This window comes from Hyaloscypha bicolor (assembly GCF_002865645.1).
Source record: "Hyaloscypha bicolor E unplaced genomic scaffold K444scaffold_56, whole genome shotgun sequence".
NCBI lineage: Eukaryota > Fungi > Ascomycota > Leotiomycetes > Helotiales > Hyaloscyphaceae > Hyaloscypha > Hyaloscypha bicolor.
In genome coordinates, this window is record NW_020194558.1 from 426,193 (window position 1) to 712,577 (window position 286,385).

General features: G+C 35.0%; 47 protein-coding genes across 47 annotated transcripts; 21 read left to right on the forward strand and 26 right to left on the reverse strand.

The window, feature by feature from the left end:
* Positions 1-25,631: 25,631 nt before the first annotated feature.
* On the forward strand, positions 25,632-27,254 carry K444DRAFT_500382 (uncharacterized protein; the record flags this gene model as incomplete). Its single annotated transcript, XM_024873339.1, has 1 exon — positions 25,632-27,254. A coding segment is annotated over one exon (1,623 nt), but the record flags the coding sequence as incomplete, so codon positions are not given.
* A 4,862-nt stretch (positions 27,255-32,116) lies between these two features.
* On the forward strand, positions 32,117-33,744 carry K444DRAFT_719212 (uncharacterized protein; the record flags this gene model as incomplete). Its single annotated transcript, XM_024888450.1, has 3 exons — positions 32,117-32,784; positions 32,835-33,409; positions 33,470-33,744. The coding sequence occupies 3 exons, from the start codon at positions 32,117-32,119 to the stop codon at positions 33,742-33,744; spliced, it is 1,518 nt and encodes a 505-aa protein (XP_024738059.1).
* A 312-nt stretch (positions 33,745-34,056) lies between these two features.
* K444DRAFT_526795 (uncharacterized protein) lies at positions 34,057-34,850 on the forward strand (the record flags this gene model as incomplete). The annotated part of the gene is made up of 2 exons (XM_024874574.1): positions 34,057-34,375; positions 34,444-34,850. Coding segments are annotated over 2 exons (726 nt in total), but the record flags the coding sequence as incomplete, so codon positions are not given.
* Positions 34,851-36,404: 1,554 nt separating this feature from the next.
* K444DRAFT_525875 (uncharacterized protein) lies at positions 36,405-36,818 on the reverse strand (the record flags this gene model as incomplete). The annotated part of the gene is made up of 2 exons (XM_024874493.1): positions 36,405-36,578; positions 36,642-36,818. Coding segments are annotated over 2 exons (351 nt in total), but the record flags the coding sequence as incomplete, so codon positions are not given.
* A 750-nt stretch (positions 36,819-37,568) lies between these two features.
* On the reverse strand, positions 37,569-38,360 carry K444DRAFT_477473 (uncharacterized protein; the record flags this gene model as incomplete). Its single annotated transcript, XM_024872951.1, has 2 exons — positions 37,569-38,075; positions 38,154-38,360. Coding segments are annotated over 2 exons (714 nt in total), but the record flags the coding sequence as incomplete, so codon positions are not given.
* A 620-nt stretch (positions 38,361-38,980) lies between these two features.
* Positions 38,981-39,724, reverse strand: K444DRAFT_526171 (ankyrin; the record flags this gene model as incomplete). Its single annotated transcript, XM_024874520.1, has 2 exons — positions 38,981-39,467; positions 39,519-39,724. 2 exons carry the CDS (start codon positions 39,722-39,724, stop codon positions 38,981-38,983), a joined length of 693 nt encoding a protein of 230 aa, XP_024738063.1.
* Positions 39,725-40,843: 1,119 nt separating this feature from the next.
* Positions 40,844-42,428, forward strand: K444DRAFT_662323 (uncharacterized protein). Its single transcript, XM_024886693.1, has 3 exons — positions 40,844-41,189; positions 41,241-41,577; positions 41,642-42,428. The coding sequence occupies exons 1-3, from the start codon at positions 41,113-41,115 to the stop codon at positions 42,179-42,181; spliced, it is 954 nt and encodes a 317-aa protein (XP_024738064.1). The 5' UTR covers positions 40,844-41,112; the 3' UTR covers positions 42,182-42,428.
* A 26,094-nt stretch (positions 42,429-68,522) lies between these two features.
* Positions 68,523-70,790, reverse strand: K444DRAFT_526783 (multicopper oxidase; the record flags this gene model as incomplete). Its single annotated transcript, XM_024874572.1, has 10 exons — positions 68,523-68,678; positions 68,766-68,981; positions 69,029-69,088; positions 69,141-69,990; positions 70,041-70,096; positions 70,150-70,222; positions 70,276-70,327; positions 70,389-70,429; positions 70,481-70,539; positions 70,587-70,790. 10 exons carry the CDS (start codon positions 70,788-70,790, stop codon positions 68,523-68,525), a joined length of 1,767 nt encoding a protein of 588 aa, XP_024738065.1.
* Positions 70,791-72,585: 1,795 nt separating this feature from the next.
* K444DRAFT_662325 (uncharacterized protein) lies at positions 72,586-74,600 on the forward strand. The gene is made up of 9 exons (XM_024886694.1): positions 72,586-72,917; positions 72,965-73,079; positions 73,128-73,140; positions 73,194-73,229; positions 73,283-73,642; positions 73,697-73,786; positions 73,842-73,866; positions 73,914-74,045; positions 74,099-74,600. Exons 1-9 carry the CDS (start codon positions 72,652-72,654, stop codon positions 74,169-74,171), a joined length of 1,110 nt encoding a protein of 369 aa, XP_024738066.1. The 5' UTR covers positions 72,586-72,651; the 3' UTR covers positions 74,172-74,600.
* A 946-nt stretch (positions 74,601-75,546) lies between these two features.
* K444DRAFT_526410 (Zn-dependent exopeptidase) lies at positions 75,547-77,143 on the forward strand (the record flags this gene model as incomplete). The annotated part of the gene is made up of 6 exons (XM_024874540.1): positions 75,547-75,925; positions 75,976-76,142; positions 76,211-76,588; positions 76,647-76,789; positions 76,841-77,012; positions 77,069-77,143. The coding sequence occupies 6 exons, from the start codon at positions 75,547-75,549 to the stop codon at positions 77,141-77,143; spliced, it is 1,314 nt and encodes a 437-aa protein (XP_024738067.1).
* Positions 77,144-77,460: 317 nt separating this feature from the next.
* Positions 77,461-79,382, reverse strand: K444DRAFT_587131 (uncharacterized protein; the record flags this gene model as incomplete). Its single annotated transcript, XM_024878011.1, has 2 exons — positions 78,924-79,382; positions 77,461-78,814 (listed from the first exon to the last, which is right to left on the reverse strand). Exons 1-2 carry the CDS (start codon positions 79,127-79,129, stop codon positions 77,461-77,463), a joined length of 1,560 nt encoding a protein of 519 aa, XP_024738068.1. The 5' UTR covers positions 79,130-79,382.
* Positions 79,383-80,644: 1,262 nt separating this feature from the next.
* On the forward strand, positions 80,645-81,384 carry K444DRAFT_611430 (uncharacterized protein). The gene has a single exon (XM_024879939.1). It carries the CDS (start codon positions 80,664-80,666, stop codon positions 81,354-81,356), a length of 693 nt encoding a protein of 230 aa, XP_024738069.1. The 5' UTR covers positions 80,645-80,663; the 3' UTR covers positions 81,357-81,384.
* Positions 81,385-93,382: 11,998 nt separating this feature from the next.
* On the forward strand, positions 93,383-94,489 carry K444DRAFT_587135 (NAD(P)-binding protein; the record flags this gene model as incomplete). Its single annotated transcript, XM_024878012.1, has 3 exons — positions 93,383-93,478; positions 93,530-94,180; positions 94,299-94,489. Exons 1-3 carry the CDS (start codon positions 93,418-93,420, stop codon positions 94,487-94,489), a joined length of 903 nt encoding a protein of 300 aa, XP_024738070.1. The 5' UTR covers positions 93,383-93,417.
* A 2,363-nt stretch (positions 94,490-96,852) lies between these two features.
* Positions 96,853-97,488, reverse strand: K444DRAFT_479490 (glycosyltransferase family 90 protein; the record flags this gene model as incomplete). Its single annotated transcript, XM_024872974.1, has 1 exon — positions 96,853-97,488. A coding segment is annotated over one exon (636 nt), but the record flags the coding sequence as incomplete, so codon positions are not given.
* Positions 97,489-98,264: 776 nt separating this feature from the next.
* On the reverse strand, positions 98,265-98,604 carry K444DRAFT_364882 (uncharacterized protein). The gene has a single exon (XM_024872218.1). The coding sequence runs from the start codon at positions 98,500-98,502 to the stop codon at positions 98,296-98,298; it is 207 nt and encodes a 68-aa protein (XP_024738072.1). The 5' UTR covers positions 98,503-98,604; the 3' UTR covers positions 98,265-98,295.
* K444DRAFT_662330 (uncharacterized protein) lies at positions 98,487-100,706 on the reverse strand (the record flags this gene model as incomplete). The annotated part of the gene is made up of 2 exons (XM_024886695.1): positions 98,487-100,417; positions 100,615-100,706. 2 exons carry the CDS (start codon positions 100,704-100,706, stop codon positions 98,707-98,709), a joined length of 1,803 nt encoding a protein of 600 aa, XP_024738073.1. The 3' UTR covers positions 98,487-98,706.
* A 3,217-nt stretch (positions 100,707-103,923) lies between these two features.
* Positions 103,924-105,485, reverse strand: K444DRAFT_662331 (uncharacterized protein; the record flags this gene model as incomplete). Its single annotated transcript, XM_024886696.1, has 2 exons — positions 103,924-104,944; positions 105,010-105,485. The coding sequence occupies 2 exons, from the start codon at positions 105,483-105,485 to the stop codon at positions 103,924-103,926; spliced, it is 1,497 nt and encodes a 498-aa protein (XP_024738074.1).
* Positions 105,486-108,028: 2,543 nt separating this feature from the next.
* Positions 108,029-108,565, reverse strand: K444DRAFT_364902 (uncharacterized protein). The gene has a single exon (XM_024872219.1). The coding sequence runs from the start codon at positions 108,483-108,485 to the stop codon at positions 108,186-108,188; it is 300 nt and encodes a 99-aa protein (XP_024738075.1). The 5' UTR covers positions 108,486-108,565; the 3' UTR covers positions 108,029-108,185.
* Positions 108,566-111,991: 3,426 nt separating this feature from the next.
* K444DRAFT_587139 (uncharacterized protein) lies at positions 111,992-115,203 on the reverse strand. Its single transcript, XM_024878013.1, has 5 exons — positions 115,027-115,203; positions 114,318-114,705; positions 113,340-114,270; positions 112,521-113,293; positions 111,992-112,428 (listed from the first exon to the last, which is right to left on the reverse strand). The coding sequence occupies exons 1-5, from the start codon at positions 115,027-115,029 to the stop codon at positions 112,286-112,288; spliced, it is 2,238 nt and encodes a 745-aa protein (XP_024738076.1). The 5' UTR covers positions 115,030-115,203; the 3' UTR covers positions 111,992-112,285.
* A 205-nt stretch (positions 115,204-115,408) lies between these two features.
* K444DRAFT_559073 (WD40 repeat-like protein) lies at positions 115,409-117,873 on the forward strand. Its single transcript, XM_024876856.1, has 2 exons — positions 115,409-117,421; positions 117,468-117,873. Exons 1-2 carry the CDS (start codon positions 115,747-115,749, stop codon positions 117,587-117,589), a joined length of 1,797 nt encoding a protein of 598 aa, XP_024738077.1. The 5' UTR covers positions 115,409-115,746; the 3' UTR covers positions 117,590-117,873.
* A 303-nt stretch (positions 117,874-118,176) lies between these two features.
* K444DRAFT_611435 (transcription factor IIA, alpha/beta subunit) lies at positions 118,177-121,004 on the forward strand. Its single transcript, XM_024879940.1, has 3 exons — positions 118,177-118,682; positions 119,115-120,178; positions 120,426-121,004. Exons 1-3 carry the CDS (start codon positions 118,563-118,565, stop codon positions 120,508-120,510), a joined length of 1,269 nt encoding a protein of 422 aa, XP_024738078.1. The 5' UTR covers positions 118,177-118,562; the 3' UTR covers positions 120,511-121,004.
* Positions 121,005-122,067: 1,063 nt separating this feature from the next.
* On the reverse strand, positions 122,068-123,671 carry K444DRAFT_559080 (uncharacterized protein). The gene is made up of 3 exons (XM_024876857.1): positions 123,465-123,671; positions 123,187-123,376; positions 122,068-123,142 (listed from the first exon to the last, which is right to left on the reverse strand). The coding sequence occupies exons 1-3, from the start codon at positions 123,654-123,656 to the stop codon at positions 122,106-122,108; spliced, it is 1,419 nt and encodes a 472-aa protein (XP_024738079.1). The 5' UTR covers positions 123,657-123,671; the 3' UTR covers positions 122,068-122,105.
* A 5,459-nt stretch (positions 123,672-129,130) lies between these two features.
* K444DRAFT_526377 (NAD(P)-binding protein) lies at positions 129,131-130,153 on the forward strand (the record flags this gene model as incomplete). Its single annotated transcript, XM_024874535.1, has 2 exons — positions 129,131-129,369; positions 129,424-130,153. 2 exons carry the CDS (start codon positions 129,131-129,133, stop codon positions 130,151-130,153), a joined length of 969 nt encoding a protein of 322 aa, XP_024738080.1.
* Positions 130,154-131,245: 1,092 nt separating this feature from the next.
* Positions 131,246-134,767, reverse strand: K444DRAFT_611445 (ankyrin). The gene is made up of 4 exons (XM_024879941.1): positions 134,223-134,767; positions 132,698-134,170; positions 131,906-132,612; positions 131,246-131,839 (listed from the first exon to the last, which is right to left on the reverse strand). The coding sequence occupies exons 1-4, from the start codon at positions 134,348-134,350 to the stop codon at positions 131,670-131,672; spliced, it is 2,478 nt and encodes an 825-aa protein (XP_024738081.1). The 5' UTR covers positions 134,351-134,767; the 3' UTR covers positions 131,246-131,669.
* A 4,419-nt stretch (positions 134,768-139,186) lies between these two features.
* K444DRAFT_527191 (uncharacterized protein) lies at positions 139,187-140,495 on the forward strand (the record flags this gene model as incomplete). The annotated part of the gene is made up of 6 exons (XM_024874615.1): positions 139,187-139,366; positions 139,422-139,526; positions 139,593-139,880; positions 139,943-140,046; positions 140,099-140,166; positions 140,233-140,495. 6 exons carry the CDS (start codon positions 139,187-139,189, stop codon positions 140,493-140,495), a joined length of 1,008 nt encoding a protein of 335 aa, XP_024738082.1.
* Positions 140,496-143,342: 2,847 nt separating this feature from the next.
* On the reverse strand, positions 143,343-144,630 carry K444DRAFT_628262 (uncharacterized protein; the record flags this gene model as incomplete). Its single annotated transcript, XM_024882895.1, has 2 exons — positions 143,343-143,431; positions 143,688-144,630. The coding sequence occupies 2 exons, from the start codon at positions 144,628-144,630 to the stop codon at positions 143,343-143,345; spliced, it is 1,032 nt and encodes a 343-aa protein (XP_024738083.1).
* Positions 144,631-147,421: 2,791 nt separating this feature from the next.
* On the forward strand, positions 147,422-149,223 carry K444DRAFT_611452 (uncharacterized protein). The gene has a single exon (XM_024879942.1). The coding sequence runs from the start codon at positions 147,832-147,834 to the stop codon at positions 149,032-149,034; it is 1,203 nt and encodes a 400-aa protein (XP_024738084.1). The 5' UTR covers positions 147,422-147,831; the 3' UTR covers positions 149,035-149,223.
* Positions 149,224-152,968: 3,745 nt separating this feature from the next.
* On the reverse strand, positions 152,969-154,661 carry K444DRAFT_662338 (uncharacterized protein; the record flags this gene model as incomplete). The annotated part of the gene is made up of 3 exons (XM_024886697.1): positions 152,969-153,741; positions 153,806-154,291; positions 154,425-154,661. 3 exons carry the CDS (start codon positions 154,659-154,661, stop codon positions 153,073-153,075), a joined length of 1,392 nt encoding a protein of 463 aa, XP_024738085.1. The 3' UTR covers positions 152,969-153,072.
* Positions 154,662-155,819: 1,158 nt separating this feature from the next.
* K444DRAFT_472900 (ribonuclease M) lies at positions 155,820-157,167 on the forward strand (the record flags this gene model as incomplete). Its single annotated transcript, XM_024872897.1, has 5 exons — positions 155,820-155,943; positions 156,022-156,350; positions 156,398-156,824; positions 156,891-156,985; positions 157,048-157,167. Coding segments are annotated over 5 exons (1,095 nt in total), but the record flags the coding sequence as incomplete, so codon positions are not given.
* A 2,518-nt stretch (positions 157,168-159,685) lies between these two features.
* Positions 159,686-160,945, forward strand: K444DRAFT_719251 (uncharacterized protein; the record flags this gene model as incomplete). Its single annotated transcript, XM_024888451.1, has 1 exon — positions 159,686-160,945. The coding sequence occupies one exon, from the start codon at positions 159,686-159,688 to the stop codon at positions 160,943-160,945; it is 1,260 nt and encodes a 419-aa protein (XP_024738087.1).
* Positions 160,946-161,772: 827 nt separating this feature from the next.
* K444DRAFT_628268 (uncharacterized protein) lies at positions 161,773-162,423 on the forward strand (the record flags this gene model as incomplete). The annotated part of the gene is made up of 1 exon (XM_024882896.1): positions 161,773-162,423. The coding sequence occupies one exon, from the start codon at positions 161,773-161,775 to the stop codon at positions 162,421-162,423; it is 651 nt and encodes a 216-aa protein (XP_024738088.1).
* A 1,488-nt stretch (positions 162,424-163,911) lies between these two features.
* On the reverse strand, positions 163,912-165,224 carry K444DRAFT_611454 (uncharacterized protein). The gene is made up of 2 exons (XM_024879943.1): positions 164,397-165,224; positions 163,912-164,289 (listed from the first exon to the last, which is right to left on the reverse strand). The coding sequence occupies exons 1-2, from the start codon at positions 165,134-165,136 to the stop codon at positions 164,271-164,273; spliced, it is 759 nt and encodes a 252-aa protein (XP_024738089.1). The 5' UTR covers positions 165,137-165,224; the 3' UTR covers positions 163,912-164,270.
* A 356-nt stretch (positions 165,225-165,580) lies between these two features.
* Positions 165,581-166,035, reverse strand: K444DRAFT_365296 (uncharacterized protein). Its single transcript, XM_024872220.1, has one exon. It carries the CDS (start codon positions 165,974-165,976, stop codon positions 165,743-165,745), a length of 234 nt encoding a protein of 77 aa, XP_024738090.1. The 5' UTR covers positions 165,977-166,035; the 3' UTR covers positions 165,581-165,742.
* A 619-nt stretch (positions 166,036-166,654) lies between these two features.
* K444DRAFT_365299 (uncharacterized protein) lies at positions 166,655-169,926 on the reverse strand. Its single transcript, XM_024872221.1, has 3 exons — positions 169,511-169,926; positions 167,132-169,449; positions 166,655-167,070 (listed from the first exon to the last, which is right to left on the reverse strand). Exons 1-3 carry the CDS (start codon positions 169,827-169,829, stop codon positions 166,915-166,917), a joined length of 2,793 nt encoding a protein of 930 aa, XP_024738091.1. The 5' UTR covers positions 169,830-169,926; the 3' UTR covers positions 166,655-166,914.
* Positions 169,927-171,028: 1,102 nt separating this feature from the next.
* On the reverse strand, positions 171,029-172,727 carry K444DRAFT_628271 (GMC oxidoreductase; the record flags this gene model as incomplete). The annotated part of the gene is made up of 2 exons (XM_024882897.1): positions 171,029-171,118; positions 171,177-172,727. 2 exons carry the CDS (start codon positions 172,725-172,727, stop codon positions 171,029-171,031), a joined length of 1,641 nt encoding a protein of 546 aa, XP_024738092.1.
* An 849-nt stretch (positions 172,728-173,576) lies between these two features.
* On the reverse strand, positions 173,577-174,472 carry K444DRAFT_662341 (uncharacterized protein; the record flags this gene model as incomplete). Its single annotated transcript, XM_024886698.1, has 3 exons — positions 173,577-173,779; positions 173,867-174,379; positions 174,436-174,472. The coding sequence occupies 3 exons, from the start codon at positions 174,470-174,472 to the stop codon at positions 173,577-173,579; spliced, it is 753 nt and encodes a 250-aa protein (XP_024738093.1).
* A 3,241-nt stretch (positions 174,473-177,713) lies between these two features.
* On the reverse strand, positions 177,714-178,742 carry K444DRAFT_365342 (TFIID-31kDa-domain-containing protein). The gene is made up of 2 exons (XM_024872222.1): positions 177,977-178,742; positions 177,714-177,937 (listed from the first exon to the last, which is right to left on the reverse strand). The coding sequence occupies exons 1-2, from the start codon at positions 178,661-178,663 to the stop codon at positions 177,896-177,898; spliced, it is 729 nt and encodes a 242-aa protein (XP_024738094.1). The 5' UTR covers positions 178,664-178,742; the 3' UTR covers positions 177,714-177,895.
* Positions 178,743-179,214: 472 nt separating this feature from the next.
* Positions 179,215-182,406, forward strand: K444DRAFT_611458 (histidine biosynthesis trifunctional-protein). Its single transcript, XM_024879944.1, has 3 exons — positions 179,215-180,085; positions 180,132-181,727; positions 181,828-182,406. The coding sequence occupies exons 1-3, from the start codon at positions 179,257-179,259 to the stop codon at positions 182,025-182,027; spliced, it is 2,625 nt and encodes an 874-aa protein (XP_024738095.1). The 5' UTR covers positions 179,215-179,256; the 3' UTR covers positions 182,028-182,406.
* Positions 182,342-183,109, reverse strand: K444DRAFT_628275 (uncharacterized protein; the record flags this gene model as incomplete). Its single annotated transcript, XM_024882898.1, has 3 exons — positions 182,342-182,446; positions 182,599-182,836; positions 182,892-183,109. The coding sequence occupies 3 exons, from the start codon at positions 183,107-183,109 to the stop codon at positions 182,342-182,344; spliced, it is 561 nt and encodes a 186-aa protein (XP_024738096.1).
* A 40,399-nt stretch (positions 183,110-223,508) lies between these two features.
* On the forward strand, positions 223,509-224,336 carry K444DRAFT_527092 (uncharacterized protein; the record flags this gene model as incomplete). The annotated part of the gene is made up of 1 exon (XM_024874607.1): positions 223,509-224,336. A coding segment is annotated over one exon (828 nt), but the record flags the coding sequence as incomplete, so codon positions are not given.
* A 1,973-nt stretch (positions 224,337-226,309) lies between these two features.
* K444DRAFT_526760 (WSC-domain-containing protein) lies at positions 226,310-227,394 on the forward strand (the record flags this gene model as incomplete). Its single annotated transcript, XM_024874571.1, has 3 exons — positions 226,310-226,552; positions 226,605-227,219; positions 227,278-227,394. Coding segments are annotated over 3 exons (975 nt in total), but the record flags the coding sequence as incomplete, so codon positions are not given.
* Positions 227,395-230,733: 3,339 nt separating this feature from the next.
* K444DRAFT_365432 (beta and beta-prime subunits of DNA dependent RNA-polymerase) lies at positions 230,734-235,916 on the reverse strand. The gene is made up of 2 exons (XM_024872223.1): positions 230,906-235,916; positions 230,734-230,849 (listed from the first exon to the last, which is right to left on the reverse strand). The coding sequence occupies exons 1-2, from the start codon at positions 235,657-235,659 to the stop codon at positions 230,834-230,836; spliced, it is 4,770 nt and encodes a 1,589-aa protein (XP_024738099.1). The 5' UTR covers positions 235,660-235,916; the 3' UTR covers positions 230,734-230,833.
* Positions 235,917-237,901: 1,985 nt separating this feature from the next.
* Positions 237,902-239,708, forward strand: K444DRAFT_611463 (cytochrome P450). Its single transcript, XM_024879945.1, has 4 exons — positions 237,902-238,046; positions 238,106-238,926; positions 238,989-239,040; positions 239,097-239,708. Exons 1-4 carry the CDS (start codon positions 237,915-237,917, stop codon positions 239,568-239,570), a joined length of 1,479 nt encoding a protein of 492 aa, XP_024738100.1. The 5' UTR covers positions 237,902-237,914; the 3' UTR covers positions 239,571-239,708.
* Positions 239,709-239,773: 65 nt separating this feature from the next.
* K444DRAFT_365563 (glutathione-disulfide reductase) lies at positions 239,774-241,994 on the reverse strand. Its single transcript, XM_024872224.1, has 5 exons — positions 241,878-241,994; positions 241,672-241,769; positions 241,488-241,570; positions 240,330-241,162; positions 239,774-240,280 (listed from the first exon to the last, which is right to left on the reverse strand). Exons 2-5 carry the CDS (start codon positions 241,744-241,746, stop codon positions 239,847-239,849), a joined length of 1,425 nt encoding a protein of 474 aa, XP_024738101.1. The 5' UTR covers positions 241,747-241,769; positions 241,878-241,994; the 3' UTR covers positions 239,774-239,846.
* Positions 241,995-242,239: 245 nt separating this feature from the next.
* K444DRAFT_642360 (WD40 repeat-like protein) lies at positions 242,240-243,740 on the reverse strand (the record flags this gene model as incomplete). Its single annotated transcript, XM_024884727.1, has 2 exons — positions 242,240-243,302; positions 243,379-243,740. The coding sequence occupies 2 exons, from the start codon at positions 243,738-243,740 to the stop codon at positions 242,240-242,242; spliced, it is 1,425 nt and encodes a 474-aa protein (XP_024738102.1).
* A 683-nt stretch (positions 243,741-244,423) lies between these two features.
* On the reverse strand, positions 244,424-245,550 carry K444DRAFT_628281 (uncharacterized protein; the record flags this gene model as incomplete). Its single annotated transcript, XM_024882899.1, has 3 exons — positions 244,424-244,837; positions 244,956-245,420; positions 245,515-245,550. The coding sequence occupies 3 exons, from the start codon at positions 245,548-245,550 to the stop codon at positions 244,424-244,426; spliced, it is 915 nt and encodes a 304-aa protein (XP_024738103.1).
* A 3,874-nt stretch (positions 245,551-249,424) lies between these two features.
* K444DRAFT_365589 (uncharacterized protein) lies at positions 249,425-249,726 on the forward strand. The gene is made up of 2 exons (XM_024872225.1): positions 249,425-249,547; positions 249,604-249,726. The coding sequence occupies exons 1-2, from the start codon at positions 249,463-249,465 to the stop codon at positions 249,672-249,674; spliced, it is 156 nt and encodes a 51-aa protein (XP_024738104.1). The 5' UTR covers positions 249,425-249,462; the 3' UTR covers positions 249,675-249,726.
* The last annotated feature ends 36,659 nt before the right edge of the window (positions 249,727-286,385 follow it).

Below are 286,385 nucleotides of genomic sequence, written 5' to 3' on the forward strand. Positions count from 1 at the left end.
TATTATATATAGTTTTAATAGAAAGCTAGCTAAGTTTACTAAAAAATATATAAAAGTTTTATTTCTAATTAATAAATAAAGTATTAATATATTTATAATTATTTTAAATCTTAGAGATTATAATATTATTTTTAGTAAAAAATAAGTTATATATATTAATATTCTAGTTAATTGCAAAAGATATAGGCTTATATAACTAAAAAAAAAAAAAAAAATAAGTCTAAATTTATATAATTTAATTATATTATTAATATTTTTTTAGTAATAGCTAAAGAAGTAATCTAATAAAAAGTATTAAAGAAATATTAATTAATAAGATTTTATTATAAGCTATTTCTAGAAATGTTTTATTTTTAAATAATTTATATTTTTTTAAACTAATTAGAAAAAATTATATAAAACTATAAAAAAAAGCCTTTATAGCCTAATTAAGATATAATATTTAAGTAAATACCAAAGAAGCAGAAAGAGGTCTTTAATAAAAAGCAAATATTAGACCTAGTTATTCTTATTTTTATAGTATTTAATTATATAACTAAAAGAAAAGATAATATTATTAGTTATTTCTATTTATAAAATTAATAAAGAACTTAAAGCTCGGAAAAAAGAAGCTATTTCTGGCTTAAAGAATTAATAACTAGAAGAAATAAAGCTTTAGTAATTCTAGAAAATATTATTTCCGGAATTTAAAAAATATATTTTTATTTTCTTTAAAAAAAAATCTAATACTTTTTTTTTCTATAAATTATATAATTATAAGATTTAGATTAAAGGCCTAAAGAAAACTAAAAGTATTAAATACTAATTTCTCTAGTAATAGTTTATTTAAAAGCTTTTAAGAATCAAGTATTTTTTTAAAAATAATTTAATTAAAAGCTTTATTAAAGCTAGTTAAACTTTTTTTATTAGTTCTTTTTATAAAAAAAAGTAAATAAAGATTTATATTTTTATATTAATTTCTATTATTTAAATAATATTACCCGAAAGAATTAATATTCTTTTTTATTTATTAATAAAACTTTAAATTAGATATTTATTAATTTTTTTATTATATAGCTATAAATCCGGATTCTTAGAAATTAATAATATTTCATATTTATTATAAAGTATATAAATATAATATTCTCTAGAAAGGCCTTATAAATAGTCCGGCTATATAATAATATTATATAAATAACTTTTATATAATATATTTTAATAATATTCTTATTTATTTAGAGAATCTAGTAAAATATAAATAATATATATAAAAAATACTAGATTATTTATACTTTACTAGCCTCTAAATAAATATTAAGAAATCGGAATTCAAGATTATATATATAAAATACTTGAACTATATTATTTTTATATTTAGTATTAAAATAATTTCTAATAAAATTAAAATAATATATAATTAGTAATTTCTAAAAAATAGTTAAAAATATATAATTCTTTCTCGGCTTTTATAACTTCTATAAATACTTTATTAGAAAATATAAATAAATTATTAGACTTTTAATTTTATTTATAAAAAGAAAAATTCTTTTAAATAATTTAAATAATATTAAAAGGCTTTTAATTATTAAAAAAAAAGCTATAATTTCTATTCTAATATTATAATATTATAATTTAGATTTACTTATAATAATAGAAATAAATATATTTAAAGAAGTAATTACTAGCCTATTTTTTTAATAGAATTCAGAAATAGGCTTTTAGTATTCTATAGCTTATTTTTTTAAAACTATATTTCTAGTAAAACTTAATTATAATATATATAATAAGGAAATACTTACTATAATACAAGTATTAGAATAATAAAAAACTAAGCCAAAGAGCCTTTAGAATATTTTTTTTAAAGATTTATTCTAATTATTAAGAAACTTTCTTTTTAATAAGCTAGATAAGTTAAGCTTTTATTTTAGAAAATCGAATAAATAAATAAATATTTTATTATAAAAATAAAATAAAGTAAATATTTAAAACCAGATTAAGAAAAAGCTATAAACTCAAATACTTTTCTCTAAAAATAAAATTAACTCGGAAATTATTTATAATTTATAGCTTGTAATAATACTTTATAAAATCGGTTTATTTAATCCAGAATTTGATTCCGAAAATTAAATATATATTAAAGACTTTCCGAAAAAGTATATTTTTATTAAAGATATAATTTCTTTAGAAAAAAGTATTTTTTTAGAAGCTTTATTAATAAACTCTATTATAATTACTTTTATAAAAGTATTATTAGAAGCCTTTACTAAATATAATAGCTTATAACTTATAAATAAAATCTTATAAAATAATTATATATTACTAGATCTAAAAAAGCTATATATAATAGCCTAAGCTAAAAGTAATATTTAGATACTATAAAACGGCCTCTTTTTATATTATAAAAAACTCTATATTATTAAGAATAAAATAATTCCCGGATTACCTTTATAGTCTGCTTTAATTTATAAAATATATAATAAATTTCTTTCTAAATATCTTAAATATATAAAGCTTTATTAGTTATTAAAGAAATAATACTACTAGCTATTTATAAATAAGAATATTAATTAATATTATAATAATTACTATATTTATAGGAAATTATATATATTCCGAAATAAAAAGCCTGATTTATTTTATTTTCTTCTAGTTTCTAATTATTTCTAGTAATATATTATTATAAATTTTAAAAGCTATCTAGAAAGCAAATTAGGTTATAATATAATTATTATATTTATAGATTACTTATTTAAGTACCTAATTATGATTCCCGTATAAGATATAATTATAGTTAAATAATTAGTACTTTTATTTTTATTTTATATAATATACTAAATAGATATTTCAGAAATAATTATATTAGATCGAGAATTCTAATTTATATTTAATTTTTAAAGCGAATTCTATACGAGATTTAGTATAAGCTTAAGCTCTTAATAACTAATTACTTTTAAATAAATAAATAAATAGAGATTATTAATTAGTATTTTAATTAGAAATTATATTTATATATTAATTATTACTAAAATAACTAAAATAAATAAATTACTATAATTAATTATTAATAAATCTCTTTTTAGTATAAAATTATTAGCTAGTTCTTATTTATAATTAAAAAGAGCTATAAGTCTTATATTTTTCTAGATTAGAACTCTTTTATTAAAGCTAGCTTATTTAAAGAAAAGATAAATAAAAATAAAACTAAAGTATTAATAAATTAATTATATGAATTATAATAATTTATCTAAAGTTATATAAAGTAAATACAGGAATAATATATAATATAAGCTAATAAATACTACTATTTAATTAATTTCAAAGTCAGAAATAAAATACTAGAAATTTAATTATTTGAGCTAGAAGCAAGGAAACCAAATAGAGAGTCTATTTGAGACTTTAGAATAATATAATTATTTATTTCTTTTAAAGCTACTAGAAATTATAAAGATATATCTAGTTTTTTATATAAAGAAGCTATAAAAGAACTCCCAGAATTCTTTATTAAATTAAATAAATCCGGAACTATTTCTATTAATACTAGAGAATAATAAATAAGAATATAGTATTAAACGGGTTATTATAATTAAGCTAATAAGAAATAAGCTAAAGTATAGAATTTAGTAAATTAGTTAAAATAAGAATCTAGTATAATATCTAGTTTTAATATTAAATAATAGTTCTCTGATTTTATAAAGCTTCTATAATAATAATATTAATATATTAGAACTTTTATAAAACCTGTAATATTAGCTAAATTATATAAAAATAATAATAAATTCTTCTAAATTATATATTAAAAATACCTGTTTTTTATAGATATTTATATCCAAAATACTAATTTATTTTAAGAAAAAGAATAATATAAAATTAGATAAATTAATAGCTTTTATAAAGCTCGGAAATAGGCTTATTTTAAAAAAGGAAATAATATTATAATTTCTAAATATCCGGTATCTGAAATATCTAGTCAGATATTAAATATTTCCTAAATATATATAATATAGTTATTTTATTAGAGAAATATATTTAAAATATATTAGAGATATTTAGAAAGCTAAGTTTCTTTAAAACTAGTATATTATAGAATATATATATTTCCTTATAATTTCCTATATTCTAGTTTTTTTTTTTTAGCTTTAAATTATTTTTATAAAAAACTTTTTATTTTATTTTTAAATCCTAAATACTATATTTGTAATAATAATTATTTTATAGCTTTTAATAATAGTAAATATAATTATATAACTAGATTACTTTATTTAATTATAAAACTAATATTATAATTCTTATAATTAAAATAAATTAAAATCTAATAATTAATTAAATTTTAAATTAAAAATTAAAAATATAAACTTTTTAATATAAATTTTAAATTTGTAATAGCTATTATATTAACTTATAAAACTTAATTATTATAATATAAAAATAAATATTTTCATTAATTTGTATATTATTTTTAATATAATAAATAAAATAATTCTTAAAATATTAAATTAAAGCTTTTATTTATTATTTAATATTATTTTAAAAGAACTTAGATTTAATATAATAAAAGTTATTTAACTTATTAATATATTACTTTAATTTTCTTTAAAAATAAATAATAAAATATTAATTAATTATATTATTTTATATTATATTTATAAAAGAATATTCTTAAAATATAAAATTTATTATTAATAAATTAATAAAAATTTTAATCTTAGTTATAATATAAAACGTTTTTTATTTAATTATTATTCCTTTTATTTAATTAAGCCTAGCTTAGCTTAATAATTTAGTTTAATTACTTTAAACTATAAGTTTAACTTTTTAATATTTTCTTATATAATTATAAGAATTTGTTTATTTTATTTTATATTTTTTTATATAAGATTTTTAAAAATCTTTTTATATATAACTAGCTTTAATATAAGGGAAGTTATAATCTTTTAATTTTTTAAAAGAAATATTAAAAACAAAATCTTTATTATTTAAATAAAACTTATTATATTAACTTAATTAATAATATAAATTTAACTAAATATTATTTAAAGAAAAAGCTATATATAATTAGCTTTTATATAATAAAAGTTATAATTTTATAAGATTATTTTTCATATATAATATAAGATATATATAAATCTTTTATATATTAGTATATATTATATAATTTAAAATTTATTTATATTTAATAAAGTATTAATTATATTATATAAATTCTTTTTTAAAAAGTTATAAAATTAAAATATAAATAATTATTTAATATTCTTTAATAAGTATTTATAAGATTTATTATATAATTATTAATAAATTCTTATTTATAAAAAGAAGCTTATATATAATTTATAAGAAATTATTATATTTATTCTTTATTTTATTTTAATTCTTATAAATTCTTTCTTTTTTTATTAATATTAATATTAAATAATAAAATATAAATTAGTTTTTAAAAAACTTATTAAAAATATTAAGTTTATTTAAATTGAAATAGAAGAATTAAAAACTCTTATAAGCTTCGGGGCCAATTAATAATTTTGCCTTAAACTCGTCCTAAATAGATTTAGAATTAAAAGAGGTATATTATCTAATAAAGGCCTTAGCTAAAGTCATATAATATAATAAAGGCTTTTAGCTAAATATATAAATTAGATATAAACTCTTTATAAATCCTTTATAAATAATATAAGAAAGAAAATAGCCTATAAGTATATAAAATTACTTATAAGTAAATTAAAAGCTAAATAAGACCTTATAATATTTCCGGATATATTATATTACTTATATAATCTATATTAGGAAATAAAAAAAATATAAAGCCCTATTTATAAGATAACTTATAAGGCAGTTATATAGAACTAGCTATAAGAAAAGACTAGTAATTATAAATTTACTTCTATTACCTTAAATAACTAGCCTTATAATTTATTAATAGTTATTATAAAGTATTATAATAAGAATTACTAAATTAGGGCTAGTGCAATTACTTTACTTAGTCAGGATCTATATACTTACTTCCTAAAGCTTTATACTTCACTCAAGCTCTTTTCTAGCTAGTTTAATTAACTTTTTTACTATTTAATACAACTTCCTATTCTATAATCTTTACGTGTATTAGTTATAAGCCCGGCCTCGTACTAATAAGCTTCCTAATTAGTATGCCACAGAGAGTATTTAAGAGCTTATTTAATTTATTTCTTTGAAAAATCACACTTTAGTTCATATTTCTAGTATTAACTAATTAATAGAAATTATTCCTATAGTTCCTATAGTTTCCAAAGCTTAATTATAATTATATCGGAAGCCATAGTAAAGATTATTATTCTAAAGAACCGCAGTTTCTAGGCAGACTAGTTTAATACTCTCTATAAAATAGCTAGTAATAAGGGTATCTGGGATAAGATTAACCTATTTAATAATAAAGTAATTAAAATAAATATAGCGGCTTCTTCCAGGCCTCTTCCTATAATTAATAAGCTTATATTAAAGGAAATAGAGAATTACTATACTAGATACTAAGTTAAAGCAGAAAACTAGAATAAGAATACTCGACTTATAGCTAAGAAAGAATTAAAACTAATATCTCTATAGCCTATAATATTCGGGGATATTAGAGATTACTATTTAGTATTTTTACGGAACTATAAGATCAAGAAACTAGACTAGATAAATAAGCTAGTATATTACTATATAATTAAGTAATAGCTTTATTAAATAATTAATATAGAGATCTTTATAAACTTTATTCTAGAACTTAAAGAAAGTAAATAAAGCTCTATTTACGAGGTTCTTAAGGCATTATTAATAAAATATAATTCTATAAATATAGTACAAATTACTACTATTCGGAAAGTATATAGCTTAGTTCTACTATAAGTAAGTAAAGAAGAAGTGAGCCTAAAGTACTAGTTTACTAATTAGGAGAAAGCACTTAATTATACTAGAGCTCTCAAAATTACCGAAATCAAAGGCACTCTAGTAATAATTGAGTTCTTAATAGCCTTTTAGCAGAAACTCGTACTAATCTGGGTAATAGAATAGCTTAGTAATCTATATAGTAAAGACAAGCTAGGGCTTCTAATTCTTATACTTAAATAATATAGCCAGATATTTAATTAGATTATTTTAGAAAACTAGAATACTAAGTACTTAGAAGCTTCTATAATCTTTATTATACTCGGGAATTAAACTAATAAAGAATTAGATAGCAAACCCGATTTAAATAAGTATAAGTATTATAAGTACCCTTATAAGAGTTCCAAAATCTATAAGTATAAGTAGAACTTACTTAGCTATATTACTATAAAAATTATAATTACTAGATTAAGTAAGACTTAGATAAAATTCAAGCCTAATAAAGAATAAATTAGAAAAATCCGGGAAAGAATCTTAATTAAGTATTAGAAGAATCTAAAACTTTAGCTAGAAGAGAAATATAATATGAAAATTACTAGTAAATAAGCTATAGAAAAACTAATACCCGGTACTAGTTCTAAAAAAAAGCCTAAAGTATCCGGAATCCAATTTTCTAGGAACTTTAATACCGCTCTAGTAGATTCTATACTTATAATCTAGAGTTCAGATTAGAGAATCTATATAATACTTAATTTCTTAAGATATTTACTCTTTTAGAATACTTTATTAAATAACTATAATACTATATACCTAGTTAATAGCAAGGATCTAATTAATTCTAGTACTTTTATTAAAGCAAAAATTAATAATTATATAAAAGCAGGAATAACTAGTCTTCTAATTATTAAATATAATACTTATATAATTAAAAACATAGTTAATAGATTTACAGGACTATATACTAAAGATCTAATCCTTTATAATATTATAGTTATTAAAGAATTCTATATAAATATTATTTCCGAAGCTTGCCTAGTAGAAAGAAAGCTTAGTATTATAAATATAATCTTATAATTAAACTAAGAGATTATAAAAAGAATATAATATTAATATAATTAGAGTATAAGTTTAATTTAGTTTTCTTTAAATATAAGCCGCTCTTTATTTATTCTAATATTCTATTTAAAATTCCTACTAGTACTAGTAATATATTTATATTTCTAATACTCGAATATTTAATTAGAGCTCGGTATAAGAAATCAGGGAAATATCTTAAACCAAGAAGTAATTTAGAAGAAAAATAATATGCGAGAGCAGGATATTTAGCCTATAAAGCTCTATAAAAGCTCATTAATTATATATATAACGTGAAAATTAATAAACTAATAAGAATTATATACGAATTTTATACTTAGGTATATACTAGATAAGTAATTTTATATAGGCTAATTAAGAGAAAGTTTACTTAACTATTTTAGAGAATCTTATAAGACTTATTTAATTATCTAAATAGCTATAATAGTTCGAACTGAATTCTAATAATTAAGAACGAATTTAGTAGAAAGCTCTTTAGATATCTTTTACTAAATAAGGAGGGTTTACTAGTATTTAATATAATTAGAGATTTTAAATAGTAAATATATAAGTAATATAATCTTTTAATTACTTATATTAAGTATAATTAGGAGAAAGTAATTATTTTAATCTAAGAAATATTAGCTTATTAGATCTAGGCAAAGAAATAAGGTATTAAAATCGAGCTTTTTTCTTTATATATATATGAGCCAAATAGTAGTACTAAGTAAGTAAGGCAGGAAATTATAAATAAGGCTATTATAATATACTTAATAGCTAATTTGCCTGAAAAGCTATAGCTAGAAAGCTCTATAGCCGCCATTTACCTATATAATTAAAGCCTTTTATATATATATAACTAGAGAATACTAAATAAAGTACTCGATTTATAGTTCTATAATTATTTCTATTAGTATAACCTAAAGCTTATAGTATAAATAATAGTTAATTTTAGGCCTAATTAAAATAAGATCTATATATATAGTTCTAGGGCATATCTAATAATTAAGGATTATAAAGCAGAACGAAATAAGAAAGTATTTAAAATTATATTATATAAGTATATTAGATATTTAATTAGATATATTATATCTAATATTTATAAAATCTGGGTTCTTGTATTTAATTAAGTAATTATTATATATAATATTATATTTAATAAGAATATTCTTTATAGAAAGAATTATAAAAATATAAAAGGCTATTATATAGAAATTATAAAAAATATAATAGAACTATTTCTAGAAAATAATATTTAGGATACTAAATTAATCTTTAAGAATAAGAAATTATAGTATAATAGCTTATTAGAATAAATAGAAAATAAGCTTAAACTAGGAAGTAATAAGTAAATAAACTAATAATTAAAAGAGCCTATAAGTATACTAATAGGTTATAACTCGGGAATAGGAAGCTCTATAGCCTTACTAGAAATAGAACTTATAACTTTATAAAGTACTTCAGAGCCAGAAAATATACTAGAGCCTAGAAATAGTAGAAATAAAGATACTAAGCTCTTAAGAAGGCTTAGTACTATAAAAAGAGATATAAGAAAGTATATTGGAACTATTAGGAAAGTATACTAAACTAATAAAAGCAGGAAAGAATTTTCTTAAAACTAGTAATAAGGTCTACTAATAGCTCCTATAAGTAAAGCAGGAAGCTTACTTATAAAACGAGTAAATAGCTTAATAGAAATAAGAGAATTCTCTATAGAAAAAGCAAATAGCTTAGTTAAAGTAAAAGATTAAATAGTAAAACCAAAGAGAAAATAAATAAGAAAGCTAATTATTAAAACCAGAAATAGACTAATCCAAATATACTTATATAAGAGAAATAATTAAAATAGAGATCCAGGTAAAGCTAGTAATAATATAATTACTATAATAAGTATATTACTATAAATAATAAATAGATCGAATTAGATTAATTATTTAGAATCTCTTTTAGGATCTCTCTAGCCTAATTAGCTAGAGAATTATAAGAAGGAATTTAATTATAAGACTATATATATTATAATTATAATAGTAATTTAATTAAAAATATATCTAGAATAAAGTATTCCGGATAATATAATAATAAGAAAAATTCATATTAATAATTTTCTAAAGGCTCTAAAAATATAAAATAATCTAGAGAAGTACCTAGTTAGAGAATACTTTAAATCAGATACTAAACTAGAGATTAATAACTTTAAAGCTCGAAATTACTAGAGAATTATTTCTAGTAATAAAGCAAGTATATTTCTGATTTCTTTAAAATAGGTATTTATATATAAAATTAATTCTAATAAATATATTACTTAGTATTACTTAAGGCTAGTAGTTTATAGAGATTTTTAAAAGAAGGCATTACTTCTATTTATATATACCGTTATATTTATAGTAAGGTCTTTTTGAGTAACTAGTATAATTATAGCTTATTTTAATCTAGAAATAAAGTAATTTAATATTATAAATGCATTTATTAATATAAAAAGAGATTCTAATAGGCCTATAATAATATATAAGCTATTAGACGGTTTTAAGATACTAGGATATATAATAGAGATAAATCGAGCTCTATATAGGCTATAAAACTTTCTTGCTTTATAATATAAATACTAGATAAATATTCTTAAGAGAATTAGATTCTCTGGATTTAATAAAGAGTCCTATATTTATATAAATACAAATTATAAGATCTTTATTATTTTTTATATAAATGACTTTTAAGTACTTTATTATAAGAATAATAAAGTACTTATTTAATTAATTATTACTCAGATTAAGATAGTTTATAAGCTTTATAATATGCGAGATATAAAGTAGTTCCTAGGGATTTATATAATTAGAAATTAGAAAGCTAAAAAGCTCTGGCTAGTTTATAATACCTATATTAAGAAAATTTCTAAGAAGTTTAAAGTAGTAAATAGAAAGTATCCTAATATTTTATTACCTGAAATTAATTTTTAGAAATATAGTAATTAAGCTTATTTATATTAAATTAAGATATATTAGGAGAAGATTAGATTATTACTTTATATTATAATTATAATTAGGATAGATATAGCTTTTACTACTTTAATACTCTCTTAGTTCTTAATAAACCCTGCTCTAGAGCACTTTATAGCTATAGATTAGGCTCTCTAATACCTATTTAGAACCCGGTTTTTAGTAATTTAGTATAATAGAGAATATAAAGAAATATAGCTATAGATTATATCTAATACTTTATATATAAATAATCTAAATATATAATAATTGAGTTATAGGTATATAATCTTCTTATTTAGAGGTTTAATATTATAAAAAGCTATATAATAAAGCTCTATAATTACTTCTTTAACTAAATTAGAAATATATAAAGTTACTTATATAATAAAGAAAACTATAACTTTCCAGAGGCTATTTAGAGATCCATATTTAGATCTTAGAGAGCTCTAGACTATATTCTATAATAATAAGTAAATTATTTAACTAATTATTAAAGAGAATAAAAGAATTACTATAAAGCTTTATTATATTAATATCTAGAATATATAGCTATATTAAGAATATAATAAAGGCATATTTCAAGTTATATATCTTTAAATAAGTAATATATTTATAAATAGACTTATGAAAAATCTATTCTAATTCAAATTCGAGAACTTTAGAGCTTTATTAAATCTTTAGGATATTAGAGTAAAGATTAAAATAATTAAATAATATAAAAAAAGGCTTTTATTTATGTTTTTTATTTATAAAATCTATTAAAATAATAAAGTTTAAGAGCTAATAGTAAGAGATCTAAAGGTACTTTATTATAGTATTAATAAGTTTATATAGAAGGCTCTTTACTTAATTAGACTATTTCTTATTCCTATTAATAGCCTTTTAAACCTTAATAAAAGAACTTTTATTTCTATTTTCTTTATTAGATTCGGTAATCTCAAGTATAATATAAATAAAATATCTAAAAATAAATAAATACTTTAAAATAGTCAGAATCTATAAAAGGAAATCAAGAAAAGAGAGCTTATAGTATCTTTAGTAATTAGAAGTTCTATAAGAAAGAGCTATATAATAGAGATATAAGAAATTAGAATAGCTAAATAAGAATAACTAGAAATATACTTCTAGTAATAAGAACCTCTATTAATAATATTATAATAAGAACTATTACTCTTATTCTTTAAAGCAAATAAGACTATATTAAGTTAAAATAAGCTTTGAAATAATATAAAGAACTTATAATAACTTATATAAGAGATTTCTCTAAGACTAGTATAAGTAAAATAAGAAATATAAAGCTTTAGTATAAACTTCTTTATTTTTAGTAAAGAAATACTAGAAGTATTAGAAGATATTATAGGAATCTAAATCTAAATCTTAATATTCTATTAAAAGTAAGCTTTATATTAATAATTAAGAGCTATATTTATAGCAGACTTGTAAGCTACTTAATACTATTTAAAATTAATAAAAAGTAAAATAAGAATATATTTTGAATTAAAAATACCTTGAATTTATAAGCCGGAATTAACTTAATAATAATATAAGAAAAGATAGAAGCTATATTTATAATAATTAGAAGTTTAAAAAGAGATCTCTAGAAAAATATTAAAGAAAAGTATTTAATTAGAGGCTCTAGAGTTAGTAAAAAGGGGGGATTTATATAGGGTTCCCCTGAAATTCGGTAATCTAGAGAAATAATATATACTAAGCCTATTTGAATCGGAATATTAATATAGCTCTATAAAACCTATATATTAGACAAATTTTGCTATTTCAAAATTCTCTAATTAGGTAAAATAAGTAGAATATAATATTATACCTTTCTAGAAAATATATTATAATAAGAATTACTAAATTAGGGCTAGTATAATTACTTTACTTAGTTAGGATCTATATACTTATTTCCTAAAGCTTTATATTTTACTCAAGCTTTTTTCTAGCTAGTTTAATTAATTCTTTTATTATTTAATATAACTTCTTATTCTATAATCTTTATATATATTATAAAGAATAAAGTAAATAGAAACTACTTATAAAAAAGTATAAAAAATAGTTACTAATTTATAGACTAAAGCTTAATCCGTGAAATTATTTATAACTAGCTATTAAAGTTATTACCTAATAGCTATATTCGAATTAAGAACTTCCTAAAGCTATATATTAATATCCATAATCTATTATAAAGTCTTTCCTATAAATAGAGATTTTATAAAAGTATTATGGGTATACTAATCTTGAATTATAGCTTAAAAAGAAATAAATCTAATAAATAAATATTTTATAAGACTTCTAGAAGTAATTCTATAATCTCAGGATTTATCTTATTTATATTAGCTAAGTCTATTATAAAATATATTTATTTCTGGCCAGGAAATATATCTAGAATTATTTAATTAAGCTTATAAACTATATTATTTAGGATTAATAGAATTACTTATTTACTAAAGGCCTAATAATTATATAGGGCCTATAAGAGTTATTTTTATAAATAAACGTAATTAATTAGGTCTATAACTAACTAGATATACGGAATAAAAAATAAGAGTATAATCTATCTATTTAAAAACGAGTTATATAGCAAACTACTAATCTAGTCTATAAAATCCTATTTAAACGAATTATTATAAACTTATATATTAATCTATAATAATAACTAATAGAACTATAGCTAGATCTATATTTATTATAAGTAGGCCCGTATTATATTAGTCTATAAATTATATAAGATTACTAATAAGATCTAGATAAAGTTTTTCCCGAGAATTACAAGTATTTCTCTAAAGAGAATATTATTTATAACTAACTATAAACTAATTATTAGCTAGTATATTACCTTAAAGTAATACTTATATTATATAAATATCTTATTTCAGATAATTAGGTTTATAGAATATAAGAGAGCCTCAAGCCGGCTTATTTTAGTAATTATATTTATAAATAACTTATTAAGCTTAAATAAAATCCGGAAATAAAAATGAAATATATATTTATCCGAAAAAAAAGAATTATAATACCTATTAATATTATATATAGGATTACTTTATTTTAGCTATAATAATAGTAATAAAGAATTTTATAAAGAAATATCTTACTAGTTTTATTAGGGCCTTATAAATAGAAATAAGTAATTTATAAATTATTTATAATTATTACTATAATTATTTAAAAGCAAGAGTACTAGTCTATATTTAGCTAGGCTTATATTATAATTACTAGTAATATCTTATAAGTATAATTAATCTATAGATTAGTTATATAATAGCTTATAATCTAGTTAAAAATATTCTTAGATAAAGTAATATTTATAAGTATTTACTAGAGATTTATAAGACTAAAACTAAATAAAAAGAAACTATAATTATAATAAGAATTAACTAAGAGTAATAGGAAGTTAATTAACGGGTTATAGGCTAGCTTATAGGCTAAGTTATTATAGAAATACTTTTTATACTAGTTTTAGATTATTTATATATCCGTAATTAGCTACTAGTAAATATCTATAAGAAAGAATATTTATAAACTATAGCTAGTTATTAATAAAATAGCCTTATTAAAATACTAGAACTATTTCTAATTATTCTCTACTAAGCTATAGGTAATATAGGTAATATAATATATAGGATAATAGATATTCTTAACTAAATAAAGCTTATTAAAGAATTATAGACTATATATAACTATTAGTAAAAGCTATAAATAGAATTACTTACTTAAAACTAGATTATAGTAATAAATATAGCTAATATTATATTCTTATTTATAGTACTTTTATATCCGGGTTTTAGTAACTTATATAAAATACTATAGGAACTTGTAATATAAGTACTAGTAATTATTCTTATATATTATATTATACTTAAAAAAGGCTATTAAGATTAAGTAGATATTTATAGTATAATCTATAATTTACTCGAATAAGAAGTTAGTTATTATAAATATAAAATCTAGGGCCTAAAAGATATAATTAGACTATTTCTATTTTAATAATTTAAAGCTAAAGAGAAAAGAGGATCTTAAAGAAGCCTCGGATCTAAATAATTACAAGCTATATATGGGCCTATATACTAGCTTAAGCTCGGAGTTATATATAATAATTAGGTAATTATAAATGCTTTATTTAGATACTAGATACCTCTTTTAGATACCAGATACCTCTTTTAGATATTAGATACCTCTTTTAGATATTAGATATCTTACTAGCTCTAGTCTAACTCCTACTAGTATTATATATTATAATAACCATAATATTATTTCTTTTTCTTAAAATAAGCTTATTTCCGAACTTTGAAAGTCCCTATCTAATTCTCAAGTTATAGTTATATATAAAAGACTAGGGCCTTTTATATATAACTTATAAGGATTTCTGTTCATATTATATAGTTCTAATAATATATTATTTTTAGTATAGTCTAACTAATAAGAGAGGTTCTAAGGTAGTTCTAGCTATTCGGGATTCTTATTATAGAAGCTCTAAAGAGCTAGGGTACTATTATTTAATAAGAATACAAGATATTATTCCAGATCTAGATTCTATCTTTTTTACTAGATTTAGTATTTAAGCTTCCTATAAAATAGCTTTATTACTAGTATTTCTTGAACTTTATATTCCGTTTCCCTGTTTTATAGTTCTAATAGTAAAGGCTCCGGATTCACTTATCTGGAAAGAGAATTACCTGGGTCCTTATATAACTTCTCTATATAGAATACCGGATATATTCTTATTAATTCCGGAAGCTTAAATCTAAAGAAATATTTTACTTATTCCAGGATTTCATATGGTTCTTCTATTTAGTAAGCTAGCTTATAGTTCGAATAGTTATTCTTCTAGTACTTAGTAATAATCTATATCTTATTTCCTATTCCGAAATCTACTAGTTAGTAATATTTATTAGCTTAGATAATATAATACTCTTATATTTATATTATATTCTCTTATATCTTTTATTATAATTTATAGAACCATATTACTAGGGCCTTTATTTCTTATTTATTTAGCTCTTTTTTCGGGATACCCGATTATATTTGGATTTCTTAGTTAAATAATATCTGTAGTTTATAGCCCTTTTCTATAAGAAACGGGAATTAGCCTATAGTTTTATAAACTAGAGCTATCTACTAGTAATTAATTATTACTATTTATTTATCCTAATTATTCTAGTAATAATTTATATAAAAATATAGCTATTAGTTAAAATACTAGTTAATAATTTCTATCTGGCTATTAGTTTAGGAATAGTTAGTAATTAATAACTTGAACTTTATACTAATATATTTATAGAATTTATTCCAGAAATCTAATATAAACTAGGGGCCTTAATTAGATATTATAGTCTCCGGAATACTAACTTAGTAAACTATATAAGTAAGAAATAGGAATACTAACTCTTTAATTATTATTATATTTCGGACGAGAATTATAATAAAATACTTATCTAGATAATTAATAAAGATTACTATTATATTATACTTATTTCTATTTTTTAGGTACTTTTTGAAATCTGCTAATATATATTACTAGAGGTAATTAGGAACTAGTAATAGATATAAGAACTCTAGCTTCTTATCTCTAGAAATATAGGATTATTAGTAAATATAGTAATTATTCTTATACTAATTAATATCTATATCTTGGCCTAGCTAATAATAGCGGGCCTAAAGAAGCTATTAAAGCTTGGCTTATTCTAGATATCCTATTAGGAGCTATATATATATTTCCTAAATAAGGGTAATATATAGGAATATTTCGGATATTATTATACTATTAGGTATAAATAGTTTATTATATTATAAGAAGAGGCCATCTTATAATATCTAAGTACTTTTTTTCTTATTTCTTGCCTTATCTTATAGTTTCTCTAGCTCTAGTAACTTTTGGTTCTTATTTAATAGCTTATTTACTAGCTAGATACTATTATACTAGGTTTCTTTCTAAGCCGGACTTATAAAGGCCTTAATTAGAGCTAACTAGAGATCCTATATAATATTATTATTAATCTTTTATTATAAAAAGAGAATTTGGATCTAGTAGGCTACTATTACCTTATCCTAAATAGTTATATTTTTATATTTCCTATTTAGGGCATTTACTTATTTATTTAACTTATTTACCTAATATATAAGCTTAAAATAATAATAAGAAAAATACTTTATCTAGTAAGCTTATTTTACTAAGAGCTTCTTTATAGTTATAAAGTACTAGAGAGCTTAATAGTCTAAATAAATTATAAAGAATACTTCCTATAGGCCTTCTAGTTCCGCTTACTATTTAGTTAAGGAGAAAATAATAATAAGTATTTCTTTATTATAAATATTATAGTTTAGCTCTACTAACTATATAGTTTTAGAGAAAAATACTACCGGATACCAGAGTTCTATCTAGGGGTCTTACTATAAGAGAATACTAGCTATAACTCTATTTAATATATTTGTCTTAACTATAGTAGGGAGATTCGGGTTATAGTAATATAGAATTAGTACCGAGAATATAGCTTGCTTTAGCTTTATAAAACCTTTTTAATACTAATCTATTTATTTAAACGGAACTCTCTTATATATTAGAGTTATTAGGGGCTTTATTATATAGCTATATTCTGTAATAAAGTACTAATAAAAGTTATAAAAGCCCAGAAAACCTTATATTTCTTTAACTATTTTTAGTAATTACTAGTTTTTAATAATTACTATCTTATCTAGATCTATTTTAATATCTCTAATAAAAATAATAAAGCCTAGATACTTTATATAAGTAATCTTAAACTCTAATTTCTTAATATTTACTTAAAGGCTAGTATTCTATAATTACTAAAGAACCTTTTATATATAGTCTTTATATTCTAGGAAATTATTTAAATAAATTAGGATATTATTTAAATAAATTAGGATATTATTTAAATAAATTAGGATATTATTTAAATAAGCTATATAAAAGATATTAAGGTAATTAAAAAAAATATTATTTATATATCTCTAATATATAATAAGGCTATTAGTTAGGTCTTCCCAAAGAACTTTATATTTATAGGCCTTATATCTTATATAAAATATTATAAGTTCTTCTAATTCTAAATCTATTCGGATTTAATAAAATACTTATTAAATATCTAGCTTTATATAGACCTTAGCTTAAGCTAGCTATATAAGGATCTTATAAATAAGGGAAAAAGAATAATAATTCTTCTATATTAAGTTATTTAGCTTATAATAGTTAATATAGAATTAGAGAGCTCTATTAGCCTTTTTTATAAAAAGAATCGAAAATGCGAAAAAGAACTAGCTTAGCTTAATAAAGCCCTATTAGAGATTTTCTTTAAGGAAATACTTGATTTCCTATAGCTTATAGGTTAACTATTAATAAAGCGGGAAATACTCTAGGCTTTCTAGGCCTTTGGAATTATTAATTTAAATCTTATAATTATATAATTAATACGAAAATAAGATATTTAATATTTCCTTTAAAAAAACGTCTATAAAATCTTTAAATTCCTCTAGTAAAACTCTTACTAGTTATTATAATTTCGTCTTTCCTAGCTATTATTTACCCGGAATAAACTTATTCTCTTATTATAATTTTAGTTCTTTATTAATCTCGAAAAATAATATTATAAAAAAAAGATTTTTCTTTTTCTATAAGTTTATCTAGAAAGTAGTCGGTAAAATACCTATAATATTAACTATAGGCCTTAACTAGCTCTTATAACTTTTCTTTAGATAATATAGTTTTAATATCCCTGTTTCTAGCTTAGGAAAAACCTCTATATTTCCTAAAACTACCTGTATTTCTCTATAATATTAAGCTTAATTTCTTTACTATATATAGCTTTCTGAACCCGGCTCAGGAAAAGAATAAAAGAGTTTCCTCTTTATAAGCTAAGATCTTTAGGACTTATCTATAGCTATAGCTTTATTTCTTCTATTTATATTTTCTTAGTACTAGTTACTTTTACCAGATTCCAAGTTCTTATATATAATAATTAAAATCTTATTCTAACCCTTTTTTCTAGGCTAATTATCTAGCCAGATTAACTTTCTATTCTTATAATTAATTAGAATACTAGTATTTATAAATTACTATTATTTCAAAATTAGATTATACTTTCCTAGTTCTATAACTAGTATAGATACTAGAACTTTCTGTTTATTAATTAAGAATATAAGCTTAATATAGTAAATAATAAATATGGCTTACTTACTATTAAATTCTCTTATATTATAGAATAATACTAATTAAATAGGCTTAATATCTAGAAATTATTTAATTATTCTTATAAACTTAGAATTAATAAAAGTATATCTATTTATTCCGGTATTAATAAGAGAAGAAGTCTTAATACCTAATCTATTATTACTAACTATATAAAAGAATATAAATATTTTATTTTCTAGTAACTAGCTTAAATTAACTTTTATTATATCTATATAATATAATCCTAAAAAGAAGACTTTTTTTAGGAGTTCTTATTTCCCTATTTTATATCTTTAGACGGCTTACTTATAGTAAGTACTACTAGCTTAATTACTAAGACTTGCTTTATATACTCGGTCTTAGGTTCTAAATAATTCCTAGATATATAACTAAATCTATTATAGTTATAGTATTTGAGATCTGAGAATCCGGATTTCGGAATAATAGATTTATTTATTACTAGAGTCTTAGAAACAGATTTTATATAAAAGATATCTTCTAAACTTGGCTTATTTATATCTTTATTAGCTTTCTTAAATACCTAGTCTTTTTTTTAATAATAAGTTCGGATCTATTAGTTATTTATAATATAGTATTATACAAATTCTATAATATAAATAGCCGGGTTATTATAATATATAGCTATAGCCTTTTAGAGCTTCTAGATAAGCTTATTATTTAGGTTATTCTTAAAGTCCTATAAGTTAATATTTCTATCTATTATATATCTCAGGAATAAAATATAGAATTCCTAAAAGATCTAGCCCTTTTTTATAAATAGCTCCTTAAAGACTTATTAAGTATTATACTTCTTATTTAGATTACTATATAGCTTTTCTAGATAGATATATAGTTCTCTAATAGTCTTATATATATATTAATTATTCTGGTTTAGATAGAAAGAAATTAGTATAAGAATATAGCTATTTATATAGCCGGAAATATAAATAATCTTAAGGTTCTCTATCTAGTAAGTATTAGAGTTATTATAGAGCTTATTCTTAATCTAAACTAACTAATTATTAAAGGTAATACTATTCTTAGTTATATTTTTAAAAATAGGAAAGTTAGGAAATTTAACTAAATATCTACTTTTTGAAATAGAGAAACCGGTTATTTCTATAGGCTATATAATAAGCTTCTTAATAATAGCTTTGCTTTTTTATAGGACTTGCTTGATTTCTTTTAGCTAATTATAATAATTCTTATTATAGGCAAAAATATTATATATTTTTAGAATTAGCTTAATAATTTCCTTATATAAAGCCTCTAGGCTTTGGAATAACTCTTAGAAGTCTGCCTTTAATAGGGCAGGTCTTTCTTTTTCCTTAGCTTTCTAAAAGAAAATATCTCTCTTATTATAAGTATTAATAGGATATTCGGATTCCTTAGGAAATTTAATAAAAGGCTCTGGTCTATCTTCTAGTAGTATACTAGTAGTATCTCGTACTATAGCTTCTTCTGGCTTCTCTAGTTATTCTAGAACTTACTTTCTTATAGGTCTTTATTTAGTAACAAGATTACTAGCCTATCTGCTTATCTGGCCGGTCTAGGGCTTTCTTACCTAGTTATTCTAAGGCTTTCTTTTATTCTAATATTAGTTAACTAGTATAGGAGTAGTTATAATATATTATATTTGTACTTATTAAAAACTAATCGGGTAGGTATTATTTAAATCCTCTATAGGATTAAGAAGTAGATAAGCTTTGAATTATATTATAAGTATAAGATCTAGGGCCTAGAAAATATAGTTAGACTATCTCTATTTTAATAATTTAAAGCTAAAGAGAGAAGAGGATCTTAAAGAAGCCTCGGATCTAAATAATTACAAGCTATATATAGGCCTATATACTAGCTTAAGCTCGGAATTATATATAATAATCAGATAACTATAAATGCTTTATTTAGATACTAGATGCCTCTTTTAAATACCAGATGCTTTACTAGCTCTAGTCTAACTCCTACTAGTACCGTATATTATAATAATTATAATATTAGCTATAAAACAGATTATATATTATTTAAAGAAATAAATTATAAGATATTAAACTAGAGAGAATTTCTAGTATATTAGGTATTTAAATAGATATTAGAAAGCCTTTATAAGGCCTATATATCGAGCCTAAAGATACTAGATAATCTTATTATTTATTCTTGAAATAATAATAGTTATATAATTTATTCTCTTATAAATATATTTAATTACTTATATAAATATATAAATCTTAATATTAATATATAAATAAAACTTCTAGAGAAAATACAAGTTATATAAAGTAATCTAATAATTATTATAGAAAATTTCCTGGTTTAGAAAGCCTAATTTATAAACTATAAATATATAACTATTATTCTAGTATTAGTATTCGGAATACTTATTTTTATAAATAATTATTATAGCCGCAAATGTTTTAAGAAATCTTTTCTAGTATATAAATAAGGCTATAGGTATCTTATAAATTATATATAGGGCTTTTGAATTATTATTAAGGCTATATAGCTTATAAAATATCTAGCTAGTAATTATAGCTATAAGTTTACTTATAGAATTCTGTAATAGGTCTAGAAGCTTAATATAAATAATCTTATTAACTAAATTAGAAATTAAGAAAATAATATCTTTTCTAAAAAAATAAAAGTAAATATATATATAAGAGGCTATATTTCTAGTATTTAATTATATAAATATAGTTTATATACTATTCGAAAAAGTAGTTCTTAAGATCTATAAAAAGCTTTTACATTTTTAAAATAAAGATCCGGTAAAAGAAATCCGGATAATTAATTACTTATTATTTATTTAAAAAATAATTTATAATCTTAGGCTAGTATAGGTTAGCTATAAAAGTAATAAAAAAGCTTGGCTTATTAAAGTACTATATAATAGCTATTATATAAAGTAATTACTATTTATAAAGCTTAATAGAAAAATAAAATAATAGCTAATATTATTTATATAAATATTCTATTAGTATAAATAAAGCTAGTTAAGTAAAGTAGTCTTATAAATAATATATATATTAATAATATATTATTAAAAAAGGTAACTAGTATAAAAAAAGAAAAAGAAAACTAGATAAATATAGAAATAGTACTAATAAAAGACTTATTATTTAAGTTATATTTACTAATAGGTTTTATTATAGTCTTATAACTATAAATACTAGATTATAGCGGCTTATATTTATATACTTATTCGGAATAAAGACTATAACCTTATTATTTATTAGAAGATTCTTATAATAATAATTAGTATTTAATTCGAAAATTAAGTATATTTATAAGTTAAGTAAAATTCAGAAATTGGTTTATTAGCTTATAAGATATTTATGAGCTGTTTTATAAACTATAATAAACGAATTATAATTTATAAGTATATTTATAAACTATAAAAGAACTATATAATTTAAATAAGAGAAATTAATAGCTTATATATTAGTTATAAAAAGCAAATTATAAAAGAAAAGCTATATAAAAAAGAATTTAGTATATAAAACAGGCTATAGTAGGCCTTAGAAATAAAAGAGTTTATTATAAATCTAAAAGTACTAGATTTTATAAAAGAAGTTAATTTATATATTTTTCTTATACTTAATTAATATAAAAGCAAAAATATAATTATATATCCGGATATTTGCCCGGAAGGCCTAGTAAAGCGAATTATTATTTATAAAAAAGTAAGAAAGATATAAAGAAGGCTTATAAATTAAAAGAAATATTATATTATTCTTTTTATAATAGGCCTTAAAATAATTATTTATATAACTAAAATAGAGGACTTTATAAGTTATATAGTAACCCGTAAATAAACTCGTTATATATATAGGAACTGGCCGGAAGTATAAGAGAAAGCTAGAAGGCTATATAATAAATAAATTTATAAGAGGATTCTCTAAGATATTAACTAGAGCTATAATAAATAATTAACGGATCCGTTACTAGTATTATAGGACTGGCTTGTTTATAGAGATATCTATAATAGACTATTATTATTACCGGGAAATAGAAAGAATATTTGAATTAAGTTCTTATAAGGCAGGATATTACTAAATATAATTAGTAGTATTTTAGGCTTATTAATAAGTTAGTTAAGTCAGAAAAAAAGAAAATATAAACTTAATAATAATTATAAGTTTTATATTACTTGCCTTATTCTATAATAAAGTTAGAAGCAGGCTAGTTTTGCCTATAAATAATATAAAAGTAGAGAAGATCTATATATAAGTAAAAGAAAAAGTAGTAAAAGTAAAAGTAATAAAGAGAAAAAGAAGAGAAAAGTAAAGTAAGGGCCAGTATTTTTTTTTTTAGTATTTCTTATATAACCTGCATTTTTTTAGGAAGCCCGAAAGCTAGCTAGAGGCTTAAGAATTCCCCTTATTCTATTTCTCCTGAGTATTAAAAAATTATAATAAAAGCCCTTTATATTCCAGAACTACTAAAATATAAAAAAAGGTACTTGAGTTTCTCTTTTCTTATCTTAAGCTTAGCTCTAAGGATTTGAATATAATTATATTCTTATATATAATTCCCTAGAAGGAAAAGATTCTGGTATTTCTTATATAACTAGCTTTTTTCAAGATATACTAGGAGCTAACTACTTAGGGTAATTCGAATATAGAATAATATAAAAGAGGATTATTATTATTTATAAGAAACTAATTATAGTTTTAAATATAAATATATTAAATTTATAGGAAATAATTATAATTATAATATTTATTTCTTATATATTAATATATTAATATATTATTAAATTATTAAATAGCTTTATTATTATATAATACTAGTTGTAATAGTGGTCACCAAAAGGGCAGCAAGTCAGGGAGCAATCCAAAGTAGTATTGTGACTGAAACTTGAAGAAGCAAGTGAGTCGTGGGAGGTGCGAAGCCTTACGGGCTTGCGCACGGACCACGCGCACGCACGTGCTCGCTAGGATGCTTGGGCACTCTATGACACTAGTTATATACTACTATTATTATTATAATTCTGGTTTTTATATTCTAGTTACCTAATATAATTATCTAATAGCTAGTATAGGAATATATATAGAGATATTTAGAATACTAGGCCCCTTAGAAACTAGTATATTATATATATACTTTATTCTTATAGCCTCCTATATTCTAGTCTTCTTTTTCTTAGCTTTATATTATTTTTATAAGAAACTTTCTATTTTATTTTCTAAGCTCTAAATACTATATCCGTAATAATTATATATAATATAATATATAGTTAGTATATTTAGCTTAATAAATAAACTTTAGTTTAATTTAATTTCTTTATTATTATTATAATATTATTTTATAATAATATTTATTAATAAGTTAAGCTTTAAATTCCTTAATATTCGAATATAAGAAAATTTAATTATATTATAAATAATTATTAAAGTTAAAATATATAATAATAATATATAAGTATTTATAATTATCTTTTAATTTCAATTAATTTAGTTTCTAATTAATATTTGAAAGAATATTATTTTATATTTTAGTAATAAATATATAATAAAAGAAAAGTAATAGTATTTTAATTTATATTTAATTATATATTATTAAGAAATAAAATAAATTCTAATAAGTTTAGTAATTAATTAATTAATAATTAATAATAATAAATTCAAGTTCTAAATAATAGCTATAAAAGTAATATATTATATTTATAAGCTTTATATTACTTTTTTTTTAAAAAATATAATAGAATTCCGATTTTAGTAAAAGTAATATAAGGCTTATAATATAATATATTAGTCTTATAACTATTACTAACCCTGGACCTACTTTTATTAATTACTTATTAGTAATTATTGACTATTAATTAATTACCGCAATAGCAATCAGTAATCGATTATTGTCGGCGAAATTTATTGGAGCCCACCCTATTAGGGGAGAGAGGGGGGCGGGGGAATATGAAAGTGCAGATGAGCTTTTTGTCTCAAACTATAAGAGCGGCTCTCATATATCACAGCTGAATACTCCGACTATATCTCTGAAGCGTGTCTGCAAATTCTTTGTCTCGCACTTTCCTAATATTAGTTCTCCACTACTGCAGCTCCCTGCGTTTAGCTGTACCTTATGTAACCAATGTGCGTGGAGGTTTCGAGAACTGCTGCACGTGGTCTTAGGGTGGCTGAAAGCTGAAAGCTGCAGGATCCTGCATAACCAATCAAGGCACATAATAGTCGTCGCCCTTCTACATGCTCTCGCCTACAACCGACTATTACTGGGCACATAGTTTATTCTAACCCACTTGCAAAGATGCTATGCAGGACGGCTGGAATGGGGAAGCCAACGCACCCAAAGTGATGATCGCTCCGATGCCAGCGGTCAGAACTCCACGGCCATCAGGCTTAAGGTGAGAGATATGGAGACCCTTCCGCCGTTTTTTCTGGTTTCAAGCCTCACAATTTACGTTCTGTCAAGATCTTCATTCTTTGCTGGCACTTCCAAACCAAGATCAGATTTTTGGATAATCTCCGAAAGCGTTAATCAAGATGTCAAGCAACGAGGAGAAAATAGACGCAGCAACCACCGCCTTCGCAGTCTACAAAAAGACTAAGCCAATAAAACCTTGGCCAATAATCACGGCATGGTACATGCTCGTCCTGCATTTCCTCTGCTGCATCGCCCTCGTCATCGCCATGATCTATGGTGTCGATGGCTACAAAGCCCTAGACGGCACCAAAACCCCACGATACACAAACGGCAAATTCACACTGCGGTCCGGCGATGTCTCGACCTTAATCTCCGCCGGCACTACTATCATCGGCCTTATCCTCTCCAGTTGGTCCGCGACCGTTACAACGCAATGCGTGTTCGCCTTGCTCGAGGATCCAGGCCTTACCATCTCCAGGTTTACAAGGATCATGACATGGAAAGCCCCCCTGCTCCGACTCAGCGGCTCAAGCGGGATTGTATGCTTGATACTCCTCCTCACCTTCCCGCAGCAGTACATCGACCCCATCATCAACGGCGCCGTGAACTGGGGCTCGGCGTTGGAAGAAGTGGGCACTGTCACGGTAGCGTCAGCGAATCCGGAGGCAGACTATACGCTCTGGGGCTGGTACGGATCAAAGCTCCAAGATCGCCAGGCGGCGGTTCAGCGAGCGGCGGGAATGGCGAATCTGGCTTGGGCAACAGCGACGAATGGAAGCTCAGGAGCCGTGCAGACTAGTTGCCGGCATGTTGTTAACGATGAACAGGTCCCGATCATGTCTCAGCTCGACAATGTAACGATGCCATGTATCGTGGTAAACAGCATCACTTGGCCTACAGCTCCCGTACCCAGCCTAGTCCAAAATGTCGCCGACACCTCAGACCAAGTATCCATCACTGGCACAACAGCCTTTTCGTTCGTCAATTACCCCGGGAACGCAGTCATCTTTGACCAGTCTAACACCACGCTGCAGCTCCCTTACAATGACAGTCTTTACAACTCCGACTTCATCGACCTTAGCAATCCGATCTACCCCACCGCTTTCCGCTTCTCCGGGGAGATGACGGCTATCGTTCTCTTAGGGAAGCACTACGTCGATGCACCATTCTTCACAGATGGCTTCGGTTATGCCTTACCAGCGAATAATTTCTCCACTCTGAGTTCGCTGGAGCAATTAGATTTCACCTACCTAACCATCAATTTCACCGCCGGCGTCATTCTCTCTCCAAACAGCACGTACATCTCCAACTCCGTGGTGGAGAGCAATCCCTCAATACAGGACAGGGATATCACAGAAGCGCCATGGGTGCACGAGGCACTCTATCTGCTCCCCGACGTAATGAGCATGGTAGCAGTCATGAACTCCACCTCACTGTCTACATGGCTCAACCTTGAAAACTACACCGAGAATCTCATCCGATATTCTTATCAAGGAGCGTGGGATATGCTGCAGCGGTCTTTCGACGTGAATAGTATCTCCCTCGTGGCTCGCATAGAGGACACCCGCGTCCAAGCTACGGTGACGAAGTGGAGGGTCTACTTGTGGTTGGGGATTAGTTTGTTGATGACGGCCAGTGTGGTGCCGTTGGCCGTACTGATGTCCGATCGTAAACGAAATCTGGTAATGGATGGAAACTTAGCGCTTTTACTGACAGATCCGACTGGTGTGTTTAAAGGGGACGAAAGGGGGACGGAGAAGTATCATTTAACAAATATTAAGAAGGTGGGGAAGGAGGAGAACATAATTAGGATGAAGCTTAAGAAGCACAAAGAAGAAGAGAGGTTTGTTTTGCATAAGGTTCCAGATGATGAGGCAGAGGATCCCGCAATTGGCTCATAAGCAGGGGCCAATTTCTGCTGCACCTGGCATGGAGAAGAGCCTCAGCAGATAACTGTGACCACTTCTCTCTTGGTATCTACAAGGAAGAATCAATGACTAAAGAGGACCCTGGAACCACAAGAAAATGGGGATGGGGTCATCGGAAGCAGACATGAGGCGTAACCTGTATTGATTAAGCATGGAACTTTGAGCATGGGAACTGAAATGAGAAGTCTAGAATGAAACTAATTATTCTAGTATCTTGTATTGGAATGATCTGCTCTTCAAAACTTCCCTACTCTGCGTTATAACTTGTGAAGCTGTATTGTCCTAATAGAAACGGCGCCGGGGAAGCGTTTTTTTCGTTTTAACTAGAAATGACAGGTCTAGAATAAACACTTAAAAGTAGCTGAATATTTATAAATATTTATAAATACAAGCAATTAGTTTTTATATAATTAAAATAATTCTTTAATAAAATATGAAAAGTATGAAAACATATAAGCTATTTATATTAAGTTTTATAAAAAAAAGTAAATCTCTTTTATATATTAAATTATATAAAATATAAGGCCAAATATATAAAGTATTAAATTTATATATTTAAAATATAGTATAAGTAATAAATAAAATTTAATAAATAAAGTAAAATATAAGTAATTAATATATTTTAATAAAAAAATATAAAATAATACTTGTTACTTTATTTTATTTTATTTTATTTTATTTCTTATATTAAGATTAGCTTAATTATAAAAATATATAAATCTTTTATTAAATTATATGTTTTAAATTAGAAATATCTTAATTTATATTAATTTTATTTTTATATTTAAAGTATATTATATTTATTAAAACTATTTTTACTTTAATTTATAAATTATAAAAATTAGATTTATTAAGATAATTATAATAGTAAAACTAAAGTAATTAAATAAAGCTAAAGACTTTTATTTCATATTTTATAAAATTTAAAATAAAGAAGAAAAATAAATAAATAAAATAAAATAATAAATAAGTAAATAAAATTAAAATTATTAATAATACTAATAAAATTAATTTATAGTAATTATATAATAATAGTTATTATATTATTCATTTCTTTATAAAAGCTCGATTTCAAATATTTATATATTATAAAAATATAATTAAAGAAATAAATAAATAAAATTAAAAAAAAGAACTTTATTTTTATAAGCAAGCTATAATATTTGCCTTTTATATATAATTAAAACTAGTATTTAATATTAGCCACTTTTAAAATTATTAAAATTATTTAATTTAATATTTATATTAGAATTATTATAAGCTTAATTATTATAAGCTTAGTTATTATAAGTTTAATTATTATAAGAGTATTAATTATTGAATTTAATTAAAGTTTATTAATATTTATTAGATTATTAGTAATTCTGGAAATAGTTTAATATAATAAAGTAATTACTTTTAATAAAATTAATTAAAAAATTTATAAAAAATTAATATAATTATATAATAAAATAAATTATTAAGCTAAATAATTATAAAATACAAATTTAAGATTATAATAAAAACCAGATATATTATTAATATTAAGCTAGCTTTAGCTATTTACTTTATATAATATAAGTAGAAAAAGAATAATTATTTTAATAAAATATATATAGCTTGTTTTTAGCCTCTAATTACTTTATTTAAATTATTATATACTTAAAAGAATTAATTAAAAATTATATTATAATTCTATAAGTTTTATATAAGGTAATTATAATTAAATTATTAATTAAATAAAGAACATGAAATTAAGATAAATATAATAAAATTAAGTAATTTAATTTCTAATTATTATATTATTAATTTATAGTTTAGTTTTAATAAAATACTTTTAACTAATAATATAATATAATATATTAAATATAATTATTAAACTAATATTCTTTACTTTTTTATTATATTTAATAATTAAAATCTAAAATTAAAATCAAGAAAGAAATAAGAAAATAATACTTTAATAATATATTATTTATATATTATTTATATAAAAAATTGCTTTATAAAAAGTATTTATAAATATATATAAATTTAGAAATATTTAAAAGATTTCTTATATTAAAATTTGAATTTTTTTAAATTTATATAAAGCTTTATTTACTTATATATATATTTTTAATTATTTAAAGTTATTTTTTTATTTTTTATTTAATTAGTTTTCTTTTCTTCAAATATTATTATTAGTAAACCTCTTAATATATTTATAAGAAAGTATATAATTAAATATTCTTTTAAATATAAAAAGTAAATATTATAATTAAAATCTCGAAATAAAGTAATATGAAACTAAAAAATAAATTTAATAAAGAATTCTGCTTATTTATTACTTATAGTTCTTTTTTAATCTAGGTTTTTATTTAATTTTAATAAATTTTAATATTAATTATAATTATTTCATATATATTTAAACTTTATACTTTAATTTATATAAATAGTTATCTAATTAAAAAAAAGCTCTAAAAGAAGCCTCTGGATCTAGCTAAGTAAAAGGGGCTATTAAATAAATAAAGCTAAGCTTTCTAGTACTCGTATTTATATAATAATTTTATATATAAGCAAGATTAGTTATTATTTTTACTTATTTTATTCGAGGCTTTTATATAAGTATTTTTAATAAAAGAGCTCTTTTACTTAAATATATATCTTATTTATTTATATTAATAAATAATATAAAAAGCTATTTGAAATATAAAATATAATAGAAATATTTAAAAGTAATACTTTAATTAATTAATTAATTATTATTATAATTAAATTTTATATCTTTATTTCTTATAACTTATTTTCTAATTATTTAATTCTTAAAAACGAAAAATAAATTTAATAAAAATACTATTAAATAAAAGCTAAATTATTTATAAACTATATATTATATCTTTTAATAAATACATATAATTTATTATACTTTTATATTTATAAAAGAACTAATAAAAAAGAAATATATTATTTATAATACTAATTTTATTATTAAAATAAACCTTAATTTCTCTTTAAAAAATATTAAAAAATATTAATAAAGCTAGTTAAAGAACTAAAAGAAAACTTTATTAAGATTAATTAATTATTTTACTTACTTATATTAATTAATACTAAATAAAAAATTATAATAATTTATAATTTATAATTTATTTTATTTAAAAACTAAAAAATATATAATTACTTACTATTATTTAAAAATTATAAATATTAATTAAAGGCATTTTATAAAAAAGAGTTAATATATCTTATTTACTATATATAATAACTAGTAAAAGTCTTTAATAAAAAGCTAAAATAAGTTAATTAGTAGTTTATATAAATCTTAAAAATAAATTAAAATAATACTAATTTTTATAATTATTATTTATTTTGTATTTTTTATTAGAAAACATATTTAATAAGAAATATTTCTTTTTATTTAATATAATTACTTAATTATAAATAATTATAATATATTAAATATTATTAATTAGTATTTTATTATTATAAATATAGTATTTAGGGCTTGGAAAGTAAAATAAAAGGTCTTTTATAAAGATAATTCAAAGCTAAGGAAAAGAAAACTAGAATATAAAAGGCTATAAAAAAGTATATATATTCTATAGTATACTAGTCCCTAAGGAACTTAGTTTTCTAAATATCTTTAATATATTTCAAGTATGTTTTCTTAATAAAATAGCTATATTATATATATTTAAAAGATATTTGAGTATTTAAATACTTGAATATTTAATAAATTATAATATTATTTTCTTTTTCGGAATAAACTTGTTTTTAAGCTTTAGAAAAGCTATTAATCTATCTAATTTTATACTATTTTCCTTTCCGAAATAAACTAATATCTCGAATATAAATATTATATATAAAAAGCAAGTACTTTTAATATATAACTTAGGAGAATTTATTATTATTTTTTATATAATCTAGTTAATATTATAGGTTTTATAGAAATCCTAATATATTATTATTATTATTATTATTATTATTATTATTATTATTATTGAAGCTAGTACTAATAGAAATAGTTACGAATTTACTTAACCTAATAAAGAATTCTAAGAGTTCTTTTATAGCTTCTTTATATAGAAAACTAGATATATTTTTATAGTTTTTAGTAGCTTTAGAAAAAACAAATAGCTATACTTTTCTAGAATCTCAAATAGGCTTTCTATTTAATTCTCTAGCTTCTGGCTTAAATAATTAGATTTCTAGTATTTTATAATATAAAATTATATAAAAATGCGGTTTAGTATATTTAATAAAATGAAGATAAAATTTAGTATATTTTTATTTTTAAATAATATCTAGCTGCATCTAATAAATACGTAAAAAGGTGGCTGTATCTAGTAAAAGTATGAAAAACGGAGCTGCATCGAGTAAATAGCCGATCCTGGGAATGCCGGCTAACTTCCAAAGCGCACTGTTTGCCGGTGATAATTCCCACGACCGGTCGAAAAGCCATTTTCAACTCTTATCATATTGTATTAATGGGGGCCTTGCCAATCAATCCTGCAGCCTCATTTGGGTGAGTCCAATGGATGGCTGTAGAGCCTGCCATTCTCCTCCCTTTCTGGGCGCGACGTGTTATTCGGCACCAGTTTGCACTAATGCTAGGTATTGCTTTTTCCAAAATCCTGACAACTTTGGCAGATTTCTGCCATTTTCAATTGCATCTTTCCTCTATCGCTGTTCGCAAAAGTTTGTCGCTGCTTGTTGGTTAGTAGCTTATATTTTGTATCACGATCAATCGATGGGTACACCACAGTCTTGATCATCATTGTTAAAGCTCCGATCAGACCTGCCGTATGGCTACCCAAAATACTGCGGAGAGGGCTGCCAGCCTTATCTCCATCAACGTCGTTCCGGTGGCAGTCTCACCAAGTAAAGATGACACTAATGGGGTGGCAACGTCTGCTCCTCCCAATGGCACATCGACCGTGATCTTCTCTGAGAATGGTAAAGCAGACGGGAAAGAGATTAAGCTTCCGTTGCCTCCATTCGGAACGGTCGAGCTTCTTGCACCCTGGTTTCCGAAGGTCATCGAGGACGAGACTCATGCTATAACTTTTCGCACAAAACGAAAGCGAAGGACGGTGGTATTGTGGACATGCTTCACGCTCGCATTCCTGGTTTTCGCTACGAATTTGATTCTAAGCTTATTGGCGTGGACTCGCCTTGGGACAATCGCAAACGGCGTGGCAACTATCGCTCATGAGGATTGTGCTCTTGTGGCAAAATATGATACTGCATTACATGTACTCATCAACATTTTGAGTAGCCTTTTACTTGGAGCTTCCAATCTTTCCCTCCAGTTGGTGGTAGCACCAACGAGAGAAGAAGTAGATGCTGCCCACGCAAAAGGGATATGGTTGGATATTGGTGTGCCCAGCTTTCGGAACTTAAGGCATATTTCGAGATGGAATCTCTCTATATGGGTTTGTTTGGTTGCTAGCTCTGTTCCTATACATTTTTTGTGAGTACCGGAGTGGTTCCCTTTGGTAGCCTCGACTAACTAGACCCAAGGTACAACTCTGTGGTTTTTTCGAGTACAACGAGCAATATCACCGCTTGGGTCGTTGCACACGAGTCATATCTTAACGATGTCCACTGGGACAACAGTACATTGAACGGATACAGCACTATCCAAAATGGAACTTTGGAATGGAACGAGACAGCAGGAACTACTCATTACTTTACCCTCGTCTCTTTCATCCACAACAACTACATCAGTAACCCGTCCACATATGCCAATGTCTCGAATTATGAATGTATTAAGCGGTCAATGAATGGTCTCACCTGGCGACCAAATACCATTCTCATATCTTCTGATCCTGTTAAACGGTTCGACAACTCTTCGTCCGTCCTAGATTTTGGAGTTTCCATCTTAGCAGGTGACCCTTCAGGGTATCAAGGGCTGTGCCAAGGAACCCAGAATTATAGTTGCAAATCATTCAATTCAGTGCCTCCTTCTGCAGTTGACAACTGGATATTTGGGGATTACCAATCCTCCATTCGGTATTGCCTTGTCGAAACTGAGGGTACTATTAAGGATCTGACCGCACTGTGCTATCTCCAATGTACTCCTTCAATTTTGCTAGGTACGATACAGAATCTCTCACACAGTCGGGTTTCCCAAGCGCACTACTAACAATCAATAGCTGTCACACTTTTCAATGGCATTAAATGCCTTTGCATTCTTTTCATAATAAGAAGCAGGTCCCACAGCTTATGCACACTTGGCGACGCAATACACTCCTTTCTCAGGAAGCCCGACTCGGCCACTAAGCATCTTGGTGCCGTTTCAAAATATTGCATCGAGCACAGCGATGACTGGCATGAGTGTACTAGTCAGCGCATAGAATGGCAAGCGCGAGATGTTAGATGGTTTAGAGCTGCAAGTATCAGGCGCTGGATGTTCACTATGATTGCGTAATGTCTCTCATCCTTTGTCAAATTTGTCAAAAACTGATTTTTATTTCCGTAGGGTGTTTGTGGTTCTTCTTGCTGCTCTGATATTGATAATCGATGGATTTAAAGCCATCCACGAAAGCACACCTCACATGACCCTATCAGCTTTATGGGGTCTTGGATTCGGTGCTCCCAGTCTTGTTGAAGTTATTAAATTCTGGCACCAACCTACAACTGTGAGCGGATACTCCTTTTTACCTGCTTTAAATACCAAGCTTCATTGAGTAACTAACGTTCTTTCCAGGTATTGGCAAACATTATTTGTGTCAATATCTGGCAAGTTCTGGTCTCGTACTTGTATATTGCACTTAATTCAATTTTGTCGTGCCTCATAATTGCAAACGAGTGGAGAGGTTTTGGTACAAGGAGAAAGACTCTACGTGTATCTGCACCTGTTGGAATTCAACGATCCAGTTACTTCATATCGATGCCGCTCCGTTATAGCCTCCCCATAATGGCAATATTTGCCGCCGAGCATTGGCTCCTGTCCCAGGCTACATTTGTCATCGGGATCGTCATACAGGACTGGAACCTATACAACACGTATCATGCTCATATTACTACCTCTGGCTTTAGTATTATGCCATGCATCTTTGGTACTCCCCCTTTCCCCACTATTATTATCTACCCATTACTTGCAAACAGTTTACTAACCACGTTGTAGGGTTCCTTGTTGGCTCTCTCATTCCCCTCTTACTTATAGTCATTGGAATTGTGAAGAAATTCCCGGCAAAATCAGCAATGCCTCTGGTTGTTAGCTGCAGCGCAGCAATTAGTGCCAACTGTCATCGACCGGACAAGGACATAGATGCGTGGCGGCTTCCCGTCAGATGGGGCATCATTGACACGGAAGAATATGGAGCGAGAATCTGTTCATTCACCACTTTGCGAGACGTTAAACTGCCAGAAAAGAGTGACATTATCAGGGGAAGAGCGGATCCGAAGAGAGAGAAACGGAGAATACTGTCCGTGCTAAGGCGATGGTGGCGGACAGTGGGACGTCTGCGTCGGAAAGGAATCGATAATACTCAAATTTTGCATTCTAAGGAAGCAGGAAGGAAGACTGCTTAAGATAAATCAGTCCGGCTATAATTTTTCATATTCTACTCTTATAAGGAATTATAATTTCTTTTATTCTTTATTTTTGTAAAGGGTAGTAAGTATATAATAAAGTAATTAATATAAAGTAAAAGTGCTATTATAAAGTCAATTATATATTTAAGCTTATATTTATTAAATTATAAGGCCTTAAATATAAAATATAATAAAGAGATATTAAAATAGCTTTTTTATAGAATATATAATAATTAATTTTTGGCAATTAAAACTATTACTAAATATTACACTAATTGCTTTTTATAATAATAAAACTAGTTTAAATAAAATAAATTAGTTAAAGCTATTATAAATATAAATAAAAGAATAATCTGATTTAAAACTAATTATATAAAACTTTTTAAAGATAACAAATTCAAGGAAAATAAATAAATAACTTTTTTTTAAATTAAAAACTTTGCAATTTACTCTTTAAATAATAGCTAATATATAGTGTTTATAAACTAGTTATAATATAAAGGCCAGTTTAATTATTACGAATAATGAGGGCTATATTAATATTATAGAACTCTCTCAGCTTGTGAACCTTATTAATCAAGATAGACTTAGTTTTGCTTAATCTTTTACTTCTTCTTTTGAGTGGCTTAATAGTTATATAAGAGAGATTATTCTTTGAAGATTAAGAAAGTGAGGCACACGGTACTCAAAGTATTCTAAGCTCACATAGCAAAATACCGGAAAATCCCCCAAAGAACGCTTAAGACGAACATTCTAAAAACTGGAATTTAGGTTTCGGTGGCCATTTCGGAGAACGTGAAATGGAAAGTTTGCTCTTAATACGGGGTTTGCGACTTGCGAATTTTCGAACAGCAATGCAATGGTCCACCTTTATGCTTTTGCGGAACGAAAAACAGATGAGAGAATTTTACCTTTTAATTCCCGAGTGGGTTGCTTCCTTAACTGGCGTTGTAGGCGCCCGTTTGGGAGCAGTGACAAGTGATTGGCAAACGCATTTGCGAGTAAGCGATTCTTGTCACTACCAGCATTCTGCGGGCGCATTTATAGCCAATCACGTTTCAAACAAAGTAACACAATGTTTTTTCCTATATAACTTGATCGGCTCTGTTGTAATTGGATAGCCGTATACGATTTCCTCCACGTCCACCATGTTTCCAAGACCGGTAGAAATCTACTGGTCATACAGATCCGCCTTCCTTTTTCCTAGATTTTTTAAGTCTGGTAGAAGCCTATTGGTCTTGCAAGTCCGCCTTCCTCTTTCCGAGATATTTCCTAGACTAGTAGGAATCTACCGGGGATACTATACCGGTAGAAATCTCCTAGTCTTACCGCCGCTTTCTTTCTTTCAGAAACTCTGTTGAAGAGTTCCCTAAAATGCAAAAAGCTGCCACTTGATATAAAAGAAATAAGAAAATCTGAACTCCAGCTCATATCATCCTTCTACTTGCCATTCAGAATGTTAACTCAAATTCACCATTACTTTCTTCTTCCTCTCTTGTCTGCCTGCTTTCTTCCCCATCTCAGCGCATATTTCTACGTCCCCCTCTCCTACTATACCTGGAGCAGCGTCGACCCTATTTCCTTAATTTCCTTTATGCCCTCCACCCAGGCGCCCACCTCATTTAGCGTCTTCCTCGGATCCTTCTTCCACATCAACAGAAACCCCTGGATCTCGGCTGGAGAGAACATCTTGTCCGGAACTTTCTTTGATAATTCTTTTCCCATCTGATTTAAATTCTCGGCGCTCCATTCATCCACTGGCTTCTCCTTTTCGCCATGCTTAGCAACGCGGTTGAGAGCTGCTCCGGTGACAAGGGTAGAGTTAGTGTACATCCTCTTGAACAACTCTTGGGTTGCTTCCTGGGCGGCGTTCTCGAATTCAACCTCGTGGTCTACGCAGCCTGCCCGGATCAGTGCAGGGTCAAATTCTTCGCGGTGGTTAGTTGTTATTATTAGGACGCGACCTTAGTGATGTTGTTGTGGGTTAAAGGCAGGTAGATGCAATTGAGAGTTTCGGTCGGTATTAAGGTTAAGCGAGCCAATAATGTAATCTGATTAGGCGGTACTGTTGAACATGATTGGTTCTATCCTCGACAATTGTCGAATATAGAAATAACAGTCCTCTCTATCACACTGTCTGCCCCTATCTTAATGTTGCTGCCCCCCTTCTTAGTATTGCTTTTCCACTCTCAATGTTACTGCCGCAACAGATAGATATACTTTGCACTGACAGCTTCCTTGGCTCATATAATAAAATCAAAATGTGAGTCAACAATTTGAAGCTGTGCTTACAACCAATTAAAACTAACATAGCTATATCACAAATTCTCTACTATATTTACCTCTGATTGGCGAGACGCCCACTCTCACGTAAGTTAAGGTGAGTCACAATACAGAGGATCTCAAACAGCTCCCCCGTGTTAAGCTGCTGGGTACAAATTACTTATTTATTTATACATAACTAAAAGGCTGCCGACCTCTATATCCCGTGACCTCCGCCGCCTTTGTCAACGATAGATGAGAATTCTCAGCTGGTCAGGGATCAAGTTGTCATCTTTGAAAGGAAAACAAAATCTCTTAGCCTAAAATTTCCAACCATAAAACGTTGAAACACTGAAATTCAGTTCATCAGCTTGCGTGGTCCCCTAATTGACATCCTCCATCCGCCAAGCAGCACAGCGTATCAATACCTTCCTCGAGCTCCACATCCTCAACCGCAAATTCTGGAGCCAACGCCGTTAACCCATCCACCAGCATGTCAATGAACTCGCAGAGGAACTGATCGCTGTTCGAAGCCTCGAATGTGAACAGTGCATTGATGAAATCGGTCGGACCTGGCTGCGGTGCCGTCCGCCAGAACGGGTCATAGTAGTTCGTGGTATGGAAATACGCCCCGTTGCACATTGTCATATGCTCCGTGCTCAGATAGGGGCGATCCCTTGGAGCGAGATGATCCCGGAAGCCGAGCAAACGGCGCGAGGTCCTCAGCGCCTCGTCGACCCAGCCCAGGAGGCCGTCGCGGCGCTTCAGCTCTTCTACCTCGTAGGTCACGTTGAAGCAGTTCTTGCCAGTGGCCGAGGTCTGGATCGACAGTGCAATTGACGCGATCATGGCGTCACGAAGTGAGGTGAGGTTGTACCCGCTCGTGGGCACTTTGACGATGAGGGATCCAGAGTCTAGTGACTCGCCAGGGTCGACATATGGGACGCCGCCAATTTCGGCCTGCCCGGTCTCGCTGCACTGCGTTGAGGTGGTTGTCTGTGTGACGGGAGGACAGAGCGATTCGAGAGCATTAGAGACAGCTGTGTAAAGGGCCACGCCCGTCAAGGTGCCCACGTGCACGGGAGCACTGCCCACAGTGACAGTAGCTACGGCAATCTGTGGCGAGCAATTCGGGATGGTATTGCAGTTATCCTCGTTGATGGCATAGGGAGTGCAAACCATGCAGGCCTTGCTGTTGGTGCTCGGCGGGGGAAGATCCGTCGATATCGAAGTGGTGGCACCTGGCCAGGTACTGTATTCGCAGCTCTGGCTGTATATCGTGGGAGATGCGATGCTTATCAAGGGTGCCGTCTCCGTAGACTTGCCGGAGGTGCAGACACAGTAGGGCCTGTCAATGCCCTCATCTGGATCCGACTCATGATAGGTGCAAGCCACGTTTGTATTAGCGGGAGCAGTGGTGGTGGCTGCGGGTGCTGTCGTGTACATGGTAGGGACGTCTGCAGAGCATGTGCCTGGGTCCTGTGTCGTTGGATTCCAGCTGCAAGTGGGAAGTGCACTTCGAACCACTATAGTCGCTAGTGGTGTGGGAGCAAGCACTCCACCGAGAGTGCCAGTAACTAAGAAGGCAAGAATAGCTGATGAAGTTTTCATTGTGATGATGTTGTCAGGTTCGGAAAGTTAGGATGTCTCATAATCTAATTGTATGTCACTCCGAAGACGATAGATGAAGAGTCTGGAGTGGTTGGCCGCGAGCCTGGAAAGATAGCATCGTCAGCGTGGAAGGGCGAGCACTTATATCCCTCTCAATGGCGGTAGAGCGTTCTTTAAATTAACTTTCACGATTATAGAGCGCCAGGCGGGACCGTGCCGTGAAAGTGCTACCAGGGGAGACGGAAAGAGTCAGGTTAAAGCGAACTCCTAATAATTTCAGCTATTTTGGTTTTTCCACTTCTTTCAGCCACCTCTAGTGCGCTTTGGCCTGACCAGCTCGGGGCCGTTGGGGAGGCGCCCCTTGCCAAGAGATATTTCACAGCCTCTATGCCGTTGGCTTTGACGGCGTGATGGAGTGGTGTGCCCGTGAAGCCTGTTCTCTGACGGTGGGTCTTTCGTCCTTTAGGATCGACCTCCATCTCGTCAACGTCTCCGTCGTACTCTAAAAGAAGATCAAGAACCTCGAATCGCGTTGGGTCAACGGCAGCTACGGAGGCTGCAGCGTGCATAGCTTGGGTACCCCGCGTGGAAACGCCGTGGTCGAGAAGGATTTTGACAACCGAGGGCGGGAAAGATGCTGCGGCAACGGTCAGTGGATGGATATCATCATGGCCGTAAAGGTTGGGATTCCATCCATGTTCGAGCAACCAACGCAAGGAGATCTCGTTGCCTAGTATGCTTCTGTATTAAGATTAGTATGACACTTCACATCATAAAAAGAATTCAACAGACCGATTAGGGACCTCTCCAGCTCGTGGCTCCCATCCATGATTGAGCAGCGCTTGACACAGCTCTGCATTATTTCCCTCGAATGCCGACCCTGCGACTACTGCGTTTATTGGGGCTCCCTGATTCAGTAGGAATGAGAAGATGGCTGTGTGGCCGTGTCGTGCGGCAATGCAGGCAGACCTCTGGATCACCTCCGCGCCTCCTGGCATAACCCTATCCGTCAGAGGGATGGTGCCATCGGAGCTAAGAAGTAAGCTCTTGAAGGATTCCTTCACCAATTCTAAATTTCCATCGGCGCAGGCCTCCTCCATCGTGAAAGGCTGTTGTACAAGAGAGGAAGGTGCAATTGACTGTGAATGTTATTGGTTGCGAAATGCTGCTGGGCTCCGTGTTGGTTTTCCGATGGCGCTGCCGGTGTACTCGAGTACGGTCAAAAGTTGGAATGAAAGGAGGAAGAGGCACCTCTATAAATAGGGCTTCGGCGAAGAAAGTGTAGCCTTGGCCCCACCACATCACTGCTGTAGACCCCAACCAGCAACTGCCTCATCCTGTTTCATGTTTCATGTGTTCATGCCGCACTGCAGCCTGACAGATACGAAGGCGGACAGCGCCGGCTTTGAAAACCGTCCATTTCGCGAGGCGAGACATCAGCACCTGCATTAAAGAAATCGTAATAAAACATTGTACAATTTCACCATTACAAAAACACAAGTAGAGGGTATTCTGGCTTCCTATCTGTTTCACTGACCGGAAACTGTAGGATTTGGGGGTTGTGGTGTCGCGATGCGCAATTTTCACCTGAGAGATTTTGGTGTCCCTAGCTTCTGAGCAAATGGACGGTTCTTTTCGAGGCCGTCCGTCCATATTCGTGGAAATTTGGAAAGCTGATTCGCCAGATTCGAGCAGCCTTGATTAGTGGGCATCAGCAGACCCGAGGCGCCCCCAATGCCGGCTGATGCTGGCTTCAGATACCCGCGAAATAATCTAGATCTACACCCAAAGGATTCAACCTGACACATTGACAAGGCTGCAGATGCACGGCGTGGTTCCTGCATCTAATCTAGGTCCAGCGTCATTTTAATGAAGCTCGGGCTATGCTGGCTTCAGATACAACCAATATCCCAGATTTAGTCACAAAGGATCTAACCTAACACATTGACAAGGCTGCAGATCGCGGCGCTGTTCCTGCATCTAGCTCTAACACCATTTAATGAAGTTCAGGCTATGCTGGCTTCAGATACAACGAATAACCTAGATTTAGTCAAAGAGGATCCAATCCGAAACATCACCAACGCTGCGGATGCACGGCCTAGTTCCTGCATCTAGTTCCAACATCTTTTTCGCGAAGTTCTCGTTGGACACGCCACTTCTTTATAAATGATTGTGCTAGATGTAAATTCAAGGTATTGGTAGCGTTGACTTCTTCGCTTTGGAAGACTCTCTAAACCACATCTGACTTGCGAGACTTGTTTATAAGTTGAAAGCACTTTCGAGCCCATCTAGGCGTTATCCAAAGCAACCAGCACCGACGAGTTGCTTTGCAATTGCAGGCGCTCCTCTAGCCCACTAAGTTCTTTTCGAGTGCAAATCTAACAAAATGTCGAAGCCATGGGGCATCCCCTATCTCCTCCTGTTCTATCTCTTCGCCCTTTCGAGCTGTCGAGGTGTTGAAAGGTAGTTTTAAGTCCTATTTTATCACCAATTCAAGGCTGACAGAGCTTCAAGAGCACATAGCGGAACCGCTGCCCGCCAGGATTTCCACAATGAACTCCTCCGGCTTGAAGCAATTGCCTTGACAAGGTTGCCATGGAACATAAATGGTGTTTATGGGCGGGAGGTCTTTGACCTCGGGGAAACGAATGGCACCGCAAATGCCTTGAGAAAACGTGTCGGCACCCCACCGGCCCCAGAGCCCGGCCAAGGGGACATGGTCCTCAGTCTGTGGAGGAATACCCAATTCAAGGTCCCTGTCAACAACATATTTGTAAATTTCGCTATCACACCTGCTACAACCGTCGTCATGACGACAGGCACATGCTATGGGTGTACAGCAGTAGTGATGGTCAGTCTACTATAACCTATTTGGCCGTGCTTCTCATTGGTTCATTCATTGACGGATATCGCAGTGCTCGGCACCTGGCCAACTTTGCATCTTTGCTCACTTTCGTCAGTCCAACGGTGTACCTAACACGTGGGCATCAGGCGCCGCGGCGGATACCGATTTCTCCATTCATGTGATGGACCCAATCGACGACGCCATCAACCAGTACAAAGCCCAGCTCGGAGCGACCCCATTCTGTGTCATCTTCACACCTGCTGCTGCCGGGTCAACAAGTGCATTCTATTACCCCGCGAGAATCACGGGACCTGACAGCATCAATGGCGCCATCCTCGCGGCCTTCCCCACGGCCTCGATTCTGAACATTGGATACAACTACGCGGGCGCCCAGGGTGACTGGACCGAAGACAGGGCCTTCGGCAAGATCGTGCTAGAGTGGAAAGGCTCCGCGAGTTCGTGTGCAGTAGGTGGGTCCTCTGTCCTGAATGTCTTCGCGGAGGATAACTGGTGGCAATCCCTCCGGTTCGACGACAACGGGAATCCAGTGAACGTAGACAAAACACCGTGCGAATCACCTTCCGGCTCACAAGATGGATTTGACACCTAATGCTTAAGAGTCTTGTATTTCATAGAAACACCGGAATTGTCTCGGACTGTAGGACTTCTGATTTGGCAGGCGTTGTTTGCACGTGGATACGGGACACACAGACTAGGTCTTTGACACTTTCCCCCTTAGTTGGTTTCTCATAGAAAAAATTTGTGATATAATGTCATCGAGTCTATTATGCGGCAGTTACTAAAGAGTTCTAAAAATAGAATTGCATATATTAGCCCTAGAATAAGTAACTATACTCCTGAGTACTCTTGCACTTTCTATATATAAATTAAAGTATTATCTTATATTAAATTACTAGAGCCTTCTTAGCTCTCGAAATTAGTACTTATAAGAGTATTATATTATTATAAAAATAAATAAAATATATATTTAATTAGAAATATAATACTTTAAAGATATAAAATAATTTTTTAAATTATTTAGAAAGTAATTAAGGTTTCAATATAAAATTTTTGCTTACTTTAAGTTTTATTAGACTAAATTTATATATTATAAGCTAAAGTAATTTAAATTATAATAATAGAATTTAGATTACTTTAACTTAAAGTATAAATAAGATATAGATATTTTCTTATAATATATTAAAATATTTTACTTTAAATATAATTACTTTAAAGTATAATTATAATACTAAAAATTCTAAAAATAATTTAAAGTAAATTAGTTATAATATTATTTATTATATAAGTACTAATATATAAGAAATACTAATATAAGAAATTATAATTTTTAAGAGTTTTAATATTAGTATATTTATTTTATTAATAATTAATAAATACTAATATAATAATAAAGTTAAAGTAATTAAAATAAAGTATAAAGATATTTATTTCGTGTTATATAAAATATAAAGCTGAAAGAAAAAAGAAAAAGAAAGAAAAAAGAAAAAGAAAGAAAAAAGAAAAAAATAATAAAAGAAAAGAAATATTTATTAAAATAACTAAAACTATTAAAATACTAACTAGGCAAGTAAAACTAATTAAGTAATAGCTTATTTCTTATAATATTAGCTAGTATTATTATAACTAGTATATTTATTTTATTAATAATTTATAAATACTAATTTAATTTTTAAGAAGTTTTAATATTTTATTTTTATTTTACTAGTAATTAATAAATACTAGTACTTTAATATAATATTCTTTTAAAGTATATAAAAGTTGTATTATATAAATAATATTATCTAATAAGCTAAACCTTTAAAAAGTATATAAATTTAAAGTAATTATATTAAAGATTTTAAATTTTAATCTTTATTATATTAAATATTTATATTAAATAATATTAATTATTAATAAAAATATATTAAGGTTTTTCTAATTAAAATAACTCGAAAATAAAAGTACTTATTTATAAATATAAAAGTTGTTTTTATTATAAAAGAAATAGTTTAATAAATATTAACTAGATATTAATAAGATTTAGTATTTCAAAGAATAAGATACTATTATTTAATAAAGAAAAAAAATTAAAATTAAGTATTTAATATCTTATTATAATTATATATTATAAAACTAAGTAATATTTTAAAGAAGTTTTATAAAGCTTAATATATTTTTCAAATTATTTCCTATTACTAAAATTTAAAAAAAACTAATTTAAGCTCTTTTTTAGCTAATCTTTTAGAGAGTTAAGATATAGATTTGACTTTAGCTTCTATTCTATAATTATTAATAAAAGATAATCTGTAATAAATATAAAGTTAAATTACTTATACTTAAATTATATTAAAGTAATTTAGTAATATCTTTTAATATTTCTCAAAAATAAATAAATTTACTAAAAGTGAAATAAAATAATAAGAAGAGAAAAAAAAGAAGGAGAATAAATAAAAGAAAGAATACTATTACTCAGCTCTCTACTTAAAGATCCGGTATTACTAAACAAATGTGTTGGAAATTTGATAGTTCTAGGGACCACTATTATTGGAACCATCTAGTGAGCGAGAGGGCTACCTCCAATAACTAACGGTCTTAGTAACTATCTTGGATGGTCCAATTCTGCCCAGAAGTCGCTGCTCAGCTTCTGGGATCGACACCGGTGCGATGGAGACCATTAACCTCGAAGACTGCAATCGCCAACTTGAAATTGCTCGAAGATACCAGAACAATCAAGCTCGGAGCATGAATCTGGGGATGTAGGAAATGAAAATCGCCTTAAAAAAGGCCGAGGATTTCGCAAAGGTTGCCGAGAAAAAGCTGTTTGAGTTGGAAAAGTCAAACATGAGGCAGAATCATTATAAAGAGTTGGCGGCAGCTGATGTATTGGGAACTGTGACTAGGCTGGAGAAGGAAAGCGCAATATTGCGCTGGAGCAATATGGAGGTGCAAAGACAATAATATTAATGATTGACATGGTCTAAATAACTGAAGTACAAGCGGAGTGAGTTCTAAAAAGAGAGGGAAAGGAATCCAAAGACTCGTTCTTATCTCTATTAGTAAGCATTAATAAGCTTTATAAGTAATGTATTATAAATAAAAACAAAGAAGACTATTATAGTAATTAAATCTAATACTAGAAGAAATAATAAGCTAGCTAAGCTAATATATTAGTTTAATATATTTCTTTCTTATAACCGAGATTTAATATTAATAAGACTTATAATATCTAGCTTTAATTATAGCTTTTTAAAAGCAAGTTTAAAGAATAATTTAATAAAAATATATTTGAAATTATTATTTTTAATATTAATATAATCTAATAAAGTAATATTTAATATTAGTATATTTGCTTTTTTTATAATAAAAAACAAGTATTTATAGCTAAATTTAAAGTATTTTAAAGATTTGTTTTTATTATAATTAAATAAATAAAAATCGAGATTTTCTTAAATAATTACTTTAGTTATAAGACTTCTTTAATTATAAATATTAAGGCAATATATTTCGTATTAATAATAGTTTTTGCTTAATACTAGCCTAGCTAATTATATTATTTAATAAAGTAAAAACTATATTAAGAATTAATTTGCGATTTTATAAATTACTTTTATAATTAATATTTAAATATTTAATAAACTATTCTTTAAATAAATTATTATATAAGATATTATAATTGAAAAGCTTTTAATATATTATATAATTAGCTTTTATATAATAATATATAAAGCTTTAAAATATAAATTAGATTTTTTAAATAACTTATAATAAAGTAAAAATTAAGTCTTAAAAATAAAGAAAGTTATATAAATAATTTAGTATAGCTTTAATATTTAAAGCTATAGCTCGAGCTATTAATATAATAATAATTAAGACAAGTAATTAATTAATCTTATACTTTTAATAAATAATTTAAAATAAAAAGTATTTATCTTTTTAATTTATAATTAATAAAACTGTTTTTATTAACTTCTTTTAATTTTATTTTCAAATATATTAATAATAAAAATAATTCGTATTTAATATATTTTTAAATCTTTTTAATAATTATTATTTTATATAATAAATTAGTAATATTAATATAATTATTAAAATAAAATAAGTATTAAAAATTATTTATAATTCGAAAATATATAAGAAATATATATTAGTTTTATAATAATTATTACTTATATTATTTTCTATTTATTAATAAATACTATTTCTAAGAACTTTATATATTCTTATATAAAAAAAATAAAAGAAAATATATTTAAAATACTAGAAAAATATAAAAACAAATAAAGAAAACTTATATAAATAGAAAATTCTATAAAATAATTACTTATTACTAAATCTAATATAAAAGTAATTTATATAATAAGTAATTTTGGCTAAAGAAGCCAAAGTTACTAAATATATTTACTAGACTAAAGAATATATTATAAGTATAATAAATATATAATATTTTTATATTTGATTTTCTTAATAAGAATTATTTGAACTTTATTATATATTAAAAATATTTAAATAATTAGCTTATTATACTTATATTTTAATTTCTTAGTTAATAATAATATTTTATATTTATACTAAATAAATAAAATAATTAGTTTTAAGTTCAAATTAAATAAAAATATAAAAGATATTATATTTAATAAAATTATAATTATAGTCTTTTTCTAAATAATTTTCCCGGCTTTCTTATTATATTTCTTATTAATTTTCTTTATTTTATACTTTTAAGTTATAATATAAATATTATTTATATATTTAAGAAATTTATATAAATTATTATTTTAAGGAAATTTATTAATCTTTATAATATTAGATATATAATAATAAGCTTTATTTTAAGAAAATATAACTAATTATTTCTTTTTTAATAATACTTTATTTTAAATATAATTGAATTTATTAAATAATTATTTTAGCTTATTATTTTTCTTTTTTACTTTAACTTAAAAATAATAATCTTAATTAATTTATTAGAAAAGTTATTATCTTTATTATTCTTGCTTTTGTTTTTATTAATTTTTAATTTTATAATATTCTTACTTTTTTTCTATTTAATTTTAACTTTAAAATATAAGAAATATTAGCTAATTTATTAGAAAATTTATTATCTAAACTATTTTTTTCTTATTATATTCGGATTTCTTACTTATTTTATAACTAATATTTCTTTTTATTAATTATTTTAATTAGTTATTATTAGTTTACTAGTAATATATAATATTATTATTATTTAGAAATAAGAATTATAGTATTATAGTATTAATATATAATTCCTAAATCTACTAATCCTAAAGAAAACTAGCTACTAGTCGAGTTATTTATATAATATAAGGTTATATAATTATTGCCTATTACCTATATTTCGTTATTTCTAGTTATCTTTATATTATATAACTATATTATATAACTATTAATAATTATAGCTATACTAATACTAGAACTTCTTTAAAAAACGCGAAAAATAGTACTTCCCTCTAATTATATATAAATTCCCTAATTCGGCCTAATACTAGATTTTCTCAAATATTTTATATATCTATATTTCTTTTAAGGTTTTGGTTATATACTAAAGGCTATAGCCTTTTATATATAACTTCTCCTCTTATAATATTCTTTTATTCTATATATTTATTTCTTGTTTTATTTATATTTAATTTATTTCTCTATATTTAATTATATAGTATTTATATTAATTAGGTACTTGAGGGTATTTATTAGCTTTAATTTTATTATAGAATCGGCAGAATTCAATTCTTTCTTAATCTATTTAACTTCTGTAATTTCTTGTTATTTATATATCTAGTAAAAGTATATTATATTAATTATTAAATACTTTTCTCGAATGATTTCTAATTTAATAAAGCATTTATATAATAACTTTAAATCTATATAAACTACTAGTAATAGTTCTATTTTTAATATTCTATTTTTAATATTCTATTTATTATAGATTTAATTAAAGCACCTATATTAAAGCTATAAGCTATACTATAAAGTTCCGAAACTAGAATACTTTTAGTAATTCTCTTATATTTAGTAAAGAACTAGTAGATAATATTAGTATATCTAGTTTTATTTACTAGAACTAGAATATATCCGATTTAGAAAAAGAAATTTCTATTATTTGCAAATAAAGTATTTATAAAAATAATTAAATATAAGAACTTCTTTACTAGCTTTATAAATCTCAGTTTTCTAATAATATTCTTAATTTGATATTAAATATACTTATTAAGTGCCTTTATATTAGTTTCTAAGAATTTAATAGTCTAAATAATAATTAATAAATTATATAAAGCTTCTGGTTAATAGACTAATATAATATATACTTCTCTAGTATATTAGATAATATATTAGTTTTTAATAGAAAGATTTTAATAAATAGTATTTCCATTATTTATAGTAGTAATATTCTTTATAGAAACGGTTTAAAGGTTTTTATACTAGTATTTCTATATAAAAGTAATTCTAGTAGTATTTATATAAATAATACCTATATTAAACTTGAGATTATAATTAGAAATAAGGTATTTATATTCTTTAGCTAAGAACTTAGCCTTATAAAGCTTTAGTTACTTTACTTTTATAAAATTATTAGTTTTAATAAATAAGATATTATTAGTTTAAAAGCTAATAATTCCGAAGAATTACTTATTATAAAAGAGGCAAGAGTTATAAGTTAACTATTCTATAAAAAGCTTATTAATATAATAGAAATAATAAGTTTTAAACTAGTAGTTTCTAGTTTCTAGTATATTATATAGTAGTTTTATAATCTTTAGAATAGAATTATTTTTTAGATTTAGCTCTCTAGTAAGTTTATAAGATAAATTAATATAGAAATTATAATTAAGTAAGATTATTAATTAGATATAAGCTTATAAGATATTATATAAATATAATTTTATAATATTTATTATTATTATAGTAATACTAAAAATAATTCTCTAGCTAATATATTAAATAATAAGTAATTATATTAATATTATATATTTCTTACTATTATTATAAGCTTAAATAACTAGTTTCGACTTCTTAAACTCTTTCTTTATACCTTTATTCTTAATCTTATTAATAAACCAGAAGTTAAAAATATATATCTTTTTTAGTATTTGAGATCTAAAAGTAATCTTAAATATATTCTTTTCTAGAAAGCTAATAATTTCAACTTAATAGAAGTTTTTATATAGGTTATTACCTTATAGGAATACTATAAAATCCGGGTTTTTATAAGAGTATTCTCTATTATACTTTAGTAAAATAGTAGAAATAGTAAAAGGAATTATACCTGTATTATTTTTAGCCTTATTATAAAGTTTAGAAATAGTTTCAGATTTGGAATTATTAGTAATAACCTTAATATCCTTTATATAAAAGGGCTTTATAGAAATTAAATAAAAAATAGTATTACTATATAATAGAGCTAGTATATAGTTCTTTCCGTTAATAGCTACTGGCTTATATAGCCTATCTTAATTACTAGATTAACTAGTATTTCCTTTATATTATATAAAAATATTCGAATTTAAAAGAAGTTTATAGATATTAGTAATACTAGAACTATTTCGGATATTTAGGGTATTTATAATTTAATATCTAGCTTAAAGCTTCTGAATTTCTATTATTACTTTCTTAAATATTACTAATTACTATTATATAATTAGTAATAAGATATTACATTTAGTTATTCGAGATAAAGTACTATAAACTAAAAGAGTTAGAATAATACTATTAGATCTAATAGAATTATTAATAGCCTTAAAAGCTATTTGAAATATAGTATTCTTATTAATTTTATTAATTTCGGCTATAATAATAAGATAAATATATTAAATCGGGCTATAATAGTATTCTATAATTCTAATAGAACTATAAGCTTCTATAGAAACGATTTTGATCTTAGTTTCTATAGTATTTATAAATTAAGTAAACTTCTTACTAGTAAACTGCTTTCTAGTATTTACTATAATTTAATTAGAAAAGCCTAAATAGATATTAATTTAATATTACTTTAAGGTATTTTAAAAATATAAAGTACTAATATTTTAAAGCTATTATCTGGCTTAATATCGAGTATTTTTATTAATAATATAGAATATAGGCTTACCGGAAATATAAAAAATATTAATAATAATAGAATAATTAAAGCTAATATTATTTTTTAGGTTAAACTTAAATTATTCTAGTAATTATTCGAATTTCTAATATTATTTATAGTATTTTATAAAATACTTAAAGGCTTCTATATTAATATTATAGCTTGTTTATTCTAGTATATTTCGGAGCTTATTAATAAATAAATAATTAAAATAATAATATAAATATTATAATTTAACTTTTATAAGAAAGCAGGAATTATAAATAAAGAATTCGGAAATAAAGCTTTATAAAATAATAGTCGGACTTTATATTATACTAAAGGAGCCCTTTCCTTTAGTTATAATATTAAGTCCGACTATTAATATTCTAAAGCAGAAAAAAGTATTTAAAATATTATATTATAAATATAAAATATCTAGTAAAAGTAATAAGATAATTAGTAAGATTATTAAAATAAACTTCTAGCTTATTTATATTAGCTAAGCTAAATAGAAATAGAGTTTTTATAAGTATAATATAAAATTATACTTATCTAATTAGTATTCTTATTATTATAGATTTAATAAAGGATATAGATCCGATACTAAACTAGATATTAACTTAATCTTTAGTAGTTTTATTAAATTTAATACTATTATTAGTCTGCTATAAAGCTTGAAATTAGTTAGAACTAGTAATTAAGAATCTAGAAGCTCTAGTATTAATTATAACTTTATAAAAGTAGTAAATATTATATCTTAATATATTATTAATTATAAATATTTAAGTATTTTCTATTTATTTAGTAAGTTCTAAAATATGGTTTTTGCCTATTATCTAGTATATAAAAGAAAGAAAAGTGAGGTTATTTATAAGAATATTAGTTATAAAGATAATAGAAATAGAAACTAAAAAAGCGGCTAGAAAGCTTTTAATAAAAATAAAGTAGGAATTAGAGTAATATTTCTTTCCTTTATTTATTTCTACTAGTAAGGCTTTAAAAGTATTATTTACTAGTTTATTCTTATTATTATTATTATTCTTTTCTCTTTTAAATTCAGTAATATACTATATATAAGTACTATTAAAGTATTTATTAAAGTTATAGATATTTTAGGATCTAAATTAATAAATATTTCTATTCTTAAATCGAGTCTTTTTAGTTTTTTTATTTCTCTAGTATATATTTCTATAAGTAATATTTAGATCTCTTATATATAAAATATAATTTCGGAATATAATTATTATAATTATAGGACTTAAAATAGTTATTATAGGTTCTAAAGTTATAGCTGAATTCGTATTAATAATTTCTAAATAGGTAATAATTTAAAAGATTTTAAGAATAGTATTATTAATTAGTAAAGAGAATCTGAATATTAATCTATTATTTCTTCTTATAGGTAATAATAGATAATTAAAGCTTATTAATAAGCTAGCTAAAATTATTAGAAGAATCCGAGATTATATATTAGTATACTAGTAAGTCTTAATAAAAAGTAATAATCTTATTATATAGGAATTTAGTATTTTATAAAGCAGGAATAAAGCTATATTATAATTTATATAGGTTATTAATTAGTATTTAAATAAGCTTAAATATTATTTTTTTAGGGTTTTTTATTATTATAATTATTAAGGTAATAGTATTTTATTTATCTAAATTTCGATAATAGAAACTAGGGCTTTTAAAGAAGCTATAAATATTTATATAGGCTTCTTTATATATATGGCTCGAAAGCTAGTTATTATAAAAATAGTCTTATACTAGTTTCTTTAATATAATAGGACAAGCTTTTACTAGTACTTTTTCTAGAAGCTTTATATATTAGTAAATATTAAGAAAAATAATAAGTTTATAATTAAAACTATTATTAATTCTATTATATTTCTATATTTTAGAATATATTTTTATTATTTCTCTAATAAGCTTTCTAGTAAAAATAGTAAGTATTAATTAATAATAATTTAGGTTTAGTAGTAATACTAGTAGTAATAAAAATTAAAGTAGTAAATAGCCTTAATTTAGAAGAAATAAATAAATAGCTTAATTTATAGCTTGATTTCTTAACTAAAATTATCTAATTCCCTTATATCTAGTTTTATTTAAAATAAAATAAACTAATATAATAGGTCCCTAAAAAAAATCTATTCTAATTAGATTATTATTAATAATATTAGTTTTATTTTATATATTCTTTATCTTTTTTTAAGTAAGATTAATAAAAGATTATATAATAATAAGATTTCTATAATTCTATTTAATATAAATATTATTATACTAAAATTAGGCTTAAAATTTTTATATAAGTATTATAGTATAGCAGGCTGTACTTATTAAAAATTATATTATTTTAGTAGTTTTAAGGTTTAGGTTATATAATAAAAGCCATAGCCTTTTATATATAACTTATAGAAATTATATAAAAAAGCTAGTTTTTCTATAGACTTAGAGAATAATTCTTTATAAGTATTTAATTAATTAAGCTTTTATATATTATATATTATTTATACTTTACTATTTATACTTTTAATTTATTATTTTACTATTAAGTTATATTTTATACTCTAGTATACTTTATATAGGTTTTTGTCTTATTATAGTTTCTTTCTTATATATTTTATAATAAGTAATATAGGAAGAATAGAAACTTTATAATTAAAGTAATACTTTTATAAAGTTCTGAGAGATATCTATAAGGCAGATTATTAGCTTAGTAAGTTAGGAGAAAAAAGGGCTATTATAATATCTTAAGCCTAAGGCTAAAATATTAAGAATATATAAGTATTAATTTTAGTATCTTATATTAATTTCCGATATATCTAGTAACTTAAATATAGGTTAGCTACAAGATATAATTACTAGTATAGTATATAAAAATAATAGAAATAGAGGCTAATTATAAAAGGAAAAGAAGTAAAGAAAATAGAATAAGAAATATTATACTAAGATAGTATAAATTAGATCTTAGTTAGAATTAGACTTTAGTACTCGGAAATAAAGTTATACTATTAATTTATATATTATTTTTAGTTATAGTAAAAGCCGGAATTAAAATAGCTTTAATCTTAATAATAAAGCTTATTTATAAATCTGAAAAAGATATTTAAAAAAGAAAATATTCTTAAATTTAAGTAAAATAATAAACTAGAATTAGAAATAAGAATTAAAAAGAAATCGGAAATAAGAAATTATATAGATAAACTAGAGAAGCTTCTAGAGAAAGAAATAGATACTAAATAAAAAAAGAAAAGAGAATTTAGAAAAGTTAGAAAAATTAGTAAAATTATATTTATTATTTTTATTATTACCTTTAATAGTATTAATAAGTATATCTAGTTTAGTAAAATTAAGGGAAAATACTATAGGTATTAAACTAAAGAAATAGAAAAGAAAGTATAAGTAATAGGAATAAGACTAGAAAAGCTACTATTTTATTACTACTAATACTAAAACTTAAACCTTAATTATATTTATTATTATTAACTGGTTTTTTCCTAATTCCGGTTCCTAAACTAAAAGATATACTTAAATAGGAAGTTAGTTCTTTAGGAATCTTATTAGTAGAAATCTTAGATATAGAAATTCTATAATTAATTATAGAAGAAATTATTAAGATTAATATAGCTAAGAATAAGTATATACTAGTACCGGATTTAAATCTACTACTTATAAAAGCTTTTAAAGTATTATGGTTTTAAAGAAATAATATCTCTATATTCTTAGAATAGTATATAAATATATATAAGAACTATTATATTTCTAATAATACTAAAAAAGAAAGAATTATTTATTATATTTCTCCTATTTATAAGAATTAGATTAAGGCTATACCGGAATACTATATTAATAATCCGGGAAATTATTAGGAAATTAAGTTCTTTAAGGCCTTATTAAAGGAATTTCGAGAATATAATTAGGAAATACTTAAAATTAGCTATAACTTTCTTAATTAGATTATTATATAAGCCCAGAATAGAGAAATCTCGTTTAAGTTTTATATTAATATATTTAATAGAATATTAAAGAAATTACTAAAGAAAAAAGAAATAAATAAAATTACTTAGTACCGAGAATTTATAAGGAAATTATCTATTCTAGTAAGAGATTATATTCTTAAGAATATAAACTTTAAGCCTATAAATATTTTTACTTATAAATATAATAAGATATATAAAAAGGTAATAATATCCTATTAATATAAAAAAAAGAAATATTATTTTAATATTATTAATAATCTAGATATATCTAGATTTAGATAAGAATATTTAAATATAGTAGTTTATAATATAGTTCCTAAATCAGAAAATAATTATTTCTTACTAGTTTCTTCTATTATATTTCCTGAAACTATTATAGATATAAATAAGAAAAGAACCTAGCCTATAGCTAATTATATAAAACCTATTAAAAGTAGTAAACCTAAGGGAAATAATATTAACTAGCTAGTAAGAAGTCTAGAAAAACTATCTATTACTACTATAACTTAAGAGAACCTATAGAAATAACTTAATATAGCTACTATTATAATTCGGGAGGATATTTATAGCCTGCTTATATAGCCTAGCTAACTATAATAAGTATAATAGTATTAATAGCCTAGTAAATATAATTCGAGTTTTTAGAAAGAATATACTAGAATTCGTAGTAAAGAATATAAAGAATACTATAGTAGCTATAGTAATTAAACTAGATTAGGTAAAGAATCTAGATAATTATATTCTAGAGAAAGTTAGTCTCAAATATAATTAGAAAATACTACTTAAATTAATATAGCCTATAATATAAACTTAGAACTAAAAAAACGAATTTACTATAGGTATTATAGTAAGAATAAGAATATTAATATTAATCCAGAATATATTTATATTTCTTAGTTCTATTATTTATTAATAAAAGAACTTATAAACTATAAATATATTTACTAATTTAATAAAAGATAATATAAAGGGCTATTTAAGCCTAAATAAGAAAGTATTTCTTTTTTCCTTACTAGTAAGTACTAGTAATTTAACTAAATTGTTTCCTAAGTCCAAAAAGAAAAATTTAACTATAACTTAAATATTTAATCCAAAAATATCTAGAAATTAATAGAAAATATCTAGTTTACTAAATAAGAAAGAGAAAAGAGAACTAGCTAACTGGGATTTATATATAGGAATAAGTAAGTTATATTTAGGGAATCTAAATAGCTGCTTTATTTTAGAGGAAATTATATTAGAATTACTAATACTTTAGGTTCTAGAATTAATAAATAATATTAAGATTTGGCTATAAATAATATTTCTATTAATACTATAACGGGTTCCTTATTAAGAAGAAAGGAAAAAGAGGTAGAAATAGCTAAAGAGGTTTTCTAAAGATAAGCTAGAGCAGAAAAGAAATTACTTTATATAAGAGGCCAGAAGAATATTATTTTAAAAAGTAATAGATAAGGGAATGGCCTAGCTAAGAATATAAATATTAATATTTCCGGGAATAAATAAAACAAATTAGGAACCTAATATACTTTTAATTATAATAAGTATAGAATTCCTAAAATTAATAATATTCTAATAAGATTACTAAAGAAAGTAATTATTCTATTTCCGAAAACTTAGAAAGAAATAAGAATACTTATTAATATCTTAAAAATACCAGATCTAGCTACTATATTTTAGAACTAATAAATTAAGGATAATACTTCTTATCTTACTATCTTATAAATAGGAAATACTATTATATTAGGTATAATTAGATATATTAGGAAATCTATAGAACTAGTAGCTATAGCTTATATAATAAATAGAATATTTAAGGAATTAGAAATATTAGCTTAGGTATCTAATACTAATAGAATTATTTAATTTAAAGGCAATAGTATTAATATTCGGATATTACTAGCCTATAAATATATTATATAAACTTTATATCTCTGATTTATATTTTAAGAACCTTAAGGAAATATTAAATATAAAGAAATAATTAATACTAGAGCTAAAGTTAATATTTTTTTCGAAAAGATCTCTAAAAGTATTAGTAAAGTAGTATATAATACTATAGATTATTAAATATCTATTATTATTAGGGCAGAATTTGGATTTATAAGAATAGTAAAGCTTAGAGCTAAGGTTATAAACAGAGTAGGATATAAAGATATATTTTTTCTAATTAAAGAAATTCTAAAAATCCTGCTTAGTTAATTATTCTTAGTAAAAATAAAAATAAATATTATATATAAAAGTAATAGTTTATAAAATAGAAGATTTACTAATCCTAAAAATAACTAGAATACTTATATTATTATAATTATTTCACTTTTAAAGAATACCGGAAAGTAAAAAAAAGTAATAGTTTAAGAATACTAAGCTCCTAGAATTAAGGAATTAAGTAATATAGAATAGGAAACTAAAAATAAAAAGGAAAAATAGAGCCTGGTATTATAACTAGTAGTAATATTAGGGGAAACGGAAAGATACCGGAATTTCCTATAGATTTTTTTATTTTAAGTTTAAAAGTTTAGGAAATTAATAATATTTTTAGAGAAACTAAAATAGAAAAGGCTTTAATTAGAATATTATTAAGAATAGTTCCGGAATTAATAGAAAAAGAAGTAAAAAGAATATTAAGTAAAGATATTTCTAAAGAAAAAATAAAGTAATATTTTCTAATAATAAAGAAATATATCTCTAAAGCTAAGGAATATTAAATTTAAGACTAGAAAGAATTCTGGAATATATAGGAGCTTAAGGAAAATATATTAAAATACTAGATAAAAAGGCATTTTTTATACCTAATTAGGAAGAAGCTAAATAAGAAGGTTATGAATTCCGGAAATTAAATAAAAAGAATACTAGAGAAAATAGCTATAGCTTTTAAAGAAAAAGATAATAACTATAGTTTATTTCTAGTTATAAGAGTATATAAAATAAAGAATAAGAAGATTTAACTAGTAAATACTAATAATAGAACTAGAAAAGGCCCTAGAAAATATTCGGACTAGTTTAAGAGATCTAAAGCTAGAGAATACTTATAGGAATATATTAGGAAATATAAGAACTACTTTTTACTAAGAATATTAGCTATTTCAAGAGGTTTATAACTTATTTTGGAATATCTTAAATAATTAGATATTAGTAACTAGTTCTAGGAAAAGAAACTAGTTATATTTCAAGAATTAATAATTAATTAAGGAAGTATAATTATATTTAATTAAAAAGAAGTAGGAAAAGTCTATAAAAATATTAGCCTACCTATTTTAATTAAGACTATTAAATATAAAGTCTAGTAAGAGAAGAATTTCTTATATCTTAAAGCTCTAGTATTAGTAATAGTAAAAATACTATTAGAATATCTAGATTATAAAATTCTTAAGAAATATAATAGATCTTACTAAAATCCATAATTCTTGATTATAAAAAAGGTTACTAGAACTTATAGACTAATTAATACTATTATAAAAATGAATTTAGTAATCCTATAAAATACTAATTTACTTTTATTTACTAATAAGATTTCGGAGAAATTTACTAAATATACTTATATTTCTTTAATTAATTTCTTTTCTAGATATAATTAACTTATACTAGATACTTATAGTAAAGATTTAACTATATTTATAATATTTCTGAGACTATTAAGAATAATTATATTATCTTAGGAAGCTACTAATTCCGTTATATAATTTATATAAATTATTATAACTATTCTAGAAAATCTACTTCCCAAAATTACTATACTATTTATTAATAATATTAGAGTCAAGAGACCTTATATAGAATATAATAGATAGCTTATTTTACCCGGAATTCGGTATTTTATATTCGAATATTTTTAAAATCTAGATATAACCCTAGATAGAATTAAATAAGCCAGAGCTAGTATAAGAAAAAAATTATAGTTCTATTATAATAATATAGTTATTATTAGCTTTATTTATAGAGTACTTAGAAGAAGCCCTTTAAATTCAGGAATTACTAAGATCTTAAGATAGAAGTATTATAATAATATAACTAAAAATAAGGTATTTATTAAAATTATTATTTACTATTATATTTGAATTAAAGGCTTTATAATTATTACTAAACCCATTTACTATTTAATAAGAAAGAATATAATATAGAACTAGAATAATAAATAAAAGCAAGCTATATAAATTCTTTAGGAAAAGCTTACTACTACTTTAATATTCTATAAGTTATATTATAATTTATTAGAAGATTAGGAAATAATTATATTAATAGTAGATACTAGCCTAATAAATAAGGCGGAATTCTTAGTTAATATAATAATAAAGAGAAAAAGAAAGTTATATAATATAAGTCTAAAATCTGAAATAATACTAAATAGAAATATAATATTACTAAAAAAGAATACTAAAAACTAGTAAAATATTTATAAAAAGTATAATTCTAGCTATATAAAGTTTATTTTATTCTTAAACTAGATATTAATATACTTGTTATATAGCTAAGTAAAGTAGCTATGGATTTTTCTAGAGCTCTAGTTATTTACTAGCTAATATAGATTTAGTTATTTAATTTTAAAGTCAAGTATATTAAAGGAACTAAGTATACTATTACTAATAAATTATTAAGATATTTATAATAAAAAGATAATACTAAAGATAATAAGGATATTAATAAATAGTTAGTAATAGAGCTTAATACTATAGAAATAGTACTTATTAGGCAAAAAATTCGGATAAAGAAAGTAGTTCTAGTTTAGTTATATAATATTATTTTAAGGAATCCGATTTTTAAAACCTTTATTAGATATTTAGATAATAATATCTAGTTATTAGAAATTAATAATTAAAGCCTTATTATATCTAGAAGCAAATTAGTAATATTAAAAAATAATAAAATCCGGAAATTATATAATAAAGGCTATAGCCTTTTATATATAATCTCTAGTAAAATAATAAATAATAATACTAATTTCTATATTTTATTTAATAACCCGACTATTTTACTAAACTTCTTAGATAATAGCTATTTCGAATAATACTAGAATATTATATAATATTTTATAATATTCTTTAGACTAGAAGAAATATCTAGGGCCAAGTTTTAAAAGTTAAGTAAGAAAGCTTTAAATTATAATATAAGAGATTAATTATTATAAAGAATTATATCTAAAGTATATTTATTTTAATTTATTATTAATAATTAAGAATAAAGAGAAATTATTATTAAAAAGCTATATAATAAGATTAAATATATTAGAAAAGAAAATATCTTTTACTTAGTAGCTAGCTATTATTACTAGAAAAGTTATTATAATTATATATAGAAATATATTAATATTTATAAGATCTATTAGTATAAGAATAAAATAAAATAAAAAGAAGCTTTATATCTAATAAAAGCTATATTTCTTTTCTATTATCTTAGAATTAATATAATTAAACTACTAGACTATAAAGAATATAACTTATTAGTTATTACTAAAGATAACTTCTTAGAATAAGTTAAAGCTAGACCTTTAAAAAACCTAACTAGTAAAAAGATAGCCAAGTTTATTTAGGAAGAAATTATTTATAGATATAATTTATTTAGGTAATTTAAGATAAATAATAAATCAGAATTTAAAGAAGTAGTAATTCAGGAACTTAATAAGCTAGGAATTAATAAAATTATTATTTTAGCCTATAATTTTAAGGGAAATAGTATAATTAAAAGAGGATATTAACTAATTATTTAAGTATTTATAGTACTTATAATAAGTAAAAAGAAGCCTTAGGTAAATTTATTACTATATATTCTATTTACTAACCGAGTTATTATATATAAACTAACTAGATTTATTTCCTTTTATATAATTTATAATAGGGAAGTAATACTATTTATAGAAATATATTTTCTAATCTAGAGAATACTTAAATAAAATAAAGTCTATAATAAAGAAATATTTCTAGAAATATATATAAAGTAAATATAAATAAAAAATAAAAATATTAAAAAAGCTAGAATAAAGAAAAATAAAAAATACTAAAAGAAAAAGAAATAATTTAATACTATTTACTAGATTTATTTAAAGCCTATTTCTAAAAAAAAATCTAGTTTTTATATATAATATTAAATTAATAAATTAAGACAAATTAAGAAATATAAAGCTATTATATTACTAGTTTAGCCTATATAGAATAAGATATATAGATTAACTAAAGAAATATTATATATTAGAAAAACTTAATAATATTATATTTTAAAGAATATATATTAGAAATTAACTTAAATAATTTATTAAAAGAAATAAATTCTGGTATTTCCCTAAAAATAAAATTAATAATAAATATATATCTATAAATAAACGTTTTAAAATAGATATAGAACTAGAAAAAGAAATAATTATAGAATACTATAAGCAAAATAGTATTTAGGAGATTAAGAAAGCTACTAGTATTATTATATATATTCTAGAATTACTGGAATTAGAAAAAGTAAAATATATTTTCTTTATAGAAAAGTAAAAGAAAGCATTTAATAATAGAAGCTTTTCTTAACCTAAAATAAAGCTTATTATTTTTAATTTTTTATATATCTTTTGAATTTTCTTTCTAACTATTATTTATAATCTTTAGAGAATATTATTATTAGATTATTATTCTAGAAATCAGATAAGTTTTATTATTACTTATTTCTTATTATTATCTAATTATTACTATTAGATAGTATTTTTAATATATGAAATTCTATTACTAGATTTTGGGAATTAAATATAAAGAATTCTTTTTAGTATAAAAATAAATAGAGAATTAAGAGATTATCTTATAAACTCTTAACTTTAAATTATAGTAATAAATAGTAATTATATTTGGAATTAGGAAAAGAAGAAAAAAAGAAAGAGAGTTTTTTATATATATTTTACTAAACTAAAAATCTTTTAAAGGCTTTATTTACCTTTTTAACTAGCTATTCTTATAGCTTATACTAGTCTAAAGCTCGACTATAATAATTATAGATCTCGATTTTAACTTGAATTACTATTATAAGTTTTCTTATAATACCCAAATAAATTTCCTAATTAGGAGTTATATATAAACGAAATAGCTAAACTAGAAACCTTATAAAAGAAAAGAGAAACCTTATTAAACCTAATAGTTATTTCTAAAGGTATTTAATAATATATAATTCTGGGAATTTATTAGATATTAGATAAACTAGATCTACTTATTTAAAGCCTATTTTATATTAGAAAACCTATTTTCTTTTTAATATAACTATAACTATTTTTAAAACTTATACTAAGGCTTAGTTAGTATATTATATATTCCTATTTCTATATAAAGAGAACTTCTTTTATATAGAACCTATTTCCTAATTAAGATACCGTTTTATTACTAGAAACTAATTATTTCTTTAAAAAGCTAGTATAATTTACTAATTCTTATTATTAATTTATTTCTTACTATTAAATATTATCTAAATAATTCCTATATTTTTAATACTAATTCGGAATACCTAATCTTTTTATATTCTATATTAATTTTAATATTAACTATTCTAAACTTAATAATAATACTATAAATCCTATTTATACTATCTTATAATTCTTTTTTCTATATATTCTAATACTTTTAGTATTACTTTTATTAATATAAATATTACTTTAAAGTTCTAAATAACTAAATAGTTTTATATTATTTAAAGTCGACTTTAATAAATACTAAATAAATATAATTAGCTTTTAGAAGAGATATGAATTAGTTTTAGAAAAAGTAATACCTTATTTTAAGTTATTTCTTAATTCTATTATTCTAACTTCTTTTCTATTAATACTTATTTTATATTTTCTCTAATATTTTTAGTATATTTATATATCTTATCTTTTATATATTTCTAATATTATTTCCCTTCTTTTATACTATTTTTTAAATTAATAGGAATATCTTTAAATAAATAGGGAATTAGGATATACTTATATTATAAAATTTTCGTTATTTTCTTCTATATTCTAATACTTTAGATATTATTATTATATTTATATTTCTATTATATTACTTTCTTATTTCCCTATTATTATTATTTAGTTTAATCTACCTTAATTATTTCCTTAATTATATTTCCTTAGATATATATATTTATATTCTTTTTTATAATAAAAGCCTAACTTTATATTTTATCTTTTATAATTATTTCTAATTTATAACTATATTATCTTAAATATATCTAATTATTATATTTACTTTCTTTATTATATATATTACTATTTTAGCTTTATTTTCTTATTAGAAAAAAAGAAAAACTCGAATATATATAATATATTTATATAATTTAAGACTATTTTAATTTATTTTTTATTTTGGAATATATTTAAAAGAAATTCTTATAATCTTAAGAACCTTTAATTTTATAACCTATAACTATTATACTAATAATACTTTTATAATTTATTAAGAATAATAAAATAGCTAAAAAACAGATTTCTTAAATTAGTAAAATATAATAACTAGTTCTTATAAGCCATAGTATTATTAAAAGCCTATAAATTAATAATATTAAAGTTTAGAGTATTAAAGGAGCTTAGGTAGTTATAGAAAGCCTACTAATACTAGAAAAGATAGCTATAATTACCGAATTTAATATAAATATCCTAGATAAGCTAAGTAATATATATAATAAGCTCTTAAAGTAGAAAACCTTTATTAGAGATAGAACTAGACTAGGATTAATTAAGGAGAAGCTAAAGAACTATTAAGCTAATAATAGGAAATTCGAGAATATTATTAAAGGCATTTCTAAAAATAAATAAGAGAAGTTTAATAAGATTAAGACTATAGTAAACGGTCTTAATATTAAGAGTTAGAATAGAATTATACTATATAGTAAAGCTTTTAGCTAATATATTAATAATATTTATAATAATTTTAGTAAAAATATTTATAAGAAATTATATTCTTTTTTTTAAAATAAAAGCTTTAGTATATAAAGCTATTTAGTTAATTAATAAAGCTACTTTAAAGTATATTAAGGACAAGAAATATTAAAATACTAGTATATTTACTAAATTAAATATTACTAAAGTACTTAAGTATACTAAAGCTATTTCGGAATATAGAGAATTAAAGTTTAAGCTATTATTAGCTAATAACCTTAAAGCTAGATAATATATCTTTAATACTTCCGGAATTCTAATTAAGGGAGTTTATAGTAATAAGCCTTTTCCTGCTTTCCGAAATAAGCCTAAAGAATAGGTCCTTATTATAATTTTAGCTTTAACTTAACCGGATCTAGCTAAGAAAAATAAAGCTAATTTAGTAGAGCCTAATAAGAAAACTATTAGTAAAGCTAGTAGAACTAGTATAACTAGATAAGAAAAACCTAGTAAGAATAGAGAATAAGCTAAGCCTAAGACTCCTAATAAATAATAAAGATCTGAGTATTAGACTAAGTATAAAGTTAGTAAAATAGCAGAAAGTAAAAAGAAGCCCTTTATACTAAAGAGAAAAATATTATCTAAAAAGACTTTCTTAACTATATCTAGAACCAAGAAGCAGAAGACTAGAAATATTAAGTCCGGAGAATTTAATAAAAGTATTTAGTATACTTATAAGATATTAGCTAAATAGAAATTAATACTTATTTAATAAGATAAGTATATTTTTAAAAAGATATATAGTAGTATTATAAGACCTATTTTTAAGCGAGAATACTATAGAGTTAATAATAGATTCCTTAAAGCTCCCTATATAGTATATACTTAGTAATTTACTAATACTCTCTCTATTAATATATAAGAAATCAAGAATACTCTAAAGGTAATTACTAAGATCTATAAAGTTACTAAAAACAAGAAGTATGTTTCTATTACTTAAATAAATAAGGAAATACGAGATTTCTTTTTTAAAAACCAGGAAATTAAGAAATATAAATATAAGTATTATATTTCTAATTAATTCCGCCCTAATCTATAGGTCTAATTTAATATTATAGTCCCTATTCCTAAGTCTAGTATTACTAATTTAGGTACTAATAGCTATATTTATAAGAAGAATTACCTAAAGTAGATTAAGAAGCTTAGTATTCGAGAGCTCTTAATAAAAGAAATAGAGATACTATAGTTCTATTTCCGAAAAGATAATATATTAATATATAAAGATCTTAGTAATAGCTACTTAACCTTAGTTTCTTAATTTTTAATAATAGATCTATTAATATAGCTCGGATTTTATAAAATATTAAGTAAGTATTTTATTTATCTAGTTATTTATTCTTAGCTAGCCTAATACTTTATTTCTAGAAATATTAATTATAATTAGTATAAAGATAATACTAAAGATCTAGCTATTACTAAAGCTTTAAATAGCGAATTCTATCTTAGTAAAAAGTATTAAAATATTAGCTATATTTTTCTTATAGATTATAAGAAGGCTATTATCTTTAATAAAAAGTTTTTTAAAGATATTAATTACTTCTCTATTTCTAATAAATTTAAGCTAGAAATAGCTAAAGAAATAGATAAGTATTTACTAAAAATAATAGAAAAAAAGACTTTAAATATAATTTATTTAACTAGATAAATAAATACCTTTAGCTAGGTAATCTATAAGTCTGAAATTATAGAAAAGTATTAATTCTCGAATAATATATAAGTTAAATAATAGCTTAATAATAATTTATTACTTAATAGGCCTTTTACTATAGTTTCTATAAGTCTAGTTACTATTAAGGATAAAATATATGAAAATAAAATCTCTTATAAGATTATTAAAGCCTCTTATCTAGAGCTTTTCTTTCTTATTAAAAGTTAATTTAAAAATATTATAAATAATATAAAATTTAAAAAAGCTATTTATTTAAAGTATATTAGTATAATTTATAATATAATTTGCTATAATAAGTTTCCTTAATACCCTATAGTAAAGGCAGAAATTAAGTAATAGTTAAAGGTAAATACTAATTAATATAAAGAACTATATTAGATTTAGTATAAAAATATAGCTAAGCGGGTTCGGATTATTTTTAAGTAAATTCGGGAATATGAAATAAGACTATTTAAAGATAATAAGTCTTATTTTAGGTATATAAAGAAGAAGTTAGATTAACTAATAAAGAAAAATCCTAAATATTTTATTATTTCGGATTCTAAATAGAATTTTTCTATTATTTTTAGTACTTAGAAAATAAATATAAATAAATAAAGGATTAGATATAGTATAGCAAGCCATATTTATTAAAAATTATATTATTTTAGTAATTTTAAGATTTAGGTTATATAATAAAGGCTATAGCCTTTTATATATAACTTGCGGAAATTATATAAAAAAGCTAGTTTTTTTATAGACTTAGAGAATAATTCTTTATAAGTATTTAATTAATTAAGCTTTTATATACTATATACTATTTATACTTTACTATTTATACTTTTAATTTATTATTTTACTATTAAGTTACGTTTTATATTCTAGTATACTTTATATAGGTTTTTGTCTTATTATAGTTTCCTTTTTATATTATTTAGTAAGATAAGTATATTTTTAAGGAAATATATAATAGTATTATAGGATTTATCTTTAAATAAAAATACTATAGGATTAATAATAAATTCCTTAAAGCTTTCTATATAATATATACTTAGTAATTTACTAATATTCTCTTTATTAATATATGAAAGATTAAGAATATTCTAAAAATAATTACTAAGATTTATAAAATTACTAAAAACAAGAAATATATTTCTATTACTTAAGTAAATAAGAAAATATAAGATTTTTTCTTTAAAAACTAGAAAATTAAGAAATATAAATATAAGTATTATATTTCTAATTAATTTTGCCCTAATCTATAGCTCTAATTTAATACTATAGTTCCTATTCCTGAGTCTAGTATTACTAATCTAGATACTAATAGCTATATTTATAAGAAAAATTATCTAAAATAAATTAAGAAGCTTAGTATTTGAGAGCTCTTAATAAAAAAGATAAAAATACTATAATTTTACTTCCGAAAAAATAATATATTAATATATAAAGATCTTAGTAATAGCTATTTTACCTTAGTCTTTTAACTTTTAATAGTAAATCTATTAATATAGCTCGGATTTTATAAGATATTAAATAAGTATCTTATTTATCTAGTTACTTATTCTTAGCTAGCCTAATACTTTACTTCTGGAAATATTAATTATAATTAATATAAAAGTAATATTAAAGATCTAGCTATTACTAAAGCTTTAAATAGCAAATTTTACTTTAGTAAAAAGTATTAGAATATTAGCTATATTTTTTTTATAGATTATAAAAAGGCTACTATTTTTAGTAAAAAGTTCTTTAAAAATATTAATTACTTTTCTATTTCTAATAAATTTAAACCGGAAATAGCTAAGGAAATAGATAAATATTTACTAAAAATAATAAGAGAAAAGATTCTAAATATAATTTATTTAACTAGATAAATAAATACTTTTAGCTAAGTAATCTATAAGTCTGGAATTATAGGAAAGTATTAATTCCCGGATAATATATAAATTAAAAGATAGCTTAATAATAATTTACTATTTAATAGGCCTTTTATTATAATTTCTATAAATCTAGTTACTATTAAGAATAAAATATATAAAAATAAAGTCTTTTATAAGGTTATTAAAACCTTTTATCTAGAGCTTTCTTCTCTTATTAAAGATTAATTTAAAAATACTATAAATAATATAAAATTTAAAGAAGCTATTTATTTAAAGTATATTAGTATAATTTATAATATAATTTATTATAATAAGCTTCCTTAATACCCTATAATAAAGGCGGAAATTAAGTAATAATTAAAGGCAAATACTAATTAATATAGAAAACTATATTAAATTTAATATAAGAATATAGTTAAGCGGGTTTGGATTATTTTTAAGTAAGTTCGGAAATATGAAATAAGACTATTTAAAAGTAATAAGTCTTATTTTAGATATATAGAAAAGAAATTAGATTAATTAATAAAGGAAAATCCTAAATATTTTATTATTTCGGATTCTAAATAGGATTTTTCTAATATTTTTAGTATTTAAGAAATAAGTATAAATAAATAGGAGATCGGATATAGTATAGCAGGCTATATTTATTAAAAATTATATTATTTTAGCGGTTTTAAGATTTAAGTTATATAGTAAAGGCTATGGCCTTTTATATATAACTTACGGAAATTATATAAGAAAGCTGGTTTTTCTATAGACTTAGAAAATAATTCTTTATAAGTATTTAATTAATTAAGCTTTTATATATTATATATTATTTATATTTTACTATTTATATTTTTAATTTATTATTTTACTATTAAGTTATATTTTATATTCTAGTATACTTTATATGAGTTTTTGTCTTATTATAGTTTCCCTTCTATAATATATAATTAACTAGACTATATATTATAGTATTAAAGTTTTTAAAGTTATTCTAAAATAGATCCTATAAATTATTATTACTTTTCTTATATAAAATATACTAATATATCTTAGTAATTATATATTTCTAAAGTTTAGCCTTTATTATAATTACTAAATTAATACTATTTTCCTATTTCTTAATTAGTTTCTTTCTCTTATTAGTATTTATACTAAATTGAGTTCAGGTTCTCTCTAGTATATATATATAATTTATAGCAAGAAGAATTCAAAGATAAGATAATTTATAATAGATTTATAGAAAGAGTTTAGTAGTAAAGATATCCCGATATCTAGTTCAAATACTAGATACCTGGTTTAGATACCTGATTAAGATACCAGATACCTGGTTATTAAGATACTAGATACCTGGTTTAGATATTAGATACCTAATTCAGATATTTAGTTAAAATACTAGATACCTAGTTCAGATACTAGATATCCTAGATATCTAGGAGTATTAAGGATATTAAAGTAAATATTTTGCCCTTAAATATTTTATCTATAATAAGAAATTTAAAAAATAAAATATTATAATTCCGGAAGAGTTTAAAGCTTAAAGAACTCGATTTAATAATAAAATCAAAGTAGTAGTTAAAGAGCTTTAAGGGCATATATAGGATATATATTCCAGAGACAAGGTCTTATAAATACAGGTATTATATAAATAGAAAAGATAATTTCTAAAAAAGTAGTTTTAGGGCTAAAAGAAGTTAGTTTTAAAAGATAGTAGAAGTTAAATAAATAAATAGTCAAATAGCTAACCGTTTACTAATTAGTAAAAGCTAGGTATTTTCTTTATAGGCTATTAAATACTTTTATAAAGTTAATAAATAGTTTCCTCTTTTAATATAAAATAGACTAGATTTATCTTAGGCTATTAAATACTTTTAGAACTAATCTAAAATCTTCTCTAATATATATATAAACTAATTAGTATTAGTTTACTAGTAATATATAATACTATTATATAGGTATAGAAATATTAGTTATATTAAATTAGTAAAGTTATTATTATTTAGAAATAGGAATTATAGTATTATAGTATTAATATATAATTCCTAAATTTACTAAGCCTAAAGGAGTCTAGTTTACTAGTCAAGTTATTTATAGGATATAAGGTTATATAACTATATCCCGTATTTCATATCTTATTACCTATATCCCGTATCTTATATCCCGTATCTTATATCCCGTAACTATATATATAACTCCCAAAGAAATAGCTATATTAATACTAACTAATAATATATATAAATTTCTTTAATAAATATAATTTTAATAATAAGGAAAAGTATATATAAAATTATATAAAATACTTTATTAAACTCTTATTATAGTTAATAATACGTCCTATATTATTTCATATATAACTTTATTTTTAAATCTTTATTAAAAAAATTCATTTAGAAGAGTTTTAAATTTTTAAAATATAATAATAAATAAAAATATATATCTTACTTTAATAAAGCCCTTTTGCGTAATTATTGAACTTTACTAAAATATTCTTATAACAATGAAAAGCTCGTTATAACCCAGAGTCGTCCTTTACATAGTAAGCAGTCGGTTGATACGCATCCCAAGCTTTACACGGCGCATCCAAAGTACTTAAAGACATTAGTCCCGAAATCTCGCTCTCGCGCTCCAGAAACTGTACTGCGAGACCTTCGCCTACGTGCCAGGCCTATTGAATCTTACATCAGCTTACAGCTTTCCAACATCTTGTCTTTCCTCATGTGAAGTGTCCAACTATTCAAGAGAATGAACTCACAATATGACAATGCATCAACCATGCACCAGGATTGTCCGTCAAGAAAGCAATGACAAGCCACCCACCTGACGACGGCGGGCCACCGCCAGCAGGGGCTGCAGGCGCGGGAAGCATTGCGACATCCCGTCGAGGAGGATTCGTGTACTGTAAGGTTGAGGCGAACGAGTTATCCCAAGCTCCCAAACCAGTTCCTAAAAGGTAGAAATCATGGCCATGCTTTCAAGTATCAGTCACATGATCATGACAGGGCTCAAGAAACTCACGAGATGGATTGGGTGAGGGACGCTGAGGAAACCTGTCGATTGAATGATCCAGAAGTAGTACTGCATTGGAAATTAGCTTTCTGGTTTCGATTGATGGATGGCTGCGACTTACGGCATTGGCTTCGGGCAACTTAATGAGGTTCAAGTCCACCGGAAAAGAGTCATTACTCTCTTGGACATACTTCAGAGTCGGCAGTTCCCAGTCGATGTCAAGCGGTGTTCCATTAATCGTCCACGTTACGATATTTCCAGTTTGTCCGGGTACACCACCGCCATTGAGTGAGACATTAAGCTGTTGAACGTGGGTGAGGAAATCCCCGGAAGGAACATCCTTCTTGACGTAGGGGACGATTGTAGTCTCATCCGAACAGCGTTGGGTATAGGCTGCTCCAAGCGTCGTCGGATCACCAACTGGTGCCCCAGCGTAATTGAAGATCGCTTTGATGTTGAAATTATTGTTATTGGCACCGCAGGCCAGTTGGACATCCGCTCGAAACCAGTAACTGGATATGGCCTGAGTCGCTGTTATGATAACATCGTAGCGTTGACCGATTCCAATGAATAGCCATTGCGTTGAGTAAGGGACAATAGGGACAAAGTCTGCCTGAATCACGGTGAGATTGTGTCCATCGAGGGAGACCATGAAGTGATTGTCCAACGAGGTGTTGATAAGTCTAAGACGGTATTTCTTTCCCTTGGTCATAGTCACAGTGTTGTAGGCTCCTCCACCACCGGCGGTCGGATTCACCATCGTTCCATTGATCAACCCATTGTCCGCTGCTGGTGGACCTCCTTGTGCTGCAATCTCGGCTTCTTGGAATGCGGTTGGATGGTACCAATCTGTGATGGGCATTGCGCCAAGGTCGATGTCGTAATTCGCTGTCGCTGGTCCGTAGATTACTATTGGCCCAAGAACCCCATCTCCATATTGCGCTGAGAAATGCGAGTGGTACCAGGTCGTCCTAAATTGTTGTTAACAACTTCTTCAGTACCATGGACTGATTGAAAGTACCCAAATTGTGTGCAGAGAAAAGTATATGTCTTTGTCTCTCCAGGAGCAAGGGGGCACTACAAGCTTGTCACTATCCGGTCAACTCTTTGAGAAAAATTCCTGTTGATACCTCTGTAATGCCATTGGTGCCATCCATATTGCAGGAGTTCGCCTGCCGAATGCCGTGCCAGTGCATGCTCGTTCTGGGAGGGTTCAGCAACTTGTGCCTCGCGAATTATTTCTGCGGGACACTTACCCATTGTTCTTCAAGCTGTTTTTGACAGTGACTTGTAGTGTATCACCCCAATCTATAATTTCCATTAGTAATGGCAACTACAATCTTCAGTCCCGCTCAGATACAAAACTTACTTGCAGAAATCGTAGGTCCTGGATACTGGCCATTGATGGCCCTGAAGTTTTGTTAATGTCTTTTCATCCTCTCGTAAATCTGCTGGACATACATCACAAGACGAGAGTACCCATCTGGAGCCAAGGTTGTGTTCGTTATCTCGAGGTGGTACTAGAAAAAGTCAGAAATCTCAATTAAGAAACCCGGGACTCTCTTACCGAAACAGTTTTGCCAGTGACTGGCCATTTCGTGTCATAGTCAGTCGCAATACTGAACCCATTTCCCCAGCACTGTCTCGTAAAAGGTCCGTTTGTGCAGCTGGAATCAGCAACTTTAGTAGATGTCGATGTCTGAGAAGTCGTCGTCGTCGCTGTTGAGGCAAAGGAGGCGAGGCTTGCTAGTATAAAAGCCAGGAGTAACATCTTGATTGATCTGAAGAGCAACTATTTCTTTCAATCACTCGCAATCTGAATGAGTGAATGAAACGGGAGCACGATATACTGCTTCCGAAGTGCGGAAGCTTTTCCTGCCCAGGGATCACCCATTACCCCCCGAGGATTCCATTCTAAGAATGAGAATTGGACCGCTTGTGTGAAGCTTACTTTCAATATTCTGGCCATGTGCCATTTATCATTGGACAGCCACTCGTTCAGCTTCCCCGTTTGCAACAAGGAATAAGCACCTCACAGCTCGAGGGATGCCTGTCAATGCATCGAGGCTGACACGGGAATCAACGCCCGTGCCCCTCCAGGTCCCTCATCCCAACTTTGAGATCCATGCACATACAGGTACTTTCGTTAGGGAGATGCAACTTTGATGTAGTCATGCAGCACACTTCAAGAAGTTAAGCTTTGTGGCAGTTTGTGATAGGCACTCAGCCTCCGCTTCGGTCACTGTTTTGCGGCCCGCTACTCACACGGACAAATGCTTATGCCCAGAATACGAGCATCCCCATAATGGCTTGAAGCTGGAGATCAGAAATCAGGGGTCGGTATGTGGAGGATGCAGCGAGACACTGAGGCGTTTGGGGCGGGAGGCTGGGAGTGGAGAGCGAAGTCGTATGACTTTCCGAGTATTGATCATGAAGGGCCGCCGGGGTACAGAATGCCTCTGATCGGGGTTCAGCCCGGCGCAAATCATCTTCATGATAGCCTGCGGCCCTGGGTCAGATGTTAGCTTCATGTGTTCATCCTCGCGGATCATCGGAGTTGAGTTATTCCTTGCTTGAGGTGACCTGCGAAATTCCTCTTGGACGGGTCCGTGCTGGTTCTCCCCCACAACAGCCCGATCTTTTCCCCACCCCGGGAGGCTGAACAACCATAAAAAAAATCGATGTCGCACAAGAGTGGCACAGCACCCCAGAAATAGCTCCCAATCCTAGACTTGCAAGGTCGATCGTTTGACAGCTCATGCTTATTACCCCGCAGGCCTGAGTTCCGCCGTGTTGGGCGCATTATCTTGCACCATCTATTGGCCAGAGCTCAATCTGCAAAGATCAGATAGCTGACTCCTCCAGTGGGCTGAGAAAACTTCAGACGAGATACGAGCTCCATCGATCGCTCTGCATGAAGCCTTGCTACAGCCGTGTGGTTTTCTACCATTGATCAACTGTATTGGCGCCTTTGCGTTAAGCCAAGGAAAGGCATTATGTTGAGTATCAATTCAATATCTTGTTTTTTCTGCATAGTATGTAACTGCTGTTTCTATTTCAGGTTCACTTATTCCGTTGAGATATGCTTTGGTATGGTCTCTTCATCAGGATAATTGTTGACATTTCGATGTGCCCTCCTTGTTTGCCCGCTTTATGAAAAGTTGATCCTTGTCGAGACATGCTGGGAGCATCCCGGATCCTTCCAGTAACCCCGACCCGCCATTCATCTGGTGCCTTGTGTTGGTCTGGTCGTATCGATATGCATGGCCACACATTAATTTGCAGGGGGCTCGAAGCCTCATTGAAGCCACAGACCAATGACGTTACCGCGTTGCCTCTGCTCTGGGCACTTTGGTTGGCCTCTTCCCGGGTCCGCTTCCTCCAGCCGCTGAGCATTGAACAACACCGTGAAAACCTATCAGCGTGGATCCTTGATGATATCAAAATCCTAGTACCATGTGCCTGTGATCTATGACCCTTGTGTCAGCCCGAGTAGCGGTTTCTGTGTACCCTGAACAGTTCCCGGGTTCCTGCCGATGTCCATTCAGTCCACCCCTCAAAATCTTCAGCAATTCAAGTCCTGAATGTTTTGAACGATTCATACTTTGCGAACAATAGTTGTACTTGTCACAATGCTTCGCGGCTCTATCCTGCTCCTAGCTATTGGATTTGCGGTACGAGGCGCTGCTCAATGTCAGTCATATGGGTATGATTTTGTCGACGGCGGTAGCTACTTTCAAAACATATCATCTAGCGATGATTTCACTTTCATCAGCTACTTCGAAGGTTGTGAGGGAGAAGGGTCAATCACTCCTATTCTCGTAGATCCAAACGAGAATGAGTACTTTTGCTCTGATATTGCTACAAGCCCCGACGATGCTTTATTCACCTCGACATGGTAAGGTTTGAATGGCCAAGTAAAGGATATCAGCTAATAATCGGAAGCCCCATAACAAAGTCCGAAATGTTTTCTGGCACCTGGTACCTTGTAATCGAGGGTCCTGACTTTGCATATACAAGAACTTTCTACCTCACGGTAGATGTTCCGACGACAATCATAGTAACTTGACCCCAATTTTGAAAGAAATTTGAACTAACAACCCCCTAGGCCACTCCGACAGGTACGACTTTCGAAGGTGGTTGAACGAAAGTTGAAACTGACCTTTCTTAACAGACGTTTTTGGCTATACTATCACCCCCAATGCTACCAGTGAGTGGGCACGAAATGACCCGTGAACGTGCAATCCTAACGTCGCCCACTAGCTGTCACGTCAAATATAACTGAGACGGATTCAACAACCTTACCAGTCAGCACAACGACCGTACCGTGTCAAACATACATCAAGTTAACAACGACAACGCCAAAGAAGGTTACAGTATATTCCACCAAAACAATAACAAGGACTCGGACCGACGGTATTTGGACAACATCGACTTCCACCGTCATCTATAGCACTGCAAGCTGCACTCTGCCGCCTTACCCGCCCAAGCATGACCAAAAACTCATTGGAAGGTTTACTCCCAAGAACTCTCCAACTAGCCGCGGCAAGCAACAATATCACCCGCGTAGGACCCCTGATAGACATGCAGCCAGAAGGTTTCCTCTAGTAGAGCGAAGCCCAGGTAAGTCAGGTGATCTATATCAGCTCTTTAGTCGAGTGACTGACAAGCAACAAGACATGGCTACGACGACGGTAACTGAGGCTACATACACCTTTAACAGTACGACGACTGTGATACTTCCAACTCCCACTGTCACTGAGATTGGTAAGAAGTCGCTTGCGCTTTCTCCCCTTTCAGATTTTGCTGACGAAATATCTAGATGTCGTTACCACCACAAACACGATGTAAAGCCTGGTGTGAAGAATTCTAAGCCGTAAGCTAACAGCTTTAGAACACCCGCACCATGTACTGTTTGTAAGGGTATTACGATTCAAAAGAGTACGATTACGGCACCAACTCCAACACGGACACGGACTACGAGGACTTGGGTGACCGTCTGGACTACCAAAACGATCAGCATTGTGTAGGTTGCTCTCTGCTATCTTCTCAATTTAAATGTACTCATAACAAGAATAGACGAACGGAGACGAGTGTAGTGACGCCAACTGGAACGGCGGCAGCGTGTACGAAACGAGGAGGGCATATGTAAAACATCCAGGTCGGGGGAACTGTCTACGATTTACAAAATGATGATCAAATGAGTGAAGGCAAAGCGCAGAGGAGACGTAAAGAATTCCTCATGACTAATTAAAGATCCATCCCTTGCTCGCTGGTAACCATGTTTTCTCCCCCCGCTGTGCCTCGCCAGCTATGATCTAAATTCGAACCAGAATTAGGCAGAGATCAGAGGCAAAGCTCTCGGAGTTCTTTTTTCTTTTTCTTCTTCAAATTATGCCCTACATAGAGCAAGAGTGATTAATAGTTAGCATCTCGAAGTTCTCCACTGATCGAAGCGAACTGCCTTCTGGCCCCGGCATCGCGACTCGATAATGCATGCTGAGGATCAGTAAATCTGCTCTCAGAAAGGACGGCGAGCGACTTAGCTAATATTCATTCTTATCTAATCTTACATATTCACTGCTCCAATTCACACTGTTTTGTAATTTATGCAACGGGGCGAGACCCGAACTATATGCTTGGCTGGGAGCCTTAGCCAAGTCACATGATCACGGACTGGCCGTAGTCATGTGACGTGTCCCTTTGATTAATGGAGCAACCACGCGTCACTCAGGGCGCTCGGATGTCCCAAGGAACACGGTTTTCATTTCTCTCCTTTTCTTTTTCTTCTCTCCTTAGAGAATTCTACTTAATTAATCAAACCACTAGTCTTCTTTGCACAAAGGCCTGGCCTGTGACAAAGAGAACTACAGGGACGCCAATAAAACACCTCACCGCCTTGCTTTAAGAGTCCAAATTGCGGATAGTCAGATGCTCAATTCGTACTGTCCGGTGACGCGTCTGGTCTGTTATCAAGACATTTTTTGTTGTCAAATTTCCATACATTATCCCCGAGGCCAGAGTGAGAGCAGATCTTCCTCGGCATTTAGAGTTGAATATATGCACATTTTCGTTATGTCGCAGTCAACTGGACGGTTCACTGAAATTCGCTCCGTTTAGCGGAAAGTCATATTGACAAACTCCGTGTCATCTAGTCACAGCTGTGCTGGCTTTATGGGGCGCATGTGGAAGATGTGGGGAGTATATACCTACTCCTGAAGTGCGAAAGTGCTGAGGCTGATGATGGTGGTTCTTCCTCTTTATGTCCCTTTTGGGGTTCGTACTGTACGAAAGCGTGGGGAAAAGTGGGGGGTTTGGTTCCTGCCGTTTTAGGTTTTAGTGTGATGGACTGGCCTGGATCCAGGAACCTCACAGGGGCGATAACGCCTCCAAGCCCCTGCCGCGGTGCCGAGGATTGCTGTGCCGCCAGGCAGTCGTCCGAGTACGAGTACCAGTACTTAACTTCGACGACGGACAACTGCAAAACTTAGCCCTGATCTCGTTCTCACAACAATCTGTGGCACACCATGTTGCGCTCCGCCCTCGTGCTTCTTTTAAGCACTCAGTTTGCCCTCGGCGCTTCATTCCAGGACAAACAAGCGGTCCTCGTGCAATCTCCAGAGCTCCCAATTGCAAATGCACAGGCCGAGCACGTTGTGGACGAGGCAATCCTTGCAGCGCTCAAGACGCATTTTGACCCTGTTGCTGCACTACTTTCCCTCCAGCCCGAACTTGCAGCGGATCTCGCCCAAGAACGACTCTTGCATGTCGTTGGTGAGCAGAAGCCGGAATGGATGACGGAAGGAGATAAGCTGCGTCTGCGCAGACGCGGGAAGAAGTTCGTGGATATCACGGACCATGAAGAGTCCTATGCCCAGCAGGTGGGCATCTTGTCCGGTAAAGCTAGTGAGAGCCTCCTCAGCTCAGTCAAGGTGCTTTTGTTCACGCTGTTGCAGATCTCCCCGACTTGAGGCACCAGGGCCTTATTAAGCCTCTCTTCTCGCATGTCTCGACGCAAAGAATGCACGATGTGCTCAAACACATGACGGGGTACTACAATCGGTACTATGGAGGTACTTATGGCGCACTGAGTGCCGAATGGCTGCACGACCACATTGCCAAGGTATGCTTCTCCTCTCCAACTTAGCCTAGCACTGAGAAAGAGAAGGCACTGACCGAGTCGTGTCACAGATCATCAACGACTCTCCATTCGGCACCCACATCTCGCTCGAATACTTCACGCACCCTTTCCCCCAGTCCTCCATCATCGCGCGCTTCGAACCAAAGATCCGCAACTTTTCTCATCCGCTGACGATTCTCGGCGCGCACCAGGACTCTGCAAACTACCTCTTCCCTCTCCTTCCCGCACCGGGCGCGGACGACGACTGCTCCGGCACTGTCAGCATCCTTGAAGCATTCCGAATCTTGGCCGAGAGTGGTTACACACCCAAAAATGGACCGGTTGAATTCCACTGGTATGCGGCTGAGGAAGGTGGATTGTTGGGTAGCCAGGCGATTGCGAGGTACAAGAAAGAATCGGGAGCTTCCATTGGGGCTATGATGGAGTTTGTAAGTCCTCTGAAACCAACCTCATCTTCGCAATCAATGGCACTAATAGTCTAAAAAGGATATGACCGCCTTTATTGCCCGCAACGCAACTGAATCCATCGGGTTCATAAAGACCCAGGCGGACGAGGCGCTTACGAACTGGACATTGAAGCTGAGCAAGGAATACATCTCGATTCCCTCTGATATATACGAGCTAGCGGCGTAGGTTCACAACTTCCAATCTCGTTTTGACATAGGCAGTTGACGAAGTAGTAACGCTGGCTCGGACTACATGTCCTATACCAAACTCAACTATCCTGCTGCGTTCGCATCAGAGGGCGACCCACTGGCACAGGGTGGGTTCCCCGGTGATATGGATCCGTACGTGCATGGGGTGAACGACACGATGGATGTCGATGACGATACAGGCTTCTTCTCTCTCGACGTAAGTTAAGTCTCATTCCTATATTTGTTTGGAAAGTTGTTAAGATTGGCTGGCAGCACATGGCACGATTCTCGGAGCTCGCGATCGCCTTTGCTGTGGAGCAAGGCGGGTGGGACAATAGCTGGCGGTGAACTAGCCCACTCGAGGCTATTTGCTCTAAGAACTGCCTTCAAATTTATAGAATTTCTATTGGTTTTGCCCGAGAGCACATATCGCATCTCGGAAGTTTACCCGTACCTTACAATCTTCAGGTTGAGTCAGGATATATCCAAGATGGATCAAGGTTAATTCATCTTGCTTTCATTCGATCAAGTTTTCAATGTCAGCAGGTCTGGTCATGAAGTAAATGTTCGAAGCGTGGCTAGAACATTGATCGCTCCCAGCAATGTTCCAGGAATTTTGGACATCCGATTATTATTGGTGTAGCACTTTCCACTTCCACAGAGATTCAAACCACCAATACAGTTTGACCCTGCTCCTCAGCTCTCAGCATCCTCTCACCCAGCTCCGCAACCTTCACTGCATCCCACACAACCTCAATCCTCCCCTCCGCCAACCTCAAAATTCGAATAGCCTCTTCCCTTATCCCTCGATTCCGACAAATCATAACCGCAATAAACAACGCCGGGACCACCCCACAGTCAAACCCAAACGTCTTCTTGAACCGATGATCCAGCACCACGCGTCTCGTCAAGTCGAGAATCTCTCTTGCTTCGACTTCAAACAGCTCTTTCGGACGCTTGTCAATCTTCAGACATACTCTCTGAACGGAGATATCCGTGCCTAGAGCAAGGCAGCGCAGCGTCGCTGCGCCGATGAAATTTTTATCATCAGGACGCAGGGCGGCGTCGAAGAGCGGCTGGAAGCTTCGGTACCATTGTTGTAGCTGCGAGCCTAGGATCTCATAAACGCTTTCTGACACCGGGCACGCGAATTTGTCACCGTACATGAATGTATCTGTCAGATGGGAGAGGTACGGCATAGCTCTGAATTGGAAGTGCTCTAGGTAACCCTTTGCCTCGACGAGGTCGCGGAACGAAGGAGGCATGTATAAATGCTCATCGATGTACGTGATATCAAGGAAGCTGTAGCGCGGCCGGTAAGGATCGCCGAGTATACTCGACATAATGGTGTTATCGAGACGGACGAAGATCTCCAGTACTTCGTCCTCGAGACCCGGGATCGAGGACAGCCGCCGGATCTGTGAGTATTTCCGACTCGAGGTGTCGAGCCGCTTTTTCATCATCTTTAATGTGGCTTTGGCGTGCTCAACTGCTTGCTCGGGATTCCCGTGCATCGACTCGAAGCTGAAGATTAGCAGGGAGGCGATCAGCATCGTGCGGATGGTTTCTAGGTCGTTGGAAGAGGCGACCATCTCGCGCATGCTGCGGAGCGCTTGTCCGTATTTGATCACCGCGAACTCTCGATGTTTTTCCCTTGCCCCAAAAGGGGATTTGGATTTCCCGAGCGCAGCGATGGCGACTGTGAGGTAGCGCAGGGTAGGCGAGTCGTTGCAGGCTTGTAGGACAACGTAGTTCCAGCACTTAGTTGGAACGTGCCCCGCCAGGTCGTGGACTACCTCGTCCCGGAAATAGAGCCAGTATTGATACTCTTCCTGGTCTCTAAAAAGGGCTGTCATTGGCAGTATGGAAATGTGTAGCGGGCAGCTGTGGCTTGGCAGGAGGCGTTTCTTGGCGGAAGAAGCAGGGGCGGGAGGCTTCAAATAGCCATTGCATGAAACGCCGAACTTTGTACATCTCTGGCAGCTTGGCTTCGTTTCGTCGCATTTGACTCTCCGTAGTCTGCGGTCCCGTCAGCGAAGATGCCCATTTTGCGATGAACTCGCATGACCGCGTCAAATGCTGGCGAGGGATAGGAGAGAGCACTTGGGGGGAATTTGGAGAGACTCACTTGCAAGTCCTACATCCATTTCTGGTCTTGGGTTTCTTCGCCCGCACCCGATTGATCTTTTCTGGATAAACCTTCACCCGTTTGCTCGTCTGACCGGACGACTGGGATTCGCCTGACGAGGATGTTGCGCCCTCGTGTCCGGCTGCTCCCTCCGCCATCCGTGAACGTCGAGGTTCGGCATGTTTGTTGCTGAAGCTAACGTCCATCTGAGACGTATTAGAAGGACGTTGGAACAAGATGAAGAAAGTATGTCCTTTGTAAGGCTGGCTCGAGGCTGAGAAGGTTAGACAGAAGTGAGATCTGGGTTAGGTTTGGTCCCCACTCGTGTTAGTGCTTATGGACAGGGGCTCGGTTGTTGTACCGCTGACCAATCAAAACATCTGATTTTTGAGAGGCACGTGAGCGCTATTCTCTTCTCAGTTTCGTCGTCAATGCTACTTCAAACATCCAAATTCTCAGCAGTCATCTTCATCCCTTCAAACTCATCAATCAACAAACCTCTCTAACTCCATTGTTCCCGATTAGCTCAATGACATTCTACCTTGCTCCAGGCTCAAGTCATGGGGTCAGGACTCTCGTGAAACGAAAACGCTCTGTTCCTCCCTGTCCGGACTCGACTAGCCCTCTCCCAACACATCTCGCAAAAGAGCACCGTTTCTAATCAAGGTCATACACTCCAGGCATAATCCCGCTACAAAATGGCTATTCGACTCCCGCGATCTAAAGTCCGAGGAAGATGCATGAGAACAGGCCGTCTTTGAGGCTGAAACCTTAAGCCCCTCAACCAGGTAGCGATCGAAGATCATACAACGCGATAAGATCAGATGTAGCCAAGAGCTTGATGCGCCTTGGCTTTCCTTATCGTCGGAGCTGGTTCCCACACTCTGACTGAAACGAGCTCCTTTTCTCGGTATGAGGGAATGTCATGAGGAGTCCGGGCTTGAGGTCTGGACTCCCCCGTGATCTGGGCCGGATCTTATATGATGATCAGATATTTCCCAGTGGGACAGTCGGTGATCTTTTTGGCTGTTGTGTCGTCACAATATTAAGTTAAGTTGGAGAACCATCAAGATGTTGGTCCCTTCAGTAATTCTAACTTTTGCTTTCTCATACGTCGTTGATGCTGGCTATTCATTCGATATTACACCTGCATATCAATCCCCGCTCAATGAGCTATCACCAAACGCTTTCTGCCCTCTCAAAGATGTTTTCCCATCGAAATTGAGAGCGCATGCTTATTCAGAGACATGCTCACATCACCACGACGACCATGTGCTCCAAAATAATATTTCTTCGGCTTTCTTCGACCCCTCCAGAGACCCTTGGACTATTGCGCCAACATGCCTGCCCAATACGTCCGACGATGAGAGATTCTGCGCCTTCACGTCCCAGAGCTTCTGGGGCGGCAGAGGAATCACCACCCTAACAAAGTCGTCCATCGCTCGCGAGATAGCCCAACTCCCCGCTTTCACTGAACCTACGAATAAAGCCTCCTCCCTCTCCGAAAACGACACTCGCGACCCTCCCTTCTACGTCACCGCCATCCCAGGCCGAGGAATGGGCCTCATCGCAAACGGCACAATTGAACGAGGCGATCTAATCAAAGCCCACGCGGGCGTAGCAATCTTCCACAACGACTGCGTCGACAAATCCTTCGACGACTACCTCCCCCACAAAGAAGCCCTCACGAAGCTCGCCGTCAACCAACTTCCACCTCCAACCCGCGACCTCTTCCTTTCCATGGCCGCACACAACGAGTCCGAAGAACCGTACATCGAGAAAATATATACGAATACATTTGGCGAGGATTTTGGGGAGGAGGAGCACTCGCTCGTGGTGCCCGAGACGGCTAGGATGAACCATGATTGTCGGCCCAATGCGATGTATTATTTTGACTGGAACACGTTGGTACACTACACGCATGCTTCGAGGAGGATTTATGCTGGGGAGGAGATCACGATTACGTATATCGATCCTTTACAGACGAGGTTGAGGAGGAGGGCAGCGATCAAGAGTTCGTGGGGCTTTGATTGCAGCTGCAGCTTGTGTTCGGCTGAGAATCACTTTATCCGCGAGTCGGATCGACGGGTTATAGAGATCAATAGGATCAGCAAAATCTTGGATGAGGTGGTGAGCCAGAATGAGACGGAGAGGGAGGCGGCGAGGAAACACGTTTCGGCTGCGGCGGAGATGGCGGACTTGTTGGTTAGCTTGTATGAGCAGGAGAGGCTGCATGCTGGTATTGCAGATGGATATAGATTGGCGGCGCTAGTCTACGCAAGTATTGGGAATGAGTGGAGGGCCGTGAAATGGGCAATGATGGCTGCTGATATTGGGCTCATCCATGATGGGCCCGAGGACGAGGGTGTCCTTGATGTGAGAAGACTATTGCTTGCGCCGAGGCAACATTGGAGTTGGGCTGTAAATTTATGACATTTGTAGCTGTAGTTAGTGAATGTAATGGTCCTTTGCTTCTTAACTTGGGAGCTAGCTTTTGGCCGATTTGAGGAAACATTGAAGTTGTCGATGGCTGGGGCTTCGAGCAGGACTAATATAATGATGCAATGGTTTAAATGTTTTATCGAAGATATTTGATTATCTATCTTCTCGGATACTGAGCAAGAGATTCTCCAATATCCTCTGATTATCTTTCACTTCTGTTATATTTATCATTCTGACGACGTGACTCTATTCCTCCACATTCAGTTGAACTCCCCTGCTTTCCTCCCATCTCCTCCATCACCAGGATTCCCTCATCCGTTATTGCTACCCCCTCGCTATCCCGAGTCCCCTCAACACCCCCATAGCCTCCCATCCCGCCGCCCTCCTCGTTGCCGACAAAGCCACCACTAAAGACTGGGTATAAACCCATACGGGGACATAAACCCACCAGTGAACCCCTGATCAACAGTTATCTCCTTACAGAGCCTCAGTAACTCCAACAAACACATTCCAGCACCTCATCCGACGTCGGCATCGTATCAGTTGGAAGATTCGGCTTCATTGGTCCATGAAGCAAAAGGTACGTCTGTAACCCCTGCGCTCTCACCATCTTAGCAGCAGTGTAACTATGACCCTTCGGGTTCGTAAAATCCTCTCATGAAGCTACTAAAAGCGCTCATTCACTACACCTGCTACGTTCTCAACTCCTCCATCTCCCCGTTGAAAAGAGTGACTTCCTCGGTACTCCCTATAAATGGACATTCCGGTGGATCGCGACTCTCGACATTCGGCATACTTCGATATTGGATATGTCATAGATATCTCCTAGCTGTTTGCGTGTCGATGAATTAGCTAGGGACCACGTGTAGCTTGATACGGTAATAATCACCCTCCCGCCCGCCTCCTAAAAATGCTATGCCGCACTCCACGAAAAAATTAACCACTAATATTTAAGGTTCATAGCCTATAATTTAGCGACCAGAGCCCTATAATTTAGTAATTAGAAGCCTATAATTATAACGCTTACGCCCGACTCTTAACTCTCGACTCTCGACCCTCGACTCTCGAAGTTCGCTTTCCACTTCTCACTTTTCTACTTCTCCATTTTTATCTTACGCCGCTGCCCTTCCTCCCTCCCCTACCGCTATACTTATATATATATATTAAAGAGAGAGAGTAAAGATTTTAAATAATAGTTTGAGACTTGAGAGGGGCGTGGTAGTGGGCATGGTCAGGTAGGAAAGTGCGGAAGATTTTTGGTAGGGTGAAACATGCAAGCGGGATACAGCGATATTAGTAACAATCGTCTAAATCGCATTTTGAGCGCGAGCGCAAAAAGGGTCAGGAACACCAAACCCATAATATTAATTATATCGACTGTATCACCATTTATTAATAGAACTCCATAATTTTAATTGAAATAGATGGGGGCATTAGTGCGATTAATTTAAGCTACTATAGTCCTCTTCTGGACTTATAATTTCTAAGTTATTTGAGATCGGGCGAAAATGCGATTTTCTAGCCTTGCGCGCCAAGCTTTGCCAAGCCCAGCCCCTCGATTTTCGATTTTCGTATCCCTCCGACTCCTTTTCTAAATAACTTTCAAACCATACTTCTAGACTTAGTACTCTCGGGCTTAAATAGATTATATAAGTATCCCCTTACTCTCTTTAGGAGTTTATATTATTATAATACGATTTGGGACTATAGCCGGCAAAATAATACTATTTTATACCAAAATTAAATGTAAAAACTACCCTTTATTAAATTATATAATTAATCTGCTTCTAGCCAAAGAGCCTTCTTACTAAAAGAAAGCCCCAGATATTCCCTTACTCTCTCTAAGAGCTTAGACTATTTTAATAAGGTTTGGGACCGTGGCCGGCGAATTAATACTATTTTATACCAAAATTAAAAGTAAAATCGCCATTTACTAAATTGAATAATTAATTTGCTTCTAGCCAAATAGACCTTTATCTAAAGAATGCCCCAAATGCCCCCATTAATTTGAGCCTATCACCGTTTTAATTAAGGCTATTATTATTGAGAAGTCGTAGAAAATAATTTCGTGGTTTTGGTGTTCTCGACCCTTTTTGCGCTCTCGCTTAAAATGCGATTTAGACAATTGTTACTAATATCGCTGTACACGTTTTGCGTTTCGCGCTTGGACTACGCAGTAGACTACGGAAAGCCGTAAGGATCAGAAGACCAAGCGATTTTCGAATCTGGTTTTCGACCTTCGATGTCTGATTTGTGGCACGTGCGCACCCCACCAAAAATCGCCCGCAACCAAAATACCGCATTCTGCAGGTACAACCACACCTAACTTAAGTCCCTTTGTTACTGTCCATTATAAGACTCGTATATATAATTAAATCATGTTTCTAAGTATAGATAATTTATGATATAATTAACTGTAATACTTCTGAATCGTTCTTGTAAGGTTATACCAGCCCCGTACCACTACCTGTAATACCCCTCTGCCCCTTCTCTCTACTCTTACTAATATGTGACTAGCTTTGTATATATAAGATATATATAGAAGGACGGAATCATGTCGGATTAGAGAATTAGTTACAGAGGATATACTTGGAATAGCTGGTTAGTAGGAGGCGTATCCGAAACCGGCAAAAATAAGTCAAGATATACGAAGTCACTGGTTCGTAGGAGGCCTGCCCGAAACCGGTAGTACCGAATAAGGATATACTTGGAATAGCCGGCCGGCAGGAGGTGCGTCCGAAACCGGTAGTAACAAATAAGGATATATATAGAGTCGCTAGTTAGTAAGAGGCGTATCCGAAACCGGCAGTAATAAGTAAAGATATATTACAGGATAACTCGGCATGGATCTATATCCAAAATAGAAACAGATAGTCTCACCGATTCTTCAATATAGAGGGGTTTTCCTATTATATTCTTATTCCCTAGATTACTATCTTTGCTCCCTTTTGCTCCCATTCTCAATCCAATCTCTTTAAAACTGCCTTATCCAAGACTTTATATATTATAATACTATGGCCTACTATAAAAAGTGCCAAAAGCAGAAGGGCATTAGCCCTTTTTATAGCCGCTATAGTACTATCTTTCCCTCCTCAAGCCCGACCGAATCTACCTCAGAGGAGGAGCATCTATAGAAGGCCCGTAAGCCAAAGCCGAAGCCTCTCGCCTCTCGCCCTTCCAAGAATAATAAGAGGGACGATAATAATAATAGTACTAAAGAGGTAGGTACTAGAAATTAGTATACCTATTAGGCCAAGTTCTAAAAGGATAAGGAAGAGAGAGAGAAGGAGGGGAAGGAGAAGCGAGTAAGGAAGGAGAGGGAAAGTCTCTAAAGGACTATTACTAGGGATACTTTTCGTAGTATATAGGAAGACGACCTCGCCTCTACTAGGAAGAAGAAGAAGAAATCAAGGCTCCAGGGAAGTACTTTGACTAAGGCTTATAGTTAGCGAGAGTTAAAAGCAAAGGAAGATAATAAAAGAAAGCATAATAAAGAAGGGCTAACCAGTGGATATAGCTATAATCCTGCCAATAAGCCTTTACTAATAGGCTTATTAATAACTATCTATTACTATATCGGCTACCCTGGGAAGCCGTTTAAGCAGACTGCCCCTTTGAAACTCCCATTTTTTCTCGACCCTTACGAGATATTCGTAAGGCTCAGTGGCTGGGTACTCAATCGCCTCCTAGAGTCTGATATCTGGAAAGGCGTTAGAAGGGCTAAATACTATAAACTTGACCTTGAGGATCAAAGCCTGACTATGGGCTACCTTACTAATAGGGTTGCCTGCTCCAAAGTTCCGGACTTCCCGGTTCTATTTAGAGAAAATCGCACTTTTAAATAGTTCCTTGAATATATAAAGAAGACATGTCCTAGTATAAACTATTAAGAGCCCAAACTCTACTTCCTTATTCCCGTTAAAAAAAAGTGGCCTTTACAGGATTATTAACCGTATAAAGGGCTAATAGTTAATTTAATAATAACCCCTGATACCGATAACTTGTCAAAAACCCTTAATACCAATAACTCTAATAGTAATATAATTGGAAACAATTATATATCTAAAAAGGAGCGGCATTAGTATTAAAGTGCCAGTGGAAAACTTGGTATTATCTATTAAGAGAACCACAAGAGATCTAAGTCTCCACAAACTCTAGCCGGTAAGCCTACTCTAGCCACTAAAACTCCAGCCCGTAAGCCCACCCCAGCCGCTAAAACTCTAGCCCGTAAGCCCACTCCAGCCACTGAAACTCTAGCCCGTAAGCCCACTCCAGCCGCTAAGCCTACTCCAGCCAGTAATTCAGAGGAGCCCTTTAACGAGGTATTCAATAAATAATATAAGTAGCTAAGGGAGTCTATAATAAAAGGTTATATTAATAGGTATTGGTATATATTAAAAAAGGGGCTAGCGGACCTTAAGAGGGAAAAGGAGTAATTTGAGGTACGAAAACAGAGCTTCGAAAAGGAAAGGGATACGGTAATCAAAGAAAGCAATACCTATATAGACAGGCTTAATAAGAGAGTACGGCTTTTAAAAGCTACAAAAGAGGAATTTGAAATTAAAAAACAAAGTCTCGCCGAAATCCATATAAAGAATCTTAAGAAGCTAAATACAAAGATGCTCTCTTTCCTTTCAGGAGATTCTCAAGGCAAGGCAGTTAAGGGAAGACAATTATCCATGAGTTCAAAGTATCTTAATAGTCTTACAAAAAAGGATTTGGAGATTACGGACTTGCAAGAGGAGGTGAGGCTTATAACAGAGGCTCTTTAATAAAGTCTCGACCATATGGTACGAAACGAGGAGGGGCTTGGCAAGCTAGTTATTTAGCAGGATAAGAGCGAAAGCTCGACGTCTACTATACAGGGAGCCTTTTAGGTAGCTATATAAGAGACCCAGGGCGAAAGCTCGGGGTCGGTAGTACCAGTAGTCCAGGAAGCTCAGGGCAAAGGCTCTGGATCTCTTGAGGCAGCTGGGCCTAATATTAATAAGAGCTCTCTATAGTCTGCTAAGGGCAAGGGGAAAGCACGCAAGTAATAAGAGACTGTCTGGATTTCCTAGTATTATTAAATTAGTCGTATCGAGAATCTTATTACTCTAGTAGCTAGTCAAATTGGGAATATAAAAAGTAATATTTACTTGTTTCTAATTAACTAATTTCTAGTTAATTTCAAGAACTTGGGAATTACATGGTTATATGCCTTTTCCCTCCGGCTATATAATACCTTAAAAAACAGATATTATATGTCTACTATAGTAAAGGGCTTTATTATTAACCTAATTAGGTAAGGCATAATACTACCTTATTATATTACTAGCTATTTATATAGCTATTCTATAAGCGATTTGAGTAAGCTTTAATATCCTCGGATCTCTATATATAGCCTAGTCTATAAACTAAAATAGCTCTATATCTAGTAATACTATAATTTAATTTTTAATATGAAAATAATTACCTTATTTCGGTATACTTAAATATATTAGGTTTGGTTTTTTTAATAGTATTATTATTAAATTATTATTTTCTAGGAATACTAAGTAATACTTTCTCCTAAGAGATATATATCCTTAATAAATAGCAAAAGTGAATATGGAATTTAATAACGTAATTACCCCGTACTAGTACCTTTCTTTTTTTTTATAAAAGTATAACTTTATTCTATCTTTATTCCAAAACCTCTATCCTTCTTCTATATTTTTTCGACTTTACTATTAATACCAAGAGCTAGTATCTTATTACCCTCTACTAATATTTCCATTAATACTAAGAGCTAGTATCTGACTACCTATAACCTCTCCCTCTTTCTTTAAACCCCTCCTCCTTTGACCCCTCCTCCTCCGAACCCCTCCTTCTTTAAACCCCTCCTCCTTTAACCCCTCTTCCTCTAAACCCCTCCTCCTTTGAACCCTCTACTAATAATACCAAGAGCTGGCACCTGACTACCACTTCCGGGTCACTTTTGTCCGGAACTCCCATATTATAAGTCTTTAACCCACTTGCTCCTTAGAAAGCTAAATTTTAGATCCCTCCTCCCCTTTTCCGATATCTTTTACGCCTTCGGGCCCTTTGGGAGTACCCTCTCTTAAACTTCCAAAAAGAGGCTAACTTCTGTTTAGATCCCTCCGAACTTTAATACCTCCTCCCCTTTTCTAATACCTTCTCCCCTCCTTTAACGCTTACAAAAGCCTTCGGGCCGCTACTAAGTACCTCTATTCTTTATCTTAGAATATATACTAACTTATTCTTATAAGAAATAGCCTTCCTCCCTCCGATCTCGACTTCTTTAATATATACTCCTTGCCTTCGGGCTATTTAGACGTCTCCCTATTCTCTTTTACGAAATATATACTAACTTATTTTTTAGTTCTCCTTGCCTCACCTCCCTCGCCTTACCTCCCCTTTAATATTACCGTATATATGCCTAGTTAGTACTAGTTCTTATAACCCATAATTAGGCTTTCTATTTATTAAATACCCGGATATTTTATTTTACTTTTGCTTTATATATTTTGTTTTATATACTTTACTTTCCTTTTATTATAGGTTAGGACTCAAATGGTATTTACCTTAAGTACTTATACTCTCGGGTATATAAGACTCCTATAGATCTTTCGGGATTATAAACCAGCCTACTTTAGTTCGGGGGAGCTTCCTCGAAAGTATTCCAGGAGTTATGGTATTTATTATAATCCCTCCCAAAGATTAATATAGTATGGGTAATTCTGGTCCATTCTCTCTCTATAGAGCAAACCGCTGCCCTAAGTCCATATAAAAGTCCTAATTATCCCTCGAGTTAAAATATGGGTACTTCTTATTCCTATTAAATTAGGTATAAAGGATAGCAGGCGCCTTTGGGCTAGACTATAGTACTAGTTAAGTACTAAGACTCCCTATACCTTGCGAGATATTACTTATAGCTCCAGATATATTATATTTAATAGGGCTTCCATATCCAATTACCTTATATTATAGTAAAATATATGGTATTATAGTTAGGGGAGTTCTGCTTTATAATCTTATCTACTACTTATAGATTTTCTAGCTAATAAGTCTTGGCTAATAGCTAAGAAACTTATTAGCTACTCTGTCTAAAGCCTCTGGGAGCGGGAAGTTGCCTTAATAAAGACTTAGTATCAAAAATAGGTTTAACTAATTAATCCAAACGAGGAGTTTATAGCAGGAGTCTCTATATATGGGTAATTCCATATAATAAACTCAAGTCCCTGTCCCTGGTTATATGAGTGAGCTATATAAGAAACTCTTTCTGGCCTATTAGAGCAGTCCCTATCCCTGGTTATATGAGTTATAACGTATAATAAACTCAAACTTTTCTTGGGTTATCTTTGGAAGAATTAGCAAGCTTTTCTAGACAGACTCATTAAGGCCTTGGTTTTCAAAGATATTAGTCCAGCCTTCTTACTCCCCCCTTAAGTAATAGTTCGGCTCTCAGGAATTATATATAAACGTTGGAATAAATGAGGAGATATATTATATATGTTTTCTAGATAGATTGGGATAGAACCTATAGAATTCCTGCAATATTTATATTAAATCTATAGTACTGGCTAGCAAAGACTTTAATAACCTTAATAAGACTTGAATTGCGAGCCTAGCCCTCAGATTTCCCGCTTAACTTCAAGGTTAAATAGTCCATAACAGGTTACCTATTATAGAACGTATTATACTCTTTTCCCAAAAAGTGCCGGGTACTAGTAATAGTCCGGATACCCCAAAGCCCTTAAGACTCTTTATAAGTTTCCGGCTTTGGGGCATTTTTACGGCCAGCCGATTCTATAGAATTATGTAACTACGCAATCCCTTATATTAATTTAAAGGAATTATATCTTTGTATATAGCTATAATATTACCTTTAAAGAGCTTGATATAAATAAACTTTTATAGCCCAAATATTAGTTATTAAATAAGTTATCCAAGATCCCCTCGTTCTCTAAACCCCCTGAATTATCCTCGTATTACCCCTCATTATCTATAGAAACCTTACTATCAAGATTATCCTCTTTAATATTCCCTGGTCCTCGATTTACTATAATTATATTCTCTAGTCTCTATTCCGCCTCTCGAACTGCCTCTAACTACTTATTCCCCCTATAAGGAGGCTCGATATTAAATAGGAGCTTTCTAACTCTCTCCTTATAGAGTTTAAGGATATAATAAAGGAACCAATATACCCTAATATAGTCTTAATCTAGCCCTGCTTTAAGCTCATCCATAATATATATAATACCGGTATCTTCAAGGAGAGTTATATAAAGCTCTTCAATTTCGGGGGTTTAATATACCATATAATTATATCCTATAACCTCCTCTTTAAGCTCAGAAAGTAATTACTCAGTCGCTCCTATTAGGGAAGTACCATAATAACGAACTCCCTAGTAATAATCATATAGCTCTTCTGGAACTCCAGGCCGGAGGTAATTAGCCCTTGCCTACTAAGAGCGAATCGGACTAATATTATAAAGGAGGATAAAGTTATTAATCTATTAGTAGAGGATATTCATATAAATAAATCAAATAATAATCAGGTTATAATAAGACTCCCTATTAAAGATACTTGTATTATAAAAAGATTCAAAGAACCATTTCCAGGTCTCTATAAGCCCACTAGCTAAGGTATTCCACTATATCTCGATATGCTAATTCTTTATTAAGGGCCCGTAAGTAAAGGCCTTTTTCCATAGTAAATCGTAACCCTTTACTAACCGCCGGAGCTCGACTTACGTAATTACCATAAGTAGTATCTCCTAGCCTTTATTAGCTTATAACTTTTTTGGAAAGTAACCCTATTCCCTAATATAGAAAAGGTAGAACTTCAGAATAGTAATCTATATACAATTTAATATACTAACAAAAATACTAATTATTATTCGAGAATATATATTAATAATACTATAGATCTGGAAGCCGTAATAGGATAACTTGTTATACCTATCTATAGACTAATATCGACCTGGCCCCTTAATAGTAAACCTCCTATACTTCCGATCCTTATACTTATCTTACGCCTTTACCCCTACCTCGTCTAATATCCTAAGTATCTGCTATATCTCCTTACGGAATATAAATTTACTAGTATTCTTTCGGATCCAGTAATATATCCTCCCATAGCCATACCGGATTAATTAACCGCTCTTTAGTTCCTTGAGGATGAATTCTTTGGCTTCCTTAAGAGCATTAATATATTCGGTATTAAATCAATTTCGTCTTAGCTAAAGCTTATAATAGTACCAAATTATTTTCAGGGTATATATATTAAGCCTAGAATAATCGAGTTTGTAATTAAAGATCCGAAGCATATATTTAGGCAAATAGTTCCGATACCAGAGGTAATATACTATCTTAACTAGCTTCTTATTACGGAGATATGCCTTATACTTTACTTGCTATTAATCCGGAAAGAGTTTAGTATTCTATTATTATAATTAAGTAATATAGCTAGTCTTACTAGTATTAAACCCTTCTAGTTATAAGGCGTATCTAATATCCTAAAGAGTCTTCTCTTAAATATAATAGAGCTCTTTAATTTGAGCTCGATATCATTCCTATAATTAAGGATTAATTCTATTAGTTCCTATAGTATAGTATAGTTTGCAAGTCATAGTAATAGTAATTAGGAATAAAGAGTAAAGAGGGGAGGGAATATACGGTCTTTAAATATTAGTCTATACTAGTATAAAAACCCCACTTTTGTATTTATATAAAATATAATATTATAACTACTAAAAATAGTCTTGTTTTTATATTATATTATCTAGATATATTATATCTAGATTATAAAATAATACTAATATTTCGTTTCTTATATATAAAGAAAGCTTATTTTTAGTATTATATAACTATGTAATTCCCTGGATCCGAGAAACTAGTATAAAATTTAGAGAGGGCAACTTGCTATTTATATAATTCCAAAATTATTAGGCTTCCTAATCTAATCCTATACTTTTCAGGTTTAACTAGGAACTCTCTATCTATACCCTAGTATTATACTAGTAGCGGACCCGTAAATATAGTTTACCTAACCTACCTATTTGGCCCGGGAATTATGTCTTATAATTCCCCTTTATAAAAGTAGTATTAATATAGCGGATACTATTGCCTATAAAATTAATCCTATCTTCTAATTAGCTCATTAATCCCATTATTACCTCTATTTGCGAATTTATTATTACTCTATAAGGGAGAGAGCTTAGGAAGGTTAATCCGATCTCCTAGTTTATTCGTAAATCCGTTCTTTTATATTTTTTAGGCCTTTATAGTATAAAGGTAACTCCGAATTCGTAATTACTTTTCGGGAAGAGGGTATTATAAAAAGGCCTTCTTTTCCTTCTAACTAACCCTCCTTCTCTTTCAACTATAATACTATACCCAACCTCCTCTTTACCTCTCTTCTTCTTCCTTCAAGTATTATTCAAGCCTTCCTTCCTACCATAAGGTAAATATAATCCTTTATTATACCACCAAAAAAGTCCTCAAAGGAAAAGAAGAGACGCAATATATATAATATTAGTAATATTAATAACCTGTACCCGTCTAGTAAAGATAAGTAATATAATATAGCTCAAGTACAAAGGCTTAAAGACTCGAGGTATTATAGAGAAGTAGTAAGTTATACTCTCCCTATATAAAAAGCTAGAATATAGTACTAATCGAATATTAGAATAATGATTTATTAAATCTACTAAACCCCCCTCCTTTCTCAAATACCTTATAGCCTCCTCTTACTACTACTAACGAATAGTACTATCTCGAGCTTTTCGATATCCCCGATAAGATAATACAAGTTATAAAGGATATCTATAAAATACCAGAGGTTCGAGATATAAAGTTTCGTCCTGGAAAGAAGCTAGCCAACTTGAATAATCCGAAGATTGTAGCAAACCTAGAGGCAGTATATAATCAAACTCGAGGCTATTTAGTACCTATACCTTGTATTAATTATACGAAAAAGAACCCTAAAGGCCCATAGCAGGAGTATATATAAGTTTAGGGCAAATTCGACCGAGCCTATTATAATTACAGATATAATAATAGCGGCAGAGTATATACCTTATACTGCCTTAATATAGTACTAAAAGATCTAGCTCCTCCCAAGTTAGCCTCTATAAAACCTCAATTTTTAAAACCACGAATACCCTCGAAATGAAGTAATAAAGTAAAGAGACTAATAAAGGGGGAGGGAAAGAGAGAGGAAGAGGGTAAGGATAAGAATAAAGAGGATAATGGAGATGGAGATATTTCGAGTATTATAGGGGATAATAGCGAGGATAATAATAGTAAGGAAGGTATGCCTCGCAATCTATAGGATCTACTATACGGACTATGCAAGTTAAAGGGGGATTAATAGTAATTAAGAAGGGGGGGCGGAGGCAGGGGCAGGGGCGGAGGGAGTACTAGAGATATTATAGCAAAGATAAATATAAATATTAGTACGTTTAGTAACTGTAAATAGCTTTATTTTGGCTATCTCTATATAAGTTATATATACGAGTGCAATAGTGGTTATATCCGCAGAATGCGGTATTTTGGTTGCGGGCGATTTTTGGTGGGGTACGTACGTGCCACAAATCAGATATCGAAGGTCGAAAACCAGATTCGAAAATCGCTTGGTCTTCTGATCCTTACGGCTTTCCGTAGTAGACGTTCTTACGACTTTCCGTAGCATTTTGGCTTGAGCTTCGGGGAGCAAATTGGGCCACAGTAATTCAATGAAGAATTAAACACCAAGAGTCATCTGGAGTAACATTCATCCGATGAGATGGTAATACGGCGCGATAGCTAAGGATGGGATCAGTCTCGGACTCTCGGCTAGTGCGAGAACACGCGCCGTTTATCTCTTTTCGGAAAGGACCTTCCTGTATGGACGTACTCCGTGACCAAAGGATGTCGCCGAGAATAAGCCCCTATTATAGCCGCATACTCGCATTCCTAGCGTAATTGTGTTGGATTAAGATCTGGTGAAAATGGAGCCTACCCCAATCCTTTCCACCGACCTCTTGTTTGCCTCCTCGCCCTGCAATACTGTGCTAGTACTATCATGGATACCTCGATCCCACTAAATCCCAGCAATCTCGTCGTCATTACTGGCGGCGGCAGCGGTATGGCCTGTCCGGTCCCCGCTTTCACTAACTAACCTTAACCCAAACCAGGCATTGGCCATGCAATTGCCTCCGCGCTTGTCCAAACCGGCGCATCCCGCATCTACATCCTCGGCCGGCGTCTCGCTGCCCTCGCCGACGCTGCCAGCAGCCTCAGCAACTCCGTAATCCCCATCGAATGCGACGTCACCTCCCCCACCTCTGTCTCCGCCGCCGTTTCGAGGATAGAGCAGGAGATCGGATATATAGACGTGCTAATTAACAATGCCGGCATGCAAGGGCCGAACCACCGGCCCGCGAATGATGCAGAGACCATTGAGGAGCTGCAGAGCATCCTGCTGAGCAATGCAGAAGGTTGGGAGGCCACGTTTGCGGTCAACTCTAGCGCGGTCCTCTATGTGTCCGCCGCATTCCTCAAGTTACTAGACGCCGGCAATAGGAGCCGTGGCTGGGAAGGAGGGAAGCTACCCGCGGATCGAGCTCGTCGGAGGGAGAAGGACAACCTAACGAAGATTCTGATCGAGCCAGACGATGAGAGGACTAGCCAAATCATAACAGTTGGGAGCATATCAGGGCTTAATCGGTTTACAACGGCGGGGCTGGCGTATAGCTGCAGCAAGGCTGCGGCAATACACTTGTGCAAGATGCTAGCGTACTTGCTGGCTCCATGGGGGATCCGAAGCAACGTGATTAACCCCGGAGGTGAGTTGTACTTCTACTTAATTACGCTGCTTCGAAGATTTGTCTGCGTAGAGTCCCCTCGTCGTTCTGTACCCCTAGATCTGAGAACGTCGTCGATGATCAACACTTGCCGTCGTAGTATACCCCTCGGTAATGACCGCCGGCTCGACAGACTCCTATAATTATAAAGAAGTCCCTGCTGGTTGCAAAGGCAGCTTTCAGGATATTGCTGGTGTTGTACTGTACCTGGTGGGGAAAGGCGGAGCTTACGTTAATGGTAGTATGAATACAGATGGAGGAAGGTTGAGCGTGATGCCTGCAACTTATTAAGTCGTCTTCAAGGTGACATGTACTTAGCAGATGAGTTGTATCGCGCACTTTGGACTTGCAAATTCGATGGTGAGGATTTTAGTTATATAAAAGCCATCGCACTTGTACGCCTCTCCCCTCTCTTTCATTTTCCTAGCCCAATATACATGCACATCTTGCTGCACCCGTACTCGGGAACACCACATCTGCTTCGTTGATTTCTTTTGCTCCCTTATCACTCTGTCCTCGTGCGTACCGTCAGGAGAGCGAGAATGCCGGTATATATCAGCGTGCGCGTGAGATGGTGAGGTGCTGGCGGATGCATTGCTTATTTTGCGCTGGCGGTCGAACTTGTCTTATAACAGGGGTACACGATTAACAAGGATGGGTCGTTGCAAAAGCTCGTGTAAGGATGTGAAGCTGTATATTGGAATTGGGAGGGAGTTCTTACTTCATTCTTTCGGTCGGGCTAGTCTTGCATAAACGGTATATTATTAATAAGGACAGGACATCGCAGAAGCTCGCTTGAGGATAAGAAGTAGGAGTTAGGATTTAGAAGGGACTTTATCGTAAATAATATATAAGAAGGTGTTATACTAAGTGTATTGTAATTAAAAATGTATATCTAGCTAGCTCGGAATAAAATTCTCACTTGCCTTCCCTCTTCTACTTGCTTCTGGACCCTATTATACGCCTATCCCATACTATTATATTACTATTATTACCTTCTCCTTAATCGCCTCCAAACCCCCCTCTCCTTCTTTACCCCCGGATTTCCTCTCTCAATATTTATTTGTACTATTAGATCTGTTCCGTCCGGCCCCGGAAGTTTTCTAATTATAAATTCCGTATCCCTAAACTTCCTACTCGTCTTTAATCCCCTTGGCTATAGCAATATAACTTTTACCCTCCTTGCCCTTATCTTTCTTAGTAGCTCTAATAATATCTGCTCCGGTATTCTTACTCCCAAATCTAGAATCTCGATAAGTAAGGTACCGACCCGCAAGCGGGCAAAGGCATACCAGAAAGCTTCTTACTTGGCTTTATTAGCTTTGGGATTAGTATTAGCGGCCGTAAAGCCAATGGGCCAGGTACGGGATAGCAAGTATATAGGGCTAATAAAGGAGATAAAGAGATAAAGATATACAAGGGCTATATAAGGGGCAGGGACAGTAGTAATAAGTTATGTAGCGGCACTAATAGAGAGGCGGAAGGTAGTAAATAAGTAGATATTTTTAATAAATTCAAGATAGCAATTAGGCCAGATTAGCTAGAATAGTAGTATATAGCATATATTATATATTAGGTAGGGCTTATATTTGCCTATAGCTCAAGAGTAAGAGTAATATTTTCTAGTTATCTTATATGCTTTTTTAATAAGCGGTATTATACGAAATATAGATACCGTTTCTAGCGCTCTGGGTTTACAAATAGATTATTATAGTTCAGGTTTCGATATTCTGGTTACCTAATACTATTACCTAACAAGTAATATAGGAATACATATAGGGAAATTTAGAATACTAAGCCCCTTACGGGCTTAGTATATTACGGGTATACTTTACTCTTATAGTCTCCTATATTCTAGCTTTCCCTCCTTTAAGCTTTAAATCGTCTTTATAAGGGACCTTCTATCTTGCTTTCCAAGCACTAAATGCCGTACTCGTAATAGATATATAAAGTTAGTAATATGCAATATATGTATATATATATTAGTTTGCTATTGGAAAGAAGGATATATTACACCATTTTATAAGAGTAAAGAATGTGGGTATAGATTTGATACCGGATTGAGGGAGGGAGGGTACTAAGAAGCTGAGAGTGGATTTGTATATATATAGCAGATGCCGGTTGGGGATTAGTAGATATGGATATAAGGGTGAGGAGGCTCGTAAATCGAGGCTAGTGAACCATAATATGAGCTTTGAGGGGTGATTTCGGGCTGCTATTATGGGGTCCTTGCGCGAAGGAGACGAGGACGAGGAGGTTCGATTAGGCATAAAAGACGTATTATAGTAATAGCTTGAGAGTATTAGGGCCTGTAGTCAACGTATGGGATTAATGCTATAAAGGCTGTCTAGATACAAGAAAATTCAATTATATGTCAAAGTCAATTTGCTTACTAAAGCGGAGGTTGGCCATAAATCAACTCATGGAGCCTCTGCTAATAGGGATCTGGGACCCATATTAATTTATAGTACAGGTCTAGTATATATAGCAAGGGCCGATTCGAAGTCTCGCTTGACCCCAGTGTGTCGCGGTTCGAACATCTAGACCCCCTAGGCGCATTCGCAATGCTAATTAATCTTCGGAAAGAATGGCACCACACGGGGCAATCTCAAGAGCTCTAAACCAATTTCGACAATCCTACCTCATGCAAGCAAGTCTTGATCATCATCTAACAGCCTAGCGTGCTCAAGAAAAATTCGGTAGTATGCAGCTGTGGCATCAACCTCCCTCAACACCCGTCTCGACCAACACCGGCCTGCATCTGCTACCGATGCACCAACTACCTTCCCCTCAGAATCGTCCAGAAGATGGCGTGTAGTCTCAGGCAGCTCATCCATGCTGAGGCCAGTGGGAACGAATTGCAACCAAGGAACAAGTCTGTCATCGTGCCACTCCTTGAACAACTCCTGCTGAAGCACTAAACAATTCGACTTCAACAATCTGTAGTACCGTCCACTGAAACTATTTCCGTTCACTTCACATAGTAGCTTGCATTGATTCGCGTCTTCATTGTTTTCTCGTTCGGCCTTGTGAACGTACTCTTCTTGTTCTTTGCACTCTTCGTCACCACACTGTATGAAACCAGTAAACTTGACATCAAATTTTTGTTGTTGCTCGCTCATCGTGCTTTTGTGTACCGCCCAGTTTCCCTCGGTTGTTTTGAGGAGTCGGAATTCGGCATCAGGGAAGTTTGTTAACTTTACGAAGCGTTGTCTGCGACCCATTTTCCAAGACCCTTTGGTCCAGTGGCCTCCTGTATTCGACACTCTCCAGTAGATTGCGTCCTTCTGATCTCATGGCACATCCTTGAACTCATCATACCCCGTGAAGCCGTCCTGGAAATAGGCAGAGATTTACCAGGCAGCCCATCCCTGTGTCATCATGAACAAAAGTAACTTCTCTTTCCTCTTTTTCTCCTTCGAGACAACAAGGGTTGAGCGCGAACCGGCAAAGGAGCAAAATATTACATGTTAGACCACGTCGTGGAGTTAGTCATTGTTTTAGTGTATATGCTTAGAAACATGTTTTATTCTAGGTGACTCAGGTGAGGAGAAAAGAAAATAGAGCCAGTAGCTGATCCATAGTATCGCTTAAGCTGATCACTATTATCAATTAGCGAGAATACCCTTGTATTTTCCATAATATGGATCAACTTTCCTCACCAAAAACCACACTGTATATACTAGCTTTAATGATATATAGACACCTGTCCTCGTTCACACCCTTCTTTCAATCCCGACCTCCTCCCAATGGCCCGCCAGGCGCCCGCTAGGCATACTCCTAGCATATGCTTAACCTTTACTATTACTAAGAAGCATATAAGTAAGTTAGAATATATCTTGCTTTACTATTGTTATTGCTCTAGTATATACTCGGTATATGGAACCCATATACTCAGCATATGCTAACTCTAACCCGTAGGAGATCAGCTAAATAAACGAGCATATGCAGAGTTTGATAATAGTGATCAGCTTAAGCGATACTATGGATCAACTAAAACCTCCAGAAAATGACGTGGGATCGCTCCTTGTGCACCGTGGAGAAGAAATGAGAATATCAGTCCTAATGTTGTGACGTCAGCGTCACATGACTTGGCCCTAGCGTGGCACCCTGTACTTAGCTCGAGCTCCCCGCTCCTCTCTTCTCTCTTTAGACGTTACATACACACCCAAAAAGAGCTGTTTACCAGACCAGGTCTTCAGCCCAGGGACGTGATACCTAAGAAGCCTTGACGGAAATCCGAGGCTGGTCTCAAGTTTCCCAGTACTAGACCAAGACTGGTATCGGCCTCTGCGCGAGATCATATCCAAATCTCCTTGTAGGGGAAGTCAATCCCATTTGTTGAAATATAGTATTTTTACGTTCATGCAAGCATACAAACGCTTTCCCTGACGTCGTGGTATCTTCGACCAAATTTTACACCTTGCAATTCTCACTACCCGTATACTCGGTCCTCTCTGTTTCCTTGTCTGTTAGCGCTGCTAAGACACTCTCAGACTCCCCAACACTTAACGCAGCGATGGATCAATAAATTCCATCCCCATTTCCTCCTTCACAATTGACTTGTCCCCAGCCTCCGCACAGACACGGCTATCCCACACCCCCTCTCTCCTCGGCCTCATCGCCTTGAATACTTCGACAGCCTCCCTCCTCAACCCTCGATCCGGACACAACATCACCACTAGTGAAAGAGACGAAATGATCCCAATATCGAACACAAATCCCTTCGAGAACTTAGGGTGTGCCACAAGACGTCGTGAGAAGTTGAGGATTGCGTGGACGGTGGGGAACAAGGCGGTGTTTTCCTGTGTTGGGTGGGGTGGGGAGTGAGACGAGCTGCGGCGGTGCGAAGGCACATTTGGTGGAACACTGAGAGATCCGCCGGAAACTGTTCGCGTCACTGGTTCGAGATCGCTGAAGGGTGAGGAGTGGAAATTCGAGAAGGAGGAGGATCGTTGTTTGGAGACATCGGAGAAGGAAGGCGGGAAGAAGCCAGTGAGGACGAGTTCTGCAGCCAAGGCTTGGATGTGTAGTATTGCGGCGGGGATGAACATTGCTTCTCCAGCGGGAGTCATCGCGTAGTTCAATAGTGGCGAGAATGCATCGTGCCAGAGTGCCAGCCGCTGACTGATGATAGCAGAGTCCTGTGGGGTTTCATATGATTGATACCATTGCTGGACCTGCCACGGAACGGCCCCGATGTCAGGACTTAGATCTTCTTGTTTGTCGTTCTGCCATAGCTTTGACATAGATTCTGGTGCTTGGGAGCAAGGAAACATCCGCCACCGTATATCATCCAGGTATGTTCTTGCTTCCTCGATAGCTGAGAAGATCATGGGAATTTCGAAGGGTTCTGCTGGGAAGATGAGGTTGAAGATTCGACCTGCTGGGCGAGGTGACTGTCCTTTCTGTCGACATAGAAGAGAGAGAGATGGACGATCTATACGCATGAAGGCCAGGAGCAGCTCGTCGTTGACCGGTGTGGTGATTGGCTGAGAGCTAAGAGATCTCGCAGAAGGAATCTGGTATGCATGAGGTTCGCTCGATAGCTTTTTAACAATGATTTCTAGAGCAATTTGTATATGCGTCATGGTTGGAGTAACGTCTGCCTGAAGGCTCTCAAAACAGAAGATCAGCAACGCGCTGATCATTGCCGTTCTCACTGAGTCTGAACAGGAGAGTATAATCTGTCGATGGATAGCCTTGAGAGCTTCTCCGTATTGTAGCAACGCGTATTGACGGTGGAAATCGGAAGCAGTGTTCCAGTGGCTTCCTGGCAGAAGAGAGACAGCCATGCTCATAGCTGCTGTCGCGATTGTTAACTGCCGGATCTCAGCATTGTCACATGCCTGTAAGATGACTGTATTCCACAGTGTGGGAGAGAATCCACCAGCTAGTTCGATGGCGGTGACGTCCCGAAAGTGGCAGAGATATTGAAGTTCTGCTTCGTCTTGGAAAGTGATCCCCGGAGGAATAGCAGGATTGAACTGTGTAGCCGGTGTACTGGAAGAGAGGAGAGTAAACCGAGCATCAAGCGGCGGAGGAAGCTCCGGTATAGGTTCTGCAGGTACAACCTTGGACAGAAGTCTCCGTTTCGTGGTAGGAATGGTGTCTTTTGGTGGAGTGTCTTCTTTGGAGGTATATCCAGCGCATTTTCGACCAAAGTTGGCGCATCGTAAGCAATTCGGTTTCGTCTCATCGCATTTCACGCGTCGTGACCTATTGTTTCATGAAATCAGTAAAGATGAACACTGAGACAAATCAGGGCCTTCTAGCTTCTGAAAAGGTTGCAGTGTGTCGTGTTTGGTGTTGCTCAGCCGTTTAACTCCTTTTGGACAAGTCATAGAGGAGTAGAGCATTTCAACGTGTTTTATCGTAATTTTCGTATAGACCGTCCAATAGAATATAGCACTTACTTGCAAGTGTGACATCCCGACTTCACTTTTGGCCTAGACGCTCTCGGTTTCTTTGGGTGACTTAACTCGGGCTCTGGAAACGGTCTTTCCATTATCGGCCGGCGAAGGGGTCTCTAAGGACCAAATTGGACGCCCAAGATAGAGGTTAAAAAGCTCGAAATCACGAGCTCCGAACTTGGAACTTTCTGTCGCTGTTACCAGATTCTCCGATGAATGCCGTCGTAGCTAATATACCATGCGGATTTTGTGAGCTTCTATATCCGACGTGAGTTCTCAGTGAAGGTATCACTTGAACTCGTTTACGTGGGCCAATCAAAACAGAAGGAAGATAACTCCAACCACTAGAGCTGCTGCAGCGGCTACGCCGAAAGAGATCGCCCCTGCTGATGTAAGAGATGGAAAACAAACTTTGCCGATCCGCCTCAGTCTGCCTGGTGAGGCATCCCGACTCATCATGAATCTGCATTATTAATAACGAAGTTCCTTCTTGGCACGTGGATTCGCTCGCTCGCATCTCCCTACAATCGAGTTGGATCGACCCAAACGATGATCCACTTCTCAACCCTTCCCGATTGTACTAAGGGATGGAGCGTTTCTGCCACTACAGTAGCTGTGCTTATGCAAATCGCGCGAGGTGATTAGGCTGCTATCTCTTCGCCTGCGAAGCCATGTGGCAAGGATCGCCTTCCCCTGGGCAGGGGCGAAGGCCCGACTTTTGGGGATGGTGTCTTCTAGAAGGCTGGAAAACGAGGAAGAGGTTCTATTTTGTGGCTACCTCGCCTCCTCCCCCTTAAGGTGTGTCACAAGCCACAACTTTAGTGTTCGAATCATGCTTTAGGGCTGAGCTAGAGTCAGCGACTAGCGCTCCCGTCGTAAAAGTTGCTCTAGCAGCCAACGAATTCTCCGAGGTGCCAATCAATCTTTTTCAAATTCACAACTAATCAGTGGAAAGTTAGTTGCTTTCGTGACAGTCTTAATAATATAACATAGTCTACAATAGAGTTCGAAATCGACTTTAGTTTGGAACACTCAATTATTTTATTTTTGACCTATACTTTATATATACTAATCCTCAATAACCACGGAGTAGTTAGTCGCCTCCCTCTATACGTAATTTGCCTCGGAACTTTTCACAGCCAGTTATCGGTATTACTTCTACAATATTACGTAAGAGTATTAATATTGTATCTAAAGATTGCTTCCAGCTTTATAAAACGTTCTAGTAATTTAACTTGCTTATTTATTAATAGTTATTATTTTAAATACTAAGTTTTATTTCTTTAATTATATTATTATATTATTAATTCTAAGTTTTTTTTAAAAAATATTATTATAAATTAATTAAATTAAAATAGAAATTTTATTAATAAGTTAAATTATATTTAAATTATTACTAATAGCTTTATATAAGCTTTAAAGCTAATAATAATTTTATTTTAAAGTCGTCTCGAGTTATTAAATTACTTTAGTATTTATAAACTTAATTAATTATATTAACGATTTTAAACTTACTTATTATAATATTAAATTATATTATAGTTTTAATATTTCTTATATAACTCGCTATTTATAATATATTATAAGCTAATTATTTAAAGTAATTTAATTATATAATAATATAAAATAATTAAATAACTAATTTATATTATATTATTAATATTTTTTTATTAATAAATTATAGTTAATTATAGTTTATAAAAATAATATAAACTTATATAATTAATATTTTTTAATTTAAAAATATTATAATAAAATAAGTATTATAATAATTATAAAGAATATATATTAAGCTAAAAATACTAGCTAATATATTAAAGAAATATTTAAATTATTTAAGTTATTTAAATATATATTTAATAAATATTAAATAAAATATAAGTAAGATATTTTTAATTAAGTAAAAATAAATAAGACCTATTACTTTATTTTATGTTATTTATTTAATATACTAGTACTAATTATATATTATATAATTAGTATTATAAAATAATAATAATAATAATAATAATAATAATAATAATAATAATAATAATAATAATAATAATAAAACTAAATATAAAGAAAAATTCTAATATATTTTATTAATACTTTATTATAATTATTATATAAAATAGTAATATTATATTTATATTATATATCTTAAAGATATACTTTTTAAATAAATATAAAAATAAGAAAGAAACTTGCTTTATATATATATTAAAAAGCTAAAATATTATTAAAAAATAGCTTTTTTAAAAGCAAGAAAAAGAAATTAAACGAAATTTAAGTTTTTAATTATATAATATAATATTAAAATTACTTTTATAAGTACTACTTGTAATTTTATTAATTTATTAAATAAAAAATAATTAAGAATATATAAGTTTTTTAAAGTATATAAACTATAATAGAAATATAAGCTTTTATAATATGAAATTAGGAAATAAAGATTAATTAATTTCTTAAAAGAAAAAAATATTTATAAAGTAAAATATTTATAAATTATAAGTACTCGAATATTTAAAGGTTATATAATTGTATTATATAATTATAAAGTTAAAATTCTTATTATAAATCCTTTAAAGTATATAAGCTATTATAATTACTTTATAGCTATTTTATTTAACTTTTATTAAAGTCTTTTCTAAATTCTTTCTTTTATATATTAAGATTATTATAAATCTTATTATTCTTATAGTTATATAAATTATAATTAAATAATATTTTTAATAATTATAAAAGTTATAACTTTAAGACTTTAAGAAATTAAAAATAGTTTCAAATTTCTAAATAAGAAAAGTAATATTAAAAAAAGACCTTTAAAATTTTATATATTAAAAAGATTCTATTAAAAGAATTCTAATTAGTCTAAATTAAAGAGAATAATTAAAAAGTATATTAATTATTTATAAGCTTATGAATATCTTATATTATAAGTAATTTATTATATAAAAACTAAAAAGCAATGAAAAGTTAAGTGCAATGTGTGCAATATTATTAAGTCATGTTTTTTTCGGGGTTTTGGCAGGAGTATTGCTATCGGCCTCGGTATTTGTCAAGCACGAACATGACTCCTTTGGGCGGACAATCCTGGTTTGGGAATGCTACGCTAGCTAAACAGAGGGGTATACAGGGGTTAGCAGAGGCATCCTCATTTTGTATCTATTAGTAACATTTAATCGTATTATTATGTACCAGCCGTAGCCGCCTGTACGCCGCTGTATATTCAAATCATTAAGTGATCGATCCAGGCCGTCACCACTCGCACACCCCTCATTCTCCTTTCCCGCCGAAGCTGTTGTAAAGCGCATCAGCTCCTCACAACGACTACCTCCAGCCAACATTCCAGACTACGTATACCATATCTTTCGCTGTATTTACGGCGTCAACCACTTTCCCAAATAGGCCTCCCGAAACTACATCGTCTTCGTCTTCGTCTTCGTCTTCGTCGCAGGGCATGAACATGCCTGAGGGTGTACGTCTCATGCCTGGTGGATCGCCGTTGAGACTCGAGGATGACCCAGATGAGTGCAGGTTCTGGGATCGCTCTCGGGTTATTGCCATGCTATCTTTGCAGCTGGGTAAAGCACGCGGTGGCTGCCAGTCAATATCCGCATCGTCGTCTTTCAACTTGTTTCCAAGTAAGATCAGGGTCGGTGGCTTTAGTAGCCCGAGCGCTTCTTGTGAGAGGTGTGAGGAGAGTTTGCCACGGTTCCAAGAGCCATTGTTGTACTTCGGTGTTGTCTCCAGCGATTCCAAGGGGGCTTCCCTGGGTTTTAACGTCGTAGATGGTAGCATCGCAATCGTCTTACTGTCAGAACTAAAGCTCGCCAGCGGTGTAGCCTTTCTCTTCGACATGAGCGGTGAATCTGACCTGGGATTAGTTCTCTTCATCATGATGGCCCCATCGTCCGATTCGCTATCATCGTAATCGTGAATGGCAGACGAGCCAAGCTCCTCATCTTCGTCACCCACCATTTCCAACGCAATACATTGCTCGACCTGCTCATTGAAATGAATGTGCTTCTCCTCCCCAGCGCCAGTAGGTTCAAATCCCGAGGATAAGACTGAATGAAGGAAGCTGGGGTTTTCACTACTCACTCCTCTCGCAGACAAGGGAAACGTAACACAGCCAGAAGACGCCCGCCCGATAACAGTCTGGCCACATCTTTGTCCAGCGTCACAAAACTGCTGTGTCTGAATTGCAGCTGCTGCCTGCTTGAGTAGAGAGGAATTGGACTTTGAAATGCGGCTACGGCTGACAGGTGAGGAAGAAGGCATTCCCAATGACCTGTCTGATCCAGTCAGTAGCGGCCCATATAGCCAAGTTACATCACTGTCCCTCAGCCTACTAGATGTCAGCAAGAGCGCAGCTACGCTCGACAGCTGAGATCGCAAATTATCAAGGCTTACCAATTGAGTGATTCTGGCGAGACTGTCTTTAACTTGTTCTTTGACTTCATCCATGTCCTCCAAGATGCATTTTCCAGTCTCGCACTGTTGCTGTACTCTTTCCGCTTCAACACAACATGCTTCCATGACGACCAAATATCTTCCTCCTTCCAAGCATGCGATAAGTAATCTACATTCCTCGATGGTTGTGTTCGCACCGCTGCATCGTCCTCTGCATATTCAACCGGATCCGGAGACTCCAGTGTCGATACATTGGTCGGGGTGCTGTTAGAAGTTGGCGAAACTGCGTAGGAATCACCTATCCAGAGGCTCGCTGGAGGTTCTAGGTCTTCTACTTGGCTGTAATATCGTACGTCGTAGGAGGGAAAGATAATTTGGCCCTTGACAGCGTTATCCTTCCAGCTGGCATCGAGCGATAAGTTGCGAGCCGCAGTTGAAGAGTTCGAAGGGGCTGAGCAGTCAGTGTGCAAAAACATTTGGCGAAAATGGAGCTGAGGAAGGTGTAGAATTGGTACCCGAAATTATGGTATTGAATCTGCGCTGGCCTTCGATTTCGAAGGGGATTTCCGGTATGGCGTTTGATGTCTGATAAACTCAGGCTGGGCGTGAGATCCACGAATTAGACTTTGACGAGAAGCAAATGCACACCTCGCGAGAGCAAGCTCATGTTGTGGGTTGGTAGTGAGTGACAGGGAAGACAAAGCCCGTGCGTGTGTTTCGAGTCTTTCAATGGCGTGTCGACTTTGGGGGCGGAGGGAGAGAAGCTGGAAAAGCTGGAGGATGTCAGACCCTTGCTTCGTCGAGCGTGGGGATAGGAGGGGAACGATTCGAATACAGAGCAGTAAAAGTCAGCATTGTGCGTCAACGATATGCAAAGCAAATTGTTCTGCGACAGGCAAAGACAAAATAGGCACTTCCACTCGACTCAATAATCCAATTGAGAAATTGATCTTCTATTCCGGGTCCTCGAGGTCGACTACTACTCGCTGTGGCATGCGGGGAAGATCAATTGATTGAAATCGAGCGGGCGGGCTTAGTCCTTCTGCACAGTGGATAGGCAGGATGCACCGCTGTTCAGTGCACAGCGTACATACAATTGACACGTGAATACGGGTAGGTCCTGTCTATTTCGCTTTGATATGTAGAATGAAGACAGGAGAAGTGTATGCGGCCAATTCTGGAGATGCTGCAGATGCAATGCAATGCCAATCCATGGACGCTAGGGTTCAAGTGGCCACAAGCGGGAAGAAACTTAATGACCCTCAGTTCTGTCGATCTCGAATATGTATGGTCGATACTGGTGGCTTCACTACTGGTCTGTGTTGCAACCACACGGCTTGATGAGCGAACAATAGGGATAACGATCACTTTCAGGTTTGGCTGAAAATATACTTTATTGGGTATTACATGTCTGATACGTCCTTGTTACAGTGCCTGAAGAACCTAAGCATCATGGAGTAGTAAGGATGCAGTCAAATAGGCATCGAACAAAACTTAGACACAAATCCAAAAGATCTCGAAGTTGTAGTCTGGGCTTCAGATCCTTGACCCCGCGGAGGGCGTAAAATTCCAGAGGAATGGGGTCAAATTCGCTCGAAGGATCCGCTAGCCAACGCTCATACCCCCACTCCATTTCACTACAACAACGGTATAAAACCGAAATTTTGAGTAGATATTTGTCATTAACGATAGCAATTCTTAAAGTATTTTAGCATTTTCCTAGTGCTTTAAAAAGAATCCCAAAATTTTGGTATTCTAATAGGGGTATGAGAAGTAAATGCCTCTAGTAAGGGGTTTTGACAGCGAGGCAAAAATAATAAAAACACCACCTTTAGACGATTCTAGCCGCACTTCTAGTTTTAAACGGACAAGTAGATATAAAGATATCGAAAATACTATAAAGTGCAGATATGCAATGGAATTTGCAATTATAATAAAGATATAATGAAAATTTATATCTTTAAGGTGGGCGGTTAGGGGGTTTGGGCGATGGGCTAGTGGATCCTTCTGTGAAGCGAGCCTGCATGTACTCGTGCAAATTGACAACATTGGCTAAGGAGTACTATGGCACTCTACCGCACTTCCAGCGTAACTGAGATCCCCCTGAGATCGGAACATCCGTGAGCAGCGCTGGTCCAAATCACAAACAGAGCCTGCGTGCCGAAATTCGATCTTCAAGCCTGGTGGGCTCTCTTCGTCAAGCCAACGACGTAATCCCTAACCGTTGTTACTGTATTTGCTCCCAAGGCTCATTTCAACTTGGGCCCGGCAACCCAACAGGGATTGCGGCACCGGAGCTCTTTCTCCGAACGGTCTTGCCACGGCTCGCCCAGGCAACCCGCTGTCATTCTTGCATCGATGAGAATCCCGCCAAGGAAGCCACACGCAATTCGACCGTGGGGATCTAACCCCCACCCATTTTCTCTCACATACCTCCAAAGAAAAAAAAACACGTTCACATGGAAGCAATCAGCCCACACATCCATGGCACATCCATGATCAACGCTTGTCTAAAGCGATCACATGTTGGAATGGCAGAGAATCGTGCTCTTCAGTACGTCGTGACTTATGGTTTGCGCCGTGAGGTCAATTGCCAACTCGCAATTCTTCCCCGTTTCAGAAAATGCAATAACAAATTCTCCAATTTCTTTAGGTCATGCAGAATCGTCTGCATGTCGTGCCAACAACCACCACTTCTGTTGGGAAGTATTTCGGATTAAATCCTCGAATGAGTTGTGAAGTTGATGAAAGTCCTGCAATACGTAGAATTCGAGAAGGATCTGCAGCGCCGTTAGATAGCCCACCTGCGGTCATTGCATGCATCGATGCAATAACGCACTGACTTGCAAATGTCTGCAGGTACTAGTGTCATGCAGCCGGCCTAGTTTGCTTGATCCAAGAATCCTTCCAACCACTCAATAATAATAGTTGCACCAAGCGCATATGTGTCCACTTTTGGTGGCTGGTCGTTTCAACCAAAGTTCTTAACCAGTCGACGACCTTTGCAATACCATAGTCACTGAGATAGAAGTTTTCGCTTCGATAGAGGGTATTCGCAGGCTTCACGTCTTGATGAATGTAAACAAGAAGTATTTGTACTTTTATATCCACTCATGGCTGTGAGAGCAGGTTGCTATGGACATAGGTTCTCCTTTGTGTCTAGGAGCCTTCAAAAATCAGGATTCCTCGACTTGTATCTCATACCGGCATAGATCTCTGCGGGCCGATGCTTCTCCATAACCCGGCGTCCCCTGACCGCAGCCCTGATAATCACGCCTTGCCATGTACTCATCGTTTCCTTCCTTCCTTCCAGCTTGGGAGGGCTTCACAGATGCTCTCTCGCTGCCCTCGTTCCACCATATCATATCATCGTTCACCGAACCCACTCCGGGGCAGTCAGAATTGACTCTCTGGAAGATGCTATTCGGAGACGAGCTGCAGATTATTGGTGGGTAGCTGGAGCAATGGTTTCCCATATTCTTAGAATATGTCTTGTAAGCGCGGGTATCACAACTCTAGGGGTTTGGTCAACTTACAGTATCCAACGGGGTTCTAGCTGTCTTGGAGTCTTCTGTCATACATTTAAACGGGCTCGGGTCCGGCAAAGCAGCTGAAAAACTAGCAGCGTGGGCAGGAGACTGGATATCATTTGCATCTCTCCACCAAGCTCGGCCATCACTTCGCACAACTCGCGCTTCACCGAATTGCGATGCCAGAAGGGAACGTCGCTGCTGGCCCTGCTGGCCCTGCTGCGCGTCCTTTTGGTTCTGAGCATCAATTAAGGTACGGTGAGGTTGCCTGTGGGCGTTGAAACGCGTAAATGCATGTTTCTAGGGCACGTAAGCTTCTACCTAGGCAGAGCAACACTGACGCCCCGTAGCTTTTTGCCTCTTGAACGAGTAGAAGGTGCGGAGATTACAGTTCTGGATCGCTATCCGTGGACAGATTGTGTCTCAAGGCTATGGTACAGACTTACATATGGAAGAGTTGTAGGTGAGGGACACGGTGTGGGAGGTGTGATAGGTATCTCAAAGGGATAATCTTCGGTGTTTACTAGCCAAGACGTCATAATCAGGTAGCCTGAATGCAAGAGAAATTGACGTGACTGGGTAGCAAAGACCAATGTTTACACGACTAGTTACAGAAGATGGATTTCAAAACATTTCCCACTCGACAGGTCACCAGCTTATGTATACCAAGGACAACTTCAGAAGTGTTGGGATTGCAGACTTGATGGAATTGGTGGATACTGGAATGAGATCTCAACTACACACTTGGTGGAAATTAAATGCTTTGTTCCCTGAGCAATAACTTTAATGCTGACCTTTACATGGCTAATTGGAATCGACGAGCTCAATGGAAAGGGGCTGGAGAGGGCCGACGCAGGGGTTTGGAGTGCAACTGCTGCACTCCCCCATAAATGCATGCAGGTTCACATGCGCTCTCGCATAAATCATCACACCAATAGGGGGGCACGGAGCGCAGGGCAGATGGCAATCAGCTAGAAGCTTATCTTTCTATCGGCCGAATTAGCTAAGTAACTAAGTAAGATATCGCATTTCCAAGATACATTCTGATGAGTAGTCCCGTGACTTTCGCCCAGTTAGCAAATAAGGCAGAGATGTTGAAGCCGGTGGTGGGTGCATCCATCAAACGCAACCTGCCGACTTGGCCGTTGCAAGTACTCGTGAACGGACTTGGTGTTCTCTGGAAGATCCGAACGCAGCGCGGGTGATCTATGCAAGCCACGGTTAGTGGGCTTAACTAAACATAATATACAATGCTTAAAATGTCTAGGTGCAGCTTGAATGCAGCATTATCTTGGTTTGTTCCTCGCATAGCGAATGAGAACCATGTACTCCGCAGGCATGCAGTATTGGGGCCTCTTTTCGCGTCGGTCCGGGCCTGGATCGTAAGGTGTCGATATCTATCAATCTTGGATCGACTCTGGCGATCTAATCCGACCCACTAAACCGCCGATCATCGCCAAGCCTGGTCGGGCCTCTTTCTCTATCGGGATCACTTCTGCATCGGCACCTCCCGCATCGACTCCTGTACCGGCATCTCTTGCATAGGCATTTGTATTGTTGTGGACGAAGATCGCGACATGCAACAAGATTTTGCATCTCAGCCTTCACCGGTCATGTGATAACTTGTATCACCACGCTCTAACCAAAACAAGAGCAGAAAGGCCAGCAGCCTCTAGCACTTGATTTGAGAGTTGTAATTACCAATTTACCTATCAAGCACGAGACCCAAAACGACGGTGATTTTCACAAATGTGCTGCTTGGGTTCAGCTGCAAAAGCAAGCAAACCCCGTCCCCGGTAGTACCCTTCCATCTGAGCAATCCTCCCTACAACACCTGCCAGATATTCAACCGCCGGAGGCTGAAGCTCCCCCACCCCCAAGATTGAAGACTCCTATTTATTGATTTCTTATACCGCTAGAAGAGGGATGAGGAATTAGCGTTTGAAAAGAATGCTCTCTCTTACGCAGCTTCGTCCCCCGCCGAAGGGGGGGCCACATCAGAAGAATACTCTAACAAATCTTCCCTTTCAAAGGAGATCAATCTTGCTTTTGCTCTTTGCATCTGCACCTGCTTGTGCGGCCCCTAGTTTAGAAATTGCGTTTCAGGACGTGGCCGTGGTCCGCGATCTCGTATTTTCTCCGTAGCTGCCGAATGCGGATTGCGAAAATGGGGTTCCAGATCCCTGAGACTGAATACGAGATTCACGAGAGAGAATGAAAATGTAATTTCAAGTATATAAGGGAGTTTCGTCTCAGGGTTGTGATGAATCTTCCTAATGACCGCTAGTTCTTCAAGAGCGCCTTCGGATTTCTGGAACACTGGAACAGCCAGCAATACATCATTGTGATCTTGCTGACCTGGTGAATTGAATATAGATAAATGGTAGCCCTTCTCTACAGTCCAAGTTGAAGTTCCTCTACTGCATATATCTCTGAATGACCCCCCTCTTCTGTGCCAAATTATACGCTCTCCGTCCTAGCCATATTTAATACCGAGAGTAGGATCACCCCTGGCAATATATTTCATCCGGATCTCTCTCTACAGGTCAATGACAACAACACCTGAAAAAGTGCTTGGTGTTGGGAGCACAACCTCGGACAACTTCTGCAACTAACGAGTAGGGGGCAATTAAGCCATTTGTTTCAACTTTCACAACTTCCTTTGGCCTCGAGATTGGAATCCGTCGTCACCCTTTCGAGACAAACTGCTTGTAGCAATGCTCATTGAGATAACTACCTCAGGAGAGACCACCACTCATTATATAGAGCATAAAGAAGATGGCGGATGTTCTATGGCAATATTGTAAGCAAAAACGTAGAAAGTTCTTGACAATGGGTGACCTATTCACTGGCCATGAAATCAAGTCCATGTGTCTTCTCTCCTTCCAAGCTGATTGTAAGTGTTTATACCTCGAAAGATCATCTCAATCGCATTTCAGGCACGCACACAAAAGCGGAGGAAGCTTCCAGACCAAGAATATATATTTTCAATCACCGTGGATCAACACTTCCCCCAGTCCACCAGGATGTAAATCCCAGCAAAGGCTCCATCCATGACTTGAATATAGCCTCTCTCGCCATTGATTTACTCTCTTTGCGGGGTCTCGAACGGTGACAGCAGCAAAGAAAGATACTGTTGTAGAATAATTCTTGAAGCCACGTTCAATGCTGCGAGAGGGGGAGGAGAAGCAATCGAACAGACTTAAGGACTTGTCACGTGAGGAGGAAAATGTCCAGCGTAGAGAATGGGAGAAACAGGGAAAGAAAGCTGCGGATACGCTAACGAGTATGGATATAAGGAAAATCGGTTGTATCATCTTCTCTTGAATCATAATGAGGAAATCTGAATCTCCCACGACTAGTGGCACATTCCCCTTCCCCTTCCCCTGCCCCTTCAATGTCCCACAACCCCCAGAACATTCACAAACGCACATCTCCTCCCTGAATCAAGACGTTTAATCAAAGCTCACATTTATTCAGCAAGGAAGGTATCTCTAGCAAAGGCAAACGCAATCCTCCCTTTCCACAGCTGCGCCCTCCCCACAAACGCCAGCAATGCCATGCCGCCGTCTGAAAATCTACCTAGTATTTATGTATCTCATTCGCATTTCTTGCCATCCCTTCGTCGCGCATAAAGCATCAGCGTCAAAGCATAACCTTTACCACCGCCCAGAAAAAAGGAAAACGCCCTTCGCCGCTATGCAATCCTCGCTCAATATCCGATTAACAAAGAAACAGGAATAGGTTCAAGACATCTCCATCTCCTCATTCTCATCGACTTCGCTGCCAAGCGGCTGCGTCTGATTACTCGAGACACTCGCCTTCCTCGCCATGCCTCCGAAGCCGAACCTGGAACCCCCGAGACCGCCGACAAACTCGAGTTCTTCGCCTAAAGGCACAGTAAATGTTAACAAATGAAGATATAAGATAGATCGAGCTCTTCATGAGAAGATGAAGATGGCGATAATGAAGACTGCTTACCTCCAACAACACGACCTTCCATGTCGATTTCCTGGGAGAGTTCAACGAGTGCTTGGCGCGGGAGTTTCAGGAATCCTTGGGTCCGGACGACGCGGCCCCAGTGCATGAGGCAGAAGTTCGCAGCACGCTTGCGTAGCCAGTCCTCGTTGGCGATGCCAGCGCAGTGCCAGATGATGCAAGCGTGGTCGACGTCGAGTTCCTTGGAGAGCCGGTTGACGCACAGGAGGCGCAGATGCGGGATGTTGTAGATGTTTGACATGACGAGGAGACCGGCGACATCGCTGAGCTCGCCGCAGTCTTCGGGCTGGATGCTGTCGGTGTAGAGGTAGTACAGGAAGGCTTTGACGACGGAGTATGGTTCGGGGATGTGCATTTTCTTGGTGTGGAATTCTGCCATTTGTGCGTTGTAGAGACGGGCGAAGTGTGGCCAGCGAGCTTGGAGGATGAGCTTGTGAACGTGGATTGGAGGCGAGGTTGTAGTATTTGGGTCGAGCCAAGTTTGCTGGGCTTGATCCTCAGCCCGCATCATGCTAGAGCTCATCAATTCCTCGTCGTCCCAATCCCCATCTTTCAAGGCTGTAATTGTGAAATCGGTTCCGCTGCCACTCTCGGGGGGTTGATTAAACAATTTGGCGAGATCTGCACCGAGACCCTTGGAAGCTTGCACGACCATGCGATCGGCAGAGGGCATTTGCGATCTTTCGACGCGAGGTTCAGGGGTAAGATTGTTTCCAATTATACCATACCGACGCAGATCAACTTCCATGATGTCACTAAATATATTAGCCTTCGTTCCCTGATTTCGTGGCTCAAACTTACCTCAAGTACTCCTCGAAGCCACCAGGTCCAAGATCGGTAGCGGTGGGATCCGTAGGACACCCAAGCAACCACGCCTTTGTACCATCCTCATTCATTGTGCAATAATGCCATCTGTACCCGCGAGTGAAGATATCACAACCTTCTGCCAGCTTCTGCCAGCGCAAAGTATCGAGGTCCAACGAGGATAAGGAGCATTCATTTGGAGTGATAGTCGCAGCAGGGGTGACGAAGTCGAGGAGGGTGCCGGATGTATAGACATGGAAATGCATGCCAGATCCCTGTGCAGGAATATTCGGGCCCGAAACAAACTTCAGTGATGAAATTGTGCCAGGAGCAACAGGTGGTGAAGTTGTGAGCTGAAAGGAGGGCGGATTGACTTGTGCACTGCTTGAATTGGCAGCGTATCCGGAGCTTCCAACCGCAGGTGGCGGCCCCATCGAGTATGACGGTCGAGGGGAGCCATTCATACGAGCCAAAGCCGAGCTTCTGTCGAGGTGGCCAAAAGACGGGGCCGAATCGAAAGCCGGACTTCCCTTCACATCAAGCCACCAGATATCACCAATCTTGTCCATGTCTTCACTCAATCCGCCAAACACCCAAACCCGGTCACCCCATATATATGCCGAATGGTCGAATCTGCCAACAAACTTCCAGGCTCTTGACCAAGTAAAGGTCTTCAAGTCGAGGTAGCAGATGTCATCGAGGACATAATTATTGTGGCCTGTGATTCCTCCAATGATGAAGAGCTTATCCTCGTGAAGCACTGAAGCGTGTCTGGCCCGGCCTTTTGGTATTGGTCCGCTGACTGCGGGTTGTGTCCAATGTGCAGTCTTGAGATCGAAGATGATGAGATCGGAGAGGTAGATTCGATGTTCGTTCTCGCCGCCAAAGATCAAGAGCTTATCTCCTTGGTATAATGTGGCAGTGTGACCTAGATTCATCAATTGAAGTCAGACTGGTACATTGAAAGCAACATACCCATTCTGACGCCTGGAATATCGCCAAAGTTATCAACCAGGCTCCACGTGTGACTGACCATGTCCAGCTTCAGCACATGATTGTAGACCTCATCCGTGTATTGGTCGAAACCGCCGAAGGCGTAAATTTGGTTGTTTCCGCAGTAGGTGACTGAGGCGTTGACCAAACAAGCAGGCCTCTGACCCAAAGTTCTGGTGACCTTTGGTCGATATCCATCTCGACTGAGAACGCCACCCTTAACCGGGGAATTAGGCATGAGGAATGTGTTGTTCGAGGAGACGGCGGAGGAAGGAGTGAGGACAGTCGAGAGTTGATTGTTTGCATTGGCAGAGCTGGAGCCGCCTCCGAAAATGGAGTGGGGGCCGCCAGATGGAGTTGAAGGCTGAGCCTGGAGCGTTTTATCGTCAGTAAATGATTCTACTTCAGTTTGAGGAACATTCAGAGGGAAGAAATCTCAAAGTGCCAGGAACTTTGAAGACACTTCGAGGAGGCTGGGAGTTGATTGTCCAACACGCCTTTGGTGGGGGCTGAATTTCAAGATTCCAAGAGATCGTTGAACTTTTGAACGAGACAAGTCTTGAACGTCCCGGGAGTTTTCAAGACATTCAGATCAGAAAGTCTTGAATGTGCAACAACTCGCAGAACATTTAGATCGGGTAGAAGCTGAATGTTTCACAGTTCCCAGAACAATTTGGAGAGGAAGACGTACCATGCTTGCTAATGCCCTATACGAGCATGCTAGAAGGGAGTGAGTCCTGCAGTGAAAGCAAGAGATCGTGGCCTCGTCGGAGAGGAGTGTTGGTTAAACGAGAGACGGAATTTGAGGTGAATTCAAGCAGCACACAGCTGGGCTCGAGATGCCTGGCTGTCTGGCTTGTTTGTCTCGACGTCAAACGGGCGGATCGCTTTTTGAAGATCGGGCAAAATGCCTCTCCTCGCCCCGTCCGACCTTGCCCAATCGGGTCTACCTCGCCCGTACCTGACCCACGAGGCACCAAGAGTGCATCGCCCTGGCAACCACGCTAGCTCGGTAAACAATCCGGCCCTTGAAAAGCGCTGCTGCTCGACTCGATTCCTCTTCCTTCCTCGCACATTGCAACTCTACAAACCCGCACACCTTCTACCCTCTCGCATCCTCTACACATACCACATCTTTCCAACCTTCTTACGCGCACGCACAAGAATACTTCAAGTCCACTAGATCTTTCTGCCAGTACTCCGTACCAGCCCATTGATCGCCTCCGACTTAAGCACTTCTTGAAGAAGGCTCATTCGACATATCGAGCACAACAAACGAACATACTAACCAACAACTACCAGGAACCATTAGGTTGAGTCTCTTGGAGCTCGTTCGATATACCGAACCTCTTATCATCGATCGATACATTTACTTGTCTTTCGACCGAGATCATACCCCCGATATTGCAAGATGGCAACCGCAGTATCAACCCCCATCAAGTCCCACATGGGACTTTTCTCCTCCCGTACCGCTGGCGGACGGATGCCCTTGACACCTTCTCCCCGCACACGCACGGCAACAATGTCGAATAACAACTCATCTCCTTTCACACCCGAGAGAAAGACATTGGACAATGAGAGCATCAAGTCATCTAAGTCAACATACGGGGGAAATCTATCGTCACACTTCACGAAGTCGGCATCAAGAACCACTCACCGTGACTCGCCAAAGTCTAATATCGCCAGAAACGCACAAACACCTCGTCGTGCTCTGGAACTCGGTGTCTCGGACTTCGCCCTTACTGGTACTGGTGCCAAGACTCCCAGCAGCAGTAAATCACGAAAAGGTCCTCTTCGACAGAAGTCTACCAAGACTACACTCTCATACGGCGATCGATTTATTCCCAATCGTGCAGCAAGCTCAGCTATTGCGACTGTCGGCTCAGGCAAGCTCGAGCACAGCGACAAGCAGCGACCAAAGACAAGTAGCGGAGAAAGCTCAAGTGTCTTGGCATCCGGTGCGGATGATGCATTAGCAGCACTTGGATCACTGTCATTGAACGATGATGATGAGCCATCTACATACAGCCGACCATCACCAAACACTGTTGCATACCAAGACTCTCTTGCGTCAGCTTGCGGCGTCTCTCTCAATCAACGAATCCTTGCTTTTAAGCCAGCTCCTCCCGAGTCATCAAAGCCTGTCGACCTTCGATCCCAATACAACCGACCCCTTAAGAATGCAAATGCTGCGTCTGCACAATTCAGACGTCGTGTTGCTACAGCCCCTGAACGTGTCCTCGATGCTCCTGGCCTTGTTGACGACTACTACCTGAACCTTCTTGATTGGTCTTCTGGCAACCAAGTCGCCATCGGTCTCGAGCGCAACGTCTATGTCTGGTCAGCCGAGTCTGGATCGGTCAGCTCCCTCTTGGAGACCAGCCCAGACACCTACGTCAGCAGCGTCAAATGGTCCGGCGATGGAGCATATGTCAGCGTTGGACTTGGTACAGGAGAAGTTCAGATCTGGGATGTTGAGGAAGGCACAAAGCTCCGAAGCATGCATGGCCACGATACTCGTGTTGGCGTTATGGGATGGAACAAACACACTTTGTCAACTGGTGCTCGATCAGGTCTTGTCTTCAACCACGATGTACGAGTCGCAGAGCACAAGATTGCTGAGCTAGTCTCTCACACATCCGAAGTGTGTGGTCTGGAATGGCGCGCAGATGGTGCTCAACTTGCTACCGGTGGCAATGACAACCTCGTCTCCATCTGGGATGCTCGTTCATTGGCTGTTCCCAAGTTCACCAAGACAAACCACAAGGCTGCAGTGAAGGCTCTCAGCTGGTGCCCATGGCAACCAAACGTGCTCGCTACTGGTGGTGGATCATACGACCGTCATATCCACTTCTGGAACACAACCACTGGTGCTCGTGTCAACAGCATCGATACTGGTTCTCAGGTGACTTCTCTTCGATGGAGCCCTCATTACCGTGAGATTGTCAGCACCAGCGGCTTCCCCGACAACTCGCTCAGCATCTGGAGCTACCCCACTTTGGTTCGCAATGTTGAGATTCCTGCTCACGAGACCCGAGTCCTTCACAGCTGTCTCAGCCCGGATGGACAAATGTTGGCTACAGCTGGTAAGTTTGTTGATCGTGCTTGATGATCATAGCTAACGTTTTGCAGCTGCCGATGAGAGTCTGAAATTCTGGAAGATCTTTGAGAAGAAGGCTGGCGCAAGCTCTTCTGCTGGTGGATCAGGTACTTCTGGAAAGGCAGATATGGTCAAGCAAATGACTATCCGCTAGGTGAAAGTCATCGAGCTCTCCTTAGAGCGCGGTAAAGTATAAGGACGGTTCCATACTGGCATTAGCGGGTTGGATTTTATTCAGCGTGGAGTTGGGGAGTTCTGCTTCTGCCCGCGCCCGAAAGTGCTTCACCCGGCGAATTATGCTTTGACGATGGATGACTGAAAGGGAATACGGGACGGACTTTCTGCTGGCTGGCTTTTATCATAAGTCGGGCATTTGTACTTAGAACTAACAATGAGTATTGTAAGAGTATTGATGGATTACTTCAACTTCCAGCTTTTCCTTGGCCTCGCTCACGTGCATCGTACTCAAATTAGGAGCCCGCCTTTGTGAGTGAACGCATCGGAGATTGTTCATCTCACAGCCGGGAGAGCCTCAGAAGTACCGGTATGCAATTGACCGTAGAAGCCCCTTTCTGACATCAAGTCTTAAAGGTATTCGGCTTCTCGGGATTTTCGAGGTCGCGGTCAGTTCGCTTTGGAACGCCACTCAGACAGCGGCGATTGCGGCTCAAGCGCCATTACTAAGCCACTTAGCCCCATCACGCTGCCTATTACCCAGCAAAAGCGTCCATCCCTCTACAACCCCCACAGCGCCGGACGAGCATCGTCCACTACGTCTACAATTTATCCATAACCGACGGCAGTCAAGGTCTACGGGGAGCGCATAGCGGTCAGGAAGGTCAGGAAAGGGCTACAGAAGATCGCGGGGTCGTTGCGTGGGGTGTTGGCTGTGTGCGACCGGAGTGTCACCTCTCTCGACACCGTCGGACAAAGAAGATCTCTCAACACATAGGGACCTTCGATCACCGTCGAGATCAGATCCTCTACACTGTCTCCTCCGTATCCTGCGTATCTCACCATCGTCCGCTGTTCTTGTGGTCGTCGCATCCCTTGGAGCGTGGCAAGCCTCCTCGCCTCTTCGCTACACCTCCAACAATCACGACCAGCGCCAGCGTTACAAGGGCAAGATGTCGAACAACCAAGTCGGAACCGTATACCAACAGATCATCCAGGATGTTGTCGAATCGTCGCGCGTCGACTTCGAGGAGGGTGGCGTTGATGAACATGTGCTTGAGGAACTGAAACAGGTAAGTCCTCACCTTTCCATCCTCTCTATTGGTGCCATCGATGCGTCGTCTGTTTCGCTTTCAATAAATGCCCCATCAATTCCCCTGTCGTTGCTCTTCATTCTGATGGCGCCGAGAGTATCGAGGAGTGCTGGTGGTGATATAAAGCGATGTGTTGCTGCCTGCGCTGTGTTACTCACCTCGTTCGCAGCGAGCGCTGCTGGGGTCAGACCTCGAGTTTTCGCGGGTGGGCGAGCCTCTGTATTTGCAGACCATTTTATACCCGAAGCGTCGCCAGCCCAGGGCCTGCCAAGCCGCTAGGACGCTTTGGGAACATATAGATCACGTGGCGGCTGGCACTCTTCTTTCCCATCCTTCACAATTTTTTCAGCTATGATTTCGTTGATGATTTACATCTCATTAGAGGTGACAATATACTGACTTCTCCTTCAGGGCTGGCAATCCAAGCTCTCGCAACTGGGCGTCGCTACCTTTCCTTGGGACCCCAAGCCCGAACCCCAACCCACCATCTCCAACCCGCCCACCGTCCCCTCAAATGCAGGCAACTACCAATCCATAGGTACACCCCCCATCAACCAATCCCAGCCCGGCCTGCCTATGCCCCAGATCTCCAATGGCCCGCGCATCAAGGCTGAGCCAGGTCTCGAGTCACCCCTCGGCATGAACCAGCCCTCGCCTTATCAAAATCAACCTATGCCCGCCCTCCAGAATGCTACCACCGCACAACAAAGAGCTGCAGCACATCTGCATCAGAACTATGGTCCTCGAGCCGCTGCAAGCATTAACGCAATCCAGTCAGGAGGCCAGCCCCAGCAGAATGGCAACCCGACGATGCAGCAGTTGCAAATGATGCAGCAGCGTGCTGCGCTCGCACAGGCGCAAGGTCAAGGCATGCAGCAAGGCCAGCGACCTCAAATAACCCAAGAGCAGTACCAGCGGATGATGCAGCAGAACACCACGAACCAGATGCAGCAAGCGCGACAGAACGGCCAACATCCGCAAAATCCCAATAACCCAAACTCTCAAAATCAAAATGGCCAAGGTCAGAACGGTTACCAAGGCCCACCGCAGACTGATGGACCCGGCGATGAGGAAACGGAGAGTTTTGGCGTCATTGCGCAGGGTGGCGAGGTCATGGGACGGGTGGAGATTGATAATTTAATCAGAGCGCAGATCGAGAGTATGGGACGACATATGGAGGGCGGTGGATTGATGTTACCTTTGCGTAAAGCTCCCTCCTCTACCGCCCGGGGCCGACGCCAACTTGAGCGGCAACGTCTGCGCCAGGCCCGGAATCAACGCCAAGAGAACGGTGAGGGCCAAATGGATGGCGGCGACGATGACGATGTTAAGCCCGAGGAGTTAGATGAAGATGCGATTAACTCGGATCTCGACGATCCGGATGAGGGATTGAACGATGAGGAGGATGAGGATGAGGGCATGGGGCATATTATGCTTTGTATGTATGATAAGGTGCAGAGGGTTAAGAATAAGTGGTATGTCCCCCTCTCCCTCTTTTCCTTTCTCTCCCCTCCCCGTCTCCCCTAAATCCTACCTCTCTCTCTTCCTTGTTGTACTCTGTACTACTGGCGAATGGAGAGCTAACGCCTCTGGGGGTCGATGGTACCGCTCCTTTCTCCACTACACGCACGTTCAAGGAAACTGGAGTTGTGGATGGAGTTAGGGCTGGGTTGGGGTTGGGTTGGCTTTGAGAGATCTATGATTTGCTGACGCAAAGAACAGGAAGTGCGTTATGAAAGATGGTGTCCTCACCGTCAATGGCCGGGAATACGTGTTCCATAAGGCGAGCGGGGAGTATGAGTGGTAGATCCCACTCCCCCATCTCCTCTGTGTTCTTCCTCGGCCATCGGCCGTCCGCGGATTTCTTGCGCTGCTTTTGACAGCGCACAAAAAATCCCTCGCCTACTCTAAGGCTTCAATTTACTTTGGCTTCTCTGTCGATCACACCACACCAAAAATAACTCATCTGCGACCTCGCCTTGATTTCCGAATAGATTTCTCCTCTCTGCGTTTCGTTTTCTCCTGCCGGCTTTGGGGGAGGGTGTATCGTGCATGGATTGACCTGGCAGTTCGTTTTCCTAGGTCGTAGGGCGAGGTGATAGATTGGCAGGTGGGGACATAAATTGAATACCCAGTGGGTGGAGAGGAAATACATTGGCATGGCGTGGGATGGAGAAAGGGAGACATACGCATGCATGCGTGGAATTGAATGGGATTTGGGCAGACGTCTTTCGATGCTGCTAGGGGTGCTGGAGTGTATCATAGTCTTTCTTCTAGCTCTGAGTTGAGAATGGGAGATGGTTATTTCTTTGAGATTCTGAATTGCGTTTGATTTGTGAATGATTTTTGAGACTTGAAGGGTGGTGGGAGCAGGGTTGGGCCAAAGTGGGAGGGTGAATATCCTTTCTCTCGCCTATCTTCCAGGGGCGATTGGCTGGAAGGCTGTGAGATATCATGGCTGGAGCCGGCAATCCTTCTTTACATATATACAGTCCGCGCATAGTTGGAGATGTAGTGAGGAGTATGGTGTGTCCTTGTAGAGACCCTAGGGTGTCCGGGATGATGTGCGGTGCTGCTGGGGGGAGTTCGCGCTGTCAAGTTTGAGACTCAGAGGCATTTGTGTAGCAAAGACATGTATAATTTTGAGTTTCAACATTAAACATTTTCGCCGCGAACAATTGGCATCACTCTATCCCTCAGTCCGTCGTAGGCTGGGATACCGCGAAGGCGACGATGAATCCTCGCTCAAAGACGCGTTTGTGTGAACTATCTAGGTCGAGAGAGTTTATCCTCGTCCCATGTGGGAGCAATGGGGAGCTGTAGAACTAGATCACAGTTTTGCTGAAGATAGTGACAAGGGATTGTCTAAGTCTATCACAACTTATCTCGACGCCCCTAATTAATGGTCGGACTTAACGTCGCTCTAAAGGAAAGGTCCCTTTAGCGCGATGTTAAGTCCGACTATTAGATACTTTTTTTTAGGCAACCAGACATTTGGCCTATCGCTAGCAGCGGACATTCCGAAACGGGACACAGTGTGCAGCTTTTCGGTCAGAATACCCCTTTTGTCATCAGACCTTGCGGGGATTCCTTTAGGTTTGTGAGTGCCTGTTACATTGACGAACTCATGTTTGGGAAGGCAGTCAATCAGTGGAGAGCTGGGAAGCTAAAGAGCAATGGAGCCGCTTGGGATGAGAGATTAGTGAGAGGAACACCAAGCTGCGAGTCACACAATCCTCGGGTCTCCAAGAATGATTCTCACTGAATCTCTCGACCTACCTACCGGGAGTGAAATCCCTCCGTCATCCCCCGACGATCTACCTCAATGCCTCTCCACGAATTTCTGTTATACCTGTACTTGCTCCTCGCAACAAAGGTTCGAGTGCATTTCTCAGAATAAAACTATTTTACGTTTGGCATCGCTGGTCCTGCCCAGTACCTCATAACAACATGCTCCGGTAGCGGTTTCCTTCCTTGCTTCGAGACAAAAACGTGCAAAGCTACAGGCTTAACACCATGTTCATAAATCCCTATACAAGCTTTCTCCTTGGTGCACTGGACGGATTCCCGTAACTGCGACAGCAGACTCGCTAACTTCCGCAGTGCATCTTGGTTCGCCTCCTTTCTCTCCCAATCCTCGAATCGATCTCTAACCTGACCAATATCGACGCTGTCGAAAGTGCCGTTGGCATGATGGCCTGTAATTAGATAAGGTGTGCGGCCGAACCACAGCTGTGGCAAGATCTTTGACAGAGAACTTGACTTCGTGCGTGTCTTGATTTCTGCAGTACTTGACTGTGCAGTAATGGTTCCGCGAGGAATGACACAGACTGAGGTATGGGGCGATACGTTACTGTTCAACGTCGGAGCGCGTATTTGTAACGAGTCTAAAGAATCAACAAGAGATACAGTCTCATCTCGAGGGGCCTCGCTGGTCTCCTCCTTCTCTGGTGACTTGGTTTCTGCGGGAACCTTGAGGCAAGCATCAACTTCAAAGCGGATGGCGCAGCTCAAATCCCCCAAGTTGTATCGTAGAACGCGATGATGACTGGAGCTGTCTTCCAACCCCGACGGTAATTGTGTGAATATACGTTCAAAGTTATGACCGTACCCCGGCCCACCAGACCCACGGATCATCTGCTTTGCATTCTTCTCGCATCTTTCAATGATCAGAGTATTTCGCACTATGTGAAGGTTGATACGGAAGCTGTCCTGGTTGCGTCCGCGACAGAAGTCCAGGAGCTTTCGCATGCTGTTGCGGTTGACGAGGACGTCGACTGTGTCGAAACGGAGGCTTGGACTCATGACCCCAACAGCCTGGAACACTACCTCGAAGGGGTACTCAGGGATGCGTGAGGCGTTTTGGTCGATGAAGTGCATTCCGGAGTCTTTCGGGACGCTTACTGGTAAGCTCATGTCTTTCCAAACTGCGGCGCCGCCTAAGTGAGAGTCAGAGTGCACTGCAATAAGGGTAACCCGTTACCTGGGACATAGGTTGTAGGTGCTTTATGATTCGCCCAGTTGTAGCTGCATATGAGCTCATAGCCAGTGCTGCTTGATACTGGGGTGTCTGCTGGCTTAAGTGACGAGACTTCAATAGTATCAATCTTTCCTCCAACATCTTTGACCATCCACTGGTCTCTCGTCGCTTGCAATTTCAGACTGGCTGCACCCTGTCGGAATTTGGTTAGTTTTTAAGGGCACCCCAACCCGATACTACAGTAATACTCGCCGAACTGCAGCAGTACTTAGCCCACCTACCTGAGAGGAGCTTTGCAAGCCAGAGCCATAACTATTCCGCGTGCTTGCAGGACCGAGTGCTGAGGGTGTGCACCTTGTAGCCCAAACAAACTGGGCTCTGTCCCGCTTATGTTGTTCAAGGGCGTCACGACTTATGAATTGTCGTCCACAGCCGCATGAGAATATGTCGCCGCTCGAGGAAATTGACTCCATTTCTAGCGTCTCAACCGAGTCGGTGTTACGAGTGAATGCGTTTTGCTGTACTGGATGCAGTTGAGCGAGGATGAAGGTAAGACGATGGAAATCATAAAGGGGAGGACAAAGGTTCGAGTGTGGATGCGTTGGCAGATTCTCTCGCTAAACATTTTGGGTTAAAGCCTCTTGTAAGAACCAGAGATTTTAAAGCGACCCTAAGCTTCCGAACTCGCAGCTTCCATATATCTTTTGTTCTACAGGGATTTCACATGCATCTCTCGACGTGCCCAAGAACCAGTGTTTTCGCTCAAACAGTGATCAAATAAGTAGTGCTACTCCGAATCCTCCTCAAAGCCACACCGACTTCTTCAGAGGGCAAATAGGGGTTAAGCGAGACACGACCTCGCGGGGTGCAAATATCGACCTTTTCAATACCACTTAAAACTTACCACAGAATGACTCTTGCCCGATATCTATCAACTGCTTCTTGAAATTTTGCGTTATTTGAATGTAGAAGATTCTAAATCATTGCGAAGTGAAACTTGTGCCGCGTTGTGGCTAAAGCATGCCACTTGGCCTACGCCTCCACCAAGGCCGCTGCACAGCGCTGTATTCGGAAGATGGGCGTGACTAGATGAGACAAGCTCGCAACCTACATCTCAGCCACGCTTGGAACTCCTTTCCCAAATTTTCTCGGCTACGTGAGCGTATCAGCTCTCAACACATCTACTGTCCGATTGTGTTCAAAATACTCAAACCGGAATACAACATTTGATCTTTTTCTATTATGGAAATGAACGCGGTTCAAGTTTCAGGGGGCTTTGCAAAGCAGCCAATGGCGAGCTGTATGGTATGAAATATTAAGAAATCCCGATCACTTTGAGAGGTCTGTCTTTCTCTAGATGTGTCATATTCAGCCGACGGCCACTCAATCACAATCAATCTTCGAAATCCAACCGACTGCACGCTTTGCGCGTTGTTCATCAGTCTATTCTCGATTTCAGGGGATTCAAATCCTTTCAATGTTCATTATTATGTGCTTATGCGACACGGGTATTTCGTGCGAGCCTTTGATCTGCAGGTTGGGGGAGACAATTTTGCATACCTTCGTTTGTCGTTACATCCTCATGGTAATATTCAAAACGTCAGCTTTTAAAGGAAGGAATCATAACCTTAAACAAATCTAGAAACTTAGATTATAGATGAGAAGATAAAGCCTTGTAAGACTATCCTTCCGAAATCAACCCATTCGAAAGAAAGCTTCCAACAAGCAGATAACTTGCTGACAGATTGCGTGGAGAATCATCAAATTCGCGAGGATATATTTCCACTGGGCCCATTTATCCCGATACGACTGATTGAAATCAAAAGGAGAGGCGGTAACCGCTTGCAAGTCCGACTGATACATGGAACATCACTGAAAACGCGGGTAAAATACTACACTAAATCATTGTTGGGGGCGTAGCATGCCATTCAAGTCTATTAAAGAGAATTTAGAATCGTGCATGGATGAGATTTTGTTTGAGGCAATATCCAAGGTTTTCAAAGGCGCCATTTATGTTGCCATCAGTTGCAATATCCGGTATATTTGGGCCGACTCATGTAAGTACGGTATGGCTGTGTGGTTCACTACTGTAGTAGCGAATCGTAGACATTATACAAGATTCAGTTCCAGACTGACGTCATGAGTCCTCTCTCATGGAATCCGTTTACCATTGTTTCTTCAACATTTCAGTACCTTAGCTCAAGTTAGTCCCTGAGTACTCCCTATTACGTTTCTAGAAGGGCTTATAATTTAAATAATAATTCGTAGTATAGTTAGTAGCTTAAGAATCTCGATTTACGCACAAAGCGTTTGGTGCCCCTGGGCTAAAATTGGACTGGAAAGGCAGTTTCGGTCCAACTTTCGGACGCGACTGTACTGCTGTAATCCATTAGCTCTGTTTGTTGGCGCCACGTGAGGGGCAGCTCCGAAAAGGTGAAAGTGAGTTTCTAAGGGGCCTCCTCTGGAATAAAGATTAAAAAGAGATAACAGCTGAACATATCAACGGTTAAATAACAAAGAGGGGTCATAGGGAGCTGACCCGACGAATCTTCAATTTTGGAGGAGCTGCAAGCACCCAAAACAGTGTTGTAGACTTGTGTCAATCCTATTGAATTTCGTCTTGAAGCTTAATAAACGTTTGATTTCTCGAGAAAATAGTAAACCAGATGCTCCGGATGAAAGAATTTAGGCAAAGAGATAGACAGAATCAATACACAACTGGAGTTCAAGATGGGTATATCTAAGATAAATCCACACTTTTGTTGTGTAGGCGGTTCATTTACCATTGTATAACGAGATAATTAGTAAAAGTGGAACTGAAGTAATTGGCTATTTATGATCTTGAATTTCCCTCAATAGGGATTGCAGGTGCTGTAGTGATATGCACACCGGAATGAAACAACCCAACCCCGAGCCTGCTGCAGACCCCCAAACGCCGAATGACTTCCAAGACAACTTGTAATACCTCGATCTTTATGTACTCACACCCTATTGTTTTCTCTCTTGAACCTCTGCACCAACACTCTATTACCACTTTGCTCTCTCAAACTCCGACGCCGTCCGATTCCATGGCTTCGCTGCCTTCGCTTTATTCATCAGTTGCGTCCGATCATAAATTGTATCTCTGAAATACAAAGTCAGCCATTCTGAAACACCATGAGACTTGGAGTTTTGAAGAATGGCTCTTACAATCGATCTTGTTGAGGTTGTGGCTTGGCATTGTAAGGTCTTCTTTCTCCCCAACCGTGCGTTGACTCTCGATCCTTCAAGCTTGCAATATTGTAGACTTCGGTGATTCCTGCAATAGTGCCAACGATGCCAACAAAGGCAATGGAGAAGTTTCACAGGATGTGCGCTGTAACTGCTGGAGGGGTGGCCATTTTTTCGGAGTGGAGTTTGATTGTGGAAAAGCTTGCGAGAACGTGTGTTGTGTAACTTGGAGACTCTTTGATAGTGGTACTTCGAAGGACGGCTATAGGAATTTTGAAGGTATATATGTTCCTTTGGATTGCGTTGTGATTTGGTTGTGGTTTTCCGAGGTGGCACGTTCGCATCAGGTCGTGGTGTGATTTGACGAACAAATGAAGCATTCCCAGTTCTGGATTTCGGGAGCTGCCGAAATCAACTGATGTCAGTTGAAAGACAACACCACTTCTTGCACCACTCGCACGATTTCTGGGCGAGGGATTTTAGGTGACTCAAACTGAGCAATATCATTCGATAATTGAATATCTTGCTACCCATAATTGATTTTCTCTTCTTCGGAAATAGGGCCCCAGGCGGGAGTATTCGGAGGTTAACTAAAACCAGCCTCTAGGAGGCACCGTTAACAAAAACTAGCCAAGCAGAACAGAGTAGGAGGGACCTTACACGAGGAATGGGATTTTTATCCTCTTTTTTTTTTTTTAAGGAATTGCGACCTTATGGAGTGCTGGGTCGTCTTTTCTTTTCAAGAAGCACTCACATGCCACGAAGTGATGGAAGAATCCATCACCTTCTCCATACTTTCCGTTTGGACTACGAGGTGACATGTAGTAATTAGCAAGTCATGGATCAAAAATATCAGTGAATGGCGCGGGTAGAAACTAGAACTATGCTGCAACCTTAACGGGGCAAATAGAAGTCAAGAGGAGCGATCGGGTACTGAGACAGCAGGGTATAAGAAGCGGTCCTAGACCATTTCCTTTCTACCTCCCAAATTTAAGCGCCAATGCTGGACCAACATCTGTTGAGCCAGATTTTGGTTCCGTAACTGGTGAAGAAATCAGATGAGGATTTTGCTCTTCCTGGAGTCTGGACATTCTTTAATAATTTCTCCTAGCACACTCTGTGGTTTAGAGCAAAATAGGAAGGGAGCTAGCAAAGACTTTTGGATAAGAGGCCTTGTCAAGCCTTGTTATACTGTAATTCTACCCATCCACCCATCCTTTTCCAGCGCCAAGTGCCATGTATTGTGCTCGGATTAAAACAAGACAATCGTACTTGCTTTGGTCTCTTGAGATATGGTACTGATGCTTATACTGCTATTCATTTGTTTCTTTGCGCTCTCAATGAAGTTGGAGTCACGAGTTAAGTTGTGACATGAGCTCGATGGCCCTGCCATCCTGAAGATTAGGGGTATTGCCGAGGTTTAGCGATCCCCTATACCCTGTAAACGATTCTAAATTAGCGTGACATCGCGCTGATCTCGGCGCGAGTCGCGTTAACTCAAATCTCCTTAGGCGTCCTCAACATTGTCTCCCTCACAACCTTCCATCGTTCAATCATTGAAGTAAACCATCTCACCACGGCTACTCGAAGTTATTGAATCCCTATACTAAGAAAAGCCAGCCGCTTGCTGATATCTCTCTCCTGCAACCCAGCTAGAAAACTACATTTTCGAATTCAGCCCTGAGCCTATAACCTTTAAGGCAAAGCGGGCAGTCATTCGCAAGGTCTCGATGACAGCCTCCACAACCTTCAGTCAACTGCATATCGGCCTACAGATAGCCTTCCAATGGAATGAAGCTCACGAGTGGGAATTTAACGTCAAACATTCCTCTGAATGGACAAATACAGAACGCTAGAAGTCTCTAGCCAGGATCGAATCATCCACATAAAGAATGTTTTAAAGCGAGCGAGCTTCGTGATAGCAAAGCTACGTTCGACGATCTTCTAGAAGACACACCATACAGCGAGAGGATAGTGGATTATGTTTGAGATTTTGGGTGAAATTGGAACCACATCAATCACTCCCGAGGGAAGGAAGGAGAACCAAGTCATATACAGTTGATCTTTCGGAATGGAAAACCTCCACCAGAGGATCCGCCATTCGATGTCGAACCTTTCGAAAAGAGGGAAAGGAGAAAGTCAATGTGCGGTTGAGCAAAATTCACTGCGGAATGAAGGATGTGGAGGGGGTTTCCGAAAACAAGCCGCAATATACCTCGGCCGAGAAATGGGATCCTACACGTTCTACGAAAGCAGTTGTTCCCTTGAAAGAAGGGAAAGGCCAAGCATCTCCTGCGCAGACAATGCCGACCGTTCCACAAGACGAACAAAAAGAGACGTGGGGACGCTGGTGAGAATGCAGGCTGATCATCCAGAAGTATGAAGATGAAATGGGTGAGTATCCATCGGATTTACGATTGTATTCCCGTGTATCGTATCTCATTCTGTCACCAAAATGCGAAAATTTCGAATCTGAGCTCGGTTGATAATGCAAACCAGGCCAGAGAATGGAGAACTCCATTTCAGACACGTCACTAGTGCGGAAGTTTTAGAAAGATCGGCGGGTTATTCCCTTCATTCGAGGTAAAATTACGACTGGGCTTGTGGCGCAGTGCTTACGGTAAGCTGACGATCGGGCTCTATCAGGAAACCTGCTTGCCCCGCAAACCCCCCAATTTCCCCACTGCTCGTCACCAAGAGCAACAACTAGCTCATCCCAAGGGATTCCATGAAGAAAATGGTTTTGCACATCAAGAAAGTAGCCGTAGCTGGACCGAATGGCAATACTGGGCCAACAGTCGTGAAGACTCTTGTCGCCTCCGGCTTTGACGTGACAGCTGTCACACGCTCCCTTGCAAAGACAAGAGATATTCTAGGCCCTGAGATCGACATCATAGAAGTTGACTACCTCTCTCAGCACTCTCTTGTCTCAGCACTCAGGGGCATCGATGCTGTCGTTGTCTGCGGGGTGGGAATGTACGCCTCTCATTGAATTCCACGCATTCCCTCAACTAACACAACACTCCCCAGGTTACCAGAGCAAACCAACCTCATCGACGCCGCCATCGCGGCCGGCGTGCGGCGTTTTCTTCCTGCCTCTTTAGATACCGACATCAGCAATCCTGTCCTTCGCTCCTTCCCGTTTGCCCAGAACAAAACTATCGTCCAAGAATACCTCAAGAGCCGTGAATCAGTCATCTCCCACACGAGTATCAGGACCGGTCCGCTGCTAGACTACGTTCTTTCCCTCGGTGCGATAATCAATATGAGAGAGCACTCCATGACTCGGTTTGATGATGGCGAGAAGAAATTCAGTACCGCCACGATCCAAACAGCGAGCAAAGCAGTAGCCGCGGTGCTGAGGATGGGAAAAGAGGCGGAGAATCGTGATTTCCGGGTTCATGATATTGTAACGAGCCAAAACGAACTGCTGAAATGGGGGAAAGAGGTTGTTCCGGATGCTGAGTGGACTGTCACGCCTGCGAACACGGAGGATATGGCGAAGAAAGTGGTGGAAGCGAGTAAGGTGGATCCAGAAAGCCGAATGGTGGATATCATGTTCAAGGCGCTTGCTATTTTTGGGAAGGAATTCAACTCTGTTTTTGAGGAGGCCAATAATGAGGTGTTAGGTATTGGGATGATTGGTGAAAGTGAGGTTAAGGAGATGTTGAGGAGTTTTGCTGGTGCAGTGCAGAGTAGCGCCGGGGAGCGTGATGCAGCCATCATCAACAAGCTAAGCTCTAGCGGAAACGAAGAATGATATCTGGTCAGACCCTGTAGGATCTCTTCAGTATTTGAGTTCTCCAGTATTCAGATCTGGAGAGTTCAGTGGTGGGCCTTTCCCAAGTCATGATAGATAGAACTGACCTTTCGCCTCAACAGCAGACTCAATTTTTTGATGGAGCAGGGACTAATCGAATCCAAAAGTCCTCACCCTTCGCCACTGTCTTAAATTCAAAGACAGCACACTCTGCATTCTGCTCCCCGCACTCTCTACGGGCTATCAACTCCTTCCTTTCATCCGGCTTCAACCCCTCTATAATAGCGCAGAGAGGACAGCCATTGCCTGATATTTCGGCTACCTTGTCTGTGTTCTTGTAAACACAGCCTGTCTCATTCAAAATAAACGCCACTAGCCTCCCATTCCAGAAAGCTTCGCCATTGTATACACCCTCCTCGTTTGCTTTCAAGTTTGTATCTAAGGCTGCGATGAAAGACCTGCACGTGGTGCAGACAGTGTGCTCCACGTCTCTGGTAGCCGGTACTTGATAATTATCACAGTCGAGGTAGCAGACAGGGCTTGAGAACTCTCGGTCGTCCATTTGAAATAGCGCGTCAAGTGCTGGATGTTCTGAAGAGATAGTTGACTTGAAAGGCTGGAGGTGGAGGATAAAGTGAAGTGAAGTGAAGTGAAGTGAAGTACCATGTGTTGCTCCCGCTCGGCTTAACGCGGGGAAGGTCAGCCTCCCTTTCGGACCCCAGAGCCGAATGGTAATGAAAGCCGTAAGGATCACATGTGCCAGCGCGAAATGCGAAAAGCCTTCACCCCACCAAAAATCGCCCGCAACTAAAATACCTCTATTTGCGTGCGCAACCCCACTTAACTCAGGAAGGCGGAGCGTAAGGAGATGTTTCGGGAAGCGAGGAGAGTGCAGAGACTGGAAGAGCGGAGGCAGAAGGTGCTTGAAAAGGAAATTGCAGCGTTCGATTCGGATGCGCGTCCTTCCCAGAACCCAATGGCAGCCCCCTTTCTACCGGGGTTCGGGGCTGGCACCCAACCTGCCCCCCATCTTGCCACTCCAACCTGAAGTCACTCGTAGTTCACTTGTATTTGACAACGCAATGGTATTTAGGCTTCTTGAATAATAAAGAGAAAGAAGATTTTGATAAGATTTTACCCTAAACCTTCCTCTTTTAGAAATACAAACTTCAATTGGATCTAATAAAGTCCACGGGGCTTGGTCAGGAGGAGTATAAGTTCCAGGATATCAGAGATTATAGATTTTGACTTATATCCCTAACCCAAGAGTACCTAGCCCATACACATGAATGGCACTTCCGAAATGACGCCCCGTGAATTGACCACGCTTGATATATCATGCTAGCCAACGGTAAACTTACGAAGGGGTATCCGCACAACGCTTCAATATTCACTTCCTCACCGTGAAAACACCCTAACACAAACCCAAAATATCCATGAACTCCTTTATACAGCAGACGCAACATATATGATGAACAGCCTTCCACGTTTCTTGATTTCTGGTCGACTGGGCCAATTATTGCCTCTTAACACCCCTCTCCAGAAGGGAACTCGGATCCAGCACCGCGCCCGCATGCTCAAGGTGTGAGATGACCTCTTTAACTAGATAAACCAACACATGGTCATTGTGCTTAACCGCCTCATCAAGCGCATGATGCGTAGCTTGCAGGACGCTTAATTCATTATCTGCCTCTTGTCAGCGTCACCATCGCCACGAAGCCCCGAACAAAAAGCAGAAAAATGCAAACATACCAGATCTCGCATTGACATTAGCCCCCGCCTCAATCAAACTCCGAACCGAGTCCGGCCGTCCCAGAATTGCAGCACTGTGCAGCGCCGTTGCCCCCTCGCGATCCTTCATGTTCACCTTCACTTTATTCCTCAATCTCTCCTCGAGATCTTTCCCAAGGATCGTATCCAGGTACTTGCTCATCGTCGCGCCGGTCTCCTTTCCCTTCCCTGGTCTCTCACGAATAAATGAGCGGAGTGGGTGTGAGCCTTCGAGATTCAGGAGGTTGAGGTCGATGCCGCGGGCTATGAAGTACTCGAGGTTTAGGAGGATGTAGTTTCCTTCGCGGTTGTGCAGGTTCAGTTTGTCATCTTTGAGGGTGAAGTGCTCCAGTCTTAAGAGGACATCATTGGTGGATTCCAGGCGGGAGAGGGCATGTACGGCGTTATCACCTGTTTCGGGGTCGATGTAGGAGGGGCGGTAACGTGCTTCCAGCACGATGTCTTGGGCTTTGATTTGCTTGACACGCTCTAGGCGCCATTCTTTGGTTGTGAGGCTTTCATCTGCGGCGGAGTCTTCCTCTGGGAGCGTGCTGTGCCGTTGCCAAGGTTTCATTGGTGCTTGGTCGATTACTTGCCCGTGGCAGTCGTAGGTGAGGGGGATGATGTCTTCTGGAGTCCGGCCGAATCGGTCGGGTACTGTTGAGGAGTATCCGGCATCGACCAGCATTCTGCATGAACGGTCAGCGTTCAGGGAGAGAAAGGTCACGTGAATAAGGATAGTTTCCATGGAGAAGAGGAGCAGTCTTTGCTTACTTGAAGATCTTAGCCTTGAGCTCTGGTTCCGTGATTTTCAATGCAAGAGCATGCATGATCGTCTGACCGTCATTGTCCCTCCAGTCAAAGACTCTATCATGGTGAAGAAGCTTCAAGAGCTTGATCAAATCATCGCTCTTGAGACAATCGGAGTTCGGTTCGAGTGTAAAAGGTTCAATTGGCCGCAAACAGTAGATGAAGAGTTCACCCGCTGTGTTGGCAATGTATGGGTCCACACCGACGTCAACCAGGGCCTTGAGATGCTGGTACCCGGCCCCACCTGCAGCTGCATAATGCAGTGCGCTGTTGCCTGCCGCGTCGAGGGCACAGAAGTCGTAGACACCCTCCAATTTCAGTTCACTAAGGAATACTTCTAGTTTGAGATAACGTGCCGACCATGCTAAGTTGTGAATAGAGGAGTAGCGGCAATATGTGCAGGTTGGAATATCCTTGCATTGGTTCTTGCTTTGCGGTTCATGGAGGGTATGGCAAGCCACACGATATAGGCCGTTGAACTCTTTCAGTGACTGTATGTTCATTTGTCGGACTTGATCGAGTGTCAAGCTTGAAGTATGACCAGTAGCGTATCCAGAGTCGTCCGTATTATATGTAAATTGAGAAGGGGCGTATCTTTTCTTGCCGCACGAGGAAATGGAGGAGGCGGCAGACTTTGGCTTGAACAAAGATCGAAGTCTGTTGCGTGCCCCTGAATTGCTGCCCGAACTGCCGAGGCGTTGAAGTGGATTTCTGACATTGTTTGGTTCGCTCTTCCGTTGGAACGATTCGATGGCTTCATCATACAAGGATGATCCTTCAGTTTGGTCCTTTATGACTGAGAGGGATGGCATCCAGACTGCACTGTTCTGGGATGTCCAAGGATCAGAACCTTTGTTGCCTTGACAGTCTCCTGCTGGGATGCTGTCTTGGTCGTAAGAATCAGTATCTATTCCGAAATACGCGCCCCCGCTGAGTTCCATTGTGAAATCTTGAAGCAGATCCGGTTGCTCAAAGATGCTCATGGCTTCGTCCAGGTTGGTGGTGGAGCCTTCACCAGGAGACCAAAACGATGATAGCATATCGGTCTCGGGGCTCAAAGTCGGTGCGCGAGCTGGACCTCCGGCAGACTGATTGACCCCCGGGCTTGCCATATTAGATTGCTCCCCATTAGAATGTCCTCCGCTGCTGAGGGATGGGAATTCCATCATCGGTGCAGAGGTTGGGCTGCTCATGGGATATCCAGATTCCCAACTGTGTGTTGGATTCCCTAGAGCTTGATCCTCCGGCAGAGAGCACAGCGCAGACTGCAATTGTTCGTCCATATAGAAATTCGGTGATAATTGATTCGACCATACATTGAATTGTTCGTTGCCGGTTGGCGCGTTTGAAGGGAGCTTTGCTTCGAGGAGTCTTGTGCGTCCCACGGGGTCTGTTGGGTATCCCATCGACTTGAACTTCAGGTACACGGATCTTTGACTTTGAAAACAAAGTTAGCTCGCGCAAATTCAAGAGAGGCTTGTAGTGTTACCATGGCTCGAAGCCTTCGCACTGCAACGCCTTGTGGATGTCCGGTATTGATAGTTGAGAGTTGTAGAGCTCCATCATCTTGGTCAGGTGCGGGGCCCAGTCCCATTTCTGCTGTCTTGCAGTTGCCATTGTGTGCTGCTCTGCGATGGGGTTTGGGGACTTGAGGAGTTGAGGAGTTGAGGAGTTGACAAGTTGAGCGAGTTTGAGTCCGGGTCACCACCTCATTATCTTGCAGCAGTCCTGAACACCGTGACGGCCAATACACGCTTGTGAAAGTTCCAATTCGTCGAGTCTTTGTTTCAAGGGGATGGGTAAAAAATACGAGCTTCGAGAATCTCATGGGAGGATCCGAACTCGACTGGAGATTTCCGCATGTGGCTGCCTAATGGCGCTTTGAAGACGAGGGAATGGTATTCGAGCACGATCTCTTCATAATGACACGGGAATTCGAAGCTTATGATGACCGAAGAACGGGAAATGTCTCAGACACTTGATCCAGGTTGGGTTCTAGAAGAATTGAAGTATTGAAGACATGAAAGAAACGAGGGAGAACCTTTGAACAATGGGAGGAACAAGCGGGGAGCGGGACCCCGAATCCTTCAAGGGCCAGTGGGCTCGGCCGGGGGGCGGGCTGACCCACTATTGGCAGCTCCCCTCCAGGGTTCCTCAGCCTGACTGGGATCCCGGGGCACGTCAACGTCTGAACGTTCAGCGTCAACGCCGATCCCGCATCACACTCGCACTTGGGAGGGCGCACCTTAAGCACATTCTGTTTTGGGACACGCGAAGCTCAGGTGAACCGAGTTCTGGCACTTTACTGGGTGCTCGGTGAAGCTGCACGCACGCCTCGGTGGGAAACTTGGAGAGCTCAGACCTTGACTTGGATAATAGGCGCATGGCCGGGATGGTGTCAGCCACATGAAGGCTGAAGCACAGCCACGATTCACGAAGGACTTCCCCGAGAGAGACTTCGCTGCAGACTCCAAGAACTACGTAAAAAGCCCAGAAAACTGATCCCCAGATACAGCGCGCAAGCATCAAACCTGCCCCCTCCGAAATCTTCCATCCAGGTGGGCACTCGAACATCTTATGACGGAGTCAAGCTGCAAGCGAGGAAAGCGGTTGAGCGGTCCTGCAACGCCACTTTGCAAGCTTGCAAAGCCACTGCAAACCAGGGTCCAGGGGAAAACCCGCCCACCTCCCGCACGATCTGACTGGTCAACCTGGGGAAAACGCCTCGCGGACTGGACGGCGACCCGAAACTGAGGCCTTGCACGTGAAATATGGAAGGGGCTGGTGGCAATAACGTTTGTGGTGAGTTTAGGCTTGATGACTTCGTGATGACTTCGCAGGTGCAAGGGTGCAGCTGCAGACGAAACTCGGTGTCTGTATCTGGACGAGAGGTTGCGCCGGCATATTATGTTGGAGACGTGCTTGGGAGCGAGAATTGCGAACTTCGCTTGGTTTGTGTGCAAATTATGTGGTTTGCGAGGTGTTCAAGTGCAAGTACAACTGAAGTGTGCAGCTCAGCTTGTGAATTGCGATCGACTGAGTGCAAATTACAATTGCATAGCAATTTGTATTGCAAGATGAAGTATATAATTGTGTTGATAAAAGAGAAAGGCTTTCCTATGAAGTTATCAACTATCAAACGTTGATGCGTTTACAGGTTCCATATCGCTCCAAGATCAAGCACAAGTCACACTGGCCGTTATTGCACGTGACTTTTGACTCACGTGCTCTCGCCCCTTTTCTCACAACCATGTCTCTCAGCACGGCATCCTCCTCAAAGTCAAGCAAAAAGACCAAACATCCATTGTATATTACACAACCCTCACCCTCAAAACAAACCTTTCTAACACAACCTCAAGACAACCGAACTCCAGCAAGCCCTACCACACGTCTTCGCAAACATTTCCTCAGATCTCATCACTCGCATCATGTCATGATCCGAACATTTCCGAGAGATTAGAGCGATATCTAGAGGACGATGAAATGCCAGTACCACAATCACAGTTCAATCGCTTGCGAGTGGAAAGGGCAGAAGTGGAAGCAGAAGCGCGGATGAGGAGTATTTTATCGGGGTTTGATTTATAAAACTGAAACATAAAGACAACGCACAAAATTTACATCCACACCTTAAAATCCTATTAATCTCCGTTAACATCCTCTTTGGGAAATCTCAAAGCTGCTACTACACTGCATCCAAGATAATTAACAGCCTCTTTCCCCACTTCCGTCACCAAGACATCACAGCCAGAGATTTGAGATGAACCTCCTACAAAGCTGCAACAACAAACGCAACAACAGCATCCAGGCTCAAGCTACCACCGACCATGTTCGCCGCACCCGTGAACTGCGACGGCTTCGCGCTTACCTTGCCGGTATGTCAATAACAGAAAGAAAGGTGACAGTTGTCTGTCACCACCGTTTCATTTCGAGCACCTCACGCCGGCTTGGCTTCTTCTGAGCTCTCGGCACCAAAACAATGTAAATTAATGCATGCAGAGAGAAAGTAATACTGGCCAAGGATTTTCTTTCTCATCGAGGCAGCGACGGGTTAATAGCAACCGCTTGCGACCCAGATTTCACTGAATTGTGGGTGTTGGTTTGTCGGAAAGAGGACACTTCCGGAGAACTACGGCGGAAGCCTACAACAGCAACAGATATGGGAGTAGTGAAGCATGCGAGATGAATAACAAAAGAAAAAAGCACTGGAAAGACCGACGAGTCAAAAGACCTCCTTCAGGTGAAAGTGCCCCTGGCGCCAATATTATATGGATATATTAAATGCAAGGGAGAGGACGACCTAACCCACTCATACGATGAATCGAAGAGGCGGGGGCACGGAGAGGAACATTTTGCCCCAGGATCTGGAAGGCGCTCGGTCGTCTGGACCACTTGGTCTGTTAAAAGGCTTCGATCAATATTGTACTAGGTTCCCGTCGTCATAGAAATGATGCTGATGCTCCGAAGCGCGCTGTCAATCAGCCAGCAGTGACGGTGCGTTGAGCTTGGTACTTTGTGGGACGTGGACGCGTGCTTGACAGTATAATGATTCTGCGCGAATGAACTAAAAGGACTGGATTGGAGTACGAGCAAATTACCCCGTGAAGGAGTGATGAAGTAATGAAGTGCTGGAGTATTGGGGTATTGGTTGATGTATTGATAAGAATGAAGAAGGAAGGTTTGACCTGCGCCGCTGCGCGAAGGTGCCGTGAAAGACGGCGCGAGGGACCCCTGTACAGGTTAGTTCTAAAATCTGTCGTGGGATTTCTTCGCGTTGCAAAGACATGACATCTCCATCTCCCTCCCCCTCCAGAAACAACCGTACTGCCGAACATACATCCAAGGAATGGGATCGAACTGAGAACTCCTTATTTTCTACAGCTTGGCTATATACTGGCATCGCTGTCGTATCCCAGCTGTGCCTCAATTCGGACAAAGTTCGAAAATGCGACCGCGCAAGGGGCGACCATGATGAGACGAACACCGGATCCTATACCTTCAATCGCATCTACAAAGCTCTACGAACCTTCCACCCATTAGAACATCCAAGTTAAAGATCCGCGAAACATCTGCCAACTTGCTGCGAAGTCGCTCGCCGGACGCATACATCAAGGATGCATATGATCGAGGACTGACATCTGCGATGGCGAGGTTAGACAAGGCATGGAGCACAATATTTCTTTTGCATCGCACGCCTCGAGTCATGTTGGGAGAAAGAGGTTAAGTGCGAGTCTGCCCGGGGTGATCATTATCGCGCACAAAAGCTGCGCAAACAAGCATGGAACCCGTTCCTCTGACTCTGTGCTCTTGGAAGGGAGAACTAAGTTGCTTGAAGTTCAAGAACGATGGACGAGGTCAGGGGTTACCCCAGCTTTCTCTGTCTTCATCATATCTGGGTGGCATGATGGGAGACGTTTCTTTCGTCGTGACGAGTTGTCGATTTCCCCTGATTTCGTCCTGGGACAGGTCTAGTTGATCTTCACCTCACTGCAGGTTTCAGTACCTGATTGGTGTGTGGCTGTGCAGGTCTGAGATAGAGTTGTCGGTTTTCAGATCCCAGATCTGAGATCCGTGCCTGCACGTCAAATAAGCGTGGCGCCGGAATTTGAAAGGTTCAGCCCCCCTGAACACTCCCTCCCTCTCTATCGATAATCGTGGAAACGGAACGCAAAGAATTCCCAATTCTCGTGCTACGAATTATGGTAAACTGCAAGAGCTAGTATGAATGCAGGAATCTGACGGTGCGTTTTTCTATTCAATCGGCGCCATGCCGCGCCCTACCCGGGCTGAACTATTCTTCTGAGATTCGCGCAGTGATTTTCATTGATGGGAAGATGATCTTCAAGGCTGACTCAATTCTCAAAATCCTTGTTTTCTGACATCAGCCTCCCCTCTATTTGCTCATCGCTCCGGATGGGAGGAGCCCGGTCAAAGTGCCAGGAGGACAGGGCATTCTGCGGGAGCCAAACGCATCCAAAACTGCCCCAAGACATTTGAACGGCATTACAGTTCAGAAGCTGATCCCAGAGTGTATTCCATTTTGAGTTGCGTCGTGTTTGATGCTGCGTTACACAGTGCTTAGCGAAACCCCTTTAGTGGTCCAAACGTTGGATTAAAGGTGCGAGGTGTTTCAGCACCACCTAAAAAGCGAAATCTCGCCTAACCTCGCTGCCCTCTGTTGAACAGCACAGACTGCCTGTCATTCCAGAAAAGTTTCAGCTCGTAGATGATTATCGCGTTCCGGAATGTCATTGGCGACGAGAAATGGAAGCGAAACAACGAATGAATGGCTTGCACCATATGAATGGAAACCATTCCCCACAATTTAAAGATCTTCGGAGGGGATAGATAGCAGGCTGGATCCTGCTTTCGAGTGGATATTCGTTGCATCGTTTATTGTTTCTTTTCTGTTTTTGTATCTTTTCTGTGTACGAGTACTGGAGGCTTGCATACGAAATGTCGACTACAACACCCGCTACCACAACGGCAGTCGCTGCGTCGCAAGGCCCCACTGTTATCATCGTGTCGGCGATCTTCCTAGGTCTCAACGTCTTCTTCATCAGCTTGCGAGCAGTTGTCAAGGCCAGAATAGCTAAGAACTTCGGAATCAATGACGTTGCAATGATGGTCGCTGTGGTATGTCCTTGTGGTCCCCCAAAGTCTGGTTTACATAACTGATGGATGGTTCTAGTTGACGGCTGGCAGTTTATTCGCTTTACTTGTTGAGGGTGTGAAGAGTGGAATTGGAAATCATACATCTTCCGCCACAATTGTCGGTGTCTCAAATGCCTTGAAAGTATGTCATCGATTCTTGTCCTATTCAAAGTAATATTTGGTTAACGAAGTACCTCCACCATTCCAGTTCATTTTCTTCTTGGAAATCATCTATGTCGTCCTCACGACTGTTATGAAAGCTAGTCTGGCTGCTTCGCTCCTGCAATGGGCCAAGAAGAAGTCCCATATTTACCTCTTGTGGCTGGCCATCTTCCTCGATGTCGCCATCTGCACATTTGTTGTGCTTTACTTCCTTCTTGAGTGCAAGCCAATTAGCTTTAAGTGGGAGTTCATCAACCCGTTGAAGAAAGGGAAGTGCTTGCCGCCCAATGGAGAGATTTTGGTGGGGTTTGCGCTTTGCAGCGTGACGATCAGCGTAAGTGATATCCCGGACATACAACGATATTTGGCGGGAAACGCTAATACTCTCCCCCCAAGATTGATATGCTCTTCCTTTTCATTCCATTCTTCATGATGAAGGGCCGTGGTATAAACAATAGGCTAAAGCTCTATATCTACGGTGTCTTCTGCCTCGGTGTTTTGTATGTTCCGGCCTCCCTTGATGTCCCCTAACTCAAACTGACAAGATCGCAGAGCAAGCGTAGCAAACTTCATCCGCCTCGCCGCACTCGTAAAACTTAAGAGCTCAAAGGACCAACTCTGTAAGGCACTCTTGCTCTGCTCCTCCACCCCCAAACTCACAAAACGAAACTAACAGCATCAAACAGTCGACGCAGCACCTGTCTTCCTCTGGTCCGCCCTCGAAGTTAGCATCGGCATTTCCGTCGCCGGTATCATCGAACTCCAACCCTTGATGAGAAAATACAAGGTCAAAGGCTTCGAAGACTCGTTTGACCAGATCGACGAGGATATGCGGCCAATCAGATTGCAGAGTATGGACAAAAGCACGATTAGCTTTCCCGTTCAACGTGAGCAGGAGGTGGGAATTGCGAGGGGTCCGAGTTTTAGGGGTGGTATGCCAAAATATTAGATGAGGGAACGGAACTGACACGATGTTATGCGTGATGAGTTTGCCTTTGGGCGAGATTCAAGGGATATGACTGTTATGAGCGGGCTGGGAATTGCACACTTCCATGGCATATCAATCCTACCATCGGCGTGATGGTAATAGTCACGTTGGCAGGGGTGGGATGGAGTGGCGGGGCAGTGCTTGTACAGTACAATATGCATTTGAGGTACACACCACCTGGCAGTGGTACGCAGCGACTTGACGATTTTTATAGAAACCGAATTGTACATTTCTGGATCTCTTCATGTCCTTAGACTGTGATGCTTTCCTGTCCTTTATGATTTCCTCTGCAAGCGCAGTCTTTGTTTTTTATTTATTTTTTAGCTTCAGATGAGTCTGAGATCGCTCCTAGGAGGTGGGTGGACTTGTGGCAAGGGTGAATAATTTTTCTATGCTCGCGTTACAGCCGCTAATCGTTCGGCGTTTCCCACCTACAATTCGCCTAGCACGCCTTGTAGGTGAGGGATAGCGATACGCAACGAACAGCGATACGCAAATCGCACCAAAATTTGTATGGGTAAATGGGGCAGATTTGCATCACAATAACGCCTTAATTTTTTAGACTTAAAATTTACTAAGCTAAAGGGCCTATATCTTGGGGTCAATTCCCAATACTTAGATACTATTTTATTACGCTGCGTTGTGAGAATTCAAAGGGAGAAAAGGAGAGATTCCCACCAAAATCTCAGATTTGCGTATCGCTGTTCGTTGCGTGTTGCTATCCCTCACCTACAAGGCGTGCTAAGCGAGTTGGAGGTGAGAACCACCCAACGGTTAGCCAAATCGGCTTCCGCTATGAACATTTCGTGAATGTGAGCTAAGTCACATCGCTGAGACGTTTTGCGATAGGCAGTATTATTCTGGCTGGCTGCCACATCCCATACATCGTTAATATGATGAGGTTACCACGCATATGGTGCCAATATCAGCGGGAGGTTGCCAAAATTAGTAATAATTCATCCATGCAATATCAATGATCAGAAACGAAAGGATTGGCTGACTCAGGTTGGTTTAAGGGGTTTACAAGGTGGGCAAGAAACCTCGGGTGAGAGTTTGAAAGCACTCAGTATAGTATTATCAAGTTTTGAATTTAAGTAATTACCGGTCGGGGTCATATTACACCTTCCAAAAGACTCTCTGAGGGATACTTGCTCATATTTCGCACTTGACTTTCTTTATTTGTCGGGACTTGACGAGCTTCAAAGGGATTACAATGCCTGTAACATTTAACTCTCCGATTTGAACATCAATTTGTGGTTGTGTGCGGAATGTGGGGTAGACAAGAGATGCAGTGATGCGTATCGGTTGGCATGGGCCAGGAGCAGCCCCGGATTGGAGCCACTGACGCACCGTATGACTCTTCGTCAGCAAGTCGGTCCTTCACACATATAAATTCGCCAAACCGCCACAACGATTAATGTCTAATACATACTCTCATGCCCTCAAGCTTCAAGTTATGGAGCAACAAGCTCTGTCCATGCTTTTCGCGACGCCCGAGCTATTCGAAGCGCTTTCTCAATCTTCTCGCTGCGCAGAGGGTCGACCATCGCTGGCACGACATGATCAACAACTCTCCTACACTACAACAGATGTTATTCTTCCGATCGATTCCCGGTGATATCCGCAAAGACCAACAACCATAACTGAAACCCCTCCTCACACTCCTCTTCCCAGCATTCTTCAAGAATAAATCACGAGGAGATTACGCAGAGGTAATGGACAACGAGCAGCCCCATGGTTCCTAGGTAACTTCGCCGGCGCCCTCAGGCTTGACGAAGAGGATTGGTTCTGGCTCGTCAACAATAGTTGTCGGGCTGCTCGTCTGCAGCCAGAAGCTTCATGGCGGCGTATGTTTCCCATCCAACCGCCTGCGAAGATTGCTGCTTTGGATTTATGGAGTTTTTGCTGTACGAATAGGACACATCACTCTGTTGGGGAGATGTGTACTGAAGCCGGGGAGACAGGGGTAGCAATGGGGCTGATCTTTGATGTTGTGGTTGAAGGACTTGAATCCTTAGGGCTCCGCTCGAATCGAATAAGATCGAATTCTTAAAGGGCTTGATTCGGTCCGAAGTCCGTCGAATTTTCAAGAGAAGAGTTCGATTCAATTCGAATTCTAGTCGAATTTTGCTCTAGTGTAGTAAAGTCCTTAGAAACCTGCTTATCTATATTGAAACTTGTAAGTTTCCTTTTAGAGAGGCGTAGAAATTCGACGAACTTTAAATATTCGACGGATTCGAGGGATTCGATTCGGAAAAATTTTGCTTAAATTTTAGATAGAAAATTCGATTCGATCCAGTTCGTCGAATATTCATCAAATGCGAATCATTCGACGAATCGAGTGGAATCCTGGACTTGACAGCAATGCCGATTCGAGATTTTTGATCCAGTGGCGTGTGTTTAAGGCTTTGAGGAAGGAAGAGGAGGTGTTGAAGGATGAGATTTCTATTCGCTTTGCAGCTGCGCTTTGCCGCTGCGCTTTGTAGAGGGGATCCCGTTATCACTGGGTTGCGGCTGATTGAAGATGACCAGGAAGCGGTTCAATGGACAGAGAAGGTCAGAAGGAGATAGTCTAAGCAGCCGGAGGAAGTGGTATTGGTCTTGGTGTGAGGGATATATAATTGATTGTTTACGAAATTTGGCTACATAATATAAATTAAAATCAGAGCGTGAGCACTAATTTGGAAAGCATCGCGTCGAGACGAGACTTTTACGTAAAGTGGAGACTTCCTAACCTAGGTTTTCGCTTTACTAGTTTGGCTTAACATTTTCACACGTTTATTGCGTCCTCGTAAAATTTGGAGCACATTAGTCGAGCCTCGAATTGTGAACAAACTGGCTGATTGAGGCGCACGGGTCACTTGTCCTGGTTCGTTGAGCAGAAATTGCAAGTAGGACTATATTATGTCAGTAAAGATTCGAACTTGGCCACAAATCACGTTGTCATATCAGAGGGTCAGAAGAGTGTTGTTGTTCATAGGATTTATTATTAATAATCTAATCTCTCTCTAAGGATAAAGAAGGCAAGACTCTCTTGCCTTTGTCGCAGTGTCAGAAGCCACGACTCTCATTATCATGCAGCAACGCATCGGACAAACGAATAAAGCAGCAATCTCAGGTGGAAAGTCTCTCAAGCTTCAGCTTTATGCTTACGGACAGCCCAAGCGCAGAAATTTTTCAGTTTCCCAGTGGCCTCGGCTTCTGTGTCACCATGGGATACCCAAAGCCGAGTCATGCCACCCGCGAAAGCCTGGTACTCTTCCTTTTCCTCACCGCAGAGAAAACGCTTCTCAAAGTACTTGGCAATCTTTTCAGGAGTGTGGTCACAGGTCGCACACCATGCATTCCAAACCTTGTCCTCGAGATCTCTATTGATGAGAGGCTCGAGGCCATCTTCCTCTTGGCCTGCATACGTTTCGTTGTTTTCAGACAAGGCGGAAGAGTGTTCAGATGCTAAATCGTGATCACACTTTTGTAAGAATGCTGAGATCTCTGCGTCATATGAGCTTTTTCGTGTTCTCATTCTTTGGTATTCGAAGAGCACATCGGCTTGAAAAGCAGCTCCTTGGGCAGATAAACCTTCAGCGATGAAAGAATCAATCTTCCTTTGTCGAATGCTTGATGCTTGCCACATGAGCACGACTCTGTCCTCACTCTCGTTGAGCTGAGCGGTGAGTGCATGTCCGGTAGTGAAGCCGGCTTGGTATCCAATCCGTTCTTCAAGACTCGGTCGGAACATTCGGGTGATTTGTTTGTCCTCGTACTCTTCCTCGCCCTCATACTCACCATCCGAATCCAAGAGCTGATATTCAGAAATGCCTTCATCCTCCTGGGGAGCTTCATTTTTGGCAGTCTCTCGTTTTCTTTCCTCGCCGTTGACGAATGGGGTTGGGACAACGTATTCTGATAACAACTCGTCGAGGCTTGGCTGAGTTGCGCTCTTGCATGGCTTGCTAGAGCCACCAATCTCGACACATACGGCTGGTGTGTTGGTGGTAGGTGTCTCTGCGAGTTCATCGGAGAACGATGCCTTTCCTTGCATCTTTGCTCCTCTCTCCTCATCCTCGTCGGCCCGAATTTTGTTGTACTTCGGCATCTTGCGAGTAACCAAAGGAGTTGATGGGCTTTGTGATGTGGAAGACGGCGCGGGTTGAGAATGGCGATGGAAAGAATAGTTGGTAGGAGGAATGGTTGGGGGGAGGCTGGAGGTATCTACCAGGGTATATATGGCCATGATTCCATACTGTTGCTCGGTTGTTCCGAGATTGCTTTTAAGATGCAGTTCTGTTCCTCTTCGAAATTTTCGCATTTTTAATTGTTCCGAACTGTGAATCTCGAAGGACAATAACTTGTGAGAACAGCACGGACAGACCATACGCAGCTTGAGCGTTCAGGAATTCCCGTTGTTTTGAACATCTTGATTAGCATTGCCTAACCTGCAGTCCATCAGTTTCAGACAGAAATCACTTACCAGTTTAATTTTGAAGCTTTATGCAAAGAGAATCCAGCTCGCACCATCTCGCTGGAATTGAAACTTCGGACGGCATTTATGACTCGCGCTCATCTCTGGGATGAGAATAGACCAGTACGGAATCTTGACAATATGACCCACCCGTGATGTGAAATGGAGCTTGCATCTCTTTCCCTCGGGTTTAGCTTCCACTAGCTAACGCTTTTAAAAGGCCTCGAGTTCCCTGAACTTCGCCTCGAGCCGGAATCCCAGCTCATGTTACTTCTTCTCGATCTACTGTCGCCGGTGATGCATTGGCAACATAGCGTGCGGATAGGGGGACTTGATAAGCCTGCCTCCTCCTTTCTTCCTTCGGTTTTTCGATTTTTCGATATAGTGTACGCAGATTGGGAACCTTAAGAGGAGCGCGCTTCAGGTAGACCCTGATACTGATTAATTCCTTTTGATCGAACCAACTTCTCTTGAACATACAATCGGGCAGTGTAAGAGACCATTCAAAATTCTCGTCCTCTTCGTTTGTGATCTGATAGTCTAGGAGGGTATTGACTTGGGTTTGTTGAGCGTGGTCGAGTAAAGCCTTGATCTCTTGCCGCACACCGTCTGTCGTTAAATTTGTTTAGTGCGATTAAGATATCTTCTTGCAAGATTAGCTCTTTGGTAATCTCAGATCACTCCCACGTTGACTCCCATTCAGAATTGAGTGGAGCTGGAGGAAACCTTTGGATGAGTACATCTCGTACGTTGTCAAGGCTTTCGTGCAAAAGAGAACATCCATAACCTTTGCAGGGGTGATAACTAGGATGTGAGTCAAATGAAAGCTCCTACTCAAAGGGGGAAGTGGAAATATGTGAGGGGCCTCCAAAACCTTGGAAAAGGAATACCTGGCGCTGATGGCGGCTGTGGTCTCCGTGGAGCTTCATGCGCCGTTACTGGTACGACTCCAGCTTTATACTAACTCTCAACATCTTCATGTGACTTATTTTTCTTAAGATTTAATAATTTAATTATATTAAGAGCTCAATAATAATTCCTTTAAATATTTTATTACTTAGTTAATATTTCTTTTATAAGTTAGAAAAAATAAGAAAAGACTTCCTTATTATTAATTTATAAAAAAAGAGAATTAGAGACTAGTTATATTATATTTAATAAAAAACTAAGTTTTTAATTATATTATTAAAGACGTAATTATTATATTTAATAGTTTATAATAAATATATTATAAATTATAATTCTTTACTAATACTTAATAAAGACATATATTATAATAAGTAATACTTTAGTGAGAATCAAATAATATAACCAAAGCACAAGTGAAAGGAAACTAGAATACTTTTAATGGGCACACGTGACAGAGCACGAGCAAGCGTCAGGCGTCACCGGATGTATCTTAGTTATTTAGGCCTTGTCAATCATTAATAATTTCGTCTTGCACCCCAAAATTGCTCCTAGCGCAATAGAAGGAGAGAGGACGAGAGAGAGGCTGGCCGTATAGAGGCGTGAGAAGGCAGGAGACTCACCGTAATCAGCTGACCTTACAATCAATCACGCTGTAATCAGCTGATTGGCAGGAGAACCCTGTAATTCTAGCTGTTTCGCCGAGTGAAGGCCTATAATCAGGTGCTAATTGAGGCAGTCAGGTGCCAATTAATTATTAAAAAGCCATGTAGGAAGTAACCGGTAAGCGAGCTCCAAAAGGGGGATGGTTTGGGGATTTACAGTAAGAAACTGGCCATTAAGCTATCTATTTGAGGCTGAAGTTGCGGTCGGGAACTAATAGCAGCGTCAGATTGAGCCCAAGAGAGGACTTTAAAGTTCCTGGTCGAGCAGGTGAACCTTGACTTGCGCTAGCTAAGGTCGCTGGTTACCACGCTACGATCTTGAGAACCCTGAAGCAGTTCAAGGAAGATCAAAGGTCTAAATCGGACATCATTACAACCTAATTAGGCTGTAAGATTATGGGGTGTTATTGGGCAGTGACTTGGCGGTAACGTATACAGTAACTGCTATATTACCGATTACAGCAATACTTTAGCATAGGACCCTATACGGAGTCCGAAGGCAGGATAGCTTCGAAAACTGCCCATTTCGCCAAGCGAGCGCTTCGAAAATCGTCTCGTCGTGCTAAAAAAAAAATCGCAACACACCACCTAGAGATTTCTGACAGTTGCAAAATGGACGGTTTTCAAAGCCGCCCGCCTTATTCAGCGTGGGAAGGACCAACCTTGGGACAGGGACAGCATCTGCCCTGGGGCTGAGTGCATGCATAAGACCCCCCATTTGTCCACAGCATGCACGCATTGCTCAACATGGCTGACCCCTGCGTCCGGAATCAGCCTCGATGCCATTTTCTGTCCGAACCTTCCGAGCTTCTTTCGCTATCGAACGTTGATCAGGTCAAACCTGAGACAACATACTCATACGTCGTGTTCCTTCCATCCACGGACGTCCGAACTATCTTTCAATCCTTTGAGGGAAGCAACATGTGGAGTCTCCCGTCCGGCACACGTTCTGTACGTCTTCTCGCTCTCTACACAGCGAATGTATTAAGGTTGCACAGGAGTCCAGGGCTGGTGGGAGATCTTTACCTCGATGACACCACTACAAGCCTCATTCTTTTCCTCAATAATCCTTCCTGCAGCCTCGATATCCGTTTTTATTCATATCGTCCGTCGTTTGGCATGTACTGTCGTTTCAGTCTACCGCATTGAAGGCTCGAGTGTCTCTTCCCCATCGGAACTTTCTCCTGATGATCTTCCGGATCTACAACACTTTCAGCAAGGCCGTCTATATTTCTAGCACTGAACCCTGGCTCCCGTTATCGAAATGCATCCACGGGCTTCTTCCTACCACCAGAACCCGAAATTGAGGGCATCTTGCGATACGTGTTTTCTTGCGAAAGTCAGATGCAGCAAAGCTCGCCCACTGTGTTCTCGATGCCTAGTGTTTGGGTCAGATTGCAAGTACAGCCCATCTTCTCGAGCGGGCAAACCAAAGTCAGACGGCAACGGGAGTCGGCCTAGCAGATCACAAGACTCATCGATATCGGAAGACTCCCCCAGTGTTAATTATCAATTACCGTTGATGAACATTGATACCGAGGACCCAACAACTTATTTCCTAGGAACAGACTGGTCGACAACACCAACAACTGAAGTAGACGGAACAGCGAATAGGTGTTTGATACCACCGCCGGTCATGCTAATAACCGGAGACCAGAGTGGATCTGAAGCAAGCAGTTCGCAGGGTAATGCGGATCTACAAGACCCAGTTATATATTGGACGAATATACCGCCGACAGACATCACTTCGCCCTACATTGATAACCTTCTCCAACTACAACCAGAGTCCATGGCCGACGATTCGGACCCATCCTCTGTAGCGCCCTGGTTTGATCAGACAGACTCCATCCATTTTTCGAACTCTGGTTCTTCCGCTCCTCAACTCAGTCCATTGATTGACCTCTTCCTGGATGAGTGTTTGGCCAGGACCGCGACTTGTAACTGCTTCAATACCTGTCTCCAAGCACTCCAGAAACTGTGCAACTTCAGCTCTGTACCCCCAGCTTCGTCTTTCGATATTGTTTTGGACATCAACCAGAAAGCTATGGAGACATGTTCAACGACACTTAACTGTCCAATATGCAACTCCCAAACCGACTCCAGCCTAAGGACCATGCTCTTAGGGACCATCCTTCAGAGAATCATTTTGATCTACCAAGACACGTCGAAGAATTACTTTCGACCCATGTCTGGATCAGGCAATCAACTTCAGCCAATGCCGCTGACCTTTGGTATCTACCGAGTCGCCAGCGAAGATATCAGATGGTTGCAGTTGGTGATTGTTCTACGGGACCTGAAGAAGTTCAAGGGTTTGCTCACAAAGTTTCAGGAGACATTGATGGAGAGTGAGTCAAGAAAGGGTGTTGAAATGCACAGTGCTGTTACACATCACTTGTATCAGAGTTTGCATCTCACGTGCGAGACACTGAAAGAGCACAAGAACGTCGCGTGGGGGCAAATTGGTTGAACTTATGAATACTTCTAAGTTGAGTGTTTGTTAATTCTTCAAGTATTTCTATGCGCTCTGTTGAACATCACGAGGCCTTGTTAGATTACTTTCTCCTTTTCATTAGGAATGGTGGGACTCGCTGATATTGACGCAAAATATACGGGGTGTTGGGCTACAGGCGTTCTAGAATAATGATAATGACCTGGGTACCTTCCTTCTCGAATCCTTATCGCATGCTTCCGTCTTTAGAGCATCCTAGAAGCCCCATGACTCCCGAAAGACTTCTGCCAGCACACTTTGAGGCACTGCCCAATATCAGCACATGTTATTACTTTCCCAAAAATAGATTTGCGATCATGGGTGACCCAGACGGCACAGCATTTGGAATTGCAAGACGGAATGCGTGTATTAACTTCACCACCGCTCGCTATTTGATACCTGACCGAGCTCACTGGGTGTCTCCGGCCAAAAGCTCGGCACATGCAGCGAAAAGCTCAGCTGCATGGGGCAATTACTCGCTATTGGGGCAATCACGATCACGGGCGTTATCGACGATCCTTTAGGAATGTGTGATTTGTCCGGTGGCGATCCTTCCCGAAATGCAACCCGTCGGCTTCCCGACATTGGTCGCAGCATTTTGGCTAACCCGACCGAAGCTGAGCCCCGAATGTGGCGATAAAGAAAGAAGCAATTTCAATGCACAGTACTCGCGAAGATTGCGGCATAAAGTGACGGAATTACAGGGCATTTGTACGCTGGTTCACTTTCAGGCAACTTTCTACCATACTCACCCACTAAAGCCCCCTATATTTCCAGGCTGCTCCCTTATACCTTTGTATATTTTATTAGTAATCTACATGACTTAAGTGAAACCGCATCTAGTAGTTCCCCTTCAATTGCACGTTCTACTAATAGATGGCAAGTTCTTGTTTTTGATTCCTTACTAGCTCGTACGTTTTTCAGGCTAAAGAGAGGAGAGTTGGACACGCCTCAGGCTGCAATATATACAAAAGTGGTCCCACCGATAGTGCTTCGTAAGTGGGATAATGTCCAAGAAAGGAGGACCCCGGCCACTCTATCTCTTATATATACTCCATATTACTATCCGTAATAACCCTGAGTCTTGCATACCTCAGTTACTACTCGTAAATATAGAGGTTTATTTGGGCATATTCCTCTAATTCAAAGAATTAGAACTGCCTTCCTTTCGAGAGATACTTGCCGGCTTAAGGGCATAAGCTACAGCGTAATTTGACACTTTCTAAAACAAGAAGATCTTTGTAAAGGGATATATTATATAGATATATAAGGCAATACGGTATGTCCGTAAGATTCTAATCTATTCTAAGAGATGTACCGACCACTACTATTCGGTATTGCCAAGGCTAGCAGGCCATCTTAGCTGAAAAGAGAGGACTCCGGTAAGAGATCGAGAGGTATTATCGAGGGAGCGCCCGGTGTGCGAGCGGGTGTATCGAAGGATATCGAGATCAGGTCGTGTCACAGTCGATTCGGGACGATGCAGTCGAATTGCACCGTTCAAAGAGCGTCGTTTTTTTGACTCAATCTTAGCCCTATAGCTTACCTCAGAAAGCTATAGGTTTCCAGTCTGCACCACGAGGAGGTGTTGAGTCGTCGCAGACCACGTTCTATTAATAGATGTTCCTCCCACCCTAAAGTCATCACCAGCTCATAATAAGCGAAACCCCCTTTTACACCAAAACTCGTATGGAACACTTTCGCAACTAGCCCTCGATTCCGAAGAAAACCATCCTATTCTATTAAGCAAACGCGAATACTACTTACTAAGAGACTATCTTCTTTATATCGTAGCCCTGTTTTATTTACACTTATATAAACGACTGTCCAATATCTCCGCACAATGCAACTTCACCCCATTTAATTTCTCGGTCTGGCGCTATGTATTTCATATTCCGTAGTTGCTGCAGATTGCACTTCCTCTGTCTCGAATGAATCCTCCCAGGCTGGCGATGGATTCAGTCTTCTCGGCGATTTCCAAAAACAATAACATTGGCGGGTTTTCTGACCATTTCGAACTGGACGGAACACTAATGGTTAGGGTGCTTATGAGCCTGCGGACCAAGTCTGTGTTTTTAGGGCATTTCGCTAAGAAACGACCCCCATAACTATTTTGGATACTTTTCTTTTATATTCAAAATTAATTATTAAGCCTTTCTAAATTCATTCTAGCTTCCTTTATCATATGCTCTTAAATTATGTAATGCACGTAAAGATCGCAGAGTAGGGAGTTGCATTGAATAGTAAAAGAGTTAATTGAACTAGCTAGAAAAGAGCTTGAGTGAAGTGTGAAGCTTCAGGAAGTAAGTGCACAGGTCCTGACTAAGCAAAGCGATCGCGCTAGCCCCAAAGCAGTGATTTTTACTGTAATATTGTGTAAATTTCCAATCTATAGTTATTAAGAAATTGTAAAGTGAATATGGCAACTTTGGTTTTGGGATACCTGAAAATATTGCTAAAAACACGGACTTTGGTCCGTAGGCTCGTTATAGGCAGGCATTCTTGTATATAGTACTATTGTGGTGGGGATTTTACCCCTATTAGTCACGTGGCGCGGTCATGTGACCTCCGGACGTCCGCAGTCCGCAACCCGCTTATATATTACCCCTCTTTCCTTCTTAGTTCTTAAAAACCAACCTTCACTCCCTAATTCCAGTTCTCGTACGCTGTGATCCCACGCTATGGAAGCCCATTCTACTCTATATATTACTACTTGTTTTATATCCCCATTACACTATGGGGGAGCACTCTATAGCTAGGGTTTAGGGAGGACTGTTGCATATTAGTTATAAATACTTCTAGTATATAACTCTCCTTTAAAAATATAAAAAGAATATTAATACTTATATATATTATATTAGTATACTTCTATTAATTCCTATATACCCACCTGTTCTGCTTATATAGAATTCCCAAAACAGGGGTCTCTGCCCAAAGTAGTAATTTTTAATCTGAACTCTCTTTAAGATATATATAAATAAGTACCTGTTTAGGGCAGGTTCTAGAAAAGTACTTATATAATTAAGAATTTCATCCTCTTTTAGCCCCCTTTTCCCGTGCTTAGCAAGCTAATTTTTCTAATTTTATTATAATATAAGGCTTTTTTATTTCTAATTTTATTTAGTTATTCTTTAGCCCCCGGTATATATATAAAAGGCAGGTAAGAAACACATCCCTCCCTTACCCGTTATAATTGCTTAAGAAGCATATTATTTAGGCAAGAGCATGTAAATGCGCTCCGTATGTAAATAAATACACTTTATATATAAATTCGCTCCGTATACAAATATTCTCTAAATATAAATGCGCTTCGCACGTGAATGCGCTTTGTATATAGACAACAGCATAAAGTGACGGGAATACAGGGCGTACGGACAGGTTCAGGACTGCGAAGGCACTAATACCTGTGATTGAAAGGCTTATACCCGCTATAAAGCCCTATAACTCTAGGACTTACCCCCCTAATTTAAGGCTGTGAGACACTTACAAGGGGTACCCCACCTTTCAAGATCGGCCCCCTGTGTTTACAGGGGCAAATTCGCTAAATAGCCCTATAAAAGCTTCCCCTATAACGCCCGAGCGCTATAGTTGCCCCGCCAGCAACGCTATAACCTTTGAAGATTTTCCACAATCTTGCCAATTGCTTACGGTACGCTTTTAGGGCAGAGGCCTGGAGATATAGGTGGCTTTAGTGGTTAATTGTGGTAGAAATTGCGTTTATAGTACCCTGAGAGCCCTGAACTTGCGCGCATGTCCTGTATTCCCGTCACTTTATGCCGTTGTCTTCGTACGCAGTCACGCGCCTTTGGCGCGCGACTGCGTGCCCCTAGCCTATTAAGGTCCCAGTATTAGTAGAGATAAGCTTTAGAACTCCCGGAATTAGTATAATGGCTAGTTGCTTTATAGAAGAATGCACGGCTGTCTTTAGATTAAGGACACTACAATGTCGTATTGAATTAACAAGCCGCCCAGGCAACTACGGGGGGAGGTTTGGTATGGGTCGTGCCGCGTCCATACTCAAGTCATCGCATTTTCATCGGAGTTCCATTCCTCCTCCCATCCATCCCCAGCAAGTGCCACCCCGCTTCCACTTAACTCTTTCCTCACGTCCACAAGCAACCTCTTCATGACGCCTCTAATCTCAATCTTCTGCAAACCATCCCAGCCCTGTTCCAACAAGGGGAGCAAAAAATGTTGAACGTTATCCGGAAATACATTTGCCGCTGTAAGCCCAGAGATATGGACTGGACTGCCATCAGGAGCAGCAGCCACTGCTACATGACAGCGAGGACATGTATCTCCCTTATGTCGCAGGTGTGCAGACATCGGTTGAGGAAGCGGCCGGCCATTCATGCCTACGAGATTAAAGATGAAAGAGCGGGGACGGATGGTGAGCAGGAAGGTAGCGAGTGAAGTGTAGAAGTCTCGAACTTCGGAGTTGGTGTCAAGGTGCTGGATTGTGACGGAGAGGGTGTGTAGGCCTTTGCATCGCAGTAGGAAACATGGGTGCAGTATGTCGGGATATTTCTTAGGCTTTTGTTTTGTTGAGCTGCTGCTTGAGGAAGTGGCATTCCGTGTGAGACCTGAGAAATCTGGGCGTGTGACAGCGTAGGGTCCCAGTTTTAAAATTGAAAGGGGCATGTTGTTTGCGCCGGAGAGAATAGCAGATGCATTTGGGGTACTGCCCTAAATTCCAAATATCAATCTCGTAACCAAGGCAATTTTGGGTAAGAAATGTGACTAAACTTACCAAATTGACCTTTTGGACTGCAGGAAAGAGACCCTCGCCCTCTGGTACTACTATTATCCCACCAATTCTATTCGCCCATTCAATATCCAGGTTAACTACTTGAGTCAAACACTCAAACAGTTTTCCAACAGTCTCAGAACTCCTCCAGACTACTCTGTTGGCTTGCGAGGGGGGAGCTGTCCAATACCTACGATCATAGCATGCCATAGACCAGATCTGTTCACGTTCGACTCCTAGAGTCCACTTCAAAGAGCGGACATACTGACCATACCCTGGATTGAGCAAGATTTGATGCGTAAACATGTACTGTCTTTCGTATGTTCTGCGACGATCCCTGAAGGAGACGGTGTTGTCATCGGGAGGGGCATGGGCGCTAAGGTCAATAGTGTGATAGAGTACTGATATAACCTGAGCGTGAAGCGCTGGGGATGTCTGGCAGATTGACAAGAGAGTTTGTTTGGGGATGAAGGAGGATATGAGGAACCACTGCACAAAGGAATCAGCGTTACTTCGTTAAGAAACTCCACCGAGCAAAACTCTCACAGTTTTTCTGTAAAAATTTTCAATTTCTCCGGTAAGATATCTCCATGAGAAGGAACACACTCAGGAATGTACATACAATATCAGGACCTAGAGACTTGAGGGATATCTCTGGAGTCGGCCCTGTTGGCTGTTCCCAAGAATATCTTTCCCGAACCTCACTCGGGTTCTCTCGGATAAAGCGATGGTCTTTCGATCTCGCCGTGACTTTCGGTCTTTTCGCGAATTGCCTTGTTGACGAGGAATTGCCTGACGTTATCGCATTTCTGCGCCATTCTGGGACATTGGTGGGAGCCGGCTCTCGTGAGTCCGACATGTAGTTCCCTCAACTCTTCCATTCTCAATTCGAGAAACATCTCGATTTATATGAATCGGTAATCGTGGGCTTCGCATGCGGAGGCGAGGCTTAGCTTTGGCAACATCGATCCAGTCATCTCATTGACTCATCAATTATGACTGAAAGAAGCGGTGGGACCACGAGCCACGAGATGACTCTAAAATTTATTCCGCGGTTTGCTAGTGGCCAGGTTAGCGAGTAACTTCGGCACTATCCGAGATCCAGAATGCAATATTTGTGAAGATATACTTCTTCTCAACTGTACTGAACTTAATTCAAAAAGCTACAGTTAAAGATACCTCTGAATACCCGCTCTTTCCGAGTGCAAGAAGTGTTTCTTGCGGCTCGGCTCTTGCGCACGGTGTGCTCCAGAATCACGTGTTAGGCGTGTCCAGGCTAAGCGATGCTATTGGCAGATTTCGCAGGGGCTGCCAAGCACCTGCTTACTGTACTCCCATCGAGCCCCCCTATTTAGCGGCCCTCGCCTATAATGCGCTTGAGCCCACCTTCCCCTTTCGCTGAGGAATTCTTGCCGTGGAAGCTTGGCAAGAGCTGTGATCGAATTACCGCCAATGGTAGTACCCCATGCACACATCGAGCCTTCATTGGCGCGCCATTGAGATTGTTCCTGCAGCAATTCTCTACTGGCCGCTCAAAAAGTATGGGCCGGGACCAAGGGGTGGGATATAAAGTATTTCCATACGTCGTTGTTGTAGATCATCCAGCCTGTTCAAGTCTCCTGCTCGCGCTCTCAATATGTTGTCCCGTTATTATTTCCTCTTTTTGCCTCTGCTTTTACTTGCATTTGAGGTGGCAGCCAGTTGTAATTCAGACAACTGCCTTCGAGCTCTGCGCGCATCCGACGGCCTCGAAGCAGCGGTGTCCTTTTGTGGGACCTTCACATCCGGCCCCGTAACAGCAGCCAGCGCAATCCCATTATTTGCTGTTGCAGCTTGCACAGGCAATGTTGCAAGTCGAGTGAGCAGTGCGTGTAGCTGTATTGCAACCGCGACGTCCTCACTTTCAAATATACTGGTAACTTCGATTGTTTCCTCTAGTGATTCGTCCAGCACTTCAGTTTCCATCACAAGCACATCTAGCGCTCCGACCAGCACACCAACATTTCCCACTGGACCGAAAACCTGTTTGAATCCAAGCCTGAGCTGTCATAATACGACCGTGTTGGAAGACCTGTGCTGTTTTAATGCGCCAGGTGGACAGCTCCTGTTGACACAGTTCTGGGATACTGCTCCTAGTACTGGTATGTGAAATCTTCAAAATTTCAAAATTTTCTCACATATTTGAAAGAAGAGGATCTCGGGCTAATGCCAACTTCAAGGACCAAATAACTCCTGGACCATCCACGGTCTCTGGCCAGATCACTGCGATGGCACTTATGATGCCAACTGTGATGCTTCACGTGAATACACTAACATCACGGCAATTCTCCAGTCATACGGCAAAGCGAATCTGCTGACGTACATGAACATTTATTGGAAAGACTACCAGGGAAGTGACGAGAGTTTCTGGGAACACGAGTGGGACAAGCACGGAACTTGTATCAGCACATTGAATCCCAGTTGCTACAACGGCTATACTGGCCAAGAAGAAGTAGTTGATTTTTTCGAGATCGCAGTCTCTCTTTTCAAGGGATTAGATAGTTATGCGGTACGTCGAGATCTTTCCACACATTTTCAGTAGTTGACATACTTCAGACGCTCGCAAATGCGGGAATTGTCCCCTCGACCACAGTTACCTACACCTTTGCCCAGATCCAGGACGCATTAACGGCTGCGCACGGCTTCCCCGCCACGATCTCGTGCAGCGGCGGCCAACTCGATGAGATCTGGTATCACTATAACGTGCTCGGCAGCGTGCAAACCGGGGAATTTGTCCCGACTTCCCCAGATGGGAGCATGTCAAACTGCGCAGCCACAGGTATCAGCTATGTGCCGAAATACTTGCCCGCTCCCACATCCACGTCCACCAGCAGCGGAGCTACGTCGACCTCGACAGGAACGCCTTATCTAGGAAAGGGGTTTTTGCAAGCATATACTGGTGGCGCCAATAAAGGGTGTCTGATTAGCGCTGGCACATGGTACACGACTGGAACATGTGCGACATACACAGCAGCAACTTCCGGTATGTCTCTGTTTACCCGGTTCCTCCTTACTAATCACCGAGTAAACCCGAACTGAATATGTGCAGGATCAGGATTCACGCTCACAAGTAGCAAAGGGCCATGTGACATCATCGCAGGTGCATTCTCATGTGCAGCAGGAAACACAGCAGGTATCTTCTCAGTAAGCATTATCTTCAAGATTTCTGATCACGTTTTGAAAATGTGGAAACTGATATCCAGCAGAGTATTGATGGCTCATTGGCGTACGGTGCAAGCAACACCTTCTATGCTGCGGCTATACCAGCCGGGTCAGTTCAACAGAAGGTGTTTATTGCCACTGATGCAACTGATACAGTGGAAGTGGACTTTGTTTGGCAGAGTGTTTAATTGAAGTTTCACTTAATGAGACGCTAATAATAACACTCCTTCCTTTCCACCTAACCACCACATTTTTGTTACTTCTTTTAGTGCCATTTCCCATGCGCTGCACACTGCGCATAAATCAGATCTCTTCCAAGGTACGCGGTTACTCAACGTGTGCTCAGGCTACTCATCCTCGACTCATGTTGAAGTGACCGCGATACGAGTCTCTAGACTAGAACTGAACAAACTAGAGAGGGAATTAACATAGAATATATGGGTATTCAGGGGCTGCAGGAATAAAACAGTCTCTTTGGTGGCAGAGGTAGTATAGGTTAAGCGAGCCCCTTGCGTAGGTTCGGCTACCGATGCCGAATAGAGGCAGAATAACAATGGGCATTGTTCAAGATATCCCTTGTCCGAATTTCCTTGTCTTTCTTATATCCCTTGTAAAAAAAAACTTGTTGCAGGCTACCCCATATACGAGCGAGCAAAGAGTTATGCATACCTTTGTTCCTCCATTCACTTATTGTTCTATATTGCTGAGATACTCCTCTCTACCTCGAAACTCGAAAATGAGACATTGAATCTTTGATGCGAGAACAGGGTAAATTGGTGAAATATAGGTTGGGGTTCTTTGCAGGGGAAATGAAGGCAGTAAATGACTTCCTTGAAATGCACATACACGAATTTCAGCATGGAAACTCTGTTAACCGCCGACAGCTTTATGGGATATGAAAATTATTCTCCATTGGAGCTGACCGAAGCTTTAGAGATGGACCAAGGCTTTACGCTCCCCCCAGTATACTCCGAAGCAACATACCTTTTAGATGTTATGTCTCAAAGCAACCAAGACACAGGAGGATATAGCGGTATGGATAGATTGCCCGCCACGGAACCTATTACGGACATAATCCAAGACACATATCCGGATGAAAACATGAGTGGCTTCCCCTTGAGTGAGATTGAATCTCATCCGCAACTCGACACTTCTCTGGAACGAGGAGCTGGGGCAGAAACTGAAGGAGCAGATACCAGAAGGGAAACGCAGGGAGCAGAAGAGCGGCGACCAGAATTATATTCATTCCCGTCTTAGAATGGCCCTAAACGGAGGCTGTTCGATCCCATTGAAATTATGGATCCAGAAAGTTGGGACCATTATCTTTCCGCTGTGGAAGCTGAACGGTATGCAGAACAAGAAGCCCGGGAGCGACCATTTCCTTGTCCACAATGTGGAAAGAGGTACAAGACCAAGAAATATCTCGCTGAACACATTCGAGGCGTCCACGTGCGGGAAATGAGATTCACCTGCGGAATTTGCGGAAAGGGTTTCTTCTGGCATGCTGATTTCAAAATCCATAAGCAGCGCAAGATGCCTTGCAAGCCCGCAAAATCCCCCTTCGCTCCTCTACCAACTGCTATCCCTTCTGCTTGTCATCTGAGTAACCAAGAAGAAGTTCAAGAACACCTCGAGCACCAAAACGATGAGCGGCCATTCCGGTGCCCGAACCCAAAGTGTGGGAAGTCTTACAAGACGAAGGGGGCACTCAGTGAACACTTTCGCGGGGTTCACCAACATGAGATCAGATGGAATTGCGCAAGATGTGGCAGAGGCTTCTTTTTTCACAGTGCTTACTATTCTCATCAAAACCTCAAGACTCCTTGTGCTCCAAAAGAGGTTACTTGAGTACTAACGAACTTAGGTCCCGGCCAGTATCGTACCTCCTTCCTTTCGTGGGCTGCAGGAACCAGAGAATAAACCAAGCTTTGTTAAGAATACTTTCCATTTCCCAAATAAACTTTGTGCTAGATTGTGAACTTTAACCTCAAAGCCGTGATTCGCCTGACAAACAACTATGATTTTACTCTATATTGATAAAATCTACTCTTCACCTGCGCGCGACTAAACAAGTGAGTAAAAGCAAAGCCTTGATGTTCCGCACAGCTCCAATAGCGGTCGATGCCTCTAAATATTAGCAAACATCGCTATGGGGGTATATCAGGTAAGTGAAGGAGATGTGGTCATATGTAATGATCCTTTTTGTGGAGGAAGTGGAAGAGAGCAGTGTCACGTGGAGGTCCCTCGGTGCTCTAGAACACCCCTCTCTGAAGTGGTATATTGAAATGCTGCCCGCAAGCTTTAAGCTTGCTCACCGGTACTTTTATTTGCAGGTACAGTGGCTTTGCTGAAGGAGTGTTTTGTTGGAATTGTCTGTAATAAAGCCATTTGTTATGGTCCTTGGAGAGAGAGTGTGGTTTTGGAGCCTGGGCGAGACACAATCGCACAAAGCCTTTTATACATGCCTTTATTATTCTTGGCTATGTTCCAAGACATCTGGTATATTTCTCAGATTTCAATTACCAATTGTTCAGTGGGCAGCGTTGACTGTTTCCAAACGAGGACACCAGGCGAACAGAACCTGCTTGGGAAACATAAAAGCTAAGGTTTATCCTATCCGCTAAGTAAATTAACGGCTGTCCAGATTTTTACAAAACTTCCATGAGCATCCACAGAATCAATATGGAAAATCCACACAACCTAGACCGAGCTAAGATGTCTGCTACTATCAACATCAACAGAATCAGTATTTACAGTCTACTCAACGTGGACCAGTCTATGATATCCGACGCCTCGAACGTCAACAGAATCATGGCCGCTCTACCCAACGCTGGCCAATTTATGATATCTGATCTTCCAATAGACTTAAAAAAAGATTCCGGAATGGACAAGGAGAGCATGACTTCCCCGACAACCAAGCAAGCTCTGATTCCGCCACAGTTCGCTGCCTCTGCCGGCAAAAGGGGCATTAAAGCCAAGAAACATCGCTGTCCGGAGTGTGTGAACCGCTTCACCACCAAAGATGTTCTAAATGTGCATATTCGCAGCGTCCATAGACGCAAAAGGAACCACATATGCGGGAAGTGTGGTTATGCCTTCTTCGCCAAATCAGAACTCAAGAGACATCTACGACGGAAGACCCCCTGCCAGCCAGCTATATCCAAATCTGGCGAGATCACCGATGATACCTCAACGACGATGGAGATATCCAATTTCAGAATGGAAATGAACCTCGAATCCCTTGGGGATCTGGATATGGGCGGGGAGGAAACAGCACCCTTGCCTCCTCTGCCATTACCAGGGAAATACAATTTCGAAACGAGCCAGGAATACATCGACCTGGAAACCCCAATGCCGATTGTAGCAGGCTCTGGAAAAGGTCCAAGTATGTTTCTCAATGACATTGACAGTGACGACCAGGCACCGCCATCTCCCTACCAGTCTGCACTGGAAAATGTCCAAACTCAAACGCAGATTCAGTCTCAAGCGCACCTCAACCTCCAATTAGTATTTGAGGGCTGGCTAGAAGAAGAAAGTCAAGTGCCGCCTTCGAGCCCCCGGGAAATTATGGATAGGTTATTCCAAGTGGGCTTCAAGCAGCTGGATCTTGACGACTTAGAGGGAGCCGAAAACGAATCGGAAACGGAAGTCGGACGAGAAGGTGAAGAAACCTCCCAAGTTTATCCCGAACCCAGAGTCATCAAAGGAAAATTTGAGTGTCATGTGTGTAAGCGGGCTTTCTCTTACCGCGGAAACTTACATCAACACCTCAATGGTGGGCATACTCCTCATCATTGTGCAGTGGAAGGTTGTATTGAGGCGTTCAGGTTGGAGTCAGAACTCAGGGCCCATATAATGGAAATACACTACGGTATGGAGAACACATATGCCTGGAGTGTAAGCGTTCATTCTTCGTCGAACTCAATTGCGGCAGACACATGAAAAAGGACCACGGTAAGATCTCAGATTTCATCGTCGCCACGAAAATTAGAAGCTTGTAACAAATTACTTTTGACGCACTTATTAGAGGCTGTCGAAAAATCTAGTCTGCCAAAGACGAGAACTATGCCTCAATATCATCCTTGCTTTCCCTTTTTGGGGCTTCCTGCAAATTGCGAACACGGATTGTAGATCAACACAAAATTAATAAATCCAAACTGTATACTCTTTTCCTCATATCACTGCATGAAACTGTCACTAACTGTAAAAGCCAACTATTGCTCATAATTAATATACGAACTTTGAAAAAATGAAAAAATGAAAAAACTGTGCGTCTGTACAATCCTCGGCACTGCCCTGGTAATCCTAAATTTAACGGCAGCCAATTTATGACATCACTACCTTAACTTTTGTTCGATACATTAAAACTAGAGGTCGGCTCTCAATCCTCGTTTCTCGGTGGCAAAAGTAGCGGTCGTCGTTACACCAAAATTAGGGGGTTCACAACAGCCCTTTTGTTCTTGAAAACAATAGATTTGTTTACGAAAGCACTTTCTTTTATTTCTTAGAACAAAGGCTTATCATGGCCTTTATTAGATAGTAGATTGTAATTCTAGCTAAAACAAATACACAAAGAGAAGATTACTTAAATTTAAGTCTCTGGAAGTACTTCCTTTATAGTCTCTCACTTTCACTATTTAAGTGCTTTGAGTAAGAGAACAATACTCAACTATAGGAAATAAAGCAAGGGCTTCCTTCCAAGTGAAACTCAGCAGCTTAGAACCAACCCAACAACTTCCTCTCTCCTAGGAAACTCCCTACTCATCGATATGACTCATAATCCAAGCACCTCTAACCAATTTTTGGGCTTCGATCCTTCGATGGAGCCGAATATAGAATGGTCCATGGACGTCGGCAGCTGGGATTTCACAGATCTCGGATCTCACGAAGAGTTCGTTAATTTTGGGGGAATGGACATGGAAAGCTGGGACACATACATGTCGCAGTCTGCAGAACTTGATTGTTGTGTAAAAACAGGCGGTGAAACCGAGATGGTGAGCTCAGTGAAGACACAGAATGAGCCCATGAGTTTCAATACTCGAAATGAAATCGAAGCCATCCTGAGCCTAGATTGTCATCTCTGCATGCACGCATTCTCATGTGAGAAGGATCGAGATCGGCACTTCAGGAACAGTCACAGAGAAGAGCGGCCATTTCGATGCCCGAAGCCAGATTGTGAGAAGTCTTACAAGTCGAAGGCTCATGTCAATGTCCACGTCCGTAACTCGCACGATCGGGAGAAGCAATACGTCTGCGGTCAATGTAACCGTGGATTTTTCTGGAGATGGGAACGAGATAGGCATGTAAACGTCCAACACCTTAAAATCAAGGAATTCCAATGCGAGGTCTGTGGTGAGACTTTCGGCCATAAATCAAGGCTGAAGTATCATGTGCAGAGTAAAGCTGGTTGCAAAGGCTGATCGTTCTTGTTCCCGCTTTACTGTGGCACCGCTTATTACATAGTCACATTATCAAACTCTATACCTCGATACAAGTTATAATTCTCAGCCATAGAACTTAATACACTGTTTGATTTCCTCCACGTGAAGCTGTTTTCCATACTAAGAATCGCAAACTGTGTGTAAAGGCCATTCAGTATTATTGTCTTTGTCATAGACCCCATACTACCGGTTTATTAGCTATTTACCTGATTTACTTGGACATTAGGCTTTTGCAAGTTTGTTGTTCCTCGAAAACACGATTTGCCTTTGCATTAAAGGGATAATTGTGTGTTTGTATGAGAGGTAATCTCTAGAAAAGCAATACTCGTGCTTATAAAGACCCTTGGGTCAAGGCTCTCTCACTTTCTCCCCAAATCACTAGGAAATGTATCAGCAAATTTACATTTGCTTAAATTGTGCCAAGGTGACGCGATATTGGCCGTGGCCAAGGCATTCGCCTTTGGCGGGGAGAAATGCGGCGGGTGCTAAGACCTTGTTGTAAATTTGCCTCTAGACGTCTATATATATAGTGCCCTTTTCCCTCCAACTCCGACCTTTCTTCCAAAAACAACTTTCCCCACGACAGATCTTTCACAACCAACAACAACCAAGCGTGTCCTCACTTGATCCTAAGCCTCGCAACATTCGCGACCAATACATAGCATCAGACCTCTAGCCAACAACCTTCTTGGCAGGTTCCCTCGATTCAACTCGAGTGCTCTCCCTCCCAACATATGAAACTAACCAATTTGCTTCAGGAATCTACGTCACCTTTCTCCACCAAGTCTTCCACCGCTGAGTGGGATCTTGTATCCGAACCTTCTGTTGCCCTTTCAGTCGTTTCCGTCGAAGGCTTTGGGTTGGTAAACCAGCATCCAGCGCCAGCCGAATGCGAAATATAGTCCGCAGCCGAATGGGATAGTTCATCCGGACAATCCATTGCGCCATTAGTCGTCTCCGACCATGGATTGTTGCTCGTAGGTGAGCATCGACCACAAGCAGAAGCCAATAGCCAGCCTGTGGCTGAGTGGCTTAACACCAACGTTGGCGAGATGGCCGCACCAGAGTCTCAGCTCAAGATATTTTAATGAAAGGATCTATATATTACGCTTCCCCTATATCTGAGTAATACCAGCCCCATCTCCGATACCTATCCCTATTAACCCGTCTCCAATCATCCCTCCGTCCAAGTCGATATACAACCCTGCATTCTCTGAAATCGTCCTACGGACCCTGTGGCTTTTCCTGTACAAAGTGACCGGGGCGCCTGCATCTATTCTGCGGTGGCCAGTACCGCCACAATTCTCGAGTTCGATGGTACGATTGTGGCCACAGTTGTAGTGGACTGTGTGTAGGTAAAATATTTTGGTAAGCTTTTGATGCCGCTGCTGGTCTAATTTGCTGTTCGAGTTTCTTTATAGAGTTAGTGTGGGAAGGAAAGAGGAGTGAAGATTAATAAAAGGTGAGGGCAGATGTTCTCTAGAAATTTTAATACCTTTCTTCCAGGCCAAGTCGTGAATGTCACAAAGTATGCTATGAACAAGCAAGAGCAAATTTGAGTCCCACTACAAATGGACCACTACTTTGCGACTCTCTCAGGTGTCCACATACATTCGCAATCAGACAAACACTCATGCTTCCCAACAGGAGCATACCCCTCAAGCCCATCCCTCAATTCCTGCAACACAACCCCTCTATCTTTTACAACACTCACAATCGGCCTGTTCCACCCCACCAACGCCCTCTCCATGACAACATCACCCCTGATCTGTTCCCTAACCTCGAACAAATATTTTTCCCCCTCAGCCTCTTCGTCCACTTCCACTCTATCCACCGCTGCCAACCCTAGGTAACGGGGGAGAGTCAGCAATTGCTCGATTGAGATTGTTTCGGGAGAGGACATTAACTTAAGAAAATCTCATGAAACAGCCGTAATAGGAAAGGGTTTCTACCCCCAACACCTACAGCCCGCGGACTTCTTCCCCTCATCCCCAACAAAGCAAACCCAAAGCCTTTCCAAACTTTTGAACTGCTTCAAAGCCCCAAGATTCCCAAACGTGTAATCTTTCCTCCAGCTATAATACGGAAGCGCCAAATTCCTCGCACTCTCAACCACATCTCTCTCCAACCACCTAACCAGAACAGAGAGACTCGACACTTTCCTCGTCGACGGCGGATCCGCCAGAAACAGGACATCGATGTCAGGATTAAACAACACTGGAGTGGCTCTCGTTGATTCTGGATGGAAGTAAAAGACACTCTCCCGCTCATCGCTCTTCCCTTCCTCCATAAGTTGCCACCCACACCCCTGCACAATTCCCCTCTCCTCCCAGTCAGGCCCATCTTCAAACCTCTGATACCCCGCCCTCCTCATCTCCATCTCCCCCAAAACTTTCACCCCACCCACCACTCTCCACTTCTTCAACACCAAGCTCCTCGCCTCACGGCTCACATGCATCAATACAGGTACATCTTGACGAGGGGATTGTAAATCGTCGACGAATCTCCGCGCCCGCTTTGGGATGGCTGGAGATGGAACTGCCGGATTGGAATTAGAAAGTTGTTGCCGCTCATTTGATTCTGTGGAGATGGCGATGACGTCCACAATTCTCGGGGCCGGGAGGAGATACGACCAGATTTTGAGCCGGAGCTCGAGAGGGAGAGAAGGGAAAGGGCGGAATGTGGAGGTCATTTTGATTATTCGTTAGATAATGTGCAATGAATGGCCTTGAAAGAGAGTGGAGAGACGAGATAGGAAAGGAAAGATGCCGCGAGTTGTGAAGGAGAAGGTGAGAGAGATAAGGAAGGAATTGCCGGATAAAAAGATGCGATGATGAGGCACAGCTTTCATCACGTGAAATGGGGCTTGCAATAGCCCCCTATTGGTGGAAATACGCAGGATTAGCCGACATTCGGAGCATACCTTAGAAAGGGTCGAGCGAGGAGTAACCCTAAAGTTGGCTCCCTGGGCGAAGCGCTCCCCACGTTCGGTCAGGCCCTCCACATCGTCATCGTGCCTCACTTGGAATTCCTGCCTCAAGCCTCGACGTGCCTGTTTATAGTTTACGGCACGTTGCGGGCTACTTTGGCATGCTGCAGGACTAAAACGGCAGACACGCATTTCAAGAAAGCTGAAAAAAGCGTTGGGGTCGCACAAGATTTTAGGTCTTGTGGTGTAAATTCAATGCAAATGCATTCAAATTGGTAATAGTAGTAACAATACTTCCCAAGTCAACTCCATACTCCATACGCGCTATACTGTTCATATCATAGTATCTCGCAGCATTACATTAGAAAATCAAAACACCACAGGCCTCCAATCAGGCCTGTAAAGTTGGGAAATCCAAAAAAATTCTTGCGCGGGGTCTTGCACACAGCCTCTAATCTGCTGCACCATCAGACGAACATCTCGAACGTGTGCTTTCTCTTCCTCTGTCCACTGCTGCATGTGCTCTAATTCCGGATTCGAGAACGGAGCGTAGCCTTGGTGAGCGTAATGAAAGCAAGTGAGGAGAGTTGTCGCGCCTTGCATGATTGTATCGACCAGATTCTTGTTTGAATACTTGCTCTAAATTTTTATCGCGAGTCAGCCTAATCATTACACCTTTAAATAACTTGGGGACTAACCTTCAGGTTGTATCGCTTGACGAACCACGCATCGTGGGCCATGGTCATCTCAACATTATGTAGCAGAATGAAATACGCTAGGTAAATCTCAAACCAGTTACTCCAAGGATCGTTTGATTCCAATATCGTCTTTAGTGTCTTGAGGACCTTCTTTATTTCTGGCTGCAGTATTTCATTGATAACAATGAGGTCGATCTGTAAATCCACAATTGGCGGTACGGGAATCCTATCGTGATAGGGGCAGTTTTGATTCGGATGTAGGGACATCCCGAGCGTATCCTTACTAACAATATTCCATGGTTCCTCGATGAAACGGCACCCGACCCAAACCTTCAAAGCACGTTCAACGAGAGGGAGATGCTGTTAAATACTAATTAGCGATGCCGCGCGACGCCCCTGTCTTGTGGGTTAACTAACCTTGTATTCTTGAGCAGTATGAAACGTCTTCCGTGTTATCTCGGCTGCATTTTGCAAGTGTGCCTCGAGATACTCTTCAGAATTCTGCGAAAGAAATCTCTCAATTACGCAGGTGGTAGGTGCCAGATTCTCAATGCCGTATGCGGGTGTGCAATACTGCTGCTCCGCACCTTCATCAAACCAAGAGTAGTGTTGCTTATCTGTGTTCTTTGGCAGATATCGATCAAGTTTGACCCTCAACACATTTGACGTCCAGTTTTGCGACAGGTCAATTAATTTTGATGGCTCCTTTCCAATTCTGCGAATAGCAAAGTGTTTCCAAATTGCTTGCTTCCCAGGAACTTCATCCTCCAAGTTCCCCCGCAGCGAGACTGCGAAATCGATTGTCGGACCTAGGAGTGATCATCAGCTCTGTTGCATTTACAGCTACTGAACGGGAGAAGTACCTCGGCGGAACAATTCAGCACTACCAATATTTGGTTGCCAGCAAAGAGGACGAACTAGGCCAGTTATAGAAGTACCTTGGTCCGCCCGTTCCAAGCATGGACGGCAAGGGCCATCGGGATGATCTCCGTCGATGCACTATTTTAATGTTAGCTCAAACTGCGGCTGGAAAATACAGGAATTTGCAGGGAGGCCGTACCACTTCCTTTCTCCGCTTGCATAAAAAGCAAGCACCCCTTTCTCGAGCCTCAGCCATATATCGAGGGTCTCGTAGCATTCGGACCTTTCTTGGACGGATAAGTGCATCGAAATGTGGAGACTCTGAAGCCTGTTGCCGCTTTTTGGGAGTCTGGGTCTGAGCTCTGTCTCCCGCAGCATCGGAGAGAGAGTCTGAGGAAGAAGGCGTAATGCTCACATCCCACCACGGGATGATAAACTCTTGCTCGAGGTGTGGTGAACTGGCATGGCGCGTCCAATCATTCTTCGTGAAAAACGTTGCACCGCAAGCCGGAAAATCGAGAGCATAGTGGAATCCACCTTCTTGAGAGGTTATTTCATGGCATTGTGGAGTGTTGCTGTTCACGCCGTCGATTGTTAACCTTAAAGCTTCAATGCTACACCCCCCGAGAGGTCTAATAGCTGACTTTCCATCTCGACAAGGCGCCTGCTTCCTCGTCAACGACATTCGCGACTTCGGATAATGCAATTCATTTATTTGCCTCGGCCATAGGAAATCGCCCAACAGGGATCTCAAAACCTTGACTCTATTTTCGCTATTTTTGAATGTGAATTGGGAAACGTGTCCTGGCGGCTGGTTATATGATGTTCCTGAAGGAAGCCAATCTGGACCACTGCCAATGGGATAAAATGGATCACTGAGATACATTTCCAATGCAACACTGGACTTTGGCTGACTGGAAGGATCTGCGACATCTTGCTGTCTGTCTTTCACAGAGTTCTCTACCCCTTGAGCTTGATTCGAGTTCCCATAAGCCTGGGATGGGGAGGACTGAGCGCCACCTCGAGCATGACCACCTGAGGCTTGGGAATCGCCGGATATTCCATTCCTCTTTCCAGCTGGATTTTTACGTCTTGAACCGCCACTGCCCCCGTCAAAATCGTTTCCGGGGTCGCTATCATCATCTTTTGGTTGATTACGTGGACCTTGTGGATGGTAGTCCTTTGGCCGCGCCGAGGGCCACTTCCAATCAGCCATGTCTTTCCCTTCCTCAAAGTGCTCTGCAATGTGCCTCATTCTTTCGTCCCAAGTTGTGAATTGTGTCTCACAGAATCCACACTGCCTCGGCCATCTGCTATCGATAGAGTACCTCCACGTAATGATGTGGAGATTTGTGAAGGTCAATCCGTGCTCTTCTCGAAGATGTGGGATGAGATGGTCCTTCCTGCTAAAAGTTGTGCCATCTTGCCTCGCGGATGCACATCTGAGATAATGAGCCCTAGGTACTTCTCCAAATCCGAATGGACTATTACAGAACTCGCATAAGGGACTGCCGCTGATATCCATTGGGGGTAGGGTTCTGGGACATTCTAGGCACATAAAGCGTTCTTGAGGCCAGTGCTTTTCTCCTTCTTCATGCCTCTTCCAGTCTGTGCAGATATGAGTAGAATAACCACAGTTCTTTTTGGTGCAGTAGAATAATGGCCTAACACCACATTTGCTGCAGTGGCAATGCTTTCTTTCAACTGGTGCTTCAGAGGGGGAAGATTCTTGTGCATCGTCAACTTCCGGGAAAGGAGTGGATGACACGGACGTATCATCGGTTGTGCACCCCGAATCCATAACTCCTGAGTTGGAGTACGAGTCACGGGTGGAGGAGACAGTACTTGTGAGAGTGGTGCCCGCTGTAGGTGTTGCTGGATCAACATACTTCTCATTGTCAATCACGAGTTGCTCTATCTGGACTATGAGATCCGCAAACTTCTGTGCGGAAAATAACGAAGAAGGCCGGAATGAATTTTTGAGCAGCGTTAGTGCATGCTGTTGCTCGTCGTGATGTGAGTCCGTAACCGCAGGTTCAGCTGAACCATCATTAACAGTTCCATTTTGTGAGGGTATTCCACTATCAAGCGGACTCACTCCCAATCTGGCCCTTTGCCCCAGCGAAGCGCCGATGTGAGATGGTGAACGCTGTGGTGTTCGACGGCTTCGATGTTTGTATTTTCGAAAAGTGACATTTTTCAAAGCACGCTTCTTGGGAGCGTTCTGCTCCGAGCCAATGGGTATATTGCTTTTCGCGGGTTGAGTCGAAGAGTCATTTAATGTAGAGCTTGCCAGAAGGCCCCATTCCAATCCTCTGGCTGTGGAGTCCATTCCCAGGAGCGGATAAGTTGGCACGGGGCCGACAAATGCGCACCCACTGTCTGGAGAGGGTTGCATAGAGGGATCGAGCCAACGAACCGTGGAATTGAGCACCCCACAACTCCCTTGAGATAAATGATGTTCTGTCTCTGCGTAGACGGCTGGCTTGGGAACTCCGGGGACGCTGTTTTCGTGAACTATGGGGTTCGTCAGCATCTGCAACAGAACCACTAATATTTCAGACAATTTCCAACGTACAGGCTGCACGGCCGAGATCCATGATCCTCATATCGTAGAGAGGCCGCGGAGTATCATGAGCGTGACTTGACGAGCTCTCATCCTGGCCTTGCATTTCCAAGTCCGGCACGGCCAGAGCTGCATGTGAAAATTCGACGTGCAATGCATTCACATCAGTCGAGTACTGGAGACTATGATCGAGTTCATGTCCAATACTATGGGAACGAACTTCATTCCAGGACTCCGTTTGAGGCAGCTGAAGTGTCCCATGATTAAGGTCGAGATTTCTTGGATCGACACCGTAGTTCGGATTCCAATTCGGAGGTATTGGTTGTGCCATGCTCTCGCAACCCCCAGCTAATAGCTACGCAACCGGAGAACGACTCTTACGGCCAGAGTGCGATTGTGTTTTCGCTGTGTAATTGTCTGACGGTGGATGCTGGAGAGGGAGGAAACACTCTACATTTCATCAAGGTGCGGTCCTTGCCACTAGGCAGATTCGAGCGAAGAAAAGGGCATTCGAGGGGGCTGAGGGCTACCAATCATCTCTAGCCGGTTGATGCACGTGACGGTTGGTCAAGATCTTCTGCGGCTTGATGCTTCTCCAGTACTTCCGAAAACGGTTCAAATAGTGAATTGACACTGACCAAATACTTGGGGAACGCCGGGTTGTATATGAACGAGAAACAAAGTTAGATTGCATAACAAATAAGTGATTAAGACGGAGGAAGAGGGTTGAGGAAGCGTGAATGCGACTTCGCTTGGTGGGGAACAAGGCAAGGCCCAAATGACGTCGGAGGCTTCAGCTACCAAATGCACCTTGCTTTCCTCCTCGTGTAACCGAGGGCTGAACAGCTACGAACAGGAACAAGTAGGTCAGAATGGAGACAGGCGAAGTGGGAGTAATCCGATAAGCTACCGGTAAAACGGCCTAGTATGTAAACTAATAACTAGATGCACTGGCGCAAGATAGACGGTCTGTGACCCGGGTTGCGTTTTAATCGTATAAGGGAAATCCTATATAAGGCTATATAGATAGATTGTGATAAAGAATAGGTAAGGGGCGCGAAGGCAGAAGATAGTTAATTCGATTGACACAAAACGAACCCCCTAAGAAAACAGAGGTCAAAACTCAAGTTCCCAAGGTGTTTTGTTGGGTATCAATCGATTTATAGACAGAGTAGATCGTACCAGCGCAGCGCAACTTGCAAGTCCCCCCCGGCAGATCCTTGTGTACGTAGCAAACCCATTGTTGCTAATCTGAAAAGTGTGGGCACCGCAATGAGTCCGGAATATTCTTGGCAAAATGTGTGTCCCTGGACTTTTTGAACTTGCAATATTGGATGATCGGATACCGATTCTGTCTGCTGAGCTATCAGATGCCTTGAAAGGCTGCTAGTATATAGTGTGCACACGACCCAAAATACTCTCTCTCTATCTATCTCTTTAGGACATCTTCGACACCTTTTTCGAGTAACTGCGGTCGCTTTTCTCTGTTCTCTTACCTGCTAGGACTTGAATTCAAGTCGGCACCATAATTCAGAAGTCCTCACTCAAGATGATGTCAGCAGCTTGCTCGGCAATTGCATAGACGATGACTTGGTAGTGCGAAGCGAGTGGTTGGGGGATCTACGATATTTGTCAGTTAACCCGGAAGACATATCAAACATACTAGGTAACTACTTACCACACTAGCGTCCACAACCCTGAGATTTTTAACTCCATAAACCTTAAGTGATCCATCAACTACCTTGCCCATAGCAGCTGTGCCTCCGGGGTGAAACACTGTCGACCCCCCAAACTTGATACGCTCGTCGATCTGCTCATCCGAAGCATCCAACCCGGCACTCGCTAAGCCGGGAGGAGTGTACTCCTCGGCGACGAGTTCCTTTCCTTCAGGCGTGTCGAGCATAAGCTGCGAGTGCATGCGAAAGCCTTCGCGCATGACGTGCTTGTCAGTCTCCGTGGCGTAGTAGTTGGGATCAATAACTGGAGGCGCCGAAGGGTCATTCGAACTGAGAGTGATAGATCCTCGTGAAGTTGGCAGACAACCCATGTAGTAAGTCATGATGGAGTTTCCGTTTATAGGGATCTGGAGCCCTTGGGCTTCAGCACCAAACACGGCATACAGAAGGATCATCTCCAGATGACTTCGTGGGCCCTTGAGGAGTGGATGATCGTCTGGCACCTGGCCCTCGTCTTTCTCTAGAGCTGCCTTGAGTGGTGCTATAGGGATCGGGGCTGTGACGAGCCAGTCAACTGGTCCTCCTTTGTCAAAGTTGGGGCCGCCAAAGAGTGGTGATCCTACGGCGAGACCTTTCTCGGGATGCCGGAGCTTCCAGTATCTGTACAGCAACAGATGGTCGTGCAGATTGGTTCCGACTTGAGGTAGGTCTACGGTAGTGGTGATGCCGTGCTGAGAAATATGGGTTGGATCACCAATGCCAGAAAGCTGCAAGACCTGTGGCGTTCGATATGCACCAGCGGACACGACGACTTGGCCTCCCTGCTTGACCATGTGCATCTCTCCACTGGCCAATTCAACACCGACAGCAACTTTGTCGCCGTTGATGATGATGCGGCGCACTAGAGTATCGGTAAGCACCTTGACCCCGTACAGGGGATATGTGTCACTGGCAATCTGTCGCCTTCCGTCCTTCCAGTTCTCGACTAGGTCGGTGATGCCCTGAGGGTGACCGTTGTTTGCATCAGGGACGTGCTGGAGTCCAAGGTGAGACCAGAGCTTGAAGATGGTGTCCCGCAGTGGGAATTTGCGACCAGATGAGCTGACGGAAGCGGTAACAATAGGCCCGTCAAAACCGTGCTGAGCAGGGTCCCCATCCGCATCGAAGTGCCTCTCGGACCGCTTGAAGTAAGGAAGGAGGCCATTGTAGCTCCACCGCTCGTCCTTGACTTCGCGTGCCCACTCGTCGTAGTCGAGGGCATCTCCGCGGATCCAGCCGCCCGAGTTAATGATAGTGCCACCAGAGAGGCCCTTGACGGCGCAATTGTATCGAGGAGCGCCATTCAAGTGTTTCTGGGGGGCCGTCATGTACTTCCAGTCGAGGTCGGAGAAGTGCAGGAATGCAGCCTCTGCAGGCGTCGCGATATGAGGATGGCCAGTAACATCAGGCCCGGCTTCAATAAGGAGGATGGACAGCTCTGGTTTACGTTGGTGGAGTCGAGAGGCGAGCACGACGCCCGCGGTGCCGCCACCCACGATGATGATGTCTGTCATGCTTACTTTAGTGTCACCAGGTGAGATGTAGTTGAAGCCTCGCTGCGTTAGGGTTGCTGTCCCTTTTATAAAGGTGTAAGCACTAGTCTGTGTAAACAACTTGGCACTGATGGATTTAAAGGCAGTGTGCACCTGCAGACCCTTGCAGATCCCCCTATTCAGCTCGCGTAATCCTAAACCAGGATTATCTGCTTAAGGTAATTTTTATATATAACTAGAGGTTAACTCTATTATATACAACCTTTCTAAGATAGCGCTAAAAGAATGCTTATATAATTAAATTTTTAATTCCCTTTTAGCCCTCTGTTATACGGCACGTGCCCCTCCCCCCCTTGGGTGCCCCTGCATGCCGGTCTCACATGGCGCAGGGGCTTAGCTCCCGGGCCCATTTCCACCTATACCTGGGGTCGCATAAGCAGGTGCAAATGCAAAGAGTAAAAGCCAGATTTTCTCACTTTAGGTGAGTATATTGTGATCTTTGGTGGGGGCAGGGTCCCAGCTCCCCACAAACCCCCCGTTTAATGTTGCGATACAGCAGCAGAGGATTCAAATATTCCTTCACATTTTCGTACATCCAAAGTCTCCGCCTGCCTTCAAATGTCCCGGGAGTTCTGAAATATTAAATTTATGTGCTTCATATTGATACATTTTCGACTTTGACTTGGGATACTGGAAATGTGGTCTTCCAGTCACGAGGCAATCATTCGTCAAAGGAATTTTGGAATGTTTGAGACTTGATCGTCTCGAACAATGATGGTGTATTCCTTGCTGGTAACCTCCTCTCAGGTCTTCCCCAGCTACAGACACCTTGCTAACGATCTACAAATGAACGAATGACTTCTTGTACAATCACTTTCCTCTTTTGACTGGTCTCGCAATGCCTTTCTTCTTAATAATACGTTTCTGCTTCTTGGTTGACGTGCCTGGCCCTTGTTTTTCGTCGCCCGTCTCTCCAAGAGAATCAAACTTTCTTTTTTCAAGGGCACGCCGAGTATCGTCCGTTTTCGCTCTGCCAACAGCCTTGAGTGCCACAACCAAAGTACGTGCGCCTCCTGGGACATTCTCGAGTCAGCAGTGCAGTTTGGAATATTCCACCAGTGCACCAAACATCGAATCAAGGAGAGGCAGGTGATCAGTACCTTTTTCAGCAGGTTTCAGAACAGAGTCCTCTCTCTCCCCCTTTGAGGGTTTCACTGGGGAGGCATCCTGTGCAGGAGCAGGAGAAGGGTTAGCGGCCTCCAGCACCCTCTCCAAGCTATTGACGTATTTGACGTCAGATCCGAAAGCTTTCTCCCCAGATTGTTCCGGATCCATTGGCCCAATTTTTTCAGCACTGGGGGCGTTTGTAGCACCTTTAGGGTTACTAAATTCTGCTGACCGCTGTGGTCCAATATCACCAGCCGCTGCTTCCTTCATGTCCTCCTTTTCCCACTCCTTCTTCACGGCGATTAGGGATTTCTGATAGATGTCGTATAGGCCTTTAACATCCAATCCAGCGTATTGAGGAAGTTCCTTTGCGAAAATAGCAATGATGGAAGTATTGGTCCTAGGCAGGCCGATAAACCATCCAGCATTGCCGTATAACTTGCGATTCTTCAAGAAGCATCTGGTCAATTCTGATTCTATCTCCTTTCGCTTTTGGTGAGTAATTCCTGGGAATATTAATTATATTGTATTAGAGGCAGTGGGATATTGATGTGGGGCATACCAAGTCGCTCGTCCTCCCCCTCTCTCTGTCCGTCCATGGTCAGTTAAGCGTCGAAGTGAGAATCGAATTATCCAAGCGTAAGTTGATCAAGTCGGTGATGTTGACGCCAATGCGTAGAGGGGGCAGGCAATATGCTTCTGTACAGGAGTGGGGCTCCAATGGTTGGATTTGGATTGTCTTTGCGTGATAATAAGTCCTTAGGTATGTGAGCTTCGGGTCGTGGGATGTGCACGGCGGATAATTGGGCCCCAGAGGTGGATCGCGGCGGTATGTGCTTGAATATTTGCACAGCCAAGGGTGTTCCAGCCTCCAGATCTGATCTTTGTCAAACGGACTTCTGATCGAAGGACTTGTGCTTGGTAGAGGAAGCTGTCGAGAAGGATCTGCGACGGAGATGGAATCTGGATGCCAAGGCTGAGCACTGGATGCGGTGACCTCCTGTGGAATGCACTCGTCTGTGTGGCAATTGGACCCTGCGGCAGTTTTTTGAAGAAGCTCTTCCTTGGCTATGGCTATATCGAATAAGACTCTCCAGTCCCGGTGATTATCGGGTCTATAGGTGCTGGATTGATCTGGAACCCCTGTGCGGAGGTACTCTCTAGTAGCAGGTTTTGCGTGTGATCCTTCGGGGCTTAGCAGGTCAAGATGGGATTGCACTTGACTGTTCGGGCGGTTGATAGGTTGCCGCTGGTTCATAGCAAGAAGCACGCGCCGGAACGGATCGCCGTGCAGATAATGTGGTTGCAGTATTGACGATACTTCGTAATCGAGCAATCAGAGATCGATAACAAGCCTGCTATGTTCATTAGCATGTCTGCTTGTGCGGCCATCGCAATATGGGAGCTTACCAAAAAGTGATGTTGCAATTCAATGTTGAAGATGCTGATGGTGCTGGCGTTTGGAGATGGAAGACTAGAGGGTAGAAGAAGAAAAGAGATCGCTTTGAATCCAGGAAGGCGGGAAGGAACGAACGACTGAACCACTCGACACAACAGAGCACATGGGCGTTGAGGTGTGAGAAAAGAGGAGGGAGCAAAAGGAGAAGGAGCGAAGGAACATCAAGCGAGAATGTGGAAGTTGGAAAGGCAAGCAAGAGAGATACAAGAGCACCACCATATGTATTTGTGGACATCTCTACACCTGATGGAAGCTGCCAAAACACCGAAATTCAGCTTCTCAACTTCGTGCATGTTCTCTTGCTTTCGCCACCGCTGACGTTTCTGAATTTCATCTTTCCCCGCTGGTAGGATGTCCCAGAGACCTTTCATGATTCGAAGCTCTTCCCCGTTTGGATGTCCCATAGTTTGTCGTACATCCGATCTTCAGTAATCGGCAATGTGTGGTTGGAGATATTACCCGCCCCAGCCTGACCCTTAGAATCCTAACCTCTGCCTCGGAACCTGTACCACCACCCTCAATCCATGTGGTCAGCAAACTCAGGGTCTTGGACCTTCCTGGACTTCCTCCGTCGTTCCCTCAGCCGATATTCTCCTTCGCCATCTAATCGCGGTGGTCTGGCATAGCTTTCTTCATGAGTGTTGCTATCCTGGTCTCGCTCCTTCCATCTAACGTTATTCCTCTCATCCTGCCGGTCTTCTCGATCCTGTATTTTCGGTCTCGACTCGTGCTCTCGAACGTCTTCACCCCCTATCCTCGGTCATGGTGTGTCCTCATCGTCTCTTCCATCTTGCTTGTCTTCTATCCGCGGCTGTTCCTTTGATTTGTCATGTGATTTGGCCTTCTCGTTCCGTTAGTCTAGAAATATCAGTCAATTCAATACAGAGTCCAGGGGCTTCAGGTGCGGCCTGCCATTCTTCGGACTTCTCAAACTCCTCGATGACTGACTCGAATTACTGGAACTCCTCGAACAGCCTCTCTCTTTCTCCTGCTTCGGGAAATATTTCTGTGCAGGATAAGTACTCGAACATGACATAGCAGGTAGAATCACACTCGTATTCACAATCCTGCTTCCATCATCAGCCTCGTCCCAGTCCCTATCTCCAGGTCCAACCTTCCCATAACTACAAACTCACAACGAAAATCTCGTCACCGTCCGACTCGCCGTAACACTATACTCAAACCGATTCGTCCACCCAGGATTCACATTGCTATTCCCAAAACTCACGGGCTAGAACTCCAAACTCTTGAGATTGATACACGTGTTATTGTTGCACGAAGTGAATAATTGGGACGTGCGGCCGCTGGATGGAGAGGTGCTGTGTCGTGCCGGAGGGCGGTCGTGAATAATACCTTCGGCATTGCTCTCCACAACCACTTGACAAAAGCAACCAAAACAACTTAAATGAGAAAATTGCGAGAAAATTTAAGGAATAACAAAGTTCGGACGAGAAGCCGGTCGGAAACAGGACAGGAGCCTGTCGATCTCTCTTCTATTTCTCTACGCTCGATATCAATCAGTCTCACCCTTCCCTGGTATCCCCAACCTCCATATCAACATCGCCCCACGTCCATTTCCCATCGCCAGCGTCAGCAGGTTTGAAAACAATGCAAGACCAATATGTAAGGAAGATACCAGTTGGTGTTTCCTGCTCAAGGCTAGGAGAGGAGGATGATCCCTGCACTGGCTAGACAACCCTTTATCTCACGCGTTTCGAAACGGAAACAGCTCGTTTTGCTTGGGATGAGGTTTGTGGATGCGAGAGCGGATATGCTGGATGGGTTCGAGAAGCAGGTTGGAAGTTGGATCAAGAATCGAGAAGCCAAGAAGCCGATAACCTTGTGCAAGCCATTAGCTCACGTTATGATTCATCCAGAAATGCCCCCCTTCCGAGAGCCGATGGATCGACTGAAAAAGACTTCGTTCCTCAAGATTGTTATCTTGGCACCTCTCTCATAACGGTCCTATCCTAGAGGCTGTAATCTCTATCGTCGTCTTCATACACATCCGCCTCCTCGCCATCATCTCCGCTCTCATCCACAAGCATCCCATCATCGATTCCCGAAACATCCGCCAAGTTCGACAGGCCCTGTGCTGAGTCGAAGTGTGTGCCGCCTCGCATAGAGACTGTTGGTGTTGAGATCTCCATATTTCTCGGTATACTTTGAATCCCTGACTGAGGCATGAGTTTTCGGACTTTGGAGGAAGGAAAGGAAAGATAGAGCGAATGAATATATAGATTTGCGAACAAAGGGCGGGAAGACGTGGAACGGATGTCGATACTTCGACGAATGGAAGTGAACTGTGATTGGGATTGGAGAGAGAATTGGGCGTGAATAAAAGGAGGAAAGCCGCATCGATGTACCACGCAACCAAGTAGAAATCTTTTGTCGATTCTACGTGAATGTGATCTTTGTCTCGTTTCAGCCCAATTTTTGGTATCAACCCCCCAGCTCGCTTTTGTGCATGCTCCCAGCTCACAAGCTCGCCAGCCTTATAATCTTACAAATCCACCGCACCTCTAAACGCCAAATGTCCATGTGTTATGCGCGCATATTATCTTCAATCATCCTTATCCATATCTTCATCGCCGCCAAACAAATCCTCCATCGTGCCCCCCTCCTCCCCTCCTTCAACACCCACCTCCTCCATCTCCACGCCCTCCATCCCATCTCCCTGCGTCTCCTCTTCTTCCTGCACCCACTCCCCCTTCAACCCCCACGGAACACCAGATAACACAAACCTCTCACTCGGCAGTCGAACACCCCACTCATTCTGCAGCACCCTCGGCAACGCAACCTTATTCCTCTGCTGGGCAATCTCGATCAAAAACTCTTTGCTCAACCCGCCTCCGCCTCCCCCTCCGCCACTCCCACCAAATTGATACTGCAGCCTGCTTTGAATTGCAAGCATCACCGCATTCGCGCTCACTTGTCCATCCGCTTCCCTGAACCCGCCACCAGGAGGCGCATCCTTGGCGCGCGTTTGTTGCGAGACGTATGCATCGGAGGAAAGGTGTAGGGCGTCAGAGAGGATCGAGGAGGAGTGTCGGTATGCGAAATCGAGAAGTTGAAGGGGGACACGCTCCTGGTACGCTGTACAGCCGAGAGAGGAGAGCAGCATGTGGATTAGTCTTGCGTCGCGCGGGCGTTTGTTCAGGCCATTGTCCTGGAGAGAGGTGACAGGGATCGAAGGATGGGCGATTGTGGGTGCTGGTTGTGAGGGCTGAGAGGGTTGGGATTGTGTCTGTGTTTGTGTTTGTGGAGCTGTCGGAGGTGAGGCGGAGGGAGCGCCATTTGTAAGGGGGGCGTCGCCGTTGGGTTCTGCCATTGTTGTGTAGATGTGAAGAGGATGCTTTGGTAGAGGAGCTCTGTGTTCGGTCTTTCCAAGAACAGGCTCTGTGGAGGTCCTTGCTATGGAGAACCTCACTATGGAAACCCTTCGCTGTGGAGACCCTTCGCTGTGGAGACCCTTCGCTATGGAGTCCCTCAATGGAGGAGCTCAGTGACCGAGCTCTGTAGATCAGTGCTATGGATGAATCTTTGCGAATAGCTTTTCGATTTCCTTTCTGGGGTCCTTCTGTATCTCGACGCCGCTGGTAATAAGTTGTTTGGAACGCCTTGGCGGGAATGCCTCAGTGGGAATGCCAAAGGAACTTCGTGGAGAGAACTTGTGTTATTTATCTGCACAGTACCGCATTCCAACTCGAAATTAAAGGTACAAGGTGTTGGATTGTTGGCGCAAAGGCGAAGCCGTCCATATAGAAATGTGGTTTGGATGTTCGTCGTCCCTTCGGCACGGGAAATCATTCCTCCGAACCCTGTCGATTTTTCCCTCCACCAGAAACTGCCCCTCCATCCGATCGTCGGCTGAACGAAGAATTTCTTGACTCACCTCACTTTTTCGACATCAATTTATTCGCAATGGACACTACACTTCCTCTTCCTTTCCTTCCCAGCGTGGATCTCGGCAAAGGAGCAACAGAATCTGAGAATGGCCTCACGAGAAAACAATTATCCTATCTAGGATGCGTTCACTTCGCAGCCACCAGCCAGAATGTCGATACACTGCTCCAGTTTCTGCAGAGGCACGTCTCGATTGAGGCTTACGTCGATGTAACTGAAATTGAATCTGCGGAGGATATTGTTACCATACTGGATGCCGGCGCCCGCAATGTGTTTGTCAAGCCTTCGCAGCTGAATGCTCTGAGCAGGTTTGAGGAGAGGGTTGTTCCCGTTATCGAGGCACAAGGTGCTTTCTCCGCAGCCAAATATCCCAATGGCGTATACCTTACACCTGGAAGTGCCAAAGATATCCTGGGCAATTTGAAGGATGCCAAAGTGTCCCCAATTTTCCTGGCAACATCTGCAGAAGACCTCGAATCGACTGTCAAACTAGCTGCAGAGCATTCTGCTATCCCAATAATACCTGCCACGAATCTCGTCGTTGGAACATCTTCGAAAGGCCAATTCTCGGTCGATGTACTTATTGAATCATCATGGACTTCAGACAGATCAGACAAGTTGATTCCCACTGTCGTTACGGACGAGAGAGGAATTGCCTTGGGATTGGTATATAGCAGTCGAGAGAGTCTGGCAGAATCGATCAAGACTGGAACTGGGGTATATCAGAGCAGAAAGCGGGGGTTGTGGTACAAGGGTGCGACATCGGGTGATACGCAAGAATTGGTTAGGATATCATTAGACTGTGACCAGGACTGTTTGAAGTTCGTGGTACGCCAAAACGGTCGAGGTATGTATATGTTCTGTGGATGTAAGAATTTTGCTAACCATCATAGGATTCTGTCACCTGCCCCAGTCAACCTGTTTTGGGGGACTTCGTGGGCTTGCAAAACTCGAGAAAACTCTGGTTTCCAGAAAGACATCCGCCCCGGAAGGATCATACACGGCACGCTTATTTTCAGACAAGAAACTACTCCGAGCGAAGATAATGGAAGAGGCAGAGGAGATATGTGATGCAAAGACGAAGGGCGAGGTTGCCTTCGAGGCTGCAGATCTGATATACTTCGCCCTCACGAAAGCTGTCAGCGCAGGAGTCAGTATTGCAGACATCGAACGAAATCTAGATGCCAAGAGCGTAAAGGTCAAGCGACGACAGGGCGATGCGAAGGGACAGTGGGCTGCAAAAGAAGGTATCCCAATTCGTTCTACGAATGGAACCTCCAACGAGGCCAAGGAAACCGTGAAGGAAGCAGCCTCTGTTCCCGAAGCTCCCGAAGACCCGGCCGGCCTGAAAAACGGCCGAATCACCATGAAGCGCTACAATGCTGCCACAACATCACCAGAAGATCTCAAAGCAGCATTGCAACGACCCTCACAAAGATCAACCGAGATGATTATGGGAATCGTCAACCCAATCATCAAGGCCGTCCGAGAAGGCGGTGACAAAGCCCTGCTCTCCTACACCCACAAATTCGAAAAAGCAACATCCCTCACCTCCCCCGTCCTAAAAGCTCCCTTCCCTCAATCTCTAATGAACCTACCTTCCGAAACAATAGCCGCAATCGACACCTCCTTCGAAAACATCCGCAAATTCCACGCTGCCCAGAAAGAAGACAAGCCACTCCAAGTCGAGACCATGCCCGGCATAATCTGCAGCCGCTTCGCCCGTCCTATCGAGAGAGTAGGCCTGTACGTGCCCGGTGGAACGGCAGTCCTCCCCTCCACGGCACTCATGCTTGGTGTCCCCGCCATGGTGGCAGGCTGCAAGACAATCGTACTCGCCTCACCTCCACGAGCAGACGGCAGCATAACCCCCGAAATCGTCTACGTCGCGCACAAAGTGGGCGCCGAATCCATCGTCCTGGCAGGCGGCGCACAAGCCGTTGCTGCCATGGCATATGGAACCGAGTCTGTGTCAAAAGTCAACAAGATCCTTGGGCCTGGCAACCAGTTTGTCACCGCTGCAAAAATGTACGTCTCCAATGACACCAACGCGGGAGTGAGCATCGATATGCCAGCCGGACCTTCCGAGGTACTGGTCATAGCAGACAAGGACGCCAATCCGGCATTCGTGGCCTCTGACCTCCTCTCACAAGCAGAGCATGGTGTTGATTCGCAGGTAATCTTGATAGCCGTCGACCTCTCCGAGAAACAGTTGCAGGCAATTGAAGACGAGCTCCACGCTCAAGCCATGGCACTCCCAAGAGTTGATATCGTGCGCGGCGCCATCGAACACTCTGTTACGCTCGTCGTCAACGATATCGAGGAAGCGATGAAACTTTCCAATGAGTACGCACCAGAACATCTCATTCTCCAAATCAAGGAAGCCGAGAAAGTTGTGGATATGGTGCGGAATGCAGGGAGTGTGTTTATCGGTGAATGGACGCCTGAATCGGTAGGCGATTACTCGGCGGGAGTCAATCATTCGTTGCGTAAGTCGAGTTTCTTTCCCCTTATGAGGTGTTGTTGGGGTTGGGGTCTGGCCTCGGGCGGAAAAGGTGCTGAATATACTTATGCTGATGGGAAATGAAGCGACGTATGGATACGCGAAACAATACAGTGGTGTGAATCTTGGATCTTTCACGAAACACATCACCTCATCCAATTTAACGCCACAGGGTTTACGAAATGTCGGGGGCGCGGTGATGCAGTTAGCGAAGGTGGAGGAGTTGGAGGCGCATAGGCGGGCGGTGGGGATTAGGCTTGCGTGGATGGATGAACGAAAGCTTTGAGGGAAGTCAGAGTTAGTCTGTGGCGTAAATTTATGGTTGATGTTGAATAATTTGATGTCATGCTGGAGAACATTTTGTGTGAAGCGGATGGCAATTTTCTGGGAAGAAGGGTGTGAGTAAGGCAAGGTCCTTAGTTGCGATTTCATTCTCTCACGAGTGATAGCACGTTGAGAGATTTATGGAGGGTTTAATGTTCTAATTGTTTGGGAATATTGGCCGCCTTGCCACAAGTTGCGTTGCCTTCAGAGATTGACTTCCGCATTCTCTCCATCTGCTCTAAGGTACACGGCTTTTTCGGCTGAGATACAGTGAAGCTAAGGCTCCTCAGTTGTCGCCGAGAGCGGAGTGACAGAATCGTCCTCCATCTCGTCCTCTCCCATGTCCTCTCCTCTGTGCTCAACATCTTCCTCGTCAACTCTCTGTGCGTTATTTTATATCCACCGTAACCGCAAGTGTCCCTCCCTCCCTTTCACCAAAAAAAATAAAATAAAATAGGAAAGTAATTACTTACCGTCTCAATCTTCAACCCCTCAAACAATCGCAACAAGCCTGTCCCAAACTTGCTTCACACTTCCTTATATTTCTTTGCGATCCTTGTATCGGATGCATGGAATTTTTGCTTGTTGCTGTTCTTCTTCTGCTTGACCTCACCGTACAGACGCTCGAATTCGAGGCTCATGAGGCGTTCGTTGTCCTTCCTGAGCTTGGTCTCTTCGGCGCGGCTTTCATCATTTTCGTGGATGCGTTGACCGGAGGGACTGAACGCATAGGGAGCGACGAGAGCGCTGGCGATGAGGCAAGCTGAGTTGCTGTGAGGGTGTAAGCTATTTTGTTCTCAGCCCAAGGAGAAACACAATAGCTTACCACATGGTAGCCTGCAAACCCGGCACAAGTCTGCCCAAACACTCTTGAATGGCAGCGTGATCCGCGTCCCAATTATCGCTAACAAGAGTCTGGATCTTATCACTCCTTCCACGGATGAAATTGTCGAATTTCATCAGGGTATTTTTGAAGTACCCGTTGATTTCGTCGAGAATCGGACCGCGGGCCGTAGTCTTCACGGATCTAAGGAAGCTTTCCATTTCAGTCGAACCGAGATTCGCTTGATAGTCAGCCAGTATGGAATCTTTCCCGCTGGTGCTCTTGGCGGGAAGGGATTTTGCAGGGTTTGGGAAGACATGATTTTGTGATCTGAGTTGAAGATCTTCTCAATTGGTAGATGGGGAAAGTGTTTGTTGTGCTTGTAAAGACAAGGTGCAGTGTGTCAAATGAATAGATTAGATTAGAATACTGGCTAGTAATCTAATCTATTCATCAAAAATACCCACTAATTATATTCTAATCAGATTCTAATTAAGGTAATCATGAATATTCATGAATACTTTGATTACTATACACGTGACTATTGCACGTGATATACTAACCTAATTAGGTATGGCTCCCGATCTAGCATCGTCTTTGCAGGCTTTCGACCCACTAATTAGGCAGCGAGGTGGCGCTAAGGCGACACTAGAGCGGGATCTCTACTTAATTAGGCTAGCGCATCACGTGCCATAGTCACGTGCAGAGTAATCAAAGTATTCATGAATATTCATGATTATATATTCTAATCTAATCAAATTATTCAAGCATTGCGGTAATTATATTCTATTCGAGCTAATCATGAATATTCATGAATATTCGGAATATCTTGATTACTTTTTTGACACACTGACAAGGTGTCCAAAGTGTTGTGTTGGGAAGAAGGCTCGTGGGTGGTATGTCTACTATTATATGTACATGTTCAAGATTTGATAACTGCCTTGACGAGACTCGACATGCCAAGAAGGGGCCACCGCATTTTGTAACGCGGAGAATATCGACCGTGAGAGATCTTGGGGCATGAGAAGTCAGTGCTACTTTTTACAAAGTCCTGATCTTGGAAAGTGGTAACTGGAAGGCTGGAGCAAAGCAAAGAATATCCCAGACTCGAGGCTCTTTCTGACCAGCCACAGCTATTGAAAGTAAAAATCGTTAAATAGTAATGATGAAAGGAGTTCATATTGAATGATCTCCGAGCTGGAACCCGTCACCGTTTCTCTGTCTACATGACAGTACAAAGTGTAGTGCTTCGTTCTTCATCATCTCGTTGATGAGAACATCATCGAGACGCTAATCCAAAGAACGAAGTCAGTGAGGAAGGAAGCCTCTACGCCCATGGACCTCACCTTCGTTAGCTTGCTTTAAACCCATCTAATTCTCCCTGATGATAGTATATCCTGGAGCCTTTTCATAAAGTCGTTTTTGTGGTATATTAACAGGGCTAGTATTGACTTCATTCCGCTTGGGAACCAATAAACTAGCGTGCCATCTGCACAGTGTGTCAAAGTGTACCTTTTACTTGGAAAAGGAATTGTTAGGACTTATGACTGAGTCTTCTCATATCATCTCGCAGGCACCGGCCTTTGCCCTAACTCTCTGATGAGTGTTCCCGGACCCAATTCTACGATGTTTACAATCCCTTTTAAACCCACTTCTGAGCATCTGTAGAATAGGGGCTTCTCCCTGTAGATTTTCTGGTTTTTCATCGACAACAAATACAAGAAACGGGATCCGCAACAGAACAGATTTCCCGAGCTTTACTGTAATAAATTCAAACCACTCCTCTTCACATTCACACAACCACACTCCACTCTGGTCGCACCACCTATGTCGTCTCCGCCTGGCAGAGCGGAGAAGACGGCGCTTCCAAGCGCCGCTGGAAGCCCGCCGTCTCCATGCCCCTAGAAATTCTTCCGCTTGGAAAGGAAATGTAAACCTTCTTTGAAAGCATCGCAAGCAAAACGTACGGTCCTGCTCTTACCAAGATCGAATCATACGTAAGGACTAGAAACGAGCAGCAAGATAAGTTTATCCGCATTCTGTGAGACAAAGGATAACCTCCAAAAGATTGCTGAAGAGAATAGGGACGCTGAGAAAACAATTATTGAGACATCTTTCAAGCGAATCGAGAGTGGTTTGAGTGGTCTAGTTGCGTATGTTTGCATTTTTCTTCTCATCGCCTTCTCTGTTGGGTTTTCTTCACCCCATTATTCTTCGAACCTGGTTCTCTTCTGGACTCCACTCTCTTTGGTTGGACATGGATGACACCCCCCGAGACAAGCTAACCAATTATCCAAAAACGCGGCCATTCAACAAACTGGAGACCTCATTACGGTCGCGCCTAATGTCAAGGTATCAAAATTTCAGACTTATCCCAACGCTGCTGCCTGTCAGTTCCAGCGCGTTGAAGAATTCCTCAAACTCGAACTCGGTTTTCTTTACGACAAGATCAGCAAAATCAAGGAAACGACCGCGAGGCAATAACGCCGTCGTGCTGTATCCTTAGCGCGACAAACAAGTATGAGGAAGGAAAGTAGGAATTTGAGGAGAGGTTGTCGGCTTTGTTTGGGAAGTTGAAGGTTGCTGAGATTCGTATTTTGCTGTGTCCCCAGCTGAGATGAGGAATGATAGCAGAATGCAGAGAACCTTACGGCTGAAGTTGGTCATCCCGGCCCAAAAGACACCAAGGAGGCTGAAAGTGTTTCGGTTGCGGAGAAGCCTTAGCTTCATTGCACTTCATACAAGAAACGTACTGAGAGAGTGGTGGTAGTACGGAAGGTTGGGACGACATCTGCTCAAGACCCCCAGAAAAGCGTTGGGGAGCACTTTGAGGCTCTAGACAAGAGCACTTGACTTTTCGCAGATGCGAGGCTACTGAGGCCATTAGCGGGCTAGCGGACAAAACCGAGAAGCGAAAAGTGATTTTCTGATTTTCGCGCCCACCCCTTATTATGAATATATTTAATATCTATATTATTATTATTATTATTTCAGATATGAAAGATAATTGAATTATGATTAAAATGATTCAGATCTTTCGGAACGAGATATAAATATTTTGGGAAATATAATTTCGGAATTGACGGATATTCTATATCTTTCGCTCATATTTCTGTCTATATTCCAGTCTTCCATTATCCCTTCCTCCAATATCATCTCCTCCTATTCTTATGATCTCCTCTTCCCCTATTTCCTCTATATCTATTAAGCTCATTATATCCATCATGCCTCCTATATCTCTCATTCCCTCTATCTCTATACGGAGCATTAGGTACCCTAAACGGAATGCCTGATACGTTCGATTCCCTCCCAATCCTCATCAGCTCTTATTCCGCACATATGATATGAAAAAAAAAAATCACTCCACACCACCCAAAAAAAAAAAAAAAAAAATATTTATTTTATGAGCTTATGAATTATTTATCTTTTCGGATTAATATTTAATATTCTTTGATCATGATTGATCTATATCATATATGTATTATAATTTTGTTATTTATTTCATTTCTTTGATTTTTTATTAATCATATAAATAAAATATTCTTATTTGCTCTTTTATAAGAATTTATCGGATTTTTAGTCTGATTCCTAATTTCATTTAATCTGATCTCTTTTTTATTTCTAAGTATATTCTTATTCAATCATATATAAGTTCTATTTCTTATCCTTAATGACTCTTTATCCAGATTTATCGAATATTCTAATTTTTCTTTCCAATCCTCCATAAGTCTTCAAATCTCTATTAGATTTATCTTCACATCGAAGAAAAAGGAGACGATCTTCACCTTTTCTCCATACACGATTTCCCAGATTTCTATATTCTCTATAATCCCTTTTTTTCTCATAATTTCATTGCTTTATATTATCCTCAATGGAGTAAAATCTTCTAATTCTCTTTTATGAAAATTCCGGATTTTTATATTTCCATAATCTTTTCTCCCTTTATAATTTCAAATTTCTTTAGATTACTTTATCGAAGATAACACTCTTCACCATTCTCTTTCATAAAGGATTCTCGAATGTTCTATATTCTCTATACATCTTTTCCCTTTCTTCCTTCTATAATCTCTTTTTTTCTTCCCTAGATTTTCACTCGAAAGAATTCCATTTATTCATAAAAAACTAAGCACTACTTTATATAGAGTAGACAAAAGATAGGTAAACATCATAGTCCAAAGAACATAATAAATTTCTCGCATATTTAATCTCGAAAAGAAATAATCCTCATAAGCTTCACTGAAAATAAAATAAAAATAAAACGCCATACTCATAAAATAAAATATATAAAAAAAAAACACACACGAAATTACATAAAAACACCTAATATATAACAGAATAACACAACCATCACATAAAGACCACAAATAAATAACAAAAACCAAAATATATAAAACAAAAAGAACAAATAATAATTCACTCTTCGAGGATTTCCAAAACCCAACATTAGAATTTTATGAATATAGAGCCAATATTATTATTGAAATACTAAAAAAATATCCTAATCACTTTTCGATCGGGATAAAAAACAACGCTCCCGACAAGAATTATCTCGACAACTAAAATCCATGGCAACCAAAACCCCTAATATTGAGAAAGAGATTTCAAAAATTAATATTAATTTATTATACAAAAGATCAGATAAAAAAAAGCATATTATTAAATCAAAAAGCACCGCCCAATAGGATTTTAGATATAATTTTCAAAGATAAATAAAGAAATTTAATTATTATTATCCCATAAAAAAAATAAAGATAATTTAATCTAATTTTATATATAAAACATCCAATTCTAATATAGATACAAGTCTCCCATGATTCATATGAACAAAGGATATAAAAAGAATATATAAAATATAATTAAGCTCATTACTATATATACTACTAAGTCTCTATCCCTTGAAAGAACATAATTAATAGAATAAATAATAATATTATTCCAAGAATACAAAATGATAAATCATCATCAAAATAAAAAATTGGCAATGAGAGTAAATAATATCCTAAAAGATTCCGATCCTATTCAGAATCGATTATCGATTCTTTATAATAAGATAAACCATAGATTTCCGAGAATAGATACTTCGTCCTTTCACCAAAAGAATTAATTAGAATACCAATTCATACATATTCCATACCAAGAAACAATTAGCAGCAAATTAAATTTAGAGCCACTTTATTCTTCCAAAAGATTATTTATCCGCAGTATATAATAAATATTCCATATAAAAACAAAAACCAAAAATGCCAAATATAACTGAGATCTCATAGTGATTTTATATAAATCTAAGTAACAAAAAATATATTCATACTCTCCTTTAACAGTAAAGATCTGGATAATTTACAATTAAGGAGATGATAAGACAAGAAAGCAGCCAAATATATTCAAAACTATTATCAAAAAAATCTTATTATGAATTACACAAACCAGACAATAACTCGACTAAATAGAAAATTTCAAATTCATTCAGAAAAGATAATATATTGAAAATATAACGCGCAATTAAAAATTACTGTAAATCAGAATCAAAAGAATGAAAAGGAGAAATTCATTATCCAAATCAAGAGTCCTTCCAAATATAATATCATATAATTATTTTATCTTATATCCTATATAAACACATATATATAAAAAGAATCTATTTAATCCTATTATTTATGGATATCATTAAAGGACATAAAAAATATACGAGGATATTTTATTTTATATATTTTATTTTATATATTTTATTTTATATATTTTATTTTATATATTTTATTTTATATATTTTATTTTATATATTTTATTTTTCTTTTATTATAAATTAGAACTTAAATAATATTTATCTTAAATACTTATATTCTCGGGTATATAAAACTTTTATAGATTTTTTAGGATTATAAACTAGCCTATTTTAGTTCGAGAAAGCTTTCTTAAAAATATTTTAGGAGTTATAGTATTTATTATAACCTTTTCTAAAGATTAATATAATATAAGTATTTCTAGTCTATTTTTTTTCTATAAAATAAACTACTATCCTAAATCTATATAAAAGTTCTAATTATTCTTTAAATTAAAATATAGGTACTTTTTATTTCTATTAAATTAGATATAAAAAATAATAGATATTTTTAGGCTAGATTATAGTACTAGTTAGTACTAAGACTTCCTATATTTATCTTATAAATTTATAATTCGAGATATATTATATTTAATAGGGCTTTTATATCTAATTATTTTATATTATAATAAAATATCTTAGTATTATAATTAGAGAAGTTTTATTTTATAACCTTATTTATTACTTATAGATTTTCTAGCTAATAAGTCTTAGCTAATAGCTAAGAAACTTATTAGCTATTTTATCTAAAGCCTCTAGAAGCAGGAAATTGCTTTAATAAAGACTTAGTATTAAAAATGGGTTTAACTAATTAATTTAAATAAGAAGTTTATAATAAAAGTCTCTATATTTAAGTAATTTTATATAATAAACTCAAGTTCCTATTTCTAGTTATATAAGTAAACTATATAAGAAATTCTTTCTAGCCTATTAAAGTAATTCCTATTCCTGGTTATATAAGTTATAATATATAATAAACTTAAAATTTTCTGGCTTATTAGAGCTTGAGTTATCTTTAGAAAAATTAATAAGCTTTTCTAAATAAACTTATTAAGGCCTTAATTTTTAAAGACATTAGTCTAGTTTTCTTACTTTTCTCTTAAGTAATAGTTTAGTTCTCAGGAATTATATATAAATATTAATAAAATAAATATAGGAATATGTTATATATATTTTCTAGATAAATTAGGATAAAACCTATAGAATTCCCGTAATATTTATATTAAATCTATAGTATTAGCTAGCGAAAACTTTAATAATCTTAATAAGACTTAAATTATAAGCCTGGCCCTTAGATTTCTCGCTTAATTTAAAGATTAAGTAGTTTATAATAAATTACTTATTATGAAATATATTATATTTTTTTCCTAAAAAATACCGGGTATTAATAATAGTTCGGAAGCCCTAAAACTCTTAAGACTCTTTATAAGTTTCGGGCTTTAGGGCTTTTCTATAGCTAGCTAATTATATAAAGTCACGTGACTATGCGGATCTAGTATTAATATCTTTAATTAGTAACTTTATATATAAATATAATATAATTTTTAGTATAGCTAATCTAATATATTATATATTTATATATAAATATCTATAATTTTATTATTATAATATAATATATTCTTAATATATCCTTAATATAAAAATTCTTTTATAACCCTAGACTTTTAGAAGCCTTTTCTATACTAAAGGCAAAGTATATAATATAATTTAAATATTAAACTTAAAAAATAAAGAATTATAAAGGCCCTAATAATTATAAGACTTTATAAACTTAAGTAAATTTAAGTATTATAAAAGTATTAAATTTAGTAGCTTAACTTTTAAATTATATAAGAACTAATTAAAAAGTATTATTTTAAAGTATTAATTATAAATTTCAAATATATATATATTTATAAGAAAATAAGATCTAAAATAATACTAAGCTAATTATAAGATATAAGAAAAAGTATATTAAATATTAGGCTTATTTTTTCTTAATTATCTTAATCTTAGTAAATATTTATATATAATTTATTAGATCTTATATAATGAGTTTATTTAGAAAAAATAAGATTAATTAGCTTAGGGAATTTAATAATAATAGTTAGACTTTTATTTAATATAATAAGTAAAGTACTAGTAATAGCCCGGATATTTTAGGTTTTACTTATAAAGCTAAAGATATTATATTTATTAATTCTTTATATCTAATAAGGAAAAGAAGTAATATATTTATATCTTTAATATATTTATTATTATAAAGTAATACTAATATAGTTTATGAAATTAATTATAGTTCTCTTTATTAATAAAAAAAATAATAAAATTAAAAAAGAATCTAATAGCCTATTATTATTATTATTATTAGAATTAGCTTTAGTAATACTTTTTATAATACTTTTTATATTATTTTATGGCTTCTAGAGATTAGTAAATAAAGAAGAATTCTAGTATATATAAGTTAATTAAACCTAAAAATAAAAAAGAATCTATAAAAAAAATAAAGAATAAGAGCCAGAATTAAAAAAGAAAATTATATATATATTTTTATTTATTTACTAGTTATTATAGTAAGAATTACTGAATTAGGGCTAGTATAATTACTTTACTTAGTTAGGATCTATATACTTATTTCCTAAAGCTTAATATTTTACTTAAGCTTTTTTCTAGCTAGTTTAATTAACTCTTTTATTACCTAATATAACTCTTTACTTTATAATCTTTATATATATTAGTTATAAGCCCGGCCTTATACTAATAAGCTTCCTAATTAGTATATTATAGAGAGTATTTAAGAGCTTATTTAATTTATTTCTTTAAAAAATCATATTTTAATTCGTATTTCCAGTATTAATTAATTAATAGAAACTATTTCTATAATTCCTATAGTTTCTAAAGCTTAATTACAATTATATTAAAAGCCATAATAAAGATTATTATCCTAAAAGACTGCGGTTTCTAGGCGAACTAGTTTAATACTCTTTATAAAATAGCTAGTAATAAGAATATCTGGGATAAGATTAACTTATTTAATAATAAAGTAATTAAAACAAATATAGTAATTTCTTTTAGGCCTTTTCCTATAATTAACGAGCTTATACTAAAGAAAATAAAAGATTACTATATTAGATACCAAGTTAATATAGAAAATTGAGATAAAGATACTTGATCTATAATTAAAAAAGAATTAAAACTAGTATTTTTATAGCCTATAATATTCGGGGATATTAGAGATTACTATTTAGTGCTTTTACGGGACTATGAGATCAAGAAACTAGACTAGATAAATAAGCTAGTATACTATTATATAATTAGGTAGTGGCTTTATTAAATAATTAATATAGAAATTCTTATAAACTTTACTTTAGGCCTTAAAAAGAATAAGTAAAGCTCTATTCGCGAGGTTCTTAAGGCTTTATTAATGAAATATGGTTCTATAAATATAGTACAAATTATTATTACTCGGAGAGTATATAGCTCGGTTCTATTATAAGTAAGTAAAGGAGGAATAAGCCCAAAATACTAGTTTACTAATTAGGAAAAGGTACTTAATAAAGCCAGAGCTCTCAAAATTACTAAAATTAAAGGTACTTTAGTAGTAATTAAGTTCTTAATAGCCCTCTAGTAGAAACTCATACTAACTTGGGTAATAGAATAGCTTAGTAATCTATATAGTAAAGACAAGCTAGGGCTTCTAATCCTTATACTCGAATAATATAGCCAGGTATTTAATTGAATTATTTTAGAAAACTAGAATACTAAATACTTAGAAGCTCCTATAATCTTTATTATATTCGGGAATTAAACTAGTAAAGAATTAAATAGTAAGCCTGATTTGAATAATTATAAGTACTATAAGTGCCCTTATAAGAGTTCTAAAATCTATAAGTATAAGTAGAACCTATTTAGCTATATTATTATAGAAATTATAATTACCGGATTAAGTAAGACTTAGATAAAATTTAAGCCTAATAAAGAATAAATTAGAAAAATCCGGGAAAGAATCTTAACTAAGTATTAGAAGAATCTAAAACCTTAGCTAGAAAAGAAATATAGTATGAAAATTACTAGTAAATAAGCTATAAAGAAGCTAATACCCGGTACTAGTTCTAAAAAAGAGCCTAAGGTATTCGGAATCTAATTTTCTAGAAACTTTAATACTATTCTAGTAAATCCCATATTTATAATCTAGAGCCCAGATTAGGAAATCTATATAATACTTGATTTCTTAAGATATTTACTCTTTTAGAATATCTTATTAGATAACTATAGTATTATATATCTAGTTAATAATAAGAATCTAATTAATTCTAGTATTTTTATTAAGGCAAAAATTAATAATTATATAAAAGCAAAAATAGCTAGTTTTCTAATTATTAGATATAATACTTATATAATTAAAAATGTAATTAATAGATTTATAGGACCGTATATTAAAGATCTAATTTTCTATAATATTATAGTTATTAAAGGATTTTATATAAATATTATTTCTAAAACTCGCCTAGTAAAAAAGAAAGCTTAGTATTATAGATATAATCTTATAATTAAACTAGGAAATTATAAAAAAAATATAGTATTAATATAATTAGAATATAGGTTTAATTTAGTTTTCCTTAAATATAAGCCGCTCTTTATTTACTTTAATATTTCGTTCGAAATTCCTATTAGTACTAGTAATATACTTATATTTCTAATACTTAAATATTTAATTAGAGTTCGGTATAAGAGATCTAGGAAGTATCTCAAGCCAAGAAGTAATTTAAAAGAAAAATAGTATATAAAAGCGGGGTACTTAGCCTATAAAGCTCTATAAAGCTTATTAATTACGTATATAATATAAAAATTAATAGACTAATAAGAATTATATATGAATTTTATATTTAGATATATATTAGGTAAGTAATCTTATATAGGCTAACTAAGAGAAAGTTTACTTAACTATTTTAGAGAATCTTATAAGACTTATTTAATTATCTAAATAACTATAATAATTCGAGCTAGATTCTAATAATTAAAAACGAATTTAATAGAAAGCTTTTTAGATATCTTTTATTAAATAAAGAGGGTTTAGTAGTATTTAATATAATTAGGGATTCTAAATAATAGATATATAAGTAATATAACCTTTTAATTACTTATATTAAGTATAATTAGGAGAAAGTAATTATTCTAATCTAAGAAATATTAGCCTATTAGATCTAGGTAAAAAAAGAAGATATTAAAATCGAGCTTTCTTTTTTATATATATATAAGCCAAATAATAATACTAAGTAAATTGGGTAAGAGATTATAAATAAGGCAATTATAATATACTTAATAGCTAATTTGCCTGAAAAGCTATAGCTAGAGAGCTCTATAACTATAATTTATTTATATAATTAGAGTTCCTTATATATAAATTACTAGAGAATACTAAATAAAGTATTTAATTCGTGATTTCGTAATTATTTCCGTTAATATAACCTAAAGCTTATAGCTTAAATAATAATTAATCTCAGGCCTAATTAGAATAAGATCTATATATATAGTTCTAGGGTATATCTAATAATTAAAGACCGTAAAGTAAGATAAAATAAAAGAGTATTTAAGGTTATATTATATAGATATATTAGATATTTAGTTAGATATATTATATCTAATATTTATAAAATCTGAGTTCCCGTATTTAATAAAATAATTATTATATATAATATTATATTTAATGAGAATATTTTCTATAAAAAGGATTATAAATATACTAAAGGCTATAATATAGAGATTATAAAGAATATAATAGAACTATTTCTAGAGAATAAGATTTAGGATACTAAATTAATCTTTAAGAATAAGGAATTATAATATAATGGCTTATTAAAATAAATAGAAAATAAGCCTGAACTAGGAAGTAATAAGTAAATAAACTAATAATTAAAAGAGCCTATAAGTATACTAATAGGTTATAACTCGGGAATAAAAAGCTCTATAGCCTTATTAGGAATAGAACTCATAACTTTATAAAGTACTCTAGAGCCAGAAAGTATACTAGAGCCTAGAAATAGTAGAAATAGAGGTACTAAGCTCTTAAAAAGGCTTAGTATTATAGAAAGAGATATAATAAAGTATACCGGAATTATTAGGGAAATATATTAAATTAATAAAAGCAGGAAAGAATCTTTTTAGGACTAGTAATAAGGTCTACTAATAGCTTCTATAAGTAAAGCAGGAAGCTCACTTATAGAACAAGTAGATAGCTTAATAGAAATAGGAGAATTCTTTATAAAAAAAGCAAATAGCTTAGTTAAAATAAAAAATCAAATAGTAAAACTAAAGAAAAAATAAATAAAGAAACTAATTATTAAAACTAGAAATAGGCTAATTTAAATATACTCGTATAAAGGAAATAATTAGGACGAAGATCTAGATAAAGCTAGTAATAATATAATTACTATAATAAGTATATTATTATAAATAATAGGTAAATTAAATTAAATTAATTATTTAGAGTTTCTTTTAGGGTTTCTCTAGCCTAATTAGCTAAAGAATTATAAAAAGGAATTTAATTATAAGACTATATATGCCATAATTATAATAGTAGTTTAATTAAGAATATATCTAGAATAAAGTACTTCGGGTAATATAATAATAAGAAAAATTTATATTAATAATTTTCTAAAGACTCTAAAAATATAAAATAATCTAGAAAAGTACCTAGTTAGGAAATACTTTAAATCGGATACTAAACTAGAGATTAATAACTTTAAAGCTCGAAATTACTAGAGAATTATTTCTAGTAATAAAGTAAGTATATCTTTAATTTCTTTAAAATAAGTATTTATATATAAAATTAATTCTAATAAATATATTACTTAGTATTACTTAAGGCTAGTAATTCGTAAAGATCTCTAAAAGAAGGTATTACTTTTATCTATATATATTACTATACTTATAGTAAGGTCTTTTTAAATAGCTAGTATAATTATAACTTATTTTAATCTAAAAATAAAGTAATTTAATATTATAAATATATTTATAAATATAGAAAAAGATTTTAATAGGCCTATAATAATATATAAGCTACTAGATAGTTTCAAGATATTAGGCTATATAATAGAAGTAAATCGAGCTTTATATAAGCTATAAGACTTTCCTGCTTTATAATATAAATACTAAATAGATATTCTTAAGAAAATTAGACTTTCTGAATTTAATAAAGAGTTCTATATTTATATAAATATAGATTATAAGGTCTTTATTATTTTCTATATAAATGACTTTTAAGTACTTTACTATAAGAATAATAAAGTATATACTTAATTAATTATTACTTAGATTAAAATAGTTTATGAGTTTTATAATATATGAAATATAGAATAGTTTCTAGGGATTTATATAATTAGAGATTAGAAGACTAAAAAGCTCTGGCTAGTTTATAATACTTATATTAAGAAGATTACTAAGAAATTTAAGGTAATAAATAGGAAGTATCCTAGTACTTTATTACCTGAAATTAATTTTTAGAGATATAGTAATTAAGCTTATTTATATTAAATTAAGGTATATTAAGAGAAGATTAGATTATTACTTTATATTATAATTATAATTAGGGCAGATATAGCTTTTACTACTTTAGTACTTTCTTAGTTCTTAATAAACCCTGTTTTAGAGTACTTTATAGCTATAGATTAGGATTTCTAATACCTATTTAGAACCCGGTTTTTAGTAATTTAATATAATAGAGAATATAGAGAAATATAACTATAAATTATATCTAATACTTTATATATAAATAACCTAAATATATAATAATTAAGCTATAAGTATATAATTTTCTTATTTAAAGATTTAATATTATAAAAAGCTATTTAATAGAGCTTTATAACTATTTCTTTAACTAAATTAGAAATATATAGAATTACTTATATAATAAAGAAGACTATAGCTTTCTAGAGGCTATTTAGAGATTTATATTTAGATCTTAAAGAGCTCTAGACTATATTCTATAATAATAAGTAAACTATATAACTAATTATTAGAGAAAATAAAAGAATTATTATAAAGTTTTATTATATTAATATCTAGAATATATAATTATATTAAGAATATAGTAAAGATATATTTCAAGTTATATATCTTTAAATAAGTAGTATGCCTGCAAATAAATTTATAAAAAATTTACCCTAATTTAAATTCGAGAACTTTAGAGCTTTATTAAATCTTTAGAATATTAGAATAAAGATTAAAATAATTAAATAATATAAAAAAAGGCTTTTATTTATATCTTTTATTTATAAAATCTATTAAAATAATAAAGCTTAAAAGCTAATAATAGGAGATCTAAAAATATTCTACTATAGTATTAATAAGCTTATATAGAAGGCCCTTTACCTAATTAGACTATTTCTTATTTCTATTAATAGCCTTTTAAACCTTAGTAGAAAAGCTCTTATTACTATTCTCTTTATTAAATTTAGTAATTTTAAGTATAATATAAATAAAGTATTTAAGAATAAATAAATGCTTTAAAATAGTCAGAATTTATAAAAAAGAATTAAGAAAAGGAAGCTTATAATATCTTTAGTAATTAGAAATTCTATAAGAAAAAGCTATATAATAGGGATATAAGAGATTAAAATAACTAAATAAGAATAACTAGAAGTATATTTCTAGTAATAAGAACCTTAGCTAATAGTATTATAGTAAGAATTATTATTCTTACTCTTTAGAGCAAATAAAACTATATTAAGTATTATATAAATAATAGAAGTTATATTATTATAATATAATATAAGTAATATCTTAGAAGTAGTACTTTTCTTATATAGTAATAAATTATCTTTTATACTTTATATAACTTATTTTTCTTATATAATAAGTAATAATAATTATTAGATTTATATATATTATAATATAATCTGGGAACCTCTTTATTTTTATAGTATTTCTGCTTATAATTTAATAATCCTAGAGAATACAAGCCGTACTTAATAACGAGTTTAATCTTTCTATAAGACTTTATTAATCTTGCTTATTAATTTAATTAGTTTCGAGTAACCGGCCATTAATTTATAGAGAGAATACAGACTATTAATAATATTATTAATTACCTGGTCCTATAATATCTTATTATAATCTCGAATATAATATAAGATAATTACTATAGCTAATTAGCCTCGGTTAATAAACTCGTATCTATATAATAGCCTTCTTATCTAGTTCTACTAAGTATATAGGCTATTAATAGATCCGTATTTAATACTACTATTAAGAAATTTGCCTTTCTTATAAATAAATACTTCTTATTATAAAATAAAAGTATAGCCAAAACCGGAAAAAGTATTAAAAATAATAATTACCATATTAAAACTAGTATAGAGCCTTAATTAAGTAGCCGCTAATCTTCTAAACCAAATAGTAATAGAACTAAAGAGATCTCTAGAATAAATAATAATAGTAGTAATATAGCTAGTATGGCCCTAGTATAAGAATATCTTTTTTTCCCTAAAATAGCTATTAAAATAGCTATACTTATTATATAAGTACTAGATAAATATAATAGATACTAGAGGCACTAGTTACTTAGTAGTAATAAAGCTAGGGCAAATAATAGAGGTAGTAAAGAAAGTAATAGTTTTAATAATAGAAATTAGAACTTTAGTAATAGATATAATATAGTTAATATAAGCGGAATTTCCTTAAGATAAAATCCAGAAAATATTAGTTTTTTCGAACCTAATAATTCCGTAAATATAAAAGATTTCAAATATTAAAGAAAGGCTATAATCTAGAGAAATATATATCTTTTTATTAATATCTTTTAATTTAATATATAAGAAAAATATAAAAGTATTATATATATAAACTTATATACTTATCTATATAAAGTAGTTTAGAGATAGTATATAAAGGAAATTAAGGAAATAATAAAACTCGCCTTTTAATTTATACTAGAGGAAGTTATCTTATAAGTAAAGTACTTAGTAAACTACTTTAAAAACTTTATATCTAAAGTAATAAAAAAGCTCTAAAACAAAAAATATAGTATAAAAGATATAAAGAAAAGTTATAATATTTGCGAATATATAGTAATAATTATAAGATATATAAAAGCCGCGAAAATAGACAAATTATATTAATAGCTTTCTTATATATATAATAATCTTAATCCCGAGCTTTAATTTTATATCTCTATTCCGGATAAGAAAACCTTATTATTAGAATAGCTAAAAAACTTAGCTAATAAGCAAGAAGCTTAGTAAAATATAATTATAGTAAGATATTCTCGTAATATTCCGGCTTAACTAGCTTTATACTTTAATACTAGAAGTACTAGCTTTAGATATTTATATAATAGTAATTATTAGAATACTACTTCCGGATTTCGCTCTTACTAACTCTGGTAATAGTAATAATTATACTAGTTTTAGTAAAGAGATAGTACTAATTATAAGTAGAATACGAAATCCCTCCTATTATTAAAACCCAGATATTTTCTTATAATAATATATAAAGAAAACAAAAAGAATAAGACTCGCTTTAATAAAAAGTACTTTAAATAAGAATATAACGGATAATAGTTTTATTAATACTACTAAAATAAAAGAGCTAACCTGGTATCTAATTATATTAATATACTAGAGAATTATAAAAATAAATATAAAAAGAAATTAGAAAATAGTAAATATATTATTATAGAGAAGTTTATTTTTCTAGACTTTCCGGTAAATAATATATAATCTTTATAAAACGAATTCTACTTAGCTATTTCTAATAATATTAAGTCCTATATTTATAAAAAATATAATAATATTTTTTTATTTTATTTCCAAATATTTAAATACGTTTATACTAATACTTATAATAAAATAGAAGCCGGAACTATAATAATTCCTAAAGCTATAGAGCCCGTTATAATAAAGGTTATTAAAGTAATTTCTTATAAAGTTAGATATAAAGCAGACGAGATTTCTTATATATATATAAATATATATATATATAATTTAGACCGGGAAAACTAATAAAATTAATATATATTAATATAAGATATATATATCCCGTTATAGGCTAGGACTATTCACGCCCGTTTGTTAATACAAGCGATTTGGGAATCGGGCGCTATTAGGGCTAAGCGAGGGGCCCGATTCACTAATAAAAAGGCCTAATTTTAAAATAATATATAACTTTCTAATAAAATACAAAGGCCAAATTTTAATTAAATAAAAAGCATTAATACTTATAAGAAACTTAAATGAATATTACCTAGATTAAATTCTATTAAAGATAAAAAGATTTATATAATTATATATTTTAAAAAACTATTTTATAATTAAAATTATATATAGTTCTAATAAAAGGCTTTAGCTAAAATTACTTAAATAGTATTATTAACTAAATTATTTTTAATAGATCCTACTAATAGAATTTTATTAATTTATTAATTTGAAAATATTATAATATTTTCAAAATTCGCTCGTATCCGACCTCGGATTTATGAACCGGGGCTCGCTTAAGTAGACAATTGAGCAATCGGGCCCCTCGCTTAGCCCCGATAGCGCCCGATTCCCAAATCGCTTATATTAACGAACGGGTGTGAACAGGACTAGCTAGATAGCTATAAGGAAGTTTTATATAATATCTCTTAATTTATATTCTTTAAAGAAATCCTAAATAAAATTATACTTATAAAATAAATAATTTTTCCTATATATATACTTAGTATAATAAATAGCTAGAGATACTTGAGTAAGATCTTTATTATAGTATAAGTTATAAACTAACTAGAACCGGGCTTGCTTCTCGGTAATAAATTTCTTTAATAAATATCCTTAATTATTAATTACTAGAATTCTATAATTATAATAGATATATATAATAACCTTATTATAGATATTATAATTCTTTATTATGCCCCTAAGATAGTATATTATATTCTCGTAGCCAGAAAGGTTATTATTTCCCTAAAATTAAGAATAATAATTCTAGTCTAGTATATATTAGTTCTCGAAAATAGAATATATTTCTTCTAAGAAAGATATACTAATATAGAGAATATAATTCTGAATTATACTAACTTTATTAGTATAATTAATAATATAGATATTATAATAATAATCTTAGTAAATATAAATCTAGGCTAATTAATAAATATTAAGAACTAAGCCTTTTTTAGAGCCCCAAGTAACTAAAAAGGAATAGAGCTAATAATTCTATAAGAAACCGACCCGAACTTAGAAAAGCCTTAGTAAAATAAGTAATACAAGTTCGGTATTAATAAGCTATAAGATATACCGGAGATTATATATAAAAACGATATATATATTTATAATAAAGATATATAGATAATATATACTTTATATAATATTATTACCGAGTTCCGGGAATATTAGACTAATAAAGGCCTAATTAATATATTAGAGAAAGACTATATAAGAATCCCCCTTATTAAAGGCTAGTAAAATAAGAAGATTATATTAAAAAAGTTTCCCTTAAGTTATAAATACAAGAAGATTATTAATAATATCTTTAATAGGTTATACTAATAAGACTAAATAAAATAGATTTATAAACCAACTTCCTTTACCTTACTAGTATTTATTATTATAAAGAAATATCCTATTATTAATCTCTATATTATAAATAAATTAGCTATCCCGAATATATATCTACTATTATTATAATTAGACTTAATTAAAGTATTATAAGAAAAGAGGGTAATCTTTATTATTAATAGCTTCTAATTCTTTTACTAATTTCTTATTATAAGAAAGTATTAAGATTACTTTATAATTATTAGCTATTATAGCTTGAAATACTTAAAAGTTATATTTATAAGTTTTTGAAACTTTATCTAATATATTTAATAATTTATAAATAAGTAATTATATAATTATACTAGCTTTACTAGGAACTTTATTAATAATATTATTATTTTCTCGAATATAATAGAGTAATATCTCTAATACTTTTATATTATTCTCGAGCTATTTACTAAACTATAGTTATTTCTATTAGTAAAAAAGTTCTTTATAGAATACCTATCTATGAAATTATTAGGCTATTTAGTAAATATATTTGGAATAGTAATAATATAGGAGCAAGTTTTAGTATTTAAGGAACTTATCTTTCCTATTATATTATAAGCCCTGAAATAGTATATTAGAATAACCGGATAATTACGAGTATATTTTCTAAACTAATATAAGAGTAAAAGACTTAGTTACTAGAAGCTAGACGGAAAATTAGTATTATAGGAAAGAAGTAAAAAGGCTATTATACTAGAACAAAATACGAGCCCATAATTCAGGAGCTTATAGTATTTAAAAAGCTATAAAGTATATTTATAGTTCCTAGATTCCTAGTTTATTTCTTACCCAATAAAGTTCTTTTACTTAATTTAGATATATTATAGGAATAAGAGTTCTCTATTATAGCTTTTTATTTAATACCCGGATTAGTACTAGCAGATATTATTAAAAAGCTATTAGTATTACATATTTAGCTAATTCTCTTTATAAGTAAAATATTAAGTATAGTAAAGAAATAATATTATATAATGGAATTAGAGGTTATATATCTAGTATAAACTTATTATAAGCTCTAACCTATAAACTAATCTAGTATAAACCCGGTAGTTATTCTTACTAACTATAGAACTATAAGAGAAATTTATAATTAAATAAGCTTAAATACTTCTAATATAATAAAAGCTGATATAAGATTAGTTTATACTTTAGTATATCTTAGTTAGTTTAACTTAAATATTTATTATTACCCGGAATACTTAAATATTATACCAGATATACTATTATGCCTTAATATTACTAAGAAGGCTAATATTTCAAATAATAATAAGCTTAAATATATTATATTTATTACCAAGATAGTAATTAACCCAGAATTTAAGTAAAAGCTTATTACTAGTCTTTAAGAGAATTCGAAATTCGCAAGAGCCTTAGAAATACTAGATATAAAAAAGAATAATATACTAGAAGAATTACTAAAAGTTAATATTTCTTTTTAAGTAAAAGAAGGCCTTTTTTATTATATTATTAGTAACTAATTCCGACTTTATATATCTAAAGAAATAGTAAAAGATATCTTATATCTTACTTATAATAAGTTCTATTTTAGTATAAAATAAATCTTATATAAGCTAGATAAGTTCTATATTCCCTAATTAATAAAATATCTCAAGAATTATATTATATATTATTTAGCTTATTTCCTTAATAAAATATTAAAATAATATTTCTATAGAAAACTATAGCTAATTTAAATATTTCTAATTCTATATTATATTATAGTAATAGACTTTATTCTAGTACTTCCCGTTATTCTAGCTATTAGTTCTTAGAAAATTAATGGTTTTAATATCTTTAATTATATAATAATATAATTATATAAAGCTAGTAAGAAAACATTATTAATATTAGGAAATAGTAAATATAGAATAAAGAAATAAGCTACTATTTCTATAATAATATAGTTACTTTATAACTAGAGAATTCCTAAGGGCTTAATATTAGACTATAATAAAAAATTTATCTCTAATTTCTAAAAACATACTTTTATAATATTAGATATAAAACTACTTATATTAACTATATAATACTTCTAGATAAATAGGGCCTCGAAATAAAAGAATTAGATTATTAAGATCGGCTTTTAATATTAGATTATAATATACTTATTTCTAGAATAATTAAGCTTTATAATCTTATTCTAAGCCAGACTAAATAATATATATATAATAGCTATTTAGATATCTCTAAATAAGTTTATTAGGGGCTTTAAACCAGTAATAAACCTAATATTACTTATAGCCGAGACCTAATAAGAACTACTCGAGATTATTTATAAGCTATATTAATAAGATACTAAGGTTACTATTAATTTTATAAATAATATAGCCAGGAAATACTATAATATGAAATATAAGCTAATTATAATAGATATTAGTAGCTAGGTATTCTTGAGACTTTATTAAGAATATTACTTTCCCAGTAACCCGAATAAGAAACTATTAGAATAAAGAATAGAATTATTTTATATTCTTTATAAAATAGGAAAGCTTATATATAAATTAGAATTACTAATTAGCTAGAAAATTCATTTCGTTATTTTAGTAATATACTTATAACTAGTATTAAAGGGCCCTAACCTATTTAGTAAAGAACCTATTAAGAATATATAATTTATAGAAGATATTAAAAGAGATAATAAAGACTAGAAAAGCTAGAGTATATAATTAATAAGAGATATACTTATTATAGTAATAAGGAGAATCTGAAATATCTTATTAAGTATCTAGATTAGGGTAATAAATATAACTAGTAATTTCCCGTTAAGCTATTAGGAAACGCGAAAGAACTAGTATAAGAATACGAGACTAGACTAATAATAAAGCCAGTCTCTTATTATTATAGTTACTCTAGAAAATAATAATAATAATAAGGTATATATTATTATTAAATATTACTTTTCTTATAATTACTATATAATATTATTATTCTTATTACGAGATAGCTAGACCTAATTCGGTAATTTATTATAATCTCTTGCGAAAACAAGGCTATTTATATATTTAATTTTTAATATTTACTAATATATAAGTATATCCTAATATTTTCTCTTTTATTACTAAACTAGAACCTTATATAACCCCGAATATATTATATTAACTACAAATATAAGTAGTAGCCTAGCTACTATATAGAACTTGCTAACCTTAGCTAAGCTTTTATTATTAATACTATATTATTATATTAATAATAAGTTAAAGTCCGGTTTCGTACCTAAGTTAATAAATATTAAAGAGTATTTTAGCCTTTATAGTAATCCTATTAAGCATATTTCTCTTAGTAAGTATTATAAGCTAAATACTAATATAAAAGCCTAATTTAACCGAATCTATAAATACTTTTATCCGCCTACTATAATAAATGCTTCTATTATAATAAGTGCTTCTATTATATTAAATCCGGTATTAGTATTTATATATAATACTCTTATAATAAGATTAAATAAGTATAAAAGTAGTTATATTAATATTAAGTAGCCAAATCCTAAAAAGCAGGGACTAGGCTAATTCCCAAAAGCCGAGAATAAGATTAATAATAAACTACTTTAAAAAATAAAGCAGACTACCTAATAAATTCTTAATATAAATATATAACTTACTATTTATATAAAGAAGGCATTTCGGGTTAGCTAGAATATATTATTTATTTATAATATATTAGCTAATAATATAGATAATCTTATTAGTATAATAGAGAATAAAAAGTATAGTAATAAGATTAAGAAGATTATTTATAAAGTCTAAAAGACTTATTATAATATTACTATTAATAATATTATATTTCTTTTTATAAAGAGAAACAAACTCTCTTCTTTATATAAATCCTTATTTATTTAGCTTAGTATTAATAATAAGACTATTATTAAGGTATTTAATTAGGCTTTATATAAGCTTATACTTAAATAAAATAATAAGGTTTTAGTAAAGTAGTAAGATATAGTTACGGAAAACTAATAAGTTATACTATATTATTAAGATATAGCTATAGAAAACCAATAAGTTATACTATATTATTCCCTATTAATTCCTAAAGAGTAATAGGTTATATTATATTATTTCCTATTAATTACTAAGGAGAATAATAATAACTATAATAATAATAATAATAATATCCTAGCTAAGAAGTAACTATCCGGTTAATAAGCCCGTTATTAGTATAGGCTCTAATAAATTATTAATCAAAATAATTAATTAGTAATTATTATTAGCTAAGCAATTAATAAATAATTAATATTAATAATTATTATTAATAAAAGTGGGCCCAGCTATTAGGCGAGCCCCATTACGGCTTTCTAGTTTAATTATAAACCGATTAGTATTAAGATTAGTATAAAAGTATACTATTATTATTATATTATTAGACTTTTTAACTTTTTATTTAATAGTCTATTATATAATATAAACTAGCTAGTATTTAATCTAGTTATTAATAATTCTATTAATAAAAGTGGGCCCAGCCAGTTATTAAGCGAGCTCTATTACCTTAATAATTATTAATAAAAGTGGGCCTAGCTAGCTAGCAAGCTCTATTATATAAATATCTTGCTTTCTAGTTTAATTATAAACCAATTAGTATTAAGATTAATATAAAAGTAGACTATTATTACTATATTATTAGACTTTTTAACTTTCTATTTAATAGTCTATTATATAATATAGACTAGCTAGTATTTAATCTAGTTATTAATAATTCCATTAATAAAAGTAGGTCCAGCCAGCCCTTAAGCGAGCCCTATTACCTTAATAATTATTAATAAAAGTAGGCCCAGCCAGCTATTAAGCGAGCCCTATTATTTCGATAATTATTAATAAAAGTAGGCCCAGCCAGCTATTAAGCGAGTTCTATTATATGAATATCTCGCTTTCTAGTTTAATTATAAACCAATTAGTATAAAGATTAGTATAAAAGTAAACTATTATAAATATACTATTATACTTTCTATTTAATAGTCTATTATATAATATAGATTAGCTAGTATTTAATACATAATACTAAGATTCATACTATTATTTCTTTTAAAAAAGATTAAAATTTTCATACTTTCTTTTATTTTCTCTTTAATATATAATAGTACTTTATTTTCTATTATTTAAATATGGCTTCTAAATCTGCCTTATTAATTTATTAAGCCTCTACTAATATAGACTCGACTTAATTCAAATCTAATTTCAAATAAGGAGAACTTATAAGAGCTATTTGGGCTTATACTCGTTTTAGGCATCCAGATATAAGAGAACTACCTAAATATTACTATTATTTTTCTTATAAAAAGGAAAATTTACCGAATATTTATTCGATTTTAGTCTTTACTAATTAATATAATTATCTTAAGTTAGTATATAATATTACTATTAAAAGCAGATCGGAAATTAGTCTACTTTAATTAAAAGTAATTAATTAGCTATAATAGCTTTACTTATAAATAGAGTTATCTGGCCAAATAACTAAAATTAATACGTATATTTTTTAATAATACCTTAATCAGATAGTAATTTATAAAGCTTTAATTTCATTAATTATTATTTATAATTTACCTTTTCAAATAATTAAATAGCCCGAATTTCATATCTTTTATTAAATACTTAATCCAGAATCTTAGCCCTTTCTTTTTATAACTCACTCTTATATAAGAAAAAAGCTTAGGGAGTACTAGGTTAGCTCAAAGAATATTATATAATAAAAACTCTAGTCTATAGTTTCAAGTATTTATCTCGCTCTTAATATCTGGACTTCTTTATAAGAATATCTTCTTTTAGATATTATTATATATTTTATTAAATAATAAAATAAGAATTATATAAAGGCCCTTCTAGCTCTTTATATAATACTAGGTTATTTAGGAGAAGACTAATTTACGGTTTTATAACCTGTATTTTAAGATTATAGTATTACTAAATAATTTAGAACTATTATTAGTAATAATACTAGTATAAATAGTATATTATATTAAGCTATTTAGGCTTATTTACTAAGGGAAGAAGAATTAGAATGGGATGCTTTATAATAATAAGTTCGTTATTTAGGATATATTATTAACTTTTTTATATAAGCCTTTTTATTTTATAATATTTTTATAAATAAAGAATTAGAGGTACTTAATAAGTAAGAGAACTTGAGAGATTTAGAAGCCCTATTAAGTAATAAGAAAAAACAAATGAAATTTCGACTTTTGGGACTATTAGGCTAGCTTTATAATATTATTATATATATTTATTACTTTCCTAGTCAGATTACTAGATTTAAAACTCTTACTAGAAGAATAATTTCTTTTAATAATTAGATATAATAGAATAGCTAATATATAATACTTAATATTACTTTTTAGTAATATACTTATCTTAATACTTATTATAAGAAGTATCTTACGGATCTGAAATCAGATTACCTTAGTCCGAAAGACTAGGGAAGGCTTTAGATAATTTCTATTTTTCTTAAACTATTCTATAAAGCTATTCTTGAGACTTAAGGAAATACTATAACTATTAATTAGGTACTTTTTATAATAAATATTTTAATTTGAGTATTTAATAGATTACTAGTAAGTAATAATTTTTATACTAATTTTTATACTAATTTTTATACTAATCTTTATTACTTGAATTAATAATACTAATTATAATATAATAAAATATATATATAAATAATAAAGACTTTTATATTCGAATCCGGAAAAGATAAAAGGTCTTTAATATATATTACTATAAGTCTAATAATATACCTCTTTATACTACTATTTTTATACTTTATCTGAATTACTATATAAAGTATATTAGAGCTAATTAGGAGAAAAGATAAGTTTAGTTTACCTTAACTAAAGTTAAAAAGCTTTGGGAGAAATATTGAGATTAGATATTTACTCCTAATAGTTTAGTACTAGTTAAGAAGATTAAATAGCTAGTAAAGAGAGAACTGGATAATTTTAATAAGATTACTTAAATATTAGGGGAATATATATAGCCGGTAAGTTAAGACAAATATAAGAATTATTATTAGAAGAAGCCATATAATATTAGGGACTTATTTATACTTTAATAATAGTATTAAAATATATAAAAAAGGTATTAGTTAAAGCTCTTACTTATAATAATTAATATTCTCTTAATTCTAGTAATAAGTACTAAAATAGAGCAAATCTTTTTAGGTACTTACTATATAGTATTATGAGATAGAATTCAAATAATAGCTAAGACTTTAGAGATAATAGAATACTTAAAGTATTAGAAAAGAAGTAGGATTTTAAGTATTTTTATTAATACTAGTAAGAAGTAATAAGATTAGTATAAAAATTAGTATAATTATAATTATTTTCTTTATAATTTATAATTACTAATATCTTAAAGATATAGTACCTAGCTAATTACTACTTTTACTAAAGAAGTTTCTCAAATATTATTAAGTAGCTATAGTATTTTCTATAACTTATAATTCAGAATTAGATAGGAAAATATATTAGTATAAGCTATTCTTTGGCTTCTTTCTAGTATATATTAGTAGTATTACTACTTTATAGCCTTTTCGAGATTTAGTAAAGAAGTAAAAGCTAGTAATATTTACCTTAGCCTCGGATTCTAGTTACTAAATAGTAGGACCAGGAAAATTAACTCATTTATTATTTCCCTATACCTAACTAGTTAAATTTCTCTAAATAGCCTTTTTGCCCAGTATAAAGAATTTAGTAAGACTAATAAGTATAATATAGTTACTATATAATAATTAGTAATTAATATAAAAATAAATAAAATCCATATCTATTATATAATAATCTAATCTTATAAAATAAGGATCTCTTTTTCTTTTATTAAGTTTCCTATTATATTATAAATTTAATATACTTATATTTCTATTTTAGTTAGTTTTATACTAATCTTTATACTAATTTAAAAAGAGGTTATATATCTTGGCTAAAGCTCTTTATATACTATTAGCCTTTTCCTTTATTTTATTCTCTAAAACTTACTTAATTTCTTTCTCTTAATTAAGCTTTTCCTTAGTCTTTTATATCTTCTTAAACTATATATTATTCTCGGAATTATATTTAATATCTTCTTATACCGGATTACTATTATCCCAAGTTATATATAAGTTACTATACTTACTATAGCCAAGTAATTATTTAACTACTTTCTAATTCTTTTCTTATTATTCTCTAAAGCCAGATTAGTATAAAGATTAGTATAGGAATATTCTAAAAATACCTCCTTAATTTAATACTTATAGTAAACTCCTATACTATTTCCTACTATCTTAATAGTAAAGTCCTCTTATATACTACCAAGCTTATTACCTTATATTTTACTATTATAATTATATCTTAATTTACTACCTTTACTTTCTTAATCTTAGTATAAATAGGGTCTTTTATAAGAGCTTTATTATATTTATATACTTTTATAATATTTGGGTTTTAAGATAGATCTATTAGTACTTTTCTCTTATAAGTAGTAATACGAATAGATCTAATAGAAGAGGCTAGTTAAGATACTATATTAATATGGCTACTATCCTATAATATTATAATTAGTATAAAAATTAATATAATATAAGTATAGACTTATTTTAGGCTCTAGAAATAATTTAATAATAATTACTAATATATTTGGTATACTAATTATAGTTTATTATTATAAAATATATTATAAGAACAATTTATATAGAGATTAGTAAATTAATTAGTATATTAGAATACTAATTTATAAGTTATAATATAAAGTTATATAATAGTATAATTAAGTAGTTAAAAAGAGATTAAAAAATAAGTAAGGTAAGGTAAAATAAAATTAACTTTATAATATAAAATAATTTACTTTTAAGGTATATAAAAAAAAATTTAAGCTATTATTTTATTCTTTCCTATTACTTTACTTTAGCGAATATCTTTTCTTTAACTATATTACTTTAATTCCTTAATTAATCCCTTAAATAACTCCTTCTATAGTATATTTCTTGATTTATATTAATTACTATACTAATTAAAATATAGTAATTATAATCTCTAGTTAATTATTTAATTATAGTATAAACTAAGCAAACTAATAGCAAGTATATTACTTCTAGGAAGGCTCTTATAGGCAAGGCTCTAAAAAAGACACTTGGTAGAAAAGGCTATATTCCTACTATTATATAAAAAAAGAGAAAATATAGGTTTAGACCTAGTAATTAGTTAATTAGTAAAAATATTAGTATATCTACTAACTGGATTTATAGCTAAGGCCCTTTAAGAAATCAGAAAATATTAGAAGAGTACTAATTTATTAATTCCAAAGGTACTATTTTATTAATTAGTAAAGGAGATTTTAGCTCAGGAAAATAGATAAGATATATATATTCAAGCTTTGGCTTTATATACTTTACAAGAGTTTATAAAAGCACTTCTTATTATAGAGTTTAAGTATAAGTTATTTTTCTTAATTATACTAATTTTTATACTAATCTAATTCTAGTAATAAATCTTATAGCTATTTATATAAAGCAAGTTACTATTCAGAAAAAGGATATAAAGCTAGTCTAATAAATGAGATTAGGAATAATAGATATTAGTAAGGTTAGTAAATGTCTTATAGTAATATTATAGGATAGTTAGTTTACTTGGGTTACTAGTAAAGTAACTAGGTCAGGTATTAGGGAATTAACTTTTATATCTAAAGTAAAGCAGTTAGCTAGCTATTAGATTAATAAAATAATAATTCAAATTATTACTTTTTTAATATATTTCAAATTAGTTATATTATTTAAAGAACTAGTATAAAGATTAATTAATTAATTGGAATAGAGAATAGGAGAAACAGATTTTACCGGGCCTCTTACTACTTAAAATAATAATTATTACTAATTATTAATAATTATTAATTATTAATAATTATTAATTATTAATAATTATTAATTATTAATAATTATTAATTATTAACAAATTAGTATAATTATCTAATTATTACTTATTGAGCTTATTAGAGCCCATACTGCCCGTTATAGTACCATTACTAGCTCCTTTAATATAAAATTCATTAAGAATACGAAGTAAGAAGTAATTAAGGATATAAAAGTTATTATTCCGAAATATAAATATTTTAAAGTATTACTAAGATATATTAAGATAATAAAAAGTAAATTCAAGAATAAGATTATAAAGAAAGTATATAATATTTCCCCGGGCTTTATATTAATTTAAGAGGGCTTATTTATAAAGGACTTTAGGGAAGAGAAGAAATAAATATATATATATCTCTACTAAGTTATTCTAAACCTTTTTTTTAAGAAACTATTATAATATTTTTATACCTATATTACTATAATTATATATATACTATATAATACTTCCTCTAGTTTTTAGTAACTAGAGTATACTAGTAACTTATAGCCTTATATCCCTAGTTTTTAGTAATTAGGTAAATATATTTATAATACCTAGTTATATTTCTAGTTTTCGGTAATCTTAAAGATATAATTATATAATACCCGTAATAGCTAGGCTCTAGTCTTAGGTAATCGGGAGAATAGCAGAATTTGTTATAGTAGTTCTTTTATTTAATTAGCTATTCTTTCTTAGTATTTGTTTTATTTTTTATTATAATAAGAATATTACTAGTATCTCTAGTAATAGTAATTATTATATAAATAATAGAAGTTATATTACTATAATATAATATAAGTAATACCTTAGAAATAGTATTTCTCTTATATAGTAATAAATTATCTTTTATACTTTATATAACTTACTTCTCTTATATAATATTAAGTTAAAACAAGCTTTAAAATAGTATAAAAAATTTATAATAACCTATATAAGAGATCTTTTTAAGACTAGTATAAATAAAATAAGAAATATAAGGCTTTAGTATAAACTTCTTTACTTTTAGTAAAGAAGTACTAGAAGTATTAAAAGATATTATAGGAATCTAAACATTAATATTTTATTAAAAGTAAGCTTTATATTAATAATTAAGAGCTATATTTATAGTAAACTTGCGAGCTATTTAATATTATTTAAAAGTTAATAAAAAATAAAGTAAGAATATATTTTAGATTAAAAATACCTTGGATTTGCAAGCCGGAATTAACTTAATAGTAGTATGAAAAGAAGTAGAAGCTATATTTATAATAATTAGAAGCTTAGAAAAAGATCTCTAGAAAAGTATTAAAAAAAAATATTTAATTAGAGGCTCTGGAATTAGTAAAAAGAAAGAATTTATATAGGATTTCCCTAGAATTTAGTAATCTGAGGAAATAATATATATTAAGCTTATTTAGATCGGAATATTAATATAGCTCTATAAAACTCATATATTAGACGAATTTTGCTATTTTAAAGCTTTCTAATTAAGTAAAATAAATAAAATATAATATTATACTTTCCTAAGAAATATATTATAATAAGAATTACTAAATTAGGGCTAGTATAATTACTTTACTTAGTTAGGATCTATATACTTATTTCCTAAAGCTTTATATTTTATTTAAGCTCTTTTCTATTACGGGTATAGTATTTAGGGCTTAAAAAGCAAAATAAAAGGTTTCTTATAAAAATAATTCAAAGCTAAGAAAGAGAAAACTAGAATATAGGAGGCTATAAGGGAATATATATATCCTATAGTATACTAGTCCCGAAGAGACTTAGCCTTCTAAATATCTCTAGTATATTTCAAATATACTTCCCTAGTAAGGCGGCCATATTATATATATCTAGGAGATATCTAATATCTAGTAAGGCATTTCAGATACTAGATATCTGGGAATTATAATATTACTTCTTCTTTTAAAATAAGCTTATCTCTAAGCTTTATAAAAGCCGTTAATCTATCTAATTTCATATTATTCTCTTTCCTAAAGTATTTCGGATATAGCTATTATATATAAAAAGCCGGTGTCTTTATTATATAATCTAGGAGAATTTATTATTATTTCTATATAATTCTAGATAAGTATTATTTTTTATATAGTCTAGCTAGTATTATAGGTTTTATAGAGGTTCTAATATATTAATATTATTATTATAGAAATTCTATAAAACCAGGAGGCTATTACTTAGTACTAAAGCTAGATACTATACTAGATCTTTATCCTAACTAACTTACTAAATTCTATACTTTAGCCTATTTCTTACTAGCTTAACTATAATAACCCGTTTAATGCCATATTCTTGTTTACTATCCTCTAATATTAATAGAGGTAGTTCCGGATTTGCTTAATCTAGTAAAGAATTCTAGAAGTCTTTTTATAGCTTCTTTATATAAAAAACTAAATATATCTTTATAGTTTCCGGTAGTTTCAGGAAAAATAAGTAGTTATACTATTCTAGAATCTCAAATAGGCCCTCTATTTAGTTCTCTAGCTTCTGGCTTAAATAATCGGATTTCTAGTATTTTATAGTAACCTATATTTTATTTCCTGCTTTGAAATTAATCGAATAGTAGTATTTATTAGCTTATATTATATATTATTCCTATACTTATTTTATATAGCCTTAGATAAGTTATTATAATTTATATAATTAATTTACTAATACTTTAGCTTTATTTCTATTTAGCTTCTCTTTAGGTAAGTTAGCTTTAATAGAGAAGTTCTAGTCTAGAGAGATATAAGGCTTATAGCCCTTTTTAGTTATAAATAGGGACTAGCTAATAGTTTTATACTAAAGGAAGGCTTATTAATAATTAATTATAATAACTTATTTATTTTAATTATTCTAGTAATAGTTAATATATAAATATAATCTCTAATTAAAGTACTAATTAATAATCTCCGTTTATTTATTTATTTGGGAATAATTAGCTATAGAGAGCTTAAGCTTTATATTAATTCTTATATAGAATTCGCTACAAAAATCGGATATAAATTAGGGTTTCCGATCTAATATAATTATTTCTGAAATACCTATTTAATATATTATATAAAGTAAAAATAGAAGTACTAGCTATTTGGCTATAATTATATTTTATACGGGAATTATAATTAGGTACTTAAATAAGTAATTTATAAATATAATAACTATATTATGGCCCGATTTGCTTTCTAGATAGCTCTTAAAATCTATAATAATATATTACTATAAGTAATTAGGAACTAGAAAGAAATAAAGTAAACTAGGCTTCTTATTTCTAGATATATATAATCTCTTATAAGTATAGTAATTACTATAGTATTAATTAATATTCTTACCTATAAATAGCTAGTAATATTATTTCTTTAATAGCTAATAAAGCTTTATATATCTAGAATATCTAGAAAGGGGTTTATTATATACTTTACAAATTAGGGCAGTTTATAAAAGTAGTCCGGGAATTATTTCGTTTTCTGTAATATAGAGTCTTTTATAATATAAAAGAAGGCCGTTTTAAAATATCTAGATATTACTTTTAGCTTAGGCTATTATATATAGCTTCTCTAGATCTAGTAATATATAATTATTTTATAGAATCTTATCTATAAGTTATAAACTATTATATTTAGTAAGAGCCTCTAATAATACTTTTATAGGAGCTACTATAATAGAATCTATTAGTAAAGCTTCTAAGAAAATATCTTTTTTCAGGGAAATTATATCTCTAATAGGGATATTCTCTTTTAGAAAGTCTTTAGTATATACTTGATTTTCGGGGCCGAATTCCGGATTAAGTAAGCCGACCTTATAAAGTATTACTATAAGCTATAAGTTATAGATAATTTCCGGATTAATCTTATTTTTAGAAAGAAGTACTTGAGTTTATAGCTTTTTCTTAATCTGGCTCTAAGTATTTACTTTATCTTATTTTTATAATAAAGTATTTACTTACTTATTTAATTTTCTAGAATAATATATAAGCTTAAAGTAATAGTAAAATAAGAGCTTAGCCTATCTAGCTTATTAAAAAGAAAGCTTTTTAGTAGTTATAAAGTACTTTAAGATATAATAATTAGAATAGACCTTAAAAGAAGTATTCTAAAAACTCTTTAGCTTAGCTTTTTATTTCTCTAGTACTTGAACTATAATAAGTATTTCCTTATTATATATATTATAATTAAGCTTTACTAGAAGTATAATTTTAGAAAAATAAGCTATAGGATACTAAAGGCCTATTTCTAGATCTTATTAAAAGAATAGGCTAGTAACTACTTCTTTAGATATATTTATTTCTATTATTATAGATAGATCTAAATTATAGTATTATAAAACTAAAATAGAAATTATAGCTTTCTTTAGCCAAGTAAAAGCCTTTTAATATTACTTGAACTATTTAAAGAAAATATTCTTTTTTATAAGTAAAATAAAAGGTCTAGTAATTTATTTATATTTTCTAATAAAGTATTTATAAAAGTTATAGAAGCCAAGAAAGAACTATATACTCTTAATTATCTTTAGGGATTACTAGTTATATATTACTTTAACTGTATTAGGATTTACTTTAATACCAGATATAGAGATAATAAAGCCCAAATACTTTATATATATAACTTTAAATTTCAATTTCTTAATATTTATTTAGAGGCTAGTAAGATATAAATAATCTAGTACTTTTTATATATACTATTTATACTTTATTAGATTCTCTAAATAAATAAGAATATTATTAAGATATATTATATAAAAGTTATCTAGATATTTAAAGAATATATTATTTATATAATATTAATATATAGCCGGGCTATTTATAAAACCTTTCTAGAGAATATTATATTTATATACTTTATAGTAGATACGGAATATTATTAGCTTCTAAGAGTTCAGGTCTATAGCTATATAATAGAAAGCCTAATAAATATCTAATTTAATATAGATCTTGGCCTTAGATAATTAACTTAAAGTCTTATTAATAAAAGAAAAGAGATATTAATTTTTCCGGGTAATATTATTTAGGTAGCGAAAATTAATATAGAAGTATAAACCTTTATTTACTTTTTTTATAAAAAGAACTAGTAAAGTAAAGGAAGTCTAATTAGCTTTAATAAAGCCCTTAGCTAGATTATTTTCTAAAAAACGCTTAATTTCTAGAAGCTCTTAAGTAGACTATTATTAGAGGAATTAATATCTAATACTTTCGGTTTTCTTTAGGCCTTTAATCTAAATCTTATAATTATATAATTTATAGAAAGAAAGAATATTAGATTTCTTTTTAGAAAAAATAGAGGTATATTTCTTAAATTCCGGAAATAATATTCTTTATAGCTATTAAAGCTCTATTTCTCCTAGTTATTAATTCTCTGGGCTAGAATAGCTTCTTTTTTCCGAGCTTTAAGTTCCTTATTAATCTTATAAATAGAGATTTAACTAATAATATTTTTTTTTCTTGGCTATATAATTAAATACTATAGAAATAAGAATAGCTAGGTCTAATATTTGCTCTTTATTAAGGACCTCTTCTTGCTTCTTTAGCTTTTGCTTAGGTATTATATCTTAATTAGGCTATAGAAGCTTCTTTTCTATAGTCTTATATAATTCTCTCTAATTAGTCCGAAAAAAAGAAAGCTACTTTAGAATAGAAAGTTTTCAGGAATAGCTTATAATAGAATCTTATTAATTAGTATTTTTTTAATACTTCTTATTAGATTACTTCTCTAGCTATTATTATAAAGTACTAATAATATAACCAAATTATATAGATTTAGGCTTGTTCTTTAGTTATATAAGCCTATATCTTTTATAATTAACTAGAATATTAATATATATTACTTATTTTTTACTAAAAATAATATTATAATCTCTAAGATTTAGAATAATTATAAGTATATTAATATTTTATTTATTAATTAGAAATAAGACTTTTATATATTTCTTAGTAAACTTAGCTAGCTTTTTATTAAAACTATATATAATATAGGATAAGAAAAGAAATTATAGTTCTATTTCTAAGAATTACTTTATAAGCTAAATAAGCTTTATATTAATAAAAGTATAACTATTAGCTCTAGTATTAATAAAGGAAAATAACTTAATTCCTAATTTATTTATATTAATAATATAGGATATTATAAGAGTATTTCTTTCTATTAGACAAGTTAAGTTAATCTTTACTAAATCCATATTATAAGTCCCTAAAATAGAGACTTTTTTTAGGGATACTTGTTTCCCGGTTTTATATTAGAATTAGAGCTCGAATTCTCTAAATACTTTACTAAAATAATATATTCTAGTAAAATAAGAACTAAGTCTAGCTTAATTCTAGAAAGAGCTACCTTGATTTCCTTATTATATAAAACTAGATAATATCTAATATAATAGCTAAACTCGTTATAGTTATAGTATTTAATAGTTAAGAGATCTTTAGTCTTTATAGGATATTACTTATATTTATAAAGGAATATATACTTAATAAAAGTAGTTAATATAGGCTTCTTAGATTTCTTTTTAGGAATATATTTCTTAGGAATATATAGGAATATAGTACTAGAAATAAACTTGGGTAAGATAGCTCTTACCTTTTTATATTTTTTAGTCTTCTTATATATAGCCTTAATCTACTAATTATTAATAGTATAGTACTAAGTAAAGCAAGTAGTATTAATAAAAGAATTATTATAATATATATATATATATATATATTAATTCCTAGAGCTTTAGTAAGAGCTTCTTATTTAGTTTATATTTAATATCTTAAAAACTAATACTGCCTTTTATAAATAGTTATAAGAAGAGAATATAGAACTCCTAAAATACTTAACTAGAATATATTTAAAGTTTACTAAAGTTATAGTAAGTATTCTATATCTTATTAGGATTAGAGTATAGTTTCTTTAGGTAAGAATAGAACTCTGAGAGCTAATAGTACTAATTTGAACTATTTTTATTTATACGAGAATTAGTTAGGATAAGAGTATTACTAGTAAGTTTACTAGAAATATAAATAATCTTAAGATTCTCTAAGAAATATAAATTAGTATTTCTTTATAATTTATTCTTAATCTAAACTAGCTAGTTATTAAAGATAGTATAATCTCTAGTAAAAAGAATTAAATCTAGGAGCTTAGTAACTCTAGTATTTCTAAAGGAAGTATAAGATATAAGAGATCCTAGATAGAAATAAACGGGAGATAATTCGGAATTCTTTTAAGAGAGGTTTAAAGTAGCCAGAGCAGGTAAAATAGAAGTAGTTAAAGCTATTATAAGCTAATCTACTATAGCTATATAGCATTTAATATTATTCTCGAGCTTAGTATTATAGAGCTTAGTATTCTCGAGAATAGCTTTATTATAACTATAGGTATTCTTATATAAAATAGCTTTTTAAATATTTTTCTAATAGCTTTTTATAATAATATTAATCTGAGAATAAGATATTAGGTTTCTTAGTCTATTTATATAACTCTCTAGTAGTAATATAGTTTTTAGTCTCTAGAAGCTTTATAATAAAAGCAGAGAATTCTATTTCTATAGACTTATTTATAAATTCTTTAGAAATACTAATAGGATATTTAGTTCGGGAAGAGCCGCTAATAGAATAACCTAAACTAGTAAGAGCTTTACCGGAAGCCTTAGCAGAAGTTAATATAGTTTCTGGTTATATAATATTCTGGGAAATTAACCTATTATATTTTTCCTTTATTATATTCTCTCTAGTAGTCTTATTACCGGCATATATATAGGGCCTATAAGGTTATAGGATAGGGCTTGAGGGTAGTAGTTAGATTACTAGCCTATATATACCTATTACTTTAGGACTTAATTAAAAAGTAGTCTTTTATTTAAGGTTTATTGACTTTCGGGTTTTCGAAAAAGTTTCTAATATATTACTAGTATATATTTATAAAGATATAAATACCTGATTTCTCTAAGGATTCTAAAGCTTTTTGCTTTTATTATTCTGGAGTCTATTACTTGTATTTCTGAGGTTCCGTTATCTTGGCGGCGCCTATATTTCTAATAGTTCTGAATTAGTTTATTTAAAATCCTTTATAGAATTAAAGGAAGTAAGCTTTAAATACTATTATAGGTATAGTATTTAGGGCTTAGAAAGTAAGATAGAAGATTCTTTATAAAGACGATTTAAAGCTAAGAAAGAGAAAACTAGAATATAGGAAGCTGCGAGGGAGTATATATATCCTATAGTACGCTAGTCCTAAAGGGGCTTAGCCTTCTAAATATCTCTAGTATATTCTAAGCATGCTTTCCTAGTAAGGCGGCCGTATTACGTATGTTTAGGAAGCATCTAGTATCTGGCGAGATATCTCAGATACCGGATATCTGGGAATTATAACATTTTCTAGCTAGTTTAATTAATTCTTTTATTACTTAATATAACTTCCTATTTTATAATTTTTACGTATATTACTAGTTTATTAGATCTTTTCTTATTTTTAAAGTCTTATATTTATACTAGTAAATAATATTTTTCTAGGCTTTTTAGGCCTTCTTAATTTATTCTTTAATTTCCTTAAGTTATTATATTTTCTAAATATTTTCTAGCTTTTTATAAGTAATTTTAAGACAAATATCTTTATATAGAATCTTATTCTAATATAAAATAAGGAAAATTATCTAGATATTTTTAGGGCCCAAATATATATTATAATAATAAAAATTTAAAAAAATTTAAATAGAACCTAGTAAGATTATAAGTTCCTAAACTCTTTTATTATTAGGACTAGTATAAAATACTAGTTTATTTATATTATTAATAAATTAATAATAATAGATAAGTTTACTAATATAAAAAAAGAAGTAAAAAAGTAGCTATTAAAAAACTATATTAGAAAGAATAAAAAAAACTTAATTATTTATTTTAAATTAAAAAATATTTATTAGAATTTATATAAAGAATCTAGTAAAAGAAATAAAAGAAAACTTATTATTAATTTCTTTAGAAAGTTAGATAGTTCTTTATTTAGCTTTCTAATTCTTTATATTATTAAATACTTATTTATAAAAAACTAGTTATAAAATTATAATCTATAATTTTATAAAACTAGATCCGGCTATATTTTAATTCATAAAACCTTAAAGGGCTTTAGATAGCCTATTATTAGTATAAAAAACTATAGCCTGAGTAATAGTCTAAATAACTCTTGTATTTATAGCTTATTAAGCTTATATAATAGTATAAATATTACTAGAAAAGTAATTAGGTTAAGTAATATGATTTATAGTAAAAGAAAATATAAAAGAAAGTAATTATAGGGCTATTAGAATAAAAGAAGCCTGGGGTAAAGTAGAACTAGTACCTAGTAGCTATATAGTAATAATAATTAGAGAAATAGATATAATAAATATTTCTAAAAAAAATATATAAGATAAAAATATTAAAAAAAGCTAGGAATCTGAAATATCTCAGATATAAAAAGAAAAGCAGATATAAACAGAATTCTAGAGCTATAAAATTCAAGTTTATTAATATTACTATTTTAGATAAGTAAAGTAATAGCCTCTATATTATATTTATTATTAGTAAATTAATAAAACTTATAATATTAGATATTATTATATTAGTATTTAGTTATAAGGCATATAGTATTAGGGTAGGTTTTAAGAAATAGTAATATTATTTTAAGAAATAAGAATTTAAGAATATAAAATATTTATATAATAAATAAATTTAATAATTTTATTAGTATTATTTTTAAAAGCAAAAAGGGAATTTCGAAAATAATATATTTAATAATAAATAATACTTATCTTAATATATCTAGTTATTTTATAATTAGCTTATTTAATTATCCTATATTATTAAAAGTATTACTAATAAAGAGCTATTCCTAAATAAAGTCCTGAATTATTAGGAATTATATAAGTATTTTTCCGGCCTATATATTATTTATATATTTTATATTTATTAGAATAACTTATTTAAGAATTTTATTTTATATAATAATAATATTATATTTACTAATTAGCTTCTTGAATTCTCCTAATATTAGTAGCTGCCCTAAAGCTATATATATCCGGACTATATATTAGAGCTAATAATAAGCTTAAATATATAATTAGTTATTATTTCTATTAGTATTTCCTATATAAATATTAGCTATATTTATATTATAAGATATAAGCTTCTAATAATATTACTTTAGTATTTCTCTTAATAAAAACTTATTAATATCTATATTAATATATAAGTAAATTATTTATATAAAGCTATATGAGGTTATATTATTTATCCTAAACTAAATAATTATTAAAAATTATATTATAAAGCTTTATATTTATAGGATAACCCTAGTATTATATCTTGCCTAGAGGTCTTATATATAGTCTAAATAGCTTGCCGGCTATTATATTAGGCCAGATCTATTTTTTCTAATTTTATAAATATTTTATAAGTTTATAAACCTATATATCTTATTTTAGATCTATTATATATAAAGTATTAGTAAAGTAATCCGGTTCTATAAGTATTAGTAATTATAATTTCTAGTATAGGCTAGTTCCTAAAAGTAGTTCTATATATACTAATTAGAATTAGTTATATAATCTAGTATTATAATACTAGACCTAATAGCCTTAATAAAAAGTAATATAATTATTAATATCTATTTTTTTTTCTAATAATAAAAAGAATAAGAGGCAAATATAAAGAAATAAAATTACTTATATATTACTAGTATAGCTAGCTTTTCTAAAGCTCTTATTACCAGAATTTAACTTATTAATTCTCGGTATTTTTCCTAAAAATAAAGTAATTCTTTATATATATAATTAATAAATTAGCTATTTACGAGAATATAAAATATATTTTAGTAATAAAAGAAAGTTTAGAGCCTTAATAAGTCCTAAAAAAGTAAAAGCGGTAGCCTATTTAAATATAAATCTAAAGATATTATTATATAACTAAATAGGTAATCTAATTAGAAATTCTAATATATATTTAGATAATATTATATAAATGAGTATTAATATAAGTATATATCTTAATTTCAAATAATAATAGCTTATTATATTTATTAATTAACTAAATCTAGTTCGGTTTAGATATAATATATTTTTCTTTCTTAAATTATATCTATTATATTTATAGTATAATTACCTTGGGATCTAGAAGTTATAATATTATATATAAGCTTTCTTTATAAATAATGAAATATATTAGTAAATAAGGCCCTAACTTTCTAATCTAGGGCAAAATAGTAAAATATAGAAAAACTAACTAGATTACTAATAAACCTTATTAACGGAAATATATATATAAATACTACTATTTATAACCTATAACTCGCCTATTATTTAGCTTACTTTATAATATTATAAATAGTTACTTATTTACTACTTATTTATTTATTATAATTATATAATAAATAAGACTAAGCTTTTTATATATATAAATAATTCTAGTAATTAAAACTATATAGCCATAATTCTCAAGATTCTTAAGTATTTCCTTATTTATATTTCCTAGATAATATAAGATTATAATCTATATATAAAGAAAAGATATATTTAAATATTTTATTCTTATAGTTACTATTAGACTATATATGAATTAACTAAGATTCTATATAAATCTTTTAATTTATTTATAATTTCTTTTTAATTAATATTTATATAAGCTTATTTAGTAATAGCTTTATAATATAATAATAGATTTATTAAAAGTTATAGTATTATTTTAATAAAATCTACTAAGTTATTTAATAGGAATTAAGTTCAGGATATACTTTATTATTATAATATACTTTTTAGTAATATAAGTACTAAAAAACTCGAGTAATATTATCCCCATATGATTTTATTAATTAATTACTAAAAAAAAGTAATTAGCCGGCTTTTTAGTTATTTTAATAGTTTAATTTTCTTATTTATAACCTCAGGAATATGAAAAAAGTCATTAGACCCTATTAATAGCATTATCCTAGAAGGGCTTATAGCCTGTAATTACCTAACCATAGTAATTTATAATAAATACTTAATTTTATATTATACTATCCGGCCTAATTTTGGTACGATTTCATATAGTAGTATAGGCTCTCACTTCATTAATTAGACAAGCAAGCAGCCTTACTATTATTGTATTATCTAAGCCGAAAGTCACGTATGGGTGCTATACCCCTAATTAGGAATTCTGCCTTGGGGAGGAGGGCGCCAGTGCGAAAATCAGAAAATCAGAAAATCACTTTTCGCTTCTCGGATTTGTCCGCTAGCTAGCTGTGGGCCTCAGTAGAGGCAGGAAATTAAGATTAATGGCAAACTGGTGGGGCTCGCATTAAGCTCCCCCTGTATCAGTCGTGTGCTCGTGAAATGAAGGTCCTTCTAATTCGCTGCTCAAGCGACTTCAAATTGTGGCTGCACATAACCTCAGACGTCGCCTCTGACCTTTCTCAACCTTCGGCCTCACAACTGCGCATTCACAGGTTCCTGCATTGCCCTCAATAATACTTCAAGCTGCCCTCGAGGACTTAGTGTCTACTCTATGCCCCTCCAGCGTACCAGGTGGACACAGAACCTCGCATATTCACCCAGCCTCGTCCAAACACTTCGCCATTTTAGAGCCACCTCCTATCCGGACTGGCCACTAGGAGCGTAGTCTATAAAATTCACCCAAAGCCTTGCGATCAAAGTCCTTCACTAGTCAAAATCCACTATGCGTCTCCTCCACTCTCAAGCTCCACGAGTTCATCGGAAGCAAAATCCCGCCCTACGCCATCCTTTCTCACACCCGGGGTGAAGAAGTCTCTTTCCAGGACCTCCAAAGTGGCAATCTCAATGTCGCAGAGTATAAAGGCTTCGACAAGACCAAACAGTGTTGCAGGATAACGGCCGGGGATGGCTTTGCGTTTGCTTGGGTTGACACCTGCTGTATCAACAAAACGAGTAGCGCAGAACTCTCGGAGGCTATCAATTCGATGTTTCGGTGGTATCAGAGGGCTGCAGTTTGTTATGCTTATTTAGCAGATATCCCATCCCATGAGAATCCGCAAAAGGAGTGGTCTGCTTTTAGGACAAGTCGCGAGGGGCTGGACGCTGCAAGAACTAATTGTCTCCGTGCACGTGACTTTTCTCGGTGTGATTGGCAAGAGATTGGAAGCAAATTAAGCTTGCAAGGTCTGGTCTCCGAGGTCACGAAAATTCATCTTGTAGCTTTAATGGGAGGCGATTTAGATTGTTGGAACGCTGCTCAGGAAATGTCGTGGGCCTCAGATCGAACAACGACAAGAGAAGAGGATATTGCGTACTGTTTGATGGGAATTTTTGACATCAACATGCCAATGTTGTATGGCGAAGGCATGAAGGCTTTTATCAGGCTTCAAGAAGAGATTATCAGGATCTCTCACGACCAGACAATCTTGGCGTGGCGGAGTAAACCGAGCCTGTATGGGAGCCACGATGGAGGACTTCTTGCAAATGGCCCACACTTATTTGCCAAGTTAAGCAATGTTGCCAGCTCGGGCTTCGAGGTAGGGGGGAGTCTGGAATAGGCTTCGCTTTTGTTGGAAAAATTTTAGAGCTACGACTGCCAATGCTCCCTCTAAAAAGCTGGAAGACTTTCAACCCTTCCGGTAGACTGATTGCGAAGTATTCGTCAGGTACTTGTTTGGCTTTGATAGGTTGCATCAAACCTGATGAGCATACTTTGCCGGGAAGTCAGGTGGCGCTTTGTCTGTGTCCCACAGCAGATAAACAAAAATCCTTCCAGAGAGTCAAAACAGAAGATTTCTATTATATAAAGGCAGACCAAATTGCAGTGGCTGAGATGACATCGTTTTTGGCAAAGAAAATGGCTCGATATCGATGGGATGGCGAAGAGAAACGTCGGTTCAACCAGGATTTATATATTCGAGCGACAGATTTTCGAACGCTCCCCCAAAAATCAGCTCGATTGAAGGCTACCCACTCAAACCTCCGTTCTTATCAAGAAGCTTTTCATTGGGATCGAATCTGATTCCAACGAGAGCGTTGCAAATCCTTTAATTTAGAGTTGGCTGGAGTAGTGGAATTTGCCTTGATGTGATATTAAATTTTCTCGATGGCGGATCTCGAGACGGAATTGTAGCCACAATTGTTGAAATCCCGAGCGCCGGGAAGACCCTGGAGGATGTTATCCAAACTTTTATCATGGGTTTGGACAGTCATCCCTCCAGTTTGAGTGAATGGCGCAAAGCCTCTGATCGAGTCGTTCTGGAGATACATGCACTGGGAAGAGTTACTGTAAGAGTCAAAAAGGTGGGCAGACCATGGGATCCAGCGCCATGCACACAGGATGGCTACCAGCCCAGTACGGCCAAGACGTTTCGGTTGCGAAATAGAGGCTTGGTACAAACAGGGTTGGGGACCACCCAAAACCTTACTTACGCAGGTGTAAGGTATCTGGTTGATGTAAAATTGGAATAGGATACATTTACGAAACACGAAATCAGGTAATAACACCCCAATCTAATGTTTTCTTCTTTTTTGTTTACCTTCGAGAACATAGTACAGGATCTTCTTTCTGACTAACACCTCTACGTTTCAGTGCTCCATAGGGCAATACGGAAAGGTCTATAAGATAACTCCCTCCACTCAGTTATACGCTCTATTCTCAGGCAGCTGTGCTTTCAGGTGCACATTTTGCACAGGAGACCCCATGTTACACGACACATAGCTAGAGCACCATTAGTCCGGATCAGATCAACTCCTCCCCGGACTGAACCCCGCCAAAACACCTCTACTAATTCTTCAACCTCTTCGAGAGGGACCGCTATTGGAACTTGCAATTGCCGGTGCTTGGTAAGCTGCTAACAGGGAAACAACAACTATTTCTTATACCTTACCCGTTCGTTCCTTTCACCAGTTACCACTGGTGGTTCGTGAAAAAGATTGGGCCATACTAGCGAGTGGGCCAAGTATTTTACATAGTAAATTTATATTAGAGGTACTTCTAGCTAGCTGGCCCATTCGCTAGTATGATAACTAGTGGAAGGAAGGAACGGGTAAGACTGCAAAGTCCCAAACCAAACCAAACATTTTTTCCAGCAAGCGAGGTGTGGAGCACACTGTGGAGTGTTCCTGAAGTAGACTAACTTCAGGGGTTCCGGAGGGCCTGGAGCGCTATCGCTACTAGCAGCCCAGGGCCCACGCAAGGCGCCTTTACCAAGTTCGGACCATCATTCCCTGCCGCTGTCTCCACTCCCCACTCCCCAAAGATCGATCAATAGTCTGTTGTCAAAACTTCTCCTCGCGAGTCCCGAGTATACGAAGTCCCTGTTTGCTTCTCGGGCGCACCGATTGTGCGGCTGAAATGAGGGACGCTGCAACGGGGCCGAGCCGTCTTCTAATTGCAAGTAGTTAGGGAACCACGCTTTGGAGCTTTGGAGCTTCTACAAAGCATTCTTTTCCTTCGCCCTTCTTCACTGTACTTCGTCGGACTTGTTGAATCGTTATGCTCGCCATTTGTTTTTAAGTATTTGCCATCATGCGGACCACACTCATTTTCACAACATTCTTTTCCGCCTTCGTGGCTGCCACTCCTTTACACTTGTTACAAGCGAGAGTCACCGTTGCCATTGCTGGTTACGATTATGCGGGATGTTACTCTGAGGCCACAAGTACGCGAGCCTTCAGCGACCTTTCTTATTACGATGATGGGATGACGATCGAGAAGTGCGCCGCTGCTTGTTCTGGCTATGCGTGGTTCGGTGCTGAGTACGGGCGCGAAGTAAGCAGCCTATCACTTGTATGGATGTTGAGTATAGATTGACAATTCTCAGTGCTACTGTGGTAGTACTCCCAATGCTGGAAGCGCCCAAGTGGAAGAAGCCTATTGCAGATTCCCTTGTCCTGGGAATGCCGCCGAAACTTGTGGATCTGGTGGTCATCTCACAACCTACGCCAAAAGTGGTACCCTTTCATCTGCACCAAGTGCTCCCTCGACATATGGTTCACTTGGTTGCTATACAGAAGCCACAACCGGCCGCGCTCTTTCTAGCGCTGCTTTTGCGGACGACGATATGACCATCGAGATGTGTGCTGCGGAGTGTGCTGGTTTTACAATGTTTGGATTGGAATATCGGCGGGAATGTTATTGCGGGAATGCACTGAACGCCGGAAGTGTTGCTACATCGCAGCTTGACTGCAAGTACTCGTGCATGGGCAACCAATCCGAGAGTTGTGGAGGAGACTCGCGCCTCAACCTGTACGAATTCGGAGCTACTTCTGTTCCAGAGACAATCGACATTATATATGCTTACCAGGGATGCTACACAGAGGCTACGAGAATACGGGCTTTGACTGGAAAGGCATACTTCAACGATTCAATGACAGTTGAAGCATGTGCCACTGCCTGCACAGGATTCACCTGGTTCGGTGTTGAATATGGAAGAGAGGTATATTTATCCGATGGTGCTGAGAAAAATAAGGTTCTTTCTAACAATTTTCTTCTAGTGCTATTGCGGAAATACAATCAACAGCGGTAGTATCCTTGTCGATGGTTCAAAGTGTAGCTTCTCTTGCCCTGGAAATAGCGCCGAGAAATGTGGAGCAGGCAATCACCTTGATGTGAGTTCCCTTGTAAACGGACATAATCCTAAATTTCTTACTGAGAATTTGCAGATGTATGAGTTCGGAGCGACCGCTCTCATAATATCGACAACTTCGGTATCACTCAGCACGTCTTTAGCCGCAGCCACTTCGACTTCGCTCACCCAGACAACCTCCTCAACTGTAAGCAGTTCTGTGGTATCTAGTGCCTCAAACCCGGCGGCCCAAACAACGTCGGCTTCTTCAAGCAGTTCCTTTTCTATATCAAATAGCCCTACCGCTTCCCCATCAACATCAAGCAGTATTTCATCAAGTACGCAATCCTTCTCTTCCCCAACCACCACGAGTGCACCTTCAACTACGACATCGAGCTCTGGCTCTACCACAATCTCTTCATCAGCAATATCGACAGGCACCTGTCTCTCTACCACGGGTCCCTTTCTAGCCAGGGCTACACAATATCTCAACAGCCCATACTACCTATATAACAGACAACTCACTGGAATTCAAGGCACCAGCTGGTGGTATCCATATTACACAAGTTCTACCGCAGCTAAATACACGTGGGCCATCAATAGCAACAGCAATCTATTTCTCGCTCATTCCGCTCTAGTAGGGTATCCTTACAAGTCCTACTTCTATGTCCAAACTGCCGGGACTGGCAGCGTTTGGCCTATGCTCTTGCCGTCAAACAGTCTTACCAGTGGCGTCAATAGCGGCTCTATTTCCTTGATCAAGGCCTGCGTCAACTCGTTAACGGGCGAGCTTACCGTGAACGCGGGCGGAAGGACTCAAATGTTGATTTGCGGCGGGGAGTTGTGGATGTCGAACACCCTGGGATCGGATATCAACCGCGGTGGTTGCACTCAGATGTTTCCCACCATTGTGCCTGCTTCTTGAAAGATGTTTGGTCTGGAGCCTGAGTGGGTACTACTCGGTTTATATACTGCATGGCAATCAGCGTACTTTTCGTTGTCCTATACTATCCTTTCTTCTTACACTATTACATCACTATATAATACAAAAAACTTAATCACAATGCATTCAGCACTTTTTTACTATGCTGTTGGATGCTTACAATCACTTGGAGGATCCGCCAATTGCACCGCGCCAGTTACAGGATTCGCAGCTACCAAGATGCCGGACGACGGGAAGGAACTGAAATCTTGGCATCTCCCTAAAAGGGGGAGAGGGCAACATCCGAAGTCACGCACCCCATCCTCGTACGGCGATCGTCGCTACTTGTTGCTCAGCTTTTCACGGCCTCGCCAACGGTCGAAGGAAGAATATCATTGATTTCCCACCCAGCCATGCAGTATATTGTCTGGATTTACAGCCTCTCATCCCTCGTAGTCTCTTTAATCGATAACGTTGGATATGGCTTGTGCTGTGTCTCTGGCCCTGGCTTGTAAGGATCTCTATACTGAAGTACTTAACACTCCGTGCATACTATTAATTGATTATCATCCCCCCTCTCGATCGGCTAGCGGCCGACTCAGTGACTAAATCAACGAGGGTTGCGAGGTGATTTGGTAGGCGAGGGTCCCGCAAACAAGAGAGGGGGAGGGGAGACGAAGAATCATGAATCATGGCACTTTAAGTCATTTCTGGGCTCAAGAGGTTGAGATATTCACTTGGGTGGACTTGGTGGAATGGCGTACCGAGGGTTTGACTGTGGTCTTGAATTTGTGGTGCTGCGGAGGGATATTTGGCCTTGAGTATCTCCAAGCATGAGGCGGGAATTGAAGGGCAACTACATTCACAGAACAGCATTTATAACAGACTAAAACCCCATTTTGTGCTCACAAATAACCTCTATTGTGAGTAATATCTTAGTGCCCAGATATTCATGTATAGGGGATTCAAAGCGGCATGACTTACCGCCTTGTTGCGCTCACGCAAGAGAGCATTGAATCATTACCAAAACAGCATAGTCTCTGCTTGTACCAAATATTCAAATTCTTCGCCACGTAGAGAGCTCACACCCAGGTAAATGTGATTCAATTCGTCTTCCCCCCCTGAAATTCTATCCTCTTCGAGAACTCCTCGCTCGAGTACAAATACTCCCTCTTTCTCAAGAAAGTCCCTTTCTATCCTTCCTGACAACCAACCGAACCTCCCACTACTTCTACCGATACCAAACAACATCCCAAACTTGAACAACCAAGCCTTACTCGAACCCACAACAACCCAAGAACAAAAAAAATGTGCGACTGGGAAGAATTCCAATATACTTGCGGCCACGACACCAAAAACTCCACAGCTACTGCCACTTCGCGCGCACCGATCCCTACCACCAATGTTTCGGTGTCAAGACCATCATAGCAACTTGGATTAACAATGTAGCGTGCCAGTCATGCATGGATGCTATGAAGGCTGCGGCTATGAAGAACGCTGCACAGGGCAGACGTTAGGTACCTAGCCGGGACGAGCACGCGGCGGCCGCGGTTTTCAAGGACGCAACTGCTTCCAAGACCAAGGAGGTCACCATCAAGGCACGCGTGGGGTTCTTAGTGTGGTGGTAGCTTGGGATCTTGCATGACTATTTGATTTGTGGACTGGGGTGCGCGGTGCTTTTGCGTTGACATTACATCAACGAGCAACTCGCTCAGGCGTTGCGCCTCAAAAGTTAAATGGCAGTGGACGGAGACAGATATCGCTGTACACTACTGCCTGCATGGACTTGATAGGCTCAATAAAAAGCGTTGCGTCACTATTTCCCTTGCTTAATCGTGAATAGTAAGAGGACGTAAATCAAGCAGAGCACGGTGAAGGATACCAGCTTCACTTGCATGTTACATAACTGCCATTGAGAGAAACCCCACGTGTATCTCATCTGGGTTCTTGAAACGTCAAGCGTTCGACAGCCGGTAGGGTGATGAATCACTCCCTTCTCACAATTGACACAAGCTTTCATAAATGCATCTCAATTCCTGCATCTACGACCTGTTCCGGATCCGGATCCAATTATCATAACAAATCTTCGTCCCCCATCACCCCGCGAAGGATCTCCATTCATGCATCATATACCGCCATATACCGCTTCTTCACCCATTCTTTTCTTTTCCCCCAGCCCTAATACAAGCAATCTGGTTGGGCCTACCCATCTCGAAAGCAGCAAATTGCAATTCTAAAAACACAAGCTCCCCCTCCACGAACTTTCTCTTTCCTGCCATTTTCCATTCGCTCATTCTGTTCCATTCCCTTTCTGTTGACACAATGATGCCATTCCCCGAACGCCATATAAAAAACGACCCCATTCAGAATGCTGGAGAGGGGAAAAAAATCAAATCGCGATTGAAAAGCAAATCTTTGTACGCGCATGCAGAACGCAAAGAAACCCAAACGCCGGTATGTAAATCTCGTCTTTTTCGAGTGCTTTTGGTAGGATGGTAGGATCGATGTGATGCCACGCGCGATTGTTGTACAAGTCAAAGAGGAATGAGGTTCGTCGTCAATCTCAGTTCTTTGGGGAGCTGGTTTTTGTTAGTCTTACTTTTCGATTTTGGATAGCAGTTGAGTTCTGGCTTACGTTGGTGAGAATTGAGGACTAGTAGGAGAGTATGAAGGAGATGTTGGAGAGTACTTCGGAGACGTGACGGCTCCTTGGTATTGAGGGCTCGTCGGAGAGAAGTTCGGACTGCTTGGGCTGTAGACAGGACTGGTTGGGGATAGTCCAGAGCCTGGAGACACCTTGGTCCCAGCGAAATTAGGCGAAGATGGACTATAGTTGGGGGAGGTTGGAGAGTAGCTGGGTGACGTTGGAGAGTATGAAGGACTGGACGGCGAAACATGCAGATTTGGAGATGTCGGAGAGTAGTTGGGAGATGTGGGAGAGTATGATGGAGACGTGGGCGACACGAATGACGGCGACGTCGGGCTATAAGCCGGTGAGGTCGGCGTGAAAGCCGGGCTGACAGGCGAGAATCTGGGAGATGCAGAATATCCAGGGCTGGCACCACCCATGAGCGGGGAAGTTGGGCTGTAGCCAGGAGATGTTGGGGAGAATCCTGGAGAAACTGGGCTTGTGCTGAAAGGTGAGGAAGGAGAGTATCCAGCACCACCGGGGCTCCGTGCAGCGCTGTAGGGACTCATGCTGTTGTTGTATCCTCCGTCGGCATACACAGTTGCAAATCCAGCAGGAGTGGCGCCGCCGCCGGTTTGCATAGGTGAGAATGCAGAATAAGGGTCTGGAGTACCCATGTACCCATCAGCAAGAGGAGATGCAGAGTCATAAGGCGTAGCAGCGCCGCCATCAGCGCCCTTAACAGACAGACCATGCATTAGACCCATTCTGCTGTTGTCAGAGATGACCGTCTCGAGCATCTTCGGATCAAGAAGAACATCGAGCTCGCCAGTTCCCATAGGTGCCAGTTGACCAAGCATGACGTTTTCAGAGATACCGCGACAATCATCAAGTTCACCCACGGCGGCGGCCTCAAGAAGAATCTCAACAGTCTCTTCGAAAGAACATCTCATCAGGGCACCGGTATCGGCACGATTGATACCGTGACGGGTGATAGCCATCAAATGACCACGAGAAGTCATGACATCAACCAGGAGGGCGAGATGTCGATGATTGACGTAGGAACCATCAAACGCCAACACCTGTGTCAACTCTCGCATCAGTGCAGAACGAGTTGCCTCGATACCAAAGACCTCAAAGACCTGGATGAAGTGATTGGAATAAGTGCGGGTCGTGTCCACACCAGGGACGGTCAAGACGGCGGCAAGAGCGGTACCAGTTGTATCGAGATACCATTCGTCGCAACGATCATCACCCTTCTTGGCGAGCAATGACCCGTCAGGAAGAGTTACAAGCTTGCTCTCCATGTTCAAGAAAGCACGCTCGATGCCAGGAACACCGCGAAGAGTCAATGTATCGAGGATATGAGCCTCGAGACGTTTGAGCATGATGTCTTCCTCAATCTCATCATCATCGTACTTGGAATCGCTTTGCTTGATCATGCGAATACGGATGACTTGCTCCTCAGCATTGTTATCACTAAAGATAACGGCCAAATCCTTAGGGTAATTCTCCTTGATCTTACTCGCAACATCCTCAACCTTCAGTCCCTTATCCAACATCTTCTGGCGATCGAGGATCAGCCGAAGTAGCCATCTGGATTGGTTCTCGATTTCAGTCGATTCCTCTGGAATGATGAAGTAAGACTCGACCATATCCACATCGTCCGCGATACTTGTTTCCATGATGTCAGGATCGTGATAGATTTCGGTAGCATGAGTGACGGAGCGCAAATTGGTGTGTTCAACCTCACTACGCAACAACTTTGCAGTCTCCTGGGTCGCATTCTCAGACTCTTGGTACACGACCATAGAGGGTGTCTTGATATTCGTAGCGACATTCAGAATTTCCTTGAGACGAGGAACACCCAAAGTGACGTTCTTAGACGACACACCAGCAAAATGGAAGGTGTTCAGGGTCATTTGGGTAGCTGGTTCTCCAATAGACTGCGCAGCGAGAACACCAACCATCTCACCGGGGTTGACCAGTGCTCTAGTGAAACGACTCTCAAGCTCTCCAAGAACGTGGGCAAAGGCAAGCTTATTAAGACGCATACCAAGGGCGACACGCTTGTAGGCAAGGCGAGATCGTAATTGTGCCTTGATCAGCAGGGTAGCGTTATACTGTGCCTCTACAGACAATGAATCATCTCCTCGGACGATGACCATTCGCTCAAGAAGTGCTTTAACCTGAGGGATGACTTCGGCTGGATGAAGATCGCTTCGCTGTGCATCATCAACGTGGAAAAGTCTCTTCGCAGTATCGATGATTCGGACAACGTTCAAAGGAAGCTGCATCATCTCATCGTCCTTCTTTTTGACATTGACATCGCGGAGCATTACGCGATCAGCCTTGAGCTGCTCCCACTCCTCATCCAAGAGCTGTTGCACTCCGAGATCGCCAGCAAGCTCGTTTGCGTGTTCCAGAAGATCAGAAGATATGGGGTTCTTCTCGTCCATAACGTCCAGGCGGTAACGATCCTCGAACTTGGCGTCGCTCAGGTTGATGGAATCTACCTTCTGCTTCTCGATGAAGACACCATCAAGTCCATCTTCACCATAGACGAATTGAACAATGTCTCCAAGTGAGTTACGGACTGTACCATCGTACTTTGCCATTACATCTTCGAGTGCCTTGACAAGACGACGTTGAATGTAGCCTGTCTCGGCAGTCTTGACAGCAGTATCGATAAGACCTTCACGGCCAGCCATGGCGTGGAAGAAGAACTCGGTGGGCGTGAGACCCCGAAGATATGAGTTCTCAACGAATCCACGAGACTCGGGAGAGTAATCATCCTTGGTGAAATGAGGCAGGGTTCGGTACTTAAAGCCGAAAGGAATACGCTTTCCTTCGACTGACTGTTGACCGACCAACGCAGTCATTTGGGAAATATTAATCGTGGAACCCTTGGATCCAGATCGCGCCATGGTGACAGCGTTGTTGAGATCCTTCAAGCTGGCCTCAGTTCTGGTACCCGCCTTGTCACGGGCGGTGTTCAAAGCCTTGGAGACTAGAGATTCGAAAGTCTCACGGACATTCATACCCGGAAGCGACTCAAGCGTGTTAGCGGTTGCTTTCTGTGTAAGATCAGCGACCTCCTGCTTCTGAAGATTGATAGCCTCCTCAATCTTCGCAATCGTCCCCTTGTCTGGTATCGTATCACCAATACCAATACTGAAGCCATTGTGCAGAAGCCAGTAGTTGACAACGCGTTGACAGCCATTGAAGAATGCCATAGCAGCAGCTGGACCCTGCTCATTGAAGACGATGTGAACGATACCACCCCCAGTAGCTCCAACGTTCTTCTTTGCCAGGAGGCCAAACATAAGCTCGCCCTGATCAATAAGAAGACCGTCATCATTCAGAGGCGCGTCTTCTCGGTTGTCATTGGCCATATGGAGGTTGACGATCTTCGGAATGATCATGCTGATAACTTGCTTGCCGGTCCATCTGGGACGTGGCTTCAAGATGGCTGGTTGCGGAATAATGCCATCCCAGTCAGGGACCCACAGCAGAATGTTCATGAGAAGATCCTTCGTAATGAATGTATCTCGGCGGCAAAGCTTGTAAACACCAGCGAGAGTATCTTGAACAATGCCCATAAGTGGACCGTTTCGTTGGGGCGAAACGATGTTCAATGGAACCATGCAAAGCTGCATAACCTCAGCTCGAGTCTCCTCGGTCTGGGGAACGTGCAAGTTCATCTCATCGCCGTCGAAATCGGCGTTGTATGGAGAAGTAACAGACAGGTTCAGTCGGAAGGTCGAGTATGGCATGACTTTCACTCTGTGACCCATCATGGACTCCTTGTGCAAGGAAGGTTGACGATTGAAGATGATAAAGTCTCCATCAACAATGTGTCTCTCGACCTTCCATCCATATTCCAGAGAGATAGCACCTGCACGCTTGTGATGTCGCAAATCAATTCGAGTGCCATCGGATCGAATGACGTACTTGGCACCGGGATGCTCATTTGGCCCGTTCTGGACAAGTTGATGCAGCTTTCCGATGTTGTACGGGGTGACAGTTTCGGGGTAGGTGAGAGTTCGTGCAATACTGCGGGGAACTCCAACTTCATCCAGAGACAAGTTGGGATCACCAGTAATGACCGTACGTGCCGAAAAGTCGACACGCTTTCCCATCAAGTTACCACGAAGACGACCCTCCTTGCCCTTTAGACGAGCGCGAATGGACTTGACAGGTCTGCCAGACTTCTGCAAAGCTTGAGGCTGACCAGCGATATCGTTGTCCATGTAAGTAGCAACGTGGTATTGCAGCAGATTCTCGAAATCCGCCAAAATATGCGCGGGGGAGCCTTCCTGTTGAGCTTGTCGAACGTTGCCATTTGCACGAATGATATCACCAAGCTTGTACGTCAAATCATCCTCTCCTCGCATGCCTTGACCCGTACCATCCATCGAAATACTCGGCCGAACAGGTGGAGGAGGAACTGGAAGAACAGTGATGATCATCCACTCGGGTCGCGCATAATCGGTGCTCAGGCCGAGGTCCCCAATTTCAGACGTTGAAATGCTTCGAAAGACATTCAAAGCCATCTCTGCAGTGATTTGTTTCTTCTCGGCCGTTGCGCCATCATTGTCTTCATCCTTTGGAACCTTCCATGTACCCCAGAGCTGCAAAGCCTGCTGGCGCACTTCGGGTTGAGTATTGCCACATCCACCATGCGCGCGCTTTGCGGCCTCCTTCGGATCCTCATTGAAACCATCGTCATTCGCAGCCACATCGCTATCACAGATCATCTTGGGCTTGCAAAGTCGCCAGATCGTATCGAACCTACGCTTCGGGTCTCGAATCGAAACGGCTGCCTTGTACGCTGGATTACTCTGAGATTGTGATGTTAGCACAAAGGAACAAGTACGCTACCCACACTACGTGGGAGAACTGACCCTGTCTAGCTTGACTCTGCCACAGTTGTGACAGACGATCTCCAGCAGCTTCTTAGTCTTCTTAAGAAAGCCGGGGTGAAAGACAGGCTTCGCCAACTCGATGTGGCCGAAGTGACCAGGACACTCAGACATATTCTGATCGCAGGTAGCACACTTGAACTGCCGATCGATGGAGCCCAGGCGCGGGTCGTTCAATCCTCCATCCCGAGGCTTCAGCTTGCTCTCGTCCATCGTCTCAGGATATAGGATGTGAGCAACACTCATGTTCTTGATCTCCTCCGGCGATAGAAGCCCGAACTGGATCTCTTGGATTGTACGCAGCGGCGCATCGCTGTGCGCGAAGTTGAGGTTCGCCATGATGACGGTTGATGAGTCCTAAGGTGAACTCGGGCGCGGGGGGCGAGGGATTATGGGGAGACGACACGACGCGCGCGGTGGTCTCAAGGGAGTCGCAGAGGGCTAAAGGACTCGAAGCTCGATGGGACAGGCAGAGCGACTCGATGCGCGGGATGCAAAAGAGCGTAGTTGTCGCGATGGCGCTGATGGCAGCCCAGGGCGAAGGCCCGATGGCAAACCTTCAGTTCTCTGACCGCGAGATCTCCAGCGATGCGACGGGGACGGCGTAAAGAGTGTAGTGACTTTCTTTCTCGTGGGAAAGAACTTCAGAGAGGAATGCACGATGTCTGACGCGCGATTCCGGCGAGTTGGGGGTGATGGTGTTGATGGATGATTGTTTGGGCTCAAGGCGACTCCGAAGTTCTTTCTTCAACTGCGCTTGCGGCTGAGAATAATGGCTAGCCGGAAGTGGACTAGCTTAAGGCTGCCCTGATTCGCTCGCGTAATTTGGGCTTAGTTTGTCAGTGGCGTGCGTTTGGGAAAATCTGACATTTGACTCATACGGTGAATAGGGGTGGAACATATGCACAACGATTCGCTGAGGCTTCTCGATAGGCAGGCAGCCCAGCTGGCCTGCAGGAAAAGGGGGGAGGATTCTCAAAGTCACATGACGTAGCATCAGGAGTGTACCCACCTTAAGGTAAGGTATGGTTCATTTGCTCTCCCATCCCTTTCAAGAACGTTCAAGGCTCTCTGTGGTAGGTTATCGAAATAGTTGATGATGAAATTTGAGACAAGGCGGACAAGATCTACAAGAACACGTGTGAATACATTCAGAGAAAGGGAGAAGGGTTCTTAAGGTCACATGACAGAACGTCACGAGTCTGATCTGTCTGCTCTTCCCTTTGGAGGTTGATGAGGCCCTCTGCCACGGCAAATTGGTATCTTGGACTATTTCAATATCGTAAAGTCAGTCAAGATATACGGAGACCGATGTACTGAATTCACATGGGGCGCCAGTCGACATTGACTAGGTGCAATCTGATCTCCATCGGGCTGAAATTTCTGAGGATATTTCTCGTTTTTTGTCCCTCTGCATATTTTGTCCAAAGACTTTGGATTCGAAAATACCTGTTTGGGTGGTGCTAGGATGTATCGGCTTGAGTCCAAGCCTATTTCCTGTCACAACATTGAACATTGTAAAGATTGACGTGTGCAGAATCTCTATTATTTATTTGTTATCTGCTCTCGAGCTATCTAAAGTCTCATAATCATGTAAATAATACCTACCCCAACGTGGACATAAAAAGCGGTACTCGTTGCATTGTCCCGGGTCCAGATGGAAATTTCGATACTTCATCTCCAAATGCACCCTTGAGTTATGTTAAGATGACATTAAAAGTCAAGTCAAATTCCTTATTAGCCTCAAATCTTTTGAACTTTGCTACCCTCTCACTGGGATAAAGCTCTAGCCTAGCTTTAGACTTGACATTGAAACCACAGTAGCCTTTTTTTCTTGTCTGCCGTGAAATGCTCTAGATTCTTCCGATGAGAATCTCAACTTTCTATTGGTGTGGGAGACGAATGCGAACTGAATCGATTTTCGATAAGCGAAAGCGAGTCGATGCATTCGGCTATTGGAAGCTACTATGGGACAGGGGCAGGCTTAAATGCGACACAAACACAGTCAGCTTTTACATTTAATAAGCTGCGTCCGCTTTCGAACCTTTGACAAGAGCCATCCTCAATACCTATACCTCTACAACTACAAGATGCTTACGAAGGAAATGTTGTCACCATACCTGCCAGTTAATTGGTCATGGCTGCTACTTACCGCCGTCGTAGCTTATTCGTCCTTTTGGATACTGAAATTCATCCAGCATCGACGTTCCTATCACAACCTTGTAAGTTTGAAAGAACCAATCGCCCTTCTTTAAAGCTATCTATTTACCAATTCCTACAGCCTACGCCACCCCATAGCCTACTTTATGGAAATATACCCCAACTGCTAGAGGCGAGGAAGAAATTCCCTCCAGACATGCATCCTCTAGCATATTTCACTTCCATCGCGCAAACCTACAACATGCGGGGCCTGTTCTACTTAGACACATACCCCATCGCAGAACTAATAGTGGTCATCATCGACCCCGACGTAGCAAAGCAAATCCAAACATCGCCCAAAACGTTCACTCGACATCCAGAGGCTCTCCGGTTTTTAAAAGATGTGCTCGGCGCCAAGGGGATCTTCTTCGCACTTGGAGAGACCTGGTCTCGGACTCGAGGCTGGTTCAAACCAGCTTTCTCGATGTCCCATCTCTTAACCTTGGTACCAGGGGGCATACTCGAGGAGACATTGGTGTTCAAGGAAATTCTTACCGAGCTCTCAGCTTCCAAGCGGAAATTCCGCATGTTTGATCTCCTGCAGCGCCTCACATTTGACCTTATTGGACGGACAGTAGCCGATGTCAGGACCAGGTCTCAGACGGAATACTCTGCTGTTCAGGTTTGGCACAGCAATGCCATTCGTGCGGTCCCCGATAAAGGCAATTCGATTTGGAAGCGGCTTGCGAAGACTATTATATTCTATTGGAGCATAAGAAATCTAGATAAACATCTGTTAAAGATGATCAGGGACAAGTACAAAAATGGGCGGGAGAATGATAGGGATATGAGTATTTTAGACTTGGCATTGAGGGGATATTCACGAGATAAAGGAACGCTTGATGACGGCAACATGGCAAGAGTCGATTTGGATCCCGAGTTCATGGAAATCGCTCTTGATAAGTAAGAGTCTTCCGTTTCCTGAATCTAGTGCTTCACCCTGCTGATTCTGGTCTAATTCGCAGCGCAAAGACTTTCTACGCTGCAGGGGCTGACTCAACACCCTACGTCCTCGGAGTGAGAACCTCTTCTTTCTTTTCACCTACCCCAATATCACTTACAACCATCCACAGTACATTTACTACCACCTCACCAAAAACCCCAAAATCCTCTCACGCGTTCGCGCAGAGCACAACCAGGTATCTGGCAACCACATCGAGACAACACTCTCCAATATCAAAGCTAAACCCCACCTCCTAAACGACCTTCCTTTCACCCAGGCCATCCTCAAAGAAAGCCTCCGCCTCCACCACATCGGCGCCATTCCCCGAAAAGCAGTCCCCGGCAGCACCGCCACTTTCGAAGGCCGTACCTACCCCATCGACCACCACATGCTCCTCATTCTCGGGGGGTGCCATCCAGCGCGATCCTCGCTATTTCTCCTCCCCGAACACCTTCGATCCAGATCGCTTCCTACGACCAGATTTCCACCCAGATTCGAAGTCGGCATATATGCCATTCGAGAAAGGGCCCAGAGATTGTATCGGCCAGCAACTGGCTCTATTAGAGATGAAAATTGTGCTTGTTTTGACGCTGAGGTACTTTGATTTCGAGACTGTGTATGCAAAGGATGCGGTGAAGGTGGATGGGTGGGGTGATGAGGCGTATGTTATGAAACCGCTGTCTGGCAAGCCGAAGGATTTTCTTCCTATGCGGGTGAAGTTGAGGGAAGCATAAGTAGTGGTATTCATATCTTTCATTTATTAAACGTCAGCCAGAAACTTCTGTGACTCTTGGGCTTTTTATACGTCCAGACAATATTTCTTAGGGTGCACTCATTATTCGTCCATCGCCCACACATCCTCACAGGCAGCATCTCCATCCTACCTCATCGTCACAACCTCTTCCGCACTCGTCGGATGAATCGCCACAGTAGCATCGAAATCATTCTTCGTCGCCCCCATCTTAATTGCAACCGCAAAACCCTGCAACATCTCACCCACACCCAGTCCAATCAAATGCAGACCCACGACCCTCTCCTCCGTCCCCTCACACACAATCTTAAACTCCGTCGGGTTCCTCTTCTTCTCCTCTTCTGGAAACGGAACATAAAACATGTTCGTGAATTTTGTATGATAGACTTTGATGTTGGAGGTGCCGAATTTGGAGATGGCCTGGGGTTCGGTGAGTCCAATGGTTCCGACTTCTGGATGGGCGAAGACGACGGTTGGGATATTTTCGTAGGGGAGGTAGGAGTGTGAGAGGTGTGGGGGGCCGAAGAGGCGGTTAGAGAGGTGACGGCCTGCTGCTATTGCAACTGTTCATTATCAGCAAGGATATCCGGGAGATTGAGGGATATTGCTCACCAGGAGTCAACTCCAACTGTCCCGTCACATCCCCCAAAGCATAAATGCCCTCCACACTGGTATTCTGAAACTTGTCTACAACCACATACCCCTTCCCATCTGTCTTGACCCCTACCATCTCAAGCTCCAAACTCGCAATCTCAGGACTCCGTCCCACAGCCCAAAGCAACTCATTAACCTCCATGCTTTCCCCACCGTTCATTACCAACCTCAACACCTTCTCCCCTCCCTCCACACTAACCTTCTCAACCCTCTCAAACTCCTTATACCCTCTATGAATCTTAACCCCGACACTCTCATACCTCGCAGTCATCGTCTCGGAAATCGTCGGGTCGAAAGACCTTAGAAACTTGTCTCCTCGGATAAACATATGAACTTCAACGCCGATAGCATTCAGCATCCCCGCCATCTCAACAGCAATATACCCCGCTCCCACAATCGCAATCTTCTTCGGCAGTTTCTCCAGTGCAAAGAAGCCCTCATTCGTGATCCCCAACTCCGCCCCTTCAATCCCAGGAACAATCGGGTATCCGCCCGTAGCAATACAAATATGTTCCGCTTTAAACGTCTTCTCCCCACTCCCATCTTCGAGGGAGACGGAAAGGGTTTTTGGGGAGACGAATTGGGCGGTTCCATGCACGAGCGTGATTCCTTCTCGCGACCAGTTGGATTCATAGGCTCGATTTAAAGAGAGGATATTAGCGTCGCGCTTGGCTTTGAAGGAGGCAAAATCGAAGGGGATGTTGGCCGGAGTGGCGAAGCCATAGTGTGTTGAGTCGCGCAGGGCTTCGGCCATGGAGGCGAAGTTCCACGTTATTTTCTTGGGGACGCAGCTTGGGGATGTTAGATGATGAAAACTGAAGCGACGACGAACGATTGAGAGAATCGAAGACAATGCTTGGGAAGAGACAAGTGGAGATCAGGAACCAATTCAGTCCAGACGAAACCCACTCCAATACCCAAGCAAGCGATGCGAAGTTTAACCCTCCGCCCCCCCCCCCCCCCAAAAGTTTCCCGCGCACAAGAAAGATTTTTCAAGCAGAAACCAATTTCCCCCAAGTCATGGGGCACGTGTGAAAGATCGGTCACTTGGTCAAGCTCTCTGCACCCCTGACGCACTTCCGCTCCGCCTCTTCAGAAACAAGAAAGCAAACCCACCCAACATTAACGCAACACCCCCCACTAATACCATTCTCAATCAGCAACGTCTTCTTGCCATACCAACCAGCCGCTCTTCTTGCCTACCTCTCTCACATATCAGCACTGACCCCAATCTCAAGAGGGCTGCTCTCCCACAGGGGCTGGGAGAAGATAAATCCGAGGAGAAAAGAAGTAGACTTACGGTCCCCGAACCACCACTTCCGCCTCCAATAACAATATACTCAAACTCCTCTGGCTCTGTTGAGATCGGCGCCATCGTGTTTAAGCCTCTTTGTCTCACTGTCCTGGATGTTAATCTTATGTTTGCATGTGAGAATTCCGCAACCGCACGACGAGGCTGGAAATGAAAAGACAAGAGAAGCAAACGAGAAACGGAACGTCGCATACCTATGGACGACCCTCGAAAACGATGGAGTTGATGTAGGCGGCTGGTTGATGAGAGTGCAGGATTCCATTGGAGGGGTTGAGTAAGCAGCCCGCAGGATGCGCCAATGGGGAACAAGGTCGTGATGAGAAATCACCACATGCTTTGACCGCCTGGTAATCAATAGTTATACGGGTACATGTTCTGAATGGAGAAAGCGGTACCAGTTTCCATTTTGAGCATTGGGGGCACCAGGAGGTACATCAGCCTCTATTTCACTGAACCCCTTGTTTTGGTAGAACGCCAAGTCCTGCTGATGAACACCCAACTCCATGCAATGCAAAAAGATTCAAGGGAGCGCAGAGAATTGGGGAGAAAGAAGAGATCACCGCCTCCGACTCTTAACCTTCTTCTTCCCCTCCGCATCACTCCCACCCACCCCCTCCTCCCCCAGCCCATAATCCACCCCCTGCCCACTCGGACTTTTCCTCCGCATCTCGCCCCTCCCCACAGCAACAAACTCCTCCTCACTCTCACTATCAATCAAATCCAATTGTACCGGCATCCTGAACGCACTGATCCCCTCCTCATCAACAATCTCACCCTTGACGGGCTCTACAGTCAACACATCCACCTCTTCATCCTCCAGATCTAGTCTTCGTTTATGGATTTCCTCTTGCGGGTGGATATCGAATTCGTCTTCGTACTCGATGTACTCGACATTCTCTTCTACTTCGACGAAATCGGGCGCGAGTGCTGACCAGCGTTGCGAGGGCATGATGGACCAGATGTGTATGCGGCCGCTTTCCAATCCGCAGGCAGCAATGAGAGGGCGGTGAGGATGCCATTCCACGACTCCATGTTCCTCCTTCGGTCCTTCGAGGATCTTGACCAAAGAACCGTGATTTCGTTCCCAGATGTAGATATCGTGGTTATTGTACGTGCTCGCCGTGACATACTCCCCTGTAGAAGAGAACGCAACATGGTTCCAGCTCAGCTTGTTCACCACATCCTGGAACTTATGCTCGACTTCTATATCTATCGTATCTGGATCAAGATCCGCAGCTGAGAGGTTTGGGAGTTGTATGGTGCGGATAATCCGATCTTGAGCATTGACTACCACATCTCTCCCCGAACCTGTCAAGCGTAGGTATATCACAACGCCCGTGCAGATCTTCGTAGAATAGATGGTTGTCCTCGTAGAGACCTCGATGATGTTCAACCACCCCTTGTTCGTGCCAGCCAATATGTGTTCACCGCTCGCCGTAAAGACTGATACGGTTGTGGTCTGCTTCGCATCCTGCGCAGCCTGTTTATCAGAAATCGGTTCGTCTTCATCGTATTGATTTCGTTTGGGCGCAGAGGGGAGATTCGACTTGATGACCTTGGGTCCAGAGGCGTCAACGAGCAATGGCTGGTCCTCAAAAAGACTGACTACGAATATCAAACTATCCCCAACTCATTAGTCCTTCTCCCTCAATCTTTTCTCCCAGAAACCCACAAATTGGGAGGAAGAGAACTCACTGATTCCAAGGATGCAACTCTGCAATATAAACCGGTGCCTCAAACCGTACACTCCTCACAATGCTCCCCGTACTCAAATCCCAAATATTACACTTCCAATCCTGGCTACTCGTCAAAAGATACCTGCCATCCCTACTCCAACTCAGACTCTGCACTTGCCTAGTGTGTCCCTTAAGTTTTCGCGCCACGCCGTTGGTCTCCACGTCAAAGATCACGACGGTGCCGTCGACGCGCCCCGCGGCCAGGAAGTCGCCTTTGCGGTTGAAGCGCACGCAGGTCGCGTGGCCACTGCGTAAGGAGCCGGTGGTAGATTCGGGGTAGTCTTGGGCGAGGACAAAGGGGTCGGTTAGGGAGAGGTTCATTGTGCTGGTATTTGGGTGGTTGTGGAGAGGTGATGGGGGGAGTTGAAGATTGCGGACAAGGCTGGAATTTTTGGCCGAGAAGGCTGAAAGTAATGATATCACGTGATGAAAAACATTGAGTAATAAAATATTGCTCGTAGAACGTGAGTGTTGGTTGAAGATGGATTGAATTGGAGTTTTGGAATGTGCTCGGAAGATTTCTCCAGAAAATTTAAGAAAGTTCGTCGCCGAGGAAGGGAAAGTAGGTGCCATGGAATTTCAAATCGCAAGTGATGCACTGTCTAGACATTACTCTCCATAACGTCTCACAACAATGAAATTAAATTTCCATTTTAAGATTCGATATATAATTCTATTCAAGGTAATGCCGAGAGAAAATCACGTTTGCGCGAACGAAGAACCCGTAGTGTTGTGCAGTTTTATTCATTAACATCAAACATAAGAGATACATTGACGGCTTCTTTCTAAAATAGCAGAACAATCCCCGCCTTTCCTAACACAGATCCATCTAAGAATACATACGAGAGAGAGGAAGCAGGTATTAGTCATTACAGAGCCTCAAACCGGCCTCTCCACCAGTTCTTCTCGTCTCAATCGCTCAGCCAGTGAGCACCTAGTAGCCAGAGTATCCGTGAGGACACTTGTTGTACCCAGTCACGATATTGTACCGATTTTGATCAATACTATCTAGCTGTTGGGTACGCAAGACCTGCAAGTCTCTCCGCAACAGTAGTGGTAAGCGAGCTCAACATATTCCCAGCATCGCTCTCCGCGCCCGCGATGTCAGGAGGAGCAGCCTGAGAAACCTGAAGCAAGTAACACTCCAAGTTGTTGCCCTTCAACAAGTCCCCAGCATTGGAGACACCCTTCGTCAAAGACCCAAGGTCAACGATAGTGAGAGAGTCAGTTTTGCCAGCGTTTCCAGTGATGCCGAGAAGGGGAGGATACTTCTCGCCGAAATCAAGCGTATCAACGAAGAAACCCGGGATCGTGTACTCGTCGCCGATGTCGCGCTTATACCAGTTATCCGGGATACATTCATGGCCAGGCGTGTATTTGGACTTCCCGGACTCGGTGGTTGTGAGACCAAGACAGTCCTTGTGGCGCACTAGTAAGGCCCCGGTAGGTTGTTAAGGGGGAACTGATTGTTCGAAGTCGGTCCATCAATGGAGTAACCGAGCAAATTGACATCGAATACAGCTCCATAATACCGACGAAACCGCCGAGATCCAATGCCATGCCGTAGGCTTCGTTGGTATTGTTGATAAAGTCGCCAATAGTGCCGACACCATTATGGGGAATATAGTCGCGGTTCGCAGCAGCGTTCAGACCTGCGCAAGGGCCACAAACGTCACCAGCACGGCCCTTGGGTGGCACGAAGGCATGAGCACCTGACGTGCTGACATACTGAGATTTCATGTCCCAGGTAGCTCGTTTCTTGTGAACTTTGAGCAGAGGTGCTGTGCTTGCCGCACTGGGGTTGAGCAAGACGTCGGCGATGCTCTTCAGACTTCGGCGAGTTTGGGGAAAGCAGCAACTTCTGTTGCTGTGAGGGCCAAAATGAGACAAAAGAGAGGTCTTCACCGTGGGAGAAATGAGAAACGAGGATGAGGGATGAGAAGAGACCAGGAGATGGTTGTCGTTGGTGGTGTGGAGTTGAAGTCTATTCTTCGGAGGAGTCTAGAGAATTCTTATATCTTGGTTGAAAGGGGTTCACAAGCTGAACGATATTGGCAAACGCGGGAATTATGACGATCGAGGTCGAGATGCGTACATCGGGAATGAGAAGGACGGAAAGCATGACACCCATGAGGTTTAGACATGTGTTGGGTCACTTGGCTGGGTGCAATCCTTTCCCCCCGAAGAAAATAGTACGAAATCCATCAATACAATGATATCATAACTAGTTGATTTATGCACCAGTGAAGCTCGAGAAACATCTTTGTCAAACACTTTCGCATTTAGCTGATGATCTTGCAACAGAGCATGGTTTTGTGGCACGGAAATACGCCTGTAGATCTTTCGTCCCACTACATTGAAAGCATAAGTCTCTGATAGGTCAATCTGCATTTCCGCGAAGCCTGAAATAAGGTTATGGAATTCCCCACCTGAACAACACGTGTGGGGTGATCGGAGCTAGGGCTGAAAGCCGATGCGTCTAAAGATAACTTTTGAGACAATTGGCGACACATCCTTGACGGAGCCAACAAAAAAAAGCTCTTGGTGTATGAGATCAACAGCATGGAGCTCTCCGTGCACGAAATTATGGAGAGAACTGATGGCCTCAGCTGGGGTGGTCAGGAATACAGGAACAGAACCTAAGGTTGGGTAGCATATTGCCGGACGTGGAGTTTCGGCTTCCATCTGTATGGGACTGGGGTCGCTCTAGCTGGGCCAAGTGGGCTCCACTGAGCCGCCTTGCATTTCACTTCTTCATACGGCTGGGGTCCTCGATCTGCTATCGCTGCTGGCAGGCTAGACCAGACTGCGTCGAGCTTCCAATAGTGGGGGTTGAAGTGCCGAAATTGTCTTCAGCGCTGAAGATCAGCGTTGCTTTAAGGTTGGCACTTGAGCTGCGCGTGCTTCGGCTGTTTCTAGGCGAGTTCGCCTACAACGTCACCCGAATAACCTCATCTTTCTCTTTTCTGGCCATCCCACCGTACTATGCCATTGGGTTCCAGAATCTATCTGTGCCATAGTATTGGTACTGCCAAACATAATAATGTGATTCTACAGAGTTGCATTCGACCTCGGGGAGCGACCGATGGACCCACCTCTCGGATTCCTTACTCCCAATATCTCCTCAACATTCGGGTGGTACTTTCTCCGCACAAAGTTGGGACATCGTCGCATCCGTAAACATATATCCGGAGGCTGTTATGTCACAGTTGTTTTGGCCCAAGTCTCGACTTCCTGAGATGCTGGGATTCAGAGCCTCGTGCCTACACTGACTAATCATTCTGCGATAGTTCGCAGCAATTTCGCATTCTTATTTGAGAGGGCTCAGATAGATAAACAGTACATTGTGCATTTGAAACAGGAGGGTTAGTCGGTGAGTGCGAGGATCGCAATAATTGCTGCATCCCAAGGCTGGCCGAGATTATTCTCCACAGCTCATTTTCACGACTGGCCACACACACGGCTCGGTGTTCAGAGCACGTGTTGGAGAACTTTATTCAACTGCTCTTGTACAAGCATGTTTATCACCCAAGGGAGAAGAATCCGGACGTATCTTCGTCGCGCAAACTCTGATGATGCCACCAGTAAGATGGAAGAAGGCCCAGCAGAAGCCACCCGCCGTCATCAGCACTAGTACGATCGCCTTTGCATGACTCGGGCAAGGCATAGATTGCTGCATCTCGGGAATTAAGCATCTTTATAAACTTCCTTCTTGCGCAATCGTTGAATTCTTCCTACTCTCTTCTCCGAACCCCCTCCTCCTGTCATATCCTAAACCGGTTGACGCGGGTGGCTTTTTTATTGCGCTGGTGATATTGCTGTCCGACCCTACATTAATGGCCCCAGGGTCCATTTCTTGGAGAAGCTTGTGCAGATCTCTTAACTCCACTCTGCCATCAGCCTCATGGTTCACGGTTAACATCAACAGATCTACCTTTCTCCTTCAATCCTGTAGCAGAAGTCCTCTGCCGTACAGACATTACCGTGAATAGTTTTATAGTATGCGTTGTCTGCGGCACTATCCTCCCCGGCATACACATGTCATTTGTCGCATCCGCTTGGCACAGCGTCATGCCGAACAATTATTCTTATGGATTTCCGCCCGCAGAGAAGTATACAGTATGAAGCTCGTTCTTGCCCACGTTTGCAGAACATCATCTACAATCTCAAGTCTTTCATAAAACACATTCCTCTAAGTCCTCTACCAACTCATCTACATCTTCTATTCTATTGAACACCGGCAAAAATACATTCCAAGACTTTCCTCGCCGTCTTCACGTTGGACACAGCAGTTGCTGCTGTCCCAGTCCCCAACGACATCTGAGCCTCCCCATCCAACAATGGGAACAACCACAGTTCTTCCAATGTTGTGGGGTCAGGAAATTCAGGAAACGACGTTAACAATGGCAATAACAATGGCAACAACAACGGGATCAATTAGTTTACCCGTGTCCCGTCCCGTCATTCTGCCTGCTAGCCTTCTCATCAGCAGATAATGCTTCGGCAATAACAACTACATTCTCTCCAACGACTGCAGGATCTGCACCGGGCAAATAGACATAGACCCCAGGCTCACAATAGGGTGAATGCAGGTATGTCGCTCGGCCCAAGCCTCCAGGCTCCCCGACGACGCTCTAGACTTGATCCTCGATCAGTCTGTCACCAGCCTGGATCAGAACTGGAATGATTGAGTCAAAACATTAGTAAACTACCCTATTTATCATGTGCCAAAACGGGACGAGATACACACCGGGAGCAATTTGGGTCTTGTATTGTTGGAAAAGTACCCAGAATTGCTCATTCCGGAGCAGAAACAATCCAGGAGGAAGTTGGGACGGTAGGCGGGCAGTATCTAATGGCAATCGTGACTAGTGAAGCTGACATCAACTCTCAGTTGTGATTCTTTGTGACCCACAGGTCTCACACAGCTACGTGAAACAGAATATTCCTTCCAGGATAAACCCAGAGAGAATACTTATATATCCTTAATTAGAGTTAGCCTCCTATTATTACTATTTTGGGCATATATCCATATTTTAGGAATACTATACGAACGAAATAGGGATGTTACAGGGATTGGCAGGGGCATACTCCTTTTGTATCCATTAATAAGAAACTCTATCGGAAAGTTCGGAAGCCTATTTGCTATGTGACTGGGGCATATCCCACTTCGTAACACAAACCTTAACGTCTCGTGTTTCAGCCCCTGTAGAGGTTCCCGCGCGAACCTTATCCCTTCGTCCGGTGAGACATAGTCCACGCTAGTAAGGGGGCCTGGCTCAGACTGTAAAGTCGTACCTTTGCTTAAAAACTTATTAGTCATCCATCGCCTTTTCGCCCTGAGCCAGGCCCCCTTACTAGCGTGGACTATGTCTCACCGGACGAAGGGATAGGCTGCACATTACATTATTAAAGGTTTCAGTATCGATCCTATTCTTTATGATTGGGAATATCTTAAAAGATCAGTACTGTTTGGTTCCTCTTCGCTTTTAAGTCTGATAATAATACAACTGTTAGTATTTATAAGACCACGACTAAATACTACTTTAAATAATAGCTCCGCCACTTAAAGGATCAAGTAACTCTAATACTTGAGCTTTGACGGTTATTTTCTAGCGTATAATGAAAGAGCTCACGTTAAAATAATAAAAAAGTTTCAGAAGTACAAACTTCTGCATAATTATTAATAATATAGTAACATGCTTTAAACCTTCGCAAGTCGTGTAGTATAATTATGCTCCGCCAAGAGAAAAAGAAGAGTATTTGAACCCTGGATACTGTTTAAAACACCTAGGGAATACTGCACAACTATGCACTTCAATACGAGAACCTTATTTTTAGCTAATCCTTGAATACGCCGGAACTTCCGCCTCCGCTCCGCCCACACATTTTAGAGAATATAAATACTTGTCGCATCTCGCCTTCTACCAGGTTCATATCAGTTCAACTTCTCAGATCTGGAGCATCTTATATAATCTTCTCAATTACTCCTCCAGTCTTATCTAGCTCTCATTAACTCTTATTTTATCCTTAGCTCCACGAAATGAAGCTCCAAGGATTCGAAAACGTTTTGGCAAGCCTCTTGGTGCTGGCCCTTCTCGGTGTTAGTGGCGCTCAAGCTTGTGGAGGTAGTATCACCCACCAAGTAGCAAAGCATTGAATAATCTAACCTCGAATGTTCTAGAGCCTGGTGCAGGGTGTTCCAGTGATGCTGATTGCTGCAAGAGATGTTTCTCAGATGGTACATGCCTTTGATTTCGGGTAAGGAAATCACTTCGTTATCGTGAGCGTGCTTCATAGTGTCTGGATTTTCTATTATTCTAACACTTTAGCAGCTACGGAGTTGTCACACGGAGACGAGGCGTTCTTAAGTATGGCGGGCTCTAAGTTCTGTCAAGTCGGGGCCCCGGGGGGAAACATATGTTCAGTTGCTGGTTTGACATCTAGCCCTGTAGACAAGCAATGTCACTGATTTAACCGTGTATGAATGTATCTCTTTCAAACTTGCAACTAGAGAGTGCGCTTGAACTGGGAGCTCTAAAGCTTTTCTCTTCCGATATTGGGAGCTTCCTTCACGTGTGCCATAGCTTCCTTATAGCCCAGGGTTACCTAGTCACGCGCCTTTGGAGGCGACTTCGGTGTGACTCCTTACTCTGTATCACCTGCATCACCTGCATCACGCAAGTAGGTAAGGATAATATTTTTAAGCGATATACCATAGCTTGCTTATAGGGAGTTATATTCGCGTGCACGAGCAGGTACAGGCGTCGCGTACGTGTATAATTAAAAGTGAGGATATACTTTTTGAGCGATTGCAAGGGCAAGGGAGGGACATACTTCTTGCCGGTCTTATGTGCGCATACCCAGGGCTGAAACGTAGCCGAAAAAGAAAGCCCTATTTCACGATTTTTATTTTATTACAAAAACTAGCCTTTTTAAAGGAGTGGAAAGGGGGCTAGAAGGAATCAAATTCTCAATTATATGAGCATCCTGGAAGGGTACTAGCATGTATATAAAAGAAAATTAACCTCTAGTCGTATACGAAAATTACTACTTTGGGCGGACAATCCTGGTTTGGGAATGGCAACACAAGCTGAACGGGGGAGGTCTATAGGGGTCTGCAAAGGCACACTACTTTTGAGTCTATCAAAAACTCAATGGTCATTGTGCTCGTCGGGCGTTTCTTTGCATTCAACAACAAAACTGGCTACAGCCTACAGCGATAAACCAGAAGCCAAATAGTGCGTGGGCAATGGCAAGCGGAAGAAAGGAAGTTCTTTCAAACTGTTTTGAGCTTTTACGTTTACGAAGCCGTAAATTATCAGTTTCTGGATGATCTTTCTCAATGTATTCAAAATTTCAATGGTTACTTGGATACTTCTATTCTGGGAGGGAAAATTTCTCCACTCGTGATCCTTGATTTATAACACCAGATAATAGGAAGTGCAGGGTTATTTTAAGCAACTGAAATGAAGTCGTGCGTCGGATTAGAATGTTCTGTCATGTTACAGTACATAAGAACCTGATTCGAGCAGACAAAGGACACTTGGAATAAATCGAAGCATCGGGAATCCTGGCACTGCGGCTATGAAGTTCTCGGATTCCATGAGAATGGAGGATTCAAGGCGTTCTCTTCCTGGGGCATGCCCCGGTGTGGCTGTAAAGCGGGTTCGGCTTCCGAGGGACTCTCTGAAATGTTTTTCAGCAGCGGCATGAATCAACTGAGGTACATGTCGAACCCGCTCAAGGTGGAGGCTGTGCAGATGGTAGTATCCTTCAATGTTTTCATGAATGTTGCATATCAGCTGGAGGATTCCAGACCCCACTCCGCATTGGTTAGGAGGAGCTGAGGCATTGTCCCGACCGGTCTTTGAAGAAATACCCTAAGTGACTCGGACGTCAAGTACGAAGCGGTCATAGTCGAAATGAGTGAAAATGAAGCATACGCGGGCTGATATATAGGGCTTGGCGCATGAGGCAGGAGCCTGCCTTTACCACTTGAGGCATTATTGCTTCTGGTGCATTTGAGCCTTTGTATGGAGCTATTCGTCTCGACGAGGCCGAGAGCCGAGACAACAGCACCATATTATCTGTCACATACGATCACCCCCAGTATAGGACCATATTCCATTATTGGGCCATCTCCCATCGAATTGTCTTTTATGGAAACCCTTATGTTTCGTCATTTTTGTATGGTGTTTGTAAGACCCTCCCCCGTTAATACAAGACTATGTCCGACCGAACTCGAGGTGGAAGCAACGAGTCATAAGACCATGGTCATCTGTGCTAGATAATACGGTATTGCTAAGTCTCTAAACGTTACCCCGTAGCATTGATCTTCTGGCGTTCCTCCCTGCTAATAACACGTTTCGACGATCGTATGCGTCTCAGCCGATCTTGAGATCGAGATCTCATTTAAGAAATGATTAAAATAAGTGCAAGAACAACGATCAGAAACCATTGGGTGATTCTCCCGTCGTCGCACTCGCCTCGACCCGCGCATGGCAAACTCCGTCAAAACTGATCAAAAGCAAAGCCACCTTCCTATTTTGCCCGACACGGCAGAGTAGTTCGTTTCGAACATTCCATGAGGCGTTTCCCCGCAATGGTTGGGGAGACTTGGTGGGCCTATTGTGGCGTGGGACTGGGACCGGGACCGCTTGTTTCCTGACGGCAATGTTTGCTCTTCCCAACTTTCCGTCTCACGTGACCAGCGCCGCCTTTACTCAGGCTCGGCTCAGGCCCAGCTCAGTCAGCTCAGGTCAGCTCAGGTCTGCTCACCCTATTTACGCGACACGGTGCAGTCAAGACCCACCTCACCAGAAATCATCAACTTTTAACGAGGGGCCCGAAATGGCCCTCGTACTCTGGTCAGGGATCCCAAATATATTACTGACAGACGCAGAGATAGTAATTCAGGGGGTTATTTTCGTCCCCCTGTAAATTTCACCTACTAGCTCTATATTCTAAAAATGGCTGTCTCCTCTCGTTTTCGCACTCTTCCTCTCCCATTTTCTCTCTCATCTTCTCTCTCATCTTCTCTCCTATCTTTTCTCCTATCTCTCTGGCATACAAGACTCTATATACCATACTTACCGCAGATAAGTAAATAGAGGCAGCCCTGAGAGATAGACTCTCTATAGACAAGTCTAGAATTAATAGTAACCCTATTTATAGAGGACTTAAAGAAGTTAGTATAAAACGGTATAATAAAATATAGGATTTTTGAATAGTATATATTAATAATATTATAGAATTAAGTCTAGAAAGCAAGCTAATACGTCTTAGGTATAAGAAGAAGTTTCCGAACTCAGACCTATATAAAATAAAAGATATAAAGCATATTATTAAAGCTATTACTTATTTAACCCGTAATAGGCTAGGTAAAAGGGTAATAATTAAATTAGTACGGGGCAAGATATAAAAGCTCCTATTAATATAGTTATAAAAGACTAATCTTCCTATTTCTTAAGATATTTATAACTTAGTAGCTCCTATAAATATACCTATAAGTTAGGCCATACTAAGATATTAGTAATATATTTACTAACTAGAGGAAAAAGTATATTTAAAATAAGCTTAGAGTTATAATCTTTCTATTAATAGAAGAAAAGGCACTTATATTTTTAATAATAAAGAACTATATTAATATAGAGAAATAACTTTAGCTATATAACTACTATAATTATATTTATAAAAGATATTATATGTTTTTGAATACTCTATTAAAAATATATTATAGTATTACTATAAAGTTATAGGAAATATATAAAACAAAATATAAAGTTAGATACTAAACCCAAAAAAGAAAATAAGATCTTAGTACTAACTATTCTTAATAGGACCTTATTTATATAGTTATATAGAAAGATAAAGAGCTAGAGATTAAAATAGGTTTTAAGAGAGATTTTATTAAAGAAATATAAAATATTTTAAAGAAGTAAATAAGAGAGTCCTATTATTCTAGAGCTTAGTTAGATTACTAATAGCTTATAAATAGGCCAAAATATCTATTATATAAGAAATTAAAGCCTATACTTCCTCTTTTTACTAATAGCCTCTTATTTTTATTTACTATTATAATTTTGACTAGCAGGTTTAAATACTATTATATTATTAAGGATATCTTTATAGCTAGACTATAACTAAAGAGAAAGTTCCTAATTATGAATTAGATAAATGAAATAGTAAATACTCTAGTCTTTCCGGAGATATCTATAAATAAACTAACTAAGTAGCCCAAAAACAAGAATATATAAGATTACTAGTATTTAGACTAGGCAAAAAGGGCTAGTTTTATTAATAAAATAGAGCTCTATACTTCCTGCTATAAAGAACTTATTAAGGTAAATAGTAAGGAGTTCTTACTTTAAATAAAATTAATAATATAATAAGCTAATATAGTAAAGATAGCGGCTATTTACTAGGGCAAGTTATAAAGTTTATTAAATACAGAAATTCAAAGACTCTTATTAGCTATTACTTAAATAATATAAGTAATATAAATAATATAGTAGCCTTTCTTAACTTCGAGCTATAATAAGATCTTATAGAAGATTTTTACTTTATTTTTATAAAAAGAGACCTAAACTTCTAATACTTATTTTTAATAAAGAATTAGGAAGAATTAAAATAATATTAGAACTATATTAATCTTTCGGAATAAATTAAAGATCTCTCTATTTAGGTTATAGCTATTATTATAAAAGAGATATATAAAGAGCTTATGGCTTAGTAATACTATTTCTATAAATAATAGCAAAAGCTTATTAATAAAGAGTTAGTAAACTATTATAGAATTTAATAGCAGATATATATTACTTAATATAAGATAAATAACTAAAATAAGTAGTATTATAATTACTTTAAATATATTATTCACTATATAATCCCTAAATATAATTACCTTACTTATATTTTATTTCTTATTATTTTATTATAGAGCCTAGAAAATATCTCTACTTTCTGAAATCTTATTACTTTTCTTAGAAATAATTCCCGTATTATATACTAGAAAGTATTATAGCCTATTAAAAGTTACTATCTAGTATTAAATTATAATAAGGTAATTAAAGAATAAGAATAGCCCCTAATTATTAAGACTATATTAATAATCTCGACCTATCTTTCTAATATAAGCTAGTTACTTTCTGTAATATTACTACTTATACCGGATATTATATTATATATTTAGTAAAAAGATAGCTACTAGTAGCTAAGTAATTATATTAATACCTAGAATAACCTAGCTAATAAGAATATATTTCTGGATATATCCCGGATTATATTATCTGGCTACCTAGTAAGAATTCTATTCCGTACTTATATTTATTATATTATATTATACTTTATTCGGAACCAGACTTATAATATTACCTCGAAAACATTTATAATACTCCTAAGTCTAATATTAGAAAGAAGTATAGGTATTAATAAAAGAAGAATAAATAAACTAAAATATAAAATAGTATTAAAATAAAACGGCCTCGGTTTCAAGGAAAATTAGAAGATAGAGACTTTAAAATACTATTTAGCCAGAAATTAGTTCCTAAAAGTTACTTTAAAAATATATTTATAAATATATTAATAAAAGACTTTAATTCAAGCTTAGTAAATATTATTAAAATAGAAGAAATAGCTAGTTATTTCTTATTATATAGTAATATCTTAGATAATAATATCTAGAATTAGTATAGTAACTATTATAATACTAATATATTACTTTTATCTCTATTAAATAATATTCTTAAAGTTCCTTAGACTAAAGAGAATTATAACTTTCTATAGATAACTCTATTAGAAATAACTAATAACCTCTTTAGTAATACTAAATCTTGGAATTTTAATAAGAATACTAATATTATTTCTCTTTCTACTAAGCCTATTTAGGAAAATTAAATTCTATATAACTACGAAACTCCTTTATTATATCTTTCTAGTATTCTAATAAATAACTTAATTAATTCTTAGTTTTAAAATACTCTTCCGGTTTCTATACTAGTTCTATTAGTAATTACTAATCCGGTTAAGAATTATAAAAGAAAACCCATAACTAGATATATAGAAAATATAGTAATATAACTGCTTTATAATAGCTAAAAAAATAAAAAACTAGCCGGCTATAATTAATATAAAGAAAAATATATAAATAACTAAAGTACTATTTACTAAGTAAAAATAAGGCAAAATAATATTATATTTTATAAAATAAAAGGGCTTTCTAGATAAGGAAAATATATTCTAATTACTAAAGAATATATTAGATAAGAAGCTCCTCTAAGATTTTAAGGCCATCTATTAAGGGAACTATTCGGGTATATAATTATTTAAAAGGCAAATAATAAAAGAAAAAATTAAATACTTTATTAAGTAAAAAGATTATCCGGAAAATAATAATTCCTGAAAGAAAAAAGCTATTATAAGCTATAAACAAATTATAGAGTTTAAAGCAAGCTAAAAAAAGGAACTATTAGATTATATTATAATTAGCTATAAGCTTATTAGATATATAAAAGAAATATTTTATATTAATTTCCTTTTTTATAATAGATCTTCTATTTATATATTTAATATAACTAAATATATATTAAAAGCTTAAAATATTATATTTCTTTTAAATTAGATTCCCGTATATTTTAATTATAATTTCTTAATAATTAGAATTACTTAATAATTTCTAAAGAATAAATTTACTATCTTATTACTAGATATTATAAGAATAAATAATAGCTTCCTACTTTTTCTACTAGTATAAAACTAGTAATATTAAAAAGTAATAAAGCTAGAAAGAGATTCTCTAAAAATAGAAAACTAGTTCGGGAACCCAAAACAGCTTTATATATATTTTCTTAAATAAGCTAAATTATATATTAATTTTCATTTCTATTATTATTATATCTTTCTTTTCTCTTGGCTTTTAGTTCTTAGTATTATATATTATATAACTCTAATTAGATTAAGTAATCTAGATTATAGCTACTAGAAAAACAGCTATAAAAAAGAGTTATTAAAATATATCCGTAAGTAATTTTATTATATATTTCCTTTAGTACTTATTAATATAGCCTCAGATAATAGAATAGAAATTAAAGTTAAACTATTATAAATTCGTCTTATAACTAGAGTAAATAACCCTTATATTTAGAAAGTCTTATTAGAAAAAAAGTACTTTTTTATAAAAAACATTAGTAATTATTTAATTGGGATATATAAGAAACTTTATAAAGAAATTAGTATTACCTTTAAGACTATACCTATAAATACTACTATTAAAACAGGTTTAGAAAACTTTATTTAAGACATTCTTATATTAGTAGAAATATATAAATAGCTCGAGTTTCCAGATTTTACTAATACTCTTATATAGCCTATATAAGTAAGCTTTAATACGAAAATAGATAAATTATAAGGAGAAAATACAAAGCTCAAATAAAAGCTAAAGAAATAGAAGAATTAGGCTACTAAAGAATCCCGACTTTAATAATAGTCCGAAAAAGAACTCAATTAATTCAAGATTACTTATTAAATATTTTAGTAGGATTTCTAAAAAAAGTATAATAATAGCAGGTTATTTTAAAAGTAATATATATAAGTCTATTGGAATTATAAACAGAATTATACTATTATTAGAAAAGTTAAGTATTAACTTAATTTTAAATAAATATTTACTAGTTCCTATTATTAATTAACTTATAGTTTTTAGCTAGATAGATTTTGGCCGGCTAGATAAAAAATTAGATATAAATAAATTTAATTAATAGAATTCTATTATAAAATAAGAATACTTAAAAAAGAAAATACTTATAATTAATTAAAAAGCTAGACTATAAGAAAATCCGAAGCTAGATAATAAGTAATATAAAGAAATATTTAAAAATCTAAAGATAAGCGCTTCTTCTTATCTATTAAGTCTTTAAAATTAATTACGGTTTATTTAGTAAAGGCCATTTCTTTTATTTACTATTTATATCGAGTATTTTAATAGTATTTATAATAATTCCTTCTATAATAATTTATTTACTCGAGATAATTACCTTTACCTCTTTAAATAAGATATATAAAACTAAACTTATAGATATCTTATTAATATTTCTAATACTTAGAATATAATCCTAATTAGGCTTACTATTTTACTCTAGTTTAATATAGTAGCTATTATAGAGAATTAATAGCCTTATTAATAATATATTCCAATTTAGTAGCTTTCTCTTATATTTTAGCCTTATAAGAAAAGTATTAAGAGATCCGGTAATTCTTTTATTTATAATTCATTTTTTTTTAATTTCTCTTTTCTTTATATATATAATTAATACAAGATATAATAACTTTTATATTAGTTTCAGGCTTTAATTTATTATATTTCTTTATTATAAAACGAGTTTAAGGCCGCTTTACTAAAATTATTAATTAGCGGCCCTATATAAGCTCCGGGACTAATTAATAATTTTGCCCTAAACTCGTCCCGAGTAGGATTGGAATTAAAGGAAGTATATAACTTAGTAAAGGCCTTTACGGACGGTATAAGAAGGAGAATAGCCCGTAAGTAAGTCAAAAGCTAAGCAAGACCCTGTAATATTTCTGGGTATACTATATTACTCGTATGGTTTATATTAGGGGATAAAAGAATATAAAGCCCTACTTATAAGATTACCTATAAGGCTGCCATATAGAACTGGCCATAAGAAAAGACTAGCAACTGTAAATCCATTTCTACTGCCTTAAATAACTGGCCCTATAACTTATTAATAGTTATTACAAAGGATAAAGTAAGTGGAAACTGCTTACGGGAGAGTATAAAAAACAGTTACTAATCCGTTAACTGGAGCTTGATCCGTAGAATCGTCCGTAATTAGCCGTTAAAATCGCTACCCAGTAGCCGTATACGAATCGAGAACCTTCCAAAGCTATAAATTAATATTCGTAACCCGTTATAAAGCCTTTCCTGCGGATAGAGATTTCGCAAGAGTATTACGGATATACCAATCTTAAGTTATAGCTTGGAAAGAGGTAGACCCGGTAAATAGATACTTTATAAGACCTCTAGAGGTAATTCTATAATTTCAGGATCCGCCTTATTTATATTAGCCAAATCTATTATAAAATATATCTATTCCTGGCCAGGAAATATATCCAGGATTATTTGGTTAAGCTTACAGACCATATTATTCAGGGTTAATAGGATTACCTGTCTACTAAAGGCCCGGTAGTTATACGGGGCCTGCAAGAGTTATTCTTGCAAGTAGATATAATTAATCAGGTCCGTAACTGACTAGGTATACGGAATAAAAGGCAGGAGTATAATCTATCTATTTAAGGACAGGTTATATAGCAGATAACTAATCCAGTTTATAAAATCCTGCTCGGACGGATTATTACGGACCCGTATATTAATCTATAATAATAACTAATAGAGCCATAGCCAGATCTATGTCTGCTATAGGCAGGCCCGTACCATATTGGCCCGCAAACCATATGGGACTACTAGTAAGATCTGGGCAAAGTCCCCTCCGAGAATTACGGGTACCTCTCTAAAGAGAATATTATCTGTAACCGACCGTAAATCGACTATTAGCCGGTATACTACCTCAAAGCAGTACTTATACTATATAGGTACCTCGTCCCAGATAATTAGGTCTATAGATCGCAAGAGTGCCCCGAGCCGGCTCGTCTTAGTAATTATACTTACGGATAACTTATTAAGCTCGAGCGGGATCCGGAACTAGGAGTAAGATATATATCTGTCCGGGAGAAGGAGAGCCGTAATACCCGTTAATACCATATATAGGACTATCTTACCTTGGCTATAGTAATAGTAGTAGAGGATCTTATAGAAGAATATCTTACTAGTCCTATCCGGGCCCTATAAATAGAAGTGAGCTATCTGTAAATTATCCGTAATTACTATTATAATTATCTAAAAGCAAGAGTACTAGTTTATATTTAGCTAGGCTTGGATTACGGTCGCTAGCGATATCTTACGGATATAATCGACCTGTAGATTAGCCGTATAATGGCTTATAGTCTAGTTAAAGGTATTCTCAGGCAGGGCAATATCCATAAGCGTTTGCTAGAGATCCGTAAGGCCAAGACTAAATAAGAAGAGGCTATAATTATAATAAGAATTAACTAAGAGTAGCAGAAAGTTAATTAATAGGTTATAGGCGAGTTTATAGGCCAAGTTATTATAGAAATACTCCTTATACCGGTTCTAGATTACTTATATATCCGTAATTAGCTACTAGCAAATACCTATAAGAAAGAGTATCCGTAAATCATAGCTAGTTATTAATAAAATAGCCTTATTAAAATACTAGAACTACTTCTAATTATTCTCTACCAAGCCGCAAGTAATATAGGTAGTATAGTATATAAGATACTAGTATCCGTTCTTATATATTATATTATACTCAAAGAAGGCTATTAAGGTCGAGCAGGTATTTGCGGCCCGGTTTGCGATTTGCTCGGGTAAGAGGTCGGCCATAAAGTAGACCGTATACTATTTAGGGAGATGAATTATAAGATATTAAACCGGGGGGAACTCCTAGTATATTAAGTATTTAAACAGGTACCAGAAAGCCTCTATAGGGCCTATATACCGAGCCTAGAGGTACTAGGTAATCTTATTATCTATTCCCGAGATAATAATGGTTATATGGTCCGTTTTCTTATAAATATACTTATAAATATACTTAATTACTTATATAGATATATAAATCTTAATATTAATATATAAATAGAACTTCTAGAAAAGATACAAGTTATACGGAATAACCTAGTAGTTATTATAAATAACTTTCTAGTCTAGAAAGCCTGGTTTATAGACTATAAATATATGGTTATTATCCCGGTACTAGTATTTAGAATACCTATTCTTGCAAATAATTATTATAGCTATAAATGCTTTAGGGAACCTCTTCTAGTATACAAGCGGAACTATAAGCATCTTATGAATCATATATAGGGCTTTTGGATTATTATTAAGGCCATATAGCTCGTAAGATATCTGGCTAGTAATTATGGCCATAAGTTTGTCTATAGAATCCTATAATAGGTCTAGAAGCTTAGTATAAATAACCTTATTAACCAAATCAGGGATTAAGAAGATAGTATTTCTCTTAAAAAATAAGAGTAGGTATATATACGGAAGGCTATACTTCTAGTACTTGATTATATAGATATGGCCCGTATATTATCCGAAAAGGTAATTCTTGAGATCTATAAGAAGCTCTTTTACTTTTAGAATAAAGATCTAGTAAAGAAGATCCGAATAATTAATTACTTATTACCTATTTAAGAGGTAATCTGTAATCTCAGGCTAGTATAGGTTAGCTATAAAGGTAATAAAGAAGCTTAGCTTACTAAAGTACTATATAATAGCTATTAAGTCTTAAAAGAGCTACTATATAAAGTAATTATTACCCGTAAAGCTTAATAGAAGAATAAAGCAATAACTAATATTACTTATATGAATATTCTTATAAATTAGAGTATTTACAAGTCCCGTATAGATATTTATACAGATATTCTACTAGTATAAGCAGAGCTAGTTAAGTAAGGTAGTCTTATAGGTAATATATATATTAATAATATACTATTAAAAAAGGCGGCTAGTATAAAAGAGTAAGAAAAAGGCTAGACGGATATAGAGATAGTACTAGTAAAAGACCCGCTACTCGAGCTATATCCGCTAATAGGTCCTATTATAGTCCTATAACTATAAATCATAATACTAGCCCGGGTTACTATATAAGAAGAATAAAATATAGTAAAGTAGTATATATACTATATATATAATATTAATTATATATATTTGCAGACGCTTATAGCCTGCCTTATAGACTATAAGTACCAGATTATAGTAGCTTATATCCGTATACTTGTCCGGAATAAGGGCTATAACCTTATTACTTATTAGGAGGTTCTTATAATAATAATTAGTACCTGACTTAAGAATTAAGTATATTTGCGGGTTAAGTAAGATCCGGAAATCGGTTTACTAGCTTGTAAGACGCTTACGGGCTATCTTATAGACTATAATAAATGGATTATAATCTATAAGCATATCTATAAGCTATAAAAGAACTATATAATCTAAGTAAGGGAAGTTAGTAGCCTGTATATTAGTTATAAAGAGCGGATTATAAAAGAAAAGCTATATAAAGGAGGATTTAATATATAAAGCGGGCTATAGCAGGCCTTGGAAATAGAAAAGCTTACTATAAATCTAAAAGTACTAGATTTTATAGAAGAAGTTAATTCGTATATTCTTCTTATATTTAACTAATATAAAAGTAAAAGTATAATTATGTATCCGGATATTTGCCCAGAAGGCCCGGTAGAGCGGATTATTACCTGTAAAGAGGTAAGAGAGATATAGAAAAGGCTTATAGATTAAAGGAAATATTATATTACTTTTCTTATAATAGGCCTTAAAGCAATTATTCATATAACTAAAATAGAGGACTCTGCAAGCTATATAGTAACCCGTAAGTAGACTAGTTATATATATAGGAGCTAGCCGAAAGTATAAGAGGAAGCCAGGAGGCTATATAATAGGTAGGTTTATAGGAGGGTTTTCTAAGATATTAACTAGGGCCGTAACGGACAGTTAACGGATCTGTTACTGGCGCTATAGGGCTAGCTCGTTTATAGAGACGTTTATAATAGACTATTATTATTACCGGGAAATAGGGAGAATATTCGGATTAAGTTCTTATAAGGCAAGGTATTACTAGATATAATTAGTAGTATTCTGGGCCTATTAATAGGTTAGTTAAGTCAGAAAAGGGGGAAAATACAAACTTAATAGTAATTACAGGTCTTATATTACTTGCCTCACTCTATAATAAAGTTAGAAGCAGGCCGGTTTTACTTATAGGTAATATAAAAGCAAGGAGGGTCTATAATATAAGTAAAAGGAAAAGTAGTAAATATGAAAGTAATAAAGAGAAGAAGAAGAGAAGAGTAATATAAGGCTAGCTTTTTTTTTTTGGTATTTCTTATGTAACCTGTATTTTTTAGGGAGCTCCGAAAGCTAGCTAGTGCCTTAAGAATTTCCCTTGCCCTTTCCCGAGCTTTAAAAAATCGTAATAAAAGCCCCTTGTATTCCAGAATTACTAAAATATAGAGAAAGGTACTTGAGCTTCTCTTCTCTTATCCTAAGCTAAGCTCTAAGAATTTGGATGTAATTACGTTCTAATATGCGATTTCCTAAAAGAGAGAGATTCTAGTATTTCTTATATGACCCGCTTTTTTCAGGGAGTACTAGAAGCCAACCGCTTAGGGTAGTCCGAATATAGAATAATATAGAAGAAGAAATTCGAGCTTTAATTATTCAGGGCTTTATTATATTAAATTATCTAAAAATAATAACTATTATAATAATACTAGAGAAAGTATTTTAGTATTACTAAATATAATAATTTTAGAAGAGTTTCTTAATAAATTCGAGGGTCTTTCCTTTAGTCTAGTATTTGTCTAATTAGCTAGCTTTATTATTATTAATCTATATAGTTCTAGAAAGTATATTATTAATAGTCTAAAAATAAAAGAAGCCAGAAAAGGTACTGCCTAAAAATAAATATAGTTTAGGGTCTGGAAATAGACCCTATTATTATTATATACTCTAATAACTAATTATTACTATATATGATTTATCTTATTCTTTTTTCAAAAACGAAAAAAGGTAATACCAAATATTAAGTAAATTTAGAGACTAATTTTCTAAGGAAATTATAGTTAGAAAGTTATATTTTCTCTTTAATTCCTAAATACAAAAGAATATATAGTAACCCTAACTAGTTCTGACTTGCAAAAACCTAAATAGAAGCGACTATAATAAAAACTTATAAGAAACTAATTCGGAACTACTTAAATATATTATAGAATTATAGGACTAGAATAACTAAAGGGCTTCTAATTATAGTAATAAAAAGTATATTTATATTTCTAGTTAAGTGAATTCATATATATTATATATTATTTAGATAAAACCAGGCTATAATTACAAATAATAGAAATACTATAATAAATATTATTTCTTCTAGCCTGTTTTAGAATTAGTAAATACTTAATATAAAACCAAGTACTTACTAAGAAGTAAATTCATTATAGATAATATAATTAACTAAAAGAATAGCTAGGCCTAATATAATTACTTGAAATTCATTAAGTATTATTTTAACTTTAATTTCGAGAGCCTATTTAAAAATAGTAATAAGAAAGAAAACGAAAAGTGAGATTTATATACTTAAACTAAATATTATTTTAATAACCCAGGCTATTTCTTCTTCTCGAAAGCAGATAATAGCTATAATATAATTAATAGTAGCTAGTATAGATAGTATTATAACTAATTTAATAAAAGTCTTAGAGAGCTAGAGTTTCTTATTAGATATATAGATAGTTACTAGTAGATAAATCGAGGTAAAGACTAAGGCAACTATTAAAAATATCAAGATTATAATTTTAATATAAATACTATAGCTCTGCTTTTCTTACTTCTTCTTTTCTTGCCTTTTCTTTTTTTTATTCTTGAGATATACTTCTTATATAATAATATAAAGTTCTTTAAATAATTGATTTTCCTATATAATATTATGTAATAAGAATACTAATAAAAGACTCGAAGCTACTAATACTAATATTGTATCCGGAACTAGTTCTTTTTTTATTAGAATATATTACTAATAAATATAGGTAATAAACTCGGCGAGAAAAATAATAGCAGAATTATAAGAGATTATAAAAAGGCCCGATTTATTACCTAAACTCAGTCCGTATTAGCGGCTTTAATATTAGGTTATAAGCTTACTTTTAGACTAGCTTCTAAAAGCAGTTAGAATAATAATACTTATAAGACTAATAACTAGTACTTATATATTTACTCTCGTAATAATAATAGAATAGTATTAGTATATATATTAAAAGCTACTAAATAATAAACTAATACCAAATATTATTAGATAACTAGAAATTAAAGATCTAGTTAAAGTAATTTAAATAATAATAGGTTTATACTTTACTATAGCTATTAATATAAAGTATAGTTCCGTAATATTTCCAAAAAACCTATTAAATATTCCTGCTAGTAGTTTATAGTTATTATACTAAAGTCTAATAATAAGATTCTTAGTTATATATTAATTTAATAAAAATATTAGAATAAAGGTTATAATAGTAAGAAAGAACTTCGCTAGGGAATTATATTATATAAAGTAAAGTATTATACTAAGAAAGAAGAATAGAATTAAAAGCCCTATATCTATAGGTAATAAGAATTTAGTAAATAAGTTATATAGCCTTCTAATACTTATAAAAAGAGAGGTAAATATTCTATCTAGAAAGGAGACTATTATAAGAGTTTTCTCTTTTATAATAATAGATTAGAAGGCTAGTATTAATAGCCAAAAGAGATAAATAAAGAATTAAGTAGTTTCTAAATAAATAAAATAGTTAGTAAATAGAGATAGTATAAGAATTAGTAAACTATATTAATAAAAGAAAGCTTTATAAACCGAAAATAATTAAAGGCCCCTAGAAGCTAGTTCGGGACCCAAGAAACCTAAAAGGTTACTATTTCTGGCTCTGATTTAAATAACTACTAGAAATAGTATTACTTGCTTATTAGAAGCGAGATTAAGTAATATATTTAATCTTAAAATAGTATCTCAACTAAGAGAAAGTAATTTTTATTATATATTATAAAAGAGCAAATATAGAAAGCTATATTTTAATCTTAATTTATTTATAAATAGTATTATCTAGCCTCTAGTAAGTTGGGCTAATTTTAATATATAATAAAAAGAATAAATAAGCAGCTATAGCTAATAATATAATAGTAATTCCTATAGCTAATTTTATAAGAATTTATCTAGGTATTACTTACTTATTTCTATCTAAAATTAAAACTTTCCTAAAGTATAAGTCTTAAGCTAAGTTATCTAGAAGTAATAAGAAGTAATAAAAAGAATTCTATATTATATCTATAATAACCTTTCTATATCTTATATTTCTACTACTTCTATTAGAATATTAGAAAGTAGATATATTTCTTATTATTATATTTATCTTTATACTTTATCTTAGGCTACTAATATCTATATAATTTCCTATAGTTCTTATAAATTAAGCAAGAGTAACTTAATACTTAGTTTTAAATAACCTCAAAATATCTATTAAGATAGGCCCAGGCTATAGGTTTAATATCTGAATCCGATAACAGGTTATCTAATTTCTCTTGCCTCTCCTATTAAGACTTATATTTGAGTAATACTTCTAGTAAGAGATAAAAACTAATCTAATTTTCCGAAATCCAGCTATTTTACTAATAAACTTTATAAGTCTTATAAAGGTATTTGTAGTTACTCTTTCCAAAATAGCCCCTGGTATAGAAAAGTATAATCTCTTTACCGACTTTAATATTCCTTATAGCTATAGCCTTTATTCCGGTTTCTCTAATCGAGATAAATCGAGTATTTGCTTTTTTATAATTATAATTTAATTAACTAACCGGTTTAAATAAATAAATAGTCTTATTTCGAGCTATTATTATAATACTAAAGATATTCTCTCTTTATATAAGGTTATCTTCCTTCTCCTTTATTAAAATAGCCTATATTCCGCAAAAATACTTAATTTCTTTACCTGCCTTAATTAGTTTCTATATAATAATTATTGCTTTATATATAGTTATTTTATATTAATTCATACCAGAAATCTTAAAAAGGCAATCCGGTAAGTAAATATTAAGGTATCTTCTTATATATTATTAGATATTATTCTTTTCCCTAGCTAACTTAAGATTATCTGAGAATTTCTTAAAACTAGAAAATATAAATAGTTGGCTTTCTGTTCTATAAAGATCCTTGTCCTTAATAATTATATCTTATAAAATTAATATTATATTTTACTAATTATTCGAGATTAAGAAGCAGGTATTATAATACTTCCAAATAACTTCTATATAGTATATTTATATAAGTATAAGCCTTAGTTATTTATAGTTAATTCATTTATAAAAGAATAACTTATACTATTTATAATAGTACTTATAAGTATATTATTATAAGTATCTAGTTATTAGAAAAAGAAACGAGCCGCATTTACTAATAAGGGCTTGATAGCTAGTATAAGAAATATCTATTTTAATTAGGTAAAATTATTTATAAAATTATAAATAACCTATAGCTTCTTTCTATTTTAGATTATCTTATTAATCTAAATCTTTTTAAATAGTTCTTAGTTAGCTAGCCGCTCTTATAAATTAATAGAGTTATTATTAATTAGTATTAGCTAGTCTATTCTATAATAAGTAATACCTAATAATATAATATCTAGAGTTCCTATATTAAATACTATCTTATAACTTTCTTTTCCCTAACTTAGAAGCCGTATATAAGAAGCTACTAGTCTTCTGGGCCATATTTACATTACTATTACTAGTTAGAGCTAGGCCTCTATTACTATAGTATTTTAATAAAATCTTTATAATCTAAAGTTTTTGGGATATTATTAAAATAGAAAGATTTATAAGTAAAGTAAACTAGAAAGGAAAATACTAAGCTCTTATACCTAGATAAACCTATAATATAGCTATAAGACAGGCTATAATACCCACTTTACTAGTATAACCTATTATTAGATATTTAGCTCGGAAATATTAATTTCTTCTAAGTAGTAAATCTATACTACCGGTTTATATATCTCAAGCTATAAGGTAAGTCCTAAACTTAACTAATAGCTATATTAAATATACTAATAAGGCTATTACTTATAAACTATTCTAATTATAACTATATCTAGAAAAGCCTGCTTTTATAAATATAGGAAAAGAAGTCTTACCTATAAGATTAATTCCAGAGAATTACTAAACTAATATATAAGAACTAGCTATAAAGCTATATTAATAGTTAATTCTAACTCTAGTTCTTTAAGTATATAAATATAAATAAATAAAATTAAAAGTATTTAGTAATTCAAATATATATATTAGGCTAGTAAAAACAACTATTAAATAAAATATCTAATAATTATATTTATAAATATTATATTAAAATAAATACTACCTTTTTAAAATCCTTATTATATAAATAATAGCTTCGAGAAAATTAAGTATTACTATAATTAATAAATATATTAGGCTTATCTTATAATTCTAGATCTTCTAGTTATAAATAATAACTCTATATATTATAAAAGCTATAGTTAAAAGGCTAAAAGAAATATATATTATAGTTTAATATATCCTAAAGTCTCGTATAGTTTTTATAAATATAAATTATAATAAAACCCGTAATAAACTAAAAGAACTATTAATTCCTATATAAGAATTATAATTCCCAAATAATCTAATTAATTCTAGTATACTATTATAGTTTTACTATAATTTAATATAATATAAAAAGATACTAAAAGAAAAAAACAAAGAATTACTCCGAAAAAAAATACTATAAAGCTAATTATATTACTTATTTAAATTATAATATAATTATTATATATTTTTATATAGATATAAATTAGAAAAGCTATAAAAAGAACTATATTAAAAAGATAAAAGTAAATATTTATAACCTTATTATAAATATATTATAAGCTATTTAGGAACTCTAGAAATAATTTAAAAAGCTATTAATATCCTAAGAAAATAAATTTATTATCTCGTTATTAGCTAGAAAGATTATCCTAATATAAGAATAAATAATAGTTATTTTAGTATTTGGGTTATTTATTAGTAATTAGCTAAGTTATAATTATTTAAAGATTTAGTTCAAATATTATATTTACTAGATTCTAGTAAATAAGAAATTTTCTAGATTATTAATAATATAAATTTTAGTTAGGGCTAATACTTATAGTAAAAGAGAGCCAGATATAGACTTATTATAATTAAATATCTCTATTTCGGGTCTGAAAAAGATATAGAATACTATTATTATATTATATATTTATAGTAAATAAAGACTTAAGGTCGAGATCTATATTTTAATAAGGTAATATAAAAAATTAGAGATTTAAATATTTATTTATCTTATAATATTTAATATACTACTTCTTTTATTATATATCTTTCTCTATATAAAAGCAAACTCGTAATTAGGATACTTCTAGTTTCTATAACTATAACTTAAATATCTGATTTAGAAACTTCGGGAAAAATTATATGAATTATAGGCTATAATATATTTAAAAATATAAAGTTTATAATTACGAATATAATAGTAATATTAGAGACTTAGATATAAGTAATAAATTCCATAATTATACTAAGGCTATAAATATAAAAAACACTTAAATTTATATTAATAATATATATAAATATGCCTCTAGTAATAATAAGAATACTATTAAGAGTATACTAAGGCATATAGTATTTATATACTAAAAGAATAATACTATTTCTAATAATAGCAAATATTATAAGAAAAATAAAGAGTAAAAGACAAATACTAGCTTTGAGGGCAATATTATTATATATGAGTTAGAAGAATATAGGAACTAGATAAATAGAAAAAAAGACTATAGTACTACCTATAAAGGTTATAGTAAAGAGAATAAGAATTATATATAATTTAAAGAATTTAATAAGTAAAATATAATAAGATATAGTAATAAATATTATATATACTTATTAGATCCCGAGAATAATAAAGAAAATACTAGAATAAATAAAGAGGCCGAGAATCTTTCTACTATTTTATAAATAAGTGATTTCACTAAATGAAATAGCTATAAATCCGGAGGCAAAAGTACTAAATAGGAAAGTAGCTCTAATATAATCTATCTCTCGTATATAATTTATAAGAGAGACTTTAGGGCAAGAGTTCTTATTAGGGAATATAAAAAGAAAGATAATTATATAAATAATATTAGTATAGAAATTAATATAAAATACCTATTTCTAATTTACTAAGCTATTTATAAATACTTCTTTAATTATAGGCCCCAAGACTATTCCGAGACCCTAGATAAGACTAGTACCTCCGAGATAGATAAAATATTTATATATAGTAGTTATAATAGCTAGTAAACCTATAGTACTAATATATATCCCTAATTCTCCCAGACTACAAATAATATATTTAATAATTAGGACAGCTATTAATAGAGCTATACTATAGGTTATTAAGCCGATTTCGAAAAGAATAATATAAAGAATATAGGTCTACTTTATATTAAACTATTTATAAATCCTGGCTCAAACCAAGTTCATTAGTACTATACTAATTAAAAAGATAATACTAAGCTAATTAAGCTTAGTAACTATATTAAAATATATACTAATAACTAGTTAGATATCTATAATAATAATATTATTAAATATAAAAAGAAATATTAAGCCGAGAATTAAGTAGATAACTAAGACCTATTATAAATTATTAATATCTCAAAAAGGAAGTTCTTTTACTAGTTTCGGCTTTCCTTTCTTAGTATTAATCTCGTTTATAAATATAATAGAGTTATTTCTGAATATATTAGAGATATCTTTCTGAGTTAATATAGGAAACTTTTAATTTAATCTAGAAGCTATTTCCTTTTCCTTTTTTATTAAATAAATATAACTTTTAAAAGAATAAGAGAAAAGAAATTCAGACTTGATTTTCAAACTTTTTAAAGAATAATTAAAGAAGAAATCCCAAATTAAATATAGTAATTTCGGGAGCTCTAGAAAATAATATAAATAGTAATTACTATAAAGAATTAAGCTAAAATATACCCAAATTATTATTAGCCTATTTGTCTTATTCTTTAATAATAATTATTAATATATTATCTCGGGAATAAAAAGGCTTTACTATAATTCCGTTAGACTATATAACTAGTTCTTGTACTATATTTATAACTATTTACTAGTAAAATGAGAATCCGCTATTTCTACTAGTATATTTTCTAAATAATAATCTTATTAATAATTAAATCAAGTAAACCAGGATTCAAAGCCAGGATTCAGAGCCAAGATTTAGAGCTAGGATATAGAACCAGGATATAGAACTAATATAAGTATAGATAAGAGAAAATAATTAGGCAAATACTCTTAATTTATTAAGACTAGTATATATAAGTAACTAACTATATTAAAATATAAGAAACTAGCTTATAGAATACTAGTATACTATTAGAAATAAGCTTTAATTAAAGAATAATAATTTATAGTAGCTTATATCCAAGATAAAATATAGGTCTTTACTAAGATAAATAAAATAAAAAATCCTACTAGTAAACTACTTTCTCTTTTTAATTACTTTAGGAGTTTTAAACTATTTCTATATTAAATAATAGTAGAAATCTATAAGTTCTATAAAAACCAAGTAGTCTTTTTAATAGGAGCAACTAGTAACCTCGGAGATTGCCTTTTATATAAGCTTAGTATTATTCTTAATATATAATAGCTATATATTCTAATCTATAAATTCGAGAATATAGCTTTAGAATAATAGAAATATATTATACCTAAGTAATTTTAATATATTAAAGACTAAATTAAAATCAGAAAAACTATTCTTATTCCTAGTAATATAATAAAGAAATACTATAGTATTATTACTAAAACTCTTTATAAAATTAAATAAGAAGTTATAATAATTATTTATACTATTATAAATATTAGCTTCCAAATACCTTTCTTAAAAGTTATTTTAAATAACTGCTTGCTCTTACTTTAGCTAGGAACCTTAATAATAAAAATAACTAGACTTTAATACTTTATTTAAGTTTCTAGTATATATATAAATTCCTTTTTCCCTAATAGCCCTATAAATGAAAAAGTATATTATTTATCTAACCTTAATAATATAGAAAAAGAGCTTAAAGAAATTTTATAAACTAGTATAATAAGATATTTATAAGGCTTCCTTTAGATATATATATATATTCTAAATAACTAATAAAATAATTAATAATTACAAGATTTCCTAATTTGCCTATTTTATTCTTATAATTTACTAGTATTAGACTTACTATTACTTAGTTCTATAAAATATACGGGCTATAGGAATTATATCTTATATTTATATTTTATATTCGCATAATATAGCTAATAAGAGAAAAAAGTATCTAGTATATATTAATCCGTAGTAATAATATCCTTAATGAAATTCCGGTAAATATAGTTATAAATGTTTTATTCTAATATATCTATTTAGATACTTAAGAAGTAGTTTATATATCTTTATTATATTATATTCCTAAAATACTATAGTAAATAATAGAATAATTATTTAAGTACCTTCTAGTTTATTAGATTATAAGAATAGTAATACTAGTCTTTATTAGAAATAAAAGAATTAAATAAAGTAAGAAAATAAAGTTTTATAGAATTAGATCTCAGGTATAAGAATTTTATATTCTATTATTATATTATTTAGGAAGTTTTAGTAGGCCTTTAAGATTTGGTTTAAGTAACTATAATATTAATTACTTTATTAAACTTAGAATAAGGGCTATTTTCTATAAGAACTTTAGTAAAGAAAAGTATTATATATAAAAGAAAAGTGGAATTAACTAGTAAATACTAGTATTAGTAAAACTATAATAATCTGGAATATGATTTATCTAAAGTTCTTACCTTAGGTTTATTAGTTAAAAAAGAAATTAAAGTAATTTCGAAATTACTATAAGTACTAAACTTGTTTATAATAGTTTATCTCATAGTATAGTTCTTTAAAGCCTAGTTTAGTAAGTTTAATTAGTACTAGAATATGTAGTAGTAATAAGAATTTGAACTAAAATAGTAGAAAGCTATTTAAATAAACTCTAAAGTAGCTATCTAATAGTATATTAGGCTATGGGATACCTGTTTTAGTTTCAGACAAGTAAATTAAAAGAAGACTATAAAAATATTAGATTCAAATATATTATCTTAGCTATAATCTATTCTAATTATACTTGGCTCTATATAATATGAGTTTATATAGGAATAAATAAAAGCCCTATATCTATTATTTATTAATTAGTAAAAAACCATATATCTCTCGACTTATTTTAATTACTATTAATTATAGAATTACTTTCTTATCTTATTACTATTAAATTAAGTAGTTTTAAGGCCAAGGCTTAGAGTACTAATCTTAGTACTTTTAAAGACATATAGGCTATAATTTTATAAATCCCATTTCTTAAAACCCTAACTAATATATAATTATTAGAATTAAGGACCCTATTAAATAGTTATATATAAAAGCCAAGAAATAAAACATATAACTTTGAATTAAATAAAATATTAATTATAGATAAGAGATTTATTTAGAAGTCAGCTTTATAAATAAAACCTTAAAATACTATTATATTTAATATTAATAGATTAAGAAAAAAAACAAGAAATATAAATCATATCTAAAAAATAATAAGATTAGCTAGCTTATAAAAAGAAAATACAGATGTAATTATTTAATAAATTATATAATTATAGTTATTAAACTTTTCTTTAAAAGAAAGATTACTATATTTTAAATAAAAATAGGAAATATACCCGAAAAAATTCATTATTAAGAACAAAAAGTGAATTAGTATTAAAAGCTTACCCAAAGGCTATATATATTATATAAGTAAGATACTTTAGTATTCGAATAGTAATAAACTATTTATAAAAAACTTTATCTTATAAATATTTTATTCAAATATCTAACTTCCTGCCTTTAAGGTCATAAAATAATAATAAGCTTTTTTAATTTATAAAAATTTATAATTTTATAAGTAATAAATCCCTGACTACTAATTATAAGAAATAGGTAACTACGGAATTTCTAAGCTTCTTTCCTAAATTAAGTATAACTAAGCCCTGTATAACTTCCTAAATTATATCTAAATAAAATATACTAATAATTTATTATATATTAGATTAGAAAATATAAGATATAATATAACTAGAACTTCTTAAAAAGCAAGAGTACTAATACTTTATAATATATTCTTTTATTAAAGATAATATTACCTGGCTTGCTTATTATATTTATACTTATAGGAAATATAGAATTAGAAGTATTATTTAAAAGCAAAACTCGATTTCTTAAGAATCTCTTAAATATTTGCCTATTTTTTCCTAAAAAAGTTAAGTTAAGTTATTTTACTATACTATATTATATCTAACCCGTAACTTTAATTATTAGAGGTAACTAAAGTATTATACTAGATAAGAGAGACTTTAATACCTAGATTTAGGGATTTAGAAATTATATAATAAAAGTAATATAAGGTTATAGACTAGTAATTTATTATATACTTAAAATAATCCGGATAGAAGGTTCCTTTATTAGAATTATTAAATTCTCTACTAGTATAATTATAGCTTATATATTAGTATCTTTTATAAAGTATTAAGTATTCTTTAAGCTTATATAAATCTTATAAATTAATTCAAATATATATTCTTTTAATATTCCTAATTCTTATAAATATAATTAGCTAGACTTATATAATATATAGCTACTTCTATTTCTATTTTATTTTATTATTTATTATAGTAGTTTTATATTATTTTATCCTTAGTATAAATCTCTATACTATTTATAAATTCAAATACCTGTTTTATATTTTATTAGAAATTTTAATATAGTTATATCCGAGAATAATATATTAAAGTTTATAGGAAAATATAAGAACTAACTAATAAAGTACTATTTAGATATTTATTTTATATTAAAAAATAAAATATTTCAGAAAATTATATTAGATTTTATAAGAAAATAGCTAAAAATAGACTTAATAGAAGTTATAAAAATAAAGAGAAAAAGAGGCAAAATATAAATATATAGAGGCGGCTTTTAAATTTATAAGAATATTAAATTATATTAATTTTTCTCTATAGGCCAACTTTCGGGCTAATAGTAAAAATAATACTTTATTACTAGTATTTTTTATATTTAATATTATATTTAAGAAATTACTTAATTATTTCTCTAGTTATCCTATTAATAATCTTTATATTAGAGTAATTCTAGTATTAATTTATTTTAATTTCCCGACAAATATTATTTACTATTAATAATAAATACCTATTTCTATAATTATATATCTTTCTTTTCTCGAAAATAAATTCTAGCTCTTTTAGACTTAATTACATTTTCTTTAAGAGTATTATATTAAAATACCTAAAGTAATAGCTATTCTTAATATTTATTCTTATTTTTTAAAACTCTTATAGCTTAACTTTTCTTATATATTTGAGAATATTATTAGAAACTATAATTATATCTTATAAAAATATAATATATTTAAGTAATAATTTGCTCTAAAAAAGTAATTTATATATTTTAAGAGCTTTAATATATAATTTATAGCAGGTATAAAAGAAAGCAAGTAATTAGTTATTAGACTTAAATAATTTAGTAAATCTAATATTATCCTAGCAGATTATATTAATGCTTTATAGAAGGGTAATATTTCAGATTTTAATATAAAGCTTATTAGGAAAAGAGGAAAATAGACAGAATTCATTAAGAATTAATATAGTATATTACTCGTTTCCTGAATTCGTTACTAATACTATTATATATATTTAGGAATAGTTATATTACTAGTAATTAAATCTAATAGTTTATTAATAGAATAATAATAGAAAAAGATAAATCTATAAATTATATAAATTTTATATATTACTATTTAGTAAGATAATACTAGTATTTATTATAGTTTTAATAAAAAAAGAAAATATAAAGGCTAGTATTTTATATAAATAAAGTTTATATAAAATTCCTTGTCTCTTAGTTAAACTGGTTAGTATATAATCTTTTAAAGCCAAATAGGGCCTATTAATTCATCTAACTACTTAATTTAGTAATAGTTAGTATCTTAGCTAAGATATATAATAAGCTATAAAGTTATTCTATTAATATATCTAGTAAAGATTAAATATTAAAAACCCGTTTTCCTAAATTCTAAAGGCTTATTAAAAAGAAAAAGAATAATAAATTTTAAAGCTTCATCTAATATATTATTATATAAGAAATAAAATCAAGCTATTATATATTATAAAAATAATTATATTCCGGATAGCTAGTATTATAATATATATAATTTAGTTATAATAGCTTCGAAATTATATAAGGTAATTATTACTAAGAAATAGAATAAAAATAGGCTAATATTAAATTCCTCTATTTAAACTATATACTAAATATATATTCAGGTAGTAATATAAGTATTCTAGAAAATAGCCCCGAAGTATCTATATTTAGCTTCTAGTAAGACTAAATAGTAAATACTAAAAATAAGTACTTTTCTAGAACTAGTTCTGGCTCCGGAAAAATAGCCCGTTTCTAATATTACTATAAAAGTTCTATTTTAAACCATAATCTTATATATACTATTTATACTAATTACTAAGTATAATAAACGTCTTATATATTATATATATAACCAAGAACTAGGATATATAACTAGGATTTATAACTAGGGTTTATAACTATGGTTTATAACTAGGATCTATAACTATAATATATAATATAACTAAAAAATAGAATTCTAAAAGAAAATAAGAATAAATTAGAGCTAATACTCGAATTTATTAGCTATACTTAATTTTCTAAAGACATAAGCTAATTATATATTATATTATAAGCTCTATAAAAAAGCCCAAATCTCTTAGCCTTATCTAAGAGCTTAACTAATTCATGTTTTATTATATATTATAATAAGTAATAAAAATTTTTTTATTATTATTAAGAAATCCTAAAAACTTACTTAGCTAAATAAGTTATATATTATAGGAAAGTTCAAGTTCTATATTCTAATAATGTATTTATTAACTAGTAATAATTTGAAATTTAATATATATTATTACTATTTATATAAATTCTTTATAATAAATTTAAAAACTAATTAGAATTACCTAAAATATATTTCTTATCTTCGAAAATAAAATACTAAAATGCCTTAAAATTACTTAGCTACTTTTTTTTAGAATAATATTAAAACTATAGGCCTTACTAGTATTATAAATATAAAATTATTAGTATTATCCGGTTATTATATTATTATTACTATAAATACTATCCTATTTATTTCTAATAGTATAATAGCTATTTCCTTTCTCTTTACTATAATATTTAATAGTATATAAACTAGTATATTTAGCTAGTTAACCTAGCTAACTAGTAATTACTTACTAGATTTAGTAATAAATATTATTTATATAAGGTTCTATTTAAACTCTAAAAAGAGTAACTTAGTAAAGTTTACTAAAATTAGATTAGAAATATTTAAGATAGGAAATATAGATAATAGAACTTTAGTATTATAAAACCCAGAAATAATAAATAAGAGAGTAAGGTTATATACCCAAATATTACTAATACTGGTATTAAAAGAAGCTAAATTAGGTACTTTCCCTTAAATATATTAAAAGAAAATATTATAGCAAGATTTAATAGTAATTATTAATAATACGAATTATATAAATAGTAAATCCGTAATTATAAAGCATTTAGCGAGCCTAATAATTATACTAATACTAATAGAAATAATTATACTAGCTAGCTTAAAGAATTCCTTAGTTAAGTTAACTAAAAAGAAATAGTTATAAGGAAAGACGAGATATATATTATAGATTTTAATGAAATTAGAAATAATAATAATATATATTTCTTTTTACTATAAGAGAGTTAGGTTAGTATTTATAGGTTTAGAAATAATAATACTTATAATAATAACCTTAGTAATAATCTTAATAGTATTAATAGCCGGTTCTCTTCCTACTATACTTTATTTATAGTTAGTATAAGCAAGTATCTCGTTCAAGCAAGTATCCCAGCGAGATTTTATATAAGAAAACCCTACTAAATAATTTTTTTGCGAATTTAGGCATTTTCGCCTATACTTTTATACTTAAAAACCTCGCAAAACCGTTGCAATTTGGTTATAAACTAATAAATAAACCTATATAAGAACTTAAATCTTTATTTTAGCTTTCTAGACTTATTTCTTTATATATATAAATATATATTAAAAATTATTAGATCGGGTATTAAGGAGAGGGCTGAGTTATTCTTATTTTAAAACGATTTTTAAGGCGAAAATTTGTGGTTTTCCCTACTAAAATCTCGCTGGGACACTTGCTTAAATAAGACACTTGCTTATATTAACTATAAGCAAAGTATAGTAGGAAGAGAACCGGCTATTATTCAAATACCCAATTATATTCTATTTTATAATATTAGCCAAGCTAGCCTAGAAGAATAATAGCTTTAAATTTTCAAGAAAGAGAACTACCTGAAAATTCTTAACTCTATTTACTAAAATAAATAATAGTATATTAGTATTTAGTAAGCTATTCCTTACTATATCTAGAGTACTATTATAAAGTAATACTATAATAATAAGGCTTCCTATAGTAATCTAAGATATATAAATAAGGCTATTTATAATAATAATAAAATATATATTTATATTTAGAAAAATAAAAATAAAAGTTAATAATATAAAAAACTAGTTAATTAATAAGTTTCTTTTAACTTATTTAATATCCGCAGATATTATATTATATAGGATCCGATTTCTAACTTTTTCCGTAAGTTATTCTAATAGCTATTAATAATAGATATTATACTAATTTCTAATTTAAATAAATAATTATTTATATAAAAATTGAATTCGAAATATATTCTTATTTAAAAAAAAACAAATTAGGTAATACGAGTTTTTTTAGTAAATTATTTTTAGTAAGATCTATTTCCAAATATCTATAACTTTACTTCTTATTATTATTCTAGATTAGAGCCAATTCTTACTTATTTAACTTATATTCAAATTTATAAATACTATTTTCGGTTTCTAATAATAGCTTATAAATTAATCTTAGAATAAGTAATTAAACTTAAAATAAAAGTAATATATTTAATTTCAGGTTCTTTTATAGCTTTTATTATAATGAATTCAGAATATAGAATATTAAATATAAATTATATTAAATCTTTATTAATAAATATAATAAAATATATTCCTAATTCTATATATAATAAAAGAAAATTTACTAATTAAGTAAATATATAATAATTAGAAACGGTACTATAGGCAAGACTTGTTTTCTTATTAGCTATATTAAGAATAAGTTTCCTATTAAATATATTTCTATTATTTTTAATAATTATATAATAATTATTATATAAGTTATAATATTATAATACTAATTCGGGAATATCTAATATCTTTTTCTTTATAAGATTAGAGACAAGCTATATTTACTTGAATTATTTAATATAGCTAGTTAAGAAAATTATAACTATCTAAGGCTATTTTCTTATCCTAAGACGAATATATTTTTAATCTGCTTTTCTATAGTATTCTAGATATCTTTTTAAAATATATATAAGAAATAAGTTCCTGAAATATCTTATTACTATTCGGGTATTTCCTTTTTAATTATTAGTATATAAACTAATTTAAGAAAAAATACTACTATATTAGAAAAGCTAGCTAAGTAAAAGAAACTACTAGTTAGGAAAAATCTTAGTAAGAAAATAGTAAAGAAAGAGAATATAATTAAGTATATTAAATATAGTATTTTTCTAAATAAAAATAGGAAAATAAAGGCTGTTTTTAATAAAATATATTAAAATAAAATATATTAATTATTATATATTCTAATATTTAATTTATTATAGGTAATATTTATAATACTTAAATTATTAATATAAAAGAAAAAGCTATTAAATAGATATTTTCTATTATAGTACAACTACTTTTAGGAGATATTAAAAGATTATATAGTATTAGGAAATATTATTTATATTTAATATTAAGATCTAAGATCTAGCTAAAAATATAATCCAAGTTACTTAGTATTTTATTATAATAATATTAATAATATATTATAGCTTTAGAATTAATCTATAATATAGCTATATTTCTCTAATATCTAAATAAGGTAAATATCTTTATTTTAATCTTTATTACTACTATTTTCTATCTAATAAAATATACTAACTATAGCCTCCTATAACTTCTATATTACTATTTTAACTAACTCTATATTCTTTAAACTAAATTTAGCTTAAATATTTACTAAAATTTATTTATATTCTTTTATTACTACCTTACTTTTTTAGTATATAAAAATTAACTTTATATCTTTATTATTAATACCTGGTCTATATATAAATACTTAAATATAATTCTTTATAAAAAATTAGTTTTAAGCTAACTAAGAATCTATATTCTTTTCTATAGTAATTACTAAAACTTCTTTATTATTATTAACTATTATATATAAGAGTAATATATTTTCTGGATATATTAGATATAATAAAGCTATTACTAGATTATTTATATCTAAAGAAGAAAGAATAAAATAATTATTTTATATTAAGTTAATTAAAGAATAATGAATTATTTTATAAGAAAGTAATATAGGATTTTAGTATAAGAACTAAAAACTATTATTTCTTTTAAATATTATAATATATATTTCTAGTAAAATTACCGGGTAAATTATTTTACTAATATCTCTAACTCGAATAAATAGCTTAATTCTTTATACTCTAAAGGAAAATTTCTTCTTTTTAAAACTATTAGTATATACTTATATTTCCTGCCAAGAGCCTCAATTATATTTAAGTATAATTAGATATCTAAATACTTAATTATAACTGCTTTTAGCGAATTATAAATATATAAATAGTCTAAATATATTAAATACGAAACTAGAATAATATCTAAAGCTTCTTTCTCTTAACTCATTTAATATATATTTCTCTAGCTTTGCTTTAATTATATAGTCTTATAGTAATAGTAGCTATAATAAACTATAGTAATATAAATATAAAAGTTTCTATAATATATTTTACTTTTAATAAATATTAAAGAAACGAGGTTTCCTAATATAAGATAATTAAAAGTACTTACTCTAGCAGGGTTTAGAAAAAGAGGAAGAAAGAGTACTAGGAGCTTTGGGAAAACAAATAGCTTACTTAGAATAAGATAAGAATAATAGGATCTTTAAAATATAACTAGATATAGCTAGATAGCTACAAGTATCTAGAAATAAATCTAACTAAAATAATTAATTAAAAGACTAGTAATACTTAATTCGCCTTCTTATATAAAATATAGCTTATATAAGATAGGTCTAATATAGGTACCCTTATTATAATAGCTATTTCTGGATCTAATTACTCGAAATTTCTTTATATTATTAAGCTTACTTCTAGAAGTAAACTTATTTAAGCTATAAAATATATTAAGCTTATAAAGAGTTCCAGTTTTTTCTTTTATCTAAATACTCTATTTTCCTTATAATAAAAATACACGATACTAAATAATAATATTCTATTCTATTATATCTAATATATTTTTAGGATATAAACTAATAGTAATAAGATTAAGGAAATCTAATAATAGGCTAAGAATAAAAGAATATTATAATATTAGTATAATATTTTAAAAGCTAAAATAAATATCTTATTAGAAAATATTAAATAAAATATCTAATAACTATTCTTCCGATAATACTTCTCTAGGTTATATTAGTCTATTAAATAAATACAGGTTTAAAAATCTGCCTGAAATAGCTATATTATTTAACTTATATAAATTTAATATAGGGAAATTAGTAAAATAATTCTATAAAAAAAAGCCTTTAAAAAATTATATAAAAAGTAATCTAATACTTTATTACTAGAAGCTATAATAAAAAAAAAGGTTTATAAAAATAATATAAATAAGAAATAAGAGGCATTTCATTCCTATATATTAATTATTAGTTATAAAAGTATTAGTTCGAGATCTGAAATATTTATTTATAAAAATTAGGTAAATATTTTCTTATATTAGACTTGCTATAATATTATATTTAGCTTAAAGTATTTTAAGCTAATTCTAGTCTTTAGTACTACCTTTTATTCTTTTATTAGAAACTAATTATTTATATAATTATATTATTTATTTTATTATATCTAAATAAAAAGTCTAATATATATTTTACTAAAAAGCTATATTAAATTCTATAAGCCTTACCTAATCTTTTTCTTAGTTCCAGGAGCTAATTATAGTCCTATAATACTATATGAATATTATTAAAGCCCTATATAAAAATAATAAAAATTAATATTATTTAAAATAAACTTTAATTATATTATTATAAGTATTTTATAAATTTGCTTTCTTTTCTTAATTATTTTTTAAATTTCAGAATATAATTTAGAAAATTAGTTTATTAGAGCCACGTTTAATTAATAAAGAAGATTATTTCCATAAATAGTAATATAGTAAGATAATTTACTTCTTATTACTAGTAGCTTTATATATATATTAGTATTTCTAATATCTAGTAAAAAAAGTATTAAAATATATTTTAATACAAATTCCTAAAGTCCCTAGATAGAGAATCTTCTATCTTAATTAGGCCTGCAACTACTTTATAATTACGAGAAGAGATATATAATTAAGCTTAAAAGTTCTAGGACTTATTACTAATCTAACTCTAGTTAATAGAATAATAATTTCTTGGGAAATACTAAATAAATAATTACTAAAGAATATAATTTATTACTTTAGATATTTATCTAGGCTTAAAGAGGTAGTTCTAACTAACTAAATACGACTTTATTTAATTTACTAATAAATATTTTTAAAGAAAAATAAATATAAGGTATTTATAAATAAGTTAATACTAGTTTACTATATTTAGTAACTTTTCTATAATAAAAACAGGTATGTGAATATATCTAGTTATTAGTTTAATAGAGAAACTAATAATTAAATCTTATATTTATATATTTTAAACTATTTTTGGATAATATTTTAGCTACTTTATAAATATCTTTCTTTCCTTATTAATTTAAAATCTAATATTAAGCTTAAATAGAAGTTAATTCCCTAATTTTCCGGCTATAAGTATAAAACTATTTGGAAATTATCTTATTTTCTTTTATTTCTAACTTAGAAGAATTCTCAGCCAGATAAGTAGTTTTTTAATAAAGAGCTTAATATAAATACAAATAACCAAATTTAAATCTTTTATATTTAACTTATTATTATATCTAAAGCTAATTATACTTTATGAAATTAGTAGGACTTAATATTTATCTATAAAAAAAAACCCCCCCAAAAAAAACTAAAGATTATTCTAATACTATTTTATAGTAAACTTTAATACTATATCTTTATTAAAAGACTATAGCTTTGCTTTACTTACTACTTTACTTATTAAACCCTAAAATATAATAATAGCTAATCTATTTATTAGACTCATATATAATTAGTCTAAACTTTTCCTTCTTTTAAAGACTAATATAAAAATTAGTAATATTATAATACTAGTATAAATAATAATACCTATAAACTACTTATTTATATCTTTTTTTTTATTCTAATAATTAACTCGAGTTCTTGAATCTTCGACTATATATTATATAATAAACTAATAGAAATTATAAAAGAAATACAGAAAAATATAGCTAATAAACAAATAGAGAGTTTTAAATAAAGACTTAAAACTAAAAGAATAAAATAAAAGAATATAGCTATTAAAAGAATTAAATATATTAGGCCCAGAATTAAATAATCTCGAAAGGTTATAAATATAACTTTGGCTAAAATTCTCTCTAAAGGCTAAAAAGATTAGAATTTATTACTAAGGAAGCTTGTAATATTATTAGGTATATTTTTAGGTATTATATTAGAAATATTAAATAGTAAGTTATTATATATTATATTATAAGCCTGAAATCCAATATAAAATTATTTAATATTAAATAAATAATTTCTTAGAATTCATATTTCAATTCTATTAATATTAGAGGCAATAGCACCTATATTACTCTAAACCTTACTAGTAATAGCGGGAAAAGCTATTATTAGAGTACTAATAGTATTCTAAGCTTTATTCTAGAATAGTTAAATAAGGTCGGGAATAGTATATAGCTTAATTAAAAGGTTTAGTAAATAAATATTAGTAAAAATATTAGTAAAATTAAACTATATTAAAGAAAATATTAGCTAAAAAAAGAAAAAGAAAAAAAAGGAAAAAGATAAAATAGAATTTATATAATTAAAGTTATAATACCTACTTTTATAATTATCTTATTTTAGGCAAGTAAATTAATTACTAGTATTATATAATAAATAATAATAAATAAGAAAACTACTAAGGTCTCTATTTATAGCTAGTTTCTACTTTTTAGTATTTTAAGAACTCTAATTTAAAATTAATTTAAGATTATATAAGCCCAAACTTAGATATAATAAGTATATATACTTGGAAATAAATATAATTTAAAATAAAGTATTTTTAAATAAATTCGTTTAAAGCCAGAATTAGCTTTTATATAAAACTAAATATAATATATTTAGTATTTATATAATTATAGAGCCTAATCTGGCTCTTAAGAATTCCCTTTTCCCTACTAGTACTTTTATTTCTAGAACTAATACTAGTAGGTTATATTTTGCCTAATAATTCTATAGTAATATATTTCCTAGTTAATAAGTCTTTCTACTATTTATTTATAATAAATAGCAAGTGCTTTATAAGTGCAAATTAATAATACTATTTATATTATATAAGAAAATATTAATAAAACATTAGAATAGAAAGAAAGTTTAGATTTATTATAAAGAAAATCTAATAGCCTTACTTTTTAATTAAATAGGCTTAGATATAATACTAGAAAAATAGGCTAAAATACTATTAAAAGTCGAATATACTTAATTAGCTCTATTATTATTATATTACTTATAATAGTTATAATTCCTATACTAACTTTAATTTTATAATATAATAAATAATATAAGATAAAAAGAAAATTATTTGAAATTTAAAGAAATAAGTAAATAAGGCAATTATAATAGCTTTTAGATTATTTTAGTATTACTTTATTAACTAGAAATAATAAGAGATTACTTTAAATATTTAAAAGTACTATTTATATAACTCAGAAACCTAGTAAACCTATTCTTAAAAGCTATTTCTAAGCCTAATCTTTTATATAGCTTTTTTATTTAACTTAATCTTGGCTTTATTTACTATAGGCTATACTAACTTCTTATTATAACTCTATTTTTCTAATATTAATCTACTATACTTCAAGTTCTTAAAGCTATTAATAAATAGGCTACTAAAGATATTTTTGAAATAATAGAAACTAGTATCTAAAATACTATTATTATTAAGTCTATAATTTTAAATTATAATATTATTATTATAGAAAATAATATAGGCGAAAATAATACCGAGCTTTTTTTTAAGAAAATATAGCTAGAGAATAATAAAAAGAGGAAATATCTTTAGTATTTATAGTAATTTTATTATAGTAAATAATTTTAGAAATAAAATAAAACATTTCGAGATTACTAAAATAATATTAGATACTAGTTAAAATTCTCGAGAAAGAAAGCTTATATATTAAAGAATTTATTATTAAGTAGAATTATTTTTACTTTAGTATAATAAGTTAGTTTATATAAAAACCGAACTTTTCTAATTATATTAATAGTTTGAACTTTTAATATTCGAGTTTTATAACCTAAGAATAATAAAATTCTTATATATATTTTAGCTAATTATTTTTATAAGTTTCATATATCCCTATTATATCTTAGTACTATATCCTAGCTCTAAATCCTGGCTCTAAATTCTAATTCTATACTCTAGCTCTATATCTTAGTAATTACTATATTAGTCTTACTATAATAGAGTTATAATTCTAAAATAGAAAGTATATTAGAATTATACTATTACTTAAGTACTAATAAATTTGCCCTTATCTTTTTATTACTATTTTTATTCTTAGCCTCAAGTTACTAATTACTACTTAAAAGCCTTATTATTAATTAGGATATAGTATAAAAAACTTTATTTCAAATTAATTTACTTTTAATTTTTTATAATATTTCTTTCTATTACTTATTTTGCGAGTTTATATTATTATTAATTTATTTATTTTAATATCTTATAAAAAATATCTAAGTTTAGAAATACTTTCAAAACTTATAATATTCTTAATATAATTAATAATAATATTTTACTAGAGTATTCGGAAAATTATATAAAGTATATTACTAATATTAATAAAAAATATTATATTTCTACTAGTAAATAATAATTAGTAAATATGAATTTTTATAATAGGAGCCTTTATAATTAAAGGCTTAATATAAGATAAAAATAATATTCTATATCTTAATTATTTAATTAAGATTTATTTATAGGTTTTTTATTAGCCTTTAGGGTTTTCTAGTTATATTATTAAAATAACTATATATTTACTAATAATTAATACTTATTATTAGTTAAGACTTTAATTATTATATATTTTTGCCTTTTCTTTTTATAACTCTCATTTTTTAATTAAATAGTTATTAATATTTATTTATAAATTATATTATATTTTAGTATATCTTTAATTACTTTTATTATTATTAAATACCCTATATACTAATAATATATAATATGAAATAGATAATTTATTTATATTCTTATACTAGTAAGTAATAGTTTTATTATAAAAATATAGTACTTAATAATTATATAAGGATTTCTTTATAGCTTTGGCTTCTTAACTATATATTACTTATTTCTTAATATATTAAATAAATAATTTATTTAATAATAAGAACTAGCTTATAATATTTTATAAGTTTTATTTAGTCTTTTTAATCCTAACCAATTTTAGATACAGATTTGGTTCTAGTAGAATTTTTAGCCTTGGGCTATTATTTATAATTAAGAAATTACTTAAGTAATATAAATATACTATTACTATTATATATATCTTATTTAAAAACTAAAGAGAAATATTAATAAGATTCTTAATTTAGTTTATACTTATTAGGCTAATACTTCTTTTCTTTTATAGTTATCTTATATATTAGGCTAGTACTAATATCTAAAATAAACTCGATCTTATAATTTTTAGAAAGCTAAAGTTCTTTATAATTATATATTCGAACTTCTTTTAAAGGCTAGTATTTTTCTTATCTAGTATTTACTTATTATATAAGTTATATTACTATAATCTAGTACTTGAAATACTAATATTT

Excerpts from the sequence above, each read along its gene's own strand:
- K444DRAFT_662323 (XM_024886693.1), top strand. The coding sequence starts at position 41,113 with ATGTCGAAGCCATGGGGCATCCCCTATCTCCTCCTGTTCTATCTCTTC. Across the intron at positions 41,190-41,240 it reads AGCTGTCGAGGTGTTGAAAG|AGCACATAGCGGAACCGCTG; the intron begins GTAGTTTTAAGT and ends CAGAGCTTCAAG. Across the intron at positions 41,578-41,641 it reads GGTGTACAGCAGTAGTGATG|TGCTCGGCACCTGGCCAACT; the intron begins GTCAGTCTACTA and ends CGGATATCGCAG.
- K444DRAFT_662325 (XM_024886694.1), top strand. The coding sequence starts at position 72,652 with ATGCTTCGCGGCTCTATCCTGCTCCTAGCTATTGGATTTGCGGTACGA. Across the intron at positions 73,230-73,282 it reads TATCACCCCCAATGCTACCA|CTGTCACGTCAAATATAACT; the intron begins GTGAGTGGGCAC and ends GTCGCCCACTAG. Across the intron at positions 73,787-73,841 it reads TCCCACTGTCACTGAGATTG|ATGTCGTTACCACCACAAAC; the intron begins GTAAGAAGTCGC and ends CGAAATATCTAG.
- K444DRAFT_611430 (XM_024879939.1), top strand. The coding sequence starts at position 80,664 with ATGGCCGCACACAACGAGTCCGAAGAACCGTACATCGAGAAAATATAT.
- K444DRAFT_364882 (XM_024872218.1), bottom strand. The coding sequence starts at position 98,502 with ATGATCTCGCGCAGAGGCCGATACCAGTCTTGGTCTAGTACTGGGAAA.
- K444DRAFT_364902 (XM_024872219.1), bottom strand. The coding sequence starts at position 108,485 with ATGGGAAACCATTGCTCCAGCTACCCACCAATAATCTGCAGCTCGTCT.
- K444DRAFT_587139 (XM_024878013.1), bottom strand. Across the intron at positions 114,271-114,317 it reads TATTCCAGGCGTCAGAATGG|GTCACACTGCCACATTATAC; the intron begins GTATGTTGCTTT and ends TGATGAATCTAG. Across the intron at positions 112,429-112,520 it reads GGAAGGTCGTGTTGTTGGAG|GCGAAGAACTCGAGTTTGTC; the intron begins GTAAGCAGTCTT and ends CTGTGCCTTTAG.
- K444DRAFT_559073 (XM_024876856.1), top strand. The coding sequence starts at position 115,747 with ATGGCAACCGCAGTATCAACCCCCATCAAGTCCCACATGGGACTTTTC. Across the intron at positions 117,422-117,467 it reads ACAAATGTTGGCTACAGCTG|CTGCCGATGAGAGTCTGAAA; the intron begins GTAAGTTTGTTG and ends AACGTTTTGCAG.
- K444DRAFT_611435 (XM_024879940.1), top strand. The coding sequence starts at position 118,563 with ATGTCGAACAACCAAGTCGGAACCGTATACCAACAGATCATCCAGGAT. Across the intron at positions 118,683-119,114 it reads TGCTTGAGGAACTGAAACAG|GGCTGGCAATCCAAGCTCTC; the intron begins GTAAGTCCTCAC and ends CTTCTCCTTCAG. Across the intron at positions 120,179-120,425 it reads CAGAGGGTTAAGAATAAGTG|GAAGTGCGTTATGAAAGATG; the intron begins GTATGTCCCCCT and ends CGCAAAGAACAG.
- K444DRAFT_559080 (XM_024876857.1), bottom strand. The coding sequence starts at position 123,656 with ATGGAGTCAATTTCCTCGAGCGGCGACATATTCTCATGCGGCTGTGGA. Across the intron at positions 123,377-123,464 it reads GCTTGCAAAGCTCCTCTCAG|GGTGCAGCCAGTCTGAAATT; the intron begins GTAGGTGGGCTA and ends AAATTCCGACAG. Across the intron at positions 123,143-123,186 it reads ACCTACAACCTATGTCCCAG|GCGGCGCCGCAGTTTGGAAA; the intron begins GTAACGGGTTAC and ends ACTCTCACTTAG.
- K444DRAFT_611445 (XM_024879941.1), bottom strand. The coding sequence starts at position 134,350 with ATGGCAACTGCAAGACAGCAGAAATGGGACTGGGCCCCGCACCTGACC. Across the intron at positions 134,171-134,222 it reads TGCGAAGGCTTCGAGCCATG|TCAAAGATCCGTGTACCTGA; the intron begins GTAACACTACAA and ends TTGTTTTCAAAG. Across the intron at positions 131,840-131,905 it reads TAATGTCAATGCGAGATCTG|ATAATGAATTAAGCGTCCTG; the intron begins GTATGTTTGCAT and ends GACAAGAGGCAG.
- K444DRAFT_611452 (XM_024879942.1), top strand. The coding sequence starts at position 147,832 with ATGCATCCACGGGCTTCTTCCTACCACCAGAACCCGAAATTGAGGGCA.
- K444DRAFT_611454 (XM_024879943.1), bottom strand. The coding sequence starts at position 165,136 with ATGACCTCCACATTCCGCCCTTTCCCTTCTCTCCCTCTCGAGCTCCGG.
- K444DRAFT_365296 (XM_024872220.1), bottom strand. The coding sequence starts at position 165,976 with ATGCAAGGCGCGACAACTCTCCTCACTTGCTTTCATTACGCTCACCAA.
- K444DRAFT_365299 (XM_024872221.1), bottom strand. The coding sequence starts at position 169,829 with ATGGCACAACCAATACCTCCGAATTGGAATCCGAACTACGGTGTCGAT. Across the intron at positions 169,450-169,510 it reads GGATCTCGGCCGTGCAGCCT|TTCACGAAAACAGCGTCCCC; the intron begins GTACGTTGGAAA and ends CGAACCCCATAG. Across the intron at positions 167,071-167,131 it reads GCAAGCGGAGAAAGGAAGTG|TGCATCGACGGAGATCATCC; the intron begins GTACGGCCTCCC and ends ACATTAAAATAG.
- K444DRAFT_365342 (XM_024872222.1), bottom strand. The coding sequence starts at position 178,663 with ATGGCAGAACCCAACGGCGACGCCCCCCTTACAAATGGCGCTCCCTCC. Across the intron at positions 177,938-177,976 it reads AGGGCGTGGAGATGGAGGAG|GATTTGTTTGGCGGCGATGA; the intron begins GTGGGTGTTGAA and ends GGCACGATGGAG.
- K444DRAFT_611458 (XM_024879944.1), top strand. The coding sequence starts at position 179,257 with ATGGACACTACACTTCCTCTTCCTTTCCTTCCCAGCGTGGATCTCGGC. Across the intron at positions 180,086-180,131 it reads GGTACGCCAAAACGGTCGAG|GATTCTGTCACCTGCCCCAG; the intron begins GTATGTATATGT and ends TAACCATCATAG. Across the intron at positions 181,728-181,827 it reads GGGAGTCAATCATTCGTTGC|CGACGTATGGATACGCGAAA; the intron begins GTAAGTCGAGTT and ends TGGGAAATGAAG.
- K444DRAFT_365432 (XM_024872223.1), bottom strand. The coding sequence starts at position 235,659 with ATGATCTGTGATAGCGATGTGGCTGCGAATGACGATGGTTTCAATGAG.
- K444DRAFT_611463 (XM_024879945.1), top strand. The coding sequence starts at position 237,915 with ATGCTTACGAAGGAAATGTTGTCACCATACCTGCCAGTTAATTGGTCA. Across the intron at positions 238,927-238,988 it reads ATGGAAATCGCTCTTGATAA|CGCAAAGACTTTCTACGCTG; the intron begins GTAAGAGTCTTC and ends TCTAATTCGCAG. Across the intron at positions 239,041-239,096 it reads CAACACCCTACGTCCTCGGA|TACATTTACTACCACCTCAC; the intron begins GTGAGAACCTCT and ends AACCATCCACAG.
- K444DRAFT_365563 (XM_024872224.1), bottom strand. The coding sequence starts at position 241,746 with ATGGCGCCGATCTCAACAGAGCCAGAGGAGTTTGAGTATATTGTTATT. Across the intron at positions 241,163-241,487 it reads GGGTGTTGCGTTAATGTTGG|CTGCGTCCCCAAGAAAATAA; the intron begins GTGGGTTTGCTT and ends AACATCCCCAAG. Across the intron at positions 240,281-240,329 it reads ACAGTTGGAGTTGACTCCTG|TTGCAATAGCAGCAGGCCGT; the intron begins GTGAGCAATATC and ends GATAATGAACAG.
- K444DRAFT_365589 (XM_024872225.1), top strand. The coding sequence starts at position 249,463 with ATGAAGCTCCAAGGATTCGAAAACGTTTTGGCAAGCCTCTTGGTGCTG. Across the intron at positions 249,548-249,603 it reads TGGCGCTCAAGCTTGTGGAG|AGCCTGGTGCAGGGTGTTCC; the intron begins GTAGTATCACCC and ends CGAATGTTCTAG.